This window comes from Thermobia domestica, chromosome 16 (genome assembly GCF_964235325.1).
Source record: "Thermobia domestica chromosome 16, izTheDome1.hap1.1, whole genome shotgun sequence".
NCBI lineage: Eukaryota > Metazoa > Arthropoda > Insecta > Zygentoma > Lepismatidae > Thermobia > Thermobia domestica.
The window spans coordinates 185,148,626-185,381,917 of record NC_137469.1 but is presented as its reverse complement, the minus strand read 5'-3'; the positions used below and the strand labels follow the sequence as shown (position 1 = coordinate 185,381,917).

At 36.3% G+C, this 233,292-nt stretch overlaps 2 protein-coding genes across 2 annotated transcripts; one reads left to right on the top strand and one right to left on the bottom strand.

Annotated features, from left to right (window-relative positions):
* Nucleotides 1–17,864: 17,864 nt before the first annotated feature.
* On the bottom strand, nt 17,865–121,048 carry E(Pc) (Enhancer of Polycomb). The gene is made up of 12 exons (XM_081743378.1): nt 120,661–121,048; nt 98,531–98,669; nt 95,920–96,020; nt 88,639–88,779; nt 85,968–86,224; nt 83,714–83,849; nt 80,944–81,213; nt 72,347–72,498; nt 69,181–69,312; nt 60,014–60,543; nt 36,631–36,859; nt 17,865–23,029 (listed from the first exon to the last, which is right to left on the bottom strand). The coding sequence occupies exons 1-12, from the start codon at nt 120,811–120,813 to the stop codon at nt 22,933–22,935; spliced, it is 2,337 nt and encodes a 778-aa protein (XP_081599504.1). The 5' UTR covers nt 120,814–121,048; the 3' UTR covers nt 17,865–22,932.
* A 108-nt stretch (nt 121,049–121,156) lies between these two features.
* On the top strand, nt 121,157–174,186 carry LOC145673558 (glyoxylate/hydroxypyruvate reductase A-like). Its single transcript, XM_081743379.1, has 6 exons — nt 121,157–121,412; nt 124,455–124,615; nt 154,620–154,842; nt 158,930–159,026; nt 161,733–162,003; nt 172,181–174,186. Exons 1-6 carry the CDS (start codon nt 121,307–121,309, stop codon nt 172,310–172,312), a joined length of 990 nt encoding a protein of 329 aa, XP_081599505.1. The 5' UTR covers nt 121,157–121,306; the 3' UTR covers nt 172,313–174,186.
* The last annotated feature ends 59,106 nt before the right edge of the window (nt 174,187–233,292 follow it).

Genomic DNA, 233,292 nt, shown 5'->3' with positions numbered 1-233,292 from the left:
TTTGTAGTATCAGCCTAGGCATCTACTCATACTTCGTAAGCCAACTCTATGGCCTATGAAACCCGGAGGTTCAATGCCGCGTTCACAAAAGCTCTCCATTGACTTCTATCCTTAGCCAACTGGATCCAGTTTCTACTTTGCATTCCTATTTTTGCGAGATCCATCTTAATATTGTTTTCCCATCTGCGCCTACGTCTTCCTAATGGTCGTTTTCTCATTGGACTTACCGCTAACACTTTGAAAGCGTTCATGCTTTCTTCCATCCTGGCTATATGTCCTGCCCACCTAAGCCTCCTAGACCTGATGATCCTAACAATGTTTGGTAAGCCGTATAATTTATGTAGTTCCTCGTTATGAAGTTTTCGCCATTCCCCATTCTTGTTTCTCTTGGATCCGAATATTCGTCTGAGGATTTTGTTCTCAAATACTTTCAGTCTATGTTCTTCCCTCAGAGTAAGCAACCATGTTTCGAAGCCATACAGAACAACAGGCATGATTATCATTTTATATATTTTAAGCTTCAAATTCCTCGACAGAATTCACGACGACAAGAGTTTTTGAACCGAATAGTAACACGAATTACCTGCTTTTAGTCGACATTTAATTTCTTCGTGAATATGATTTTCGTCTGTTAATATTGATCCTAAATTTTTGAAAGTATCCACTTTATCAAAAGTATTATTTAATATTTTAACGCATTCATAATTTGCCGTGCTACGATCACGACGCACTTCCATGTATTTAATTTTCTCTGCATTTACTTCTAAACCCACATCCCTGCAAGCGTTTAATAAGACCTCTGCATTTCTTTCTATTGTTCTCATATCATCCTCTTTTAAATTTACATAATCAGCGTGCGCATAACCTGGTGAACACCGTTTAACTCTAGGTCCTGGTTGTTATCTTTGATTTTCTTTATAGCGTATTCCAGGACAAAGTTGAATAATAATGGTGACAACACATCTCCTTGTTTCAGGCCATTCTCGACGTGAAAGCTCGTGGCCAAAAATTTTCCTACCCGGACTTTACTTCGGGATTCATTTAAAAATGCCTTAATTAATCTAATTAGCTTTTTCGGTATTACAAATTCTGTAGGAACGTTGTACAATATTTCTATCCTAACCGAGTCGTAAGCCTTTCTAAAATCAATAAATAATTGATGTACCGGGGTATTGTATTCCACTTCTTTTCGAGTATTTGCCGAATTGTAAATATTTGGTCGATAGTTGATAGATTTCGTCTAAATCCGCACTGATAATCTCCAATAATTTCATCTGCGTATGGGGTCAATCTTGCTAATAGAATATTTGAAAGGATTTTATGGGATGTTGACAGAAGAGAGATGCCTCGATAATTATTACAGTCAGTTTTGTCGCCTTTCTTGTGCATTGGAACAATGATTAATTCTTTCCACTCTTGTGGCAATTCTTCCTTGTAGATAAGGAGGATGAGTTTGTGTATCTTGTTCCACAATTTTTCACTTCAGCCCGTGTCTCTTTAATTTCTTTATAGCGATTTCTACTTCTATTCGGTTGGGTTCTGGAATATACGGTTCTGCGGTGTGTATCTCCCTTTCTCCACGCACATTAGTTTTTGGCTGCGTGTTAAGCAAATCGTCAAAGAAATCTTTACATCTATTTAAAATGCTATCTGCATCAGTGAGAACTGTTCCATCAGCTTTTTTTAATGTAAGCATGAGGTTGATAGCCTTTCTTAAATTCGTTGATCCCTTTACACATTCCAGAATGTTTTTAGTTTTACTATTATCTTCAAGTTCCTTAATTTTAGCTTTCAAAAAATCGCGTTTCTTTGTTCTTAAAAATTTTGGAAGTTTCCCGCCTGATGTCTATGAAATTTTGTGTGGTTATTTCATTCGGATTTTGTAGCAAACGTAATTTTGCCTGTTTTCTCTTCTCTGCTACTTCGAACCATGGTTTGTTCCTACGTATTTCCGCGTGTCCGAATTTTTCTTTTGAGAGGGGATGCTTCGTAAGCAAAGAAAAGAATTCTATTGCTGGAATATTTTTCTCCATAATCTTAAGGTTACATCTGTTAACTAAAGAGTATATGACATGCGTCAGATTTCTGTAACGATTCCTGTAATGTTAGTAAGATTATCATCATTTTGCTCAAATACGAGTATTGTTGCGTAATACATAATTGATATTCTTTCTTCATAGTTTTGGGGAAGTCATTACTTATAATATTATAAAACAATTTTAACATTGATCTTTGTGGATACCTAATTAGAAACATACCAATTATAAATATGCATGTATTCAGATTTCAGAATGTGTTCATGGCAATGATTTGTAATACTAATATGTACTACTACTTCATCAACATCGCCTAATATATAATATACTCTACAACAGGTTCACCTCAGAAATCAGATTCATCTACCGTAATATGAGTTTCATCACCCTTCTCTAGAATAAGCCTCAAATCTGCCCACCTCTCAATGTTGAAGACAACAAATGGCGTATTTAGGATTTTGTTTCGAGGGGCTATGTTCAACACAGGGAAGGAAATGGGCAATTGCCCATCTGAGTTTGAGAATTAAATATATTTTAATTTATGCATGAATTGAAGTTATAATGGCAAGAATTGTAGACCGATAAATCATATATGATATGATACAAAAATTTAGGAGTGAATCTACCCTTTATTCTATTCATACAAGAAAAAGGAAGCATCCTCTTGACCTTCCTAATTTCCCTGGCTAATTATTCCCTCGTTTTGATTTTCTTTAATTCAAACATTTTCTTCTTTTAAAAATAACTAAGCGATATAATTTTTCCTTTGTTATAACAAGTAAAGTGCTGTCATGTTGATATTCATGCAAGTTGGTGTGGAACACCAGTTTCGCTTATCAACTCTTCTTAGTTTTGGTGTTACTGATGACGGCCGACTTGAATCACAACTGACAACGGTCGATAAAGTATGATAAGCGAAATGAAAGAAAGTAACATCAAGGAAAAGAAACAGAAAAGTAGAAAGGACGAAAGAAAGAACGCAGAACGCAGTTCTTACATGGAATGAAATTTGACAAATACAGTATTATTTCTGAAAAAAGAGCATAAGAAAATGGAAAGTCAATGACATTCTTAGAAATGGTAAGAAGGATTATTGTTGTGCGTGAAATGCGAAAAACTAACAAATTTATTTCGGGGGGAGCTTGAGCCCAGCCCGATAGCCCCCTAAATACGCCACTGGAGACAATTCTGCTCCCCTGATCCTTCACCACAGCATTGCTTTTCAATTTCATATACAGTGGCGTATTTACGATTTTATTTCGGGAGGGGCTTTGCTAACTTTCGGGGGGACTTTGCCTGAAAATGTTAAAATTTTGTAAGATATTTCATATAGTTGACTGTAGTAAGTAAGATTTCGGGGGGGGGGGGCTTAAGCCCGGAAGCCCCCCCCTAAATACGCCACTGTATATATAATATGGGAATGGTGTTAACCGTCCCCCCAATGTTGAAGACAGATTTGCGCCGATGGTTGTGAGCCGAAAAGGAATCAGCGGATTACTTACAACCTACCGATACGACAATGCTGCCACCTAGTGAGAGTACACATTAAACACAACTCTCTCAACTATCAAACGTGCCGGTGTAACAGTGAATTTTTACCTCCGGGAATTATTTACCGCCTACAAATTCATAGTAATCTGAAATATTTGAACGGAAAATCAAAATAAATCAAAAGATACATCAACGAAACACTACGACGATGGGGGTAATATCATCCTAGGGAATTATTACCGCCCTACGAATTCTCAATCATATAACATTTTTGCTTTATTTTGGCCTGTAGAATAGTACTCTGTGTCTGTGGGCGCAATTTTTAGAACACCCGATATACAGGGTGGACAATTTATCTGGAACATCCGATAACTGAGAAATCAAAAGAGGGAGAAAAGCGAAACTTCGCACGGAGCAACTATATCTAAGGAGCGGGACATCGTTTTACGTATTAAACAACAATAATCAGTGAACAATGTTGCCATCCCAGTATAAAGTTATATTTTTCAAATCGCACTATGTCAGATTATTACATATATCAAATCAACATATTAAGCGAAAACTTAAAATACCACATTTATTATTCAGTGTTGCAAACTAAGGATATCACAAAATATCCAAAGTTTTGAAACCTCTATCACACATACAGAACAACAGAGATGGACAGGACAACGTACATTGAAAATACCTTAGCGTTGGATACTATGGCCGTGGTATGACTAGAGGCACGAGTTTTTCTCACTAAGAATTTGAAAATTTCGCGTTTCGTTTTTCAAATATCGCGTTTTATCGCATTTTCCAAATAAAGTTTCGCATTTTGTTGCTGCTGTGGAAAAGATATTCGCTGACATTTTAAAAGTTGTTCCCTTTATTTAGTGTTGTAAAAAACTTTTTTTTCTGTGAAGTTGTTTTCAAATAAAAAACGTTTTTTATGTATTTTTCCCCTGGCAACTATTATTTATTGATTTATGTTGAAGATTATTGAAATAATCAACAGAACTTGAGTCAAAGCTCTCGTAACTTACAAATCGTTTGTTACGAGCAAAATCGTGAGATTATCCCTTTCGAACCCAGGTCATTTTGGGCATTTTCCTACATTTTCAGTTAGTGACTTATTGCTCAAAAACCATTTACCCGATTGATATGGTTAATACCTGTTTTGTTTAGAAAAGAAATGTGGCTATTTTATGGTATGTTACATTGCAGTGTTCCCAACGGGTGGGAAATTACTGAGGGAAATGTAGGGGTGAAAATTTACAAAAAATTCTCTAACCGATTTTCAAGATGTTTTGTATCTAGCACCACTCTTGCCATATGGGTCCAAGTCACCTAAAAAAATTCCTTTGTATGTTGACAAGGTACAGTGAAAATCTGAAATCGCTGGCTTCCATTCAAACAGAGAAAGAAAGAATTCTCTTCACCATACACATGAAATTTTGACACTTTTTACGCCTCAGAAGCAAAAATTAACAGATATGCTGGGGCTACAGCTTCTCGAATTATCCTATTGAAACTTTTCATGGTGCGTTCTGTAGGCCAAAGAGAAGGCTTTCAGGTAGTAGTACATATGTTCCAATGTAGCGAGCAAGAGGCAAATAATAGAGTGGAAAGGGAAATTTGCCGATTTTTTTTACCCAAAATTGGGAATTGTTTTGGCTGGAAACACTGCCATCACACAGACGCAAACTATCTTAAAGTAACCTTGGTATCCTAAGAATATATCCTACAAGTATCATGGTGACATCTAACAAAGTAAGAATGAAATTTAAAAAAAATCTCATTCTACCTCAGAAAGTCTCAATTTTCTTACCATTTACAGAACATGGTTTATTATAAACCTCAAGTGTACTTCCCCTAATTATTCTACTGAAACTTCTTATGGTGTGCTGTGTAGGCTAAGGACGAGGCTTTCAGACACTGGTACGTTTGTTCGAATGTAGCCAGCAAGAGGAAAATAATAGAGACAAAAAGGGAATTTTTTCAAAATTTCCCCCTAAAATCGGAAATTAAAATTTTCTGTAGCTGGCAACAGTGCTAGCAGACACACACACAAACTATCTTAAATTAAGCTTTGGTATCTCTCTAATGCATCATACAAGTATCGTGACGATATCTAATAAAGTAAGCATGTCATTAAAAAATATCTCATTCTACCTTAAAAAAAATCAATTATATTTCCACTTAGAGAACAAAGTCTACTGTGAACCTCAACTGTACTTCCCCTAATTATCCTATTAAAACTTTCTATAGTGCGTTGTGAAGGACAAAGACGAGACTTTCAACTAATGGTACGTTTGTTCCGATGTAGCCAACAAGAGGGAAAACAGGTAATTTTCCCAAAATTTCCCCCTAAAACCTGGAATTAAAATTTTCTGTAGCTCACAACACTGCTACCAGACAGATGAAAACTATCTTACACCACTAATATATCGTACAAGTATCATGGCGATATTTAAGGAACAAAATTTCTAATTACCAAAAATATATTTCGGTAAAGAGAAAAGTAGGGAAAAATCAAGGGTTACAACCTAACTCCGATTTTTTCGTGCGCCCCCTAATTGCCGCACTGTAACGATATGTAGCCGCGTTTGTTCAGTAAGGACAAATTTTGGCTGGCGTAAGTTGACTTGCACTCAGACGTATAGGTACGGATTTATAAATAAAATTTTCGATTTTTTGCCCAAATTTAAAGAAATTTTAATTTTCGTAGTTGGAAACACTGCGCGCAGGCTCGTCCAATTTATGTCAACAATTAGGTGTTCATCCGACGTATCAGTGATGCCAATTGAAGGGAAATTTCCCTTGGCGCAGGGAAATTTTGAGTGAATTTTGGAGAAAAGGGAAATTGCTTCTAATCTCTCAATATTACAGGGAAATTTGAACCTCTCTTCAGTCATTTATAGATTGAATGTATTTACGTATCTGATTAATTCATTAAAATTCAACATCCTATTTGTTCCAAACATAATCCGTTGCACATATTTCACATAAATTCTCACAAGTTATCTTGCTTTGCATTCGTTAATATTTATCAACATTACACATCGATTAACATATTCAATTAAATTTGAAACATTACAACAACGCTTATTTAAAATCTTTTATCAAAATTAATCTTCCCATTGTTGAATTCAATGCAATGCAATAAGATGAAATATTTCTCAATTAAATTAGGGTCTATCATTCCAACTATTATAACAGTTTTGTTTAGATTCGTGTTCGGGACGTGTTGTGTTGGTGCGTTTGCAGTTTAGTCCGTAGCTCTGGTTTACGTTTCTTGCAACTGTTAAAACAGGTCGGTAGCCAGCCCAAAAATGTAGGGGGACCGGCTGAAGTTAGGAGGCCCGATCCAACCATATTATAGTTTATCACCATATTATAGTTCATTTGCAAGCCAACCGTGAACATTTTAGAGAGGCCGGCAAAAATTTAGGGGGGCGGTCCCCTAGAACCCCCTTGGATATGGGGCTGTGCTAAAACGATCTGAAGTGTTATATCACCAGCATACATTACTGTTAATAGGGCGTTTACACTTAGTCGATTTGCGTTCGATTCAGTTGAATTGACGTCACTTTCAACTTAATCGACCGTGTAAACGGGACTTCAACTTAATCGCTTGTTGATCGAAGGCGACTAATCGACTGGCAACTGAATTAAAAGACGTTCTATTTTCTGTGGCTGAAATAATTGAAGACATCCATCAATCTCATTCGGCCTAGTTGCTTCGATTTATTGGCAAATGCAGCGAGCCGATTTAGTCGTGCGACTAAATCGACTAAGTGTAAACGCCCCATAAGTGGTTACAGAATGGAAGACGGCAGTCGTTCGCGTGAATCTGCAGGAACTCCAGTGAAAAAACGGGCAAAAAGAAATTAACTCTCCGCGGAGGAGCAACTTCTTCGTAAGCAGTTTTAAAAAATTTAGACCTGAATGGATGCAAGACCCGCAATTTCAAAATTGGCTGCAGCCAGTGAGGGATTGTGATCTGAAGTGCCGGTGTGTTGCTTGCAATGTTGTGCTAAATTGTGGGAAAAGTGATCTTGGAAAACATTCTCGGGGTCAAAAACATGCATCTAATATGAAAAGTTGCGCTCCGTGCAATCGTTGAAAGATTTTGTGCGAACATTAAAGCCAAACGATACATCTGAAGCCGTGAAAGGTGCGTTAATTAAAATTGCAACATTCTTCGCTGAGCACAACGTTGCCTTCCAGGTGGTTGACCATCTTGTACCACTTCTGAAGGATGTGTTTCATGACTTCGGAATTGCGAAAAACATTAAACTAAGAAGGTCAAAATGTACTGCGATAGTAAAAAATGTGTTGGCCCGGGCCGAAACAGAACGGATTGTTGAAAACTTAAAGCAAGTCCCCTTTTCTATTCTCGTGGATGAAAGCACTGATATTTCGTGCCAAAAAACGTTGTGTGTTATGGCCCAATACGTTTCACCACTTAATGGTCGGGTCCAAACCCAGTTACTGGAGTTAGTGAAGTTGGACGTTAAATATTGTTCAGCAAATGCCATTTATTCCGCTTTCTGTGAATGTTTGCGGGAGAGATATCCCACTAAAGAACATTATCGGCTTGGCGTGCGATGGTGCAAACGTGATGGTGGGTACGAACAATTCGTTTACCTCATTGTGAAATAATGGCTGCCCGAAGTTAATAATGATGAAGTGCATTTGTCACTTTGCTGCGCTAGTCGCTAGCAGGGCATGCGAAAAATTACCGTGACCTCCGGAGGAATTGCTTCGCGATATCTCTACATATATATCAGGAAGTTCGAAGCGATGCGCAGAGTTGGCCGAGTTTCAGGAGAACATGAATGTTAAGATAAAAAGTATTTTGAAAGTGTCCGGAACCAGGTGGTTATCCCTTCATCAGTGCGTTGTAACGCTACTGGAAAATTGGTCAGTGCTTCAAAATTACTTCCAACTAGCTGTATTCGAGGACAAACTAAAGAGTTCCGAATTTATTTTAAATGAACTGAACAATTTTTATACGAAAGCATACTTCTTTTTTCCAAAATATGCTCTAAATTTTTTCAACTCCTTTAATTCACTTTTTCAATCCTGGAAGGTTTTGATTCCATTTCTTGCAGAAAACTCAAGGAAATTATTTCGAACACTAGACCAAAATTTTTTGCAAGCTGAATTAGTACACCAATATAACATAAATGTTTCAAACCCAAGAAATCTTCTGCCGTTAGGTGAAGTATTTCTTGGGCAAGAATGCGAAGATTTTTTGCTTGAATTACCTGAAGAAGGTGTGAAAGCTATTAGGCTTCGTTGTCTTGATTTATATATTGAGGCTGCAACAGAGATACAAGCACGGCTTCCGCTTGACTCGCCACTGTTTAATGAAATGGAATTTTTGAGCGCGGATGTAGCTCTCGATTAAAAAAAAAAAAAATAGATATCGGGCATCTTCGAAGCCATTTTTCTGAATATCTTGATGGCAATGCAGAATGGAGGCGTCTTTGGCATGAATTAAACGATGAAGAAAAGAGGAAAGATAGGAAAAACCAACAGACGAAATGTGGTTTCATGTTTCCCAAATCAAAAATTTTGAAGGCAATCTACAATTTGCAAACCTCTTTCAAAGTTACAGCATGATGTTTTTCCATAGAAGGATGATGTTTTTCCCAACCAGAAAATTGATTGCGAAGAGGATTAATCGATGTAAGAGAAGAAAATCTGCGTGTCGTGAATGTAGATATGTATATATGGGCGAATACTGGGTCATTAGTGTATGTGTGTTTGTGTAAGTTTACAAAGTTTTGGTGACTGTGCGCACAGAATTATAAATTCTTAAGAATTCCGCATCTCTAAACTTTGATTTAGTTTGTATTGTGCTTACGAACATTCCTCGTGTACAGCCACAGACAGCAGCAGCTCGAGTTTTCTTTGTAACTGTTCGTATTCGTTTCAGTAAATATGGGAGTGCTGTTCTTAAGTAAGTACATACCAAATATAAGCTTAATATTTTCTTTGTACCTTAGGTTACATTAATATTAAAATCTATCATGATATCTAGGATAAAAATTAAATTTACATAATATTTATTTTATATTCTTTATGATTTATTTAGGTTGTCCGTCCTGACCGAGGTATTTATAGGGTTTTTCCTCAGTCACACCAGGCAAATGCAGAGATTGCACCTTTAACATAGGTCCTGACCTATACCTTTCCATATCCTTTCCCCTCCTCTATCGCGTCGCCTTAGATACCTAAACAACAAATCAAGTTCAAATTCTCCGTAAGCTCAAAGAAAGGCTGTCAGGTATCTGCTTGTATGTGGTTATAAGATTGGGGTGAGGGGGTGGAAGAGAAAACCATTAAAAATACGTTTACTAAATATAGTACTTGAACGGTTTGGATGAAGGGAGATTTTGCCCGGAAAAGGGAAGTTCTGAAAGTTGTGAAGGGAAAAGGGCTCTGAAGGAATTGGCATCATTGCGACGTATCTACCTGACAAGTCTTAAGGAGGTCTCTCTACAACGAATGAAGCTACAAGAGGAAACTAATAAAGAAAATTCGAAAACTCTCGAATTTCTGACTCGGGTGAAACTTGAGAAGGAAATTCGACATACAGAAGAAAAAGAAACTAATATGATAAACTATGGTCCAACCATATTTGGCAATATATATATATATATATATATATATATATATATATATATATATATATATATATATATATATATATATCCCGATATCTTAATTAGTGTCCACACAGGAGCGGACACCCGTATGTGCCAAGGAAAATTTTCTCTCCTTTTTACATCTTAGTTCCAATACTGTTGCTGAGAAATGCAGGTGTTTCAAAATGAATATTGGGGTTTTAAGTCTTTGTAGTACTTATTACATTTTACGTACAATTATAAACAATACATCAAGTAAAAGAACACATCAAACAGTCTTTGCTACAAGTGTTCGATGTGAGCTTCATTCGTCACACGGCACACATCGAGTCGATAGGTGAGAAAGGCTCAAACTTTCCGCTATATGGCACAAAACATTCAATTCACACAAACGGTTGCACTCTAACTACAAATTCAGTCTTTGCAAAATTAAAACACAAAAACTTTTCTGCTCTCTAGTCTCCATCTTTGCTACTTGCTCTTTCTAACCACAGACAGAGGAAACAATGCATGTGCATGTGTGGATACAAAACTGTTTGAGTTGATTTTTCATTTGATAATATGTATAATTGTAAGTTAATTGTAATAGATACTACAAAATTTCAAAACCCTAATATTCATTTTGAAACATCCTGCATTACTTCAAATTGTGTCATCCTATATTCATGTTTTGTATGTACATATCATCAGGGCCGACCCTAGGCAATTTGTCGCCCCGTGCAATGACGTAATTTGCCTCCTCCCTCTTTCTCCAGAAATAATAAATCTTAAAAAGTCACGATTTTAAGTATGCTACTTCAGCATGAACAACGAAGGGGAGGGAAACTGCACTCACACTCAGAAAGGCTTAAATACTTACTACAAATATCATACAATATCGTTGTCTGTTTTCTTCAAATCTATTATGTTAGTGAAAGATAAAGGAAACACACCTGAAGAGTAAAGATGTAATCCTTTTTTATAGAATTCAATATCGAGCTTCAATCTCAATATATCAGTTTGCAATTCTGGCGCAACTAGCTCTTTTATCTTTATTTCTTAATTTTTCCTTCTACATCTTTTATTTTATTTTATTTTTTTAAAAAAAGTTGTTTCCACCTTCAATGATAACGATCTTATTTGTGACAAAGACAATAGTAGCTTTCATGTCAGAACTCTGATAACTAAATGGAACAGGTGTTCGAAAATTGAGTTCTTGTATTTGACAACAGTAGATCAGCTTAGTAAATTTAACTACCATGATCATGAAGTCTTGTTTCCAACAACAAAATATTTATTTTAAAATACTTATGACAGATATTTCCGCCCCATGCAAATGCACATGTTGCATATATGGTAGAGCCGCCAATGCATATCATATATATCTAGTCGACAAATTATTTATATGATATTCAGAAAAATATTAGTAGGCAAATCAGTATTAGTTTGACAAGTTATTTGCATTTTATACTGTTCGTGACATTATTTTCGTACTTATTAAAGGCCTGCTTTCGCGAAAAAACAAAATTTCATTTCTACTTTTATTTCTTAGTTGATATTGATGAAAACTGCTGAAACCCGAATTGTTAATAGGTATGGTATTCATGTAAATTGTAAAATATTTGTAGCGTATAGCGTTTAATTTATGTTGCATTTTACGGTGATTACAACTACATAAAAATACTTCATATTTAAATAGACGTAAGATGCATTACAAATGACTATTTGAAAAAAACGAAATTTAGAAAAAAAAACTCGAGGCAATGTTTTTTTTTAAAAAGGTACATTTCTGAAAAAATACGAACGGTATTTTTTTCTATTTACAACACTACTTTTATTCATAGATCACTATAGCAATAGACGATTAATTACCTAAAAAAAAAAATACACTAATATTTCACTTGACATTGTAAATTTCACTTATAGAATATATATATATATATATATATATATATATATATATATATATATATATATATATATATATATATATATATATATATATATATATATATATATATATATATATATATATATTATATAGGGTGATTGAATAAGAACGTACCAGGCCTATATCGCAGCTAATACTGCACGTAGAACCTTCAAACAAAAAACTGCATTACCAAATCGTATGTGTAGAATGCAATAAAAATAGTAGCGAGGCCAGTGGCGTCTCGTGAATACCTCCAACTTCAAAATTTGAAATGGAAAATGGGTAACTGTTGGGATCGTTCGAAAGGATAACTGCATTTAGCCGCTAGAGGCGTTGTTGCAGACTTCTATCTGACTACCCGTAGCAGGCCTTTATCTAAGCTAATAATGCACATAGAGCCGTCAAACGAACAACTGAACTACCAAATCGTATGTGTGGACGTTAATAAAAATAGTAGCGACACCAGTGGCGTATCGTGAATATCTCCAACGGGGACAATTTCAAAATTTGGCATAGAAACAGGGGTTGGTTGTGCCTCCATTGAAACAAGAGCACAATGGGAGAAACGTCGAGAGGAAAGAAGTTGGCATATTTCTTCCTCTGTGGCAGCAACACGATCGCATTACGAAGTCAAAGTCAGATGATGCGAGGCTTTCTGCATGCGGTACCAAAGGGAAGAGTAAATACTGGTCTTAAACGAACGGGACGTACAATTGCATATACGCGGAATCACACCGTCTAAGTGGCGACAACAATGGCGTCAGCAAGAGACCACGACGGGGAGAGGGTACATACTGTAACAGTAAGCAGAGGTACATTTGCTGCTGTTGAATGGAGGTCTAAATAGGAAACCAATGACATACGCAATATTTGAAGAGAGTGGTTTCCGTATGGCTGCGACAGAAGCGCAGTGGATGGGGAAAACTATGATGAGGGGCAATGTACGATCCTATAACAAAACGGAAGAAGAAACTATTGGTTGCAACGAAGAAAGACGAACCGAATGTGTTGTTGCCAAAGCATGGGGACAGAAAGCTGAGGCGCTGCAATCAAGCCATTGGAAAAAAAAAATGAGTAAGGAGCTAAAGAATCAGCTTACCCTCTGCGGAGTGTAGTCGACGCCCCCTGGCTTTCACAAATGTTCAAAGTGATGTCTCCGAACAGCAATACAGCGATTTATTCGCTGTACGTAATTGTGAGCAACAGCTTCCAACTCGGCCACGTTGATGGACCGGAATGCGGTCTTGCATGTTGCCAATTGTAGTTGGTCGGTTGACAAACACAAGATCCTTAATTCGACCCCAGAAAAAATAGTTCATACAAGTAAGGTCGGGCGACCGCGGAGGAAACTGTGGATTAGAACCTCTTCCGATCAGCGTTGCGGAAATAGAACAATTAGCTCTTCCCTACACATGGCAGCATTATGGGCTAGAGAACCATCTAATTAAAACCACAACGTCTGACGTATATGGAGCAGCACGTTTTCCAATAGCGGCTGTAGATGGTGTCGCAAGAAATCACGAAACATTGCACCTGTTAAATGACCAGCAAAAACCATGGTCCAATGACCTGAGTCCCTACAATGCGCCATCGGTGTTGCCGATTGGCTTCTCTCATCCAGTGAGGGTTCTCCGCTGCCCAGTAATGTGCATTGTGGAGATTCACGTCGCCATCACTGCAGAATGTCGCTTCATCAATCCATAAAATGAAGTGAATGAAATTCGGATGTTCTCTCACGCGATTGACCACCCAGTTGTAGAACAGAAGCCATAAATTACAGTCCGCATCACTTAGTTGATGCAGAGAGAGGTGGTACGGGTGAAAATGTGATTTCCACAGAATACGCAGGACACTACCTTGACTGATACCACGATCTCGTGCGATCTCTCGCAAAGATACATTAGGATTTATTGCAATAGCGGCAAGTACATCAATGGCAACGTCTTTATGTTGTACGACTCTTCTCCGGACACCATAGCGTCCACGCATGTTGCCTGTCTGCCGCAATCGTGCTGCTAATATCCACAGCAGATTGTGGGAAATAGCTTGTCGCTGTGAATAGCGTTCAGCGTATAATCGAACTGCAGCCCTATAAATTTCTCGGCATTCCCCTAAGATCATGAACATTTGGAATGCCTCCAAATTCGTATACCGCATGAATGTTATTTACTACCGATACTTCCTACTACAATCACTCAAACATCAACGCAATCAAAGAGGTTTCATTGCCTGTGGAAGTTACGTATTCGTCCCGTCACGAGCTTGTAATGCACAGGGGTAGTGGAACTCAATGCACGACACCTTGTCCAGTACACGGACCACTTTAACTCACTGCAGAAGTTAATTACTCTCGGACTCTACACGCTTGTGTTACCTGTTTTGGCTACAGCATCGCTCCTTCTGCCCTTTGTCTCACATAGCAGCAATCGCCTGTTCGAGGCCGCATAGACTATGTCTTGAGCAAGGTCATGTACGTGTTGGCTACTGGATCTACACAATTACTGGCAACGATAAATGAGTGTGCTGATCGAAACAACGACAAACAAGCCCACAACACATGCTCCCGGATTTGGGAGATATTTCATATTGTACGTACGCACAGAAGATACATCGCGCGTCCACGTCATTGTGGGTCTGCGCTACCCTTGGCTTAAGCCCCGAGTTAATCCTGCAAAGGCGTCAACGGTTATTTGCCAGGGCATGGTTTGCACGTACCCTCCCTGCATTCGCCTGGTGTGACTGGAGACATCCTCGCACCATCTGACTTTCACCTAGTAATTTGACCGTGTTTCTGCCAAGGAAGAAATATGCCAACGTCTTTCCTCTCGACGTTTCTCCCAGTGTGCGCTTGTTTCAATGGAGGCACAACCAACCCCTGTTTTCATGTCAAATTTTGCAGATGACCCCTGTTGAAGATATTCACGATACGCTACTGGTGTCGCCACTATTTTTATTGCATTCTACACATACGATTTGGTAGTTCAATTGTTCGTTTGACGGCTCTATGTGCAGTATTAGTTGAAATAAAGGCCTGCTACGGGTAGTCAGATACAAGTCTGCAACAACGCCTCTAGCGGCTAAATGGGAAAGGATATGACAAAGTCTGTCCTCTAAACGTTGCATGACATTTAATGTCCTTTCGAACGATTCCAACAGTTGCACCACTTTCCATTTCAAATTTTGAAGTTGCCCCCCGTTGGGGGTATTCACGAGACGCCACTGGTCTCGCTATTTTTATTGCATTCTACACATACGATTTGGTAATGCAATTTTTTGTTTGAAGGCTCTACGTGCAGTATTAGCTGCGATATAGGCCTAGTACGTTCTTATTGTATCACCCTGTATATATATTAACGCAAACTGAAGGAAAATCAGTAACTAAACTTACTATAAGTAAGAAAGCTTTGCTCTCTTCTGAAAACACATTGGAACAAGTTATTTAAGCATTAAAAATAAGCATGTTACATGTTTCCACATTTTCCTCCTCCATTATTGTACGCTTGACACTTATCATCAGTCCATGCCATTGGCTAGCTAATTAAAACGACTCCTCCCCACCTAGCTGCGATGGTGAGAGCTAACGCGCAACATGTTCTCTATAGGTGTTCCCTCGTGGCTAAGCGATTAGCGTACACGCCTTTGGCGTGACATACCCGGGTTCGATTCCCAGTGGGAGTTCATGTGGTTCGGATTCCACGTTAATCAGTAAGTCTACGTCTCACATAGCCTCGCTGCTGAAAGAGACGCTTAAATAAAAATCAATCAATGAATGATCTCTATAGTTGTGTCCGAATCACCCAAAATGCACCGTTCATGCCCGTTCCATTACCGGGAAACTGGCGTTTAAATTAATGAAAACGTATTTTTAAAATTTCGCGTTATATCGCGTATTGTTGGAAACTTAGCGCAAAACGGCCAATTTCGCGTTTTATCGCGCAACGGAAACCAACAAAAGTACACACAGAATAAAACGTCAAGAAACTAAAAATTACTTAATTCTGAAGCATTTCGTTTTATCGCGCATTGCAAAAAACTCATGCCTCTAGGTATGACTTGTTTTGAAAGAATAGAAAAGCATGGGGAAACCTCATGTGAGGATGAAAGGCAATCAGATTTAAACCTAGAACCTCAAGATTACGAAGCAAGAAAGCTAATCATTAGCTAAGTGCGCTGTTCGAGAAATATTTCCATCTTTTAATTGAAGGGATAATTTCGATAAGGGCGTATCGACCTATTTCCGGTAAATTGAGATACATATATTTTCTGCAAGTTCGAGCATGTCCATGTGTGTCTAGGTTATGTTAAGGTAATATCTCTACTCCGTAGCGAACGCCTGTCTCCGAAAATAGTGTGTGAATACGTTGGTTAATTGGATAAGGGAGTTTGTTTTCTGCTCTCCTGAAAAATTGAAGAATTGCTAATTACTCCCTTATTCAAATTTACCCCCCAATTGTTCATAAGGAAATCTGGAATTTAATTTACCTTTATACGTGGGTCAATCAGAAAGTTAGTTGCACTCCTTCGTAAATATTTTCGGTCAAAGGCTATTTTGATGAAACTGTATGGCAACACTGCAGACATGTAGCTGTATGGTGTAATGTAGCGGCTTTCACGAGGCAAGTGGAAGTGTTCTGACAGTCAGTCGTAAACATGTCTCGACAGCTGCAAGAGCCTAGCTGCTGAAAGGAGCGTTAAAACTAAAACATCAACTCTACTCAACTCAAATTGAAAATGCATGCAGGGATTCGTTTTTTTGTGGGCGACAAGGTGTACCTGCACTGAAATCTATCAGCAGTTGCATGAAATGTACGGTGAAAATGCAATCCCCACGTCAAGCTATCGCGAAGTGATACAACATGTTTGAGAGCGGACGTACAGATATTGACGGCGTTTAGGTGGGATCACCCTCCTTATAGCTCAGACCTTTCACCGTGTGACTTCCATGTGTTTGGTCCCATGAAAGACGAACTTTCAAACTACGATACCAGTTGAGAACGAAGTGAAAGCTGCAGCCCAACAATAGTTATCGGGCATTGGACAGGATTTCTTTGCAGAAGGCATAGAAAAATTTGTGCAAATGCTTAAATAACGGAGGTAATAACGTTGAAAAGTAGATAGTGAATGGAACTTTAAGATATAAATAAAGTTATAGTAAAATTTCTGTTGTTTTATTTTCTCAAGCGGTGCAATTAACTTTTTGAGTGACCCTCGTATTTTGTACTTATAATTTAAGTAGTTTTACTTTAATTATTCAGTATATACACAAAATTTTGACCCACACTGAAAAAGCTATAAAGGGGGTTAGTAGAACAATTTTTAAATTGCATCCGTGGTCCACAACTATCAACTTATGTCACTATATGGTGTCCAAAATGTGACGTATTCTAAATCACAAAAACGACTGAATATATAAATATATATAAGGAGGGAGAGAGGGAGACGAAATGCATTATTTTCAGTGGTAAATATTGGGCGACAACATTCTTAACTAAAAATAAAATCTGACCAGGGGAAATATGAAGCCAATGCAAAAATAGTAACACAGGTTGGTCTGATTTTATTTTTATTATATGTGACGTATCCTCACAGCTAGACAGATGAAATTCTCTGAGGAAATCGCCAGAAGTGTTACGCTGAAATAAGGATACGAAAGGCGTTAATAAGGTCTTCACGAAAGAAATATTCTAACATACAAAATAGCATTTTCCTTTCTTTTAAAGGAAATTATAGTTTCTAATAAAGGAGGGTGGGATTCAAAGTTAAGAAAATTAAAACGACTGTAGGTTTCTTTGGCAATCCAAACAATGTTTGAAATTTATTCATTAATGCTCACTATAAGACTATGTACATTAATACAATGCCGAATTATGTCTTCCACGTAAAAAATGAATATTTTACATTGTCTTCTTTTACCCATTGTACAATATCACCTTTTTATTTTTATAACCTGTAAACACTACAGGCATTTGCTGCAGGAATTCGAACCCATGCACCACCAGCTACATCGAGGCACAATGGACTGGTTATGAAGTCCATAGCACAATTCACCTGCGCACGTGATCAGTAAACAGAACACCTGCGTAAGTTTCTATGCTAAGTACACAAGTCGAGTTAATTCTTGTGGTATTAATCTCAATAATTACATGTGTCAATTAAAATATATACTTTCCCGAAGCCAAAATTTTTCAAACAGATTCTGAAAACAAAACTTCGTTGCCAGCTATGCAGCTCATGGTGCACCATAAACTGGAGGGAAACAATTCTTCTCAACGAGAAAATTTCCATTAAAAAAAAAAAATCCACATGGCCGCAACATGAAAGGTGCAACCGATTACCCCTCGCGTTCCTTGTCTCCCAATTCTTAAGTTAATACTTAATATAAGCTTCACAGCACCAACTGTTCTGTGCAGGCCTCTCTAACCTCCCTCACCTTTGCATTCTTCTTTCATTCCGTTAGTGCAATGAGATTGAAAGCACCATGTGCGCAGAACACATTTCTTCTCACACGAACACACCTACTTGCATGCAAATATACGATCAACAACAACAAGACTTCGACACATCCCTGCATAGACCCAAATAATGTGGATTCATTTTTATTATTATTATTTCCCTATCAACACAGAGATTAATAACGAGTTTGAAAGACCAGATACTGAACATCTGCTACATCTGTGTCAGTCAAGTTGACTATGACAGCAATGAGAAACTGTATGAAACTCTGAAGATTGTCCAACTCAAATACTCTTGGAAATCTTTTCAACAACAAATTAGTAGTAATATGAAGTTAAAGGTTAGGAACATTTTCTTTTAAAAAAAGACCTATGAAAGCTTAATTTAACATGAGCCCAAGTAGTATCACAATAAATCTACATTTTCAGTTAATAATGAAAAACTGCTCGTCTGTAGTCCTTCCAGATTACCTTCATTTCCAAGCATTGTTTCCAAAATCAAAAACAGATATTAACTTATAATTTTACACAGTTACTCAACATCACATCACAAATACATATTACCGCACTGAGTAAACAAATATGAAATTGAATGTTGAGGGAAGACAGCAGAGACACAGCACAAAGAGTTCAATAGAGATGCTTCACCATATGAAACGTGTTGAGTCATACATTCTAGGTTGTATCCTTGAGTTATATACTAAAAAGACTTTTACTTAATAAAATATTTCTGCAACACAACAGGAAACAAATCCATTAAAATAATGAATGTGTAAAATAAGAGACAGGTAGAGAATAGTGGCTGAAAGATGCTCTTTGCAACTTCACCTGTAGAATGTTTTATTTTAAATAATTACATTTAATACGAGTGAATAAATATATGAAATTTATTTACAAGTGGAGCATAAAACAGCAAGATTTCGACAACAAAAAAGTTTTACCTACATCACAGATAAGTCGTAAATCATGCTCACATCCCAAAATACAGGTTTCCCTTTATATTTTATGAATTTGGAAAGAATGCATTTTAATATTTTTTTTAAAAGACTATCCCAATTACTTAGAAACAGATGTTGTCTTACTTCCCTACTTGAATATAACTAACTTTCTTTGTGGAATACGAACTACACTGCAGCTACATTCAGTATCAATATGATAATAAAGTAGTCCTTAATTTATCAAAATTAACTTAGCTTAATTAGTACACATAGTGTATATTAAAAATATCAACGAATACAGCTACTACGCCTATCTAAAGTTACCATTATAAACATCAAGTTAGGTGTCACATTCCGTTCTACTTTTTACGACTGGAGTCCCAAAATAAGTTTCTCTCTTGTTTTCCCTAGTAATGTGGGAAACAAGACCGAGGTTGCAAGCGCAACACACCCACACACAAATAGGTATCGTTTGCGTCGCAGCACCTGTGTAAAGCAGAGACGAGTCTCTCAGTCTGCACCTGGTAGCTATGGAAAGAAGACGCCTTTTGACATCGTGGTCAAAGAAGGAAGTGCGAGTGATTGTCCGCCATGAATAGGCACGTGGCATATCGGAAGCAGAAATGCATAACCGCCTCGTGGAAGTCTATCGGCCTGATGTGATGTCGAAACATGGTATGGAGATGGTGTCGCCAATTCAATGAGAGGCATATTGTAACTAGGGTGGGAGCGCCTTAACCATCCCGCCATACAATCCTGATGTCGCACCCACTGGCTTTTCAGAAGACTCTCGGCGGCAGGCGCTTTGGAAGCAATGCTAAAGTCACAGAAGCTGTTCGACACTTCTTCCGTATGCAGAGCCCTGAATTTTCCTTAGAAAGGTTTTTGAAGGTTATAGACCGGTATGACAAATATCTCAACGTACATGGTACTTATGTGTAAAAATAAAGTACGTCTGATCTTGAATGTCACATGCTACTTTTGGTCTTGCATCCCCACCACTGTCCGCAATCGCCTGGGGAAACTTATTTTCGGACTCCCCCTTGTATCTTTTAAAAATATTTTTAAGATTAAAAAAAAACAAAAAGACAAATTCTTATCTGCACCGTCTCAACATCTCACTTACTTAACATTAGAAGAGTAGCTAATAACACGGAAACATTACATATTACATAGAAAATACATTCAAGAGAAATAAGAAAGTAACTGTGTGTGTGTTAAGGCGAGTGGGCAGAAAAAAATCTTTTGAAATTACAAGAGACTTGTACGAAGAATGAGTGACTTCGAACTTTATGGCACCTTGTCAATAATAAAGATATTGCAGTTATTTTCCGCCATGCAATAAACACAGGAGGTATTTTGACATGAATAATTATACATTTACGTTCTTATTTTATGCACAATATATTAGACCTTTAACACTTAAGCACACGCACTAGCGAGGATTCCCCGCACTTGAAGGAAAAAGTGATTGCTTTACAATGGCTTTATGGCCGTACCTGAAGCGTCTTGTATCTTCCTAATTTGTTTCCTTCTGCGTGTAAATGGCATGCTCAGTCTTCTGTGAACTTTCGTTGTGGAAAGACAAAGTTTTGCGGGGAAAAGTTTTCACCGAGTGTGCAAGCGTTTCTATATTATGATGATCATAGTATGAAGAAGAGCAGAGACGGGTTTTATAACTGCTTAATTCAATAAGAGAAAATGAAGTTGAAGGTGAACCAACCAACCATAGTTTCCTGTGTCAGATCGTGAAGGTGATGTGGATGCACCTGCAAATATATTAGTTTTCCAAATGTCTTTAGATTGAAATGTTTCGTGTTTTTATTTAGTATAATCTACTTTTGCATACGTAATTTCAAGTAAGAATAAAGACAGCTTTTAGAAAACAGTATTAGAGGTTCCCCGCAATAAATTTCTAAATTGGGGGCAATTCCCGTCAACAGGTGTGCTTACATTTCAAAAATTTTAGCTTTTTCTTTTTTGCAATTTCAACATATTTGCAAAAGATTCTTTTGGTGCTTGCACAAAAAAAATTACGAAACTTTGTTGGTGTTGTTAAAAAACAGAGACATAGGTTATACTGTAGTAAAAATTTCTAAATAAAATACCTTTGAAGTAGAACTCTCTGGGAACTTATTTTCACAGTGAGGAGGGAATCCCCGTGTGGTTAAAAAAAAAAAAAAGTGCTTGAGTGTTAAATCAAGTTTAAACGTTAGGGGAGAAAACAATAAAGTTTAATCCAAGCAGCTACCAGTCATTATGTTTTATAAAAATCTAATGTAATGAAGACTAATGAATATATATATGTTAAGTAATGAATCATCACGCAGTGACAAATACCAGCTCACCATTATTTTATTTTTCGTTTATTGAAATGTTTGTTTTTTGCAACTGGCTTTCCCTGAACTTTTCTAATTATGATCCCTTTTAGCGTGCATTTGCACGACAAAATATGCGGTTAGCAAGGAGCAATGTACAAATAATTCATTTTTACTGGTATAAAAATCACGATGCTATCTGAAGTCAATGATTTGACAAGAAATTTGTAAAAAAAGCATTTTGTTTGTGTATATCAATAAATAATAAACCACTGCAATATAAATTATTACAATATTATAAAATGAAAAATAATGAATTTGCGCTATTTATAGCTCCTTAGCATTCTGAGTCCGTTACATTACATTTATTTCATATACAGTCTGAAGGAAAACGTAAGGTACAACATTTATGAAACAGTTGATCTAAAAATAATCACTTATCTGTTTTAGCTTAATATTAAATAAATATATAAGAATGAGTTATGTTCTGCAACCAAGTGCTTTTCTAACACTTTTTACCTTCATTACTGTACACTTTTAAACATTTTATTTGAACAAAATTCTCGCGTCATTTATTTTTTAAAAAAAGTGTACTCTTACAAAATTGAAATTATTTTTTAAAAAAGGGCCATACGAGAGCTGATTTGTTCTATGCATTACAAAACTTTCTTCAGAGTTTCTACAGTTCCTAGCAGCACATCCCAGAGAGAATCTAGTATTAAATCCCAACTATTCTGATTCCAATGTTGTAAACAGCTTCTGTATTCTTATACTTTGGTGACCCTACACTCTTATCAATTAGAGCTAATTCATTTGGACCACAGAACAATACGAATGGCATGGTTGGTGCAGTTGGTGCTTTTTTATATATATATATATATCGAAATCTTCCTCCAGTTGAGCTGGAAGGTGCTTGTGGTTGAAGAGGCACTGCACTAGCTAAAGGCTGTGATCCAGAATGAAATTGATGGCATGGCAACAGCATCTGACAGCACCTGCAGTTAGATGGAAAACTGGCCAGAGTGGAATCTTGCAAGGCCTCACCAGGACCTTGGAGCAGCATCAAAACAGGTGGCATGCAACCAACCAAGCCACAATGACACATACACAGATTGTTTCCTTATGGCTGGAATCCCATCCACCATCAGGTTACCTCCATTGGTAGTGCATTTTTTCGTACTAGTTTGTCCACACAGACTTGGTTGCTAGCTTTGTCCCTCTCACTATCACCACTTTCCTCACTGCAACACAAAAATCATAGAGGTTAGAGTTTTCTATGGATTCATATGAATTAATTATCTACGATTCACTGACTGATCGGAGGATAATGGCAACCAAATAACCAAAATAACATAAATTATTCACCATGGATTTATTAAGATTTTCAAAAATGGAAGAAGGCAACTGCAGTAAATAAATTCAGATTTTATAACAAGTCCAGTGTCTACATTTCTTACAGAAACACAACAAATATTTCATTTAAAAAATAAAATAATTAATAATTACGATTTTTTTTTGATATGCTAATCCATATTGTAAAGATTCCCACCTTTCAATGTAAGAACATGTTATTCATATAACACGTGCTGTTGATTGTAAGCATCAGTACAGTAGACGATACACACAAAACCAGGAAGACACGAAGCCAGCACGACGGGAACCGAGGAGGAATGGGCCACCAAGAAATGGCCTATACAAATGGACCGGAAGAGGACAGAAGCATCAATTAACCACTGATCACCCTGGATGAAGGAGTTCTATACTGCCTAAATCCCTGGAGGCTGCCATGAGCGAAGGACGTTACCAGAAGAACCATATCCTGAAGTCACTGCAAGACGCCCTGGAGACTGCTATGAGCTAAAGGGGTTCCCGTATAAACTCTTTCCTTCCTTCACCTCACTTGTTACAAGGAATGGGCCACCCAGAAATGGCCTATAAAAATGGACCGGAAGAGGACAGAAGCATCAATTGACCACTGATCGCCCTGGATGAAGGAGTACTATCCTACCTAAATCCCTGGAGGCTGCCATGAGCGAAGGACGTTACCAAAAGAACCATATCCTGAAGTCACTGCAAGACGCCCTGGAGACTGCTATGAGCTAAAGGGGTTCCCGTATAAACTCTTTCCTTCCTTCACCTCACTTGTTACAAGGAATGGGCCACCCAGAAATGGCCTATAAAAATGGACTCGAAGAGGACAGAAGCATCAGTTGACCACTGATCGCCCTGGATGAAGGAGTTCTATACTGCCTAAATCCCTGGAGGCTGCCATGAGCGAAGGAGGTTACCAAAAGAACCATATTCTGAAGTTGTTGCAAGATGCCCTGGAGGCTGCTATGAGTAAAGGGTACCCGCATAAAACCTTTCCTTCCTTCCCCTCACTTGTTATAAGGAATGAGCCAACCAGAAATGGCCTATAAAAATGGACCCGAAGAGGACAGAAGCATCAGTTGACCACTGATCGCCCTGGATGAAGGAGTACTATCCTGCCTAAATCCCTGGAGGCTGCCATGAGCGAAGGAGGTTACCAGAAGAACCATATCCTGAAGTCACTGCAAGACGCCCTGGAGACTGCTATGAGCTAAAGGGGTTCCCGTATAAACTCTTTCCTTCCTTCACCTCACTTGTTACAAGGAATGGGCCACCCAGAAATGGCCTATAAAAATGGACTCGAAGAGGACAGAAGCATCAGTTGACCACTGATCGCCCTGGATGAAGGAGTACTATCCTGCCTAAATCCCTGGAGGCTGCCATGAGCGAAGGAGGTTACCAGAAGAACCATATCCTGAAGTCACTGCAAGACGCCCTGGAGACTGCTATGAGCTAAAGGGGTTCCCGTATAAACTCTTTCCTTCCTTCACCTCACTTGTTACAAGGAATGAGCCAACCAGAAATGGCCTATAAAAATGGACCCGAAGAGGACAGAAGCATCAGTTGACCACTGATCGCCCTGGATGAAGGAGTACTATACTGCCTAAATCCCTGGAGGCTGCCATGAGCGAAGGAGATTACCGAAAGAACCATATCCTGAAGTCGTTGCAAGATGCCCTGGAGGCTGCTATGAGCTAAAGGGTACCCGCATAAAACCTTTCCTTCCTTCCCCTCACTTGTTATAAGGAATGGGCCAACCAGAAATGGCCTATAAAAATGGACTCAAAGACGACAGAAGCATCAGTTGACCACTGATCGCCCTGGATGAAGGAGTACTATACTGCCTAAATCCCTGGAGGCTGCCATGAGCGAAGGAGGTTACCAAAAGAACCATATCCTGAAGTCACTGCAAGACGCCTTGAAGCTGCTATGAGCTAAAGGGTACCCGCATAAAACCTTTCCTTCCTTCACCTCACTTGTTATAAGGAATGGGCCAACCAGAAATGGCCTATAAAAATGGACTCAAAGACGACAGAAGCATCAGTTGACCACTGATCGCCCTGGATGAAGGAGTACTATACTGCCTAAATCCCTGGAGGCTGCCATGAGCGAAGGACGTTACCAAAAGAACCATATCCTGAAGTCGTTGCAAGATGCCCTGGAGGCTGCTATGAGCTAAAGGGTACCCGTATAAAACCTTTCCTTCCTTCACCTCACTTGTTATAAGGAATGGGCCAACCAGAAATGGCCTATAAAAATGGACTCAAAGACGACAGAAGCATCAGCTGACCACTGATCGCCCTGGATGAAGGAGTACTATACTACCTAAATCCCTGGAGGCTGCCATGAGCGAAGGACGTTACCAAAAGAACCATATCCTGAAGTCGTTGCAAGATGCCCTGGAGGCTGCTATGAGCTAAAGGGTACCCGTATAAAACCTTTCCTTCCTTCACCTCACTTGTTATAAGGAATGGGCCACCCAGAAATAGCCTGTAAAAATGGACCCGAAGAGGACAGAAGCATCAGTTGACCACTGGTCGCCCTGGATGAAGGAGTTCTATACTGCCTAAATCCCTGGAGGCTGCCATGAGCGAAGGACGTTACCAAAAGAACCATATCCTGAAGTCGTTGCAAGATGCCCTGGAGGCTGCTATGAGCTAAAGGGTACCCGTATAAAACCTTTCCTTCCTTCACCTCACTTGTTATAAGGAATGGGCCAACCAGAAATGGCCTATAAAAATGGACTCAAAGACGACAGAAGCATCAGCTGACCACTGATCGCCCTGGATGAAGGAGTACTATACTACCTAAATCCCTGGAGGCTGCCATGAGCGAAGGACGTTACCAAAAGAACCATATCCTGAAGTCGTTGCAAGATGCCCTGGAGGCTGCTATGAGCTAAAGGGTACCCGTATAAAACCTTTCCTTCCTTCACCTCACTTGTTATAAGGAATGGGCCACCCAGAAATAGCCTGTAAAAATGGACCCGAAGAGGACAGAAGCATCAGTTGACCACTGGTCGCCCTGGATGAAGGAGTTCTATACTGCCTAAATCCCTGGAGGCTGCCATGAGCGAAGGAGGTTACCAAAAGAACCATATCCTGAAGTCACTGCAAGACGCCTTGAAGCTGCTATGAGCTAAAGGGTACCCGCATAAAACCTTTCCTTCCTTCACCTCACTTGTTATAAGGAATGGGCCAACCAGAAATGGCCTATAAAAATGGACTCAAAGACGACAGAAGCATCAGTTGACCACTGATCGCCCTGGATGAAGGAGTACTATACTGCCTAAATCCCTGGAGGCTGCCATGAGCGAAGGACGTTACCAAAAGAACCATATCCTGAAGTCGTTGCAAGATGCCCTGGAGGCTGCTATGAGCTAAAGGGTACCCGTATAAAACCTTTCCTTCCTTCACCTCACTTGTTATAAGGAATGGGCCAACCAGAAATGGCCTATAAAAATGGACTCAAAGACGACAGAAGCATCAGCTGACCACTGATCGCCCTGGATGAAGGAGTACTATACTACCTAAATCCCTGGAGGCTGCCATGAGCGAAGGACGTTACCAAAAGAACCATATCCTGAAGTCGTTGCAAGATGCCCTGGAGGCTGCTATGAGCTAAAGGGTACCCGTATAAAACCTTTCCTTCCTTCACCTCACTTGTTATAAGGAATGGGCCACCCAGAAATAGCCTGTAAAAATGGACCCGAAGAGGACAGAAGCATCAGTTGACCACTGGTCGCCCTGGATGAAGGAGTTCTATACTGCCTAAATCCCTGGAGGCTGCCATGAGCGAAGGAGGTTACCAAAAGAACCATATCCTGAAGTCGTTGCAAGATGCCCTGGAGGATGCTGTGAGCTAAAGGGTACCTATATAAAACCTTTCCTTCCTTCACCTCACTTGTTATAAGGATTGTGCCAACCTTAAATGGCCTATAAAAATGGACCGGAAGAGGACAGAAGCATCAGTTGACCACTGATCGCCCTGGATGAAGGAGTTCTATACTGCCTAAATCCCTGGAGGCTGCCATGAGCGAAGGACGTTACCAGAAGAACCATATCCTGAAGTCACTGCAAGACGCCCTGGAGACTGCTATGAGCTAAAGGGGTTCCCGTATAAACTCTTTCCTTCCTTCACCTCACTTGTTACAAGGAATGGGCCACCCAGAAATGGCCTATAAAAATGGACCGGAAGAGGACAGAAGCATCAATTGACCACTGATCGCCCTGGATGAAGGAGTTCTATACTGCCTAAATCCCTGGAGGCTGCCATGAGCGAAGGACGTTACCAGAAGAACCATATCCTGAAGTCACTGCAAGACGCCCTGGAGACTGCTATGAGCTAAAGGGTACCCGATGGTAATTGCCAATCTCAGTCGTACAACGAACAGTTTAACACAACTGTACTGCATTTTACACTTGACAATCTAAACGAACAAAGACTACTGTTACTACCTTACTAAGATCCTATTCTATATTATTTTACCTTTGTGGTAGTCACCCCAAAGAGATCTTCCCAACAGGATTCCACGTACCTAGCGCGTAAGAACAGTACCATCCATATTAGGCGTCTTGCTTGATCCGTATTATGCTCATAAATTAGCAACATTTGATGACATTCATCGAGTGTATTTCAGTAACATTTGATAATATTCATCGAGTGTATTTCAGTAACATTTGATTACATTAATCTAGTGTATTTCGGTAACATTTGATGACATTCATCGAGTGTATTTCAGTAACATTTGATGACATTCATCGAGTGTATTTCGGTAACATTTGATGACATTCATCGAGTGTATTTCAGTAACATTTGATTACATTAATCTAGTGTATTTCGGTAACATTTGATGACATTCATCGAGTGTATTTCAGTAACATTTGATGACATTCATCCGAGTGTATTTCGGTAATATTTGATGACATTCATCGAGTATATTTCAATAACATTTGATGACATTCATAGAGTGTATTTCAGTAACATTTGATAATATTCATCGAGTGTAAGTCTACGAATCACGAAATTTCCGATTTTATAAACCTGAGTGTAGTTGCACTGGAGATAAAATTGAAATATTTTTACCAATAATGGATATTCCGTGTTCGTATTTGTACTGTAATTTTATCATACGAGATACGCATTATATTACGGCCTAATACTGCTAAACTTCAATAATATTTTTAATATTCAATCCAATCGTGCCTTGAGTGTTTATTGTTGCAATATATGAAACTAATTAAATAAATCATATGATAATTATCCGAATAACCGAAGGAACTTATTAGACTATAGATCCCTCGTATCTAATTTGATTGCATTTTTCCCCCATCTTAAGCAATTACTGAGAAACACTAATTTATTTAACTGAATTTCATACAAATTACATCTGGCTGCTAACAACAAATAAATTAATTTTCAACTTTGTTTGAGTAAGGGTAATCTATATTACAAAATTGAAAGTGACTGTTTGTGACTCTTAATCTCTCGAACCACCCGACCGATCTCGATCAAATTTTCAACATAAATAAAGTTGTCTGGGATTTTTTTTTTTTTTAAAATCATTTCACTTTGACGATGCAAGTTAGAGGAGAGGACAGGGGAGATGTATAAAAATGATTGAAAACGGCCGATATTAGTGTCGAATCTATAGTTTTCGGGATCGCTGAGAACAGTGACATATTCAATGTTTAAATCCAAATTCATCCCCGCAACTTGGAGGAAGGGGAGGAGGATATATTCCGTCTATATAAAAATCATAGAAAATGACTGATATTAGTGCCGAATCCGTAGTTTTCGGTGTCGTCGTGATAAATAGTGACATTTCCGATACCGTTTAAATCCAAATTTAGCCACGCAACTTTTGGGGAGGGGGAAGAAATATAAAAATGATCGAAAGTGACCGATATCACAGCGCGCTTTAGTAATAGTGAAAAGTGACTGATTAACAGAACATATTACTATTTTTTTTTCTTAATTTAACCCAGCGAAGCGGGTAACTGATATTGGTATCAAATATTTTCAGTTGTCATGTCATTCTATTCATGAAGATCACTTGAAACTAGGCACATCTCTGATATTACGGACATGTGAGAGCTAACTGTTAAGCAACATAGAGAAAATAACTACTTCCTCAAAAACAGCTTCAGATAAAACATAAGTTTATTTATTTATTTATTTATTTTATTTTATTTTTATTTATTTATTTATTTTTTTTTTTTTGCAACAGCACCATAAAAAATCAGAATTCGAAAGCAGTACATATAAAGAGGTTGGTTTGTAAAAACCCTTATATATTAGGTGAGTGAGTAACTTCGTACTTTGAAAAAAAGAAAAATTAACTTAAAAATTTAGCCTGCATTAAATCGACGAAGTTTCTGACAATAAATTTCAATAATGACAAATACATTCACGGAAGCAATTCGTAGTGTTTGACTGCACGTTTTGGATCCACAACAAGAACAATTTTTACGCGGGGTTTTGTTTGCTTAGCATGGCTTAACTTCTTTATTCTTTCTAGACATTGACATAAATACTTTCTCGTCACCACCTAAGTGCATGGGAAACACGACTCAACTCCCGGTGGGAGCTCCCACTTAAGCCGTAGATCCGCTGTGGTTTCAGCAGGACGGAGACATGTCATTTCATGTAACGGTGACTTACAAAATCAGCTGACATTAGTGTGTGTGATTCCTTCCTGTGGGGCATGCTAAAGAAAGGTGTTACTGAAACACAAGATTGAAACGAAATCATTGCCATTTCCCTGGACATGCTACACAGAGCATTCCTGGGTTTCCCATAACAGGCTATTATCCGATGTCATCTTTAAGAAGTAAAGAGACAGTTTGTGACATTTTGTAACAATTATCACAAATATAATTGGCATACTGTACTCTTGAACTTTCGTCAACTGATGTTTTTCCTGTGTTTATTCATGCAAATTATGTTACTTCAAAATTTCCCGTTTTTCTGCGCCGGAATAATAATAATAATAATAATAATAATATCACGATTTCAGATTTATGATCCATTCCTGTATGACTTTCTGGTGGTTTTGGGCATGTCCTTTTTCTACAGTAGAACTACATTCAACAGCTATTAAAGATTTTAATCTAGTGTTCAGTGTGGACGAGTTTGTTCACAATTTGCAGTTTCTGGTTGCAAGTCGGCTAATTTAATATATATCGCAAAGCTGCGAATTTCTTCGAAACCACTGATTTCCGACCCCTATTTATAGGGACAAATTTATTCCAAACTAATTGTAGAATAATCCCTTTCAAGAAATAAATCGAATTACCAGTCACTCTGACATTATATATATATATATATATATATATATATATACCTAGTTATATCATAAATATTGTCACAAAGTTTGGAGTGGCGCTCTAGGCATCCGGAGTGGCAAAGAGCTGCCATCTGTGTATAAAGCGGAAGATGCATGTAGTGTGTGTTTGACTGTTCATGACATACGTTGATATTGTACTGAGTTCTGATGGAGTGGGGCGATTACGAAAATCGTGTAGCAGTAATTGCACTACACAGTAGGTGAGTCGGGAAGACAGCAGGTGAGATTTTCAACCTCCTGAAACCCCCACAAATCAGCAAGAGATTCGTGTATCGCGCCATACAGCGATACAGTGAAACTGGAACGGCAGCTGACCGCGCAAGGATTGGCAGACTACGAGCGGTACGAACCCCGCAGGTCCAGAAAGCAGTCGCAGCAAGAATCCGAAGAAATCCTGTTCGAACACTAAGTGTGATGAATGCTGAGATGAACATCAGCAGAAATTCCATGTCTCGTGTACTCAGGAGTGACCTACATCTACGGGCGTGTAAGAGGCGGACTGGTCACTTTCTGACCCAAACATTAATGTCGGAGAGGGTCCTTAAATCAAAGAGACTGTTGCGGCGTTACGCCAACAATTTGCACAGAAAGATTCTGTTCACTGACGAAAAGGTGTTCACAATCGAGCAGGCCTACAACGCCCAAAATGACAGTGTGTATGCCACGTTATCTACTGCAGCTGCTGAGGCAGCTCCAAGGGTTCAGAAGGCACATCATCCTGCCTCAGTGATGGTTTGGTGGGGAGTGAGCTACTCAGGCACAACCCAGCTGCATTTTTGCGAACAAGGTGTTAAAACATCTGCCAAGGTGTAGCAGGACACATTGCTAACACCTATAGTGAAATCACTGTCTGCTACCGTGTTCCCTGAAGAAAGGTGGACCTTCCAGCAGGATTCCGATCCAGGCCACAAAGCAAAAACAACCCACAACTGGCTGGCATGGAACGCTCCCGAATTCGTTTCTACCGCTGATTGGCCCTCTAGCAGCCCGAACCTTAACCCGTTGGACTACAAAGTTTGGCAGTTCTTCAGGCAAAGGTATGCCATAAACGGCGTCCATCTGTCGACAGTCTAAAACAATCCTTGACCCGAGCAGTGAGCAATTTTCCCATCGACGTGGTGTATGATGCCATTGACCAGTGGCCGGACAGACTTTGTGCCTGCATCAAGGCCAAGGGGAAACATTCTGAAAAATGATTCGTGTGTCAGGTGTATAACATATCAATGTAAAAGATGACCAAAATAAATCGCCTTAGTGTTAATACTCTGTGTTATTTACATTCAAACTTGTGACAGTATTTATGGTATAACTAGATATTTATATATATATATATATATATATATATATATATATATATATATATATATATATATATATATATATATATATATATATAATTTCAAAATGATTGTCGAGATTTCGTCATTACTACATTGGATATGGGTGATTGATTGATATAGTTAACGGAAAGTCATGTAAGTGTTTTGTTCTTTGTTTCAATACTCGTTTCCAGATTCTGTCGCTACGCATCAATTTTGCGGAGAGAGAGGTAGTAGCTGAAAATGGCTAAATCTACCCTCTGGTCTGCTGAAACACTACAAATTCAAGTTGTTCTTGCTTTTCTAGTCTTAAATCATTTGAAATTTGAATCGGTGAGGGGAAGAAGGAGAACACTACATAAAACCTTACTTTTGGGAAACGAAAAACAAAGCCGCTTATAGGAAATATCATTGCTCATACAACAATATTTGTATGAGATATTTGCAGCATATGTTAAGACCTTTCACTTCCAAAATACCAACAACTTAATGAAACTAGATATTTAGTTATACACAAGTTAATACTTTGGAACCTGCTTTATTTTTGGAATATTCTATTTTTTCCACTCACCGATATAATATTTACTTTGTAAAAATATTAAGGTTTTGTTAAGAGGTCCAGTGGCAACATAGGAAAATCCACGAAGAAAGACGAATCAACAGAGTACTGCAGTCTTTCCTATAAATTGAAGACTTCGGGGCAAAAACCCGTCAAGTCCAAAAAGTGAAAGTGTAAAGAAGATAGCACAAGGGTTTCTCGTCATTTGATTTTCTTCATTCTTGGCACATATATACTAGACTGAAAATAAATCCAAACTTTGTTTTCTTTCTTTCGGTAAATGGGTTAAAAGGGGAAAAGGGCCCCTTTTCAAAAAAAAAACAGCCCCCTTTATTAAAAGGGCCACATTAAAGGAACGAAACTGCCGATGCAAAGATGACTTCAAAGTAGGAAATACGAGTTTTGTCTTTTCTACGAGGAAAGAGTTGCAGGGTACAAAGGCCCTCTTCAAAATGACAAATTTGCCGAGATTAATGCAGGCGTCCACAAAGTGTGACTCCGGATCTCATTATGTTTGTGGGCACACGTTTTGAAATTATATTTTGGTCCCAGGGTCCCCTACAGGGTCGCAGACGGAGTCCAACACAAAATTTGCAAACGACAAGGGTGGTTGAGTAGCATATCGAATGAAAACTCTTGTTAAACAGAAGATGGATTAAGTCTCGGCTCCTAATTGCTCCTATTTTGCTATTCCTAATTCCTCGGCTCTATACGACAGCCCTGTGCAAAATGGCGGCAGGTCAAAATGGAAACACAATCTGCATTGATAATTCTATGGCCACTTTTATAAATATAAAACGGTGAGACACATGTGAAAACACGCATTTCATCATTTTAAAAATACCCAATGTATTAAGGAAAAAAATAAGTCCTGGGGTTTCAGACGAGTCCTACTTATAATTTTCAAATAGCAATAGGTGTCAAACTACGTATCGTCTGAGAGTTATTATAAAGTGAAAGAAGCTGGAGGAAGTCTCGACTGTCTACTCCCGTGCAAATGTAAAAACAAACTTGATCGAAAAGTCTATGGCCACTCCTACAGATCTGAAACGTTGATACAGATGTCAAAACAGGAAAGCAAGTGTTCCATTATTTCAAAAGTAGGGTAAGGTAGGGAAGACCTAAAACTATTTAACATCTGTTGTGTGTGTGTAGAGAGATGGATTATGGATTATTAGATAAGGGAGGATGAACGCCTCCTTTGAATGAAAAAGTTTCCCTAAATTAATAATAATGTTGTATCTATTAAAGAGAAGGCAGAAGAGTACATAAAATATTCGCAAAACATAAACATGTCAAAAGTATGCAACTGATGTCTACGGAGAATTATATTAAGGTAGCGTAAACCTTCCAGCAGCTGAATAAAATAGACGCCATGTTTAATAAAGCTCGGCGCTAGAGAAACAATAACGTGCCTAAGTACAGGTGACCGGAAATAGGGAAAAACGGAGATTTGGTGTTTCTGCGGGAAAACATCAGGCGTTTTGTATTATGTGGGGACGAATCGATATTGAACGCAGTAAAATTAAATAGCTCGATGAATAAATAAACCGGTGTTATTCAAAACGTGAAATCTGAGAGGAGACAGGACATACAAACAACCTCTCAAGGAAATACAAATGTGCATGGATACCAACGTGACTGCAGGGTGGATTCATTTAAATTACTTGATTTTTTTAAATAAAAATCACTGATTTAAATCAAATTCCGAAATGAATTAATTAAAGTGAAAATAAGTAAAACCCCGTTTCTGTTCTGTTATTTCGATTATTGAAGATAATAAATGATAATACAATGAGACTCAAATGTATGTACAGTACAATATGAAAAGGAGTATTATGTAGAGGCTGATTAGGAAAAATCCCGTTTTGAACGAGTAACGGAGGAATCCTGCTTTCTTGTCTTCGTATTCTGCTTTCTTCTATTCGTAACATAGGGTTTTTAAATCGTTAACTATTCCAACGGGGAAATTAACATTTCAGACGAAGATTTTATAAGTTTAGGCGAAATTTATGTATTTCGTGCCGCAAGCTAGTTCCTTTTTTTTTTTTTTTTTTTTTTAATATGCCCCTGCCAAATATCAGTAACTTTTGGAAAAAAGTGTCATGTTGATAAACGCTGCTGTACTTTTTCCTTAATGCATAAAAAACATTGTTTGGGATTGAATTAGGTTAACAATTGAAGATTAACTCAAAATTCAACCCCAATATTTTCGCTTAAATGGCATAACTAACATTTAATACTAATTCCTAATGTTTTTCTTCAGCTCGTGACTTTTATTATTCGAGGAAAAAGATTTGATTTAAATACAAAAATGATTCTTTTCCATCCTGCGTGACTGTGACACAACTGTATGTTGATTACAGAGACCTTTGGTGTAGGCATGATCTTTCCTGCTAATACTGTTATGCCCACAAAACAGGTGTGAATTTAGGGGACTGGATTCCAAATGGGGAATGTTTCTATCACTAATACCATCACGTTATTCTCCCACCAAACTATATTTTGGAATGTTTGGAAGAGAAACAACTTTAAAGAGCATGACATATTAAAAATAATACAAAATTTACCATTTTCCTTTTGCTTGTTTATTCGTAAATGAAAGGAGATAATGAAATGCAACTTACCACAATCTTAGATAATGTTATGCTACAACAGAAAATATGAACCTGAAAAATTTTCAGTGTTGCCAAAATAACAATTCTCCCAAAATCAAAGTTAAGGCAGCGACTACAGAAACAAACTCAACTGCATTTGATTACGTATCTTATGTTGTTTTGGAATCCTGTGAACTACTTTTTAAATAATATTTAATTTTGATAACTGTACGTTAAAACTATTTTGTTTATTACAAACTAAATACAACTATTATTTCAAAAGTAGTTTACAGGATTCCAAAACAACATCATACCTAATCAAATGCAGTTGAGTTTGTTCCTCTAGTCGCAGCCTTAACTTAGGTTTTTGGGGAAATGTTACTTTGGCAACACTTGAAATTCTTCACGTTCATATTTTCTGTTGTAGAACAACATTATCTATGATTGTGTAAGTTGCATTTCATTATCTTCTTTCACTTATGAAAAACAAGCAAAAGAAAAATGGTATATATTATATTATTTTAGTATGTCAGGCACTTCAGATAGAGATTTTTACCTTCGAGCTGCTGGCTTGGTGTCTACTTTGATGGCTTCACTCATCGAACAATAGTTATTCGTCACGAGCTGAAATGGCGTTACCTACTTGACAGCTATAGTTTCGACGATTTGATATTTGCCTTGACCAATTCTTACACCACTGTGTTATGCTGCAGGACTTCAATCACACGCTACAACGGCTGCGACATTTGCATCGTTGTTTTACCATCCAATATGTGCAACAAATCAAGTGCATTTCAATTATTTGATAAGAAGACAAGGGAACTTTCTCTTAGTACGCCAAACACCTGCTCTGTTCACTATACTAGAACCTGTCTTATTTTAGGTGTGCCCTCGGAAAATATGCGTAACATACTTCGGCCCTACCCTCGCCGTCCCTCTGACGGATGAAACCCTTCCTTTGCTTCAGGGAAAGAAGTGAATGACCTCAGCTGTGTTGCCAATTTGTTATTCAATCTTTTGGTCTTGACGAGGGAAGATCATAGGCTACTCAGAATGGCTAACAAGACAGCACAGCGAAGTCCGTGAAATAATTCATTGTGGCAACACTTCCGCATCCAACAATTGAAAGATCTCAACAGCAGCAACTTGTGCCTTCTCTTTCGAGGAAGGTGCGAAAAAACACACATCGACAGCAGCGCCAGGACGAGCACACTTGAGACAGGCTCTAATTAAGCGTTAAATCTATGTTCGTTTAAAAAAAAAGTTTCGGATATGTTGATATTACGATACTAAAAACGAAAATTAAAAAAAAAATTAATAATAGTAACATTCCCTGATATACAGATAAATACAGGGTAGCCCAAAAGTAGGTATACAGTCCCTTAATGATCAACTCATTGCTTTTTATATAATTTGTTATTGCTATCCATCGGATAGACTTAGTTTGTTTATTATTTGTTCTTAATGTCTTTTTATTTTTATCTTAAGCTTGGAACAGCCGAAGCAAATAAACCTATAAGCTAGATTAATGCAGGGGTGTATACCTAGTTTTGGACCACCCTGTATACAGAAAAGTAAAATGGACCTTTTCGAAAAAGAAGTCGTCTTACATCTATTGAATAAGTAAATAAATAACCAAAATGCCTACCTTTTAATGGTTACTTCGGACTGCGATGATTTACTTAGCTTAGAGTTTTGTGTTGTTATAGTCTTTGATGTAAGCACATTTAGTGGCACTGAGAACACATCGGAGCCTGGTACTGCAGTAACCACCGTAAGCGTATTAGGGGACGGCTGAGACGAAGAAACGGAAGAACTGGAAGCGTTTACAAGAGATGAACACTTGATGGAACTACTTGTTCTGCTACATGTTGGATCTGCAAACAAGTACAAACACTTCAGTAACTGGTAACAAAATAATTAACATACATCTTACATGTAATCAAGTTAAACAAAAGTTGGTAACGTAGTTTGGTGAAAAACAAAGACAGTGTTAACATAAATTTATTCAACCACATGAGTTTCATTTTGCTCCATTCCTTATCATCATCGCAGCAGAAGTTGATATTTCTATCATCCCACAATTGGCATCTCCAGGCTCTCTCTAGGAATGAAGTTTACTCCTTTAAGGAAATTTGGAACTAGAATAGGGGATAATCTTAATATACAAGGTCCGTGAAAACAGTGGCTGATGCAGAAACCCGAAACAAGTTCAATTGACTACAATAGTATTTGTGAGAGATGTGCTCTCACGTTATCCGTTCGCCTTTTCGGTTGGCTAATTCCGAACGCTGGGTATCAGTTTATATATTATACTGTCCCATTTCGAAACAGTGTATGTCCGAATACACTGCAGGAATTTGTAGTACTGCCACTCCACTGGAGCCCTTTTATTTCAAGTGTGCCCTCGGAAAATATGTGAAAGACACTTCAGCCCCCTTTGCTTTGGGGAAATAAGTGAATGATCTCGGCTATGTTACCAATTTGTCATTCAGTCGTGTGGTCTTGGCGAGGGAAAATCTTAGGCTACTTAGAATGGCTAACAAAAAGTCCGTCAATCTGGCAACCCTGTCCACATTTAACTATTGAAGGATCTCGGCCAATGCAACTTGTCCCTTTTCTTTTAAGGGAGGTACGGTAAAACACACACAACAGCACCAGCAGTTGCACACTTGAAGTAGAAAGACTCTAACAATTCCATCAGATCATACGAATAATTTTCTTCGAATATCGACTGACTCTTTGCGCTGTTACAGCACTACCCCGAAACGCACATATATACTTACTTCTTGCTACTTGCTGACTGAAGCTAAAGGGTACATGTTCATAAGAAACGTGACTTGTGAAACCTCGTACCTCAATTTTCGTCCATTAATTGAATATTCCAATTTTCACGGAGATCTTTAGTAACAGGCTTTTCCTTGCGTCACAGGACCCTTTCCTTCACATTTTCAACTGTGGTTTTGAGCTTCCCCATAAAGCAAGTTCTACTCAAGGTACTCCGTAAACTTTATTTCAGTTTTCATTATTTGCTATGAACTGTCACTAATTTTAATAGACCACTCACTCACTACTGTGTGAAAATATTTGTTATTCCTATTAACGATCCTTTATGGAATTCTTCAACTTGTCTTTTATTTAATGCTACTACTTTTTTTCACTCCAGTTCACTTTTTGTAGCAGAAAAAAACACTACCTTCCACTAAGTATATATTATTGTGCATATACACAAATTGTGATGGGTGGACATTTAAACTACTAAGTAGTTATTTTTAACTTAAAAAAAAAAAAAAAAAAACGGAATTCGTGTTATTATTCAGTTCAAAATCTCTTGTTGTCGGGAATTCTGTCGAGGAATTTTAAGCTTAAAATATATAAAACGATAATCATACTTGTTGTTCTGTATGGTTTGGAAGCATGGTCGCTTGCTCTGAAGGAAGAACATAGACAAAGTATTTGGGAACAAGATTCTGAGACGAATATTAGCACACAACAGGAACAGGAATGGGAAATGGCGGGAATTTTATTACAAGGAGGTGCATAATTTATACGGTTTACCAAACACTGTTAGGGCCATCAAGTCTAGGAGGCTCAGGTGGGCAGGTCATGTAGCCAGGATGGAAGAAAGTAGGAACGCTTTGAAAGTCTTAACTTGAAAACATCGGTAAACGATCATTAGGAAGACCTAGGCGCAGATGGGAAAATAATATTAAGATGGATCTCGCAGAAATAGGAAGACAAAGTAGAAACTGTATCCACTTAGCTAAAGATAGAAGTCAGTGGAGAGTTTTTGTGAACGCGGCATTGAAACTCCGGCTTCCGTAAACCATAGAGTGAGTTAGTAGTTATTTTTATGACTTGCAAATTAGATATCGTTATATCTTCTTTTCGAATTAAAGATTCTTCTATTTTTCTTTTGTTTCAGATATTAAGCAAATGACAATTCAACACCGAGTGAAAGCAAAATGGTAAAATCCAACTTTTTACAAGTGTTGGAAATAATTTTCCGAAGTTTTTGATCTGATCCTATGCTGGTTCTTAAATTGACGGTAATTCTTAACAGGAAAAACTTAGGAAAAGAACTTCTGTAAACTAAATAAACAAATAAATGACTTATTTATTAGTTTACCTTTACATTCATTTTTCGAATAGTTTTTCATTAGAAGTGAAGAACTTAGATTTAGGTAACCTGGATCACAGATGGGATAATATAATTCACAATACAAAAAGAACACATTAAAGTTCTTTTTCTATAGTTCTCCCCGTTACGGACCCAACATAGAACTTTAAATAAAAGCTTTTAGAACATTATTCGAAACAAGATCTAGCCACATTGCCTTCATTTCGTGTTGAACTGTTACTTGTTTAACGTTGGAAAATAATATCTGAAAAATGAACGTTCACCTTGAAGATGGTGATTTAACATCTAATCTATAGGTCACAAAAACAATTATTTAGCAGTTTAAGTGTTAACCCATTTCAAGTTCTATATATTCACAATAATATCTGCTTAATGGAATGTAGTATTTTTAACAGTAAGAAAACGTGAATTAGAATCAAAGACAACTTCATTAGTAGTACCAAATGAAGAACAATTCACGAAATTCCACAAAGAACCGTTAAATAATCGTTAATAGGAATAACAAGTATTTTCACACAATAGTGAATGGTCTGCTAATATTACTCTAATATTACTGACAGGTAATAGGGGATAATTAAAGTGCAATAAAGCTAACGGAATATATTTCCACAAATTGTATTTTGGACGAAAGCACGAAACCTCATTTGAAAATATGAAAGAAAAGGTCCGGTGACGCAGCAAAACAGTTGCGGAAGACCTCCGAAAAAAAATGAAATATTCAATTAATGGATGAAAATTAAGCTACAACTTAGGTTACATTTCTATCTGGTTATTTGTTCAGTTTTTTTTTTAAGTATCCAATAAAAATACGACTTAACGATCATTTCAGTTTTAACAATTCACTTGAACCTGCAAAAATATTTATACAATCCCAAGCGAACGACGCACTACACTGTAACCTTTTAGGCTGCAATTCATATTCCATGCCTCCGCTGCACGTGCAAGGAGTTCAAGTCAAAACAACAACTACTATCTACCGCTATGAACTATTGTTACGACCCCAATAATACTAAATAGTTAAAAAAATGAAACATTACATATGGTATTACTAATAACTTACATTGTTACTTTGACCTATCTAGTAACAGAAGGAAGAGCATTTTCAAAACAAGCAAATAAATAACAATAAAAGGTTTCGTAGTTTAGTGTGAATTTATGCAGCCCAAGAATAAAAATAAAATTTAGCAATAACCTAGAGAAGATAAATATCAAAACATTTAAAAAAAAATATTTTTTTTATTACACAGTGTACACATGCTTTCGCCAGATCATTAGAACATCAACAATGGTTTGCTAGTTCCATCCTGTAAATACATATATATGTAAAACAAAAGTGAGATCAACTTAGCTGCTCTTATTAGGGAGAGAGGACAGGATTCTGGTGTCTAAGGTTTAGTCCTTGCTAGTTAATGTCGAAATTAATTACATGAACTAGGATTCTTTATATTTAATTTTTATAGATGTTTTTATGTACTAACTCTGTTCAGATAATTCATGGGTTTAATCCTTTGAGGACCACGCCCTTGCCACATTTATCAGCGACAATCTTCAATGGAACGATGTAATAGAATGTTGATGAAAGTTACATTACAACACCAATCTACGCACACGAGAATTGATTCATGTTTGAATTTCCTTGCCTTCTGCTAGTTTAGGTGAGAGTTAGTTGCATTTCTATACAGAAGGTGGCATCATCATTCACTGCTGCAACGTGGTTTCATCATGTAATCAGTGAGACGAAAAGTTAATGATGACGACATCCACAGGGAAATGAGGGAACAACCCTTGTGAAATTGTGATCAATCCGAGGATCTAATGTCGGTGTTCAAAGTAATGCACATTTTAATAGAAAATCGAGATATACAAGAGAGGCTTAGTTTCGAACAGCTCCACATTTCTTTTACTGCACGGCGCTGTTATCAGAGTGCTCAGGACGTCTATGCCACATGAGCGGCCAAGTGGTATTCGTTTCCTATCTTATAAGGAACATAGAGCCACAGATATCCACAGGAAAATGGGGAACAAGTATTTGGTAGTGCTATGTATGCAGTGGTGGTGCAGTTTGTAAATGGACGAACAAATATGCAGGACAATGAGCGATGGGCTGACCTCGTTCCTCTCTGACACCGAACATTACGGGCGTTGACGAAACGGTGAAAGTAGATCGACGTGTTCATCTGAGAACATTGCCATGAAACTTGACATTTTGTATGGTAGTGTTATGTCTTGTCTATGATTCGTTGGGATACCACAATGTGTTACGTCGGTTGGTTCCTAAGCTTCTTAAACATGTTAACAAGGACAAGTGAATGCCCATGTCACTAAACCATTGGCAGTGTTACATCAAGTAGGGCGACGGTTTCCTGAACCTCATTATCACTGGTCACGAAAGGTGGATACTGCATTACACTCCCACTCAAAGCAACTGAGCATAGTATGGAAGCATGTAAAAAATTCCGTGATGTTCAATAGTGTTTTAGAACAGTCGGGGACCACTGCTACTGGATTTCCTGCGAAGAGGTGAAACCATCAACGCAGAACGCTTCTCTCGCACATTCCCTCATCTGCGAGCAGCTATTAAGAAAAAATGTCTGGATATTAGGGATGTTGACGATGTGGTTTTCCTCCACGGCAATGCAAAACAGCACATGGTGTATATAACAATCGTCAAACTTCACTCATGGAAGTGGGAGATTTTGGTAAGTACACCTTACAATCCAGACCTTGCCCTCAATAATTAGCATCTTTTTGGTCCACTGACGAAGTTCCTGGTAGGACACAGGTTGATGAACAATATCGAATTGCAGAACGTTGTTCGTCGTTGGTTCCGTGATCAGCCGCCCGCGTTCCACGCAGCAGTCATCAAGGAATGCCTCAACAGATGTGGTGATTATGTGGAAAAATAGACAAAGGTGTGCAGAATATTGTGTGTTTTCGTTTATAGTTTGTAGTCTGGCAATAAATCAGAAGGTGCAAAGGGTTTTCGGTTTTCTCTCTTTCACACTCACACACAATATATATACACTTATTTTTTATTGATTTCTGCGAACTATTTGAGGTAATGTATTTGATAAATATCAATACATGACTAAGGAGTTTTTAATTTAAATTCATAATAACTGAAACATCCCCTGAAGTTCATGGTGAACATACTTGATGTAAAATATAGTGAAACTGGTTCAATATTGGTCACCGCTGACTAAACTCTGGCAATATTGCTGAAAGTAAAACAATAATAAAAACCAAATAAATAATAAAAAAAGATCATGGTAGATATTTGCAAGGCGTAGTTAACAGCAATGTTACATCACATGGTGAGGAAGTTACCGGAACGGTCAAAATAACGAGACAGATGTAAGTGTTACAGGGTGGCCACTCATTTGGAATTTCAAAATTCCCTGACTTTTCCATAAATTTTCCCGGTTTTCCAGAAAATTTCTAGAGAGATCTAAAATTGGTATATATAGGAACCTTGGGCAACTCAGGGACACGAACCCCTAAATTCCAGTAAAATTATTGCTTTTAATTATTCTTTTGTGATTCCAGGCCCCCGGGCATTTGTCCCCTATTCCCCCTCCCCTGTCGCTGGCCCTGCAAACCCGTAAACCATTATTAAACACAAATCATGTGAGTTATACGGCAAAGAAGTCCATGTGTTAAGAAAAAGAATTACTCGAAAACATGGTATTTTGATCCAGGCCCATAGCTAGGAAATGACCAATGGAGGTGGAGCCCGCACCCTGCGACAATCCTCAACTCCCTTGACTGAAATTTTCATTTCTTTTTTAAACAAATATATGTTTAAAAAATAAGTAGTCAATAATTCTTAAATTTATTTTCTTGGAGAAACACCATTACAGAATTTACATAAAATCGGTTTAAAATTGCAAAATTCAAATCAAGAAACTGTTCTACTCATTATCTACTTATTATTCGTTAATTTGCAATCAAATATTTCTCCGGATTTAACAACAAATATACAATACCTTCACCAGGTGTGCTTATTAGCAACCTCTGTCATATTGCAGTACAAGGTTATGCTATCGTTCTTTGACGTCACAAATGAATGGAGAGGACAATTATGGAGCTACCTGTATTAAGAAGTAGCGGACTTCGGTCTAGAAAGCCGGCATTAACAACTTTAGGTAGGCCCGGGTCCCAAAGGTTTTGTCGTGCCAGCAGTGGCGTGCGGTGGTTATGCAACCGGGGAACAGGTCGACATAGATGGGAAATATTGTGTAACAAAACAACGGAACTGAAGTAAATGAGCACTATTAAAATGTGCTTTTAAGAAATCAGAAAAATTTGTTTGAAGCTGATTTTTTTTTAAAGAACAATAGTACATGCAGTAGCGGAATCGGGTGTAAAAACTAGGGGAGGGGAATGCCATTACTTCAAATTGGTGGTCAAAAGGTCAAATATCTGTAAAAAAGCATGGCCAATTAATCGTGTGGCGCAAAAAGTACTGCCGACACTGAGTACAAATGCATGTGGAATCCACACAGTTTTTGATTCCACATAGAAATACACGCATTAACCAAAATTCCACACATTTTGTGGAATTCGACACACATTCGGAACTCTTCCGGCAGACATACTCAACTATCGTTCAGCCTTTATATTAATCACGTGACCACCAAAACGGGATGCAGGGGCGCAGCCCCGAGCGAATTCTGGAAATCAAGCAACCATCGAACTAAACAAGTGTGTTAATTACAAAATGGTCCCGATTTCGCTCCAGCTCAATTCATGGGCAGCACTAAATGACAAAAGAATATGAAGAAAGTATGCGCAGCCCAAACCAGCAGAGCTAGATAAACGAAACCTGGAAGGAAGGAGAAATCTGGGGGGCGAAGCCCCCAGCGACCAAAGCTATTTTGTATATAAATAAACCGGCTAAATGGCTAGGAATACAGCAGAACGTAAATTTTCTCCCGAGTAAAAATTCCATGTTTTTCATCAAAATTCCCTGACTTTTCCAGAATTAAAAAATTCCCTGACTTTTCCCGGTTTTCCAGGTTTTCCAGGTGAGTGGTCACCCTGTGTTAAGAAAGAAGGGGAAAAAATGCACTTATGATACTTGGAGATAAAGAAAAATTGGTCTTGAAACTAGCAATAACGTTTCAAATACTAAACTGCAAAGGTGACATTTCGAAGTTACACGTGGTTCATCTGAGGTATAAAATGGAAAGAAAGAAAGAAACGAGTACAGCGAGAATAAATGTTCGTTAGTGCCAGAATAGGTGATTTTAAAATAAACAGTTTCACAGTGATCTCGTTAGAAAAAAATTATGTTATACCGAGGTGGCCAAGCTAATCAGCTTCAATGTTACTTGGTTATACATTAAAAAATCTCGAAGCTTTTGATAGACAGGGTTCCCACTTCTTGGTGAGCACAAATTCCGTAACTTGTCCAGGTCACGGTTTAAAAATTTCCAGGTCTATATATAATGTAAAAAAACTATATTTCCTTATAGTTCATCATCATCTACTATGCATGTACACTCATGTCCAAAATTATTGTCGCATGTCTATAAATGTGTTGTAGGAATATAATTTGATAACGAATTCGCCCGGTATTTCTTACAATGTTAGTATATCTCTAATCGGCAAAGACATGTATGTGGCAAACTTCATGTCAAAAGAGCAATAAATAAGAACAATAAACCGAAAATAAAAACTTTCTTGTCCATTTAGCAACATTTTGTTTTACTCATTCTAATTTTCGTATTTATAATTCTTTTGCTATGAAATTTACCACAAATATACATTTCCCGATTATACACATATTACCAGTATTAAAAGTACCCTGCAAAATCATTATCAAATTATGTTCTTATAAGAAGACAGTTATAGATATGCGACAATCATTTTGGACATGAGAGTACATGTACGAAGGTTGTACTAAAAGTAAGGTTCCCATACTTTTCACCAATAGAAAACATTGTTTATTGTTATTAATTTATACATCGTTCGAAAGCTTACACTGTTGTCTATTTTTCAACATAGTCTCCATTTTTTCAGGTCGCTCAGAGTTCGCTTGGCAGCCGTCAGAGATGGAAGTGTTGATCGCCGCTCCCGCCAAGTGCGAGGTTCGAGCAGTAATCCGGTTTCTCCACGCAAGGAAGTTACCGCCCGTGGAGATTCATCGGCAACTGACTGAGGTTGATGGTGATGGGTGCATGTCCGTGCAACACGTCCGCAAATGGTGCAGGGTTTTTGCTGAGGGTCGCACCGAAGTTCATGATGATGAACAAAGTGGAAGACCGCCAGTGTCGGATGCGATTGTCCAGAAGATCAACAGTGAGCTGCTCAAAGATCGGAGGGTCACTGCCCGTGAACTTGTCCTTCCCTCTTCCCCAAGCTAAAGGAACACTTAGGTGGCAAACGCTTCAAGAGCGACGATGAAGTCCGAGCAGAGGTCACACGCTTCCTCAATAGATTGGCGAGAGACTTCTTCGACTTAGGAATACAAAAGCTGGAGCACCGTCTTCAAAAGTGTGTTGAAAAAAATGGAGACTATGTTGAAAGATAGACAACAGTGTTCAGCTTTCGAACAATGTATAAATTAATAACAATAAACAATGTTTTCTATTGGTAAAAAATATGGGAACCTTACTTTTGGTACAACCCTCGTATATAGTACATGTGGGTAGAGAATCTAATATGCCCTACTAAATAGCCAGTTAAGCCAAGAAGAGAAATCGGCTCTAAGTATATATATAAATCCGTACTTAAAATTCCATGATTTTTCATCTTTTCATAAAATTTCCTGACTTATCACGGGTAAGCTTAGTATCATGACTTTCCCAGGTTTTCCAGGTCGGTGGAAACATTGAATCATAAAAAGAATGCACGAACTAGAATTTAGGAACACTTCATGGATGTAGAACGAACCTCCGACCAGGTTCTTTTCAGAAATTGAAGATAATATTTATTATTAAGGTTGGTGTAAAGGGACAAGTTTTGCCGATAGATGTCACTACAGTCTTCGTACCTCTCTCATGTATTTTTTACCTTTCACAAAAACTCACGATTTTTCTTATAAATTTCAAGCTAGAAACTTCAAAATTTTAGAGAAGGAACGTCATAACATATCGAAGGCAAGAATCCGTGCCGATTTTTTATTTAGAATTTTCTTCATTGTTGAAATGGATATCCAAACGTTTAACAATATAACTGGTTCAATAATGAAGAAAATTCTAAATAAAAAATCGGCACGGATTGTTGCCTTCGAGAAGTTATGAAGTTCCTTCTCTAAAAATTTCGGGTCTCTAGGTTGAAATCTGTAAGAAAAATCGTGATTTTTCGTAAAAGGTAAAATATACATGAGAAAGATATGAAGACTGTAGTGACATCTATCGGCAAAACTTGTCCCTTTAAACCACCCTTAAGGGGACAGACTACTAAATATTTTTCAAAAGCTAACTTTTTTTTTTTTTTGCCAATTTTTCGTAAGTGAAGAGAGATAATGAAATGTAACTTAAGTCATTAATAGATAATGTTATTCTACACCCGAAAATACGAATCGGAAGAATTTTCAGCGTTGCCATCCATAAAAAATACAGTGTGACCAGAATTTGAATTACCCAAAAATCTCGGTTAAGGCAGCGACTAGAAAAATGAACTCAATGACAATTGATGACTTATCATGTTGTCTGTGTTCCTTGTTAACTACTTTTTAAATAATGTTTGTATAAAATAAATAATTTTTAATAAACAGTAGAATTAAAATATAAACTCTGTTAAGAACTTTCTCAAGTTTCCTCTGTTGCAGTTGGCAACTGGAATGGATACGAGATTTTAAATGCAAGACAGTGATAGTGAGATTTTTTTTTAAAAAAAAAAAAAAAGTTGCGAAAATGATTACGTTACTCTGTAATATTTTCCTTCCTTAAAAGCAAAAAGTCAGCGGGCTTCGACATGGCAAAAGTGACATCTCCTGTGACCATTCATTAGCACGGTTGTTGGAATTCTCCCGAGCTTTAAAAAAACCCTATTTTTTGGGACATAAATGTAACCTTAACGTGATTATGATTACTTTCCTCAGTCGCGTTTCTCAGTACACCCATTAGTTTCATAACTGGCTTAAAATATGTATTTATCAAGATAAGATGTCCTGAACAGAACTCCACTAAAAGAAAATATCTCGGTCAAATTCGCTTTAACTTCGAACAAAAACCAATGCAACCTCATTCCCTTCATTTGTGCAGTACATACATGCATATTAGTAGAAACAGATAATACTCGTAAAATGCCTTTTTCCACGTTCAAGTTAATTGAAAATCGAAAACGCTTCACTTGTAAAAAGAAAATTACTAAAAGATCTCTCTCTATTTTCTCAACAGTACATTTAGATAATTACACGTACGAAAACGTAAATTAGTCATATTAACAAGGAGATCGGGAAACTTTCGAGTTATTCCTAACTGTTATCTGGTCGAGTCTATGACGTATCGTACGATTTTTATACGTTACAAACATCCTTTAATCATAAAATCTATTGTAACAAAATAAATTGGCAACTCAAAATGAGATTTAAAAAAAAAAAATCCAACATTTCAGTTCTTTCAAAAAAGCAAACTTTTTATTTCTCTTTTACAAATTTTCTATCATTTTCTTGTAAAATTTTCTATCACTACTGTACATATTAGCTATGGTTAGCACAAATCACTGCTACAATAATGAATTTATTTGCAATGTTGTTTCTTAGTTCATTACAATTTCCTATTATACAATACTAGCATCGATTACCCGCTTTGATGGTTTAAACTATAAATGTTAAATGTACAATTCTTTATCTCATGTGTTTGGTACTTTTGAAATATAATGTTTTTCTTTTTAGTGGCATGAATTTAAACTAGGGATAGCCAGAACCAGTTTTCGGCTCTGAATGGATCCGGTTCCGGAACCTATTTTTCGGATCCAGATTTGGAACCGGTTCCCAAGATCCGGTTCTGGAGCAGGTTTTTCGGATCCAGGTCTGAAACCGGTTTCTAAGATCCGGTTTTGGAACCGGGTTTTCGGATCCAATTCTGGAACCGGTTCTAGAACTTTGTGGCCATCCCTACTCTATACCCGAGGTGCTGGCAGGCTGTGAACAGTGTGCTAGATGAAAAGGTGGAAGTGACAGGCAGGCGCCCAGGCGGCAGCCGCTTGTCTCATTTGCCTAAACAAACTAGGTAACTGGCAAAATCATTGACTAAACAGGCAAACTGGCGAACTCATTTCGCTCAACTGGCTAAACACAAACTGGTGGACCATTTTTTTTTCTGGGGGCACAAGCAGCTCTGGGCGGGGAGGGCACAAGCGCGTGGTCCCCTTTGCAGTGTTTTGAAGGTGAACTTCGTGCCTCCTTTACGAGTCTTACGGATCCAGGTATGGAACCGGTTCCTAAGATCCGGTTCTAGAATTGGGATTTCGGATCCAGATTTGCAACCTGTTCTTAAGTTCCGGTTCTGGAACCGGGGTTTCAGATCCAGGTCTGAAACCGGTTTCTAAGATCCGGTTCTGGAACCGGGGTTTCAGATCCAGGTCTGAAACCGGTTTCTAAGATCCGGTTCTGGAACCGGGTTTTCGGGTCCAAGTCTGGAAGCGGTTCTGAAAACCGGATCTCCAAGAACCGGAACCGAAACTTGGTGGCCATCCCTAATTTAAACGGCATCGGAAATATCACTGTTCATCTCAGCGACCCCGAAACCTATAGATTTGATTGTAATATCGGTCATTTTCGATCATTTTAATGTATCTCCCCCTCCCTGAAGTTGCGTGGCTGAATTTAGGCCTAAACGGCATTGTCACTGTTCATCTCAGTAACCCCGAAAACTACTCACTCTACACTAATATCTACCATTTTTATATATCTCCCTCCACCCCTAAGTTGCACCGTCGAAGTGAAATGATAAAAACCATCCCAGGTCCGAACCTATCTATATTGAAAATTTGATCGAGATCGGTTGGGTGGTTCAACAGTTATTAAGTCACAGATTGTTATTATTGTTGTTGTTGTTGTTGAGTTTCACGTCCTGTTCAGCAGCGAGGCTATATGAGACGTGGACCTACTGATTAACGTGGAATCCGAACCACATGATAAGTCATAAATATAATCACTTTTAAATTTATAATACAGATTAGCATCTTCGTTGTTTTACTATGCTTTCATAAGGCAATCGTAACTCACTCGTGGTTACAGGGTTAGCGTAAGTACTTTCGATGACGGAGACCTGAGTTCGATTCCTGTTGGGAGGTCATGTGGATTGGAATCCATATCTCATATACTCCCGGTGTTCAACGGGACACTGAACTTCAAATCAACAAAATCAGAGTTGGCAACAACCAACTTTTGTTTTTTTTTAAAAAAAAAACTTTTTTGTTTAAACTTTTTTTTTAATAATTTGCTCTATGTATTTATATCACATATGGACAAAAATAAGTTTCGTTCGCCTTAGTTATTATGCATGCAACAACGGGGTTATGCTGGAAGAAATCACACAAGCTTAAAGCGGAATCCAAACCGATTCTCAGCTTACATTCGAGAGAAGCTGTCCTCCATTTGAACTCGACACCGGAACTAACTGGTCACAAGTACGATGAGTCTGCCAACACACTGACGAAGCACTCCTGATAAAAATACGTTGTACTGATCTTTACATACTTGTAATATAATCGTCAAGAATCATGAAAAGAAACAAACAGTTGCACAAATGAAACCATTATATATAAATTGGGAAACTCCTGCCTTAACCATTGGGAAAATTCCGTTAATGCTTAGTATGTAAAATTTTAAGGTCAACGTATTATAATCAGTACGTTAAAACTGAGTTATTAAATTACAAATTTAGTATGTATATATCACTCAATAAAATTAAAACTGAAAGTCCAATCCAAGCTAATGTTGGAAGCTAGGTAGGCAGTGGACAAATTTTGCCAATTTCTATAAATATATTTAAGCAACCTTGGCTTCTTTATAAAACAACAGGCATTCAGGCAGGCAGAAAAAACAATTTGGTTTCGTTTCGTATGTTTAGGCTTAACATCCTTATGTAATACTGAGGTTATCAAGGAGACTCGCTTAAAGTAACATCCGAACCGCTACTTGGTTTACACTTGAAAGAAGAATTGAAGTTCGACCGAGAATTGAACTCGAGACGCCTTGGTTAAAAGGTGAAAAGGAGATAAAACTAATGCAGATGGTTTGATGTGTGGAAATCTCACCATGAAGTTCACACGATTTAGTTATAAAAACGACCAGCTGGTTTAAACCAAGATTTAAACCAGCTAACCCTGAACAAAACACAAGGAAATTGCTTCCATGACCCACCGGCTGGTATGCTATCAAACCACCGTGCTTATTCTTGAATGAGATTGAGATTTTGCTTCAGACAGTTGGTTTGTGCAATTTAGACGAAGTAAATGCTCATTTTGTGTAATTCATACTGGAAATTAATGCACATTTATAAACGATACTAAATAAAATTACATAATTGTATTCGTGTTGTTATCCAGTGCTAAGTATGTTCATAGGCACTGATTGTGGTATAATGCAAAGAAAGGAACACTAGTTACTTTTACAGCAGGATAGATTGATTTAAATCAGTCTGATTTAAATCGAGATTTAAATCACTTGATTTTTAAAAATAAAAATCGTTCATTTAAATCAAATTCCGAAATAAATTAATTTAAAGTGAAAATAAGTAAAATCCAGCCTCTGTTGTGTTATTTCAATTATGGAAGATAATCATAATACAATAAGATGCAAATGTTTGTACAGCACAGTATGAAAACGAGTGTTTCATGCAGAGGATGATTAGGGAAAATTCCGTTTGAACGGGTAACGTTGGAATTCTGCATTCTTATCTTCGTAACATACGGTTTTTAAATCGTTAACTATTCCAACGAGAATCACCATGGACATTTAAGACGAAAATTCTTTTGTGTGCGCGTCTGTTTGTTTGTTCCCAGATAATAGGGGCGTATTTATGAAGGGGTCCGATTCCCTCTCCGAAACTTAATTTTAGATTTTATAACTTTAGGCGAAATTTGCTTATTTTATATGTATTTCATGCCACAAGCTAGTTCCATTTTTATTATTATTATTATTATTATTATTATTATTACTACTATTTTTAAGGTATGCCCCTGTCAAATATGAGTAACTTTTGAAAAAAAAGTATCATGTTGATAAACGTCGCCGTACTTTTTCCTTAGTGCTTAAAGAAACATTGTTTGGGATTAGAGATGCCAAATAGCCGGTTTTTTTCCATAAAAAGCCGGATTTTTAGAGAAGAAACGGAAATTTTGGCTTTTTTCTACAAGATTTCATGACCTAAACTTTTTGCTTGGCTTTTTTGCTTTAAACTGATAAAGCACACTTTGTTTCCCTTCTCTACAACAAAAAACTCATTTAAATAGTGGCTGATGCAGATAATAATATGATACCTCGAAAATAAACCATGAATTTCAAAAAGACTTTTTAAAATTCTTAACATATTTACATTATGAATTCCAAAGGATTAAGTAATATATGTAATAATATTTTAACCTCTTATATACAATAAGTACTTATAAAAATTATACACAAATAACTAGCAAAATTGTATGTAGTATTTTTACTTCAAAATATCACACACCCTCTTTTTGAAGCAAAATACAGAAAAACATAAGAGAAATCTGCATATTAAGAGCTTCATTTCGGGTGGTTCTGTATATTCTTGAAATTTTTCAGTTAAGTTTTAACTTTCATATACATTGTATGAATATTTCGAACAAATTTTTCACTGATTGATCACATACGTAATAATCTGTTACCATCTATCAGGTGCCTCGGATCTGCAAAATCGGTAAAGCTCCAAATTCTGTAATGCACTGACTGTTCCTTAAGCTTGTTCAGAATCGGGAAAGTATCGAAATTTCTGTTCATGGATCATATACGTAATAGACAGTTCATCTGAGCGTATGGTTTCCTAGGCTGTAGAATATATAACCACCATCACGGTTTACCCAGTCCTGAGGTTTCTGAATTTTTAACAAGAAAATTCAAAATATCGTTACTTAAAAAAAAAAAAAAAAAAAAAAAAAATATGGAATACATATGGAAAAAGAAAAGAAGAATCAATCACTGTTCCAATTCACAAGAAAGACGACAAAATTGATTGTAATAATTATCGAGGCATTTCTCTTAACATTCTATTAATAAGATTGACCCCATACACAGATGAAATTATTGGAGATTATCAGTTTGGATTTAGTCGAAATCGACCAGAAATTTACAATTCGACAAATAATACTCGAAAAGAAATGGGAATATATTACCCAGTATATCAACTGTTTACTGATTTTAGAAAGGCTTACAACTCGGTTAGAAGGGAAACATTGTACAACATTCTTACAGAATTTGGAATACCGAAAAAGCTAGATTTATTAAGTGTTTAAATGAATCCCAGAGTAAAGTCCGAGTAGAAAAATGCGAATTTCCACGTCGAGATTGGCCTGAAACAAGGATATGAGTTATCGCCGTTATTATTCAGTTTAGTTCCGGAGTACGCTATAAGAAAAATCAAACATAGGAACCAGGGCCTCGAGTTGAATGGTATTCACCAGGTTATGGTGTATGCTGATGATATAAATCTGATAGGAGAACAATCGAAAGAAATGCAGAGGCCTTATTAAACGCTTGCAGGGACATGAGTAAATGCAGAGAAATCTAAATACAAGGAAGTTTACAAGGATCGTAATACGGCAAATTATGAATGCGTTAAAATATCAATTAACACTTTCAACACAATAGATACTTTCAAATATCTTGGATCAGTATCTTGGAAAGTATCTTGATACTTTCAAATATCAAATCAAAATCATACACACAAAGAAATTAAATGTCGACTGAAATTAGAATATTCTTGTTATCATTCAGTTCAAAGTATTTTGTCGTCGCGAATTTTGTCAAGGAATTTAAAGCTTAAAATATATAAAATGATAATCATGGCTGTTACGCTTTATGGTTGTGAAACATGGTCGCTTACGCTGAGGGAAGAACGCAGACTGAAATTATTTCAGAATAAAATTCTGAGACGAATATTTGGACCCAAGAGGAATGGGGAATGGCGGAAACTTCATAAGGAGGAATTACATAATTTATACGGTTTACCAAACATCGTTAGAGTCATAAAGTCTAGGAAGCTCAGGTGGGCAGGTCATGTAGCCAGAATGGAAGAAAGTAGGAACGCTTTCAAAGTTTTAGCTGGAAATCCAATTGGGAAAACCTAGGCCTAGATGGGAGGACAATATTAAGATGGATCTAGCAGAAATAGGAATACAGAGTAGAAACTGGATCAATGGAGAGCTTCTGTGGCCACAGAGAAAGAGAGAATACATTTAAGTTAAGCACAACTGCACAGCAAACATGAGTGAGAGATTAGCTTTCGCGATTCTATCGTGAAGTCCGGGATTCAACCCTGCATTCGACCATTTTGACAAAAGTTTTTCTTAATTCCATCTGTGGATGTAGAGATAGTGCGTGTACTGAGAGTCCTGGCCGACTTCCTTCCTAATCATTTTTATATCTTTTTTATTGCTAATTACCAGTAGTGATGAATTTGCGAAGAGGGTTAGGGTGGGGATGTCTTTCGGATTGAAGCCTTTACCCCGAAATTACGGAATTTCTAAAACAAACTAAATATTTGTTTTGTCTTTATTCATAGACCTCAAGCTATCCTCAAATAAAAAATTAGGAATTTTTAGAAAAACTAAGCATTAATAAGAAAGCCCCTACCAAAATACTTTTCTAAATCCGCCACTGATTATCTGTATAAAATGATCTTCAAGGTTGTATCTGGAAGATTATAGCTGAATATACAAACGGAACGAAATATTTGTTATGCCTGTACTCATGAACTTAAGCTCCTCTTAAATAAAAGTTAGGAATTTTTAGAAAAAAAAAACAAACATTATTCAGAAAAACCGCTCCCAAATATTTTTCCAAATCCGATACTGATTATTTCTATCAAATGGTATTCAAGGTTGTGTCAGGAAGATTATTTTTAAATCATTGCACAGCTACAGTATAGCGGAAATGTGGAAGTACGCTCTGGCAGATATAATGAAAAACGTACGCTCTGATGGATATATTGAAAAACGTAAGTTTAATTATGTGCTAGAAGCTAGAGTACTAAGCTCTAAGAAGTGAAACACGGATGACTGAAAAGAAATGATCTAGAGAAGGAAAAAATGTTGATAATTCAGAAGTTAAAATAAAGTTAAATAGCTTCTAAAATTGCCCTCAAATACTACGTACATTATGTTTACTTTAATTCATAAACCATGTGCTCCATCCATCATGATGGTGAATTCCAGAGCGAAATATGGCATTTAGGTCATGAAATCTTATTTAACTTTAGAGTATACTATAAGGAAGCTATTTAAACAGAAAAATCATGAAAATGAAAAAAGCCAAAATTTCCAAAATTTTAGTCCCCCCCCCCCAAAAAAAAGACTGCTTTTTATGTGCAAAAAGCCATCGATTCAAAAAAGCCGCTTTTTTGCATCTCTATATACCTTTCGAGTTCTCGTCTGGAGACACAAATTGCACTATATAGCAACGTCGCAAATAATGAACCATAGATTAAATATACCAATGTATCAAATAGTTATATCGATTCTTTCCAGATGGCTAATTGATTCACACTAGCATCACTTATTAGTGTAGCAATCGATTCAACTGCTTGTTATGGCTCCAAGTTAATCTGCAACGTTGCCACATTATGAAATTTTGATTCCCCATAGCAGCTAAAGGAAGCCCCAGAGGACAAACCATCATAGAACATTTTCGCTTTATTTTGGCTTGTAGAATAGTGCTCTGTTATCCGTGGGCGCAATTTTTAGAACAGCCAATATATATACACAAATATATATAACAAAATATATATATAATTTGTTAAATGCTTCATCAGACATTGAGAGGAAGAAAAATTAAAAGGGCAAAAAGTAGCCATAAAGTGTCCAAGTGTGAATGTTATTGTGCGATAGTGTTACCAGGTTGAAAGAAGATAAAGTTTACTGGACAAAGGCACTAAAAACTACTAGGATGTGTTGATCAGCAAGACTATTGGAGAGAACCTTCACGTGCACGCTCTTCCATTATAATTCATACACAAAGACTTCCTATAAATTACTTGCTCTATCACCGAACCTCACCCATTTGACGCAATTCTTGCCTGTAAGATGTATACCAAATGTCCCTTACTCATGACCTTAGCATTCTTGAAAAATTGGTAAACACAAATCTGAACCATAAAATTCCAATATGTAATTCCTCATCCAACTAGTTCGGTTTGTCCTAATAACCATTACCTTCAAGTGAAGGGAAGTTACACGATTCCTCACACGTCAATTTATTGTTGAGGCGCCTGGAACAACAAATACTCCGCTGATTACCTACGGCCAATTAGCATTGAAACGTTTATTACATATGTTAAATCGAGGAAATAATATATCACACCAATTTCTCTATAAGAGCAAAATCACTACACAAGTGCTCAGTGAAATCGACCTGGTCAATTCTTCTCGAACCAAGAGTTACCTTCCTAGAACGATGGACTTGAGAATTGTCGTCTCGACACGACTGTAAGCGTATTAACAGTACAAAATCTTCGCTTTAAGACCCGACCCTCACATCACATTTTCTCTATCTAATACAAATAATTCAGTCGCAGAAATATTAATTACCTTACCTAACCCGACATAACTCCCAATCCATCCCAAAATCGTATGCCGAAGATTCCCTATTTTCATAGCCTCATGATCTAAACTGGCCCCTTAAAATATTCTGTTTTTCGACCCACGAAATGACACAAATCTTGATGCAAAATTGTCCTACATTTGATCAGTTTGAATTGATTCTGGTAATTGTGGCTTTGCCTACTTTACTTACATCGTTAAATGCACTCAATGTCTTATGTTGGCGAAACTCCAACTCCACTTTCGATTCACATCAACATACTCCGATACTCGTGAGGCGCCCAAATTTCCCAGCCACACATCACTCTACAATGCATTCTGCCACGTTCTCAGCGTAAGCATTCTCAAAACCCTTCCACCAGACTCCTTCATCTCCATTAGAAGAACATGGAAAGATCCTGCCGTACCATCCTATTTGAGAACCACTCCACTTGTCTTAATCGTGTCTAATACCTACTTTACTTAAACTATGGTGTACTCTTTTAGTGTTACGTTTTCAATGGATGCAGCTAACTATATATCATGAAATGTTACCTTATACAGGGTGATTCTTTTAAAAGTCATGGATTTGATTTACGTCCAGAATTTTCAACTGAAGTCCGATTTTCATGTGGTTTGTAGCAACTTATCAAAGAAGGATGGAAAATTTATGGGACTATGTTTACTCGTTCAAATTCATCCCGGGCAATATCGGCCACGCCTCAAGAAATACAACAAATATTCGCCAGTGTACCTTACAATTGGAATGATGTTTTGGATTTTTGAAGTGGAATTGCAGAATAAAAATTAGGTGTTAGTGAGAATATAAATTAAGTGTTACTGTAACACCCATAAATTAAATGTTGAATAGCTATAACCAGTTTTTCGCGACAAACGACGGAGAGATTTCTTGTGTAACCTAAGGAGTCGATAACTGATATCTTCCACAACAACCACCTGTCGGAACCGATGCTTTCCTGCCTCACTCAGAAGCGAACCTGTTTCTTCCAATTTATTCATTAACGATAATATTCTGTTCCTGTTTGGGGCAAAATGTAAGGCAAATTTGTCTCTAAATGCACTTTGCATAGGAACAACATATTCCACTCTCTAAAAACTTTTAACGATGAACACACGTTGCTCCAAAGAGTACACAATACTCACTGTATCTTGATCACAATCACACAATAGCACGCAACTGTACAGCACAACAATTCCCAATACAACGGCCCGATTTCCTGTTTCTTCTTGACCTTGGAAGGAAGAAAACTCAAACCAGCGCACCTCATTCCATTTGTAAGATACACTGGCAAATATTTGCTGTTTTTCTTGAGGCATGGTCGATATTACCCGGGATGAATTTGAACCCGTGAACATAGTGTCATAAATCTCTCTGACCATTTGCCATAAACCGCATGAAAATTGGACTTCAGTTAGAAATACAAGGTCCACATGAAATCCATGAGTTTTAACAAAATCACCCTGTATATTTTAGTTCCTGTTCTATATTTCTTGGATTATTCTCGAATTATTCATATAGTAATTCATATTAACTTGAAATAAATGACCTAACTTCTGACAGTATCCGCAGTTAAGCTACAGAAAATATTCGAGTAGGACAACAATTGTCTATCATTTTGAACTTTTGTGGAGTCATCTATAAGTTCCATTACGAAGAGGTCTGAGATATGAGACAAAATTGATGCACTTTTTTCACAGACGTTATTAAATGTGTAGAAGAGCTGATATTTGCAGTCCACTGAAAACGTAATATATAGTGGAAGGAGTTATTTAAACAGAACAATGCCTTGGAATATCATGTAAAGTACCGGTACAAGTGTTGAGAATGCACTGGTCATCTAGTTCAAATACATTAAGAAGGATCGTCGAAAGAAACTAAGGACAACTGCTAATCATGTGCATGGGAACGTCTTCCTCACTAGCAGTGACAGTTCAGCGACGTGCCAATCGTATTTTCGATAGTGAATGTAGAAAGAATGCTGTGATACGTCGAGATACTCCACCAGACATAAATCAAGACGATAATTATTCGCTAAACTTTTTAAACAGGTAAAAGAAACTGGCAATGTGACGTCGTACTGATCAGTTAACCATGCAACCTAAACCATCATCAGTTCCACCCGGTATCGTGTGCCACTCTACCAACGGCTAAATGGAAACGATTATCATATTCATCAACGATTTTGTGAATTGGCATTACGCCAAAATTCACTTGATTTGTGTTGCAGCTTGTTTCCTGATAAACGGACATTTATCATTCATGGAACAGGGAACTTCCGATGCATGCATTATTGGTCTTTGACCACCTCCATTGGTTGCGTCAAGAGGAAGTCTGTCCGTGGAGTTTGAATGTGTGCTGTGGAACACTAGACCAAAGTATCATAAGACTATTTTTCACTGATTCCCGAAAGTATATCGATTTACTAAGGCAGATCCTTCCGTAGATCACGGACACATTCTACTAGAGACCACAAGGAACATGTGGTTCCAGCATGACTGCTGCGCAGCCCATAGTGCACGATACATCACGCTCTACCTCAACAAAATGTTCCATCATTGTTGGACTGGTCTGACAACTACCCACTTCGTTTCTCCGACATTACCCTTTTAAATTACTTTCTCTTCTGTGGGAATGGTAAAGGACACACGAAGTAATGCTGACGATATGAAATATATTACTGTAGCCTGTTCTACTATTTTGACCGAAATCTACAACAAGTACAGCAATCTGAATTGTCGTGGAGCAGCTAATGAACATACTTCTGAACGTAACTTGTGAATGTGAATGTCGTGTGGGAAACATTAGAACATGGTTTGGCATATGATACTTGTCTCGTACTGTTGAATAGGTATTAACATTAGACCTTGGTTTCTCTTGATGTATTTGGACTAGACACGTGGAAATACCTCGAGAGAAAAACCTCGGACATTCTTACTAATTGTACCTTCCTTTATGTGACACTCCAAAGCACTGATCCATGTTAAAGAAATACTTTTTTTTTTTTTTTAAATGATTTACAAATATCAGCCCTTTTATATGTTTGACACATGTAAAAACAGAGCGTCGATTGTATTTTCAATGTCCTTGAACTTAAAAAAAAAAAACATTAAACAAAGCAACGTTTATTTTAAAATAATAACTGTGTGAAAGTTTCGCAAACTAACTGAACATATTGACTTCATGAGACATTGTCAAATGTGTCTGATGAAGTCAATATGTTCAGTTAGTTGACGAAACTGTCAGTTATTATTTTAAAAATAAACGTTGCTTTTTTTTTTCTAGTTCAAGTTTTTTGAGACAGTAAAGCTAATATGAATTGACTCCGATGCTCATAACGAGAATTGGCTAACTTTAATTTCCGATTTTTTCGCGTACAAGTTTTAGGTAAATCATCCTGTACACTCATGCCCAAAATTATTGTCGCATGTCTATAAATATGTTGTTCTAGGAATGTAATTTGATAATGAATTCGCCCGGTATTTCTTACAATGTTAGTGTGTGTATAATCGGGAAAGACGATGTATGTGGCAAATTTCATGTCAAAAGAGCAGTAAATAAGAACAATAAAACTTTCTTGTCCATTTAGCAACATTTTGTTTTACTCACTCTAATTTTCGTATTTATAATTCTTTTCCTATAAAATTAACCAGAAATATACATTTCCCGATTATGCACATAATATCAGTATTAAAAGTACCCTGCAAAACCATTATCAAATTATATTCTTACAAGAAGACAGTTATAGATATGCGACAATCATTTTGGACATGAGTGTACATGCACGATGTGTACATATGTGCACTTTTGTAACCGAAAGCAGCAAACACACTGTTGAAAACCTTATTACGCATGGCGTACTCATATACTTGTTTTTCAATAATATTTTCATTAGATTATAATCCACTAACGTAAATTATCTTTATTACGTGTTACCTGTTCATTTACCTTCCTTACTCCTATGTTGATCCAGGGAAAAGCTAAATCCATGGTTTTTATATTTTTTTAAGAAACAAATTGGTAAAAGTGGTTACTGTTCTCTCTCTAAATTTTGATTTCCAGTATTACATAAAATCTTCCACTACTAAAAAATATAAATAAAACAGGCATTTACTTTTGCCTGTTTATAACAATCGTGGAGGAAAAACAAATACTTACTCTCTGAAATTGGTCCATTAGTAAGCTGTACACCACCACTGAATTCACTAACACCACTACAACTCACAACACTGCTGCTAGTTGCCGGCGTCGATACACAGTTAGAACTGTTACTACCACCTGAACAATTATTAGTTAACGATGGACTAGGAAAAGATGAAAGAATACCCGAAAATGGAGTTGTACTGAATACTGCAGAGACTGCAAACTGTGTACTTGAAGCATCAAGTGTATTAAACCGAGAACTAGGTTGTGTAATGAAGGAGGAATGTTCAACTAAATTAGACTCTGATGGCCAAAGATTCGAGTCCTGCTCGTCACTATGTAATCGTCTCTGCAACGCCACAGAGTCTTCTTGTGGAGTCTGAAAATCTTCTAAATTAAATTCCATGGGAACAGAAACAACACCTGAATCACTATCGTCTTCAACACCTATACTAATACTAGATGGTATTTCATACACATCTTCACTATACACGTCCACTTCTTCCACTTCTCTCACTGGTGGTGTCTTTGGCCTGAAATGGATCCTGGAAACAAAACAGTACAAATTAGTAACTGAAATAATTGAAAATAAAATAATTAGTGACTTTCAAATTGTAAAAAGAAAGAAAGAAAAAAAACCGGATTGTAGCTGTATTATTAAAAATAATTAACATAATGCATATTGTTTCTGCAAGAATAAACTACCATACCTCCACTACCTAGCACCGTGAACTGGACTCACTCGGTCCCGCCATTCGCAAGATACGCGACAAAGAGTGAACATGTGTGTCAATGCGCTGGCGGAAAAAGACGAGCGTAAAAGTAGAACAAAGGATAACATCAAGTTTCTCGTGAAACTTCGAAAATCTGCTACTAAAAACATTAAAAATGTTCAAGGAAGTTTATGGTAAAGCCTGTATGTCAAACACACAAGTGTTTCAATAGCACAAAAAGTTTTTGGAAAGTAGTGAGTGTGTGATGATGATGAATGAACAAAACCGTCCTCGTTCTTCTGCAACTGAAAAAAATATCGAAAATGTTCGTCGTGTTGTGAGAAATTACCGCAGATTGAGTGTTAGAGCAACTTCTGAGGCTGTGAACTTGGACAGAGTGTCAGACGCATTTTAACGGAAGAATTGTAAATGCGAAAAATTTGTGCAAAGATGACTCCTAAATCAGGACAATGCATCCGCTTACAAGGCCCTATCCGTGCAGCAATTTTTGGTTCGAAAAACACTGCAGTGTTAGAACACCCGCCGTGCTCGCCAGATTTGGCACCTTTTGATTTTTTTTTCTCTCCCGAAAATCAAAACTGAACTGAAAATTTTTTACCTCAGTTAATGAGGTTAGAAAGAAAGAAAGAAAGAAAGAAAGAAAGAAAAAAAAAACGGAAAACGTACTAAAGACTCTTACAGAACATGACTTCCGGGGATATTACATACAATGGCAGAAGCTAATGAAGAAGTGTGTTGAAGCAGAAAGGGACTACTTTGAAGATGACACCACCAACAGGAACCAATAATGTAAGAACTCTGAGTTATTACTTCATGCCTTTTTATTTTTATTTATTTCATTTATTTTTTTAACTTCGTATATTACAACCGTAACGATATAACTGTGGCTGTAATTGCTAAGACTTAATAAACTGATTACGATATAACTGTGGCTGTAATTGCTAAGATTTAATAAACTGATTACAAACATCGTTGCACTAGGATATATTTATAAAAGTTTTATACAGAATATAAAACACTCACCTACTCTTCACCTGACTTAAAAAAAAGAAAAAAAAAAACTACTTCTTAAACTCCATTTCTCAACTCGGAAAAATGTATCAGATTATTATGATCGCGTAACACATTCCACTTTAACAAATTCTGCTGTGCAACAAATTAATATATATTGCTCCAACCCAAACATACGCTGAATATAAAATCATTTCACTGTAGCGTTCAGAAAAAATGTCAGTTCCACTTCAATTTTTCACGTTCCCCGTAATTACACTTTGGAAAAAAAAATTCATTTAAGTCGGCACCTGAAGCTTCCACTATCTATTCGCAACGAAAACTGAAATCGTTCTGTTGGAGTGAAGATATAAGATGACTGAGGTATTAACTGTGCAGGTCCAAAGAAAGCACTCGGACCAGCACGGAGAACCCTCGAACCAGGACTGAAAACTTGGCACGACCTCAGCAAAAATAAAATAGACACGAGATTTGGAATACGGAACATACGAAGTCTTTATAGGGCAGGCGCGTTAAAAATCTGTAAAAAGTGAGTTAGAGAAATATAAGATGGATCTACTAGGAGTTCAGGAGGTTAGATGGGAAGGAAGGAAATAAAAATCAACTAGGGTTTTTCGTTCACAAACGAATAACATCAGCAATTAAACATGTTAAATTTATTAATGGCAGACTTTATTTCATTGCTCTTAAGTGTCGGTCGTGAGATATTATTGTTCAAAAGGCACATCCTTCAAAACAAGATAAGGATGACGACATAAAAGACAATTTTTACGAAGAAGTGGAGCGGATATTTGATCGACTCCTACCATACTATATGAAAATTCTATTAGGGGATTTCAATGCGAAGGTAGGACGAAAGAATATTTTCAAACTTATTGTAGGGAAAGAAAATCTGCACAAGGAAAGTAATGACAACGGTGTCAGACTCGTCAACTTTGCAGCATCCGAAAATCTTATCGTGAAGAGTACAAAATTCCCACATCCGACGTTCATAAATACACTTGGACCTCACCAGACGAAAAAACACATAATCAAATTGATCACGTTTTAGTAGACAGAAGAAGACAAGATTTATGTTAGGTCGTTTAAAGGGGCTGACTGTGACACTGATCACTACCTAGTAGCAGTGATAATAAGACAAGAGATTGTCATTAAATAAAGAAAATATTCAACATCTGAAAACGGATGTTTAACGTAAAGAAATTAGAGGAGAGCCAGGCGAAAGGGAAACATCAGATTGAAGGTTTGACCAGAAACGAACTAAACCAGCAGGGAAGAGAAAACACGTAAAACTGCGTTGGCTACAAAATCCGAATGATAAAACTACACAAAATTTCGCAGACATCAAGCGGGAAACTTCCAAAAGTTTTACAATAAAGGAAATCAATTTTCTGAAAGCTAAAATTAAGGAACTTGAAGATAATAGTAAAAACAAAACATTCGGGACATGTATAAGAGGAATTTCAGGAAGGCTATCAATCTCGCTCTTATATATTATAGAAAGCCGATGGAACAATTCTCACCGATGCAGATAGTATTTTGAACAGATGGAAGATATCTTTAAGATTTGCTTAGCACGCAGCCAAAAACTAATATTCGTGGAGAAAGGAAAATGCACACAGCAGAATTGTACATTTCAGAGCACAGCCGAACAGAAATAGAAACTGTTATAAAGAAATTAAAGAAACAAATCGTCGGTGTAGACGAAATTCCGACTGAGCTGTCTAGAAGAAAAAATTGTGGAACAAGATACACAAACTGATTCTCCTTATCTGAAACAAGAATGAATTGCCAAAAGAATGGAAAGAATCAATCATTGTTCCATTTCACAAGAAAGGCGACAAAACTGATTGTAATAATTATCGAGGCACCTCTCTTCTGCCAACGTCGTATAGAATTCTCTCAAACATTCTGTTGACGAGAGTAACTCCAAACGTAGATGAAATTATTAGAGATTATCAGTGCGGATTTAGGCGAAATCAATCAACTATCGACCAGATATCTACCACTCGACAAATACTCGAAAAGAAATTGGAATACAACATTCCGACAGATCAATTATTTATTGATTTTAGAAAGATCTACGACTCGATTAGGAGAGAAATGTTGTACAATTTTCTTACAGAATTTGAAATACCGAAAAAGCTGGTTACATTAATCAAGGTATGTTTAAATGAATTCCAAAGTAAAGTCCGAATAGGAAAAACGTAGTCCACGAGCTTTCATATCGAGAATGACCTGAAACAAGGAGATGCGTTGTCGCTATCATTATTAAACTTTGTTCTCGAATACGGTGTAAAGAAAATCAAAGATAGCAAACAGGCCTACCAGCTGAATAGTATCATCACGTTGTGGTGTATGCTGAAATAGCTAGGATCAACATTAACAGTCCAAAATTATGTCTACGAAGAAATTAAATGTCTATTGAAAGTAGGGAATTCATGCTGTTATTCAGTTTAAAATCTTTTGTCTTTGCGAATTCTGTCGATGAATTCGAAGCTTAAAATATATAAAACGGTAATTATGCCTGTTGTGTTGTATGGTTGCGACACATGTTCGCTTACTTTGACGAAGGAACCCAGACTGAAAGTATTTGAGAATAAAATCCTGAGGTGAATATTCGAACCCAAGAGGAATGGGAATGGCAGAAACTTCATAACAAAAAAACTGCATAATTTACACCGTTTGCCAAACATTGTTAGTGACATTAAGTCTAGAAGACTCATGTGGGCAGGCCATGTAGCCAGAATGAAAAAAAAGTAAGAACGCTTTCAAAATTTTAACTGGAAATCCATTGGGAAAACAATTACGAAGACCTAGGCGCAGATGCTAGGACAATATTAAGATGGATCTCGCAGAGACAGGAATACAAACTAGAAAATGGATGCAGTTGGCTGAGGACCGAAATCAATGGAGAGCTTTCAGGCTACAGAGTCAGTCCGAACAGCGAATTAGGACGTAACACGACGAAAAATAGCTCTTATGTGATTCCCTGATGTAATAAAAGTGTTAGTCTTGTACCAAGGTATGTGTATAAAACTTGCTTTGAAAAACAAAGAATAAAAAACTTTTAAAACTACACACTTTTTTTGTTTGTTTTCCTCCCCCTTCCCCTGAAATTCTTTGGGGCTAAAATGTGATTTACGTAAATGATTATTAAAATTTACAATAATTTTCTATTAACTAGTGGAGAAAGACTTCAAGATTTTATTTTATTCTATTCTAGTGGGTGTTAAAAGTTTGTTCCTTTATTGAATTTCATCGTGGAATACAAACAACCGTAATATGTTCATGCTAAACTCTGAATCAATCAATCAACTAAAAACGTCCAATGGTTATAAATCCCTTACGGCTAGAGCTAAAAGGATGAAAAAAAAAGTCAAATAGTACATCGGTAGGATGAAACAGTTGTGCAATGCTCTATGTACGTGAATGCCATTGACTCATCATCACTATTCAAAGAAGAGATGTCTCGCTAGCAAACTTTGTGGAATGGAATATCACCTTTACTGGAGAACTCTGTCACCACCACAAATTAAGGGGAAAACTTCTGAGCAACTCAGTTTGCCCGGTTCTTGGTGTTCATTGTATGGTAGTAAATCACATGCATCTGCCTGAAGTTGACTAACATCCAAACCTCATTGAACGCAATACGAGGTGTTTCAGCAATTATAGTGCCTGATATAGAAAACATCCGAAATAAATGAAATTGTGCATGCAGTATAAATGTCCTTTGAATGTTTAGAGACAATGTTTCAGACATGTCGTGTGTATAATGTTAATGTTCTGTTTTGTTTTTCAGGTCAAGGTGAGCGACAACTGAGAAAATGGACAAATCTGAACACAAAGAGCCGTCATTAAGTACCTTCAGAGGAAAGGATTAACCACTATGGAGATTCATGAAGACATGGTGAATGTATTAGTTGATGGCGCCCTTACATATCAAATCTAGAACAGGTCACGTGGCTTCTAGTGCGGCAGAAAGAGCTATGAACATGCATCAGGTGCACGACCGCCTGTAACAGCGTACACAACAAAAACGACTTCAGGTTATTAGCTTTTCACTCGTTTCAACAGACATAATTTTACACAAACAAGATGTCACCCCGATGGGTACCACGGATGTTAACCACTGATCAAAAGCGTGAACGAGTCCGTTGTTCAAGAGGCAAATCTGGCCTTGTTTAAGAAACACCTGGGTAATTTTCTTGCTTTACGATCCAGAGTCCAAGCAACATAATAAGCAATGGCGGCACCATGATTCTCCGGAAAAAAAGCAATTCAATTAGCTGGCAAAGCTTATGGCCACGATTTTTGAGGATAGTAAGGACGTACTATTCATTGATTATCTCCAGGATCAAAAGATAATTACAGGTGACTACTATTCACAATTGATTCGAAAAGTTAGGGAGGCAATCAAGGAAAAACGCAGAGGGATGCTACACAGGAAAGTGCTGCTGCTATAGAACAATGCTCCTGCTCACAGAAGTCACCTTACCACCGCCGCTATTGCTGATGCCGAGTTTGAAGTACTTGAGCATCCTCCCTACTCTCCAGATCTTGTCCCAAGTGACTTTTACTTGTTCCCCAAGCTTAAGCAGCACCTGCGAGGGACAAAGTTTGCCAACAATGAGCATATTATGCAGGCTGTCAAAGAATGGCTTCTATCACAGCCATAAAGTTTTTTTGAAACTGATATTCGTGTTCTAGAACACAAGTGAGAGAAGTGCATTATATTGAAGGAATACTATGTGAAAAAATGACAGATCTTCTGTGTCAGAGACAATAGTTGTTGAACACCGCTCGTATATTGCTATTTATCATTCGATAAAGACCACAAATACAGCATCTGCGTTCTCAAATGTATCGTCCGCTACGAAAGTGAAAACGACGTTAATGTCTCAGTTTCAGTTCTAAATCTTAGCTAATGACTCTGCACAATTGTCATTAAGTCTTCTCACACTTCTGCAATGTGTATGTGTGTGTGTGACTGTGTACGTACTTGGATGACCTACGCTATTCATTCGGACTTGGGCTGCCATTGTGGATTCTGCCTGCTTTAGTGATATATTTTTGTCGCGTCTATCAAGCTAGTTATACCCTTCTAGATAGAGTGATCTTCTCGAGAAACATCGTTTCTTGGTTGCACTAAAACTGCATCTTATGCCGGAAAGGGTTGTGACATACCCCACCCCCTAAACATAGGTAGAACGCCTAACTAGGTTTACTCTTTAATAGCTTTCACTCTATTGTACAGCCTAGTGTTTCTGTGTTGCACGCTACAATTACAGCGTCATCAAGGGTCGTTGCATAAACGTCGCACAACATGTATATTCATGAGAAAAATGTCGTTTTCCTTTTTCATTTGTAATGCATATGAAGTGCTAAATATTACTTATAATCTGAAATTAAAAATAAAAAAGGAACAGCTACGAACTGTGGAGTGATCAGTGTTATCAGAGCGTTATTTCAACAAACAACAATGCATCAAATGCTGATGTAATAGTGTTTATAATTTGTACGATTTTATAATTTAAGAAAAGCACTAACTATTGGACTAAGTGTTTTTTAAATGATGATTAACTGAAAATAGAGTGAGTTATTCTTAAATTGTAGTAGCGTAAATAATACATAGTTGAGGTATCAAAGTCCAATAAGTTATCTCCCTAGACAGGAAGGAAAGGACAGAGCATAATGAACACCAAGGCCACCGCTGCGCAATTTGAGGTCAGTCGGAGCAGCGCAGTAGCCGTGAGCAGAGCGCTTGTGTTACGCCGCGAACAATGGATTTGCAGAAGTTGGAACACCACTCGGTCATCAAGTTTCTCATTAGTCATCCTCCCTATAGTCCGGACATGGCTCCTAGTGATTATTTCCTCTTTCGAGACCTGAAGAGACACCTACGGGGACAACGAGGTCCAACAGGCTGTTTCCCAGTGGTCTGCAGGCCATGACAATAATATTTTTTCCCTGAGATTTCTTCGCTGCCCGTGGCGACGGTGCATAGACCTCCATTGGGACTGATGACCTGATGAGCCTATCTACATTCCATCCTCTATAGGTAGATAACTTATTGGACACTCCTCGTATATTGCGAATAAAGGTATTTTTTTAAGATACAATTTGAAATATTTGTAAGTCAATTTGCTAGGATATTTTCTAAATGTCGTTCCCACTTTTTCTAGTTTACCTAGAAGCGGTACTTTCTGAGCCACACGTAGCTACTACCTTTTTTCAAACTAACTTCAACCACGAAGTTCACAGTAACTTCTATAACTCCATGCTTACTTCTATCAACCCTTTTATAATGCTATGTTTATACGTTTCAGGGTTGGCAAAAACCATGGTTTTTATTGAAAAAAAAAAAAAAACGGTTTTCTTTGGTTTAAACCAGGTTCTATAGATTCATATCATATATGGACAGAAATAAGTTTGTATCGTCTTGATGTTATTATTCAACAACCGGGTTATGCTGGAAGGAGTCATAAGCTTAAAGCGGAATAAAAACTGATTCTCGAGTTACATCCGAGAGAAATTGTCCTCCACTTGAACTCGGAACCAGGACTAATTGGCCATAAATGCGATACGTCTGCCGACTCACTCACGAAGGAATCCTGATAAAAATACGTTGTACTGATCTTTAAATGCTTCTTAATATAGCTCTCAAGAGTCATTTCAGAAGGACAAAAAGATAAACAGTTGCACAAGTGAAACCATTATACAGAATTACATATGGACAATTTCAAAGTACTACGGAGTAGAGAAGAACTAATTTAGTTCAAGTTAGTTAACAATGACTTTTATTGGTCCAAATTAAAGAAATATGACGACTTAATTTGCATATCAGTAAGAAAAGTGAATAAAGATACGAATTATTTTTGCCTCAGACTCATTTATAAATAAATAGATACCAAAGATACGTCTCATTTCACTAAATACCTCTCGTGGGGTCTGTATGACCCCCCCCACACACACACACACAAAAGTACGGCATTTCGATGTATTTTATCAATAGTAAACATTGAAACGAAACAATATTTAGAATTTTTCTTTGATTGCAATTACATAACAATAATAACTGCAAAAAATAATAATAATAATAATAATAATAATAATAATAATAATAATAATAATAATAATAATAAACATTTATAAACTTATAAAAAAAAAAAGTTGCTTTTGTAGTATAATCTTTTTGAGTAATGAATGCGGAATTTAGGTCTGAATATGATACGAATAATATATGGGAGTGAAACGTGATAACCCACAAATGTGTGTTCATCAAGAATTTACAAACACTTACACTTTTACGAACATTTTTCGTTTTTTGGTTTAAACTTTTTTTTTTTTTTTTTACCAGCTGGTTTAAACCACCTTGGTTTAAACGAGCCAACCCTGATACGTTTATCACCAATTTCTGGATTTCCTAGTACTTACCACTCATTTCTGATTTCATTAACGAAATCGTCTGTTGAGGTATTACAACTATTTGGATCTGATTCTTGTATCGTGAAGTCTAACGACGACCAAAAATCATCCATCGATGTGAAGGCTCTATCTAATATAACCCTGCGGAAGAAACAAAAATGGATTAATCGAAGCCACTAATCAAGCTAAAATACATTTTTTTTTTTTTCAAATCACCGATGTACTAATATTAAATGAACGAATTCACACTATCAAAATAAAATCATTAACAAATATTTAAAGACATTTCCGTTTACGGTTTCTAGGTAGCTATGCCCCTAACAAGTTCGTTGAATCTTGATCCTTTGAAGATCGCTAATAAAACTTCAACTGACCAAAGCAGTATATATATATTTTAATAGTACATATATGTGTTAAGAGTTTCGGCTATGTAACATACCCTTCCTCAGACACATTATGAGAGAAATATCCAATTTTTGACAACTTAAATACAATCTGAATGTAAGACGCCAACTTTCTCTTTACAAAGCGCAAACTTTTACTTGGTTCTAAAAAGTAATTTTTTTAATTAGATGTCACTTTCTCTCCTTGTGCGTCTGTTTATAATCTTTTACACCTGTTATGAAACATTTTTGAACTAAACTCTTAATTCGGTGTTTGTCACCTACACTTTCTGTTCACTATTGTCTACCTGTTGTTCTTCATTGTACACATGTCAAATCCTTTTAATTCTTTCTTTCTATTTTGTCTATCATCTTTTCCCATAATTCATGTATTACAAGTTCATTAGACCAATTCATCAACTTCTCGTTCCCATATTTCTTAATTCACTGGGCTTTTTTCCACTTTCTTGTAACACTCCTTTTCTCACTTTCTAATCCATTTATTACTTCCCAATCTATCTAATGTCCCGTTTCTTTAATGTGTTTATATATTGCGTTGTTCTCTCTTTTTATTCTAGCATCATCCTTATGTTGTTTTATCCTTTGTTCTAATCTCTTTCCTGTTTTCCCTACGTACTTCATATCGCACTCTATAATTAACCTGGTACACTACTCTTTCCTCTTCTGATTTTATCTCCTTTTCCTTTCTCTCTCATAAGTATATTATCATCTTTCCTCCTTTCCTGTAAGTTTTAATCTCTTCCTTCCTCAACAGGTTTTTCAGGACCTCCGTTTTCTCGCCTAAACTTTCAATACCAAATCATTTTTTTTCCTTCTTTCTCTGCTTCTTCCTCTTTTTCTTTCTTTTAAATCTTCTCTTCTGTATCCGTTTCCCTCGCACAGTATTTCTATGTCTTCTTTCTTTCTTCGTTGCTATCTATAGTTGATCCTTTCTGGATTAGGGTGACTGTATGAGATACAAACAATGTTCGCACCCAAGTGTAATGCGACCGCTTGAATTTTACATTGACAGGCATTTTCAAGCATACATCTGCGTTTGTGTGTCGCAAATGAATTAAACTGGACAATGTTCTCTCTACTGATTACACGACCTCCTCAATCAGGGTTTTGGGAAGATAAAACGGTTTAAATTCTATTCACTAAAAATGATGGTCCCTGATTATTATAAGAGCTGAATTTGATTTTACTGAAGGGTGTCTAAAGGAAGACGTAATAAAGACATCACTGAGTCAAGGTCGGGGTTTATGACGTCATCATAACCACATCCGTTAACATGGTTTACAATGAAATTCTGATATTGTTTACCCTGAATTTTTATGTTCAAGTAAGCTCTTCCTCATCTGCAACACCGCGAATGCTTAGGTTTAGAAGAAAAAATAAAATTATAACCAGCCTCCACTATTTTCATAGACATTCAATGCTCCCTTTTTATTTAATTTATTTTTAATACAGGATAGTCTTACTGTAAATACTACGACACACTTTCCGTATGAAGAATACAATAAAACGGAGTAGTTATTAAACAATATACACTAACATCATATCTTGAGATTCTGAATACATTCAAACATAAACAAGTAAATATGTACAGGGTGTCTCAAAAGTCCCCTGACATAGGGTAACTCTTGCTATTATTAGAGTTACAACAAAATGTAAGGGGGAAAACAGTCTTCAAATATGAGATTTTCAATCTAAAGTGAAGAATTTTTTTTACAATCGGACGAGCAGTTTGGGCTGTACATCCTTTATGCGCCAAATGTTAAATAAAAGTGCAATGTTGCCATTTCTCGAGAGGTGGATACATTTTGTAAGAGTAGGGTGAATGGGAGCATGTTTGAAATTAGGGCTGGCTATCGACACGTTAGCGTAAAAGACAGTAACTCCATTCCCTTATGTTATGGGTCCAGGTCAATTGCAACGTTTCACTTTCATTTAACATTGGGGGCATAAGTGTGTACAGCCCAAACGGCTGGTCCGATTTTAAAAAATCCCTTCACTTTAGATTGAAAATCTCATATTAGGAGCCGGTTCCTCTTCTTACATTTTGCTGTAACTGATGACAGTTACTCTGCCAAGGGACTTTTGAAACACCCTGTATATACATTAATTTGCCGTATTTCTTTCAATATTATTATTTTCCTCTATAGAACTTTTATCATTTAATTTGTTGTTCTTTCAAACTTTTGAAGATAAAGCACCTTTTGCTGCTATTAACGCTTCTTTATTTCTAAAGACAGTTATTTTCGTTACGATCCTTTTATCTTTTTTTGGAATCTACATTGATTCTTTGAAGCGTTCTTCGTATATTTTCTAAGCAGATCGCTTGAGTAACACAAACTCTGAATACTCTTATGAAATATGATTGCATTTTTCCTGAAACTTCTCTGAAATAAAGCAATTTCCGTAACTTTCCCTAACTCACTTTAATTTCCTTGATTTTTGAGCCAGTATGGATCAACAAAAATCTAAGTTCTTTCTCCAACATTCTAGTTAAAAGTTTTCCTATCAGAATGGAAACCGTCATCTGGAACAATAGCTTGTACCTATGTCCAAAATTTTCCAGGAACAAAAAACTCCAAGCCCTTCCATGTCTAGAAATGACAATGATTTTAAATAATTATATGGTTATATACTACGAAACACATTTGGTTCCCACAACACTTGAGCTACTAGAAGTAAATACTTATTTATACATTCAAAAAGAAAAAAAAAATCAGCTATCTATAATGAAAAAAAATATTCATTGTTTAAATAAGTAAAGATGAACTTACCTTCCGCCTCTCCCAACCCTTCTTCTAGCAAACCCTACACACCTCGGTTGTGGCGTTGCCACAGAAGTAAGACAATACCTATACTTCTTATCAGCAAGACCACCTTCCTCTCTACTACACCAAGGCCAATTTCCTAATCCCCCAGAAAGAGGCTGAAAGAGAAGCACAAAGATTAAGGATTATGTTTTGTTTTGTCATTTGTAACAACTGTTGCAAATTTCAATCTTCCTAGGAACATATATGACTTTACGTATCTAGCAAAGTTATTCTAATTTTATTAGTACATTATTTTTTCAACGTAGAACTTCCAATTCATTTAATTATAGTGAAGCAGACTATAAAACGGGCTAATCCACTGCAAATTCGTTCAAATTATTTCGAAAATCACCCGTATATTACAATTCCACTACGTTCATATATTTAGCTTATTTTCGTATATAATCGAAACGAAGTTATACAGAGGCTGTTTCCAATCTATGGTGACGATTTCCAACTGCACTTACCTTAAGAGAAACCATGTCGCCACCATCGGAGTGCTCTATTTGGTGGCCCTGCATCTTGGCAATTGCCCCATAGCGAAGTTCCCACCGTAGGAGACTGACACGCAGTGTAGTCATGTGAAGCCGCAAACCACGCCACCTGGCAGGATTTCCATAGCTCTTCAACGGTACGCGGTCTCTTATGAGAAAAGGCTCGTTTCAGGAGGCCGAACGCGCAAAAGTCCACCAGTGACACATCAGAGGACTTCACTGGAATGTTTATGAATGGAATGGCACGAATTCCAGTTTCTGCTCCAATTGTTGGAGGAAAGGCGGGTTGAGCGATATGTGAATAACCGCCTTGTCTTCATGCACTCCACACACGATTCTTGTATCTCCCATAGAGATGGGATAATGTCACGGCGATAGACGGTTGTCAGGACGTTAGCTTGATAATATTCCGAATTCACCTTCGTATTTTTGGCTACACGATGTATAGTCAACTTGCCCTGGTATCAGTATCCAGCAATGATCAAGAAATCTGTGCCAAAACTTTCCTTGCATTCAGTGAACCATCTTTGAAAGTCCCTCGCACCTGTCGATCGATAAAAAATTGCACGTGGCTTGCGACAGTCATTCAGATAAACATACGCCTCGTCCAGTTTTACAACAAACTTCCACTTTTCACCGGCCAGGTACTGCTCATACAGCTTTCGAAAGTTGGTGCAACGTTCCTGATGTGTTTTGGCAATAGCTTATACACACGCCCCTTCCGTCGCTTTACCAACCTTAAATCGCGGTGAATGGTGATGTGCACAGTCTTCAGTGATGTCTGTAGCTGGTTTGCGATACTCCTCTGTGTGGGTGGATTCTCCCTGGTGACCAGAGCCCCGACTTCCTGAATTCTAGCTCGTATACGGCTAGTAGCAGGACGGGATTGGCGTGTTTCTGAACCACAGGAATTATCCTACGTCTCGCCTTATATGTCCCTTTCATTACCCGTGATATGCCATATTTAGACACAATGAATCCACGCTCCTTGCACAGTTTGATAATGTCACTATAATTGAAGTTCACGTTGAAAAGGGCAGTTATGTAGCCCTCCCAATAAGCAGTTATTACCGGTGGTATTTGTCCCGATATGCACTTACCACACCTGTCACGCACAATCAATGGTCCAAGGTGCCCACAAGACTGCAGCTTTCTTCTCTTCGCGCTTAAAACTGCTGCACAAGGTGTGTAATTTCGTCACTAAAGATCACAAACAACCTCTGTATATTTGAGTTATTTTTGTAACTATATGATCAAGAAATAAAGCTGTGAAGCATTTATAATGAAACTCAGAATTTTAAAGGAATATGTATCAAAATTATATGGCTATAGAGAACTTTTTAAAGTAGTGATCAAAGCTAATAACAACACTAAAATGAAGCAATCAATACCATTTACGTTGACGGGGATAGGACTTCAAAATGTTCAATTGCCAAAGAAAGCGGAAAGAACAACACAGAAGCTATTTCTACACCTACTCCTGATTTCATTGTCAGACTGAGGCCATACCGGATAGAACAGTGATTATCGCACCTCCACAAAACAGCTAAAGGATAAAACTAAACAGAGCAATCTATTAATTATTTAATAAAACAGTTCGGTATGAGAAATTTCTCTCATGTATTGCTAGTGGGAACATGCGGAATAAAAAAAAATTATATATGAACTTCGGATGCAGTAAAAATCAATAAAATAAAAACCTTCTTAAGTTCCGGTTCTTAATTTAATTTAGATTATTTTTAACTAGAAACTTTGAGGGCACGAAATGAAACAATTCTTCACAACTTCTACTAATAAGTTAACAGACACGCTTTGATTAGCATGGGACGAACTGGATCGTCGTATTTATGCCTACCGTTATATAAATTGTGCATATGTAAGATATTAAAAACAAAAAAAAGAAAATCCTATCTAGGTTGGCCCCATCAGTTCCATCAAAGGAGGCAAACATACAGAAAATAAGTTTATTTTGAAACAAACTATTATACATTGTATAAGTAGCTGTACTGTCGAACTAATTATTTACATATTTGCCTGTAGTTGATAGGCAATTTTTTGCAATGTAAAAACAATGCACATAATAAATATCTATCTTAATTCACCATTTATACACTAACAATAAAGTGAATTTTCTATTGTTTACGTCCCACGTTTTGCACCGAGGCTAAAAGAGACGGCGATAATAATGAATGAAACGGTGGAATGAGAAAAGTGGGAAGTAACGGAAGAACTACGAGAAAACCCACACACACGCTGTTTGTCCAAAACGAAGCCCATGTAGTGCGAGTTGGAATCGAACCAGGGACCCGGTGCATCAAAGGTTTTGAATTGATCATTCAAATATCTGGGTATCCACCACTATACATTATTAGTGAATTTAACTGCTTGTGCGGGGCCGCGGTCGCTCAGCGGTAGAGTGTCCTTCGTTCGATTCCAGCTCGCGCCAAGTGAGTTTTGTGGTGAACAAGCACTGTGTGAGTGCGTTTTCTCCGGGTTTTCCCGTTTCCTCCCACTTTATTCATTCCACCATTGGATTTATTTCTAATCATCACCGTCTCCTTTAGCCTAACCGGCATATCCCTGGGACGTAAAATTGAGAGATTTCATTTTCAACTGCATGTGCACCATGCTGTAGGGTTAATCCATGTGACCACTCAGCTTCAGATGCAATGAAGTCATTCGATATATGCTCTGCTACTAACTTTATTCTTCAGTAGCAGAAATCTCCACTAAATTAAGTGTCAGGTCGTTAGATGTCCCTACACTTTATGAGCCCTGTGGTGAATTTCGCAACAAAGTTGTTCAGTGTTTGATGCAACACTTTTCATACATGAGCAACATTTCCTTATGAATCCGCCAACAGGAAAGATACTACAGCCCGCTGCTCCTTTAACATACGATCTCCAAAGTCATTGACATTTTCACAGTGTCGTGCTATGCCCTGAATGTTTGGAGATGCTGCTTAAAAAACTATACAAAGTAAGATTCTCCCACCTGTTGAGAATTCTAAATGCTCCCTCCTATTTCTTGCTTCCCATAACAGTAGGTAACTTATTCAATGACTTTCTTTCCCAAGTTTTTCAATGAAATTATTTTCCAAGACACACAGAGTAATACTAACGCACGCTTCGGGGAAAATGCAAGCTTTACAAAAAATTGACGCTTAGCCCATTTGTGGTAATATTGTACACATGCTCTGTATTATGAATTGTATAATGGAAAGTCATATTATCACTATTAAGTATTCTGCCTTTTGGCAGATCTTCAGACTAATCAGTTTTTTCTTTCTTAATTTTCAGTTTGGGCCTGGAAATATTTCATACAGTTTCTCGATTTTCAGCTTCCTCTTTTAACTCCTAATATTTTCTTCCTCCTATTCCTCGCTTTCCTCCCATCTTTCCTTCTATGATGTATGAAGAATACAATTTCTTCGCAAAATGTGTCCAATCCACTTGGCCTTTCTACGAAGGATGCTGGCTAAAAGCATCCTTTTCTCTCCACAGTTCGAAGCTCTCTAAATATTTCTTCTCTAACTTGCGTAATGTCCAAGTCTCTGAACCACAAAGTCCAATGCTTCATTTATAGATCTTCACCAATTTCTTTCTTAGTCCAATGTTAAGGCTGCTAGTTAAGAGTGATCTTTTCTTGCTGGATGCTTCTTTGGCTGTGACTATTCTTGACATGATCTCTCTGGTGCAATACGCCTCTTTCGTCAAAATACTTCCCAGATATTTGAAATACTCTTTGTTCTACTCTGACCCGTAAGGGCGCATTTCCACGGGATATTCTCATGACTTTCGATTTTTCGATGTTTATTTCCATTCCATATAGTTTCCCAATGTCAACTATTTTGTCAATAATATATGCTGAAAAAGGATAGATGAGTTAGTATGATTTGTTGTTTTCGAAACATAATGAAGATGATATTCAAGTCTATTTGACCATCTTCGTATTACTGAGCTTGCAGATTTTATTAAGTCCACGCATTCGTATGGTCATTATACTTTAGAGAAAAGGAGTCATGAAATGGGAAAGAGAAGCAGAATATTTCAGAAAATTAATGTATATTGTATTAAACTAGATCGTAATTTAAGATTAAACATTGTGAAAGTTATCAATAGGTGTATGATCTATACCTATAACCGCGATATACATTTTATTACAAAGAGAGCAGTGTGAAGAATTCTTGTAGTGCTTAACTATAACAAGAACAGCAAGTTTTACAACAAAATGGAAGCGAGGTAAAATAGTGCACAAGTACTCAACTAAACGTACAGCAAGCGCAACAGCAAACAATAGTGCGCTGAGCCTGAAACAGTTCACTACGCACACTAAAAAATAGGCACATAATATGACAAGAGTAACTGGGCAAACAATAAACTACATAGACATCGAATCCCCACCAGACTAGTTCTCTTTAAAGCATACTCCCCCCTCAAACATCTAGCTATAGAAGGTAGACTAAACAGTATAATTAGTTCCCAATCTTAAATCACGCAACACAAAAGAACGTAGCTTACTTGAGACTCCTTATACAATGAAATTGTGCTGATTATTTTTGAGTCGATAATCTACTCGCAATTACTTGTACAATAAAATATTTTCTGATTATACAGTCCTTGTTAATACTACGTGAAGGTTTTCATGCTCGTGAACTCCAGTACGCACAAGTATGTTAACGTAAATTTCTTATTATTTATAGTTAAAAATAAATTACAAATATGTTGTCTTAAGCTGTTATAAAGTGGACACTTGATTCAGATAATTATACAGGGTATTTCAAAACAACAACTACAATGTTTGGGAGGTGATTGCTGAAGTTTTGGGGCTATTCGTTGGAGCTATTAACGTTTATTTTTTTCATGTTTTCGGCAGCCTATAACTCCAAAAGGAAGTATTTGTGCACCCAGGTTGGTCTATACTTTTTGTCTTATCTTTCTGCCAGGAATCACCTCCCAAACGTTGTGTTGTTCTTTTGAGACACCCTGTATATGTTGTATTAGTATTCCCTTTATGCAATATCACGTACATGTAAATATTATGCTACTTATAAACAAGAAATTTCCATACCGCTATAATCTTACTCAAAAAACACACACACACATATATATATATATATATATATATATATATATATATATATATATATATATATATATATATATATATACAGGGTGGGCCATTTTAATTAATCCACGGAAATATCTGAAAAATGATAAAACATAGAAGAAATGGTTGAAGTAAACGTCATATATTGCTAAGGGGGAAAACCATTTCCGCCAAAAGTACCCCTCCCCACCCCCCGGAAATGGGGGTTACGGGGGGTAACTTTGAAATGTCAAATGGGAACATGGGTCGAGTAATACCTCGTTCGAAAGGTCTTGGAAAACTAAGTAACGCTGTACCAAAATTTGTTTCATATGGAGCACCAGTTTCAAAATGGCCGCCGTGATATAGTTCGGAAACTCCAATAGCCGTAGTATGAAAACCATGGGAGGTAAATGAATGGAACAAAATTGAAATACGTAAATATCATAGGGCATATCGAATGGTGTGGTCCCTGTGATTCCAGTGGCCTCCCTGAAGGGGTCTTCGGGGCTAACTTCAAGATTTCCAATAGTGATATGAGTCGAGTGGTACCTCGTTCGATAAATCTTGCAAAATCAAACATCTTGTAGGAGAAAACGATTGAGGTGAAATGGAAGTGTTCTCAAAAGGCCGCCAAAACATAGTATCAGTGTCAGAGAAAAGGTTTAGTATCCGTAGTATGAAAGCGATTGGAGATAAATCAACAGAAGAAAAACTGGAGTAGGTAACTGACGTAAGGCACACCGAGAGGTGTTGTCGGGGTGACTCCACTGAAAGGTATCCGGGGCCAACTTGAAAATTTCAAATAGCAACTTGAAGCGAGTAACATCATGCTACATAGACAAATGAATATCAAACAGCTTCTGTAAGAATATTTTCGACATGAGACACCGTTTTCAAAATGATCGCCAAGACATGGTGAATGTGTCTAAGAAAACGTCTAGTGTCCATAGTATGAATACGGGTAGAGATAACTTAAAATAACGAAAATTAAATAGGAAAACCACGGAGGCGTTCCAAGGCTCGAGAATGATACAACAGAGATAAAAATGTTAGAGTAAAATTGCCATAATGTATAGAGAGATATCCAAGTCCTGCAAAATAATCTTTTCCTGTGCTCTGTATGAGTGGGGTGGAAAGTAACAGTGAAAGTTCAAATGAGAACGCTACTTTAATTCGCAAATTAAGGCTACCTTACAAATGGGTATGGTGTGGTTGAAACATTTGTTTGTAAGGATGACGCTGTAGTGACTATAAAAAGGTGAAATTTTATTTGAATGGTAACGCATATTTGTATGGCTAAGTATGATTTGATGCGAAAACAGAAGGAACGTTATACGAAAAAAGTTGTCGAATAATGCAGTTGCTAGAACTTACAAACGTGTGAATTTGCTAATCTCCGTCGCCACAGAAACTTTTATGCAATGCGTGCTGGTTATTCGGAAAGCATTTCGGGGATATACGTACACACTGTTTCGTCCCTCAAGCTCACAATATGACATGAGTGCTAATAGTTAATCAAAATGTAACTGTGGCCAAGGGCGCCCATGTTGTGGTTTCCAAGGGAGGCAAGAAAAAGAGACATTTCAAATATAGTTTCAAATTTTGCTGTAGCTATTCTAAAAATTCTATTGAGTTTTCGATATTCCGAAGTACAATTTCCTCTAGGGGGCGAGAGCCCCCCCTTGCCCCCCTTATGGCCACCCTTGACTGTGGCCATCCGCATTAACTGAGTGCACTAATTCTCTATCCCTGAAGTCTGCCTTCCAAACAGCATTGGGTAGGTCAAGCGTACGTCCGAACCGTTGTCCGGTCGGACATTGAAATTTTGAAGTTAGCTCACAAGATCCCTTCAGGGAAGCCGCTGGGATCGCAGGGGTCACATCATTCGATATGCCCTATGATATTTACGTATTTCAATTTTGTTCCATTCATTTACCTCCCATGGTTTTCATACTACGGCTACTGGAGTTTCCGAACTATATCATGGCGGCTATTTTGAAACTGGTGCTCCATATGAAACAAATTTTGGTACAGCGTTACTTAGTTTTCCAAGACCTTTCGAACGAGGTATTACTCGACCCATGTTCCCATTTGACATTTCAAAGTTACCCCCCGTAACCCCCCATTTCCGGGGGGTGGTGAGGAGTACTTTTGGCGGAAATGGTTTTCCCCCTTAGCAATATATGACGTTTACTTCAACCATTTCTTCTATGTTTTATCATTTTTCAGATATTTCCGTGGATTAATTAAAATGGCCCACCCTGTATATATATATATATTCAGCGTGTCTGCTATAATTCTAAAATGAAATTTCGTGACTTTTTCGTGATCTTTTCTTTACCAAACAATAAAATTTCACAACATTTTCAAGAGAAAATTTGGGTGCGAATTAGGCCTATTTTCACACATGCGATAGAACCGTGCTTTGCTTGCGATTTGGTAGAGTCTAAAGCTGAGCATACACATTTTTTATGGTGAATTTTGACGTTTTATAGGACAAAATTTTCCAGTCTATACTTATATTTGTACAGAAAAAAAGTTGTGACCCAAATGCTAAATTTCTTGACTTTCATAACCGTTTTCTGATTTCATGACTTTCGTAACCGATAGACACGCTGATATTTAAAATGTCTCATTTTACGTTTTTATGCAAACGCATTAATCAGTTTTTAAAGTATTAACATATGAATGATAATTTAAAAATTATACGTATACGGAACACATGAATAATATTCATACGAATGACTATAAGGCAGTGAAGAATATTCACACGAGAATATCAGAAACAACACTACAAGCGTAAACATACCTACTATTGGAAGACTAAAAAACTCAATAAATACATAAATAAAAGTACACATGAAAATTAAATAATAATAATAATAATAATAATAATAATAATAATAATAATAATAATAATAATAATAATATAATCATCATCTTTGGAATGAATAAAACCAGTGAATGAAAACTTACTGCATGATAATTGCAAAACTTTTTCCGCCGAAAGGTGAAAGGTCCTTCAGAATCAGCTTCCTCCTCATCGACGTCTGAAGGAGAGGCCCCTGAAAGCCCCTCATCTTCTGAACTAAGCGTATCTGTGTAGCCTCCTACACCTGTTCCCAAATCGCCAACCGATGACGAATAGGAAGGCATAGAAAGAGAAGTTCCTCGTTGAGAAACGCCTCCAACTTTGTGTTTTCTCTTCTTGTACTGTCGTTTCTCCTTTCTAGGCAATACTTCTTCCTACAACATAGCAGACAAAACAGACTTCAATTTACATACAATTTTAGTAACGGCAATTATAAAGAGGATCTCTATGACCTTAATGAATCAATACAATTATTTTTTCTTTCAAGTATTAAAATATCATCTTATTCTCTCATTATTATTATAAACAACCACGTTTCCAACTAGTGGATCCTGCATTGGTTCAAACTACGAAAATAGAAAATAATGTATTTTCGAGACTGAAGCCTTGTGTACTGAAGATCGGCAATCAACTGGAATGTGCAATTAACCTAGCAGAAGTACTTGGAAGAAACGACAATTGTGGAAACAATTTCTGGGTGATCGACGATTTCATAATTGAAGAATCTTGTAGTTGATTGCACTGTAATTGTTATTTATAGATGATACGCTCACATACTGTACCTAGGCACCTATATGATAATGGCTAAGCCAAGTCGAATTAACCATCAGATTAGCAACGGCGGGGGGGGGAGTACTTTGTGCCCACCACAATATTATATTGTAAATACTCTTCTAATCGTTTCTTTAAAATTGTAAGAAAATGTTTTATTGCTCAACATGTTTAGCTAAAGTGAATATCTTTCGGTGGTTCAAATTGAACGTTAGTGTGTCTATAAAATTTAAGTTGGTGCGCATAAAGTACATCCCTCCTCGTTGGTAGGAGGTGTGACTGACATTTAGTAGTCACTCCCAGATGGCAGTATAATAAGTAGCAGTATACCGCCTTTTCTGAATTTGGCGGTTAGTCTTATCCCGTGTACCGTTCATTTTAAGAGTTTCACGTTAGTGTGTCTCATTAATTTGCTATTTTAAGTGGGTAGGCACAAAGTAAGCCCCCTCCCGCTCGTACGAGATGTGGCTGAACTTAGAAGTGTCACTCCTAGATGACAGCATAATCAATTGCTGTTTGTCTTATTCTGTGTACTGCTCACTTCAGTCTGCAGATTTTTGTGAGTTTTTAATTTTTTTTTTTTCGATATGTTTAATTTTAACAGATAGGCACAAAATGCCCCTCCCCCGCTGGTAGTCCGCGTCACAAAAAATACCTAGGTAGTAGCAATAGGTAAGGGTTAAACAAACATTATGACTGGGATCAGTAGTGTAGAGTTAGTACACCTTATCACGATCGAGTCAGGTCGCTCTCTAAATGAAGAATCAAAGGAGGCGTATCTGTTGGTCTTTCTATCATATACATTGCATGGTTGTTTGGTGTCCATGCAGATCATAATTTACAATACATATATATGATTTCATTCACTTATCTAAAGTCTCATTAGTGAACAATAGATCCACAACACTCACAAGAATAAATGTTCGTTGTCAAAATTTAGAGTCAAATTCTTCAGCGATTTCGTAACAGATCAATTCAGTGAACATGTTGATGATGATAAGCATCACGCAATCGCCATGTACGAGGCACGTCCAGAAACTAAGTGAATTATATTTTCGTATGTTTCAAAAAAGTTTGTAGGTTTAAAACAAAACTTTCACATGGTTACGTCAGTACATACGTCAACTATTTTTCCACGTTGTTGCCGTCCCTCTCAATGCACTTAGTGAGACGAGGGACCAATTTTTTTATGCCTTGGTCAAAGAAGTCTGCCACCACCTCTTTTGCCCAATTCTTCACCTCCACCTTCACTTCCTTGTCTGCTGAAACCTCTTTTCCCACCCATATGCATCTTCAGGTAGGTAAACAGACGATAATCAAGGTACCAGGTCAGGGGTAGTCAAAATCGACAGTCTTCCACTCCTTTCCTCATCGTCCACATCACTACTACCGTTTTTAAATTCACGACATCATTTAAACACACTCGTACGATTCACAACTCATTCGCCATAAACTGATTTGATTTTGTTAAAAACTTCAGACGAATATTTTCTCTTGAAACGAGATAACGGATAACGCTGCGAATCTTATCGACATCTTTCACGGGAAGCGTTACTGTGGCCACAGTTTTGGTCGTACTGATGCGTGATTGGGCTCGCTGGAAAGGGTAGGAGCAAAACTACACGGCAGTGTGACCAATATAGCAATAACCAATTCTCTCTGCCTGCAAGGGCCTTAATACACTTATTTTGTGGACGTGCCTCTTACTTAAGTAAACCTCCTTTACTTCCTTCCCATTATGCTGCGTAAGGCGTACAGTAAATACGTTTCTATGACGTACAGTTTCTAGCATAACAAAGGTTCAGCTTCCTTCCCCCGGAATAACAGTATATGACTCAAACGATGCAAAGACACAACCTGTCATTCTGTCCTGTGACGATCCATTTTACCTGGAACATTATAGAATAAATTATTGGTTACGATGTATTTAACTTTCTCGAAAGTTCATTTTCACCTAACATGGATGGAGACGTGGTCATCTTACATCTTGTTAAAGTTCATGGTTGTAAAATTATGAAACTTCTTTCTTTTTAAAAGGGTAAAAAAGTAACTGTTTAATTTTTATACACTAAAATAATAACAATAATAATAAAATCGTACTACCTTGTTCGGAACTTTGTTTGCCCAATTCTGATTGACACCAAACTGATTACTAAATAATGGTGCAAAAGCTGGGCGAGTATTCTTCAACGCTGACACTTCCGCCAATAACTGTCCACTGAAATCACCCACCTGATATCTGTAAAACAAATACATACGTAATCAATAAATCACTACAACTATGTTTAGTCTGTCAATTTAAGAAAGAAGTAACTACTTTAAGTGACGTCTACATTGCTATGACATTCTTAATTTGATTTATCAGCAACTTTCCAGATACTGCTGGCAAGGCCATTCACATTAGTCATTAACAATCAACAACAAAGGAATAGGAGCTCCCTCTTGGATAAGCAGTTACTGTACGCGCCTTTGGCGTGGGAGACCCGATTCGATTCCCGGTGGGAGCTCAAGTGGTTCGGATTCTACGTTAATCAGTAGGTCCTGTCTCATATAGCCTCGCTGCTCATTTGACATTACACTCAAAATCAACTCAAAAAAGGGACAGAAGTCACGCAAGGCTTTCGCCAAGTGGAACTAAGAAGAAAAAAAAAGGGAAAAAAGCAAGCAAGCTTGTTAGAATGGCCCGTCATCGGATTCGGTGCAGAACCCTCTAAGAGAGAACGCAACACACTAATCTTCACACGCTGCGTAGTATAATGAAAATGTGAATACATCTAATGTGCCCACATCAAAAACGATGGAAAAGCAGATAGATCCCCGAGTATCTGGTCTAGTTTTCTTTTATCATAACTGAATGGGGAAGGCAAGACATTCGAAACAGGCGTCTGCTACGATGCTCCTACGTGTTGTGTACAAAATACAAGTTGTGACAGCAAAAGAGTAGCGTTCTGCTCCTTGTTCATTATTTTGTCAGTATGTAATGGACCTCAATACAGTACGCTTGCCGCTGTTCCTGATTATAACTACAATACTGCATTCGTAATCTGTTCTTGGGGTATGTTTAATGAGTCCGGCCTACCTTTCCGCCACATGAGGCCAGATACTCGGAGTCTACTGTATGTTTCTGCTAATTTGCACGACTCTTATGTTTAAAAGCAAACATACTACGTTAATTTCGAGTCACCTTGGCATATTTGCTTCACCTACTCAGACGTCACACACTGTGTAATTATATAACATACGTGAACTCATCAGATGGACAAATGAAATGAAATTTTTGAGTTTTACGTCCCACGGTTATGCCGGTTAGGCTAAAGAAGACAGTGATGATGAGTAATGAATGAAGAAAGTGGGAGGAAACGGAAGAACCCCGAGAAAACCCACGCACACGGTGTTTGTCCACCACAAAGTTCACTTGGCAGGAGCAGGGTTTGAACCCGTGACCCCATGCACCAGAGGTGAACGCTCTACCACTGATGTACAAATTAACTTCTTTAGACGCAAGGGTATGTATTTGAAAAAGTGAGAAGGAAACGTACGAACAGTGTACCCAAGCTAGACTCTGGCTCATGCCATATTACCACTCAAGTTGGCCATCGGAATCCTATATAACAAAGACAACCCTACCGACAGAGGGCAACATGAATGAGCTCTTTCGTTTTGTAGCAATTTTCGTGGAAATCTGGAGGTTATCAAATCTGTTTCTAAGTCATTCCATTCTTCTTGAAATCGTAACACAACATAAGTACTATAAATTTCATTGAAATTTTCTTCTTATTATTTCAATACCTTATACTCGTAGTAGTACGAGAGTCTGTAAGATGTGTATCAGTATTTTTCCAAGCTTTTAGTTCTTTACTATTATACGCTGCACTCGCAATTAGCAGACAATAGGTACAAGAAATAAGTAAAGCCATTTTATCAATTACAGTTTTACGTCCCACGGTATGCCTGTTAGGCTAAAGGAAACGGTGATGACGAGAAATGAAGGAAAGTGAGAGGAAAAGAGAGAAAACCCATGCACACAGTGTTTGTCCACCACAAAGTTCACTTGGCGCGAACTGGGATCGAACCAGGGACCCCATGCACAGAGGTAAACCCTCCACCACACTCCTCAACTACAGAAGAATACTGATCGTAGTTATGTAAGGGAGTAGTAGAAATTCATTTCCGAAATCATCATCAATAAATTCCTGCAATACCTGAATTCAGTAATAATAAAATGAACTACCTTAAAATAATTAAAGTAATTACAACTTGTGGCTTTACCACTATTTGTTACACTCCTTATATTATTTGTTACACTCCTTATATTGTAACATAATTTCTCATAGTGGCGTATAATGAGAAAGCTTACCTTTTTTCGAAAATTTCTATCGTGAGATGTAAATGTTCGCGTTTTGTTTTTTCTCTTCTTTTAACCATTTCAAGTAACGTAACTGCTCGACTGAGATCTCTCTTTAACTTGAGCATCTTTTCATACGAAGTTTCGTCGTTTTTCCTGTTCTTTCTGGTTTGCATCTTCTCAGTTCGCCTCCTGAACGCCAAGTAAGGGTTGTTTGCTGATACGCCAGATCGATTTTCAGTCTTTACTTGAGGAATTAGGGGATGTTGCTACAATACAAGAATCAGCCATATTTATCATGAGCAATAACAAGATGGTAAATTCGTTACTACGCTACGCAAATCAGTTAAGTTTTGTAGTCAACACTCCTCAAAGATTCATGTAGGTACCACACTTCTACAAAATAATGAAACAATCAAATAGTGATTGATCGTTCATGTTGTTCTTTTAAATATTTTCAAGTATGAGAATCTTCACTCACTGTTAGCAAGCGAATTCTTATAATAACTCTCCAGATTACAAAATTCAACTTTTAGATTTTTGGGTATCAAACTCACTACAAAACTTACTGTAACATTTTTTTAAGCTAACATCTTACGTGGCTTTCTACACCTTAAAAAAAGTCTTATCAATCAATTGAGTATACTTCAAGTCATAAAAACTTATAATGTCTTCCAGAGACTAAGCCCAAAAAGTTGAACGTATATCCTTACGTCCCTCGATCTGCTTACAAGAGAAATCTATTTTCCCTCTATTCTGTAACAGAGCAATGAGCGTATTGTCTAAAACAAAATATTCAGGTGGACGTAGAAAACATTCATAAAATATGACAAAGATAAAAGTAAAAACTGGCTATTACATGATACGAGATTAAAGCCTGTTGAAAGTGTATCAACGGAACAGTAACAGAAACAAACGACAAAAGCTGATAGTCATGCGGTTTTGCTTTAATGGATATATGGATCCGCATGCTAATATTTAACATGGGTTTAAATCCTGGCTAGGCAACCATTTCTAGAAAAAAAATCTGCATTTTACTCACAAAGAACCTTCATGTGTGAATGCAAGAAAGTCATAAATATATATCACAGCTACACATTATAGTACATTAGAACATATAAATATTAAACAAAATCACAACTCCTCCTTTTCTTGTCTCGGCGAGAGACTCTCATTCGATACCCGGTGGGAACTCATGTGGTTTGGATTCCACGTTAAGCCATATGTCCAGATCTTATATAACCTTGGTGTTGAAAGGGACGCTAAACTCCAATACAGCACAGTCTAATGTTTACTACTGAGCAGAAAGCAATATGGAAAGATGTTCACCATAGAAACTAATTCTTCAGTAATTCTTGCAAGCAGGGACGTCATTTTTGGAGGGCAGGCGGGCAATTTTCCACCTTTAACTGAGTTTAAAATGTACAATCAATCAATAGTATAATAATATATTAATGGAAACCATGAACATATGCATATCGGAGTCTTAACCCTCCTCTCAAGAAAACCTGAAATGACTACTGCGAACAAGGGGAATCACTGTCAAAAAATAAACAGTAGCTAAATTTTATAAATACTAACAAAAGTGTCCTTTCTGCGTTCTGGGACATATAATAAATATAAAACCGAAAATTGAATATTGTAGAAATTATCTTCTTCCTTTTCTCCTTCAAATATAGATTTTTTTTAAAATACCCCAATTACGTATTTTTAATGAATATATTGTGTATATTGTGTACCGTAGAGAACACTTCCAACTTAAGGAAAAATCTCGATATGGAGCACTTTCGGAATAAAGAAAGAGAAATTTCAATATTTTATAAATTTCTCCCTTTTCTTCCTCAGACAGGAGTTTCCGAAAAGTATTCCCTTACTTGTAATTAAGAGTTTATATACCAAATTCTGCATCTCCAACTTGAGCATGTTTAGATTGGTCATTTTCTGAATAAAGAAAGAGCCCCTTTCTTCCTTCTTCCCTAGAAATGATGTTTCAAAAACTTTGCAACACGTATTTCCTTGTTTTCAATGAAGTCTCTCGTTTCGGAGACGTGGAATGGCCTTAACGCTCCCCCGATTTATCACGATGTGATTACTTTTCCTTTCAACTATTTGAAGAATATAGTCTACTCCCACCGACGCCACATTATAAAGGAATCGCAGTTTTTATTATCATTATTATTATTATTATTTTAGGTCATTTACAACAATTCCTTACAAAATTCACTCCACTGATTCAGATAATTAAGGAGTCGTCGTTAGTCTGTCTAAGTTTTAAAGCGACCGGACGTTACTCATAAGATGCGTAGGAATTACGTGTAAGGCGGTTAGTTGGATGAGGACTACACTGAAAAGCTTATAGCACTCTGTGTATACAACGAACCGAAATAAGAGTACCTCACGAGCTCTCGTGTTAGAGATTTTAAACTTAAAATAATAAGTCCTTAAATAAATGGACGTGCCCAGTATTTCACAGAATTTCGGTTCTAAAAAGGTAGGAGAGAAGGGGAAATTTCTATAATATTTTCGTCAATAAATAAAAATGGTATTGAACAAGTATTAAACAGGTAAACTGCACTTTTTTTTAGACATAAAATATATTGAAACTGGCATTAAACTAAAATGTTACAATAGCTGTTTTGTAGCTCCTTCTTTGAAAATGAGAATACAATAGTATAAAACTTACCATTTTAAGTCGCTTATTTAACCAATAATCATACACTGCAATTATGAGATCATCGTCTTCTTTGAGAAGAGATTTTGCTTCCTGAAGAGTTACAACTTTCTGCCCACTGCCTTTTTCCAACCGATCCATCATTTCTTCGAACTGAAAGAAAAATATTTACATTTAATATATCGTGGTTAATTATTGCAATTTAATGAAATCGTAAAATATTATTATTATTATTATTATTATTATTATTATTATTATTATTATTATTATTATTATTATTATTATTATTATTATTGTGAGAGGCGTCATGGGACTTTTTTTCTCTCTCTCACGAACTCGAGACAACAGGAAACTCTAAGATACACAATTGAAAGTGTGTGATGTGTACTTCCAAATGTTGGTACCAGATTTACTACGTACGCAGAACAGTGGGTCTGAATAAGCACCGAAGTTCCGACACAAAGTGACACTGTACGGAACTGGAGGTAACGAATCGCCATCCAGTGTGTACGTCAAAATATCAGCTCTCCGCAGCAGAAATGCATGAGAATGCCACGCACAGCTACTGGAACCAGTAGGTGCTGTTGTCCTGCGCTATCTCGTAGTGTGAGGTTGGTAGATGTCTTCAAACAGGACAAAGTTGCATGCCATGAACTGCTTGCTGAAATCTCTGCAGACTGGTGTGACATGTCTCGTAGCGTTCTGTACCTCGGTTAATTAATGTGGCGCCCACTTTCCGCATGTGAAGGTCCTTCTTGATGACGCGGTGCATTGTTGACGCAGAAATTTCTCTTTACTAGGTTAATTCACCACTGTCCAGTGCCTGTCCTTTGCCCCAATTGAAGGCCTTCAACTACCTCGCCACAGTTCGACATAAGTAAGCACGGGCACCCACTGGATATTGGAGTACGTATGTTACTCCATTGCAGAACACTGTCACTCAATGACTTAACTTCGCGCGTGCTCACACCCATCACTCTGCACAAACTCTCAATTCTAGTGCCAACATTTGGAAATACATGCCACATACTTTCAAACACATAATAAAATAAATAAATAATTACAAGGATATGATTTATGACTCAGCCATCATATTATTTAGCTTTATTTGAAGCAATATGAGCACATTGGGTCATTCCATCTTAAAGTATCAAGGGGAGTTGCTTGACTATCATGTATCTTTTTGACATTTTCAACAAAGTTTACAATACTAATGACATACTGAGAAATAATGTAAGATTTTGCCTCATGTGCTGTCACCTTGTATTTAAGCTAACTCTTCTTTACTGACGAGTGTGAAAATAAGAGTTTGTAGTGATGTAGAAAACAGGCTGCTGTATAGTTACTACGGAAGATATAAAGTTGCGGTTTGTACTATCCTCAAGCAGAGATATTGATATTTCATAAAACATATTTAAAAGACAGAATAATGTTTTCGTTCAAGGGAATTTGAAGATCGCGAATGCAGACATCAAAGTACCAAGTGAATTTGTCAATTTCGAAAGCCTGTAATATCAAAGGACTTTGAAACCACATGATCGGGTTTTCTCTACTAGAACTACGGCTATAAAGGTTTTGAGAAATGGTAAAATATAACTGGAATTGGAAGTCCTTTACGCCCATTTTTGGCTCCGAAAAAAAAAATAAATAAATAAATAAAAATGCAAATTAAACATAACTTTCTTACAAGGCTGTCTAATTCTTTATTAGAAATGTTACAGTTTCGGAAGTATATCACTTCCTTCTTCAGACTACTATTCCAACTGAAATAGATAACGTAACATAATTTGTTATCTCTACCAATCTAACAAATTATGTTATGTTATCTATGATTTCATGTTATGTTATGTTATGTTATCTATTATCTCTACCAATCTAACAAATTATGTTATGTTATCTATGATTTCAGTTGGAATAGTAGTCTGAAGAAGGAAGTGATATACTTCCGAAACTGTAACATTTCTCGTTAATTTATAATAAAGAATTAGACAGCCTTGTAAGAAAGTTATGTTTAATTTGTGTATAAGATGGACACAAGGCCTTTTTATAAAAATAAAAATAAAAATGTTGAAAAATTTCAAATTTCAAGGCCAAAGTCCTCAAAAGAGGGAGCATGAAGGCATTTTGAATTTTGGCTTTAGATACTTCTACTAATTCTGAATAGAAATAGTGGAGTTGATCTTATGGTTTGCATTGATGAATGATGTACAGGTTCTCAAACCATTATACAGTATATATATATATATATATATACATATATCAACTGTGAAAAAAAATAAAATCACAATATGACCTCATGTCCATAACTTACATCATGAATACGTTTGTATGGGTACAAGCAATCGTCACGTATTTCTTTTCGATTGTAATGGATGTGAAAAATTACTATAAATACTGATTTGTATTATTGTTTCAGAGTTCCGAAAAGAAAGTGAAGTTCGATTTCCCTGACAAATTTTTGCTTTCCCTCACATTAATTCTTGAATATAAATGTGAAGATATGGGGTAAGTTTTATCATAGACTTTTTAACGGCCTCCTCCATCCCCATAGCAAACTAATACACTCCTTTAATCACAATTTATATTTATTACACAAAATTTAATAAATAAGTATACAGAAGGTCAATTGACCTAAGATAGCCAAAGTTTGTGCGCTCACCTGCTCACGACAATCTCTTCCTTTACCAACAGTTGTGCTCGATGTGGTGGCCACGAACCTGAACTATCGCCTACAACGCAATTTCCACTGAAGCAGTGCACATCGAAGGTGTGTGACGGGAATTGTTGATTACACCGCTTGACAAGCTTTCCCGAGTCCCGTTATGGTGATGGGACGCCTTCACGCGAGGCCTTGTTTCAGAAGGCCAAAGGCGCAGAAATCCATCGGCGACGTATCTGGTGACTTCACAGGTATGGACGAGAAGGGTATACACAGACACACCAGTCTCCGTGGCCATACGCCGATAATACGCGACATAACTGCAAGCAGTGTGATTGGATGCTATGTCCATGTGGATCCACACCTTCCGGTGTAACTGCCATACAACTGTGGGATGTGCGTTGTGTATAAGGGTTCCTGATGTTCGTTTGAAAGTAGGCTGCTTCACTTGGCCTTCGAATCCACATGATGCATTGGCAACTTCCCACGGGCGCAGAAACCTGCCACCACCATTAAAGCCTTTCGAAAACTTCTCGCGACATTCACGAACGAACTTGCCGCGGCCCTTTGCATCATGTGGTGAATAAAAAATACCTCCTGCGCTTATTGGTGTCATCAAGGTAGATCTAGGCTTCATCCAGAGTGACAATCCCCTGCCATTTGTCACCTGAGAGGTACTGTTCATACAATTTTCTTGCGTTCGTGAATCTCGCTTGAATGTGCCTTGGTGATAATTTATGCCCCATCGCCTTATGACGTTTTTTCAGTCCCAAATTGTCCTTGATGACACGACACACTGTACTCTGTGATATCCTGCATGAGATGGCAAGGTTGCTTTGAGTGGGTGGGTTCTCCTTTACAACTGATGCCCTGATGTTTCTCACAACGCGTGGTGTACTGGCTGACATGTACGTTTCCTTTTCATTCTCACGACTTGATTTTCATATTTAGGCCCGGTGCTTTTACAGCGCTGGTTTACCCTTGCAATTGTACGTCTGGTGATATTGTTGTCCCTTGTCACACATTTTCACAATCACTGACGCACCGAATTGTGCATCGGAAAGTCCCGTCTAGGCTAGAGACGACGACGATGAGAAATGAATGGAATGGTGGATGAAGAAACTGGGAGGAAACGGGAGAACCCCGAGAAAACCCACGTACACGGTGTTTGTCCACCACAAAGTTCACCTGGCGCGAGCTGGGATTGAACTAAGGATCCCATGCACCAAGGTGAACGCTCTACCACTGAGCCAGCGTGGCCCACTATCAGTCCTAATATTACCAATGTTAACCCTCACATTTACATTTTTTAAACATAATTTTGTTTTGCTTTCAGTTCTTGAATTTGTTCTACAAAAGCGTCTTGTTCTTGTTTGTAACATAATACCATTTGCTTTTTCTAAGCTTCCAATTTCTTAATTTCAGTACTTAGTTTTCTTTTCTCACCTCTGATTTTACTTTCTTCTGCACTTTTGAATTCATTTCTGTTTAAGGTATTCATCATAGCGTCTCAGAGCTGAACGAACTGGTAGAAGCATTCTTCGATCAACAGGAACAGTTTCTACACCTCTATAGTACATAACTGCATCATGCACCCGCCTCTGCGCTACTACAGAATTTTCGATTAGGTTCTCCACAATCCCGCCCTCCAGTGAGGCAATGCCGTAACATTTTCACAACATACCACAAATCAAATTCACTGTTTCTATTCCGAATTAGTAGGAATATCTACGCCCAAAGTTTAAAATTTCGTCCTGTTCCCACTTCTGAGAAGTTTGATTTTGAAATTTTTAATTTTTTTTCCTATTTTCGAAGCCAAATAGTCACATGAAGTACTTTCAACTCGAGGTGTATTTCACAATTTCTAAAAACCATTCTAGTCACAGTTCTAATACAGAAAATCCTATCCTGTGGTTTCAAGTATATTTGATTTTTAAGCTTTCGAAATTGGCAAAATTCAGTACTTCTGATGTATGCATTCGAGATTTTCAAAATCCTTATCAAAAAAGACTTTGCATTTATATATGATTTATGAAAGACTAATATCTCTAACGCAGTACAAACCGCAACTTCTACAGACCCGTTCAAACCTTTATTTTACGATAGCAGTGAAGAAAAAGCCGAGATGGTGGCAGATGAAGAAATCTGATATTTTTTGTTAGCGTGATAGTTTAGTAAAATATCCTTTGGTGGAAATATCACAACATCCCTGATGGTCGAGCAACCATTATACTTAATATGTGATGATTTCACATGGAATGTCCTTATTAGGAGTCTTTACTAGAAGAATTCTCGACGGTATGCAGGGTAGTCCAAAAGTAGGTATACATACCAGCATCGATCAAATGACATTTTAATTTATCAAGATAATGTATTTATTTGCTTCGGTCTGTTCCGAGCTTCAGGTGTAACTGAAAAGAAAGTAAGAACAAATAATGAAGAAACCAACTCAATACCTGTATGGATAAGAATAAATAAATGATATAAAATGCCATGAGCCGATCAGCACGGGACTGTATACCAACTTTTGGGCCACCCTGTATAAGGAGTCTTGATATTACAAAGCTTATTTCAAAATCTGAGACTCATTGCTACATTAGATATAATGTGAAACCATTTTAAGTTCATCGAAAGAAAATCGAACAAAAATTTGATAACAACCGTGATGACCGTCATCTTGAATCTACCGCCAACATGCTTAGCTGTTACTGGAAGCACAAAGTAACAATGTCAAATGACATAAACTAATCTCTAACCATTTTGGGGCCGCGGTGGCTCAGCGGTAGAACGTTCACCTCTGGTGCGTGGGATTTCTGGTTCGATTCCCACTAACGTTAAGTGAACTTTGTGTTGGACGAACACCGTGTGCGTGGGTTTTCTTCAGGATTCTCCAGCTTCCTCCCACTTTCTTCATTCCACAAATTCATTCGTTTCTCATCGTCAAAGTCTCCTTTAGCCTAGACGGCATAATCGTGGGACGAAAAAACCGAAAGATTTCATTTCATTTTCTTACCATTTTGGAAAACTTTCGTAGCTGAACGTCGGATACAGTGCGAGATACAAATTATTATTAGAAAAGGGCTTTATAGAGTATGTGTGGCAGCAAGGGAACTATATATAGGATCTTGCAATGGTTCTTTTAACAGAAAGGATGACTTGGCATATGTTAACTGAAGTATCATAAGTAGAGACCGGATGTTAGGCAAAATGCCTATTCTTTATTATTAAAGATATGATCAAAAATAACCTTTTAAAGTTTATATGGGGGTTTATACTTTCGATTTAAGCCAATTTTATTGTGCCTATTTTGCCTATATTGACCTTTAGTGCCTAATATTGCCTATTCTATGCATTTTCTTCAAAATAAGCCTTCATTGGGAAAATATATAATTTATATAACATAAATAATGCAGACATATTAAGTGTTTGTAAACACAAGCACGTGGTACGTTACGATATATATACATGGTGAACTTCAAAGATGTGCACATACTTCGGGAGGTGATTAGTAATATCAAAAGAAGACAAAATGTTTTCTTGTGTTTTGTCGAATTCCGTGTCTTGTACGACTGACAGAGTGCCAATTTGGTATTGAAAATTGAATCCTGACAATTGGAACGGAACCGAAAGATGTGCACATACTTTGAGAGGTGATTCGTGACATGAAAAGAAGACAAAAAGTCCTCTTGGATGTCACGAATCACCTCCCGAAGTATGTAAACACCTTTATGTCTCGTTCCAATTGTCAGGATTCGATTTTGGATTCCAAGTTGGCCCCCCTGTCACTCGTACACTACGCAGAATTCTACAACATGCGACAGGACTTTTTGTCTTCTTTTGATGTTCATGAATCAGCTCCCAAAGTATGTGCACATCTTTCAGGTTCACCCAGTAAGTATGAAATGCATAATAGCTTCGTTTTTATATATACAATAAAATAAGATATTAACAAACAAGTATGTTTCTATATTCCTTGAACATTATCTATGACTTGAATCTATTTTTTAATGGTATTGAGTATTTATCTTCATTATTTCGAGTTACATTTTAGTGCCTATTTTACTGCCTATTTTTTAAAATTTTTAGTGCCTATTTGCCTGCCTATTTTCCAGGTTTTTAGTGCCTAAACATCCGGTCTCTAATCATAAGTGACTTTTTTTTATCATAACGGATAAATCAAGATGACAGAATTCACGATGGGCTACAAGATGATTCTTCGCTTTTCGCTTCATTTCATAAAAATAGAACTTAGGCATTACCACATCTGCTTGAAATCTGATTCGATATCTTCCAACTTCTAAACGAAATGATACTGGGACAATGAAAAAGAAATCAGTTCTGATCTTGTTTATCTCACACGACTGCTGTAAAATGTCCATGAAATTCAAAATGCTAATATACATATTAATACGAAGGTCCTCTTACTACAGTATCTTATTGTATCACACTACCTTTCATTTCGTCGACAATTTTACAAACACATCATCTCTGAACATCTGCCTCATCTATGTACAGAATACCAACAATAGCAATAACCTTATTTCTTTCATTTCAACCTTTTCACAGATCAATAATAGTTTAACATGATCGTTGGTATTTCTATTACTGCTAAAATTAGAGAAACATCCGCATACCTTTAGAGGTGTTAGATCCATCTTCTTCGCCTGTGCGTGTACCCATTTCTCATCGTCTGAGTCCATATCGTAATCAGGGATGTCCTGTTCCATCGCGAATGCTAAATAAATAAATAAATAATGGTCAGCAAAGAAAATCGAAGTATTTATTACATGTATCTTCAGAGTTTTTAAAGGAAATGTGTTAAAGACATGGCTGTAAATGATCATTTAAGGTATGCTTATTGGAGAAAACAACCGCATTTTACATATTATTTAATTTAATACATTACAAAATACTAACGGTCTCTCAATATACTCCTTGGGATAATTTTATAGCTTTTGCAGCTCTCCTTTAGGTTCATAATACTTCCTGAAAGTCAGCACACACAATTCACAATCACAAATACTTACAGAATTCGGTGACCAAGTATTCCTAAGTCCCACGCATTTGACAGATACACAGGTATTAACTTTGTTCTGAAAGATATTACGAACTTAAATAACAAAATAAAATTCAGGGTTCCCACTCTTTTTCCAAAAAAAAAAGGAGGACAAATCACAAATTTTCCAGGACTTCAACATAGGAAGGTATAGCAAGACTACAACTGTACATTTAAAGTTCATAACAGTGAAATGGAAAGTACAGTAGCTTATGCAGTTAATATTAATGCAAAAGTACAGTATTAATACACAATTAAATACTCAAAGTGAAGCGTACCTTGGGTTGTGTGATTTTCTCTTCTATAGACATAATCTCTTTCTTCTTTAGCAAAGCTGCTCTATGGATAACATTTGACTTTATCAATAAAGCAAAGCAAGACTTTACTTGTCACAAACAGCATTCATATGAAATTTTACTGAAGAGTAAGTGCTGTTGCGGAAATAAACTGGTTATGGAGGATTGATACTGGTACAAAGCACAGTTTCTGGAGGATAGTGCTAGTGAAGACAGCATCCAAGAAGGGGTTGACAGACTAGTGGATAAAAGGAGAGAGAAGTTCTCCCAGCCAAACACCCACACAAGCAGTATCAAGACAAATTATTATTCAGCACAAAAACAGAAATAGCAAAAACAGCAATCAATTAAAATAATCTTTATAATTATGAAAAATCGGACATACAGTATTTCTGTAAATTTCACGGACAGAAATGCATTTTCTAGGACATTTCCAGGATGTATCCAGGACAAACTCAATTCAAGGACATTTCCAGGACGAGTGGGGACCCAGATACTTTTAATTTTTCTAAGACCAATTACGACAGTAAAAAGAAGGATGTTTACTCCGAACTAGTGAAATTTTCACAAATATAACTAAAGTGTAAAACTAACATTTCAGTTAGTTTCCTTTGAACCAATCAAAAAAGTGAAAAGGTAGATAGTTGTAATCAACTCTACACATTATTAAAAACAATTAGCTTCTGGCCTCGAAGGAGACCTCCCCCTTTAAAAATATATGAAATTTATAAATTTTAACTTTACATTATTTTGAAAGAAATATAATTGGGTAAATTATCTATATATATAGTTTTTGTGTTGTTATGGTAATGCGAACTTCCTATCTTTAATCGGCTATTCTATATCCATATAAACCAATGCGAAAATGTTAAAACAACCAGCCTAATCTTTTCACCTTCAACAACACATTTGCTATGTTGAGATCTTACTCTCGGGCATGCTTATATAAGTATTTTTACATATTTTGTGCGGGCGTTCTCTCTGAAGCAAGTTCTAGCCCATTCACCCAACACAGCTAGAGCCTTTCTATTTCAAGTGTGCCCTCGAACAATATGTGAAATATACTTCGGTCCTATCCCCGCCACCCTCTTCTGGAGGAAACCCTCCCTCCACTTAGGGAAAAAGAAGTGAATAACCTCGGCTGTGTTGCCAATTTGTCATTCAGTCGTTTGGTCTTGACGAGTGAAGATCGTAGACTACTTAGAATAGCTACCAAGACAGTGTGTAGCTAGGTCCGTGAAATAATTCTATGTGGCAACGCTTCCGTGTCCAACAATTGAAAAATCTTGCCAACAGCAACTTATTCCTCCTCTTTCGAGGGAAATACGGGAAAACGCACATCGACAGTAGCGCCAGTAGGGGTATACTTGAAACAGAAAAGCTCTACTAACCAGTTAAAACGAACATCAAAGCTTAAAGACATACACGAAATACTGGGAATCGAGTGACAATCAGCATTAGGGATATCATATATAGACGCACTGGAATAACGGTTCTCCTGAGATCAGCGAAGTCAAGCAGTGCCAGGTCTGGTCAGAGGAAAGATAGATACTCATCATACTCACCTGATTGTGTTCGCATTACGATGTCCACCGAGCGTAGTGAAGACAATTGGGAAGCTATTTGAAAGAAAAATAGCAAAGCCCAGCCCAGAAAGGCACCATTAACGATAAAGGGAGCTGTGCTGGGCACGCATGAGCGCCACAGGCCAGCTGGTAAGGGCTGTTGCGCCAGGGATTTAGTTAATTTTAATTATCATATACATAGAACAACTGAGTAAACGTCAGGAAGAAAACAAAACTTGTAAGCATGACAAAGATAACTAATTGATCCTTAGTATTTCAATAACAGGATGAAGTTGTACATTTCCGAAAATTATCGATCAATACTTACGTTGCATATATATCATCTGCCTAGGCATTTTGAAGTCAGGTGGGTAGAGTCGATCATACGCTTCAGTGTCTGCTAGTTCATAGACCTCGGGTGTTGGAATGATAAGACCAGTACATATAGCTCTTTGAAGGTGATGTTCCTGCAGGGAGGGGGAAAATGTAAATTTAGAAAAAAATAATAATAATAAGACACTTGTGTTATTTAAGAAGTGCAGTTACAAGCACAAGTGAGTGCTTACTAGTTTAATCTATATTTACTTCAAATACATACTTTACGAAAACTTAACAATTAATAGATTATAAAACATAAAAATATCCACAAAATGTACTCATTAAATAAGAGTTGTAGAAAATTAATGAAGCTATGTAACTAACCATTTAGCATAAGTATTAAAACATTTCGAAAGCCATCCTTTGTATTACCTACTAAGTGTCGTACATACTAGCAACAAATTCCAGAGCAAGATGAAAAATTACAATTTTATAGACGAAGTCACAAGTGTATTCCTTGACAATTTTCGTTACGCCTTTAACTAAAAAGCTTCAAGTACGGAGAGGAGGGGTAGGAGAAAATTACCTCTGGAATCATTGCTTAAAAGAGCTTTGATCATACAGCATTGCTTAAAAGAGCTTTGATCTTACAGCAAACCTTTCACAGGTAGAAAAAATATGTAACTTCTAATATGAAATACATTTATATTCAAAATAATATTTCATCGCTTACGTTATTTAGCATATCACAAATAATAGGATGACAAAATATATAAAACTTTCTGTGATGTCCAGCTCCCATAACAGGTGCAGAAATCTACAAATCTCAAAAATAAACATTTCAAACGACACATACTCCTTTCCTGGAGACACTTTATTTCTCAATTTTGTAAAAGTGAAAGCAGAAAGCTAAAGAGAGTGAGAAAATAACACTAAATATGATTTGCTGCACTACCCATTATGTACAGACTAGTTTCTTTTTGTGAAATATATACGGTAGACCATTTATTTTGAAACATGCTGTAACTTTTAAAAGGGCCAAAGCCTGAAATTCTGCATCATCCAAATACCAATTGGGAGAAAACTGTTGACGTACTCTGTCTCATCATCAGTGTTGCAAACTCAAAGTAATGTTTTCTCAAATGGAACTAGGTCAGGTTATTACAAATTTCAAATCTATATAGAAAAGAAATTAATCCTGCGTCTGCTGCTTTTGTATCCCTGTCAAAACTTCACACTTCTATATTTGGGCCTGCTCTAACACCAAATTTGAAAAACGTAACTGAGGCATTATGTAGATTTTAGTTCTGTAACAACGAAATACTCCAAGTGTTCAAGAAGCAATAAAATATTTACACTTAACAGTTCGAAGTACGCCTATTCATTTTAAACTTGCAAACTATGCTATGCGCCAGTCTTGGAAGTCTTACAGAAGGCTTTGTCCCTCCACCTGTTGACACTTATCAGAACAAACGATAAAAAGAGATCGATTGATTTAGTGTTCCATATTCTCCGTTAACTCTCAATTTAAATTAGTCATTTTCGGTTTCAACGTTTACCACCATAGAACAAAATCAGTAAGAGATGGTGAGTAATGGCTTTTTGAAATGGATTCAGCGTCCGAGGAACAGGTAATATCTTTATGATCTTGTTACTTTATTGCAACCAGTACTTATACAGGGTGTAACGAGAGGTAATGCAAATACTGCGGTAGCTGATTGTACGTGACTAGTACCGGTACATGAAAAAACAAAAACGTATGAACATATATCGCGAAACACCTATCTTCGAGTAAATTGGGAAAAACGAATAAGAACGAAAAACACCACGTACGTATTCAGCGATTTATTACTAGTAGTACCATTAATAAAAGAACATGTTTTGGCGAATTTCCAGTGGTATGTCCTCAAACGCAGGTAGTAGTGCCTCCAGAAACTGAAAGATAGTCTTTCTATTCAGGTTATTGTCTAGGACAATTGGGCCAATTAGTAAGTCATTCACCACGGCACATCACACATTAGCCGAGAATTTGTGTTGCAAATTTATGGAGATGGTTGCATGCGGATTGGCATCACACCAATAATATCAATTATGACTATCATTATGCCATCTCGCGTAAAAGTAGAACATGATGTACGGGATTAAGTGCTCATGTTGCATTACTCATGTACAAATGGCCAGACGTTTCTCTTCGTCACCACTATGAAGGTTTTGTTCACGCTGAAAATGGAAGCAAGTCTTCCACCGCTAATGTTCTTCACGGTTATATGAGACCCGACCTCGAGCCGACGTGTTATTGCGCTTGGTACCTATGGGGCTAATGGTTCTAGACAATAACCTGCGTGGACAGACTTTCCTCCAGTTTCTGGAGACATTATCCACCTGCGTTTGAGGATATACCATTGGTCATTCACCAAAACATGTACTTTCATTAATGGTAGTATTAGTAATAAATCGGTGAATGTGTGCGTGGTGTTTTCCGTTGTTACTACTTTTCCCCAATTTACTCGAAAACTAGGCGTTTCGTGATATATATTCATATGAACTTTTTTCATGTACTAGTCACATACAATTACTTACATTACCTCCCGTTACACCCTGTAGATGCACCTACTTCGAGTATCAAATTCACATAGTCTGAAGTCTTAGTTTCACACTGTGAAAAGATAAGCTACTTGTTTCAGTAGAATGTATTTTTGGCAAGATTTTAATGTTTAAGATAATTTTGACCTCTCACTAACTTGTTTCACGGTGTGTACTATAATTCTGTCTGTTCATCTGTGTACAAAATTTGGTTTAAATTATTACAATGATATTGTCTTTTCTCGACATGACTGTCACTGTATACGAGGCACATCTAGAAAGTAACTTTCCCAAAGGCCTTAAACACAATTAAATGGAAACATTTATTGTAGCAGATACAGGATGTGTTTAGCTACTTTTCAACACATTCACCACAGTAATTCAGACATTTGCCATATCGTGGGACCAACTTGTCTTTACATGTGTCATAAAAATCGGCTGCCTGAGATTGGAAGCACTGTTTGACAACCTCCTCCGTCTCTCCGTCATTCTGAAAATGCTGATGCTGACCTGACAGGAATCTCTCGAGGTGTAAGAACAGATGGTAATCGCTCAGAGCGAGATCCAGGCTATACGGTGGATGATTCCTACGGAGCGATTCTTGAACAGACGCTCTGTAACAATGGCGTGCAATAAGAAGCGGGTACTGACCGTTGATTTCCGTTATTGTAAAGCGACGATTCTGCATGATGCGTTCCCGAACAAGGCCCACAAAGTCGTCTGTAATGACGATTGGCCTTCCACTGCGCTCCTCATCATGCACATTTTGGTGCCCTGCTGCAAATTGTCTACACCAGCAACGCACCATTTGCTTGCTCATAACGTTAGGCTCATAGAACCTGGCACAGGTGACGATGGATTTCAATCGACGCTATGCTCTGTGCATTCAAAAACTTTATCACTGCTTACATTTCACACGCGGCAAGAGCTGAAATAAGTGGAAGTCTTTAACCACTGCCACGACACTTCTCAGGAACTAGGGAAGTTCTGCTGGCGCATGCGCCACGCTAGAACCTTACTCTCTCACGTGCACGCAGTCAAGTCGTGCAACATACGGTTTCCTGGGTATGGAACGCGTGGGAAAGTTACTTTCTCGATGCGCCTCGTAACTACAGGTATTAGTTGAGTGCAGAACAATGTTGCCAGAAGACGGTGATGTGTGACATTTAACAATAAAACACTATTTACATACATACAAAGTGAATAAAATATTTTGCTTTTGGTAAGTTTTTTATTTAGTTCTTGGTTATGCAGTTTCATCGGTGATTCAGATTTCCCTCGTCTGAATTAAGTTTAGAATTTCTTGTGCAAAAAATGAACGATTCAAAAAGCATTCCTTTTAATGTTGTTACAGCACGAGCGAAGTAGAATTCTATTGATATCGAGATGTTCCTTTTTGTCATTCCTATGTAGAACTCACTGCATGTACAATACGTTGCACGTAATGATAATTTCTCTCTATAATAATTTTTATATTCACTAGATTTTACCGAAAATTTAATTCCAAAAGAGTAACCAATTTTATATATATATATATATATATATATATATATATATATATATATATATATATATATATAACCTCTCGGGTGGTAATAACGAAATCCACTTTGATTATATTGATCGGGTTGACGTAATACTCCCAGTTAGGTCAAGTTCTCATATTTTTGAGCATGTTGTAATAAAATCCATTCTTCTTCCCTGGAGTATAGAATTTTTGAATGTGATTCTCAAGATCTTTTTCTTCTGTGGTGTACCTTAATTGGTCTTAATGAGATATGAATGTGCTGAGTCTTTATGGACAAACACTTCCGAGGCAATGTCTTTTCTGTATACAGACAAGCAGAACCTATTATTTTTGCGTTGCATGTGAATGTCTAGTAAATTTAGACCGCTGTTTCTTTCTTTTTCTGCAATAAATTTTGTTTTTATGAATGCTACTGAATTCAGAGACTGAATGCTGAATTAACCACAGCAGAAGGCCTTTATTATTTCAAAATGCTCGGTGTGTAGCTCCAGAAGTCTGACGAAATGAAATGAAATCTTTAAGTTTTACGTCCCATGGTTATGTCGGCTAGGCTAAAGGAGACGATGATGATGAGAAATGAATGAAAGGGAGGAATGAAAAAAGTGGGAGGAAACGGGACAACCCATGCACACGGTGTTTGTCCACCACAAAGCTCACTTGGCGCGAGCTGGGATCAAGTCCGATGATGTACTGAAACATCTCGTCCGACATCATTCCCTTGTGGGATGTTTTGGAGATTAAATGCAAGCCAAGTTGTACCTCTACTTTCAATACAATCTTTCTTATAGATATCACTCTTAAGAAATCCATGTGTATTTAACTGAAAATTGTGCAAGGCCTATCGACTGCTGGCTGACCTTTATCGCATCTGATCGATCAAAATGCTTTTTTTAAATTTTATTTATTTATTTATTTATTTATTTATTTTTTAATAATCTACTTTTGATAGCACTTGTGCTAACAATATAGTTTTTAAAGTTTGCAAAGGGAGATACAAAGGTTTCTAGTTTTATTTTTGTGACTGTAATTTTTGAATACTTCTCAGAATGAGAGTTTCGGTGACGAAATAAGTTTGTACCATATCACTGTTTCAATTAGAACACAAAAAAGTATTTAATTAACATATTCTAGAGAGGTTAACGTATTTAATTACTGAATAAAAGAAAACGGGTTACTTTATAGGTAGGCGAGAAGAAATCATACTTTGTGAGATCTACCCGAATAAGAGACAAAATCTTTCAAATAGAGCGTATCACTGTTCATTACACTGGAAGTACAATGGTCATACATAGTTTCTGGGAATATGATACAAAACTTCAGTTAACCTCATATTGTACAGCATAGACATAAATACTGTTTATACACCACTCAATAGTCTTTAAAAATTTGAGAAGGAAGCGAGTTTTACGCAATTACCAGTTTCATATACGTAAATTGATGACCGATTAATTGGAATTGAACGTTTCCAAGTTACAAGAAGCAATAATGTTGCTTCAAATGCGACCAAACCATGCGACCAGGCTATATAGCTTTATTGGGAATCAAACTCGAGATCACGGAAGCGGGAATGACACACATTAGCAACATGGCCACGAAGAGAAATTTCTATTTCAAGTATATTGACATGAATCAACTTCTAATTTAGATGGAAATATTTCTCTAAATAAAGTAACTTGGCCTTACAATATATTCAAAAAGGCTGTTCATTTATTTACTTTTCAAACAAAAAAGTCATTAGACCTACGTACCTTTGTATTTGGCTGTTTCGCGATAACTTTATAATTGGATCGCGAAATTTGGAATGCTTTCATCTAGGATCTCCGTACAGACCTACTCCTTGCAGTTGAAGTCGGTTAGAATTAGAAGGAAAAAAAAAAGGAATTTATCTGTTCTTTTTGCATATTTAATTATTATTTTGTGTGCGTTCCACGGTAAATTTCTTGCAAATTCTCTTATTTTTGTCAATCATATGTTTTAACTGAGACTCAAAAATCATTACTGCTTGGGTTGAAATCAGTCAGTGGCACGGTGTGAGTTCACCCTCATTTTAGAAATCGCGCTCAACAATTTTCTTTGAATACCTGATTTTCGTAAAATATCGAATGTCCCCTGTCTGAGGCTTCCTATAGGGATCTATTGCATGAATTAAAATTGTTACGGTGAGGAAGTGAATCCTCTCCAACTAGATATTCTGTACTCGTTTCCACTGTACAGTCAACAGCCGTGTATTTATCACAATAGATTGAAACATTGTTGTACGAAACGGGCAAAAGCTACTGGTTAGTTGCTTATTTCACAAGTGAGATGTTCCAGACTCAAATATCATTTTGCTTTGGGATTTCCTGAGTTCCATCAGGCGAATATTTGTATGGTACTTTGAAGTGTAGGTCTTGGATGTCCACTTTTTCCATTGTTATTGTTTCTGTTGAAAACTTCAGTGTAAATTGGCCTCGATCCTTGAATCTGGCAGTTGGTTAAATAACAATACTAGAATCAATTAACCCACTTCGCTGCGTTATTTTTTTTAATTAATATGTTCCGTTGATCAGTCACTTTTTACTATTACTAAAGCGCTCTCTGATATTGGTCACTTTCGATCAATTTTATATCCCCTCCCCATTCCTTCTCCTCCATGTTGCGTGGCCGAATTGAGATTTAAACGGCATTGGAAGTGTTACTGTTCATCTGAGCGACTCCGAAAACTACGGATTCGGCACTAATATCTGCGATTTTCAATTATTTATATCAGGGTTGGCTGGTTTAAACCAGCTGTTTTTTTTTAAAAAAAAAACTGGTTTAACCCCCCCCCCCCCAAAAAAAGAACAAAAGATGCTTTAAATCGTGTGAACTTCATAGTGACGTCTCCACATATCACGCCATCTGCTTTCCGTTTATCTACTTTTCACCTTTTAATCAAAGGGTCCCGTGTTCAATTCTCGATCGAACCACAACCATCTTTCACGTGTAAACCAAGTAGCGATTCGAGGTTTCCCTTTAAGCGAAAGTCTTCTCCGTGATAACCTTGGTATTTCATAAGGATGTTACGCCTAAACATACGAAACGAAACCAAATTATATATTTCTACTTGCCTGAATGCCTGTTGTTTTATAAAGAAGCCACGGTTGCTTAAATATATTGATAGGAATTGGTAAAATGTATGAACTGCCTACGTAGCTTCCAACACCAGCTTGGATTCGACTTTGTGTTAATTTTATTGAATGATTTCTATATATCAAATTTGTAGTTTAATACATCAGTTTTAGCGTAGTGATTATGATACGTTGACCTTAAAATTTTACATACAAATACATTTAAAGTAATAACAGGATTTTCCCAATGGCTAATGCGGGAGTTTCCCGATTTATATATAATTCTGTATAATGTTTTTACTTGTGCAGCTGTTTATCATTTTGTCCTTCTGAAATGACTCTTGACAAATTATATTAACAACTAGGCCTGTGTAAAGATCAGTACAACGTATTTTTATAAGGAGTCCTTCGTGAGTGAGTCGGCAATCAAATTTGTGAGTAATTAGTCCCGGTTTCGTGTCGAAATGAACAATTTCTCTTGGATGTAAGCCGAGAAGTGGTTTGGATTTTGCTTTAAGCTTATGTGACCCCTTCCATCCATAACCTTGTTGTTGCATAATAACACCAAGGCGAAACAAACTAACTTCTGCCCATATCTAATATAAATACATTGAGTAAATTATTTAAATCGAAAAAAAACTGGTTTTTTGGTTTTTTCAATAAAAACCATGGTTTTTGCCAACCCTGATATATATATATATATATATATATATATATATATATATATATATATATATATATATACCCCTCCCCATTGTTGCGGGGCACGTAATTGAAAGTATCACTATTCATCTCAACGACTCAGAAAACTATGGATTCAACACTGACATTGGTCATTTTCGATTATTTTCATATATATATATCTCCTCCCTCATCCTCCCCCAAGTTGTAGGTATGAATTTGGATGTAAACGGGATCGGAAGTGTCGCTGTTCAACTCAACGATTCCGAAAACTATGGATTCTACATTAATAATGATCATTTTCGATCATTTATATATATATATATATATATCTCCCCCCACCTCCAAGTTTCGGAGCTACATTTGGATTTAAATGGCATCGGAAGTGTCACTGTTCATCTCAGCAATCCCGAAAACCATGGATTCGGTACTAATATAGGTCATTTTCGCTCATCTTTAACTTGCACCTCAAAGTGAAATATACACAAGCACCCCAGGCCCGAACGTCATCTATGTTGAAAATTAGCTCGAGATCGGTCGGGTGGTTGAAGAATTATTAAGTCACAAATATACTCAACTTTCATTTATATAAATAGGAGAGAGAGAGAGATTGAGATATCAAAAGGCGAACAAACTTTGTGTTGGGAATCTCTCTTTCTACGTCGCTGTTGTCAAGACACCAGCATCCGGAAGGGAGCACCTTACTTCAGTAAACAAACACAGAGATGAAGTAAGGTTACGCGTCTAATGTCAGAAATTCGGTATACGCCCAGGAAACTAACTGGAGTATCCACGAGACAATGTATCCAACAAGTAGTATGAAAGTGCGCCATGCGGAAGAAGCATTCGAAGGTAAAAGGAAGAAGCTTCGAATGTGTGCTGCATCAAGGATGAAAATAACGAGTAAAGAGAGAAGGAAGCGGTGGGAGAAGTATTCCCAAAAACTTCTCAATGAAGAAAATGCGAGGAAAACTTGCGAAAATTTTCCATGAATCGGCGACTGCTTCGGCTCGTAACCACGGTATAGAGGTAAAAGTCATGAAAAAGATGAAAACAGGTAAAGCCCCATGATCAGGTAACATACCTATCGAAGCATGTAAAAGTTAAGGTAAAAGAAGAGTGCGAGAGGATGTTGTTTATAGGCAATGAAAAAGTTTGTTCCGAACACATACATGTATATAATTCAAGCTATGTATGATGGATGTATAGGAGTGAGGAGCGCGTGTAGAATAATATAAGAATTCAGTTAAAATGGGACTTCAGCACGGATATAGCTTTTTGCAGTTATGCTGGACGAGCTTACAAAAGACATCCAAGAGTTAGCACCTTGGGATGTGCTTTAAAGTAAGACCGAGCCAACAGTGGAAGAGAAATTAGATACCTGACAAATAATGAGATAGTACCAGTGCTGAGCCAGAGAGAAAAAAAAATCAATTAATTGAAAGTCATTTTTTTTTTATAAAAGTTTTCTTTTTAAAGAACTGGAAACTATTTCTTTTTCATTTCCAATTGCCAATTTGTTCTTTTTTTTTTTTTTTTAAATTGATTTCACGATTAAGGGAACTTTGTAACAAACGGTCATTGTACTATACGTCACGTACTCCACAGATACGCAAGAAGAATTCGGTAATTTCATGACCTGAATGACGATAGTGTTAAAAAATATACAAGTATATCTTCAATAACTTCATTTTTTAAGTGAAGCGTTCTGGATTTGTAATAACTGATACATGAAGAAAGACAACTTATTATATGTTTATACTAATACACGGTAACTCAAAACAATTTCCCACATTTGAAAGGTGAATAAAATAAAATAAAATAAAATAAAAAGTATTGCAGATACAACGTTGTTTATTAAAAAATATAAAATGGTATTAAAATAGTTTGTAATTCCTTTGTTCTGCTGTTACATTCTCCCTAGTGAACTTGTTGTTCAGAAGTTCTCGACCCAGTGCAACACAGTCTTCTGGTGAGGAACATTTTCACTACGTACGTGGAACAGCAAACTTGAAGCGAAAAGCTCTTTGCAATGTAATCACAGAAGTCCTCCTTTTGACAAATATTTCGACTGCGTACGCGTGATAAGCTCCTGGCCAAACTATAATGACAACAATAGCAGAAGAGATGTGCGGAATCTCTGACTCCCACTCATCTTGCCCCTCCACTGAAAGCGCTACACAACCGATCAAAAAAAGGGTGATTTTATTCGGTATTGTTTACAACAATTGTATTCCAATTGCTGTGTAACTTCAACAAACAACAGAACAGAAGAATTACAAACTGTTTGCAGTATCGTTTTATATTTTTGAATATACAACTGTTTATCTCGAATACTTTTCTGTTTAACCTTTAAAATGTGGAAAGTTTTATTGGGTCACCCTATACACACTACAAAAACAAAATGAATGCAGTCTCATTACTTTTTAATTCCAAACTAACTGAAATATCTGTTGTTTGCACGGGGAGCTTCCCCCTTAAGATCAACAGTAGGAGTGGAAAAGCAAGAAAAATTACCATATTGTAAAGACTTTATTTACAATGAGTTCATGCACATTAAAATATTTCTAGATACAATTTCAACCTAGCAATTTTTTATTTCTGATGCAATTAAATCAGACAATGAAGTAATCTCGTAATACATCGCTTGATAATTAGTGTAACCATTTCTTTTTAAATGATGAAGATTCCAATAAACATTTAGGCGTTATTGTCTACTTATTATTTATTTATGCGTATTACCAAGTACGTTTAGCTTTCTATGCGTATTAGCAAGTACGTTGTATTGAAAGTTAATCTGAGACAGGATTAGGAATTAGTTTTCTGGGCTTTCGGCATCTATTTTCAATACATACTTAATTCGCTATAATTCCAGGTGTCGAACTGCCTCAATATCATCACTTTTACGTAAATACTGAATGTTAAATTACTAAGAGTTACTACTAATAATTTCCATAGAACTTTCTTATTTTCATTACTCTAGGCGTATATGATTAAAATAAATGAAGTACTACAACGTAGACAACATTTTCTTCATTTGCTTTGATGAGGCCAGCAAGCCACTTGCTGTCAAATTATTAGCAGCAACTATTGGTATTTATCGAGTAAGCATCGAGAAACACAAAAGGAATACAAATATTCAAGCAGAACATTTAACCACATCATTATGATCAGTGGTGGTATTCTAATTTTTTAAAAATCAATAACACTTACACTACTTTTCCGTATCGTAATCTTCCAGGCACTTTTCATAGCGTGGTATAAGTTTATGTATTCCTGCGTCATAGAATGTTGCCGCCTGTTGTGTGCTGTCAACCATGTGGCAACATGTTCATTTAACTCTTCATCGTAGATGAAGCGCTTACTACCAAGGAAAGACTTCAGATGCAGAAAGAGATGAACGGGAGACGACCAAAAACGTCAAAGCCAAAGCTTTCAAGATGTTTGGTCACATTCGGTACAGTGTGGTCGGGCGTTGTCGTGAATGAAAACCACACCTTTGAAGAGCATTCCTCTGCGCTGGTTCTGTATTGCACGGAGCATTTTCTTAAGCTTCTCGCAATAAACATGTTTATTGATTGTTGTACCTAGTTGTAAAAATTCAGTAGTAAAATGCTTTCTCTGTCCCAAAACATTGTGCACATGACTTTTCGGGGTGTCAAGAATTGCTTTAACCTTTGTTGGGGACGAATTGTGCCTCCATGTCATGGATTGCAGTTTCGTTTCAGGGATGTCATAAGCAACCCAAGTTTCATCCCCCGTGATTATCTGCAATAAGAAGTTCTCGCTATAATCATGATAACGTGTCAGAAAATCAAGTGTGCTGTCCATCCGTTGTTTTTGTGTTCTTCAGTAAGAAGTTTAGGCATCCAACGCGCGCAGTTTAGAAAAACTCAGTTTTCAGTAACAATCTCGTAAAGTACTTCGTGAAATTTGTGGAAATTGAAGACTAAGAACATTAATCATAAACCTACGGTTGTTCTTATCAACAGTTCATCAAAAACCACAGATGGACAACATCGTTCTTCGTCATGCACTTGACCACACCCTTCCTTTAATTGTCGGATTCATCTTATCATTGAATAGCTCATTGCATTTTCTCCATAAACCTCGCAGATTTGTCGATGAATATCACTTAGTTTTACGGTCTTCCCATTCAGAAAACGAATCACAGACCTAATTTCACAAGCGGCGGAATTTTTTATCAACGCTGCCATTATAAACAATCACTGCGACCGACATGCAACACAGGGCGATCTCAAAATGGATTTATTTCGTTCTGCTTGGATCAGAGTAACTAGTGTGCACGTGAGCGGAACTGCGATCATAGCGCTGCCACGGAGAAAAATCGAAACTGAACTTATTTTACGAATTTCCTATCGTAAAATGTGTCTGGATGAAAACATACCAGTAAGAAATTTGAATAACTCCAGAACCAATAGTGACAGAAATATCCGGTATTGTGTTTCGGAAAGAAAAGAATTTTATGCCCAGCAGATAACTGAAGGCAACAAAATTTCACGCATGTGCATTACTCGTGAGGAAAATGGCGTCCTTTACTGTTCATCAGAAAGTGGGAGTGCTATTTTTGGTTCGCATAATTCAAATCCACTTTAACAGTACAGAGAAGATTTGGACAACAATACGCACAGGAACCACCAAACCATCACTGTATTGTTACATGACGCAGGCTGTGTACTGAGAAAGACAGGCAGTGGGTAGAAACCAATGAATGAAGATGGGGTTCCATTCAATGGCCCCCGAGATCGCCGGACTTGAACCCCTCAACTGTTTTATTTGGAGGCACGTGAAGACTTTCGTGCAATATATCCATCTCGATGATCTAAGACAAAGAGTTATCGATATTTGTTACACAACACCTGGAGGGAGGTTGAGTAGCCCCTTGAAGCTTGTCGAGCACACGTGGAGGTGTACTAAGATGGGTTAGTGGTGTGTGTGTGTGTGTGTGTGTGTGTGTGTGTGTGTGTGTGTATGTGTGTGTGTGTGTGTGTGTGTGTGTATGTGTGTGTGTGTGTGTGTGTGTGTGTGTGTGTGTGTGTGTGTGTGTGTGTGTGTGTGTGTGTGTGTGTGTGTGTGTGTGTGTGTGTGTGTGCTGGATATAAAATTATGTTGTTTCCCCTTTCCGAAAAACAAAATCGGATGATTCTATCACTATTGGTTCTCGAGTTATTTAAATTTTTGATATATTTTCATCCGCGCACACTGGAGAATACAGTTGTCTTCGAACTCTTTCTATCAAAACGAGTGTTAACCAAATCTAAATATATATCTGACGCAGAATAACGAAGTAAATAAGATATTATTATTAAATGCTGAACTCTGATTCAGTTTGGAAGATCCACAACAACTGAAGAAGCAGTTTCCGATCAAAAATAGCAGAGACGTTTTTCTCTCATGTACGATCTCAGAACCACTACGGCTCTGTTCCATTCCTCTGTAACCACAAAACAGCACAATGATCCAACGACCAATTCTTTCAACTGCTACAACCTATCTTGCACTGTGTTCTTTGAATGCAGCTTTATTCCAAACATCCGCAAGAAATTCTTGTTTGAAATAATTTCAAAGAACTCTATCGCAATTAATTCTTAAATAAATAAATAGTAAATACACAAAGCTCATACTGACTTAAACTGTTTAGGAGCACAATGGTAAAGTTACAAATATTTCTTCCATTTTTGTTGTTTCATTTTACCCCATGCACCACAAGTGAACGCTCTACCACTGAGCTACCACGGTCCCCTAAACTCAAATTGATTACATTCTAAGTCACCTGCAAAGTGGAGGAACTCTTGTGGCCGGAAATATAAAACCAGAGACCGCTCGGACCAAAGATAAGGCTCAATCACTGAGCCCCCCCCCCCCCCCCGGCCTAAAGAGAATCGTTACGATTATGCACTTCGCTATCCATCTTTTCTGATAAACAGAAAATCACAACAAATACATCACATTTCTTAAAAAAGCTATCTACTAACACAGGGGTGTGCAACTTGGAACAATGAGCGGGCCAATCACAGAGCACTAAATGGCGTCGCGGGCCTCACTGTAGGTATATAATTTTTACAATTGAATAGTATAGTATTAAAAGATGGAACATGTTCATCGTAATTTACATCACAATAACACAAAACAACTGTTATAGTGGTAACCAAAATACTGTATTCACTCACTCAAGAGGAGCAGAATAATGTATTTAGAACTGTGTCGGTACATCTAGCAATCCTTATACCGAGGGAAATTCCCTCCAAGTAGCTGCGCTTGCCAAGTGCTTGTCTTCAGGGCAGAGTTGGCTGGTTTAAACCAGCTGGTTTAGTTAGTCACAAAAAAAAAAAAAAAAAAAAAAAAGGTTTAAACAAAATAAAAAAATGTTCATAAAAGTGTAACTATTCGTAAAATCTTGATGAACACATATTTGTGGGTTATCACGTTTCACTCCCATATATTATTCGTACTATATTCAGACCTAAATTCCCATTCATTACTCACAGAGATTATATTACAAAAGCAACTTTTCTTTTTTATGAAACTTAATGGATGTTTCTTTTGTGATTTTTTTTATAGTTTATTATTATTGTTATGCAACCAAAGGAAAATTCTAAACATTGTTTCGTTTTAATAATGTTTACTATTCATTAAATACATCGAAATGCCGTACTTTTTTGGGGAGGGGGGTTATACAAATTCCACTGGAGGCAATTATTGAAATAACAAGAATCTTTGGTAACTATTTATGTATAAATGGGTCACAGCCAAAGTGGACTCAAATATTCGTATCTTTATTCACTTTTCTTACTAATATACAAAGTAAGTCGTTATATTTCTTTAACTTGGACTAATAAAAGTCGTAGTGAACTGACTTGGACTAAATTAGTTCTTCTGTACTCCGTACAGGGTTTGAAAAAACCCACCTGGGCCCATTATGGGTATTTTCGGGTTTAATTGTTTTTTTCGGGTTTAATCGGGTTTTTTCGAAATATTTCAATGTCTTTGGGGTAAAAGTGTTAAAATGTGATTTATATTTCAAGATTGTCATTGTCACAACTTGCAACAATTTTCTATTCAATACTGTTTTGAAAAAAAATGGCCGCCATTTTGAAATTTTACATTCAATCGCCGAGAAAATCTATACAGCAAATTTAGCATCCACCGTCAAAATTTCAACTTAAAAGACTGAAAATTGCTCTTCGTAGCGTGGATACTCACTGGTTTGAAAAAATGGCTGCCATTTTGATATTTTACGTTGGTATGCCGCCAAAATCTATTACAAGAAATTTACAGTTTCTCGTGCTTGTACTCTGAAAATTTAACTTAAAAGGCAGAAAGTTGTACCCTGTAGTGTGTGTGGTAGAGGCAGACAAACGAATTGAGTTGGTTTTGTGTTTAACGTCCCTTTCAGCAGCGAGGCTATATGAGACGGGACCTACTGATTAAGGTGGAATCCAAACCACATGAGCTCCCTCCGGGAAGCAAACCCGGGTCCCACGCCGAAGACGCGTACATTAACCGCATAGTCTGAAGGAGCTCGGCAGACAAACGAACAAATGTAGATCAAGTCATCCAGAAGCCTGACTGACATTCGCCAAATATGAATATGAATTTAAAACAAAGATACAATTCATGTTGTATGAAATAAATAAATGTTTTAAAATGTCTTATATGAAATTAACATCTTACAGCGTAAATAAACCTGCCATATTTCCCCCATGAGAATACGGGACACCTCAGATTCCCCTCCTCCCTCAATTTTCCAAAACAATGCAATGAACTGTAGTTTGGTTATGAACAAAAGTGTAATAGGCCGCGGTGGCTCAGTGCTGGAGCGTTCACCTCTAGTGCATGGGGTTCTTAGTTCGATCCCAGCTCGCGCCAAGTGAGCTTTGTGGTGGACAAACACCTTGTGCGTGGGTTTTCTCGGGATTCTCACGTTTCCTCCCACTTTCTTCATTCCGTCATTTCATTCATTTCTCATCATCACCGTCACCTTGAGCATAGCAGGCATAACAGTGAGACTAAAAGATTTCATTTTATTTATTTTTTTTTTTTTTTTCAAGAATATAATAGGCCAAAGTTCACTAAGCAGCAGCTGCTTTTCTCTGTTCGTACCCTGCAGTTAATTGTACAGACTGAAGACGCTTAAAAACTTAAGATGTGCTATAAAAATGCATTACAGGAAAACAGTATGCAAATTATTTAAATCAGTGGTACAATCTACCTTCAATATTCTTCGCGCGTTTAGCAATGTTTATTTACATGGCTGTATATGCCAAAATCACGTTCGTCAGTTTAATCTGATGAAAAGCTGATTTTTCTCCTTGTGTCGTGTGTAATTGTCAGGACCAGATTTACATTTTTCTAAGACCTGGACCAAAGCACAATTCTGTGCCCCTAGCCTCTGGAAAGGATTTTTGTTCCGGAGAGTATTCGAGTTTCCATCAAGTGCAATGGAAAAAGTAGCATTGCAAATTTCGCTCGCTATCAAGTCGAACAGGATGATGTAATAACTTCCTCGAAACTGTTGTATGGAACAACGTACTCTTCATTCACTAATTACAGGATTCCCAGCCAATGTCAGAATTTTTTGTTTCACTTTTCGAATAAGCTGATATTGATATCAGAAATGGAACGGAGTTAAAATACGGTACATTTCCCTGTCCCGACTAAATTTACGGGGACGCGGGACACGGGCCCAAAGCGGGACTATCCCGTTTTTTACGGGACGTATGGCAGGCTTAAGCGTATAATAAATAGTTTTATTGTTGAAGTATTCATTTCCGATCCTTCTGCGTTTAATTCGGGAATTTCCCGAGCACTTCTTTCACGGCGTGTACATAAAATCTTCCACTAGTACGGAAATTTGAACTCAACACTTGAAATAGTAAGCGTTACATAGTCGTCGGAACCCCGAGCATTAAGCTTCTTAAATTTGACAAAAATTTTTACGCTATTGCTGGTGTTGATTCTACAGAATGCTTATTTGAAAAGTAGCAACAAATGACTTAACTAAACTGTTATTGTTGGAAAACCAAATTTTAGTTGAAGACACTTCTGTTTTACATCAAAGGAAGAAATAATATCCTACTAATAGTTTCACTAATGTATTTACATATGCACTGTTAGTACTGGCACCTATGACCTTAAACCCGTCAAATGTATGAGTGATAATGTCCTTCGGTGTCGCCAAGTCGACGAGCACACTATTCACGGAAAATATTTTCTAAAGTACAAAATTGCTTATTTTACTTCAAATAGGCTATAAGCATAATCCATACATTAATTTGTTGTATAACTATCTCAAACTAAGGTAAGTTTTTTTTTTTTTAATTCATATAGTGCATTCAGAACTTTATAAAGGCCTTATGTTGAATGTTCTTGTATACCTTAACGTGAAAACCTCTAATTCGCCCAAGGAAAGTCTAAAATCTGATAAAAATCACTTACAATGTGATCACCTTAGTTGTACCAATAATATACTAACAAATAGGTAAAAAACCCACGAGGGTTTTAAAGTGAGTTTTTTCAGGTGGGTATAGCTTGTGCAATTGTTTATATCTTTTGTCCTTCTGTCCTAATGACTCTTGACGATTATATTAACAAATACGTAAAGATCAGTAAACGTATTTTTATCAGGAGTCCTTCGTGACTAAGTCGGCAGACGTATCGCATTTGTGGTCAATTAGTCCCGGTTTCGAATTCAAATGGAGGACAATTTCTCTTGGATGTAAGCCGAGAAGCGGTTTGGATTCCGCTTTAAGCTTATGTGATCCCTTCCAGCATAACCCGGTTTGTGCATACTAACACCAAGGCGAAACAAGCTTATTTCTATCCATATGTGATATAAATACATAGAGAAAATTATTTAAACCAAAAAACCTGGTTGCTTTTGCCAACCCTGCTTCAGGGCGTTACCACTGTGTGAACGATGGAAAATTTCCAGTTCAGTCTTAACAGGTTTTGTAAAAAAAAGAATAATAATAATAATAAATATTGTTTTCAATAATTGACCGGCGGGCCGGCTGTTGCACACGGCTGTGCTAACTGAATGTTATTAATTGAATTGGTAGTTTGTTTTTGCAGATGAAAGCAAGAAAAATAAGATTTACGGAAACAAATCTAGGGCCTACTCCCAAAGAGTAAGTTGGGAAAAGAAAAAAATGTGCCCGTTTGTCACTGTTGGGTCACCGAAGAACATAACCTAACCTAACCTATCCTACATTTTAGGGAACCTCTAACTTATTATTCTCCTCCCACTAACTTACTATGTGGCTCCCATCTACGGAACCTAAGCCGGTACTTGCTTTCAAGATATCTCATATAGCTACAGCAAAAATCTGAGAACCAACAATTACATAGTATAAAACTGGCCCATGTATTTCTGTTCTATAGAAAATCTTAACGTAAGTTAGTTTACTTAAACACAGTTTGAGGTGGGTTCTAGAATGCTGTCCTGCACATATAGGTAAGACTGGATTAGCAGCCAGATTGGTTCCTTGATCAAAGCTCAATACCCAATTCACACAGTAATGCCGAGCAAGCGACAACGAATGTACCCGGGGTAGGTTGACTACGTTCTTTATTATGATTCAACAGTGGCGAAGCGTAACCCACAAGTAGGGTAGGTCCGACAAACTAATAACACAAATAACATTTAATATATCATAAAATATTTAAAATTAGTCACAACCTTATTTCCCTTATTGAGTTAAACAAAAAACTACCAATCTATTTATTTTAAAGAACATTCAAAGAACAGTAGACGGAAAGTAGTTTATTATTATTATTCAACAAATATTTACATGAGGAAAACACGCAATATGTATTAATGGAATATTCCCATTTATATTTAATACAACTATTTTTTCATATTTTCTTCTGTCTGGGACTTGCAGGGAGGTGAGGGGATCAACTCAGTTGCTATTTTCATTTCCTGCTTATTTGAAAATGGACGGAGAAAAAAAAGGAAATACATTCTTACATTTAGCTGTCAAATTTCTTGGATAAGCGTTCGTTACTTGCACCTCTCACTTTGAAGTAAGTACAATAATGTATTTAATTAATGCATCACCTGATAATGATTGAACTAGAAATGTTCTCAGAAGGAACTTTATTTGAATCAACGCAAGATAATTTAATACTGTATTCTATGGAATGACATATTTAAGGGGGGTGGCTTCTGGACGTAAGCACTAGCCAAAATTTTATCGCAACTTTTCATGTTTTTATATATATATATATATATATATATATATATATATATATATATATATATATATATATATTATAGAATTTTCACATTTCCATGGGATAAAGTTAGCAAAGCACCGAAACAAAATCGTAAATACGCCACTGATTCTATGAAATGGAAAACTCAACTAAGATTACACACAAATATAATTATTTTATCCTGTACAGTAGCGTTTAGTATGTTAAATGTATCAAACATATTCTACAAGCTATTATGGATCAGGCCCCATGTAGGGAAAAAAAAACAGCTACTCTGAATAACTCCTAAGAGTATATATCTAAATTAAACAAGTTATTACTAATAGGAATACATAATTCTACACAAAAACTTCTAACTCTGTGTTAAGGAAATCATTTTATAACAGGGTTAGCTGTTTTTTTTCTAAAAAAAAAAAGTTTAAAAAAAAAAACGAAAAACGCTTGAAATTGTATGAACTTAATGGTAACGTTTCCACATATCAAACCATCTGCATTAGTTTTATGTCCCATGTTCAACTCTCGGTCGAACCACAACCCTGTTTTCAAGTGTAAACCAAGCAGCGATTCGGATGTGACTTCAAGCGAAATTCTTCTTTTTACCTCCATATTACATAAGGATGTTAAGCCTGAACACACGAAACGAAACCAAATTGTATGCCTGAATGTCGGTTGTTTTATAAAGCCAAGATTGCTTAAATATATTGATAGAAGTTGGCAAAATTTACCGACTGCCTATGTAGCTTCCAACATTAGCTTGAATTGGACTTCGTTTTAATTTAATTGAATGATATCTACATACTAAATTTTTAATTTAATACCTGTTTTAGCGTACTGATTATGATACAAATTTTACATGCCAAGCAATAACGGGAGTTTTTCGTTATTGCTTTACATTTAAAGTAATAACAGGATTTTTCTAATGGCTAAGGCAGGAGTTTCCCGATTTATATATAATTCTCTATAATGGTTTCAATTGTGCAACTGTTTGTCTTTTGTCCTTCTGAAATGACTCTTGACAATTATATCAAGTATGTAAAGATCAGTACAACGTATTTTTATCAGAAGTCTTTCGTGAGTGAGTCGGTAGACTCATCGCATTTGTCGCCAATTACTCCCGGTTTCGTGTCCAAATGGAGAAGAATTTCTCTTCGATGTAAGCTGAGAAGCGGTTTGAATTCCGCTTTAAGCTTATGTGACCCTTCCAGCATAACCCGGTTGTTGCATAGTAACACCAAGGCGAAACAAACTTTATTTCTGTTCATATGTAATATAAATACATACCGCAAATTATTTAAACCCAAAAAAAAAACTTTTTTTTTTGTTTATCAATAAAAACCATGTTTTTTGCCAACCCTGTTTTATAACATATTAGAATTGAAAGATCCCTTCAACGCTAAAACTAAACTCCCAGAGGATAGTCTTCACACCTTCCCAACAATGCGTGTAATCCCCAGCCCCTGAGCAGCATAGCCTGTAAACACGTCTAGGAAGCTGGTAAGGCTCAGACGAAAGGACTCCGAGTGTTTCCAACCTACTATTTTGTTACCGAAATATAGAAGTACTGACATTATAAGAAACCACAGATAAAGAAAAAAACGGTAGAAAACAGGGTAGGCCCGGCTTCAAAGCCTCATAGTACCCTTCGCCACTGCGACTGGGGATCGGGTTAGTGTTCCAGAACAGGGTTACATTTTGAAGCTACCATGAATTCTTTTATTAATTATTGATATTCTTTTACTTTTTGTTTCTCACTAGAAAAAATGTAGGAAGTGTAATGAGGAGTGTCTTGGCTCCAACTTAATATTGAAATATAGGTAACGTTCGGGAAGGTTCAAGAACACAGGACCCACACATAGGTTAGTAGCTAGGTTGATTCCTATCTGTACCGAAGTTTACCCTAGGTTATAGTTAAGGAGCCGTACTTCCCATTTAGGGAAGGACGAGAAACGCCATACTTTCAGGAATTATTCATTGACTATCTAGGATGTTAAAAAGTAGGTAATAGACTGAGTTCTTGCCCTTGTACTTAGGGTGTTTAGGTAGTGCAACAGTAAGATGTATCCTCGTGCACGGAAGATGAGAAGTAGCTGTTCTTACCTATTACCGTTTAATACTTAATTCAGATAGTATTGCCGAGCGAGCGTCAGCGAGTGAAGGCGGGCTAGAGCCCCACAGGGCACATTGTTCTCTGTTTGCCTAAGGTACAGGTAAGTTTGGAGTGGAACCAAATATCACTTATAGACCTATTTGCTGCAATTTGAAATGAACCAATGTAAAACGGGAACTCAGTGGTAAAAAACCACGTCTATTGGGGGGGGATACAAATAATCCTATCTTCCGCGGTCAAAATCAGCGTGACAGTTTTCTCTTCATTGTTATTCATTATTGCTGCTAATCATACCGTGAACTGTTACATGTATTTACAAACAACGCTTTTCTTTACATTCATTATATTCAGTTTCAAGATAAGGGAATAAACTAAAAACGAAATTAAATAACAACAGATATTCGACTTTATTTATTTATTCACTGTTACTTATTGTAAGGCTGTCTCAAGATCAATCAATAGGAATAATTTGTGGACTATTCCGATAGTATTTAATTTTCATATGTTGAAGTGCAACTAGTAAAACATTTTAAAATCAAACACGACAATTCGAGTGATCCAATTATCTGAGACACTTGGCACTGGACGTCATATGCAACTTGACATTCTACCCTTGCACTGAGACCATACTGTACAGGTGGCGCCGTCTCCTGTCAAACATTTCACTGCTACGTAAACCAATTGCTAGAAGTGAAAACACAGGCGCAAGGTGTGATGGGCATAAAATTAAGATCAGACGTATCCCTCCTAATTGTTTAAAATAATGTCAAGCTTTATCCTTTATACACATTAAAGCAATGCTTTTTCGAACTATAACTATTTACAGCATGCCGACATGTTTGAAAATCCGCCATTTCAATATGGCGGACCAATCACGTTCTAAAATAAAATTTCTTTGTGAAAATACTTACACTTTCTTCCTCTTTTTCCATACCAGTTGGCATTGGTGGTACTGCTCTATTAATTGCAGAATAGTCTGGTAGATCAGGGAGTTCCTCAGCTATGTATATTGGCATGGGCTTAGCGGCGTCCAGCGCCCTAGCCCTAAACGAGAGCTTGCTCATTTTTGTTGACAAACTACGAACACATTGGCCACGATGTGTAAGATGCTGGTATAGTTCCCTTGCAGGGTAGCGAAGGGTATATACCCTGCACCAAACAAACCTTTAGTTTTCTTATTTCGTTCCCATTATGAAGCTTCACTCACACTCTGTCACAATAATAAATATACTATATTCGAACATATCTCTGAAGCTCCTTTTCTTAAACGACATCATGGCGGATCCATACTATTCAATACCAAAATGCTTTGCGCGGAGATCGACGCATGTTCGTGGTGGTCTATGTACTTTGTGACATCTAGTAACTCAAAATACCAACTGGAGTTATTTTAATAGCATATATCGCTTCTATAAATATACAAATATGAAATTAGCAAGAAATATAATTGGAAATAATTTTGAGAAGCATTCTACTTAGTGTATCATATATGGTTATTTAAAAATTATTATTTTAATATTGTTAAAGTATATCATTTGACTTTCTATTGTGTGTACGATGGAGCAAACTTGCAGGACGGTAGCTGTGATGAGTGTAATCCCTAATTTAGCAAATAAATTGAGAAGTGTGTTGTCAGGAACAAATGTTGTGGATATTTTGTCAAGTAAGTTATGGTATTTATACTAGTAGTTCGTAGCATTCTATGTACGTCAATGCCTGTTATTGCTGCATCGGAAAGTTGCATAGGAAAATAAGTAAGAGACCTATCAGCTATTAATTGTTGATTAATCATTTATGTATATATTTTAAAGATCTGAGGTAACCATGTATATTAGATTTATGTTAGCTTGACATGAATAGAAGGTTCATTGTAAATCAACATTCACTGACACCAAAGAAAGAGTAGGAGAAAAGCAGTTGGAAGTAGTGAGTAGCCTTGGAATTAAGTGAGATACATTACCATAGGCTTGTGTATAGCCCGCTCCCCCCAGTTCTTTGTCCCCGGAACTGGAAGAGTCACTACTACTACTACTGCTGCTGCTACTACTACTACTACTATTGCTACTTACTACTACTACTACTACTACTACTACTTATACTAAAAGAGCTTCCTTACCGCAAGATTTACATCTTAAATCTTTATAACATGCGATTCCGATTCATTATGAACTAGTATGAATCGTTAGAATTACTATGATTCGTTAAAAATCACTGGAGGGAGCGGGCTATACTCAATCCATTACGATATATTATATTTTGAGTTTTCTCGCGGCAATTAATTGACATTCTTGCCTTTAGTGCATAATGTCGTTTGATGGGCAGTGCCAATGTATGTTAGGGACACGTTGAATAGGGGTCGATGACTTAGTACAGAAGGGGGATGTTAAAACGCCGAACATGAAACGAACATTACGGCAGTCAGTGTGTGATATTAAAATTTCGGTACAGGTCAGGTATAGGCACACCACAGTTGGCAAAATTTACGGATGAAATTCGGGAAGATTATAGAACACAGATCCCCTTATATAGGTTAGTAGCTAGGTTGGTTCCTTTCTCTACCAAAGCTTAATTCACATAGTGTTGCCCAGCGAGTGAAGGCGGGTTAGAGCCCCGCAGGGCACGTTGTTTTCGGTGATTATCACAGCTAAATAGGAAGGGGGACCTTGCTGTATTTTGTGTTTACAGGTGCGTATGAAAAAAAAAAACTATTAGATATTTTCTGACGGTGTAATAACCTATTTCTGTACAGTGTATAAAAGTTGTAGTTTACACTGCAAGCGTAGCATTACTAGCGTGACCGTTACAGGTACAATAGAAACTCATATCACTGCCAAAATCCACGTGCACTACCCTTGCTTATGCGCATAGCCAATATTGCTAACGCATTTGGCCCTTCGGACACCGCGAACACCAGCTTTGCTATGCTCTAAATCTGCTAACCACCATTCGTGCTTAGTAGTGGCCACCTAGCTCAAGTTGGTTTGAATTTTTTTGCACTGTAGTTCTGATGTATGGCTTGACACTATGTTTACACGCAAATGAGAAACAAATGTAATTTTTCAACAATTACCTCTGATGGCTACCGTGAACTTCATCAATGCTGTCGTGGATTGGCATATCGCCCAACGCAAATCTTTTGGAGAGCAACAAGAGGGAAATTATTGAGAGATTTGTAATTTTCCAACATTTATTTCGAGCGGTGTGCTTAATCTTGCCTTGCAGGAAATGGTGTTTTGGGCTATGTATGATTAACCATCCACAGGGCCCCCAGGTTTTCGTTAAGCGCCTGGGCTTGTCGAGGAAGGGATAATTGAAGTTTGGTTGTGCTATTTTCATGGAGAAATTGTCCTCCGGTGCAGTATCTCATAAGCATAACTTACTTCCTGAAAGTTGCCTGTGGCCACTACTTCGGTGGCTTAGTCGATAGAGCGTCAAACCATGGGTGCATGACTATGTTTTGTGGTAAATAAATATCAAGTGGATGGGTTTTCTCGGGTTTCTCTCATTTCCTCCTCCATTTTCATGCTTGCATTATTATATTGGTAACTACCAAGTATAGATGTGAAGCAACGAGCTTTCGTCTATCAGTAACCGAAAAGCGCCGTCACGAATTGTAGAGCTACGCATTTTCAATGATAGACTCCTTCACTCTTATAAACAATGTTCCTGAAGACTTCTTTTTTCGAGAAAAGACTGTTCTCTGCTTGCATTCTGGCATGGAAATTTAGTTTACTTTCGTGATATTATCATTGATGAAAAAGAAATCCAGAAACATACGGATTCCGAGGGGGGGGGAGTCCGGATCCTCAAGACCTAACCCGTGCCTATGTCCATGCGTTTTACTGCTAAATATTAAGCCGGCGATTGTGCTTCATTTTTGCTTGTTCTAGTTCGGCATTTTCTTTATTACCATAGAAATTGAACAATGCTTATACTCCTAGGCTGAACACAAAAAATGGCCGTGCGCCAAAATAAAAAGAAATAATAAATAGAAGTTATGTGAATGCAATGGATCGATTTGGTTTACATGACAAAAAAAAAAAAAAAAATTATACAGTCGTCAACAACAGACTTATTTGCGACAGCTTATTGTTGTATAGGGAGAGGGAAGTGCATAATGACAGCTCTCCAACTTCATTGTCCATTTTTTAAACATTTTTGTTGGTTTAACATCGTTGTTCAAGTTCCTACAGTAGCATCAAATGTGAAAAGATGTAACTGTGGCGATTTGTGGTGATTGCATTCATTATTACTGTACAATTAACAAGTCTTCCAAGGCCATGATCAGTTCTTTGAGGTTGTTTGATAATTCTTTATCAGAGATCCTGGACGTACCAGATGACATATCATTGCAACATTTGTCGGGGCGTCTTTTTAAATCTCCCCAAATCTTGCACATATAAGATCTCCAATGTTACCTCCTTCACAGAATATAGCTAAGCGAGTGACAGCGAGCAAAGGGAGTCAGAAGCCCCGCAGGACCCAATTTTTTTCTATCTTTATCCAATTTAGACAAAAACAGGTACTCTGTTGTGGAGCCGTGAAACGAGTTGGGGAACGTAATAAAATGCCGTCCTTTCATTAATTTAATGCTTTCTATTTGCTACATAAATCTTCATTTAAAGAAATTTGCATGAAAAATTTATCCTCCCTTACAAGAATGTGTATTTACTATCATTTACTACGCTATACTTTACTTTTGCAGGTAATGGTGATATAGACACACTGAAACTTAAAGAATCTGAAATAGTAGTAGGAGATTTCGATAAGCTGGTACCATTTATGTATAATCTCCCTAATACGAGGTGGATACAAGGAACATGGGCTGGTGTGGACAAATTTATAAAAAATTATGATCCTTCTAAAGTAAGTAGAAATGTGCCATACAGGTAAGACTGATACTACTCGAGGATTAAGTATGAAATTAATGACAAGATAAGTTAAACGGACGAATGTCATTTCCAAAGTTCTGCACACTGAAAGATACTATAGAAGTAAATGATTTCCTTGATAATTCCTCTAAAGGTATTGTACAATAGACCCTTACAGGCTTTCAATATAATCTCCATTCTTGCTTATGACAGCTTCCCAATGTTTTGGTAAATTCTGTATTCCAGATAGGGCACCTTCATTGCTAAACTGCGATCACTCAGGTCACCTCATTGGAAGCTTCGTCAATTGTATCGGAAATTTTTCGACGAAATGGTTCCTTCAATTTAGGAAACAAATTGATCGAATGGGCTCAAATCAGGACTATATGGTGGGTGGAGAAGTATTTCCCATCCATACTTGTCGAGTGTTTCCCTCACTTGTATGGCGGTATGCGGTTTTGCATTACCGTGTGAGGTGAGGACACGAAATGCAAGCATGTCACAGCATTTGAAAAAACCCAACTCACATGTTCGAGCATTCCATTCACGGAAAGTATTTTCTAAGGTATAGAATTGTATATTTTACTTCAAATAGGCTATAAGCAGAATCCATACATTAATTTACTCTATAATTATCTCAAGCAAAGGTAAGTTTTTATTCATTCAGAACTTTATAATGGTCTTATGTTGAGTATGTTGTATACCTTAACGTAAAAGCATTTAATTTTCCCAAGGGAAGCCCAAAATCTGAAAAAAAAAAAAAAAAAAAAAAAAATCACTTTCAATGTGATCGCCTTAATTGTACCAATAATACACTACAAAAAAGCTCAAAAGCCCAGGTGGGTGTTTTGGGATGGGTCCAACTCGAAAGAAAAAAAAATCAGATTTATTTCGAGCTGGGCCCACTTGGACAAACCCTGGCATCTTTGACGAATTTTCGGACGCAAAACATTTTCAGAAACAGCTTGTAGTATGCGTCTGTTACAAGACATCCCAGTGTCACACTATTTGTAGCTATCACTCGATTCATGTCATACGCGAAGATTATCATGAGTTTATCCTTTGATTGTTGGTGGCGGAATTTTTAAGGGCCTTGAGAGTCGGAACTTTTCTATTGTGACAACTGAGACTTCAATTCTGGTTCTAAATCTCGTATTCAGGTTTCATCAACTGCAACAGTCCTTCGTAGAAACTGATCTCATTCTGCTTGGTAACGTTGAAGCAATTCTTCTGCGATATGCTTTCCGCTCTTCACTCAGATCATGCAGAACCCATCTGGCAGAGATTTTTCTCATCTTTTAAGTTTTCAGTATGACCTGTGAACTGAAATGGTGTAGTCTGTTGCAGTTGATAGTCTTCCCTTCTTTGGTTGTCCGCAGTGCTTACACGGCCTTCACAGAAACGGGTTGGCCACCGTGCTACGATCTACTACACTATTTTCACAGACTTTTCGAAAAACATTTTAAATTTCACTTGGATTCTTTCCACGTAGAGTTTTGATTTTGATATAGAAATGCTGACCATTATGTGTAATCTGACCTGAGTCGGGTTCACCTTCCATTTTAATACTGAATTTCTCACAACACAGACACAACCGTCAAACCCAAACTCTGACTCACAACTGACATTACATTGATCACTCCACTCAAACGGTCGTGCATACGCTGTGTGCAAGACTTTTGAGATTACCTTCGTATTATTATTATTATTATTATTATTATTATTATTATTATTAGTGAAATTTACATCCTATGTGCAGAACACTATGATATTCTAAAGTTCTGTAAAGTAGGTTGCTTACGTAAAATGAAAATTGCATCTAGTTCAAGCGAAGAAGGGATATGACAACAATACTGGGTGAGTTTTAATAGAAAAGGATAAGTTTCAGGTGCATACATATTTTGGTAGAATGAATATAAAGTAACTCAATTTTTTGTTTGTTCTAGTGAATAGAAACTTCAGTTTGAATACGTAGTATAAAGCGTTTAGGCTGAGCTTTGTAAGATATTTCAGCACTATAATACTGTATAATTCCAGATGAACTTCCTATAAGCTCGTGCTAATAAGCTGTAAACATAGTTTAATTTCAGGAAAACTAATAACACCAAATTACCCTCATTCTCATCAAGAGCAGATAAATTTCATGTGAGGTGAGGTTTAATCAAAATGACATCTTTAGGTCGAAACGTACAGACATTTGTTCGCATCTATTTCAAATCCACATATGTGTATGTGGTCCCGCGTAGCGTTCTCGCTAACGCTCTCGCCTTCGGTGTGAGCTATCCCGGGTTCGGTTCCCAGTGGGAGCACTCGGTCGAAAAGTGTAAAATGCATTTTCAGGCCGGCCATTCTGAATGAGGTTTTCCAGGGTTCCAGTAGGGCTTGAGTTACTTTATATTCATTCTACCAAAATATGTATGCACCTGAAACTTATCCTTTTCTATTAAAACTCACCCAGTATTGTTGTCATATCCCTTCTTAGCTTGAACTAGATGCAATTTTCATTTTACGTAAGCAACCTACTTTACAGAACTTTAGAATATCATAGTGTTCTGCACATAGGATGTAAATGCAGACCAGGTTTCATACCAGGCAAATGCCGGGTGGCACCAAACTTGTAGGTCCCACGTCGTTTCCTTCCTTCCCTTTCATTGGATAGTGTGCTTGCCGAGGGACGTCATCCCTCATATACGTGAAGGGCTAACATGGCGATAGATGCCGAAAGCCCGAAAATCGAAATCATCCTCCACATATGTGTATTCCTTCAGGAATCACCACTGGCTCAATATCTGTACTATTATCAAAGGATGGGTGAAACTCATTATTCAAAGAAAGAGGACGTAGTAAACACAAAAATGCAAAGCAATATGGAAAAAGAGCTTGTTTTTGTATTTATGTGTATACAGGGTTCCTACTAGTAAGAGAAGTCATTGAAAACGCAGGGAAAATTGTGCATTTCATGAAAGCTCAGGGAAATTTTATAAAATATATATTTTGGCATTAATTGTACCCAATGATTACAGTATGGGACATGGCTCAAATTTTTTATGGGAGGTAAGTGAAGTGTACGTATGAACCATGGTTAACAAAAACCATGGTTTTTATTTAAAAAAACAAAAAAACTTTTTTTTTTGGTTTAAACCAGGTTTTTATGGTTTAAATAATTTGCTTTATATATTCATATCATATATGGACAGAAATAAGTTTGTTTCGCCTTGATGTTATTATGCAACAACCGGGTTATACTGGAAGGGGTCACATAAGCTTAGAGCGGAATAAAAGCCGCTTCTCGAGTTACATCCGAGAGAAATTGTCCTCCATTTGAACTCGGAACCAAGGCTAATTGGCCACAAATGCGATACGTCTGCCGACTGACTCATGAAGGAATCCTGATTTAAAAAAAAAAATACGTTGTACTGATCTTTACATGCTTCTTAATATACCTGTCAAGAGTCATTTCAGAAGGACAAAAAGATAAACAGTTGCACAAGTGAAACCATTACACAGAATTACATATGAACAATTTCAAAGTACTACGGAGTACAGAAGAACTAATTTAGTTCAAGTTAGTTAACAACCACTTTTATTGGTCCAGATTAAAGAAATACGCCGACTTAATCTGCATATCAATAAGAAAAGTGAATAAAGATACGAATTATTTGAGTCCACTTTGGCTCAGACTCATTTATACATAAATAGATACCAAAGATACTTATTTCACTAAATGCCTCTCGTGGGGTCTGTATGACCCCCCACCCACCCACACACACAAAGTACGGCATTTTCGATGTATTTTATCAATAGTAAACATTGAAACGCAACAATATTTAGAATTTTTCTTCGATTGCAATTACATAACAATAATAACAACTACAAAAAATCACAAAATAAACATTTATAAACTTATATATATATATAAAAAAAGTTGCTTTTGTAGCATAATCTTTTTGAGTAATGAGTGGGGAATTTAGGTCTGAATATAATACGAATAATATACGGGAGTGAAACGTGATAACCCACAAATGTGTGTTCATCAAGATTTTACAAACTCTTACACTTTTACGAACATTTTTTTGTTTTAAACCAGTTGGTTTCTTTGAAAAAACCAGCTGGTTTAAACCAGCCAACCCTGGTATGAACAATTGATTATTTGTCTCCATAGAGTAAATGTTCTCATATACAAATACCCATCGTTATTTATTCCTTATTTATATGTTAACGTCATCCGACACCTGTCATGAAAGTCAGGGAAATAGGTTTCTCCAGATCAGAAGGAACCCTGATATGTCACACCGAGATTGCGAAGAACCAGGTCTGCTATTAGCGTTCGCTCCAAACAATAAATGTGGCTTGATTCAGGTGCACTTCCTGAATGCGCAAACCATTGCCAGCCTGTAAATGGGTTTAAATAACTTACAGCGGAGGACAAAAAGAAATTACAGAAGTTAAAGCAATAGGTTTGTTTGCACAAAAACTTGGTGTCGGTCGATTTTTCTGTTTACACATTTCGAAGAGAGAATAATGTAATCCAAAAATAGGCTCAGTCTAGCATCACGTCTACGCTTAAGGATAATTCGTGATAGGATCGAAATATTGTGAGGTAGTCTTGGGTAGTCTTGGGGTAGTATAGAACCTGTTGGAAAAGTTGCGTATACGGCATTTCTCTTTTGGAATAGTTTGTATGGTAATAGTGGACTATTTATGGGTTGGTCACGTGATCGGGATAATGCGCAATTTCTCCCAATATGGCCGACCAGCCAAAGTGCAACGTTTGTGAAAAAAGCACATATCTCCTAAACTAATAATCCAATCTTCATGATTTAAAAACTAAATGATGCAGAAGGTAACAGACTATAATAAATTATCTAAAGTGTTTGATTAATCATTGAAATAAACACCTACAAAAATAATTGTATATTAAAATTTGCATTTTTTATGATGGGTATAACTCATATTTTTAAACATAACAAGTAAGCAACTGGAATGATCGAAAAACTTATTTTTTAACTTAAAGAGGTATTAAAATATCTTTCATTTGACACATAAATCATTAAGATCGGTTAAGAAACAAAGAAGATACAACGAATTAGTTGGGAGCATACATAGGATCTGTTGGAGAAAGTTGCGTATACGGCATTTCTCTTTTCGGATAATTTATGTGGTGTTGATGGACTAATTATGGGTTGGTCACGTGATCGAGATGGTATGTGTTCTCTTTTAGTTTTGTTTCAAATTTTAACCCTTTGCGGACAGTAGTATATATAGATTTTATTTAGAGTTACGTCACTTGCTTGCATATGTATTATTGAATTACAGTGAATTGGTTGCTTATAAAACCTTCTTTTGTTTTGTATCGTTTCTGATAATTTTTTGTACATCATTTGAAATGGAATGAACAATTGTAGTGCGATCTCATATCAAGAAGATATCGAAAACAGAAAACAATTCGAATCCAGTATGTATTTTGTGCAAGATCCAGACTCGAGGGAAAAAAGTTTATGGGACCGACAGTGGTAGAGAAAACATTTCATATTCTTCGCGCAAGCTCCAGGATGGCCTGTTAGATAAAGTGGAGTCCAGTTAAATTTACTATCACATTGACTGTTATAGACCCTACGTGTTAAAAGCGAACGAATAGGATATGTGGACATGTTTGTGTTGTTGGTGACAGTGGTAACTACAATAAAGATGAGTTTTGCGCAATCAGAAGAATACTTCCATAAGGGAACGTTGCGTTGTGTGTGATCAGATATCAGACAAAACTGACAAAAAATTGTACAGAATTTGTGAAAGAGACAGAGCTGCTCAATGTCTCGCAGCATCTCGATACGTTCAAGAAGATGTGTTCTCAAGGACAAGAACTTTAACAGACGAAGATAGTTTCTTTGCCAGTGATATCGTGTACCATCGCCAATGCATGAGCACGTATTTGTTACAATACACTAGGGATACCAACAACCAGGAAAAAGATGTGAGTCGTGTTGAGAGTTTAAGAAACTTCTTGAGACGATTTCGTTTCTCGCCAAAGGATATGAACTTTCTCAGCTGTGCTCCTTCATGAATGAAGAATGCAAATCTACCGATTATGTGACAAACAAGATGGTTAAAAAGCTATTGTTAAATAATTTTGGTGAAGAAATAATGTTTGTTTATCCTAAAGAAAAAAAATAAATCGCAGTTAGTTTACTCATCACAAGTACGTATTCCAGATGTTGTTGATAAAGTGAGGAATGTAGAAATTTCTTTACATAGTTTTACAGTAGGAAAGTTGAAAAGAGTGTTCAAAGATTATGATTTTCAACTTGAAAATTCCGACTAGCGACAGGGAAGGTAATTGGGAACTGCATGTGTCCGCTTTCCGCAGAGCGCTGCCATTATTTTTTTGCTTTGGAAAGATAAATTACATTAGGTGGGGAAGTACTCACTTTGAAGAGTGTCTTAAACTAGCTGAAGAGCATCAAATTTGTATGATGACTTTTTAGAAGGGCATTTCGTTGTGCAGCAAACTAAGACATTTCAGTAGTGTCGCTATGGATCAGGCATTAGAGCAGGTGTACAACAAGCCTGCAAAAGGCCCCAGTGGAATCATTTCAATAAACGGGAGAAAAGAATTTGTAGCGCTAAGAAATCTCGTTCAACATGAAAAGACTGCAATAAAACATCTTTTTCGTACTTTATGTCGGATGCAATTCTATGATGAATGCTTGACGCACCATGAGTTTTCAAAAACACAAACGCTCATCATGAATAACTAGTGACAAGACCTGTGAATTTCATCGCTGAAAGGGGCAACCCATTTGCCTTATCCAATGATGGAATTCAGAACATCACCACAGGTCGTCGTTTCACTGAAGAAGAAAATAAATTTAAGCTAGAATGTGTTGATATAGAAGACAAGCAATACCAGGAATTTAGGAAATATGTTTTTGTTGAGAAAACAAAGATACTGCTTTCAAACTTACACCGGATGAAGAACAATGTGTTTCATTCAGATCCAAAGAAGTCAGTTGATGTTCAGAAGGAACTATTGACGCCTTGCAGCTTGTAGATATAGCAGGTGAAAGAGGCTATTCAATCGATCGTCTGTTATGTTGGGAACTCACATCTAGATTTTTTTACTTCATGAGAAACGGATTCCTCCGTAAATCTCAAAAGTCAGAAATGGTTTGTGAGCTTGAGAAAGATTTACCTGATGGAACAGTACTGAAGCAACTTCCCGAGTCCACTCTTCCAACCGCCACCACGATTGACTTCATGCTTCATGTAGCAGCCGCCGGTGGAAAGTCATTGCAAACCTTTGGAGATCTAGTAAAGAGCGTGTTTCAAAGAATACTTCATTTATCAAAAGAATCTGTGAGGGTAGATATTGTTATGGATGTTTACTTGGAAGGAAGCATTAAGTCGTCAAAGAGAAAAAGAAGAATGGCTTTTGATCCTATTGAAATTACTATATCTAACATGGAAACACCTCTACCAAAGGACATGAATTCGTTTTGGGCGTCTACACACAAGTACAGTTTTCAACAGTTCTTTGCTCAATACATTATGGAACATGGTTCCCGGCACAATATTTCCATCTACATAGGCGGTCTTGGAATCAAGGAGGAAAAGAATGTACGCATTTCGAATGGCGAGTCTACTGAAATAGAGAATTTAACATAACATCTTGAAGAAGCAGATGAAAGACTTGTTTCACATGTGAATCACCCCATCAGGACATCAGAAATGACACGCGTTGTACTGGCTTCATCTGATGCTGATTCATTTGTATGTGCAACGTACTTTTTGCCTTGGAATTTAAAAAGAGAGAGCTTCTTGAAATGTGGGTTCTGTGTGGCGCAGGGTCAACAACCAGATATTTACCAGTACACACACTTGTTGACTACATTCCAGAACCTTCTATCAACATTTTGCCAGCTGTCCATGCGTTGACTGGATGCAATACCACAAGCAAATTTTCGACCAAACACGCTGCTGTTAAACGTGCGAAGGAGTTACCCCAAATTTTGGAACATTTTTGGAAGAATGAGTTAAACAATGTAATGGTTCAACAAGCTGAGTCATATCTTGCAAGTACCATAAAAACAAACTATACAACATTGGATGAACTCAGAGTTACGGAATATCACACAATGAAATGTATTGATTTCACAAAGCTCCCACCAACATCATCATCAACACACACATAAAAAGAGCGTATTTTTAAAGTCATCGTTGGTACAATATACTTCAGAATTACACACCACTTAATCCAGCGGACTATGGTTTGGTAGAAGAAGACGGTGACTGGTTACCATCTGTAGAAAGACTTCCACCAGATTTACCTGTACCGTGCAGATGCAAGAAATGTGCCAAAAGCACTGTCTGCAACTGTCGTTTAGCAATGATTTCGTGCTTGAAATTCTGTGAATGCGATTTAAATGGTTGTAATAATCCATACAACTAGCATGGAAGCTGTAGTACCAAATAACAAAGTTCATATAATAACATTGTATTGTGTCATTCTTTTGTAACATCCAAAATAATGTTTATTTTTTTGTTGTTTTTGTTGACTATGTTACTATGATATCATCATTTGTACTATGTACACTACTATTATTTCTGAGACTATAACAATTGTTACTACATACTTAATTAAAAAAGAAGTGTTGAGAGGAAAGATTGTCATTAAAAGCTTGAACTTATCAAAGAAAACTTATTAAAAGATTGAACTTATCAAATTCTTCTAACTCCTAAGATTGTAACTTTTAGTTTTAAATATTTACCAACATCTTGGAAAAATCTGTTCATATCAAAACTTTTGATCAAACTGGAAATAATCCCATGCAGCAGTAACGAGAATGGTGCTCTACAAGTGTGTATTCCAATATATGTAATGACGTCATCAACCCTTCCTCTGTGTGCTCAAAAACCTAAGGAGCCTATTTATTCTATAATACAAACGTGCACTATCCCGATCATGTGGTCAACCAATAATTAGTCCATCAACACTACGTAAATTATCCGAAAAGAAAAATGCCGTATACGCAACTTTCTCCAACAGATCCTATGTATACTCAAAACCAATTCGTTGTATCTTCTTTGTTTCTTAACCGATCTTAATGATTTATGTGTCAAATGAAAGATATTTTAATACCTCTTTAAGTTAAAAAATGTGTTTTTCGATCATTCCAGTTGCTTACTTGTTATGTTTAAAATTATGAGTTATACCCATCATAAAAAATGCAAATTTTAATATACAATTATTTTATAGGTGTTTATTTCAATGATTAGTCAAACACTTTAGATAATTTATTATAGTCTGTTACCTTCTGCATCATTTAGTTTTTAAATCATGAAGATTGGATTATTAGTTTAGGAGATATGTGCTTTTTTCACAAACGTTGCACTTTGGCTGGTCGGCCATATTGGGAGAAATTGCGCACTATCCCGATCACGTGACCAACCCATAAATAGTCCACTATTACCATACAAACTATTCCAAAAGAGAAGTGCCGTATACGCAACTTTTCCAACAGACATGGTCTGGCCCCAAGACTAAGGATATAGACTTAAACAGAAATGGAAATTAGGGCTACAAGGGAAGATTTTGAGATTTAAATAGCCCCGGTTATTTGTCAGATATCTATACCTTATTGGGTTTCACTGTAAAAGTGTAGCATGATTAGTAATTTTAAGAAATGTAAGGTTTTTATGGATGGTCCAGCTTCTTGTATATGTGAGGTGTTTGTAAGTTGTCAAAATTTTCCGTTAACAACATATTCAGACAGGTTGTGCGCTGTGTTCATTGGCAGAACGAAGTTTCGCTTTACATTATCATGTAATGCTCATCTTACTTCCGTTGATACGTGAATTTTAAATCGTACATTAAACTGTGTAATCCAAATTTAACATACGTAACGGAAAACTGCAAAAACTTTTGTTCTAAATGTTAGAAGTTACTGATATTTACATCCTTTCGGGAAGGTCATGTTCGTTTTGTGTAAAACTGCGTAACATTTTTAATAAAAGAACTGTTGTTTATATATGAAAGTAAGTAAGAAAAAAGTGCTAGCCGGAATCTATTTTTGGATTAAATTCTCTCTCTTCAAAACATATGAACAGAAAAAATCGGCAGCAAGTGCTCCACGGTGCTCTTCTATCCAGAAAAGCGTCGTGTGAAATTAAAAATCCTGGGCCAGACGTGGTGGGAAGACTAGATATTTGGCTTCCTAAATCGATTAACATAGGAGTATACAGCCTCTGTGCTCTAATATTTATACACGGGAGTTCTGATTCGTTAAATATAAGAACTTGTAACACTGTGTCCCTGCTAACTAATCCGCTTCTTCGTTTTAAAATACTTTGCAATTGCGAGCTATATGATGCAATCTTTGACAGCGTCAACGAACAATAGGAGATCGTGATAGTCTAGAGTTCCCTAAAGCGGGACTGGTCTCTCGAGTTTGTATCACCTACGTTACGCGCGTCATTATTACTACGTGAATTTTGAACATAAGTGTCTCCTTTATTTTTCCATGGTCTCTTCTTTTCCATGATAAGGATTAGGTTTCTGGGCTTTCGGCATCTAAGGCCATTTAGCCCATGACGCAGGGTTCCCACTCGTCCTGGAAATGTCCTTGAAAATGCATTTCTGTCCTTAAAATTTACTGAATGTCAGATTTTTTTACAATTATAATGAGTTTAATAGATTGGTATTTTTGGTGAATAATAATTTGTCATGGTACTCCATGTATGGGTGGTTTGGTAGGCTTTCTTTCTCTTAACAGGGTGTTTGGCTGGGACAACTTCTCTCTTCTCCTTTCATCCGCTAGTCTGTCAACCCATTCTTGGATGCTGTCTTCACTAGCACTATTCTCCAAAAAGTGTGTTGTGCTAGTATCAATCCTCGGTAGATTGATGTATGATAACATTTACCATAAAAGCCTTCAGTCAACAACACAACAGAAATGCTGCATCATGCCTTCAATGCAAGGCAGAGCTGGAGAAATAAGGACTGTTGAAAGAGAAAGTCCAGAGTAAAAGGGAAGAGAGAAGTGAAAATGTGCAGCAACTGCAGAGAAAGCAAAGAAACTTGATGGAAACAAGTGAAGCTTTGCAGACAAGCAAATCAGGTTGCACATGAAGCAGAACAGAAATCTTGCTTTACTTTATGGACAAAGTCAAATGCTATCTGTAGAGCAGCTTCGCTAAAGAAGAAAGAGATTATGTCTATAGATGAAGAAATCACCCAACTCCATACATAGTTAAAAAGATATAGTAATATAATTCCTTTTTTCCCCTAATTATATCTCACACTGTCACCCAATGAAGATACTATGTACGAAAAATAGATTTTTGTTGTTTGTAAGTTTGTTAGGTGCGCAATTAAAATGTCATGTAGAAAGAATGAAAATACATGTGCTGAATGGGTGAATCGGGTGGCTACAAGGAAAATTGGGGTATCACCAGAAACCAGAAGCAGTACATTACGCTCGGCTTTGTGTCTTTAATTTTTATTTGTATTAATATTCACTACACGAGCTACTGCACTTTTCATTTCACTATTGTGAGTTTTGAACCTACAGTTGCAATCCTGTTATACCTTCCTGTGTTGAAGTCCTAGAAAATTAGTGATTTGTCCTGGAATTTTTTTGGGAAAGAGAGTGGGGACCATGATGACTCATATCAGGGATGATGTCCCTCGCCGATGAAAGGAAGGAAGGAAGGTGGTGACCTGGTGTGAGTGAGGATATCCCAGGAAAAACCTCACTGAACATGGTTACATTTTTTTTGACCGATTGCTCCAGACTGGGAATCGAACCCGGGACCGCTCGCACCAAAGGCGAGAGCGTTAGCGACTACCGCACGCGGAGCCACTTTTGCATGGTAAGATGAATTAGCATTTTCTATATAGGCCGAGTTACCATGATTCGCAGTAGGAGAAGGCACATTCAAAGAAAGCTTGATTGCGGTTCGTTATTTGTGATTCTGATGTAGTCACGAGTATAAATATAGTATGGGCATATGGCATAAAAGCTACAGTGCATATAACACGAACCAATTTGTGTTGGTGTCCACTAAAAAGCATGAATGCTATCTAACCGAGTCAGGGCAGGAGTGCAGTAGGGGAGCTCGAGCGGAAGCGAGACGGGGCGTCCGTTGAAAGCAGGCGCGTCAGCGACGGAGGGTATACGCGTAAACGATGTCGTTTAGATTGGCCCACTATAAGTCACAGTACCGGCTCCGGAGCAGTCGATCGATTTGGGGATATACTAAATACCATCCGAAATATTTCGTAATTGTTGGTGGATTTGCTGCAAAGTATTGGAGTCATGGAGCTCACTTTTAACACGTACATGAGTATTTTTCAGAATATGCTCGGTTACACTAGACTGTGATGAAAGACATGTGTCAGCAGGTTCACTGTTTGAGCTAGAAGCGACTAAGAACGCTTGTGAAATTGACGAATTCCGTTTCATATATTTCTAAGTAGTTTGGCATTCTAGCAAAATTTTAGTTTTTTGTTATAAAGTCCGCTATTAAGCGTTGAACTGAATCATATGCTTTACAAATAAGCGCCCTAAAATATTCAGGTTGCTATCCATCTATAATTAATTGCGTTTGTTTCTTTGAGATGGCGTGAAGGTCCATCCTCAAAATGAGCTTCAGAATATACGTAATTTGAAGTACTTTGTTCTTACTTGCTCTAGTTTCCCTTTCCGTCTGATGAAGCATATTATTCTGACCAAAGGCTTCAATTAAATGAGTTTTGAATTGATCAGTTATCTACTAAAAGTTCTCAGTAGCTTCAGACTCTTGTAGACATCATCTTCGAATTTAGCATATTGGAATGTATTTTGACGAAAGAGATCAGATCGAGAATTGCCATTGCCAAAGACGAAAAGGCCACTCTTAACTAACAGCCTTAATATTGAAGTAAGGAAGAAATTGGTCAAGTGCTATATATAGAGTATTGGACTTTATGGTTGAGAGACTTGGACATTACCGAAGTTAGAGAAGAAATATTTAGAGAGCTTCTAAATGTGGTGTTGAAGGAAGATGAAAAAGATAAAGTGAACACAAAGAGTAACAAACAAAAACATAGGAGAGAAAAGGGTGCTTTTAGCCAGCATCCTTCGTAAAAATGCCAATTGCATTGCACACATTTTGCGAAGAAATTATCTTCTTCATACCGCCATAGAAGGAGAGATGGAAGGAAAGCGAGGAATAGGAGGAAGAAGAACACAACTGATCCATCATCTGAAAACTAAAAAAAGATATTGGAAACATGGAAGACATATTTCCAGGCCCAAAATTAAAATTAAGAAGAAAAAAGTATTTGCTAAAAGGCAGAATACGTAACAACAATTTAGCATAAATGGTTTGGGCGTAATTATTTTGTAAATAGAGATCAAAGAATCTTCTTCAGAGTTACTAGTATTGTGAGCAATGCCCAAACTATTCGATGTAAAAGAAACAGATATAAATGGTATTGATCTCGATAAATGGAAATTATTCTTAAGATTGGAGACATATTTGATAGTAAAAGGAGTGGCAACAGGTGACGAGCATGTTAAAGATTCAAAATACTGTATAGTAGAGATATCATTTAGGTCATCAAAAGTTTGGTATTCTTCTACCCACAATTGAAGCGTGCAGAAGATACTAATTAAATACTCTAATATGTATTGTATTACACATAAATTAAATACTACCATATAAAATAAAACCCACTGCTCGTGTCGCGTAGAAAGAAGAAATGAAAAGCAGGAGGGGGGATGATGAATTTAACTTCAAAAATGACAAAAAAAAATTGCAATGGCATGATACGTAGTATTGCAATAGCATATTTTTTTAAAAAAATAACGTGGTTCGAATTTCTTAAAAATAAAAAGTGATACAAAATTTCAAGTTCAATGCGTGAATAGGTAAAATCCTTCACAAGATGAAGGTCCACATCACCATTTAGCAGTAGTGAATTTAAGGGGAAATCCCTAAAAATATTGATATGGTGCTCAGGATTGCAAGAGCATTTAATCTGGGATCGAATTATTACTGCAACATTATAAAAAAAAAAGTTAAGGATGATAATAAGTGAGACATTAATTGATTAATGAAAAAGATTCAAGAGACGCAAGTAACGGAAAGGAAAGGATTCACTGTACCTCAGCCATGATGCAGTTACACAACCCTTAAGCTGGTAAGGTGTTAAACAAAACTCTGCAACAGTGCCTATAGCTTCACATGTTTCTGGTATCCAGTTGAAGTCCGGACATCTAGTCTCTCTCTCACGAGATCGTGAAAAAGCTAAGCTATGTTCTTCAGAATAATGAGGTTCCTTCAAAGTGTAACACCTGCCAAGCAAGTAGTATGGGGCTGTGGTTGGTCTTTGATAAACGGGCTTCCTCTAGAATTTACCTTGTGCTGCTTTCTTGACTCTCCAACTTGTATGTTTCTTACCTCAACATAATGTAAGAATTGAAAAACAGGAAGTGAAGATCGTTTCGAGGAAACAGACAGAAAATAGAAAAAGAAAGAATGAAAGAATGAAATTAGGCATCGGATTTTTATGCACTTAAAATTCATGATACATGCATACAACTATGCTGTTATACTACGGCCGCTGTATCTCTGGCTCTGACAACTATGCGAAAAAGAAAGCTAGGGTTGATACTACATTGACACACCCCCATAAGGACCAATGAGTGACCGAGTTGTCACCGCTCTGACATGGAAACAAGTCGTTGTTGCCGCTTCGTGTTCTCCCTTTTGTTTGTGCATAGTTGAGTGAAAAGTGCTTTGAGATTGTGTTTGGTTATTGCGACTTTGTGTATTTTCTTTTCTTTTTGTGTGTTTGGGTGTGTTGTTAAGAATATTGTAATTACGTAGTGACAATGGCTAGTTCTTCAGAACCGAAGGCAAAAAAATAGGAGTGTTTAAAGGACAAAGTCGAGAATTGATATACAGACTTCGTGAATATTTCGAGAAAGAGCGCGATAATGGTGGCCCTCTTCTCCCTGTGACGAGAGTGGGGAGTGGTGTTGCCAAAACCCACGACAAATTGGCAACATTGTTTTGTCCACGTGCAGAAGTGTCAGAGCCAGAGACATAGCGGCCATAGTATAAGTATGTTAAAATATGCACTAACAATACAATAAAATAGAACACTTTGAAACATGCAGCGAAGTTGTCACAGAAGTTTTGTAAGTGAAATATACAACATCGAAAGTGTACTGTACGTTTTAGGGATTTCACTTTGGAACTTATTTTTATGATATTTACAGTTTGTATACCCCAAATGTTTCAAACCATTGTGAGAGCACATTTTCAAGTTTTTCTTTGCAATCATAATTTAGAGTTCATTTACTCTGACGAGCTTAGTTTTCCACATGTTTCCACTATACAAAAATTAGTTTTCGTTTTTAAGAATTTATTCTTTCCCATAATTAGTCTTACAGTACATCACAAAATGCCTCTGCATTTTCACAGGTGTCAATTTGTGATGTTTTTAACCAGAAAATGGCCTGTCAGCATCAACAGATGTTACCAGATAACACTTCTAGAGAGGAGCGAGTTTAGTATCTATATTTTCTAGCAATTGGGATATAACCCTTGAAGGTATTTTTCCATGGCTTTATTGTTTTATAGTCAGAGCTTCTGGGAAGAACATTTATCTATTTTTTTCCCACAGAGTGCCCGAATTCACTAGGAACTGACTGGAGCTCGTGCTGAACTTTGTAAACTACAGCTAAACATCCACCGCGCCTCTTGTTTCTGAATAGATACCGACAAGATCTTAAAATGACTCTTATCTGATTTCTGTTAACGTCTTGATGTTTGAAAGCGCCGTTGCTCTACTGACCGGTTGCTAACAATGTTAGTCCTTCATAAAGTAGGCATTCCTCCATCCTCCCATCTAAAAAGTCATTCTGTTGCATAGACATTTAAATGCATTGGAAATATAATCTAAAATTAGATTTATTGCATGCTACAACTGTATCTGAAATAAAAAAACGTACAGAATATGCTAAATATGCTCTTGAGTATAAATATATGCCTTAACCTTTGAAATATGCATTTATATGTCGCAATCTTCAAATTCGAGTTGTATTGTATTAGAAATCTCTTCCAAGTTTAACACAGATGCATATAAGCAAACAAAATATGGGTTTGAATAAAAATCCTATGTCTAATAATAACTGAGCAGTTTGGGAAAGATGGAAAATAGAAAGTTTTGTACAAATACAGAATAATTATTCAATAAATGAAGATTGCGTATAGAGATAATCCAATATAGGTACATTGTCTCGTGACCGAATTCCATTACAATACAGGTTAGTACGTTGATTATAATGTAAAAGCGTAAGTAGTGTTTAATGCATTGGCGCAGTAAGCCAGAAACCAGGTTCGATTCTTGGTGCGTTTTTTTCACTCATTATATAGTATTAAATTCTCACTCATAGAGAATTTAGTGTTACAAAATTTATTTTTCCTCCATTATCACACATGACACATAGTTACAAGGCTCATAGCGAGTCACTTTTTTAACTAAAAGTTACTATTTTTCAAGTTGGTCCCTAAAAGTTACTTTTTTTAAAAAAATGTCACTAAAAGTTACTTTTTTGGGAGGTAAAGTAACTTCTTTCGTGTGATTTATGTTTTGCTTTCTAAAGCACATTGGATAGTTGGTGGATGTTTAATCTTTCAAGGTGGGGTTGAGAATCTTTCTGTGTCTGTTCTTTCTTCTATCCTAATAATAATAGTCTTTTAGTTTTCTCTCGTAATAGTTAACGCTACGCTCAACGTTGTGTGTGTGTGGTTTATCATGTTCGTCTTGTGTTATGCTTCTTGTATGTTCTTAAGAGTAGGTGATGAATTTGATTATTTCATGGCTTTGAGAACTCTCAATGCTAAGTTAAATATAATGTCTGGGATGAAGAAATTCAGAAATAGGCCAGAACTGGTTCCACTTACTCAGAAGCTTTTTACATCTGCTAAGTCTGCTTACCCTAACTACAAAGCATACTTAGAAAACCTAAGAAAGGAGGAAGCTCAAAAAGAAGTAGTAAAGAAAAAATAAAACAAGAAACGAAGAGAGAGGTGATGGAGAAATTGACAAAGTTAAAAAGGCGCATGATGAGACTTTTCAACTATTTACAGGAGACCAGACCACTATGAGCCCTGTAGTTACAATGTGTCGTATAGTGAGACCCAAATATTATTATTATACGGTGTATCCGTAAAGGTTTTTTTGTAACAAAGGAAATATCGAAGGCTAAACTAAAAATGTACAAAATAAAGAATATCTATGTTCAGTTGAAGAAAACTGATTTCTTACGGGTAAATTCCTGTGTATATGTACAGTATGCATTAACAATATTTTTTACAAACGCGGCCCCTACCAACACTGTTGTTGTAAAGTTACTGCAACAGATGTGTTTTAGGTTAATTATTGATAAGCAATGACAATTTGCACATAATTGATAACCTGAGTTTTTGTGCGAAAATTTGCGATAAAAAATTACCTACAGCTGGCAACCCTGGAATTCTCGTGGAAAGAGAAGGGCAAAGTCTCGAAGTGGCTTCCGTTCTTGTAAACTCAAATTTACACGCTTTAGCCTATTTCTTGGCAACTTTTTAAGTGTGTTCTGGTGATTCATTGAATTTATGTTCGTCTTCACTTCTTCGGGGGTTATTCTTGTACATCACATTTTTTAGGTAACCCCGCAAGAAAAAATCAGGCGATAATCAGTCCGGAGAACAAGAGGGCCTAAAATTTTTGGAGATGATGTGATCATCAAAAAATTCCTCTAAAATTTCTAATCTTTCGTTGGAAGTGTAATTTTTATGGCAAATGTTTGCATAAAAACTCAGGTTATCAATTATGTGAAAATTTCGATTGCTTATCATTAACGAACCTAAAACTCAGCTGTTGCAGTAATTTTACAACAGTTTTGGCAGAAGGCACGTTTCTGTCAAAAAAAAAAAAAAACTCTGTCGTGGCTAAAATTTCGACCAAACTTTTTGCGGTGTTTTTGCAAACACCCTGTACTCCACGACAAATTTCTCCCTTGTATAACCTATAAGAAATTGTGTAAATCAATTGTTATGTGAATATCGTCCAGATCTATTCCCAAACTTCTTCACTTACTAACCTAGAGGAACAACTTTATTTCTTAAAAACTCTTGTAAGCCGATAGGTATTCAGAGCTGTCTGTCGCATCTCCGCTCCAGACACCGTTCCCAATTCTAGCGGCCAACTACGAGACGATAAGATTATTTTTTTTCTCTCTCTTTTTCCCTTCTGAAACAACTTCTCTGCTTTCCGGTGAGTCATCAGTCTGATATTAATATTACCAACCTTCTTAGAATCTTAGCTCTGATATGACTCCATATTCTATATTTAGCGCTGACTTCATACTTTCGCAGCTGCTAGAATAACCTTTGAACCGAGCACTTGTACGAGGTTTGTTTCACCCCTTTTCTGGTATAATGTTGTGTAATTTTAACTGGTTTTAGTTGGAACCCATATCTGTATTTTTTTTTGTGAAGGTGTGTGCGTTTTGGAAACTCTATAAGTTATCAGAAATGTCGCGCGTCTATCATAAGTAGTATGAGATCACTTCTAGCCAACCAGAATTCACCAAGTGTTCCGAACCATTACATCATTTACATCCAACCAGATTCTAAAGAATTCTTTCTAAACGATTGCACAATCTGATGTAACATTGAGACACCCTAGCTTGACACATAAAACCTCGAGGATGAGCTCTCGAGTGGTCAATTACCACCAAACAGTCGAAGAGCACATAGTCCGTGCTTTCTCTTCCCCTCGTGGGGGGGGGACCGTCGTCCTCTGCACCCATTGCCGAGTGACGTTAAAATATCTTAGTGGTAATCCAGTATTTATCTAAATTAGTGCCGTATAGTGAAATTCGTTGTACAGTGGAACTATAACAAAGACTAAACAGTTCTGTGTCTAGTATCCGGCGTGATGACCGTTTCCACGCCAACCTTTTTGGAATTGATATTGTGTCTTGTGAGTAAGTACTGTTTCTTTACTAGCTCTCCCCGAGAGCCATCGTACCCTTACTCAATACTTGAATTCTTCTGTAGACTAAATTAATTACTTCGCCCTAATTTCGTGGAATTGTTTCTTGGACGCCACACCGATCTCTATATAAATCATGGATCTGTAGGAACCTAAGAATTAATCTTACTTAATGAACTTTAGTGTGATCCTTCTTAATGTTTGATACTATGGTCTGTAAGTAAACTGAACTCTCTGATAATAAATCTATCGCAACACACTAGAAGCTCTTTCTTATTATTCTTAATATAACAGACCAACAAACTCCCAACCTCTCTTAGCTACAGAGAGACGCTTCCGCTAAGAACACACACTGCGATTAAGTGGTAAGTCGCCTTATGGTGGATCGTCGTGAGAGTGAATCTACAAGTAGTTTCGATTATACTTCTGTCAGTTTCTGGGGACTCCTGTTCCCCCTTCAAGGGACTGCCATTGGGTCCGGTACGTCAAGTTCCCGTCCCGATTGAGACGACTGTTGCTGACCTCTTCGATGCATCCACGTACAGGTAAGAACTACCATCTTTTCAGCCAATCCGCTCGGGCTATCAACTTCCGCTCCTAGTTTGCCAACGTCAAGAGATTACTGTAGTGAGTGAGTTAATTATGTCATCTGTGACTAAGTTGTGTAATTTGATTTGCAGTAGTGTTGTGTGTCGCCAGTGCCTAGTGTAAGAGGGCTTTGGTAGGAAAGTGCCTCTTAGTGTAAATCATGTGTTCCTTATTCTTTTGTTCATCTCGACGAACATCTTCTTATCCTTGCGGCTTTTCAATATGTTAATTGTAATGTAGTAATTCATTTAACCAAGGGGAGTCGCTTCCTCAATCGGCTTAATATTTAGTATATAAATGAACCTTTTAAGCCCCAGTAAATTACTTAATTGAATTAAAACGATCATTGGTTCTAATCGTTTGGTCGTTCAACTAATCTACTTGCTGTAGCTGCCCATTTGCTTGAACCCTGTCATTACTAACGAGGCGCACTTTTACTTTCTTGATTAGTCCGCCCCTCGTGATGTCATCATTGATATCGGGATGTGTTTGACCCCCTTCTCTTTTGATGTACAAAAACCTGGAAGTGTTTCTAGTAGCCAATATTGTAACTCCATATTAATTATAGATATTATTGTGTATTTGATTAACTATTCATGTGTAAAAGGGGACATCACGGCGGACAGTTAAATACTAAGTATCCTTCTGTAGTATTGTAATCTAACCTCTGTCAGGTTAATAAATCATTGCGCCACTCGTAGATTGAACGACCCCTTTCTCTTGTTGAAGCCGTAGCCTCAGGCTTAATATCATAAATCACACCGCTCCCTGTTCAGACCACTGCTATTGGTGTGATTCAGAAAACTATTATTTATTAGTATTGATTGAGTTTATTACTTTGACACTGTCTCAAGAACCTCGTAATATTTTGTAATATTGAGGAAGCGACTGTTTGACGAGCTTTTGCCTTTTACGCAAGGATAGGTGTAACCTTAGCAAGATCAGATTGTTACTCGAAAAATCCTGAAAATCCTACCAGTCGACCACGAAGGTCTTATTTCCCCTGGGGACCGTTCGTGGCCGCGACATAAATGGTTTAGCAGCAGTGAGATTCGATTATTAGCTCGTCATCTCATAATGTGTTAATTGGTATTTTTTTTATATAATCCTATGTTGCTTTTGTAAATGACAAAGCAGGAGTTATTTATCTTATTACTTTCATTTGTGTTATGTAGTTTGCTTAGGATCACATCTATATTCTAAATGAGTTTCGTATAATTTAATGCTCAATTGTGTGAATTGAAATAACAGGTTTCCTATTAATTTGCTTGAAATTTAAATCTAAATGTAAACATTTTGTGTTGATGTGTTGCGTTGGGCAAATGCCCCCTTCTACCCTGAAAGTTTAGCTATCATTTTGCTTGTTCTAGAGAAGTCAATGAGGGAAGGAAAAAGAAACAGTCCATATATCAAAAGAATAGTTCGTTCCTTTTTCTTCAACACAGAGAGAAAACATCTGTTCTCTGTTAGTTTCCCCAGCTGGGCAAAACAAAAAAATATATATATATATATCTATATATTTTGTGAAAAGAAAAAGCGAGAAAAAGGAAATGTGTTGGTTAGCATTCCTCGGTTGTGTACTGCCTTAGTATTCAAAAAAAAAAAAACTGTAGGGAAAAATATCAACACAATACCTTGAGAAGGTTTAAGGCGCCAAATACGGAACAGATACTTTCTTCTTCACCTATCGAGATGAAAGCTATTCCGTTCTGTATTCAAAGCTTCTCAACGTATTCTGAGTTCGATTCTTGCAATGGATTTTCGCGAGGTTCATTTCAAGAATCACCAGTCGTAAGGCTGGTGTAGGAACTCCAAGTATTCAAATTCTGCTTGTGTAATTAATGAACAAGTCAGTCAAAACAAACATCATTGAAATTTTGAAAGTTATTTTGAAATTTTCATTCTGTGAGTCCTTATACTCACGCGTTGTTAGTTCTTTGATTGTGGATAAATTCTCGATCTTTCCCCGACTGTCTTCTCAGCGTTAGTGGTAAATTAAATATTATGTTAGGTGTTAAAGAGATTCCTTACACGAACTATACGAACTAAAGCCTTAATATGTTTCGTTTCTCAGTAAAAGTTCATAATGAGATTCATTATTGTGATTTTGAAGTTTTCAAATTATTTTAAATTTTCTTGGAGGCCAATTTAATTTTATTGTTTATGAATGGACGTGCTTTTTGTTAATTATGAGAGAATTAAGTATACCAAGATTGAAAGTTTAAAAGGGCAATAAATTCAGTCTAGTAATTTGTTTTAAGTAGAGACCATTCTTAATAAGTTGTTGTAATATTAATCCTAACTCGTTATTTTATTATTTTAAGTCGTGTTTGAATAAAGACAACACTAATGTGGGACACCCCTGAAGTATAGTACCCTGTATTCAAAAACCGCGAGATCCCTTGTATTTTGATTAAATGATAAGAGCGTAAAGTATTAGGATATGCGTTATTGCTTTTGAAGTCCCTGGCATCAAAGTTTTGTAATTTGAATAAAGCTCTTGTAAATTTTAATTGCCAGTGGAAGGCTGTTTTATTAAGGAAGAAATATGTGAACTTAATGTAGTAGAAAGATTAATCCTAATAATTCCGTTTGTGCTTAGCTATTGTTATTAATTAAGGAGACGTTTAAATAATTTATTAGTAGACATTATTAATCAATGAATCTTTTCTTATTCATTATGTTAGAAGTTGAATTATCTATAAATTTATCACTTTCCGGTCACGATAAATTCGACCGTAGTCATTGTGCTAATAATTTCATTTTTTTCAGGACGTAAAACCGTGCTCTAGTATTGTTATTAATTTTACCATTCCCTGTCGAGCGCTAATGCCTCGAGTTGTCTAATTATCTTGTAAATTTTAGCGAGCTATCTAATTTTGGAACGTGTCGTTGGGAGACACCCTGTCGGAAAATATTGAGACAGTGATCATACCTCTCCCTTGTTCCAGTAATAATTCATGGAGTATAGATTAGGTTAGAATGTGTCAATTCCCTTTCCTAAAAGGAGTACCAATTCCATCAAACGTGATAATTAACTATAATTATCAGCCCCAAAGCGTACATTGGTCGTTTCAGAGAATTGCCGCCTGTTTCTATCGCTTGTATTAGCTGAGAACCGCGCAATCTCTGATGATTATACTCCGTTGAATCGATCTTATTGTACCAATTCCATCAAACGTGATAATTAACTATAATTATCAGCCCCAAAGCGTAAATTGGTCGTTTCAGAAAATTGCCGCTTGTTTCTATCGCTTGTATTAGCTGAGAATCGCGCAATCTCTGATGTGGATCCTCTGTTATATCGACCTTATTGTATAATGGTGCGTCCGCGTAATTGTAAGGATGTTAAGCCGGATCTTTGAGAAGGCTTACCCCCTTAAAGGTACGGGACCCTCCTATTACATCCCAGGTCGACATGGATCCCCTAGGTCCCGAAGCTGTTTATTATCGTTCTGTTTACTAACGAACGACCAGAGAATGTTTGGTTCTTTCGGAAGGAAGCCCAGTGTTTCGTTCGAAAGACACCCTATGGTGTTAAAGTTTTAATTATGTGCTTTTCGAGATGGTAATGATATGTATGGAAGCTAATGTTGTATTTAAATGGTCATAAATGTTCTTGCTCGCGAGTGCCTAATCTAATCAAAGGTGCGTTTGTGTAAGACCTAATCCTTTTGAGCACTCTTGCTCCCTAATGAGTCCAAGCACGAGTCCTTAAGAAAACCTAAGGTTGTCCGAAGAGATAATTAAATTCGCTTGTTCAATGTATCAAGTATTGTTATGTTTTCTAGCTTCCGAGTAAATTAGTGATGTTATATTATCATGAGTAAAAGAAATGCTTTTGCAAGTCCAGGAATCGAGTTATTTCCTAGAGTAAGATCCTTATCGGGCCTAAATGTCAGATACAGTCGCCCTGTTTAGTAAATAAGTGCATTATTGATCATTTTGTAATTACATATAAACTCTTTCTTGTCTCCTATTTGAAATGATAAATCGTTCTTTTGTGCATCTAGATATCCCAAAAGGTCTCTAAAATGTAAATACGCGGTTAAATTCCTCAAAGTTAAAGTTATGAATAAATGCGAAGTAAATGTAAGTCCCAGGGTCATATGAGTTAATATTAGAAGATAGACTAAAAGTAATCCTTATTATACCTCTCTTGCCTCCTGCCGTCCGAGTGCCAACTTAATTTATATCTAAGAGTCGACATCATGTCTCCTGTAAGGAATTCTCGTTGAATTGTATTAATTGTTCTTAAATGTATTTACGTAATTATAGTCTATTCCCGTTCGATTGTATTTCTATAAGGTTGTGGCACATTCTATTTTTATCATTTGGATATATTGATTATTGTATTTACTAGGAATAGACATTTTAAGCTGTAATTCTAATAATATTCTAACGTGAATATACATTATAATAAATATGATAATGGTATTTGATATATTATGCGTTATAATGCATATGATAATTGTATTTTGATATCTATTATATGTTATAATTAATATGAATTTTTGGTGAATATCCAGGTTGACATTAAGATCTACCAATTGAATGATATCAATATTTTACTGTAAAAGGTAGTTGTTATCATAGTAAGGCAACAAGATAATTGCCTGAAGTTATATTTAAATTCATTGTTAACTTCTAAACGTCAGTACTTCAGTTATATGGGTTCCTTTGTTAATAAAATGACGTAAAAGCGAAGTACCTCTGTGCGAATAGTACAATTAAATATATGTTGACTTAAAATTCTATATTGTAACTCTACCTCTCTTATCGATTAACTATTTGTAGCAGTTCATTTTATAAATTGAGACGATTTATTTGATTAAGTTTGTTAAGCGTCTGTTCAACTGCGTGACAATAGTCACTAAACAATAATATTGAACCACGCGTTAATTGGCATATTGTTAAATGAAAATGTTGAAAGTTTAGACAATAATTGAACTTGTATATTGGTCGTTTGCGTCATATTGTAATTTAGGTAATTTTAGACGTAACTGTAAAATTGCCATCTAGTTTATGAACACCTTGTATTGAGTCGTGTTCCATATAAATGCTATTTAAAAAGGGTTCATTTTGAAACATTCATACGCTGTCCCGTACTGAATTCTAATTGTTTAAGGGATGAATATTATAAAGTGTTTAAAGAATATATATGTTCTAGTTTATCCCTTTCGCGCTAAAAGAAATCCGCCTTCATTTCATTCGAAAGCTTGCAGGAAAACATAGAAATTCTTCTTTTGGCCGTTCTCTGTTTAAAAGAAAAACCAGACCCTTACCAGACAGGGCTGTAATATAATTTCTTTTTTTTTATACCACCCTGACTTCAGCGTGGAGCGTAGTAGCAAAAAAAAAAAAAAAAAAGAGAAAACATCTGAGCGTCAATTCCCAACTACCCTCCGGTAGTGGATAACCTTCGACCTCAGGGAGTCCCAGTAACCCAATTTTGGTAAAGACTAGAAGAGCATAAAAACAAACTGGCTCCCTTTCTTATCGTATATTTAATGGTTTGTTTTGGCAATTTTAGAGCTTGTGATAATGTGTAAATTTTTCAATTAATGTATCCAAAAACAAAACGTAGAGCAAAGGAAAATTTACATATAATAATAATAAAAAAAAAAATGAATTAAATCCTTCATTAACTAATGTAGTTATCTTCTGTATACAGTAGTCTTGAGATTCTATGTAGTGATTATTATCTCTAGAAATTTTTATGTAATTGATTCTTGTACTTTTAATCATACAGAAGTCACTCAAATCTTTTGTGAAAATTTAGTAATTCTATATATACCTAGTGGAAATTCCGTTTAGGAAATGTGCAGTTCCTTGAATGTCCAGATAGGTTAAAAATACAACTATCGTGAATGATTGTAGAGTTAGTAAAAAAATATATACGTGTAAATATTTATTATCTATATATATTCCATATGTAGTTATAATTGAATTGTATAGCATAATCGCGTGTTCCTTGGGTTTAATATCTGATTATATTAATTTAGTATGGGTCATCCATTTTCTTTACATACATGTATATCATTTGTATATATAGGAACTCGTATCATAATAATAACTATAAAAACTGTGTAAAAAAAAAAAAAACTATTTTTACATGTGTACTGTACATAATTGAGGTCTTTTGTGTTATCCCTCGCTATAGTGTTTTAATAGGTATAATGTAGTTATATGAAATCATGTTGTATTGGCCTTGTTAATCTTTGTATATCTTTATAGACAAGGCTTAGTTTGTAAATATGTAGGAACAACTCGTACCAACTAGGGAATTCTTTGTATTATACGTATATAACCATTTGTAGAGCCATGTAGTAATTTCTCAAATTTGTGATTCCCTCATAATCGAGATTGTATATCTAAATAATTGTCGTAGATAGTGAGTGTATATAATAATAGTAACCGATATTAATCTTGTAAAATTGCTATATTAGTACTATATTATTGTAGTCAATTTTAATATATATATATAATTGTCAATTGAGGTATTTACTAATGATAAATTTTACTGTGTATGTGTTTTGTAATTGATGGGTCCAACTACACGCATATATCTATATACATATAGTTTAAATTTTTGTTGATATTGATAATATGTGTATCGTCAGTGTGATATTATGAGTTCACTCTGACCCTTTTACATCTTTTACTTAGTATAAATTTGTATATAGACTTTAGCTTAGATAAGTGTTTTAAAAGTTATTCATATCATCATATCTATCTATGTATTAGTTACGTAAGTGTTTTACTCGAAGTTGTAATCATGATCTTAATTTATGTAATTTTGTATTTAGCAGTGTTGCAAACCCCTTTCAACAATTTCTTACTATTTTTACATTACTGATTATTTCAAGGTAGTGTTGCCAACCCTGCAGATAGTTTAATAGTACTTACCAGTGTTTCCAACTCACTTAAAAAAAAATTTTTTTTTTCTTTCTTTTCCATTCCAATCCAAATATGACTCTGTAACGAAATTTTGTTAACTTCACTCTAACATTAAGTACAAAATTTCTTTCCCAAGGGGCGTCGAATGTCGTGGCTAAAATTTCGACCAAACTTTTTGCGGTGTTTTTGCAAACACCCTGTACTCCACGACAAATTTCTCCCTTGTATAACCTATAAGAAATTGTGTAAATCAATTGTTATGTGAATATCGTCCAGATCTATTCCCAAACTTCTTCACTTACTAACCTAGAGGAACAACTTTATTTCTTAAAAACTCTTGTAAGCCGATAGGTATTCAGAGCTGTCTGTCGCATCTCCGCTCCAGACACCGTTCCCAATTCTAGCGGCCAACTACGAGACGATAAGATTATTTTTTTTCTCTCTCTTTTTCCCTTCTGAAACAACTTCTCTGCTTTCCGGTGAGTCATCAGTCTGATATTAATATTACCAACCTTCTTAGAATCTTAGCTCTGATATGACTCCATATTCTATATTTAGCGCTGACTTCATACTTTCGCAGCTGCTAGAATAACCTTTGAACCGAGCACTTGTACGAGGTTTGTTTCACCCCTTTTCTGGTATAATGTTGTGTAATTTTAACTGGTTTTAGTTGGAACCCATATCTGTATTTTTTTTTGTGAAGGTGTGTGCGTTTTGGAAACTCTATAAGTTATCAGAAATGTCGCGCGTCTATCATAAGTAGTATGAGATCACTTCTAGCCAACCAGAATTCACCAAGTGTTCCGAACCATTACATCATTTACATCCAACCAGATTCTAAAGAATTCTTTCTAAACGATTGCACAATCTGATGTAACATTGAGACACCCTAGCTTGACACATAAAACCTCGAGGATGAGCTCTCGAGTGGTCAATTACCACCAAACAGTCGAAGAGCACATAGTCCGTGCTTTCTCTTCCCCTCGTGGGGGGGGGACCGTCGTCCTCTGCACCCATTGCCGAGTGACGTTAAAATATCTTAGTGGTAATCCAGTATTTATCTAAATTAGTGCCGTATAGTGAAATTCGTTGTACAGTGGAACTATAACAAAGACTAAACAGTTCTGTGTCTAGTATCCGGCGTGATGACCGTTTCCACGCCAACCTTTTTGGAATTGATATTGTGTCTTGTGAGTAAGTACTGTTTCTTTACTAGCTCTCCCCGAGAGCCATCGTACCCTTACTCAATACTTGAATTCTTCTGTAGACTAAATTAATTACTTCGCCCTAATTTCGTGGAATTGTTTCTTGGACGCCACACCGATCTCTATATAAATCATGGATCTGTAGGAACCTAAGAATTAATCTTACTTAATGAACTTTAGTGTGATCCTTCTTAATGTTTGATACTATGGTCTGTAAGTAAACTGAACTCTCTGATAATAAATCTATCGCAACACACTAGAAGCTCTTTCTTATTATTCTTAATATAACAGACCAACAAACTCCCAACCTCTCTTAGCTACAGAGAGACGCTTCCACTAAGAACACACACTGCGATTAAGTGGTAAGTCGCCTTATGGTGGATCGTCGTGAGAGTGAATCTACAAGTAGTTTCGATTATACTTCTGTCAGTTTCTGGGGACTCCTGTTCCCCCTTCAAGGGACTGCCATTGGGTCCGGTACGTCAAGTTCCCGTCCCGATTGAGACGACTGTTGCTGACCTCTTCGATGCATCCACGTACAGGTAAGAACTACCATCTTTTCAGCCAATCCGCTCGGGCTATCAACTTCCGCTCCTAGTTTGCCAACGTCAAGAGATTACTGTAGTGAGTGAGTTAATTATGTCATCTGTGACTAAGTTGTGTAATTTGATTTGCAGTAGTGTTGTGTGTCGCCAGTGCCTAGTGTAAGAGGGCTTTGGTAGGAAAGTGCCTCTTAGTGTAAATCATGTGTTCCTTATTCTTTTGTTCATCTCGACGAACATCTTCTTATCCTTGCGGCTTTTCAATATGTTAATTGTAATGTAGTAATTCATTTAACCAAGGGGAGTCGCTTCCTCAATCGGCTTAATATTTAGTATATAAATGAACCTTTTAAGCCCCAGTAAATTACTTAATTGAATTAAAACGATCATTGGTTCTAATCGTTTGGTCGTTCAACTAATCTACTTGCTGTAGCTGCCCATTTGCTTGAACCCTGTCATTACTAACGAGGCGCACTTTTACTTTCTTGATTAGTCCGCCCCTCGTGATGTCATCATTGATATCGGGATGTGTTTGACCCCCTTCTCTTTTGATGTACAAAAACCTGGAAGTGTTTCTAGTAGCCAATATTGTAACTCCATATTAATTATAGATATTATTGTGTATTTGATTAACTATTCATGTGTAAAAGGGGACATCACGGCGGACAGTTAAATACTAAGTATCCTTCTGTAGTATTGTAATCTAACCTCTGTCAGGTTAATAAATCATTGCGCCACTCGTAGATTGAACGACCCCTTTCTCTTGTTGAAGCCGTAGCCTCAGGCTTAATATCATAAATCACACCGCTCCCTGTTCAGACCACTGCTATTGGTGTGATTCAGAAAACTATTATTTATTAGTATTGATTGAGTTTATTACTTTGACACTGTCTCAAGAACCTCGTAATATTTTGTAATATTGAGGAAGCGACTGTTTGACGAGCTTTTGCCTTTTACGCAAGGATAGGTGTAACCTTAGCAAGATCAGATTGTTACTCGAAAAATCCTGAAAATCCTACCAGTCGACCACGAAGGTCTTATTTCCCCTGGGGACCGTTCGTGGCCGCGACAACTCCTATTTTACGGACTTGCATTAAATGGCCTTTTTACATGGCAACACTACTCAACTTTGGCACATTTTCGCACCTATGAATAAATGTTGATGCATACTATACATATACACAGGAATTCACCTGCAGGAAATCAATTTTCTGCAACTGAATATTGATTTTCTTAATTTACACTTACGGTAATTTTACATTTTTTATTTTACACTTACGGTAATTTCTTTCGTCGCTACACAAAAACGTTACAAATTCCAACATTGGTCACGGTCATGATCTCGAAAATATCTATATAGAACATGCTTCATATGTTTCAAGTCTCAGGTCGTTATCGTTCTTGGTCTTGTGAAACTTTGGGTTGCGCAACTTTACGGACTCCCTGTAGTTCTTGTGGACTGAAAAGTACTATAAACTGTAAGTGTTAACACGGTAATTCAATAAAGCGTAATAATGAATTACACCCTAACCCCAAGCTGTTATATACTTAAGTGTGTGGTGTAACCGATAGACAACAAGTTTCGCGATAGGAAGTTGAAAAGGCGATGCGAGGTTACTTCACTTTCATTTGAATAGTTAATGATCTGTGCGTGCTATTACCAATTATAATTAATATAATGTTTGTATTGATTGTAGACATTGTGTAATTTTTTCTTTCTTCTGTTTTCAGCCCAGATTGCCTTATGTGGTAACACGACTGACAGGATCATTTTTCGGAAATCAGATGGGAGAATTTGTTGTTGCTCATATTGTAAATCATGAAAGAAATTTCATAGGTGTGAATGAAAATCAAAAATCGTCAGTGTGGTCCAGAGATGGAAACATTATGCAATTCCGTTGTATATCAGATCTGACGATTGCAATTCTAGGACTTGGAACGATCGGAAAGAGAAGTAAGTTCTTCATGAAGAGTTGGCATGTGTTCACTTATCGAAATATGTTAGTCATTTATGTTTCGAAGTTGCCGCTAACTTAAGTAGTAACGTTTAAATAATAATAACAGGGATGCAAACTGGTCAACGAAGTCAGCATTTCAGGTTCCTTGGAAAGTTAATCGAAAAATAGCAGTTTAAATGTCTCACATGGCCTCAATCCAATGATAAAGCGTAATAATAACTAGGACCTGTTTAAGCGCTCGATAAGTTGTCGATTTACAACTATCTAACAGGACCACTTAAACAATACGATGGCCCAAGGGATTTACACCATAGACTGCATCCGTGAACATACAAGAAACGTTCAAGTTATAGCTTTAAAAAAAAAAAAAAAAAAAAAAAAAAAAAAAAAAGACAACATGCGAATCAGTTACTGTTCTTTTTCAAGGTACTCTTCATGTACACGCACACACTTGTCCCATAGGAGTGAGAGTGCCCGTATCCGTGCGGCATACAATTCTTTGGGACGATTTTTAACCATTTCAGCACACATTTTGCTTCGTTGTCGGTGTGAAATCTTTGGCCTCACTAGTGCTCCTTGATGGGACCGAAAGGCGACTGGTCGCGGCTATACTTGAGATGGTCTAGGATTTCCCAACGAAGTTTGGTGATAGCTTTGACCGTTGTCGTGGCCGTATGAGGACGCGCGTTGTCATGCAGGATGATGACGCCATCCGTCACCGTCGGTGGTCCTTTTCTTCTCAAAGCCTCTCTGACTTTGGTCCTCAGGAAATTGCTGTAGTATACTGCATTGATTGTAACCACACGTGCCAGAAAGTTAGTGCATATTTCCCCATTTTTGTTCCAAAATACCGTCAGCATCACTGTGCCAGCGGACTTGTGCCTTGAATGTTTTCGGCGGCGACGAGTTTGGATGCCTCCACTGCATGCTGGAGCGCTTTGACTCGAGTGTAATGATGCAACCAGCTCTCATCGCAGGTGATTATCTTTGCAAGGAAGCTCTCGCCTTCTCTCTGAAATAGCCGCAGATGCTGACGAGACTGCTTCTGGTCAAACGTTAGCGTTTTTAGGACCCATCTGGCTGTGATTTTCCGAAAGTGTAGGTGTTCGTGACTGAACGTTTCCACAATTCCCACGCTGATGTTTATTTTCGCACTCAAATCTCTCACATTGATGCGTCGATTACTCAGAATTAGGCTCGACGCAACGAATGTTAATTTCGTTGACTGCCCATTGTTGCATCTGGAGTGCTGGCCACGTTGAGAACAGATTCTTTCCTGCCTTAAATTTTGAACACTTCTTCGCCATATTGCGCACTTAATCTTGTGAAGATTTCAACAGGTTTCACACTTTCCTTCTGGAGGAACTTATGATGATGCACTGCTTCAGACTGCCAGGCTTGTTGGTATCATCTATAACCGCTCAGAGACTCTCCTCAACTGCCCATTATTGCAGAAAAGTGTCCCTAAAGTCAGGACTACCCTATCATACGATAGAACACGGACGCACAGCAACACCTGGAAAAAAGAAATTGCGGTTATAGATTGAACGTTCCTCGTATTATACAAATTGTCAGTGTAATTCTAATGGCAGTGGTTAAAAATAACATGTAATAGTAAAATTAAATAAATCACAGTTATGGGGCAGAGGTTAAGAACAACTTGTAATGATAAAATTTGGCACAAATGTGTTATGCTGTTAGTAACTGCAATTAATATATGACAAAATAGCGCGATAGTCGTAGCTACTTAGATTAATTTGACTTAGGTGCTTTTGCATCTACATGACAACTATTAACTTACGTTTCGTAATACTTGTCGTAATATATTTGGATTACTCTCCTATATATAGGGTGAACTTAAAAGGTGTGCGCAGACTACGAGATGTGATTCCTGACATCAAAAGAAGATAAAAAGTCCTCTTCCATATTGTCGAATTCAACGTCATGTAAGAGCGACAGAGGTGCCAACTTGAAATCGAAAATCGAATTCTAACAATTGAAACGGGACAGAAAGATATGCACGAACTGCGGCAAGTGATTCGTGACATGAAAAATAGTTAAATGTGGCTATGAACATAAGCAAAATGGTACATTAAGCAATTGCGCAGGCACAAATAGTTTGTGCTCATCTTTCTGTTTCATTTCAATTGTCAAGGTTCGATTGTCGACTCCAAGTTGGCACGCCTGTCAGTCGTACACGATCCAGAATTCGACAACATGCAAGAGAAATTTTTCTCTTCTATTTATAGGTCAATGAATACATATGAATATTACCTGTATGAGTATTTCTGAATAGTCACATGGCACTGTGAAATTGCACACACTAAACACGAAATGTACAAAGAAACAACACTAGAAAAATATTAAATGAAATACTGCTTTCTCTATCTTCCTCAATTCCTTCCTACTTCATCATGTCCAAGTCATCGCTACGTAGACAGTTTTGTTTCCATACATTAACTTAAAGTAGCAAAACGTGACCTATTAGAAATAGAGCACTATAACGTAACTTTCAATAAAACATACATGTATCTTATTCGCATTATATCAAAAGCTACATTATGCAATAGACATAATAATTATCTGAAGTGGTTAAAGATGGATTTCTTATCTCTCCAAGTGCTGTGTGTCAACGAGTAAGCAACTATTTTAGTATTAAGTTCGAGTGTTGGTGTTGTAGCCAATTTAGGTTTACCAAATAGACAACACAAAGACAATAACACAAAACTCTCTCTGCCCCACTCCTCCCACTTCTATAAACGTAGCAGAACATTTAAAGTGTGCCTTGAAGAAAGGAGGAGGAAAGCTGGAAGAAAATAGTGAAAATAGCTGAAGCTTACCTTTTCCTTGAAATTTTAACAGTATTTTCACACTTAACTATGTTCGATTTAAAAAAAAAAAAAAAGAAAAAGAAAAAAGAAACTTGTAAAGTGTCAATTAGAATTCTTGACTAGTGTTATTATTCAGTGGACATGTAATTCTCAGGTATTAATGCAAACACAAAATAGTTGTTTGTGCTTGAGAATTACTCTGTTTTAAATACCTGAAAGAATAGAAGCTCAGTGAGTTTAGTGGTAAAGTCATATCTAGTGTGAAAGGTCCTTGGTGGCACTAATATCGTTTCCATTGGTTTTGACTAATTTATTTCATTTTACTATCATGATTCACTTGCATTTATCACCATTTAACCTAAAGATCATTTTCGTAAGATTTATTTTCTTTATTTAAAAAAAAAAAAAATGTCGATACCAATTTCTTTTTATCGCATTCTTTGATTAGAGCCATGGTTGTTGTGTTTTTTAGTCTGAAAGATTTATTTATTTTTCCAAATGTAAGGCCATTTTTAATTATATACTTAATGACAAGGACAATCAGTGACCTGATTTCAGGTATTTTAATATTGCTGTTAGAAAGATTGAACAACAGAAATCGTATCGTTGACTACAGGCAACGCTTTAATTGTATTGCAGATAGACAGATCTTCAAACATCCGTCTCTGGTTTCAAATACTCTTCGTACTGTGTTACATCTTCTTTAGGCTTTAGAATGAAAGCAACTACATCCGTAACTGTCACTACTTATTCTCAGAATAGGGAATTGGGTAGAAAAAATTAGGGACACATTTCTTCAACTCTCGCTGTAGTTCATATTCACCACATCCCTCAATTCTTAACACACTACCATCATTATATATTTTGTTATATTTGTTGACGTTTCCAACAACAAGAAACACATTCTATTCCTTGTGCATTTTTAAAACCATCCTCCTATGACTATTATAATCCGGTTGAACGTGCAGGAGGTATCCAGTCAGATTTTATATGGATTTTGCCATTCTTAATCATTTGCGATACAAAGTTATGATGATGAATCTACGACTTAAGTGAATTCTCTTTATCTGATCCGATGGAGTTATCCAATTCCTGCATGCATTAGAAGATACATTTTCGACGTTCAGCATACAGTATCTCGCCATTCTGTTTTGATTATCGTGTTTAGGCTTCTGTCAACAAGTATCACTGCTTACTTACACATATACAACCTCGTGGGTAGTTTCTGTTTTAATGTATGTGTATTCTTCAGTTGCAGAATTATTGAAGTTTCTTGGTGCCAGAATATGGGGTGTTGGACGAACCAATCAAGAGAAAGTAAACTGGCCCTCTTGCGTAGATGAATACAGGTATGCTCAGGAATTTGTAATGAAACTACGTTAAAAGGGGTAACAGAAATTAAAACTCAAAAGGTATACCCTTAATCAGGGTTCACAGTGGCCTTGAAAGTCAAGGGAGGTCATGCAAATCCCGAAAGTCAGGGAAAACGGAATCAGATTTCACGAAAGTGTTCAGAGTGGTCCTATTACTCAAGCGATGTTAATGAGCATTACAGACCTCACGGAAGACATAAAGAATCAATGCAGACTCAAAGAGAAGGTGAAATGGTTGTTAAAACATAATTACCTTTAGAATGAACGAACATGTTTACCTAGACAAATTTCCAGTTATATTTTTAGTAAAAAAATCATCATAGCTTTTTTTTTTTTTTTTTTTTTTTTTCAATATAAAGATAATTCAGATGCACACTAAAGCAAGTGATTTCTCCTTGCTCATAATTAATGTAATTATAAAATGCGTTTCTGCTACATATATCTTTCTAGCAGTTAGAAAAAAAAAAAAAGGAAAAAGTTTCCCAGTGTACTGCTCACTTGACCTCTTTAATTCGCTCTAAGTGTTGATTTTTCTACACAAACTATTGCTGCCTTGTTTCGTTATCACTAATATAAGCGATGCTGCGATGTTCTTATCTCTGGTAGAAAGCCTTAACAGGTTGTGAGCTCCCTTAGGGGTATATGATACCGTACGCGTCTTTGGTGCGAGAGACGGTTCGATTCCCGGTGGGACCTCACGTGCTTCGAATTTCACGTTAAGTGTAGGTCTGCGCTCTATATAACCTCGCCGCCAAGAGAGACGCTAAGTCTAAACAACAACTAGTTATTAAGTTATCAGGCACTGGAGTATTTATGCGTTTATGACAATTTAGTGCGTGTCCAAACGGTTAGGAACAGTTCTCTGGTGTGTTCAGTAACTCATTTCAATATTATCACAAATTTTGTGAATAACACAGCTCATTGAGGTTGGCTACTGTATTCTATGTTATGGATGCTGTGGGGATCCTTGTGCACTTCTCATCATCAATACAGGTTCGGTCGGTCTTGAAACGGGAATTGTTACTCAAACCTTTTGTACGACTCATAAATTGTTCAGTTAGCACATGTTGCATCATCAACAATTTATCCGTATCATTTTTACCGAGCAGCGTGCAAAATTTGATGCACGCTTTTTCCTCTTTGCATATATCATTGTCTCGTAATCCAGAACATAATAAATGTAAAACTCAAAGATTTCATTTCATTTTTTTTTCAGAACATAATAAATGTCACCAAAACACGTGGAACACAATACAATAAAGCCTTGTAATGTAAACATTAATCCATCAAGCAACACTGCCTTTACACTGACCAACAGGAGATTTCGTTGGGACCTATAATTGCAAAATAAAATAGAGAACACTGTCCACAAAACACTGGGTACTACTTCTAAGCACGATTCATTGAATTCTACCAAGGCTGTTTTGTCTTGTTTTCATACCGGGTGCATTGATTTAAATCAGTTGATTTTTTTAAATAAAAATTTTTGATTTAAATCAAATTCCGAAATAAATTAATTTAAATTGAAAATAAGTAAAATCCCTTTTCTGTTCTGTTATTTCGGTTATGGAAGATAATAATCACAGTGCAATAAGACGCAAATGTATGTACAGCACAATATGAAAACAGTGTCCACCGTCGGCATTTAAGACGAAAATTCTTTTGTGTGCGCGTCTGTTTGTTCTTATATAATAGGGGCGTATTTAGAAGGGTCCGATCCCCTCTCTGAAACTTAAAAATTTTTCAGGTGTTATAACTTTAGGCGATTTTTTTTTTTATTTTACATGTGTTTCGTGCCGCAAGCTAGTTTTATTTAAAAAAAAAAAAATATGCCCCTGCCAAATATCAGTAACTTTCGTGGGAAAAAAATGTCATATTGGTAAACGTTGGTGTACTCTTTCGTTAATGCGTAAGAAACATTGAGATTGAAATAGGTTAACGATTGGAAATTAATTCAAAATTCAACTCCAATACTTTGGCTTAAATGTTATAATTAACATTTAATACTAATTACTAAATAATAATAATATTTTTCTTAAGTCCGCGACTTGTATTATATGAGGAGAAAGATTTAAATCAAAAGAGTCAACAAAAATTATTAAAAAAAAAAAATCCCACCCTGTAGGAAAGAGAGAGCTCTCACAAAGTTCTTCATTGCTTGGTTGTAGGTCGTTTCAAAATTAAAGAGTAAATGACCTATCTTAAAGTTGCACGATGATGAATGAGATAGAACAGACATTTTAAAATACTAATTTTCATTTCAAAATCGACTCATAGACTAGAATTCCTATGTACTTGTATTGTTAAATAGAAAGTAAAATAGTTCGAATTCGTCAAAGCCCAAACTAAACATTCTATATAGTCGAAAGCAAAAGTACTTTCCTTGAGCAACCGTTTTCAATTTTTTATTTTCTTCTTTTTTTCAATAACTTCGGAATACATAGATCAATTTAAATAACATTTTAGTAACGTATACAGAATTACATTCGTTTGTGTCAAGAAAATCTAGGAATGAGAAAAAACTTTTAAATTGTGCAATGAAAATGAAATCTTTTATTTTTACGTCACACGGTTAAAACTCAAAATATTTCATTTTCATTGCACAATTTAAAACTTTCTTCTCATTGCTAGAGTCACAAACTTGTGCTTCATTTTAAAACCTAAATGTTTCCTTATTTCCAGGACGATTGGAGGACTGACGGAAGTGCTGGAAAAATGTGATTATATTTGTAATGTTTTACCACAAACACCAGAAACAGTTGGATTATTAAATGACGGTATCTTGAAGCATTGTGTTCGTAGACCAGTGTTCATCAACATCGGTCGGGGATCGATTATCAGTGACACCGAACTTGTACGTGCCTTAAACGAAGGATGGTTATCAGCAGCTATTTTAGATGTTTTCAACGAGGAACCATTACCATCTAGCAGCCCATTGTGGAAAATGCCTCAGGTAATATTTAACTACTATTGTGCTTGAACAATAGAACAATTTTCTCTAGACATTATCTTTAAAAAATAATAAAATAAAATAAAATTATTGGAATAAGACCAACAGTGAAACTTGCTAGTTTTTAGAGCACCAAAAATACACACAACCAATCCAATCCGAACTCCCTCGTGGGACCACGGTGGCTCAATGATAGAGTGTCCACCTCTGGTGCATGGGGTTTTTTATTCGATCACAGCTCGCGCCAAGTGAGCTTTGTGTTGAACAAACACTGTGCGTGGGTTTTCTTGGTGTCCTGCCGTTTCCTCCAACTTTCTTCATTCCACCATTGCATTCATTTCTCATCATCACCGTATCCTTTAGCCTAGCCGACATATCCATGGAACGTAAAACTTAGATTTCATTTCATTTTCCGAACTTCCTCGTTGCTATATGGTTAGCGTACGTGCCTTTGGCACAGGAAGGTAGGATTCGATTCCCAGTGAGAATACATTTAGTTCTGATACCATATTAAATGTAGGTCCATGTCTCTCATAACTAGATGTTAATCTCCAAATCAGCCTAGCAACCAATACAATTTGTTTGCAGCTCCTTTAGTAAACACAAGAGTTTCATTGTTTGCGAGGGATAAGTGCCAAATTGCAGTACGTTCTGTCCTTCCAAAAACTGGCATCATGTTCGTGAATTTTTTCCGTTTCCTCCTACATTCTCATTCCATTAATTATTTCATAATAATCACTTTCATTTATCATCTCTCTCGTTTAGCTTTTTGGCGTAACCACAGGTCAGTAAATTGATTTTTTTTTTCAAAAGGTCAAATTGGAGAATTCACCGACACAGCGTGCTATGGCAAGTTAGGTTCATGTGTCCTAACAGCCATCCATTCAGAGAAAGTTATATCTCAGGCTAGCCCGTAAGGAGAATGTTCATGAGCTGAAACCCAGCCATATTGTGCAACAAAAAACTGTATCAAATCATATCCTTAATAAATTGCAGAGAGTTGTTCAGGGGACGTGACGGGAGATCGGTGGAAGTTTGTAATCACCGTAGACGAGACGTGGTTATATATATATCAGAGATTGTGGAAAGAGTCCACCAGCTATATACAGAAGGGTCGCAAAAACACATAGCAGTTTTGTTCGTCAGTTCTCGAAAGTTATGTTCTGGCTCTGTTTTGTTACAATAGCATGCGCGCCTTTGGCGCGGGAGACCCGGGTTCGATTCCCGGCGGGAGCTCATGTGGTTCGGATTCCACGTTAATCAGTAGGTCCACGTCTCATATAGTCTCGCTGCTGAACGGGACGTAAAACTCAAAAATCAATCAATCTGTTTTGTTACAAGGGAATATGAAAGCTACGTTACGTTCCCAGTAAAGTGAAAATCAACGCGGAGTATTGTTAGAATTCTTTGACAAATATTTACAACAAAATCAACAGCTATGTGGAATTGACACTAACACTGTGGAACTGCATCAGAACAAAGCGTCCACTCACTCAGCCAAATCATCGCTGGCATTCTACAAACGGATGGAGGCTAAGACCGGACTTCGTGTTATTTCCTGCATCGACATCTCAGTGAAGAGTCCTGATTCCAGCCGATAGTCACATAGAACTAGAGATGCAAGGGCTCGGGAAAAAAAACGGCTTTTTTGAAAAAAAAAAACTCGGTTTATTCTGCTTCGGTTTTTTGCTTGGGAAATTTTGGGCTTTTCTGAAAATTTTGCTTTAAACTGATAAAGCAGACTTTATTTCGCTTCTCTACAAGAAAAGAACTCATTTAAATAGTGGCTGATGCAGATAATAATATGATACCTCGAAAATAAACCATGAATTTCAAAAAGATTTTTTAAAATTTAACATATTTACATTATTAATTCCAAAGGATTAACCAATACATGTAATAATATTCTAACATCTTATATACAATAAGTACTTTAAAAAATGATACACAAATAACTAGCAAAATTGTATGTAATATTTTTACTTCAAAATATCACACACCCTCTTTTTGAAGCAAAATAAAGAAAAACATGAGAGAAATCTGCACATCAAGAGCTTCGTTTCGGGTGGTTCTGTACATTCTTGAAATTTTTCAGTTAAGTTTACACTTTCATATACATTGTATGAATATTTCGAACAAATTTTTCACCGATTGATCACATACGTAATAATCTGTTACCACTTATTAGGTACTTCGGATCTGCAAAATCGGTAAAGCTCCAAATTCTGTAATGCACTGACTGCTCTTTAAGCTTGTTCAGAATCGGGAAAGTATCGAATTTTCTGTTCATTGATCATATACGTAGTAGACGGTTCATCTGAGCGTATGGTTTCCTAGGCTGTAGAATATATAACCACCATCACGGTTTACCCAATGCTCAAGGTTTCTAAATTTTTAACAAGAAAATTCAACATATAGTTACGAAACTTTTTTTTTTTTTTTTTTTTTTTTTTACAAAAAAGAAAAACTATAGAATACATTTAAAAAGAGTGGAAAAATCAATCACTGTTCCAGTTCACAAGAAAGACGACAAAATTGATTATAATAATTATCGAGGCATTTCTCTTAACATTCTATTAATACGATTGACCCCATACGCAGATGAAATTATTGGAGATTATCAGTGTGAATTTAGTCGAAATCGACCAGATATCTACCATTCGACAAATACTCGAAAAGAAATGGGCATATATTACCCAGTACATCAACTGTTTATTGATTTTAGAAAGGCTTACAACTCGGTAAGGTGGAAAACATTGTACAGCATTCTTACAGAATTTGGAATACCGAAAAAGCTAGATTTATTAAGTGTTTAAATGAATCCCAGAGTAAAGTCCGAGTAGAAAAATGCGAGCTTCCACGTCAGAATGGCCTGAAACAAGGATATGCGTTATCGCCGTTATTATTCAGCTTTGTTCCGGAGCACGCTATAAGAAAAATCAAAGATAGGAACCAGGGCCTAGAGTTGAATGGTATTCACCAGGTTATGGTGTATGGTGATGATGTAAATCTGATAGAACGATCGAAAGAAATGCAGAGGCCTTATTAAACGCTTGCATGGACATGAGTAAATGCAGAAAAATCTAAATACAAGGAAGTTACGGCAAATTATGAATGCGTTAAAATGTCAATTAATACTTCCGACACAGTGGATACTTTCAAATATCTTTGATCAGTATTACCAGACCAAAATCATACCCACAAAGGAATTAAATGTCAACTAAAATCAGGAAATTCTTGTTATTATTCAGTTCAAAATATTTTGTCGTCGCGAATTCTGTCAAGGAATATAAAGCTTAAAATATATAAAATGATAATCATGCCTGTTATGCTTTACGTTTGTGAAACATGGTCGCTTGCGCTGAGGGAAGAACGCAGACTGAAATTATTTCAGAATAAAATTCTGAGACGAATATTTGGACCCAAGAGGAATGGGGAATGGCGGAAACTTCATAAGGAGGAATTACATAATTTATACGGTTTACCAAACATCGTTAGAGTCATAAAGTCTAGGAAGCTCAGGTGGTCAGGTCATGTAGCCAGAATGGAAGAAAGTAGGAACGCTTTCAAAGTTTTAGCTGGAAATCCAATTGGGAAAACCTAGGCCTAGATGGGAGGACAATATTAAGATGGATCTAGCAGAAATAGGAATACAGAGTAGAAACTGGATCAATGGAGAGCTTCTGTGGCCACAGAGAAAGAGAGAATACATTTAAGTTAAGCACAACTGCACAACAAACATGAGTGAGTGGTTATCTTTCGCGCTTCTATCGTGAAGTCCGGGATTCAACCCCGCATTCGACCATTTTGACAAAAGTTTTTCTTAATTCCATCTGTGAATGTAGAGAGAGTGCGTGTACTGTGAGTCCTGGCCGACTTCCTTTCTAATCATTTTTAAATCTTTTTTATTACTAATTACCAGCAGTGATGGATTTGCGAAGAAGGTTACGGTGGAGATATCTTTCGGATTGAAGCCTGTACGCGAAATTACGGAATTTCTAAAACAAACTAAATATTTGTTTTGCCTTTACTCATAGACTTCAAGCTGTCCTCAAATAAAAAATTAGGAATTTATAGAAAAAAATAAGCATTAATAAGAAACCCTCCCAAAATACTTTTCTAAATCCGCCACTGATTATCAGTATAAAATGGTTTCAAGGTTGTATCTGGAAGATTATAGTTGAATATACAAACGAAAAGAAATATTTGTTATGCCTGTACTCATAAACTTAAGCTCCTCTTAAATAAAAGCTAGAAATTTTTAGAAAAAACAAACATTATTCAGAAAAAACCCTCCCAAATATTTTTCTAAATCCGATACTGATTATTTCTATCAAACGGTATTCAAGGTTGTGTCCGGAAGATTATTATTAAATCATTGCACAGCTACAGTATAACGGAAATGTGGAAGTGCGCTCTGACAGATATATTGAAAAACGCATGCTGTGATGGATATATTGAAAAACATAAGTTTAATTATGTGCTAGAAGCTAGAGTACTGAGCTCTAAGAAGTGAAACACGGATGACTAAAAAGAAATGACCGAGAGAAGAAAAAAATGTCGATAATTCAGAAGTTAAAATCAAGTTAAATAGCTTCTAAAATTGCCCACGAATACTACGTACTTTATTTTTACTTTAATTCATAAACCATGTGCTTCATCTATCATGATGGTGAATTCCAGAGCGAAATATGACATTCAGGTCATGAAATCTTATTTAACTTTAGAGTATGCTATAAGAATGCTATTTAAACTGGAAAATCATGAAAATGAAAAAAAAAGCCAAAATTTCCAAAATTCTCGTTTTTTTTTTCTAAAAAAGCCGGCTTTTTATGTGCAAAAAACCATCGATTCAAAAAAGCCGGCTTTTTTGCATCTCTACATAGAACACATGGCTGCAGACTGTCATACGTGAGGGATCACGTAGTTGTCTATATGGAAGCCTTGTCAGCCTTTTCATTGATTGATTTGTTAGGTGTTGTAACTTTCATTGTAATCATTGACGTATATCGTCTTCGTTAAAGTGACACATAGGCTATCCATTGTAATCCCATTTTACAAAATATTCATATTGAAGAAATGCGGATACGGTAAGCTCCCTCGTACGTGTATAGTTAGTATACCTGTCTTTGGCACGAGAGATCTACACTCGATTGTCAGTGAGAGCTCGTATGATACGGGACCCACGTTAAGCTGCAGATCCACGTTTCTTATAGCCTCAGCGCTGAAAGGTGCGCTAAACTCTCATCCAACCAATCGGATACGCATAGATACAATAAAATATTTAGGTATTACTTTTGACACAGTTCTGACATGGGAACTATATTTCAATATACTTGTATATATAAAAATTGCCGTTCTAACTGATCAACCTCTAAGCCCTTCTTAATCTAGAAATTGGAAACTTGGACAGTACATATGATTCGTGACGTAAGTACTACTGAGGAATGATTTTTGGAAATTCGACATGGAAGGAGGTGGCTGATACGGTTTCAGTTGTAATATGATGCCCATATCTCGGAATCCCTTACGCTTAGAGACATTGAAAAGTTTAAAGAGAAATTTCGTACTTGGACTTTTCATTTAAAATAAATGCATCTTTCAGCGTTTTTTGGTGCATGATCTAGTAGAAAAAAAAAATTGGGGATTGCAATTATTATATTAAAATGTTCATATCTGGGAATGCCTACTAAAATAAAAATAAAAGAAAATAAATGCTGAAACACTGTTTCATTATTTTAATGAAAAGTCGAAACTTTTCACTAGTTGCATTTCCCTAAACCTAAGGCACTACAAGATATGAACTTTGTATTATTGAAAGTTCGGCTTGGAGGTGGGTAAAACGAATTATTATAAGATGTCCATATCTCGGAATCTTTAAGTGTAAAGACATAAAATTTGATACTTAAACTTTTCATTTAAAATATAGGCTAGCATAAATGAAACATTCGTTTTGAAAAGGCTATATTTTCAAAAGGATTATACGTACACACATGAAAGACATATGAAAAGAACATAAACTCACCAATTTTGTACTGTGTAGAGTTTGGCACCCCCTTATTGGCACATCCCAGTTCGTGACTACCTAAACGATGAACTTCCGCATCGTGCCCATTGGGCGTATTGGTGAGAATGACGTAGCTTTATTCCCCTGGCCTCCCAGGTCTCCTGATTTAACGCCCTGTAACTTCTTCCTGTGGGGTACTTTAAGGATCTTCTTTACGTACCCCCATTACCGCAATTCTTAAACGAGTTCAAAGAACGCATCAGTGCTGCAGTGCAGACAATTGACAGGACTATGCTACAAAATGTAGAGAATGAGCTCGAGTATCGTCTGGATGTGTGTCGTGTCACCAAAGGGACACATATTGAACATTTGTAGAGGGTGTATAAAATTGAAGAGCTTGTGATTCTTTTTACAGGCGTATATCTTTCATGTGTGTACGTGTAGTACTTTTTCAAAATATAGCCTTTTAAAAACGAAGGAATCATTTATGCTAGCCATGTAATCAAACACATGTTTCAGAGGTTTTTAATATTTGGTGTGGATAGGAAGAGAAGGGGTGGAGGATTCAATTAAATTTCCATATTTTGGACTTCCTTAGGTTTAGAGATATGAAATTTGGTATTTAAACTCTTCATTTAAAATAATTCACAGTTGAAGTACCGTCAATCCCTTCCGCCAGTAAAAGGAAGAAGAAAACTTTGTACCTTCAGATTTTAATAGAGAGATGGAATATATTTTTGAAATGCTTCTCGCTATCTATTTCCGTTTTTACATTTTAGCGATCAACGTTAAATATCACCTCCTTCAACAAACTGTATTCCTAACTTTCGACACAAAGTTGACAATCATCCATCAACTAGTTCTGGATTTTTTTTCCACCTGGATGGACAAAAGGGTAAATACATAAGAAGCTTTGGTAAACCAAACCCCTTAAAAGTTATTGTAATTAATTACAGTCTTTTTCTATTTCAAGTGTGCCCTCGGAAAATAAGTGAAACATACTTTGGCCCCACCCTCGTCGCCCTCTTACAGAGGAAACCCCCCTTTTGTTTTGGGGGGAAAAGGTGAATGACTTCGGCTATGTTTCCACCTAGAAGGACCCTCTTGCAAGGGAGATACGGGAAAAAAAACATCGACAGCAGGGACACACTTGAAATAGAAAGGTTCTAGCATTCGCGTTTTGGAATATAATTTTTCAGAATTTTTAAATATTGTTTTGTGTTGCCTAACAGTAATGTACTCAGCATGTTGCTGAAGTGTTTTTGTGTGTATTATAGATCAACACGGATGGGAACTTTTAGCCCGGGGCCGGCCCGGCCTGTTGATTTGTAATGTGATGTAATGTAAGGCCCGACCGAGTCCAAAATATGTTTTAGCCTTGAGGTCCGAAGTCCGAATTACAGAAACTTAATAATTAATGCAAAATTGTATTTTTATTTACAGTAATTAGAGGTTTAATTTTGCAGTTGTGCTTTAAAAGTTCTCCACAAAGAATGCTCAATTAAATATCGTTGTACCATATATTTACGAAGTTAGACTCGAAAAAGCCCGGGAAATATGGTTGTATAATTAAAAATTTACGGCCCGAACCTAGCCCGGTACCGAAGTGATATATGCTTTGTAGGCCCGAGCCCGTGCAGACCTCTAGTGTGTATGTAGGCGAGTTTATAGCACACACAGTAGATCGAAATGGAATTTCTTGAAGTTCATACAATTGATGAAGGCCATAATATTTGGTAGTGATTTTCTTTCTGATTTATGCAGGAAGATCACGTGATTTTCGTGCATCGTAAAATGATGTACTGCTGAAGGTAAATGTTTTGTTGCTATCTCCGTTGAACATACCAATTCTTTATGCGGCACAAGTTTAGGAGTTGACTCAGTGGATTGCACTTTTGGAAAGAGCAAAATTTCTAATTTTACTCGATTTTTGTCGAGTTATATTGCCGTGAATAGACAGAAGATTTGAAAATGAAGTAAAATTAGCAACATTTTATTATAATAAGTGTGAAATTTAAAAAGTTACTAATAGCTATTTCAGTTTGTGGCTGTGTCAGTGTCTAGACATGTAGGTGAGCGAGAAAATCCAGCGTGTGTTCACATTTCGCCATACATGACCAATAACTGATATTCTGATATTGGGAGCAATTTGATATTATAGCCCAGACAGGCATTTAGCAAATGTGACACAGGCTTCCTCCTCGAAAAGCTGCTTGCGGTGGTACACGTGTATTAGGATGAGTACTTTGTTTTTTAACCACCTTATATAAAATATTTGGGACGTTCTGTGGGCGCTATGTTGGAGCCATTATCACCTTATGTATCAAGTTTGGGTCAGAACTGTGAATTCCTGCTGGATGTTTTGAAATGCGTTTGCACACTGTATATAAGTAAAGTAAACATGAACAGTAAATTAGTTCGCAAATACAGTTCATATAAGCTTCAATTTATAATTTCAGAATTGTTTGTATTAAGTAACAAGTAAGGCAAGTTTGATTTTTCTTTATATAGTGCACATTCACTTCGATATTTTAGTTTTACATGTAGACTCGAGTTTATCCGATGCTGAAATTTCGTAGCAAAGTGCTGAGCAGAATTGATGCAAGGACATTCGACAGACAGGGTGTCTATCGGTCATGAAAGTCATGAAATCAGAAAAGGTCATGAAAGTAAAGAAAATGTCATGAAATTTAGCCTTTGGGTCACGATTTTTTTATCTATACAAATATAAGTATAGACTGGAAAAGTTTGTTCTATAAAATGTCAAAATTCACCACCAAAAATGTCTATGATCGGCTTTAGGTGCTACCAAATCGCACACGCTTCTATCGCATGTATGAAGATTCGGCCCAATTCGCCCCCAAATTTGCTCTTAAGAATGTATGAAATTTTTTGGTTTGGTAAAGAAAAGTCACAAAATTTCATTTTGGAATTTTAGTAGACACCCTGGGATAGCAACTATTGCATCATGTTCTGTATCAGTGAGTTGGCTGTTTCATGAAAAACTTTTTTTTTAGGGCGAGAGGGCTCAATGGTTGAACGCTTACCTCTGGTGCGAAAGATCCCTGGATCAACCTCTGGGCGTGAGCTTGTGGTGGACAACATCGTTTGTATGGGTTTTCTCGGGGTTGTTCCGTTTCTTCATACATTGTCAGTTCACGAACTGATTCATAATGCATAAAATGATCCGTCTCTTTAACCTAAAGGATAGAATTATGGGACGGAAAACTAGAAATTTCATTTCATTCCTTCATGGAGGGGCATTAAAAATATTCCGAAAAACACGAGTTAAAGTAAATATACGAGGGGAAGTCAAAAAGTAAAGGGATAAAAGTACCTTTATTCTAATAATAGAAAATGGAAGTATACATTATTTTTCTACATAATCTCCCTGCACTTCAACGCACTTTTCCCTAAGTTTCACAAGTTTTCGATTCCGTCAAAAAAAAAAAAAAAAAAGGTTTTCGGTTGCACTTGTAAACAATTTTGCACCGCATCAGTGACTTCTGCTGAGCACTTCCTTCAGTGGAATACGTTAAAGCATGACTGATATGTAAAGTGTTGGTGATTTCGTCCACTGTGATTCCTCTGTTTACCATGACCACACCTTCAACGGCTTTCAAATTGTCCTCATCGTTGACGTCGATGGCTTGCCCTATCTTTCCTCGTCACATAAAGAAGTTCTTCGCTGTTCGAAACGCTCTACCCATTCGTAGATCTTGGTTCGCGATAAACATCTGTCACCATACTGCGCTTGCATTCAATGAATTTCCTCCTTGGTGCAGATCGCCAATGGAGCTCCCATGTTTAACGTTCTGCTACACTCCAACAACTAACGCGGGAATAAGAATAACACGTTGCATAGAAGTGTTGGATACTAGCAGTGTTACCAAACTCTAGTGCGAGAAATTGCAAAAGTCCCTTTACTTTTTGACGTGTTTTAAATCCATACCCAAGGACTCGTTTCTCAAAACTCATATAAGTGTATCTTTCGTTCTTTACTGTCAGTTTTGTGCACCGGATTGGGAATACTGTGTACATATTATTCATACTTTTACTTGTTTGATACATACTTATTGAACCTTTCAATTCGATGACTAATTAATTAAAGGAAATGCTGTGTTGTGAGTTGGTGCTGTCTGACTAATAATGTAAAACTATCTTTTGTTTCAGGTAAAGATCTCCCCTCATGTGGCAGGAGTGTCAAGAGCTGTTGACATTGCAGAAGTATTCGTAGAAAATTATAAGAGATACATAGCCAATGAACCACTGCAACATGTATTAGATTTCGAAAGAGGTTATTAAAACATACATTTATTAGGATATCATTATTGTTGTTGAATGCGAAACTGTATAGCTAGAAAGGGGAAAATGTTCTCAGCATTTTAAAGAATTACTCAAATGGTATCATATATACGAGCTTGGTTTTGCTTCATTTAGGATTCGATTTCTGATGGAACTGTATTTCTGTCATGAAATAACAACTGATTTCTCGGTATCTAGCGGTTAACATGGGTATAATTCCTGTGCGCTAGGCTCTGGTTGAATCCTTGGTTTTCAGAGTTTCTTCAAGGTTGATATGATGACGTCGGAGACTTAGATCACATACTGGATAAGAATCAAGGCAATCCCACCGATTTTGTACTTCGTAGAAAATAACTCAGGGAAATTTCGGGACGAAACTGATGAGCGCATTTAATCTTTACGTCCATTTCTCATATAACTGTGAGCTTTCGTAGGACATAACGTTAAAGAGATCAAGTTCTTCGCGAAATTTAAATACATTGTTGCTTTCGAATATCCATGAAATGGATATTTTACAGAAACACGATTTTGCACAATAGATAAGATTTCCTTTTCTACTTGATAGATTGTTATCGAAAGCGCCCAACACTCTTGTCGTGGGAAGTTAAGGATGCCCATTGAACTCCTGATAAGTCTTTCGCCTTGTCTCTGAACTTAACAGATTTTCTCCAGTGTATTTGTATGGGAAGCCTATGTGAGATTCATTTTCCTAACTTAAAAATCTGAACTAGGCACGCCAATTCATCGTCTTTTCTACGAGTGTACAATAGACAGTGTAATTGCACTTTCGAGATCACTTTTGTAGGCATCCCATGGACAGGTAGGTATGTTTAACATCTTCAAAGTAGTGTAAAGAGCGCAATTACATCATCATAGGTATTCTGGCATTACTGGCAGGTCATTTGCTGGAACTGAGAAACTTCCATGCTTCACGGTCTTCCATTAACCTCTTCGTCTTCACGTACGATTTTTCTGTTTTGATATCGTCCATTAATTGTAGTCTCCTTCGCCCCTTCCTCTTTTTCCTGCAATCATACCCTCTAAAGCGTCCCTCATGATACAATTTCTTCTTAGCCGATGTCCCAATTAGTTTCTCTTCTTCTTCTTCTTCTTAATATCTAAAATTGTTCTTTTCTTTCCTACCATTTCTAACACTCTCTCATTCGTCTTCCGCTCGACTCAGCTAATTTTCTCCCTTCTACTCCACACCCACATTTCGAAAGCTTCCAGTCGTTTTTCATCATTTTTGTGTAATGTCCATGTTTCTGACCAATACAATACAATATTCCATACGAAGCATTTTATGAGTTTATTTTCTGATCTTTTTATTCAAGGTCCCACAAATAGTACATTCTTCCTCCGAAAGACTTTTTTCACCATTCCTATCCTTGCTTTTATTTCACGTTCACACTTCATATCATTACTAACAATACTATCCAGGTATCGAAAACTAGTCACCTGTTCTATTTTCTCCCCTCCTCTTTTATATTTGACACCGACCGCTCGTTCCATCACCGTGGCTGTTGATCTTTCTAACATTTATTTTCATCCCATATTCCTCACAGTCCTTCCTCAAGTTTTCTAACATCTTATTTATTTCCTCTTCAGATTCTGCTACAAGTGCCATATCATCTGCAAAGCGTATACACTTAATCAATCTACAAATGTACCCAATTCTGTTCACGGTTATCTTAACGTAAAAGGTTCCAGCTGGGAGGTAATTTTTCTCGTGTCCCATAGACGGATATGTTTAGAAATAGATGCATAGCATTCAGCGTTCTCAAATTACTATAAAAACTGGAATTTGAAATTTATTCATGCATTGGCTACCTTTTGGTAGTAGCTTGATCGTTAGTTTTTCATATTTTTGTGAGTGTAACAAAAGATAATACAAAAATGTATCTTGTGTCAGATATGCTCCAGTATGCAAAAAATACAGGCGTACTTTTAGCTTTTTCTTTTCTGGTGAACTCACAGTTCTTTACTGTGAGACCAGTACGAAATAGGGACTACTGTATTCGCACTTATTTTCTGGCAGGTAATTTTTGATTCCATGAGTTCACAGAAAAGACCATGTTAGGCTCTTGGGACAAATTCAAAAATAACTCCACATGTTTAAATTTCTCATGCCACTTGCTCAATAATTCGATCTGTTCGAGCGCTTACCACAAGTCATTATCGGTAAGTCGAAAACGATTTTTTTTTTTTTTTTTTTTTTTTTTTTTTTTTTTTTTTTTTTTTTTTTTTTTAAGCGTGATACACTCTTCTGGCAGCACTTATTAAAGTGAGCAAACTATGCTTTGTGCGTTGTGGCTCAATGTCTGTCATTTAAGCCTTGATCACTTAAAAGCAGTTACCTGAAAAGAATACCAAGTCAAGCTAACCATGTTGGGGATGTCATTTCTATACGTACGCCGAGGACTACTCAACTTTTACAGAACGTGTTCAGTGTGTTCTCCATTCCGATCGGGTATTCAGATCATTCTGAATTGCCAGTCACGCAGAATTTTGGACTAAGGATCGACTGTAATGTTGGAATATCCGTCCACAATTCGTTCCTTGAGCTGCTGAACATTCCTAATTTTCATAGCACACACAACAGACATCACATGGCCTCATAGGTAGTAGTCCAGTTTTTTCAGGTCAGGGGAATGATATGGCGATTCCACAGCACCTCGGCGACCGATGCACATATTAGGAAACTACTGATCGAGGTACTCATGGATGCGGATACCGTAATGAGGTGTGCACCATTATGCTGGAAAGAACTTAGGGAATGAATCGATCGCCAAAACGATCTCGTCGGTGAAGAATGGAACCATAACGCGAGTCCTCTACACACCATAGCACATCACCACCTTGCCGGGAACACCTGCAGATATATGAAACTGATGTGGATTACTATCCGACGAGTATCGCACGTTGTGTATGCTAACCTTGCCCGACATATAAAAGTTTGACTCATCAGTAAACAATACGTCAGATGCAGATGTGGAGTTTTGTTGTAGCAGCTCTGTGGCCCATTAAGCAAATTTGAGACAACGATCTGAATCATATTCTGTAAGGTGTTGGTTAAGTTGCAGCTTATAAGGGTCAGTTATTCACTGATAAAATGCGTATCACTGAGGTGGTAGTAACACTATTTTCACGAGCTACACTACGAGTGCTTCATTTGAAACTGAATGATGCTAACTGCCAGTTCTACCTCGTCCATTGCCATATGTGGTCTACCAGTCTTGGGTCGATCTGCCACAAACCCCATTTATTGGAATTTCTTCAGCACTTAAAACACAATACCATCATTATTGATGGAAGTCGTTTACGGATGAAGGCGGTTAAAATCGTCTGCAATCACCCTGGTGCAATCGTTCTCCAAAAAATAAACACGATCTGAATGCACTTAACATGAGTCAAGGCCACTTTCTGCTAGTAAGTAGCGTGCAACGATACAAGCAAAGAGACAGTCATAGTTTGATATAAGTTAGCACTAAAGCAAAATTAAGAATTCCATTCAACATCTACGGAAATTTGCTATTAAAATGACATAGCACATGCTATGGTTTTCATTTAAGACGACTTCTTGTTCACCTCAACCATCGGTTGATGGGCAACATGGAAATTTTAAAACTTTTTCTCTTTTGGGAGAGCTGTTTTATATTTTGATAAGGTCTCTTCTTTGTAACTGCATCTAGATATTCTATCCTTGGTTTTCCTCTTCCTAGTTTTCCTTCTGCCTTCTATCAGCATGGTGATCCAATTGGAGGGCCGAGTAAGATGGCCAAGCATGCTGCTGCTTCTTTTTCCTGTTATCTTCATGATTTGTCGTCCTTCATTAGCTTCCTTTAGTATGTCTTCGTTCCTTTCCTTTCCGTCCTTAATATGCGCAGCATTCTGCGCCAACACCATATTTTTAAATGTTTCCAGCTTGGGTATTTCAGCTCTTCTCACATGTCCACGTCTCTGATACGTAAAGCGCTAAGCTTCATACCAGGATCTTAGTAAATCGTTTTCCAACGTCCCATTTCTTGATGTTAGCAGTCCTCTTTTCCTATTGAATGCTTGTTTAGCCTGTGCTATTCTGGAACTTACGTCAATATAAAACAATTGCGTAACATTAAAGATGGCGGATTTCATTTCATCTATTCTCAAATATATTCTCCCATCCCTATTCCCCACCTACATAGTTATTTTGGTTATATTTTGTAGCGTTTACCACTTATTAGGTTGTTTCCACACTTTTGGACCACACTGTATATTCTAAAAGAAATTACATTAATGTATGTTGGTACTTGTTCTGTGTAAAATGAAAAGGAGCATCACTTAAAATCTTTGCTGTTTGATGCTTCACACTTGTTAGTAAACCTATGTTAGAATAAATTGAATTCGATACTGAGAGCTCATGTTTGTGAACTATTGAAATTCCATGAAGCTACTGTTAATCTAGTAGAGAGTAACTTGATAAAAACTTTACGAAGGACTGGTTTGTATAGAAAGTAAGTGAGTTGTAATTAAACAGCAATTATTTTATGGACATGTTCAATTGTTGTAGGAAATGTTCTCTAGTCTTGGCAGACAGTCTAGTCTCAGTTACTACGAATGCCAGAAACTATATATATATATATATATATATATATATATATAATATCATCTCAAATAATTATGTTCAAACAAGAATGTTTATATGTCATGTTTAAAGAAATGAAATATTCTCTATTTTTGTAGAAATACCTTTGTTACTACAATGTTAATAAAAACTTAAAATTTGAAACATTTACAGTATTTATTTAATATAAAAACCTAGCAGTAGTTTAGAAATCGAACATAAAATTATCTAATCCATTGAGAACTTTTAAATTTTCAGTAAGAAAAATTTACACTAAATTACCAATTAACATAAAGAAGTAGAGTGTTAGGTTGGTGCCAATAAAATGTTAACTTCAGGTGCTTTAATTCCAAAGACAGAAAGATAAAAGCCACAGTACCTGGTTAACCAAAACAGTCGTCGTCTGCAGCCACACAATTGTGTCATACATATCTCAGCCAACGACTGGTTTCCGTAGCAAAAATAAATGTGCGATATGAAGAAGTTACTTCCCCACCCAGTCATCAGGAAAGATCTTTCACTCTGTAACGTACTTAATACCCAAAAGGACTGGGCGACGAAGATGAAAACTTCCTCCATTTTATTAGATAATTTGGAAAAATGAAATCTTTGAGTTTTACGTCCCACTGTTATGCCGGCTAGGCTAAAGGAGACGGTGATGATGAGTAGTGAATGAAATGGTGAAGTGAAGAAAGTGAGAGGAAACGGGAGAACCCCGAGAAAACTCACGCACACGGTGTTTGTCCACCACAAAGTTCACTTGGCGGGGGCTGAGATCGAACCCGGGACCCCAAGCACCAGAGGTGAACGCTCTACCATTGAGCCACCGCGGCCCGCGAGATAATTTTGGATTGCGTAACAAAATGCAAAACATTTAAATTTGTATCGCACTCTCGGCAGCCAAGAAAAACATTATTTCATACAGTGAAATAGTAAACATTTTGTATGCATCAAAAACAAGTATGATAATGTAAAGCAATGTAAGGAAAAAGTAACAGGAATTATATTTTTTTAAAAGTTTTAACTTGAACATTCTACAGATTGTTTAAGCTGGTAGCTGTTTTCGAATGTATCCATGTATTTTCTTTTAATCCGTAATGAGTTGAAGAAATGTAATTGGAATTACGCACTACGCAGTAACGTAATTTTTTACGATAAAACAAAATAACCTATTTTACACAAAGTCCAATTTCTAATTGTACCCAGCTGCTATTCTTACCTAATTCGTTTTCCATATATTAAACCGAACACTATTTTATTACCCGTAACTTCAATGTAAAAGAAACAAGCATAGCGAAACAGATATATTTTTCTAGGCCAATACTATGAAGAAATAGGAGGGCAGAAAACAGTACTGCTAAAGTCTCGTATTTCAGATAGTAATCTAGTTTTTGAAAAGTAAGCTCGAGTCGATTGAGCCACTTTCTTTACTGATAGAATAAAGTGCGGAAGAGAATATGATCTCTGCCATTAGTTATACGGTCTGTTTCCAATAATTTGGTTTGTAGTCAGTAGTAGATTGTGTTCTTGAGAGCCAACAGACACCTAAAGGTAAACGTCGGGTTACCAAGGAGACTAATCACTTAGTTTTAACTGTGTGTAAGACTGAAAGAGAACCTGTGATAAAGGAAAGATAATGATAAAACTGTTTTCTGTTGCAAAAAGAGCCTCCTTCGGTAATAAATTATGATCATAAATGCAGTTTTTCTTTTGCATCGCACTTTCTAGGATTTTGTGTAGCAAACTGCGACGCGATACCACTTAAATAAAATACTGATATACATAATATAGGGTGTTCATTTATTATGTAGCCAAACTCCACTGGTGAAATCCTCACACCTAAACAATAAAAATAGTCCATATGAACATAAGGCGAAAAACACGTTTCAAAGTTACAAGATGCCGAAATCGAGAAAATTATAACTTTGAGGCTGCCTAGCTCGAAAAGTATGAGAGATATCAAAGGCGGTTAAAGAAATAGAGGAACTAGTACACTGTCTGTCGAAATAACCATGTTTCAGAGTTGGGGCGTATCGGCGCAACGGATTTTATAGGCAGAGCTGCGATATAGGTTTTGCTCTTCCACCTTGCCCTCTAAAACGTGCACCGGTACAACTCAATTCTGAAATGTTTAGGTAGAGACTGTACTAGTTCGTTTAATAATCCTTTATAATGCATTTGATATCTCTCAATAGTTTTCGAGCTAGGTAGCCTCAAAGTTAACAATTTCCTCGATTTCGGCATCTCGTAACTTCGAAGTAACGCTTTTTTCGCCTTATGTTCACATGGACTTGATTGTTGTTTAGGTGTGAGAATTTCACCAATGAAGATTGACTACATAATAAATGGACAACTTGTATGTATGTATACACACACACACATATATGTACAGTATATATATATATATATCAATATACCTAATTATATAAATTGTCCTAATAGTATAAATATATATAACAATTTCAATATGATTCTATCCTGACTACAAAGTATGGTCAAAAATCCTTTACCAACCGAGGACCATCTAATGTTTTCTGATTTGTATTCTATTACAAATAAAAAATCGAACACACTATTTTTTTATATTATTATTTTCGATAAGAAATGTAATGTTATTACATCTCCCAAGAAGTGACGTAGAGAAAGAGGTGGTAGTCGGAGAGGGAGGGAGACAGAATAATACGGTGAGGAAAGGTTTCATGTGGTAATTCGAAGAGCCTGCACCGTGCTTTGAGCGACTGTGGATATGAATTGTCATGCAACATGACATAATGCTAGTTGACCATTGATGGATGCTTGTGGACAAGTTTCGACTGCATTTCATAAAGTTCAAGATCATAATAACGATCTACAGTGGTGGTTCCACATCGCCTGAGAGCAGTGAAATACGCAGAATTTGGTCAAGGCGAGGTTTCATTTCATTTTAAGACAAGCATGAGTTTCATTATATATATATATATATATATAATAAGACAATGGTATGTCACATTTTCGAGTAAACTTGAAATGCAATGTAAGACTAATGTCACATAATCAAATAAGCTTCCTCTGCCATCTACAGGTACATCTCCGAAATTAAAACTGTCTGCACTTTTCTGTGGTCTTAATTCCAATCCATTCCATCTTAATAACTCAATTTTATTGGAAGCGATGCTTATTATTATCTTTTCCAGAACCGCTCATATATAGTAAATTGGTTACTTTTTCATAACTTTTCTTGTTTATATTTAGAGGGATGTCGTGGGCTTCCTTTGCAGGGACATCAAAACATAACCTACTCAAGAAATCAAATGAATATCCTTAAGAAGTTTAAAATAAGTATGGTGACGTGATGAAGACAGTAATTTTGGGGTTAACAATCAAATTAATTCAACATTGACGTTTCGAGAACTGACCACATTGTTTTAATCTTCAAGGTAGAATATGAAAGAGCCTAACACAAGCATTCCTTATAGAAATGCCGAGAAAGGAAGCCCATGACGTCACTTCTCGAAACGTTGGCAACGTTGAATTTGCTGGTGGTTAGTCCGAGAACTACTGTAATCATCCTTACGAAGTATTGGTATTTTGTTCTAGGATTAGGTGTTTCCAGCAGTCATCAGCAAGATCGTACAAAATAATGAGTTTTGGATTCATTGAAAACAGCAATTACCTAAGCTCTTGTAATATTAGTATTAATTTTACATTGTTAAACAAAATCTTTGTTTATTCGTTTATTAATCTCGCGTTTTTTTTTTTTCTCACTATCGATATGTCAAATCTTACAAACAAGACGGGAAAGAATAGCATTCGCTACAAATGTGAATTATATTGTTTAGGTCTGTTGTATAACAGTTACGTCTTCTGATCTTTACGTATCAATTTATAAGAAACTGTTGTAGCTTTCTATTACATAATGCTTACCAACATATTTCTCTCAGTGACAATTTTTCGTGAACAGCGAGAATTTTGGATCTAAAACAACAGATAGTTCGTCTTCATGTTCACAGTTGTATCTCTTCCAGAGTATATAAAGTAAGGAATTCAGTCAACCGGTCTGTGATAGTATCTTTACCAGTTGCTAGTAGATAAACACCTCTGCCTTCAGAAAATAAATAGCAGAGTCCACTACGCTAACTCTAAATTCAACCTTCTCTTACCCAAGTCATTCTCTCGACAGCTGCTTTACGCTTACTCGAAATTCCGCTGGGAAGTTATCATTCCAGAGGACTTCGTATCGATCCAAATTCATCAGCATCGGAGGACGAACCATTACAAGGCTCAGAAGAAAGGGATTAACATCTATGAGCATAGGAAAGTGAGGGAATATGTTCATTGCATACATACAATGCACAATCTCAATGTCCATTAAAAATCTGTTATAAATCAATCAACTGTCAAATGTTTCATTTTCCCAGAAGTTACCAATACTCGTTTGGTAAAGAAGTGTGTGTGTGTGTGTCACTGATTAATATTTAAATTCTACCTCTGTCCCTATAACATTGCTATTTAAGCATGTCACTATGATGGAGAAAGCTTGTTTGATTAGGTTAGTTGGATCTCAGATCATTGTTTTAAGTCCGGATTTGTCATTTTAACAGTGTGCAAATCTGATCCCCAAATAATAATTAAGAACATAAGTAAGATCTAGGGTCGTTGGTTCGATATAAATACGTAAATGGTGTTATATTTAGAAAATGGTGATTTATATTATAAGGTAAGTCATTTAGAGACTATAGTGCATAACAGGTTATGGATGAGTTAGGAAATGCTTTAGATAATACGTATATTGCAGTGAATAACTCCTCCGAATAAGGAAATAAAAAAGTGTACTGCTAAATTTCTGATAAAAGAATTATGTTTAGAGCAATGGAAGCTACGAGAATTTATTTAAATCAAGGTCAGCACCGTCAGCAACAATGACTGTCCAGTCAGAGTTATGTAAAATACCATGTTTTGATATAAAGTCAGGCAATGATATAGTGATATCTTTTCAAGAATTTGATGATGCGCGGAATATTAACGAATACAATAAGGACAAAAAGAAATTGTAGACAATGGATAATTTTTTCCAAAAACAAAAATTTGGACACTTTATACGTTGATCTAGAAAACGAAGTAATTGAGTTTAGGAACACGAATTTTAATTTAGACAAAGAAAAGAAAAAAGAACTCGCGACAGATTGCAAGAAGGTGAACCTATCAATTTTATTTATGACATTAGCACTGATAAATTTTATTCACAGATTAAAGGAAAATAGGTTCAATAGCTTCAAGTTCGTTACCTTATTTCTTAGACAAAGTAGGAACTGAAAGTAGAAAGGAATAAATATAAAACCAGGAGAAGATAGAAATGAGATAACGTTAAACAGAAATTAAATTCAATTTCAGTTCAAGATTTGATAAGAAGAGACCTATAACAGTAGGAAATTAATCTGACTGGTTTTGAAGATGAGAAAATAGTAATTTTGGGAGAAAATAAAAAGACAAGTAGTAAACGTAAGGAATCGGGAGAAGAGGTGGAAAAGAATTTAAAGTAGAACCGTCTAGCACACAAAAAGCGAAAATAGAAAACAACTAGAAGAAATAGAAAGTGCCAATGGTAGTTCAAGAACAAGCAATAGAAAAGATACTAAAAGAAAATTCATGGCAGAATAATAATCGTGGAAGAAGCACAAAAAAATATAGAGGTCAATATAAGCAGTAACAAGAATTTTAGGAAAAAAATGGATCAAAAGATTGCGATCCTGGCCAATGATTAGTTTTTGGATCAGGGACCACAACATTTTTGAATGGCCCCTAAATCGAGTTTTCGTATTTTGTACGGAACAAGCACATTGTACTGAATTAAGTGATAGTTTCGGTTTGGCTATATTATATGTAGTTCTCCAAATAGAAGTCCTACAAGAAAATTATTGATTGAAATTTATTAGATCTTTTGATCGAATAATTCGAATAATGGTCAGAATGCTAATACAGGAGAAATTTTCAACAGAATGAAAAAAAAATCTCAAATAGTCAAGATCGAGGACGAAGTCATGGACGATATAGATAACAATAAGGGTATTAACAGCAATATTCGCAATGTCAGACATGCTATCCGCAATAGCAGTCACGATGTAGTGACCTCAATCACAATACAGTACGAATTGTACCATACAATCAGGACTATTTAGTGTGTCACCATAGAAATTGACAGCAATATATAAACAAGAATTAAGGAAATTAAAAATAACTCGATATGTAAATAAGATACCGTGCAGAAAATGTTCGTAGTTTTAGGGTTATTGAAGATCTCCTGTATGATCTGCTACTAGGCATCCCCTCCAGCTGGATGAAATGCAATTAGATTATACTGCAATCTTGATAAACCGCTAAGGAAACTCTTAAAAGAGTACAAACAATCCACTCCCAGTGTCCGAAAAAATGAATAACTTGATATCGTGTTTAGTATCTAAATTTGTATTAAGTGCAACAGCGTATATTCCTCCTAGAAATAGGACAATGTGCCATTGAAATTAATTAATTCACGAACAGATAATGAGTATTTATTATACCCTAATAAAGCTTTACAGGAAAAAGTAAACCAATTAATACCTCGAGCACTGCAATCGAAAAATCAGAATCCTTTGGAAATTGTAAATTCATTACAAAACAGATTGGTATTGACTGCAAATACACAAATAGGGTGTGTAGAGAATAACATATCTACGAGAAAGGAAGTCAAGATAGTGAAATATTAGAAGCTGGACAAGAATTAGGAGCTAGTCTTGCCAGGCCCAGCCGACTGACTGAAAAATCTTTTTTTTTTTTTTTTTAAGCTTTTTGTGTGTGTATTATTGGTACAGTCCTGATCATAGAAACCTAGACGAACTAAGTCCAAAAGATGAACCTAGATCCTTACTAGTTCCCTTTATATGTGACTTATTTTCCATGGATTCTGTCACAGACAGGGTTAGAAATTGACGATTACTAAACGCATAATGATGTTTCCTGTATGCGTAGATCAAAAATATTACCATACAGGAAAATACGGTAAAGTCGCAAATTTAATACATGATTTATATTTTTAATCTAGAATTATTTAAAAATACCGACATAGAAGTAGAGGTAACATCGTAACTACAAATAGACTACAGTGATTAACCATTTGTTTCTTGTTTCACTGTCAATTAGGGTTTACCGAAAGCATGATCTTGCCCAGTTAGCTTCATTGAAGTCAAACTAAGGAGCAACTTATTAAAAAAAAATCTATCGCAATCAGCAGGATAAAAGCAAGAATATTTGAAAAGATTCTGCTCTTACCTGGTAACATGTGAATCATCCTATCCATGGAAGTAAGCAGGAATTTATTTCGAGGAGATCAAAAACTCAGGGAGGATCAAATTCAATATGAGGACAAATTGTATTAAACTTTTTAAATTCGCTCTTACAAGTAAGCAAACTTTACAGGAAAGTCGGGATTTCAGGGTGGTTAGACTCGAGGACCTACCTCCTGCGTACGTCCCTGGCGAGATACTTTTTATCTTTTTAACCAGAACCTCCGCGGGACCCTCAGCATTATTTCTTTTAAGGCAGCATATATCCCATAGGACCTACATGTCTACTACTGTTGCTACTTTCGTAAGAGACCGTCAATCGATCTTGATGAGTTTGAGTTTTTACCAATGAAATAAACCGATGAGACCCGGAGAAAAGGTTTTCTGAAAACGGTGGAGTAAATACTTTTTGTAATTTCGCTTTTATTTGCGGCCCATAGAGAAAGTTTAATTTAAGTTCCATGGGATTTACATGGCACATAATTGTTTCAAAAATATTCTTATATTGCAATTACTAATGCAATACATTCTGCCGTATTAATTTTGTGTTGTTAATAATTTCCAACTGTGTGCTCACAGGTCATCGGAACATTTTAACATTCTTCTATGAATTCTTAAACATTGTTCTTCTCTTATAAAGTAAATATATACATTGTCTGCAGTATCTGAATAGTTTGATATAAGCATGGATTTACATATATAGGGGGGGCCAAAAGTAGGTATATACCCCTACAGTGATCAAGTATAACATTCTAGCTTATAGGTTTATTTGATTAGGCTGTTCCGAGCTGGATATAAGTAAAAACACATTAAGAACAAATAATAAAGAAACTAAGTCTACCTGATGGATAACAAATAAGAAATGATATAAAAAGCATTGAATTGATCAGTAAGGGACTGGATACCTACTTTTGGGCCACAAAGTAAATAAAGAGAAACCGAATCCGATTTTGATGAGCTGCTCGCTTTAGTCACCGTATATCTTCTTGAATTATCAACAGAACGATATTCACAGAAAAAATAGTCCAGTGCCGAAGTGTGTGTAAATGAAAGAAGTGGTAATAAGTAGGTCAAAGGTTTCAATCCACTCGAACAACTATAATTGTTTTCAGGACTGAAATTATAAAATAAGAAAGAAACATACTCATGGTTGGTTCTAAAGATTCAAACAGGTCAGAAAAGAAATCATTTCATAATGATATAATTTACACAAAAACACATGGTTTCATACCAAAAGAATCGTTCACCTAAGAAAATAGTCTTTCTAGGTTTAAATGTTGAGACAATCAAGACTATACAACGTATGAAAGGTAGTCAATTTTGTTGCTAACAAACAAAAAACGTGTTAAATCACAGTGTTTCCACAACTATGGAAATAAGATTTTTTTAAAGTGGTTTTACAGTCTTTAATCTTCACAATTCTGTATTATCACAATGAAGTTACTTTTGTTTTAACATCTTTTTGGTTTAAAAATGTATTATGAAAGTTATGAGTGGGAACTATATTTAAATAAAATCATGTTGTTCTCGAAACATAATAGAAAAAAATAAACTTTTAAACGAATGAAATTTATTTATTTAATTTATTTATTTTGCGTTCAGGAGACCACAGTATTGTACATTTGTACATACGGCATAGAACATGTCAAATCCTATTATTGTCTATATAATAAAGTACTACTATAGTTTCTTATACATCACATTAGTCTTACAACATGATACCGGAACATATTTATACATAGAAATACCACACCTTATCTATTCATCTACCTGGCTTTATTCATTGTGCTAGAATCTGTAGGTTTTTTTAACATTATGTTATCTTCATTTAGTATTTGGTAAACATATATTGAAGATATTTGATTATAATAATATATAAATAAGTATGACTACTCATGTAATAATAAAATAAGTGCCTTCGAATTGATTCATACAAGTTTTTAGCTGGATCATGTTCATAAAATTCCGTGACAGTATAAAAGCAGTGTTCTTGTAGGTACTTTGTTAGTCTTTGTTTAAAAAGGTGATCAGATTTTGAGTTTCTTATGTTGATGGATAAGTTGTTATAAATTTGTATTCCTGTATATTTTGGACCTTTTTGGTATAGTGCTGTATTGTAGTTCAACGTTTGAAATTATTAAATACAAATACTATTGTTTTGAATTTTGTCTTATACACGAAGGGATCCATAATACGTCTAAATATCATGTAGAAGGCTCACTCGTTCTCGGAATATAATCGTGACACGTCAGTAATAAAATCTCAGTCACTACTACAGTCCTACTTAAAACTGTAGGTCTACATGTCATATGGCCTCGGTACTGAAAAGGTATACCAAATTTTAACCACCCAAACAAAGTATCACAGTCGAATACATACATTGAGTCTCAACAGTAGACAGCTCATTATTTTAAACTATCCCTGGAAAGTTTCATGTAAGTAAACTGTTAAACCTCGCCTCAATAATGAGAGGTATTATGTTCTTCCCAGGCCAGTCATTCTAATTTCTATTTTTATCATCTTCTGCCTCCGTTTCACATACCTATAATATTTAGCGCTTGACCTTATTTCGAAATATGGTTTTAATTTTACGTTCATAAAACTTGTAATATTTATACGTGAATAATAATAATAAAGCAACACGGAAACTGTTTCAATATATTGATCGATTTGTTCGGAGTTTAACTCCCCCTTCCAGTGCAGATAGGACCTACTAAGAAAAAAAAAACAATCAATAATATATAACCGATAAATAACAATTATGATTTCGCGAAATAGTTTAACATAATAACTGTAAATATCTGCTTTGTAGTTTCTTGAATATATGATACGATGACAATCAAATAAATGCTTTTAACCAAATCTTTGAGGCATTCGGTTCCAATCATTTCCAAGTTCGATAGCCCTGCTTTCTGCCCTGAGGGAAAACTACTAGCAGATGATCCACCATGAAAAACCTAGTTGGTAAGAAAAGAATCTCTTTGCAAAGTATATTATTCAGACACCTATAAATCATGAAAAATTGTTGTCAAACTATTCACGAGCAATTCACTACTCTGGTTGAATACGCTAATATAAGTGTAACTAAAGCTGGTGAACAACTTAATGTTCCCAGTGCTAGGGCATACACTTGGTGAAGGACGTTTAGAGAAACAGGCAATACGCTCAAAAAGGCGGCATCGCCCTCAAAGGGTCTCAACCCAGGATCAAGATCAGTTCTTGATAGTCAGCCCAGGCACGTAGCCAGGATTTTTCAATAGGGGGTTCCGTGACGAAATAATGTGTATATCACACTAGGGGCTCGATCATTCTAAACTATTTTACTGGCAACATATATTCGTTCGTTTAGCCAGGATTTCGTAATGGTGGGGGAGGGGGGGCGTGACATGAAATACTGTGGTTACACACCAGAGGATCGATCAATCTAAACTATTTTACTGGCAACGCACCCATATTGGTTGTTTAGGACAATAAAATGAGGATATGTTAGTAAGTATTTTAATCAGAAAAACTGTGATGAAATCTTGAGTAAAAGAATATAAAAAGTATTGAAAAAGATATAGTTTTCCGAGGTTATTCGAACTCGGTTCTACTTGTCTTCTTTTTCTTATCTTCGTTTAATGCTGTCAAGGATAGCAACGAGATCTCTTTCAGGAGTGAAAGAATGCTATAAAATGGATTAGTGTTGCCACGAAATTCAAAATGAGTCATATTATTGGTGATTCTGGGCATTTCTTAAGTTCTATCTGAGAGTCTATCTTATTGAACCGGTTTATCGATCGTCATTTGTAGTCCATAGGATTAACATGGAAATAAATGGAATTCGGAATGTTTCGTTACGCTTGATGTACCTTTATATTTTTGACGCTGATTCATCTTTTTCTCGTATCTTTTATTTCATCTTTCCATACTATTTTCATTTCTGGACCCGAAGGGGGGGGGGGGTCCGGACCTCTCAGACCCACCCCTTGGCTACGTGCCTGGTCAGCCGTCAAAACCCTTTCATGACTTCCCGACAGTAAGTATTGCCATCTCGTTTTCCTATTTCCTTTCGTACTGCTCGACGACGATTCAAAATGGTAGTCTTCAGGCGTATCGAGCTGTGCATAAGGAATAGTTGATAGACATCCACAAAGTCACCGACCAGCATTTGCTACGGCAAATATTAATCGTAATTCGGATAGAGTAATGTTTTTACCAGTAGCGTAGATAGAATTTTTTTAGGAGGGCCAATGAACGGCCCATATATATATTAACAACTTACTCGCATCGTGCCTTCAATTCGGGGATGTTTTTGCTTTGTGATGCGAGAAAGTCGCTTCTACTCATTATCTGAAATGAATAGGTTTTGATTCGAATTCTTATATTAGTTTACGAGAGGGTGATTGAATAACTGACACTCCAATACATTAGATGAATTCGTGTATTCAAATTAGTCAAGAACGTGTAATGTGTAACGTGTAAGGAATGAATATGACGTAACACTCTCAGATCACAGTATTCAAAATTTCTGAGTATTTAGCCATAGGCAACAATATAGCTGAGGAACACATACCTGTAGCTGACAATGAGCTGGTCCACCTTCTGGAATCGAAACTGAAATGTCCAATGAATAGTTTACAGCTGGTGTTCGTGGAACTTAAAAATAACCATTGGAATGTCTCTCGAGTATGTAGAGTGCTCGGCTCGTTCACGGCTTGCCGACTACAATCCAACTACTTGAAACGGTCTCCGACTTCTAATTTCAACTTCTGAACTCCGACTTGTGATCCCCATTCAACAAAGACTTTTTTTTTTATCATGGTGCTCCAGACGATGGAATTTGTCATCTCATGTCTGGATCGACGTCAGTTACCTCAGCTATTGGAAAACTCTCATTTCCCCATTGTCATACCATGACTGAAATTCTCAGACAATTATTTCTGCAAATCTGCCTATTGTGTCATGTCCTAAATTGTGTCTTTTGTTGACAAGCTGATTTTACAAAATATATTTCTTAATTTTAAGCTTAATTGATCTTTTTCTCAATTCTCTATTTACAACATATTGCAGACTTGTGTCTGGACGCTGTTACAGCAAAACAATAACAAATCCATGTGCAATAGTTTACCACATGTTACTGTTTACATTTTTCCTTATTCTCTTTCAAATCCAAAACTTGATTCTATTTTAATACAATTTTAAGCCAAAATATAATTAAATAATTGATAATAATTTTCTACTCTTCTAGTGTGTCCACAAAATATATATATATATATATGTGTGTGGGGGGGGGGGTGTTCAAGGTGAATGTTTTCATCTTTGTTATTCACAATTTTACTCTTTTACAGTGAAAATGTAGGAGTGTACTACCTCAAACAACTAGGATTAATTAATACAATTGATTTCTAACATAAGTAAGTAGTTATTTAATCACGGCATTTAAAATATGTATGGCTGGTTGATTTAAGTGGAAGCAGAGAAATACACTTTTACAGGCAAAGAAAATAACTTATAGGTTCATGCTGCTACTTTTGTAGGCAGCAGCAAACTTATCAACAACTTCTTTAAGATTAACGATTTAGCAGTTTTCTACCCAATATGAAGTAATCCTAAGTTTTTCAACCTATCATCAGTCATCGAATTGCGAATATGACTTTAATCTTTTCAAACATGAGAGTGGCCTTTTCCATGTAGCACCAGAAACTGATATAGTCACAGAGATGATATCTAGCTTCTAGGTTTCAAGGAATGCGTTATTGTAGACGCAAAGATCAACGATATTCATCAAGGAATCAACTTTGGTTTTCTCTCGTCTTTATACGACTTAATTTGTTTGGGAGGATTTTGAGTTCACATTTGAATATTTCCAAATCACTTCCATAATGCTGGACCATAGCCTCGAAATGTTATAATTTAAAAAGTTTTCACTTTTTGGATGTAGAGTGGTAATTGGTCTAATGATTTTGCTAAATGATCCAAAGATTTTTCTATCTCAGTGATTGCCTAATCAATAGTAGGCAGAAAAATATCTCTTAGCATATTATCTTTAGAAAATTCGTTTTCTGCCTCCAATGAAGGAAGAGATTAATCCAAAATGAATTTGTGATATTTCGATGGGGAATATCTAATTCGTTTCCACGAGGAACCCCTATAGTTTATCTGTTTCTGGTTCTGTAATTTCAAGACCATTTTCTTTCCATATCTCCAAGCATTCTTGATAGATTTGTTCGAATGTTGTTCGCTGAGAGTCATATTCTCCAGACCTCATCTTCGACAGCATTTAAACTAGTGAATCTACAAGAATCAAACCTTCCGACATGTCTGCATCTACTTAAGATAATGCGAAGCTCAGAGTTATAGCATGGCAGCAGTCATCTCAAATTTTACCTGCCCGAAAACATTCCCTCTCTTACAGATCACACCAATTTGCCGGATGAAATGATGGAAGTAAGTTAAATAAATATCACAAGTTCTAGATGTAGTTTAATACCGTATAATAATATAAATGGTTGTTTGGTAGATGAACTGTAATAATAATAATAATAATAATAATAATAATAATAATAATAATAATAATAATAATAATAATAATAATAATAATAATAATAATAAAGTAAAATGTTATGGACAAGGGCAAATATTCTTAAGAGACAAACGTCGCACAGAAACAGTAACTGAACTCTAACAGGACACTGATTTGCCGTCCCAGCCCACTTTAAATTTTAAGCCTTGCTCTTGAAACTTAAGTTCCACTTTAAAATAAACTGCCGATAATTATCATGTATTCTTAATATTTCAGAAAAATGTCCCGATTTCATGCTCTAAAAATGTGGTTGCCTAATCAGTGACGAAACTAGACATTTGGTGCCCAGGGTAAATTTTGCGATTAGCAACCCCTTCATCTACATCTACACCAATAAACACACTGGCTCCGGGGGTAACTAACTGCCCCGGTTGCTGCCTCTTGTTTTGATCTGGCTGTAGTTCAATTATTTTTGGTTACTTTTACATTTGAGCTCTAAAACTGAGTAATGAATTTGTCTTTACTTCATTAAAATGATGAAGTGAACACTCTTTGAAGCAAAAAGAGGAAATGTGTTTTTCTTTCCCTCAACATCAAACAGTATTAGACATTTCAATCGGGATTCCTTGCAGTAAAAAAAAAAAAAAAAAAGTATACTTAGCCTTTTTCTTCCTTTCGTTTGTCTATATATATATAATTTGACGTGAATTCAATTACACAAACCGAATGGCCAAAGCTCAGCAGTAAAACATGAGCTTAAGATTCGGAAGATGGTGTGATCGATCCCTCGTGGGTAAATATTTCGAGATTCTACCTCGGTGTCACTAGAGAAATTTTTATGGTCCTATTGACTCATTTCTATCCTCTGAGCCTCGGATGTTTCAAAGCCTTAAAATAAATTCAAATGTAGTTGAAATAACTTAAAGCTAATATTCCGTAGTCAATGCTAAATTATTATTGTCAGTTTTGAGATTAAATTTGAAGGAGAGGCATTAATTAATATATCCTGTTGAAAAATTCATATCACTACTGATTTACTATTCTGCATAATATTCCTACAATGTAATTTTTTCAGAAATGCCTAATGTTTAATTTTCTCAGAAATGCATAATTTGACGAAGAACAAATATAAATCTGTGATAAAAATGAGTATTGAGTGACTAAACTTACTGAATGGAATATATGTGGACCAGTCCCACAAACTCCTGATATATCAATGATTAGTAAACACCAGATAACGGGATAATACAACCTAGTCACGGGAGTAGGCCTAACTACCACTTTTACACAAAATAGCATTACTGTCGCGACCAAGTTGTGTCATCTAGGTATCTTACCTGATGGTTAGTAATCAGGAGATTGTAGCACTGGCTCTGGGATAAACTTCCGAATTTCTCTAGTAGTAGTAGTTTTAGGGTTAAGCTACAGTTAAAATCGCTTAAAAGAAAATACTTCTGAACGATATATAGAGAGTTTATAAAGAATCGCTGATTTTTGTTAGCCTCATTTCCCCAGGCTTTAGTTAGTAGTATAAGTCTACCAAGCGTTGATTCCGTTTTCTTTGGAGATCGCTAGTATCGCTTGTTATCATCGCAGGAGGTTTCTACAGAGTTGCCAACGGCCAAGAGCGTTAGGCACGTACTAGAGACAAGACCAGAAGGTAGTCGAGAAGTAGAACCAGTATCAATAGCAAATAGTAGGTGTTGGTAGTATTCAGTATTTTAATTTTCTCGAACGATTGGGACACAAACAACAGAGAGAATGACAGAAATAATAAAAACTTCTGCTCTCTTTTTTTACTGTACATTAAATAAGACGCTCGATATTATTTGATAATAATAATGGTAATATCAAATAATTTAATGTATGCTATGCATTTGTTCTATGTCGCCATAATCAATGGAAATTACCAAGTCTTAGTGTACCAAGACTTCTTTCATCCAATACGAGTATAACGTTTTACTACATTGCATGCTATTTGTAATTAAGCATCTCTTATTTTAGTATAACTTTCAACATCGAAGCGAATGAGAATGCCGAATGATTTTATTTTTTCCCGTTCTTCGTCAAAAACAAAGAGGACAACCAGATAAGGGACAGAGGTTAAAAGGAACGTTCAGATGGCGAGGTCTACGCATGCATCTTACTGATTTCGATGAATTAGATCTTGCTGTACTACAAACAAAAGCGAGCCTGGAGCTTTTTACTCAGAACGTAGACTATTGCAACATACGGTATCCTGCACTTGGTAACTGTTGCCGAGAGATGTTTCGGTAGTAGTTTCGCTAGTGGCCACTATCAACCCACTGTTTGTCGACCTATAGCAGTATCATTCTGCGGGGGGCACTAGGGGGCACGAATTTGAGTAAGGAGACATGGCCCCCAGGCCCTCCCTTGGCTCCACCACTGGCTTTTACAGACAAGAAGATATTTCCGTCATCGAATGAGATCAAAGACTCTTTTATGGACCTGTAGGGCAACTATATGATCAGTAGTACATGCTTCTCCACATCGAGTGGGGCATGTCAATGTTCACTCCTGGGGATGGTTATGTAAGGATGCACCGCATAGATGGTCAATTGAATTGCCAGAAGTATCTGGATATTTTGCAATATGGATTGCTCCCAGTTGAAAGAAATGCATTTCAAGACGGCATTGTAAAAGTTCAACAAGATCGTAGCTCAGTTCACGATTACTATTTAGTTCAACCCTGCTTTCAACAGAAACCCATTGTTGAATTAGTCGACTGGGTTCCTAGAGCATCTGACCTGAATCAGATGGAAAATCTATAGGCAGCAGTACGAGAACACTACAAGACAATTGACCTGATTCATCAAGGAGAGCTGACGATTTATGGGAGCTAGTTCTTGATGCGAAGGAAGAAGTTGTAAGGCACATCAATATGTCGCCAGCTTAGTTAACTCTTTACGAAGGAGAGTAAGAGCCGTCATAAAAACTAATGGGGACTTACACAAGATATTAATCTTGAATTATTTTCTAGTCAAATCTAAAAAGCTCTTTTCAGAGCTGCCTAATTACATCCACTTTTCCTCTAACTTCAATTGAGACTTGTGACTTCACACGTACTTCTGAATAATATTATATTTATTTACCGACATATGTCAACTGTTTCTCGTGGATAAGTTGTTAACACTCTTGCTTTCAAAACTGTAGATCTAGGTTCGATTCTTCGCGGGAAAGGTTTCTTTTTGTTTGTGTGTCTTCAACAACGGGCAATATTCATTTATTTGTATTTCGGAATGTGAAATATTTGCAGGACATACCAACAAATAAGAAAAATCAGCCACCTGTCAATGTTCCCATTAGAAACAGGGCCTAAAATTGAGTGGAGTACTCCACACTTTGTGGAACTGTAGGAAAGGAGTGTGGAACTATAATTCTTAAAGTGTGGAGTGGTATTAATGTGAGTACCTAACTTTTCTCGGATTATGCATTTAAACGTGTTTAGTGTGTCAAACTAAGTCTTACTGATTCAATACATTCATTATGCAATGGGTTACTCAATTCCATATAACTGCCAGTATATGACATTAAGCCAGAGTTAATACGTATAGGTGTCACCTGGATGGCAAGGAAAACCATTGTCAATTTTGAGGTGAAGGGACTTTTTAACTATATTGAGTTTTCAAACGTTTTCGGTTGCATTCATATAGTTTTAAAATATGCAACTAACTGCACGTTTATCTGTTGTTTCAATAGGACATTACACTTTTCCGATATAATGAAACGTGTTGTTTTGTAGATAAAAGTTACACGATCCTTTGAATCCGTTATAGAAATATGTACTACCAGAGATAGCATACATCAATAACCGCCAGAAATTTAGCCGAAGCACCGTAGACTCTCAACAACCAATCATAACCCAGGAAATATTATCCGTTTGTAAGTTTCATGCGGAAGAAAATCTCGTTAGCCGGCCCGGGTTAATTCTTTTGTCTATAGATCAGTGTTCGCTGTTTGGTGACGATGCACTGTTGTCTTTGGTAAAGTAATTTCATCACTTCAGAAACAATAACGAAAATGGAACAGAGAAAGAAAATAAAGAAACAAAAGGTAAGCCAATGTTCCTTTAGTTCGTCTTTACACCTGCAGACACGACACCTGACACATGGTTCTCATCTAGTTGATTTACCGGTACTTTGAGCCTACAAGCAGCATAGAATATTCAATTTTCCATGTTGCTGGGCGTTGGACATTAGGTCTACTTATTTTTATATGGAACATTGGAATTCAAAGCCTCAGTAAAATTATACAGGGATCCTTCCAGGAATTTCTTAGTGTGGGCACCCCTACTGACTAAATATTACCCGGTTTTGAGAAATCGCGCTCACAGCCAGCAGTATGAACAGGTACAGTAGGCAGTAGTCTATAACGCAGTAAATTTGAGCCAAGTTGGGCATGTTGGGGAAAAGAGTACATGGTCTTGTCAGTGGAGAAGTACTTCACCAAGAGTGTTATTCTTTTCACGTATTAACGCAGCAATTTTAAGTGCGGGTAAGGTTCGGGACGGAATTTTAGTGTGGGGCGATGTCCCGGCGGTTTTAAGTGCGGAAAACGACGCCCCACGTGGAGGGATCCCTGAAAATAGATACGCCTCAAGATCAATAGATACGCCTGAAAATAGATCAAGAAATGCCACTTACTGTGTTTTTTATAGGCTGAAAACAACATATGTCAATGTGAGTGCAGAACACACAATAAGTGCAAAATTACTAAAATCTATATGATAACAGTTAAAAATCTGAATTTTTGACTGCATAACATACAATCGCAAACAGTATAATACCTGTGAAATCTGAAAACCCATTCCTAAGTCGTCAATATTTTTAATTTCCATGGTACTTAAGGTTCCTGTGAACTCCCCCATGTCCGAGCACTTCGCCTTTTCGCCACCAGATGCTCACTTTTTCATTTAGCAATCACTGCTGGCACCTCTACTGGAAAGAACTGAAAGACCGTACCGCTCAGTTTGAATGTGTCCAGGATATCCACACTTGAAGTGGGCGGGGAAAGGAATCCAACAGTTTTTTTTTCGTGCACCTGCAGTCAGTCAGAGTCTATTAATACAAGCCCTGTTGTTCAGCCGCAGGGCAAAACCTCAACCATTGATGAGTAACATAAATCTTTTCTTTTTGCAGGTAGGAATAGAGTTTTTGTACGAAAAACGGGAATTGGGTTGCAGAGAACGTCATTCGCATCGCGTTGAAAATTATCTTTCGTCCGTTTATCACATGAAACTCTTTTTATTATTATTACCAGAATATGAGATAAAAAAACCTAAATGGTTCTTTGTATACAGAAAACAAACAAACAATACTAATATTTTCTTACATATCAGTATTATATGATTTTTTTTTCTGAAGTGTATGATGCATGAAAAATGGACAAAATGAATTTTGACTTTTCTATTTGTCCCTATCCTTCTGAGTAGAGAGAATGATGTGGCACAACTATAGGGCCTGCAGGGCCCGCAACATTGAGAGGCCCAGAACAGAAAGAGGCCCATTTCAGTTTCGAAGTTAAACTTTACTGAGAATGTAAGGTAAAATAATAACACCTATATATATATATATATATATATATATATATATATATATATATATATATATATATATATATATATATATATATATATATATATATAGTGTTGTAAATAGAAAAAAAACGGTTCGTATTTTTTCAGAAATTTACGTTTTTTTAGAAAAAAACATTGCCTCTCGTTTTTTTCTAAATTTCGTTTTTTTTTTTCAAATAGTCATTTCTAATGCATCTTACGTCAATTTAAGTATGAAATATTTTTATGTAGGTGTTATTACCGTAAAATGCAACATAAATTATACGCTAGATACTGATACGCTACAAATATTTTACAATTTACATGAATACCATACCTATTAACAATTCGGGTTTCAGCAGTTTTCATCACTATCAACTAAGAAATAAAAGTAGAAATAAAATTTTGTTTTTTCGTGAAAGCGTGCCTTTAATAAGTACAAAAATAATGTCACGAACAGTATCCGATAACTTGTCTAAAGGTAAAAACTAATACTAATTTGCCTAATAGTATTTTTCTAAAAGTCATATATAAATAATTTGTCGACTAGATATATATGATATGCAGAGCCGGCTCTACCATATATGCAACACGTGCATTTGCGTGGAGCGGCAAGCTTGGATGGTCCGGCAAAATCTGTCATAAGTATATTGTAATATCCTATGTGATGTGGTAAACAAGCAATTCCACGCATCAATGTTTACAAACACCTCCACATGGTTCGGCAAGAGGATCTCCCACCAGAGGGGCATATAATCACATGCGGACGACGGCTTCTGGCCCCTCCCATGGAGCAGAAGACGACATCGGAGCAGCAGCGCCACCGCCACCCAAAGGACTCTATAAATCGGATGGATGAAGGCAACTCGATACCAGTTTTTTGGAGACCCTCCTTTAGTCTGCTACGGGACTCTTGGAATAACCTAACTCCAGGCCTCTAGTCTGCTATGGGACTACGCCTATCCCATCTCCTGGCTTAGCCTGCTACTGGGCTCTGTCTGGGAATCCTAACCTCAGCCGCTTAGCCTGCTACGGGGCTCTGTTGGCCACTTAACCCGCCTCTGCTTGCTACGGAGCATTGGTTCCTTAATTCCACTCCTCTTAGCCTGCTACGGGGAGATCCTATCTGCGACCTTACGGTCAAATACCACCTATAACTCACCTTGATTCTAGAGAGATCAATTTGTATAGTATTTTGTGAAAATACTTTCATAGAGGAAACTTTTTATAATAAAAACTGGTAGTGGGAGTCGATTCCGGACGCTCTTTTTATTAACTGCTCTACCCAAAGGTCCTATATGAGACAAAGTTTTACAATATTATTTAAATGAAATATTTCTTGTTGGAAACAGACTTCATGAGGATGGTAGTTACATTTACTAAGCTGACCTTCTATTTGAATACTACATTCATAAATTATGTTTAGGTTGCATTAGCTTACGGCCACATGGACAATGCTAAAGCAAATGGTCGAATAAATCCGAGCACAAATTGCTTGATTGTTGTCAAATGCAAGAATTCAATTCTCGAATAGTAGTGAATATCTGTTCCATTTAGTAAGTTATCACAGTTTTGATATGAAACTTAGTCTTGTTTTTGTCAGAAACATGTTCCTTATCATTGAAGATAGAAACAAGTTTTTTTTTTTTAAATGTTAGAAGATATTGAAGAAAAATCAAGAAATAAAGATAAAAGAGCTAGTTGCAATGGAATTGCAAACTGATACATTGAGATTGAAGCTCGATAGTGAATTCTATAGAAAGGATTACCATTTTTCCTCTGCAGGTGTGTTTGCTTTATCTTTCACTAACATAATAGATTAATATTTAAAGAAAAACAAACAGACACAACGGGATTGCATTTTTAGTAAATATTTAAGCCTTTCTGAGTGCGACTGTACTTACCCTCACCTTTGTTGTTCATGCTGGAGTAGCATACTTAAAATCATGACTTTTAAGATTTGTTCATTCTGGAAAAAGGGGGAGGCGGCAAATTATTCCATTGCACGAGGCGACAAATTGACTAGGACCGGCCCTGATGATATGTATATAAAAGACATGAATATAGGATGACTCTATTTGAAGTAATGCAGGGTGTTTCAAAATTAATATTAGGGTTTTGAAACTTTGTAGTATCTATTACAATTAACTTATAATTATAAATATTATATCAAATGAAAGAGCAACTCAAACAGTTTTGTACTCACGCATGTACATGCATTGTTTCTTCTGTCTGCCGTTAGAAAGAGCAAGTAGCAAAGATGAAGACTAGAGAGCAGAAAGCTTTTTGTGTTTTAATAAAGACTGAATCTGTACAGTGCAACCGTCTGTGTGAAGAATATTAAGGAGAAGCTATAACAAGATGGATTGGCTTGAAATTTTAAATCAACCCTCGTATTTCCCCAGCGTCTATTCTTAGAAATATAACGCAATCAGCTAACAGTTGGAGGAGAACAATGCTTAAGAATGTGCCTCACTTCTCCAGACAGTCTTGCTTCCTCCCGTCAGCCCATATTTGGAAGGAAAATTTAGCTACTCTCGAGAAAAACACCCACGCACAAGCCTTCATAACGATGACAGACTTTTACGTGATAATATGAAAACTATCAATAATCGCCAGTCCCACAACTTATTGGAACAATCAGTGTTTTTAAGGTGATTCCTATTAACTTATGAACCATTTATTATATGTTATCAGCAATATTATGAAGTAAAAACTTAATGTTTTTTACGAACTATATTTTAGTTTAGTCAGTGTATTCTTGCGCTGTTAACTGGCAACTATGCGACGCATAATGAGAAGCGTGTGTGTGCCACTAGACGTCATACGAATTGAATGTACTAAGTTTTTGTCTTCAGGAAGACAGTGAAGTCTGAATAATGAAAACCACATAATCATACAACTATAATTTACAAGCCGTAATGTCAAGCTAGTGCAACATACCAAATTTACACTTTCAAATATTAATCTGCATCAAAAAACATTGGAACAGTGCTACTTGTGTAAATGAGGTTTCAATAGCAAGAAGGAACATGAGTTAATAAGAATTGTTCTTACGCACTTACCTCGCCAATACAGTGATTTTGCAGAAGAATCCTGTTGTATGTCAAGGAATGGAACATTCAACTCACCGATATCCAGTAATGGAAGTCAACGAGTTAATAGGGTATTAGTGAATTTTATTTCGTATATTCGCCGTAATCGTCGTGCGCGTTTACAGATCGTTCCGTAATCATGCATTAGGGCCATCATTTTTCGTTTAAGTGAAATCTTGTGTTTGTGTTCTCATATATTTGTAAATGTTTTATATTCATTGAACTAAAAGTTAAATATAAGTGTTTCGTAAATATCTCTTTTCTTCAATATGCAGTGAAAATAATAGTTAATAGTTTCAAAGTGTGTGATCCATATTGTCTCTTATAACAAAATACTTTGGATAGATTAATAATTACCTGTACCTTGGGCAGAAAGTGCTAATACATGTGCACTATACTTAATAGAATGTTAATTTGATAATAACAAAAGAAGAATGTTTTTGAGATATGTAAATGATTATTATGGGATAGTTGTTACTATGTAAAAATATATTATTATGGATACCTAGTCAGCAAGTTTGTGTGCTTGACAGTTTGAAGGAAAATATATTATAAAATATATCAGCTAATAAATCATTTTAACAACGTACATCGACGTTATCATTTTAACAGAAAAGGTGAGAATAATGCTATATAATTATTAAAGATAATTTTTACATGTAAATTAATACTACCACTCAATATTTGTATATCTTACTTAGACGGACCAGGTTGACGACTACCCTTGGTGAGTCGTTATAAAAATTTTGGTTTACCTCACCCGGGAATTTTCATAAATTCTATACCCCGAAGTAAAGTAAGGGTGAATTTACTTTTACAATTAATTTATTGAATACAAATTTGACCATATTGAGAAGTGGTAGAATAATCATAAGGAAAATGGACACTGAAATAATGGAGAATGAATCCACTAATAGTGACAACGGTGAACCTAGTGTAACATCAAGAATGACATCGGAAGACCGAATCTTGCTAGTTTTACAGCAGCAATTGAGTCAGATGTCTACCGAATTAAAGCAGACGATGAAGCATAACTCTGAAGAATTAAGTAGACGAATAGAACAGAAGTCTGCTGAATCTAACAAGCAATACGAAGAATTAAGTAGACGAATAGAACAGAAGTCTGCTGAATCTAACAAGCAATACGAAGAATTAAGTAGACGAATAGAAGTCTGCTGAATCTAATAAGCAATACGAAGAATTAAAGCAGACGTTAGAACAGAAGATGGAACAGAAGTCGGATGAAACAAAACAATTAATTATTCAGATGATGAGCGATATTACCTCGCAATTCGAGGAAAAGTTAAAAGGGATATCGGAGGAATGTCAAGGTAATCACAACCATCTGAGCCAAGGAATCAGTGATATAAAAAGGGATTTAGAAGTAACCGAATCTTCTGTTCAACAACAAAAAATCCAGGTCATCAATAATGCTAACAACATACGAGCAAATACGCAATCGATAGCTACGTTACAGGAAGAAATTAGAATGCTACAGGTTAAGGACAACACATACCATAATAACATGTGTAGTGATCGCTTGGAGTTTCCCCACTCGCCAGAGATGAACTCGCCTTCGCCGGTGTCTGATGATGATATTATATTGGAAGAAATACAAAGAGTACAGATGGGCGAAACATAGATGGTGTAACGACACATCATGTTATGGATAAGAACTATCACACAATAAGTACACGGAATGATAAAAGGAAGGTAAAATTAAGTGTTAAGATGAGTGGAATTCGAGCTATGAGCAAATTCAGTGGTAAGTGTAACGAGAATGCTACTTCTTTCTTAGAGAAATTTCAGGACGAATGCAATATTATGTGTATAGATAGATCACAATATATGAAATTAATTCCTCATGTATTACTCCCACCTTGTTCATTATGGTTTAAAGCTGTACGTGATCACATCAATACATATGATGAATTCAAAGCGGCACTAATCGCAAATTATGAAAATGACTTTTTGCTTGCGAATAGAGATGCCACCATTAGAAATCAACACTTCAATCCTCGAGTGCATAAATCTATTGTAGAATTTGTTGTAAATACATACAACGAATTAAAGGTCGTTAATCCATTGCAATCGGAATCGAGAATAATCGCATCGATTCGAAATTTGCTTCCATTTAAATTGCAACAGATCTTATTTTCCACACAGTGTATGAGTTTCAACCATTTGTTAATGCTTGTCCAATGCTATGAAACGCAATACTATGCCATGAATCAACAAGCAGGAATGGGTAAAAATAGGAATAATTCAGATCATTTGGTGCCTGTTCGGAATTTAAATATCCGAAGTGTGAATAATACGGAACATAACCTAAGCCGAGTACGCTCTAGCAATCAAAATGAGCAAAATAGACAAAGTTATGTAGGGAATCCGCCTAACTCAATTAATCGTAGTAATCCATATGTTAGACCCTATAATCAAAACAGGTTTAACAGTAGACGAAATGTATGGCGAAATTCTAGGAATTCAGCGAACTACGTGGATAGACGTAATGGAAGGACAAGAGATGGCACTTCGCATCCGGATCCAGGTATCACAGTAATTCCTGTACCGAATAATAATACGGGACATAATAATGATTGTGCAGTACAATGTACTTTATTAAATTCATATGCAAGTACGAACGTAACCTGATTACCGTTAATGAAATTAGGTTAAACATATATCAGTTATAGACTCTTGTGAACTTTTATTTTCAATCTTATGAGTTAATGTTGATAATGAAAACGACTCTTATGAATACTTGTGCTTAGATATAGTTTTAGATAGACTGGAAAGTTAATTTTCCAATGATTTTAATTCTCTCTTGTTAATGTAAAGAATTATAATTCGATTCATAAATGATTAAAAGCGAAGGTTATTTATATTAGATTGATTTTGTGTTGAAAATTTAACTGTCAAAGATTATGTTAAGAAGAAGATCTATTCTATAAAATTAATTATTCGACGACTGTTTTTATGAGCTATCCTATATATTATCCAAACAAGATTCTTCTTTATTATGACCTCTTAGTATCACGATGTATACATTAGAATGCAACATCTAACTTATTTGTTATTTAATGCGCCCTGAAAGATTAAACATTTATTTATAACTTCACTATTTTAATAATAATCAAAACTATTAATCATAGTAATTTGTGTTTCACCCTCGTTAATTATATTAATAGGCGACGATGTTTTTGATAATAATAATATAATGAATAATTAAAAGATAAGTATTATTGAAGTGTACGATTTGTTATAAATATATCTATATATATATGAAATGTAATAAAGATATATACGAGGTGTGATCAAAATATGAAGAACACATATAAAGTAAGAGCACTATTGTAAACGGACCAGAGGTTCTTGAAGATAAAAGCCAAGCTCACTCATGACTTTTATATTCAGTCCAATTGTCGGGCGACATTTTATATAACAAAATACTTTGGATAGATTAATAATTACCTGTACCTTGGGCAGAAAGTGCTAATACATGTGCACTATACTTAATAGAATGTTAATTTGATAATAACAAAAGAAGAATGTTTTTGAGATATGTAAATGATTATTATGGGATAGTTGTTACTATGTAAAAATATATTATTATGGATACCTAGTCAGCAAGTTTGTGTGCTTGACAGTTTGAAGGAAAATATATTATAAAATATATCAGCTAATAAATCATTTTAACAACGTTCATCGACGTTATCATTTTAACAGAAAAGGTGAGAATAATGCTATATAATTATTAAAGATAATTTTTACATGCAAATTAATACTACCACTCAATATTTGTATATCTTACTTAGACGGACCAGGTTGACGATTACCCTTGGTGAGTCGTTATACTCTTTCTCAGCAAATGGAGAATATTACCATCTAATAGTGCATATGGTTTAGAGTATAATTGAACAGGTAAGGTACTTCTAAGCAGTGGAGGTCAAATATTACTTTCGTCTCCCACTACTCGTCTGGTGTTAATCACGCATGGCTGTCCTACCTTGCACTCTTTTACAGGTATTGACCAGTGTATATTGGAGCTGACGCAACAGCGATGGTGGGTATACGGCTTATGCCTCTGATATGTATAACGCCCGAATCTTAGGACCGTGGAGGAGTGAAGATATTTGTTTGTTGCCGGTTTCTTACTTCAATTTAGAAATTTGTGCATTTGAATGATGTTGTAAAGGAGATTTTTGGGAGATCCAAGGTTCGAATCCCAATATTATTATTAGTTGGTCTTCTTGAACTGGAACAAACGAGTATCGAATCCCATTCCCCTTATATCCGGCTTTCCCTCACAGGGACCAATAATGAACGAACCCGGCACCCTTATAAATGCCTTGCCCAAACAGAGACATATGGTCTTAGAACCCAGAATTTCATATCTGGCTTTCCCTCACAGGGACCAATAATGAACGAACCCGGCACCCTTAAAATGCCTTGCCCAAACAGAGACATACGGTCTTCGAACCCGGCACCTTTATATCTGACGCACCGAACAAAGACTGATGTTTTAGTGGGAAAAAAGCAAATTTTTGAACTCCACTGTTTCGTATTCAATGCCAGTGTAATAATTTGCATGTTGTATTTTCAAGCATAATATTTTACAATGTCAACGTTTAGTGAAATGGAAACACTGCTCGAAGCGGTGAAAAAATTGTCCGCAGATTTGGCTGCAGTTAACCAAATACTAAAATCAAATCATAATGAGTTGACCAAACAATTTGAAAATTTAAAAATACAACTGGTTGAATTACACGAAAAGGTTGAAAATAATTTTCAGGAGCTGTTAAATCAGCCAAACATTGCTGCAGAAAAGCAGGTAGGTCTTAGTTTATGCATACAAGAATGCGAAACAACTACTGAAAAGGCAAAGTGTGAATCTAGCAATTAATGTTCTGCGAAAGAAACATTTCTTCCCATTCTTTTATATGTAGTGTTACATTTTTATATTTTTGTGTTCGTTTTAGAATATATAATTCATAAATCCACGTACAAAATGCTAGCGCTGAATTTAATCAATGTAAGAGCACAGATAGAGTTAGAGTACGCTAACGCAATAAATGAATATAAATATAGTACTGTTCCATTTTGCTTAGAAGAGTTTCAAAATGTTTTAGGTCTTGATGTAGAAACTCATAGTTTCAATAGAGTAGCGAAACTTGCAATTTGTGAATCTGTATTTAATTTTAATTGTGAGTATAGGAGAAACATCCATAAAGAAATTGATCTCCGTGTACGTGGTATTAGGAAATCACTTCAGTACGAAAAATTGAAAGAGAAGTATGCTCGCGGCAAGTATATAGATTTTAATTATGTAGCTAGAAAGTTGAAACTTCAATGTGATGACGTTAATGTCAAGAATAAAGTTATTGAAATAATAGTTCAACGGCTACAGAAAAAGTATTCTAATGATGTTAGTCCTTTTAGTGATCATGATAGTACGTCCAACGAAAAGGAGAAAGAATTATTTTCAAGTAATGTTGAAAGTCCTCCTCAAAATGCTCTTGGTGGTATCAAATCTATCCTCAAAAAACGTAGCAAGGATGTCAATGTACATAGTATGTCAGGTAACGTAGGTCAAACCGAAAAGGAAAATAAAATTCCAAAAAAGGTTAAATTTGCAGATGAAATAAATGTGGACCCGTTAGCACATGTTCGTCATAGTTGTACTTCCGAGGGTAGAGGTAGAAATTGTAAAAGGAAATTGGAAAATGTTGCCGATGACACTGATCCTTATCCAAATCCTGTTAAAAAAGGTAGGTTATCTGAAGTCGAAGAGTCGCATTTTGTCCAAATTAATGAAAGTGAAAATGTTATGTGGAATGAATTGTTTCAGTTGTTGGATAATAATACTGTACAATTACAAAGCATTACAACCAAGCTGGAAAGTATTTCTATTCTACAGAGTAATGATGTCTTTATTCAGGGAAATGAAGTAAGTAATGAAAATGTCAGTGTAAATGTAAACACCGTGCAGGTTGACTTCATGGAGGCTACCTCCAATAGTAGTATGAGTGTGGTTAACGTAACCACCACTAGGGAAATAAAAAGTGATACTGTTGTAGTATTTTTAGACGAGATTAAAGTCTGCACTTGTCCCTTATGTGAAAGGAAGTGGGTGGATCAGCTGTTTCCCCCGTCCGGCTCAATGCTACTTGTTCATAGAAGATGTTTGTCTATAAGTCCTGTAATTTTTGTGGTGTATACACGGCATGTTACAAATCATCCCAAAGTAAGATTCATTAGGCAACCAATTCAGATTGGTGAGTTGCGTTATTTTTCCAGTGGTAATATATCTTTAGTGTTGCTAAAAGGTACAGTATGTACACTTGTAATTGTATGTTTTAGTAAAAATGAAACCATTCCACGTTCGACTGGCATACATCGTGCAACTAGTAAATCTATGAAATTTAGATTCAGAAAAGGTAAGGAAAAGTGTATTGAACTAAGTCAGAACGTTCAGATTGACTATCCACCAACCAACACTTTGTACTCAACTCGAAATGTTACTAAGAAATTTAGAAACAGAAATTTTTGCTTGGAAAGCAAAAAAGCTAAGCAACGGTTTTTCCACCGTGCGAAAATGAAAAATAACCTAAAAACTTGCAAAGATGTGCGTAAAGTAAGTAAGGTATTACGCCTACGTAGAAAGTAAATTTTTTGCTGCCAATATTTGTAATGACACTCAATGCATAAATGTTACGAGTGTTCAACCCAATTACAAGGTATCAACTGATTCTCATGTTAAGGTAGTACAAAAATCTAGTGCTTACAAAATATTGCGTTTTTGCACTGACAAACTTCAACGGATGCCGACTATGGAAGTTAAACTCAAAATTCGTGAATGCATGAGAATTTTAATTTACGATGTTGTACTAAATCCAATACGAAAAGGAATTGGGTAAACGACATTAACACATAGCCGGATTGCCCATTTTCCATATTGTTGACCTTGCAATGAAAAATGAATATATATCCATTGCCAAAGTTCTTTTATACAAAATTTTCAGGTGTTAGTAATTATTTTTCATGCTATAAATATTTTTCAACCCTGTTAGTATTTCAGAAAATTTCGAATATTAATTTTTTCGCTTCATATATTGTTGCACCTAATAAGATCCTGAAAATGTCGGATGAGAGATACAAAAAAAATCTTGATATTTTAAATACGTATTACGAAATTACTTGTAATAGCATATTTTTTCGTTAATGCATTCACAACGAAATTTAATTTTTCGAATTTTGGAAAATATAGTATTTCTTTTCGAAGTGCAAGAGTGAATTTGCGCAGTGAAAATTTTCAAATATAGTGAAAGGAAATAAAATTTAAAATGTGAAGATGTGGAAAATTTATATAGAATATTGCATCACAGCGTTGCAATTTTACAAAATTAAAAATGTTTTGAATCACAAATTTAATATTTTGGTGAGAAACCATTCGGTAATAAACCTGAATAAGCACATTTTAACTTAATGAATTAAAGATTTCAATTCCTAAATAACAACCATGCATAAATTAATAGTAACGTTTACTTACAATGTGTTATGTTAAGTTAATTTGTTTCAACCAATCAGTATGTCTCTGGGATTGGTAATCAGCTGAGGATACTTGAAGTTTGATATGGTAAGTTATGGTAGTTGCCTGTACCCACCTTCATGGCGCGTTGTTTAGTTGAAAAGAATATGCAATGAGACATCTTACTATAAATGAGTATCAAGTAAGTTTTGTACATGCTGATTGTTAGCAACTATGGTTGCATTCACTTTGTATTAATCTTTTCGTTGAATACGAAAACAATTCAAGTCTTAACTTGAAGATATGGAAGCAAAGGTCCCTCCAATATTATGGGTTATTCATATTATGTAATGCCCGGAGTAGGCAATTTTCTTATTAGTCCCCTCTATATTATTTTTAAATTTTAACCAAATATTCTATTTTTTCACTTTGCTTCGGGGATGGAAACATATTAATTAATAATTGGGGTAGGGTCTTGCAAATTTGATGCAGGCAGTATATCTTTATATACTTTGAGCGTGACGAGCTCACATATGCCTAGTCTTTCATTTCAAATAAATGAAGCATTTTTCGTGTTATATTTACACATGTGTCTTTTAATATGTAATCTTAATAAAATATAAATCAATTGTGTGCACTTTATCATACGTTTTAGTTATGTTGAATTATTTCGAATATTTTTGATAAATGTCCTGTGTTAACATGTCAATGAAAGTACATTTTGAATTTTATAAATAATGTTGACGTTTTTATTGTAATAAATTTTCTACATATATAGTAGAAGTGAATAATTTATTTTCATGAAAAATAAAATCTTGATAAGTTGAATTACTTGATGATATATGTTACTTTTGAGTGATATTGTGTGTCTTATTTTAGAATTAAGAAGTATTGTTACAAAATATCAAATCAATTTTACTATTTTAAATTTATTGGTATACATTTAGTTTGTATTGTGTATTTTTAAATATGGCATTGAATACGATACCTTACCAAACTTAACACGTTATTAAATATAAAACTTTATTGAATATTGTATTGTATTGAATATATTGATATGTTTGTATAACTTGGTTTGAATTTTGGAAAACATTACGAAGTATAATGCTGAATAATATTTTGAATTACAAATAACTATTGATTTATATTCAAACATTGAAACTATAGTTGTGTTTACATTTCAAGGAATAATTGAAATAAATGGAAAATATAAACAAATAATAAAAATGAAAGGACTCAAAAGACATTTACGAAATGGCCCTCGCGTTATCGTAAATGGCCCTCGCGATCGTTATTCTTCGAAATTCGCGATCATGTGCGTCCGAGTGAAGCTACAAACTGTTATTCTTCAGTGTGAACGAACTTAAAATGACATTAACCCTCTAGGGACTAATGGAGTGTTGTGATTGCAGTTGTGTTGCAATGTGATTACGAAGACTTGAATTCCAGGGTTCTTGCCCACTTCGGTGATATATTCAGTGAACATTCCGTTCGGCGCCATCTATAACAAGATGGATTGGCTTGAAATTTTAAATCAACCCTCGTATTTCCCCAGCGTCTATTCTTAGAAATATAACGCAATCAGCTAACAGTTGGAGGAGAACAATGCTTAAGAATGTGCCTCACTTCTCCAGACAGTCTTGCTTCCTCCCGTCAGCCCATATTTGGAAGGAAAATTTAGCTACTCTCGAGAAAAACACCCACGCACAAGCCTTCATAACGATGACAGACTTTTACGTGATAATATGAAAACTATCAATAATCGCCAGTCCCACAACTTATTGGAACAATCAGTGTTTTTAAGGTGATTCCTATTAACTTATGAACCATTTATTATATGTTATCAGCAATATTATGAAGTAAAAACTTAATGTTTTTTACGAACTATATTTTAGTTTAGTCAGTGTATTCTTGCGCTGTTAACTGGCAACTATGCGACGCATAATGAGAAGCGTGTGTGTGCCACTAGACGTCATACGAATTGAATGTACTAAGTTTTTGTCTTCAGGAAGACAGTGAAGTCTGAATAATGAAAACCACATAATCATACAACTATAATTTACAAGCCGTAATGTCAAGCTAGTGCAACATACCAAATTTACACTTTCAAATATTAATCTGCATCAAAAAACATTGGAACAGTGCTATTTGTGTAAATGAGGTTTCAATAGCAAGAAGGAACATGAGTTAATAAGAATTGTTCTTACGCACTTACCTCGCCAATACAGTGATTTTGCAGAAGAATCCTGTTGTATGTCAAGGAATGGAACATTCAACTCACCGATATCCAGTAATGGAAGTCAACGAGTTAATAGGGTATTAGTGAATTTTATTTCGTATATTCGCCGTAATCGTCGTGCGCGTTTACAGATCGTTCCGTAATCATGCATTAGGGCCATCATTTTTCGTTTAAGTGAAATCTTGTGTTTGTGTTCTCATATATTTGTAAATGTTTTATATTCATTGAACTAAAAGTTAAATATAAGTGTTTCGTAAATATCTCTTTTTTTCAATATGCAGTGAAAATAATAGTTTCAAAGTGTGTGATCCATATTGTCTCTTTCTCAGCAAATGGAGAATATTACCATCTAATAGTGCATATGGTTTAGAGTATAATTGAACAGGTAAGGTACTTCTAAGCAGTGGAGGTCAAATATTACTTTCGTCTCCCACTACTCGTCTGGTGTTAATCACGCATGGCTGTCCTACCTTGCACTCTTTTACAGGTATTGACCAGTGTATATTGGAGCTGACGCAACAGCGATGGTGGGTATACGGCTTATGCCTCTGATATGTATAACGCCCGAATCTTAGGACCGTGGAGGAGTGAAGATATTTGTTTGTTGCCGGTTTCTTACTTCAATTTAGAAATTTGTGCATTTGAATGATGTTGTAAAGGAGATTTTTGGGAGATCCAAGGTTCGAATTCCAATATTATTATTAGTTGGTCTTCTTGAACTGGAACAAACGAGTATCGAATCCCATTCCCCTTATATCCGGCTTTCCCTCACAGGGACCAATAATGAACGAACCCGGCACCCTTATAAATGCCTTGCCCAAACAGAGACATATGGTCTTAGAACCCAGAATTTCATATCTGGCTTTCCCTCACAGGGACCAATAATGAACGAACCCGGCACCCTTATAAAGCTTGCAACTACGTCTTTATCGTTTGCAGTTGATACAGGTCTAAAGCCTATAGATTACGGTTTACGTGCTAATTTCGCAAGTGAAATATTTCTGCATAACAATGAAGATTTTCTGGATCATGTCGTCTTCAGTGATAAATCGACCTTTCACCTAAGAGCTAATGTGAACACTCATAATGTTTGCATCTGGCCGTCAGCAAATCCTCAGGAGATGGTACAGTTGAAACGAGACTCCCCTAAATTGAATGTGTTTTGTGCCATATGGCAGAAAGTTTATGGGCCTTTCTCGCCTATCGACTAGATATGTGCCGTGTGACGAATAAATCTCACATTGAACACTTGAAGCAAAGACTGATTGAGGTTTTTTTTATTTGATGCATTGCTTATAATTGTACATAAAATGTAATAAGTACTACGAAGACTTAAAGCCCCATAATTTATTTTGAAACACCCTGCATTTCTCACCAACAGTGTTGGAACTAAGATGTAAAAAGGAAAGAAAATTTTCCTTAGTTATTGTTTACAACGTTATTATTATTAGTCGAGACTATAACTACAACAACAACATGAGTTAGTAGTCAAAAAAAATGTAATCAAATGTATACTCGGTGGCCCAGGTGGCCAAAGTGTGTCACTTGTTTAATCCGCTCCTGTGTGGACACTAATTAAGATATCGGGATATTATTCTTGCAAAATATGGCTGGACTATAGTTTTTCATATTAATTTATTTTTCTTCTGGTGTCGAATTTCCTTCTCAAATTTCATCCCAGTCAAAAATTCGAGAATTTTCTAATTTCGTTTTTCCCTGTAGCTTCCTTAGTTGTAGAAAGACATCCTTAAGACTTGCCAGGGAGATACCTCGGATGGATACCTAACTGTTGATATCAATTGGACGGGCCTGCGCGCAGTGTTGCCGATTAGGGAAATTAAAATTCTCCCATATTTGGGCAAAAAATTAGAATTTTTTTTATAAATCCGTACCTATATGCCCGATTGAAAGTCAACTTTCGCCAATCGAACATTTGTTCTTACTTAACAAACCCAAGTACAGATCGTTACAATGAGGTAATTAGGGGGCGCACGTAAAATTCGTATTTAGGTTCTAACCCTTGATTTTTCTAGTTTTTGCCTACTTTTCTGTTTACCGTAATATATTTTTGGTAATTAGAAACTTTAATCCTCAAATATCGCCATCATACTTGTAAGATATATTATTGGTGTACCAATGTTTAATTTAAGATAATTTGCGTTTGTCTGGCAGCAGTGTTGCCAACTACAGAAAATTTTAATTCCAGATTTTAGGGGGAAATTTTGGAAAAATTATATGTTTTGTCTCTATTATTTACCTCTTGTTGGTTATATCGGAACAAACATACCAGTATCTGGAAGTCTCGTCTTTGCTCTACACAACGCACTATAGAAAGTTTCAATAGGATAATTATGGGAAGTACAGTTGAGGTTTACAGTAGACCTTGTTCTCTAATTGGAAAGATAACTGTGATTTTTTTTAAAGGTAGAATGAGATATTTTTTATTGACATGCTTATTTTATTAGATATCATCACAATACTTGTTGGATATATTAAAGGGATACCAAAGCTTATTTTAAGATAGTTTGTGTGTGTTTGATGGTAGTGTTGCCAGCTACAGAAAATTTTAATTCCAGATTTTAGGGGCAAATTTTGGAAAAAATTCCCTTTTTTATTTCTATTATTTTCTTCTTGTTGGCTACATTCGAACAAACGTACCAGTGTATAACAGCATCATCTTTAGCCTACACAGCGCACCACAAAAAGTTTCACTAGAATAATTAGGGGAAGTACAGTTGAGGTTTATAATAAACCATTTTCTGGAAATGGTAAGAAAATGGTGAATTTGTGAGGTAGAATGAGATTTTTTAAAATGTCGTGCTTACTTTGTTATATATCGCCATGATACTTGTAGGATACATTCTTGGAGTACTACGGTTTATTTTTAGATAGTTTTCGTCTGTCTGATGGCAGCGTTTCCAGCCAAAACAATTAATTCTCACTATTAGGTGAAAAATTCGGAAAAAATCCCTTTTCCCCTCTATTATTACCCTCTTACTGGCTGCATTGAAACAAACGTATCACTACCTGAAAGCTTCCTCTTTGCCCTACAGAACGTATCATAAAAAGTTTCAATAGGATAATTAGAGAAGCTGTAGCCTCGGCATATTTGATTTTTGCTTCTGAGGCGTAAAAAGTGTCAAAACTTAACGTGTATGACAGAATTTTTTTCCCTCTTTGAATGGGAGCCAGCGACTTCAGGATTTCACTGTACCTTGTCAACACACCAAAGATTTGTTTAGTTGACTTGAACCCATATAGCAGCAGTGGTGCTAGATACAAAAGATTTTGAAATTCGGTTAGGGAATTTTTTGTAAATTTTCACCCCTACATTTCCCTCAATAATTTCCCACCCGTTGGCAACAATGCAATGCAACTTACACCAAAAAATAGCCACATCCATTTTCTAAAAAACAAGGCCTTAACCATATCAATCTAATGAATAGTTTTGGAGCAATAAGTCACTAACTGAAAATGTAGGAAAACGCCAAAAATGACCTGGGGCCGAAAGGAATAATCGCACAATTTTGCTCGTATAGGTACAAAGAAACAAATGATTTGTAAGTTACGAGGGCTTCGACTCAAGTTCTGTTGATTATTTCAATAATCTGCAACAGAAATCAATAAATAATAGTTGCCAGAAAAAAACAGACTTTTGAAAAAAAAACATGAAAAAGAACGATGTTTTTTATTGAAAAAAAACTTCACAGAAAAAAACTGTTTTTTTACAACACTATATATATATATATATATAATCCTGGCGCAACAATCCCTTGTGTTCTGAGCCTGCAGCGGGCTTATGTTAGTAGTAAGCACAACCACACCCAACGTCGCCGGCTGTCTAGATTGAAGTCCGCTATCGTTTAGTTTCCCAACTTTTCTCTCGATATTTGGTCAACACAGAAATGTTTGAGTGCTACTTCGGGAATTAATCCCTGGACGATGCACACCGTATCACTTTCGCTAATCATTTGGTAAAATTCAGGTTAGGGTGGTACTGAATTAATTTTGGAATATGCCATTTCTCATAAGGTAAAGTTCAAAAATATTGTGACATAATTAAAAAGCTCATTATCAACCACGTATTCTTGCCTCTAATATCTCTAAAAGTTTTTGAGATATGTGTCAAAAATGGTTGAAACACTTGAAGTTAGTTTAGTAACTTGAAGAAGATAGTGGCCTTATACATACATAATTGCTCCAATTTTTATTTTTATTCTTCTTTCTCGTAAAGAAATACAAAATCATAATTTCAACCATTTTGGTACATTTTTCACAATTTGAAGGGCAAACAGCCGGTTTCTTTCCTTACGTTTTGAACTTGGGATTTATATTCTCCTTGTCACTTATCGTGAAAGTCATATAATAACATGGGTCCCAAAGCTAGAATATCTTATGCGACAGAGGTAATGACAATTTTTGTCATTTCATCTCTCAAGATCTGTTAAATTTGACATTTATTGAATGATATCGGTTTTATAACACGAATAAATTTTTCGCAATAAGGTGGTATAGTGGTCGTAAGAAATGACAAAAGCTACCACTGACCTTTATAGTTTAACTCATGTTTTTTCGATCATGATATTCCCCTTAAATTTTGTAAAGGACAGTATCATTTTAATTATCTTAACCGAATTTCCTAAAGCATCTCATTCGTACGCTCAAAGAAATATTTCTATTTTTTATGTATAAGAATTCAGGGGATGCAAATTTATTCAAAATTCCTTTACAATTAAAGCCGCCTAAACAGATATTCCTTCGAGATTTCTGTATTTTGAAAACAATTCACGATTTCAGTTCTTTGTATTTACTTGTTTCCATGTTTTTTATATCAATGCTGTATGATCAGTTCCCAGAATTATTTTAGTTCCCCGGTAAATCCATTTATAACAAGCTCCAAATACTGCTACAATTTTAATGTGGTTTCAGGAGAATCTGCATATCTTATCCTTTTGTTACTCTCTATATATTCATCTACTAGGTAAACAAACATCAGTGAAAGAAAGAGGCTGAGAGCTAACATGTGCTCCGTGGGGAACGTTGTCATACCTTGCACTGATATATCTAGAGAGTCTAGTGTTGCCACGAGAGGAAACGAGACAAGACCAGACTTCTGGCTGTGTCGTCTCGTCTAGAAAAGATGTGCCCATCTCGTCTCGTAAAGAGCTGTTAAACCAAGTGGTTAAAATTATAACTTTTAACCAAGTTTGCTTAACAGAGCACAACACACAACACGATTGCAATCTTCCAGCAACGACTGCTTAGTTTCGACTGAACCCGTAATTACTTCGATAGGAACATTTGACAATACCGTCAGTACAGACGAAAGGCAAGATTTCCCCATTTATTCTGATATCCTTTTTTCAGAACCCCTGGCGCCACTTCAACAAATAAGGTGGCCTATGTAACTTTCCCATTTAAAAAATGGTTTATCTTCGAATAACATCATAAAAGGATAAAAAAGATAAATTTTATTGTCAAATCAGAATCTTTTGAAAACTCAGTATCGAGAAAGGCTGACACGTTTCTGTCTTGGTTCGGAACGAGAAAGACCATGAAACAATAGTTAGTTACTGATAAAATTGCCACTTCTACGCGTACTTGTACTTCTATTAAAGGATTTTTATACGTAGATATCTCCACCAGCTCCCAGAATAAAATCTTCTGAAACACTGATCTCAATGAACGCTTTACATTGTATTTGAATCTGGAGCACTATCACAAAATAATTAGACTTGAATCGATTGAAAAATGGAAGTGAAAGCTGTTTGTAAGAATCATTTTTAAAAAGTGCTTTATTTATTCCCTGTTCTTTGTAGGATTTGAAACATTGAATCATTTGGATCATTTGAAACAATAAAAGATGGTATACATTTCGAAGGCAAATAATTTATTCCGAGTTAATAAATTTTTAAGCAAATTCAGAAACTCTGTTTGTATTTTTTGAGTCACGAGACGAGACGTTTCGAATTGTATCGTGTATCGCTTCAGAGTCCTGTCTCGTCTCGTTGCAACACTGAGAGTCTTACGCATTCTCTTTCCAAGAAAATGAGCTAGAAACTTGAAAAGCACATTCAGTCAATTGTTATCACAGAATATACTATGGGCATAGCCACTGATGTGTAGAAGGTGACACAGGCGGAATTTGTTTTTGGCGAGTTGGAGCCGTGGGGCTCTATTATTTGGATTGGAAACATTGGTTCAAAAATATTTTACATTTAGCATACATACATATACACATATCATACGTACACACACACACACACACACACACACACACACATGTACATGTGTGTTACATATACTTTAATTAATGTGTGGACCTAAGGACAAGGTCCGGTTCGCCCACCCAAAAACCGCCTCTGGGAGGTGGATTGAAAGCGCACCCCTGAAACATAGAATTATGCTAATCGTAATCTTCTGAGATAGACTACCCCCCGAGGAATAAGTAAATAAATAAATAAATAAATAAAAATAGTTTCTTAATGTTTATCTTCCGTATACGAGTAATTGAAAAATTTTAGTGTCTCAACAATGAGAGCCGTATACAGGTGATCTTGCGTTCCTGGAGGAACTTCCCTAGTAGCGGACAAAATTTCACACTATAAACTCTTTCGGCTCTCTCCCCCACGGTAGTTTTTTTTTTATCTATTATCTACTCCCTTGGAGTAGCTGTTGATCTGTATTTTCGCGGGCTTGCAACCGTCAGAATGAATATCTTGGCTGCCTTCCCAGCTGCCATTCAGCATGCAATAGATACATGCAATAACAATCAAATCCCACACAAACTACTCTACCCATCAAATATTTTAACATGGAAAGTTCTTTTAAGCAACGTATTTCGTTTGTTTAAAATGGAATAGACCTAAATACAACTTTTTTAAAAATGTTCTTCTGAAGATTCGATAGCGAGACCGCTCACATCAAAAAATGAAAGAATTAGTGCTCTGACAATCTGGTAGAAATACAACATGCCATATATACATTACTGTGATTACAGTGCTATTTATTCAATGATTATTTTGCTTAGAGTTTTCTTATTCTCCAGGGTACTCTTCAAGGGTATATAATTACTCTTCACTTATGTCGCAAAAAAATATTCAGCTTGCAAATTTATTTCGAGAACTTCTCATTCCCTAATACATATTTATTCTCTCAATTTGTACGTACAACCGACAAACTTACACAGAATCTCAACAGAGTTCAAATGTGAGGTGTCTGCTGTGAAACACAGGTCAGTTATATGGGAGGGGCTTTTAGAGTGCAGTTCTAGGAACACTGTGGGCTTTTAGAGTGTAATTCTAGGAACGGTGTAGGGGGCCATCCCGCTCCACCTGAGACAAAAAAAAAAGAAAGAAAGAAAGAAAATAAATCTGGCGGCACAAAACTAATTCACACTGGTTACAAAGCAGGCACAACAAAGTTCTGAATGAATTTTTTTTTTTTTTTTTTTTGCACTATTTCATTTTCCGAACAATAACGTTTACCGATGACTTGTTAGCCCCTCCACCACAGCCACCATGAAAACAAATTCAATCGGAATTTGGCCAGCTCGTTTGATCACGAATAATTATCCTTTGATCCCAACGCATAATGACGTATTACACACAATTTGGCTAGGGCTTGTTAGCCCTTGATAATCGACATGTACCATTCCATAGACATTTCAATCGTAAATACGTAAGCGAAGATTCGTTAGTTTCTGGTAGAACGTATGACAGATAAAGTTGATTGTTTATTTAACAATGGTGGCCTCTAACAATGAAACTAACAACAACAACTGAAATCGACAAGTATCATTTCATAGATATCTCAGTGGTAATCCGATGGGTGTGCCAAGTTTGGTCAGTTTCTGGTACAAAATATAGCAAAGTTGATTCTTTGTTTAACGATGGTGGCCTTCAACAATGAAACTAACAACAATATGTGGAATCAACACTACTATTTCCTATAAATTTTAATCTTAAATGAGTGTGCAAAGTTTGGTTAGTTTGTGGTAGAAAGTATGTAAGATAAAGTTCATTGTTTATTTAACAAAGAAGAAACCCAATGATTTCTTATTTAACAATGGTGATCTTCAACAATGAAACAAAAACAATATGTGAAACCGACACATACCATTCCATAGATATTTCAATCTTAAATGGGTATGCAAAGTTTGGCCAGTTTCTGGTAAAAAGTATGGTTATAAAGATGATTGTTTATGTAATAATAGTTTCCTCTAACAAGAAAACTAACAATATGTGAAATCGACACGTACCATTCCATAGACATCTTAATCGTAAATGAGTGTGCCAAGTTTGGTTAGTTTCTGGTAGAAAGTATGGCAGGTAAAGTTGTTTGTTTATTTAACAATTTAGAAATCCATCGATTGTGTATTTAACAATGGTAGTCTTCAGCAACGAAACTAACAACAATACATGAAATCGACACGTAGCATTCCCTAGATATTTAAAACTTAAATTTGTGTGCAAAATTTGGTCAGTTTCTGGTAGAACGTATGGCAGACAAAGTTGATTGTTTATTTAACAATGGTAGCCTATAACAATGAAACTAACAACAATATGTGAAATCGGCAGATACCATTCCCTAGATATCTCAGTTGTAATCCGATGGGTGTGCCAAGTTTGGTCAGTTGGTGGTAGAAAGTGTGGCAGATAAAGTTGATTGTATATTTAACGATGGTGGCCTTCAACAATGAAACTAACAACAATATGTTGAATCCACACCTACCATTCCCTAGATATCTCAATCTTAAATGGGTGTGCAAAGTTTCTTCACTTTCTGGTAGAAAGTACGGCAGATAAAGTTGATTGTTTACTTAACAACGGTGGCCTCTATCAAAGAAACTAACAATAATATGTGAAATTGGCACGAACCATTCCATTGATATCTCAATCGTAAATGAGTGTGCCAAGTTTGGTTAGTTTGTGGTAGAAAATATGGCAGATAAAGTTGACTGTATATTTAATAATGTAGAAATCCAACCATTGTTTATTTAACAATGGTGGCCTTCAATAATGAAACTAACAACAATATGTGAAATCGACACAGCATTTCCTAGATATTTTAACTTTAAATGGGTGTGCAAAGTTTGGTCAGTTTGTGGTAGAACGTATGGCCGTTAAAGTTGATTGTTTATTTAACAATGGTGGCCTCTAACAATGAAACTATCAACAATAAGTGAAATCGACCCATATCATTACATAGATATCTTAATCTGAAATGAGTCTGCAAATTTTGGTTCAGTTGTTGTAGAAAGTGTGGCAGAAAAACTTGATTGTTTCTTTAACAATGGTGGCCTTCAACAATGAAACTAACAGCAATATGTGAAATCGACACATATCATTCCCTAGATATTTCAATCTTAAATGGGTGTGCAAAGTTTGGTCAGTTTCTGTTAGAAAGTGTGGCACAGAAAGTTGATTTTTATTTAACAATGGTGGCCTCTAACAAGGAAACTAACAAAAATAAGTGAAATCGACACGTACCGTTCCATAGATATCTCAATCGTAAATGAGTGCGCCAAATTTGATTAGTTTGTGGTAGAAAGAGTGTAAGATAAAGTTGATTGTTTATTTAACAATTTAGAAATCCAACGATTGTTTATTTAACAATGGTGGCCTTCAATAATGAAAGAACAACAATATGTGAAATCGACACATACCATTCCATAGATATCTCAATCGTTCATGAGTGTGCAAAGTTTGCTTAGTTTGTGGTAGAAAGTATGGCAGATAAAGTTAATCGTTTATTTAGCAATGGAGAAATCCAACGAATGTTTATTTAACAATGGTGATCTTCAACAATGAAACTAACAACAATATGAGAAAACGACACATATCTTTCCCTAGATATTTTAGTCTTAAATGTGTGTGCAAGGTTTGGCCAATTTCTGGTAGGAAGTATGGCAGATAAAGTTGATTGTTCATTTAACAATGGCGGCCTCTAACAATGAAAGTAACAACAATAGGTGAAATCGACACGTACCGTTCCATTGATATCTCAATCGTAAATGAGTGTGCCAAGCTTGGTTAGTTTGTGATATAAAGTATAGCAGATAAAGTTGATTGTTTATTTAACAATGGAGAAATCCAACGATTGATTATTTAACAATGGAGAAATCCAACGATTGATTATTTAACAATGATGGCCTCGAACAATGAAACTAACAACAATATGTGAAATCGACTGGTACCATTCAGTAGATATCTCTGTACTAATCCGATGGGTGTGCCAAGTTTGGTCAGTTTGTGGTAGAAAGTATGGCAGATAAAGTTGATTGTTTATTTAACAATGGTGGCCTCTAACAACGAAACTAACAACACTCTGTGGAATCCACACATACCATTCCCTAGATATTTCAATCTTAAATGGGTGTGCAAAGTTTCTTCGCGTTCTGGTAGAAAGTACGGCAGATAAAGTTGATTGTTTACTTAACAATGATGGCCTCTAACAATGAAACTAATAACAATATGTGAAATCGACACGTACCATTCCCTAGATTTTGTAACGTCCATTAAACAGATTATATCCGTTTTTGCTTAATTTTTGAATTGTTTATTTTATTTTTGATTGTTTTAATTTTATTAGTTGTATATGTTAACATTGATGACGGTGGCGCCATTTATCGTTTTAGACACAAACTGTTTGGACGTTATGAATAACCTTTAAGTCATAAAGTTAAGCATTTGAACTGGGAACAGTCTCCACAGGGTTTTGGCCTGACTGGTTTAGTACATGAGTTTTGTCTTTAGAAAAATATAATTAGTAATAATTTGTTTGAAATACCAGTCAGCTGTTACTAATTGCCTTTGAAAATTGCCATACCATTTTCGTTATGCATTTTCGCGTTGTCACGGTGATGCTGAGAATTTGAAGGTACTATCACAAAAGGTTATTATACTGGTAGAAGGGGGAGTGGAAACCAAAGATGGCTAAGTGATTAATATAATTTATAGATAAATAATGAAAGCTGCTAAATCCGATAGTGATGGTGGGACCAGTTGTTAAATTCATGTTCAGATTCGACACTGACGAATTTGTACGGCAGTCGAGAGTACGCCTAGCACTGATATACAACAATTCAACCTTAACTAGACCGCCATATCAGTCTCAATTTAAAATTATTAGTTATCTTAGTTCAGAATAAAGATGCGAAGATTATTCATTTTGCTATATGTGAAGAAGAATATAAAGGTTCATAATAGCAGTCATTCCAGATCCAAAACTCCTCTGTAAATAAATCCTTTAAATTCTGTTTATTTCATTGAGTTCGTCCCAAAAATAAGAGCGATAATTTTGCGACCTTAATATTCGATAAAGCTGGGACTACATGCACTTTAAGCAGACGAAAATAACTTTTTATGTAACATATTAACATAAAGTAACTGCTAACAGATAATTTGCAATCGTGAGTATATTGTCTGTCTGTGTGTGTGGGGGGGGTAGGGACTGTGATTTTGGTGATGATCCGAGACTTCTGGTTACGATTATTTTCTTGTTGCTGCAAGAAAACAGATAAGCAGAATAAAACTTACTTTCAGAGATACATAACAAATGAAGTTTGCTATTAGTTCTCATTGTTAGAATTAAGTAAAATTAAATATGTAATTAATTTTTTATTTAATTTTAACAATATCAGCCTATATAGTAAAATTGATGTGGTATACATGGATGAAGATAGATTTTATTTTGTACCCCTGTTTCCTTGGAAAAAAATACGTAACTTTGGCAAGAGCCTCGTAACATCACAAAAATATGTTCTTCAGTAAATAATTCATGATTGCATATAATCTGTTAGCACTGACAGAAAAACGCTTATTTTCTTAAAATTGAATGTAAACTCAGTTTCTTCGCTAGCCCGAGCATTATTGAGTATTTATGTCGCAAAATTGCGGCTCTATAATTTTCAGCACGACTTTACGCAGTGCAAATCGGGATTAGTAATTTAGGGTACATTTCTCTTTCTAATGTAGGATACTGGTACTCAAAGGAGTTTTCTGTTCTGGCTCACAAAAGATGACAGACCCAAAGAAGAAAACAGAAGCGCCTCTGTTTCAAATGCCGTTGATGATGTTTCAACTGAACCTGAAGGCACTGAACCAGTTCTACCAGCTACTGTTTCTAACCTTACGTTGTAGATGATGAAAGAGTGAAAAATGACGGCTCTGCTGCTGCAGCAGCAATCTTTCCATCAGTGCATAGTTCCTGGCTACCAAACTCAAAAACATAAAGTGAAAGTACCAGAATGTTTACAGAAATTCGGCGAAGGAAGAAAGCAAATTAGGTGTACAGTCTGTATGGAGCATTTGCATAGTGTCAAGCACTTTAGAACTAGCAAACATATACCACCTATTTGTACAGAAATTGAAGCAGAATGAAGACAGGCAATCATCGACAATCATATGTCGTCTCAGCATCACGAAGAAGCTCTTAAGGTTAAAACATTTTCATCGATGACATTTGAAGAGAAATGTAAAGAATCCCAACTACTAAAGAAGTTTTCAGCTCAAAATGTAGAAAAAGCGAAGAAGATTGGTGGATACATGAACACAGTGTTTAATGACGCTAAACGTGGAACATTAAGTGCATGGTCATGGCCTTCCAGACAGATGGCTTTTCTGAAAGGTCAGATGCACGCAGATTCATGTAGCAGTGATGTTAATATAGAACACACAGTGTTTGAACAAAAGTCCTCAGACTTCTTGTATCTCATTCCAGCATCTCACGCCGAACTGTTAAATTCGGCTTTCTATTACTCTTCAGGGCAGCGAACGAAAGGTTTAACGATGATAGCTTCAGAAAATAACTTAGAAGTTTTGCACTACGCAGAATATTTTGACGTCATGTGGACAGAATTTTCATTCAGTATGCTCACTACTCTCCTAAAAAAAAAAAAAATGGTATCCAAGCTACCTTTACTTGCAAACGGAAAGCCATGGATGTAATGAAGCCAATGGTCATGTGCGTAAATGGATAGAAGTAGATCGCCTTCATCTTCTGTGTCTTGTGACGCTCTTTATGTTTTCAAGAACTGCCAGCAGAAGTTTGAGAGTGATGAAATGTTTCTTTTGGACATAATAGCAAATAAAAATAGAACTGTAGCACAATTGAAGAGTATGAAAGAGAAACCTCTGTTAGACGGGTGGGAAGAAACGTTTTTAAACGAACGTGTGCAAGAGAAGTCAACGGAGAAATACAGTACTCATTACATGGTATTCAACTTCATCGTAACACATGTCGCAATAAATCCCATAACAAATATGTCAGTGAGAAAAGAGATTTTACTGTAGTACGCTACGAAGTCCTGGATTCATAATTAACTTTATTTGTCAGCGTTTGCTGTATGAAGACAGTATTGTTGCTTTGGAGCCTTTGCGTGTTTTGCAAGAGGATGTAACTGATGATGCCCTAAGAGAATGCCACAGTTATTTGTCCTGATACAAATCTTTTGCAGTTCGCAATGCAATATAGAAAGGCATCACCATGCAGTATGTTGAAAGGTCTGGATGCTTAAAGCCTTTTCATGAAAATCTGTGGAAATCAGTCATTTCATGCTCTGTCAACAAGTCTAGCCCGAGTTGTTGCTTCGAAACCATCTTCTTCCGATGTTGAAAGACAAAAGTGACTACAACATATTGAACACAGATAACAGACTCTCTTTGGCTCCCACTACTGTGAAAAATTACATTCACGTTAATATAAATATGGGTCCGTTGGAAGATTTTAGCCCAACCCCTGCTGTTATGAAATGGCTGCCCAGAAAGGAAAGGCGTCTTGAAGTTAGTAGGAAGTCAAAGGAATAGCCCTGGTAAAATGGTGTATTTGCCTCGGCAGAAAACAGACTGAGACAGCGTGATGATCACGGAAAAATGACAGTGAAATTCTTATGTAAGAAAAAGTTACCTTTTTCTTCCAGTGTGACTATTTTTCTTACCGGTTTGTTTCCTGTATTTTATGGTTTAATACAATACAATTAAATATGTATCCTAATGTGCCTTTAATTTTGTTTGCTTTGGATGCCAAAATTTTCCTACATAATAATAATAATAATAATAATTTTTTGGTCACAGGTAAACATGATGTACTGGACAGAACACTGATTATATGTCAAAACAAATGCTGACTGAACTAGTTTTTCTATACTATATAAAATTTTTACCAGTGTGGAGCTGTGATTTCCTTGAATTTTAGGCCCTGATTAGAAATGCCACTAACATTCATAACAGCCAAGAAAAAAGCAATCTGGTGAACTATACAAAATATAAAGGATGTACAAGGAAAGTAGAGTAAGCAAAATAATTAAAACAATAAACATAAAATAGCGCGAAAATTTACTTATCTATCACAAGAACAAAAGAAGCTATAAATACGTTTCTCTCAGTGCCACATTGTTAGTCACCTGAAAGAATGTTTTGTCAAATACTATTTTCTTAATGCAACCAAAACATTTTAACACATGTTTACGACGTTGTGTATAAAGATATTTCAAATCCCTTCATTCTATAACCACATAACCTTCACTATCAAAGATTTTGTATCGAATACAAGTATGGACTTCCAAATACATAGAGCATTTAATTGACAAGCAAATGCTTGTACACTTGTAAGAAAATTAGAACGCATATCATGGATATGCAACATAGTAATTGAGGGCACATAAACTGCCTTTAAGCAATTACAACTCTCGGTGTTTATTATATATATACTGTTATAGAGAGAGTAATACATATAGACTAGCTAAAATGCCTGTTCATCATAGGAAGAAACAGGTTTACAGAATATACATATTTGACCCCTTTTCTTTCCGAAGGCAGCTTACTTGAATAGGAGGTGAAATTATAATTAAATTACCAGCTCATACAAAGCGCTAACTATGTTGTAAACTTCATTTTAAACAGTCCAATGTTTCACCGTAATATTGAGACAGACAAAGTTGATATTTTTACATATTGAGAAATATGTTGTATAAATTGCTCTGTCTTCCGTTTTTTCTCAGAAGAGTAAGTTTCGCAAACGCTAGGCATATTCACTTACGTTCCATAAGGAGCTCATATACCAAGTTTCAACAGACTCATGAAGAACTCTACTTTTAGTATAAATATAGAATCCTCCTCTTCCCTTAATGAAAGTGACATGATAAAAATCCTGCTCGAGCCAAGTGCTGTGTTCAGAGACATTTCAAACGATTAGCATTTTTCCACAAGGTGACAAACAGCATCAATTTCATTTGCATAGCTAGATGATAATCAACTAATATTCCTGTATTTCGCTGGATGGGAGTCATTGTATAGGGAAAAAATGGCCACTACATGATCAATAATAATATAGTAAAATTTGGAGTAACCAGAGGCTACCCAATAAAAATGTTCTGAGAGGCAATCAAAATGTTCCACTCTATTAACTCCCTGGCATTATGAAATGAAATGTAATTGTAATTTTCAATAAAGTGGAAATGAAATGTAAAAATATGATATTGAAATAAGATATAAAAACATATATTAATGAATTGTAATTTTTAATATATGAAGGCAATTCTAAAGGTAAGGTGACCATGAATATGATACGTAAATTACATAATGATCCAGAATGATCCATTCACCAAACGTACGACGCGAACGATGATCGTGTGACTTCAATTCCTGTTCCAGTTAAATCTTTACGCAAAATTTTCCATAAAGTGACTGGACACAAGTTTAATTGTTGAGCACGACGACGAATTGACACATTTGGATTATCATCAACACTATGCTGCAGAGCATCAATCGCTTGTTGTTTCCGCACTGTACGATGCCTTACACATGCGTATTATCGTTTGGAGTAAGCTTACTGTGAAAACGACCCATAGTTTCTCGAATTAATTGCTCTGATGGACGATTATGAGCACCGCAAAATACACATAATGTCCGATGAGTTTGTCGAAATGAACCATGGTTTTCAAAATAAATTTGCACAATTAGAAAAACGTTGGAGAATTGTAATATCAGGTGTCACAGAAAACAGTGTTGCCAGTTTAAAGTTTTCCGCTTCTAAAAAAACACCCTTTATAAACTATGCGCTGTTATTGAAATGCTATACTGAACTGTAAAAATTGTTCAATTTTTGTACGCGTATACTGCAACGACTTTTGATTATTTCTTTTACATGTATATATGTGCACAACAGAATTGTGCACAAAACATGTGAAAAATGTGCACGACTTGAATTTTAGGAAGTTTTTGCACATTTGTCACACATTTTGTACACACTTCGCACTCCTTCTCTTGCATACAAATAGACTATACATGTAAAAGAAGTGATCAAAAATCGTTGCAGTTTACGCGTACAAAACGTATGGGTTTTTTTACAGTGTGTATTACACTATTTATAGTTGTAGTAATGTAAACATGTTTCTTGACAAATAAAAGATATTTGGAAAGTAAAAAAATATTTATAATAACCATAATTTTAATTATTGATTTATAAGAATAATCATATCCTGTGAAATAGTTTAAAATAATTTTTACATCGAAGTTTTGACGTTTTGCTCATTAAAATCTATTTATTCCAGATGAAAGCGTATGTCATAGAAAATCACTATATCATTGTCACGATAACCAATCAACACATTACATCTACTTCACTTACATCAATATACATTTCTTTTTTACATTTTGCAGTATTTGCAGTTAGGAAGTTTAATTTATGAACTTTTTACACGGTATATAGAACTGCATTCGTCACTGTAAATCAAACATTGCAAGATTAGTTTCCACTATTTTAAGTAGAGACCGGATGTTAGGCAAAATGCCTATTCTTTAATATTAAAGATATGATGAAAAATAACGTTTTAAAGTTTATATGGGGGTTTATAGTTTCGATTTAAGCCAATTTTATTTTGCCTATTTTGCCTATTTCGACCTTTACTGCCTAAATAATTGCTTTAGTGCCTAATATTTCCTATTCTATGCATTTTCTTCAAAATAAGCCTTCATGGGAAAATATATAATTTACGTAACATAATATACACATATTTACTTATATTATGTGTTTGTAAACACAAGCTCGTGGTACATTACAATATATATATATACAGGATGAACTTCAAAGATGTTCACATACTTCGGGAGGTGATCCGTGACATAAAAAGAAGATAAAAGTCCTCTTGAATTTCACGAATCATCATCTGAAGTATGTGTGCACCTTTATGTCCCGTTCCAATTGTCAGGATTCGATTTCGATTCCAATTTGGCAACCCTGTCACTCGAACACGACGCAGAATTCGACAAGATGCAACAGCACTTTTTGTCTTCTTTTCATGTCACGAATCACCTCCCGAAGTATGTGCACATCTTTCAGATTCACCCAGTATGTGCAATGCATAACATACCTAGTTTTTGTATATACAGTAAAAGAAGATATTATTTAACAAAGAAGTATGTTTCTATATTCTTTGAACATTATCTATGACCTGAACCTATTTTTTAATGGTATTGAGTATTTATCTTTATTATTTCGAGTTACATTTTAGTGCCTATTTTACTGCCTATTTTTAAATTTTAAGTGCTTATTTGCCTGTCTATTATCCAGGTTTCTAGTGCCTAAACATCCGGTCTCTAATTTTAAGACATTATGGGCCCTAGTAACACACGATTTTGAGCATGAACCATTATCAATATATTCAACACGTGTTCGTGTTGCACACTCAATAAATGTACACTGCAAAACCTGTTATAATGGTTCATAGATCACCATACTTCAAAATTAGTAGAGACTCGAATGTTTTGTGCAGAAGACGGCCACGTTTATCGCGGAATATGTCATCTGCAACACTGAAAGCTCGTTCCACTGCAACACTAGGAGGTATTGGAGTGTTATACTCTGTAAACATTTTTCTCCAGTTTTGGAATGGTTTTGCGAGAATCAACTATTCTGTGAGGTTAACAATTTGGAGCCAAGTTAGTAACATTTCTCAGTTCTGGTTCTTGGAAGTCAAATATACTATCTTTGTTGCAATCCTGGAAGAAGCAGCTCGGTTTCTGTCTGTAGACCTCTATGAACGTTCTATCTGAACTTCCTCCATCAGAGTAGATCTTGCTTTTGCTTCTTTTTGAGGGTCCATGATTCATGAATACTGGAACTTAGAACGCAGACATGCAGCCAACATGAGATCTCTCCTCCAACATTCTGAATTCAATCTCTTATCGATTCCATCAATTAATTATTCCGCTAGCGGTGTACAATACTCCATTCTTTCTTCTTGAGAAGTCTCCTTCGCAGGCAGAACAATGTGAAAAGCAATAAACCAATATACGCATTATGTTCCTTTGAATGACATCAAGAGCCTGAGTAAGAGGGTCCATGATACTCCAGTACTCAACAATAAACTTTATGTCCTGTTCTTTAAATCTTGAGAGATCTAAGCGAACGCAAATGACATTCATCGCTTAGACCTTTTCAAGAAGAAGACTCTTTAGGCACAGGAACGAGTTGTAGAAGGAATTTTAACGAGTTGCATCCGGATTCTGTAAATACTTTAACACATTACCATGAATAACGTCGGAATTAATTAAGCTACTGTATTGCTTATTACACAAAGCGTAACAGCAGCTGAGTGCAGATCCACTTTGTAAATTATGATTACGATCACTTTCAGCGTTTTCAACATCATTCGTTGAGTACGATTGTAGCACATTCTCGTCACAGAATACCGCAGTGTTGTTAAACTAATTGCCTTTTAATAATCTTGATGTAATTAGATGGTTGAGAAAGGCATGTACCGTTAATCGCCAGACAGTTAGGATGATTGGAGTGATTCCTGGAAGGTTGAATGACATTGCTGTGTGGTTATTGACCTCTTATTGTTCTTGTGGTCCTAGGACCATGGTCCCTAACTTTAGAAGCGTGTCCCTTCTTTTAGAAGCCTCCTATGGATATGGATCATGGTCCACAATCTCCCAGAAGCCTCCTAATCCGTCCAGGGAGCTCCTATGAGCCCTGAAACATGGCCCCTGTCCTTTAGAAGCCTCCTATGGCCATGAAACATGGCACCTGGCCCCAGAAGCTTTTTTATTTTTCTCGTATGCATAGCATACTCCTTGTAAAATATGGCCCCCGCATTTCCCAAAGGCACCCAGAAGCGTTTCCCTATTTTCCCTGTAGCCCTGTAAAGAATGGTCCCTATAGAAGAAATTTTATTTCATTTCTATTTTTATTCTTTCGTAATAAATTACTCAAATAGAACAGCTATGCTGTGATCATATTAAAATTCCTTTGAAAACTCCTTGTTAAATTTGTCATCATATTAAAATTCCTTTAAAAACTCGTTGTTAATTATTTATTCTCTCCTAATTTATGCGATGAACACTTAAAGTGTGAACATATTAGAAAATATAATTAATCTCGAACCCAGGTTATATATTGGATCATTTTAAGGGATTGCCTCCATAGGACACTTTGTTAATTATTCATTTTTTCGTAATAATTTATTTTCTCGTAATTTGCTCGCTGAACAATCTGTGATTGTGATCATGTTTAAAAAATCGGGAGGGAATAAACTTTATTCATGCAGACATGTGAGTTCTCCGTCAGAAAGACGTCGCGAACTTTGTGAGGTGGGAAAATATTTTATTTGTTCACCTCTTATGGAAACTCTGTATGCTAGTATATAGAGAGCACGGTCTTCGTACGTCTTTTTCTCTTGAGCTCAAAAGACTAACTGAGCTTTTCGAACCCTGATAGGCGGAAGTGAAAGTAGGTGATGTAGGGTGATGACCTTACTGGTACGTGTTGAAACATGAGACATTGCCGAAGGGCAATAGTAAAAAGACAGGCGATGCGGTGTGTGTACATGACAACGCCGACGCGGAATAGAAAAGATTAACGCCACGAAGGCTAAACATGACAGAATGCCAAAAAGGAATAGAAGTTTGGCGTCGCGAGAGTTGAACACGTGAATACCTTGTGAGTGTGAAAATATTTTAATTATAGGTCATAGGGGAAATTATATATAGACACGTCATGCAATTCTTTGAGAAAAAGGAACCTCGCGATGTTAATACTGAAATATCATCATCTATATCATCATTATTTGAATATCATATTTTTACATTTCATTTCCACTTTATTGAAAATTACAATTACATTTCATTTCATAATACCAGGGAGTTAATCGAGTGGAACATTTTGCTTGCCTCTCAGAAAAGAAATATACGAATCATCGTCAGATGAAGAATTTGATATTGATGCAATAGAATCACCAGTGATAACAGTTTCAGAAACCCCACCAGCATCTTCACCTGTATTATCAAGACCAACGAGATTTAGGGAAAAATGAAATCTTTGAGTTTTACGTCCCACGGATATGCGGGTTAGGCTAAATGAGACGGAGATGATGGGTAATGAATGAAACGGTGGAATGAAAGAAGTGAGAGGAAACGGGAGAACCCCGAGAAAACCCACGCGCACGGTGTTTGTCCACCACAAAGTTCACTTGGCGGGGGCTGGGATCGAACCCGGGACCCCAAGCACCAGAGATGAACGCTTACCACTGAGCCACCGAGGCCCCACGAGATTTTGAAGTTTAGACTGTTGTGGTACTAGTCAAAAAGTGAACTGTGAATGTATAAAGAACGCTATTGAAAAATGAGATTTCAACGATACATTAATATGCGATAGTTCTAGAGAAGGATCTTATCATGATTATGCTCATAATTGTATACCCTCAAATCATTGGAAACCCGTGCCTGGTGTATTGTAGCAAGCCTAAGTGTTGAAGATGTGTTTTACCTGTGTGCAAACCCACATATTATTGGAATATTAACAACAGAAAAATTTTATGAAACATATGTGGAATTATTAAATGATATAGACTATCAATCGGAATTACTGGATGTTTTAATAAGAAAAGACAGACGGAAATCCGACATTCCGGATTGAAAAAATGTACCCGAATAGTGCTAGTGTTTGATGCGTGTTATGTACTGCTGAAAATATTAATGTGAATTTTGTATTAAAAATTATAAAAGTATACTTATGTAATAATAATCCCGTTGAATGCGTGGAATGCAAAATTAAATATTCTTCATGATTGTATTTATCTTCATAATACTGGAATATTTCAAAGAAGTACTTATCTCTTGATAAAACCTTTAATGAACTCTTTGAAGTGTTTGAACAACATACTGAAATCTCATTTATATGCTTTATGCGTAAAACTTGTGTTCTTTTAAAAATACAGAATTTGTTGAACAAATTATACTATTTTCATTTAGCGAAAAATGTTTTGTTCAACCGCATGCGATGATACACTAAATTTCCATTGCTTGATAAAATCACCGATAGAACAGTTTATTATCTTTAGGTTGCCAAAAACAAATTGATTGGTTAACATTAAATTTACATTGTTTGAAGTGGGATAGCAAAACTGGATATACTGTATCATTCATACGGAACATGTATATCAATTATGTGTAAAGAATTCAATCTTTTATTGTAGAGCCTTTGAGAAATCTCTTTGAATTAAGAGAATATTTTTCATTAGATAATGTCATTGATTTAGAAAACAATTGTCCTTCATTAAATGGATTATGTGGAAACACATTTAATGAGTATTGTTCTTTTCACACAAATATTGCAAAGAAATCAAGATGTGCATATCGTAATGCACAACAGTTAAATTATTGTGGTAAATGTGAAAGCTCATCAGCATTAACTAATGCATTATCAAGGCCGTAATTGTTTTCTTAGGAATTGTAAATAAAATGCAGGAATGTAATTTTAAAAAATATTGAAATAAAAAATTATGTAAATAATAAGAAATTAAAATGTAAATAAGTAATAAAAATAAAAAATGTTTTCTTTTAGAAAATTTGTCTATATGTTTATAAACTATATCATCATTCTTTTTCAATTTTTTCTTGTTAAACATTATAAAATATTTTTGAAATGAATGAGTACCAATAATATGATGCAAAATGAATAAAACAAAATATCCACAGAACACAGAACCATCGAGCTGATATGCTTGATTATTTATAAAATGTATTTTAGTATTTTTTGATAAAAAGTTTTTTATTTCCCTAGGTATATCCATAGTAAGACCATCAAAGTAATATCCATGCTTTTCATCGATATACACTGCAACGCGATGTGATCCACTTGAATCAGATTTACCGAGATTAATCACAAGTGCAGCAGGTGGTTCTACTGTTACAGGAAGTCTGTCAAATGGGTAAATCCCAGTAACACTTGCATCATTTACTTTAGCAGCTTGTAACACTTTTAACAGCTCGTCACTATACATGATGAAGATTATATTTAATCGTACTAGGTATGTAATTATCAGTTATTCACATGTAAAACTGTCAAAGTTTCACATATTCACTATACACTAAAATCCTACATTGTCCGAAGCGATGTTTCTTATGCGTACACTAGTGAACATGAAAACTTAATGAAGTATACTTTGGACAATATTTCTCCTAAATTTGTAACATTTCTTTGAAGAAATTCTTGAAGAAAACACTTTCTAGTTATTCCGTAATAGGATGGAGAGTTTTGCACTTTTGTTGGAAATTCGAAGTGCGGAAAAGGTGCCATTAGAGGCACCGACCTTACTGATTTTTTTTTATTTGGACATCCCCTTACCCTGCTCCAACGGAGTTAAAGATTTGTTTGGTTAGGCAACACGCACAACAGCAATTACAAAAAGGCTATTTGTGGTCGTTTTTAGAGTTACCCGATGGCTATAATACAATTATTTTATTAAAAGAAAATTGTAGCAATGACAGTAAAGAATTTCAAAATGTTTATGAGTCAAAGTAAAGCAATATTAGCTCAGTTGTTGGAATTAATGTACAGGGTTGGTTAGTAATGCCTGGATTTGGGCCCAAGTTTTTTAGATTTGGGCCTGGAAATTTTCCTTTCACTATTCTAGATCTTTAGCTTCCTCTTTTAACTCCCAATATTTTCTCCTATCTTTCAAATCATCGATCACCTGTGTTCTTCCTATTCCTCACTTCCCTTCCAAGCTTTTTCTATTCTTCGCAAGATGTGTCCAATCCAATTGGCCTTTCTATGAGGGATGGTGGCTAGAAGTGTCCTTTTCTTTCCTATTTGTTTTAAAACATCTTCGGTTGTTGCTTTCTCCATTTTAAATTTTATACTAAACATCTGATCGCGTTCATTAAGTAAACGATTTACAAAACAAGTTTTACCAATCGTTCAAGGACCAGGAATTAAAATAGTGGAGGATGTTGAAACTTTAACATCTTACACTCAAATGAATATATACAATAGAGCATTTGCTTTATATATACACTCACTGGGATATAGGAATATTAAAGCTTGAAACAACTAGTCTTAGCATTGAGTTTCCATAGGAAATTTTAATATTTTCATAATCTACGATTTTTCTGAGTTTTCACACAAAACGAAATAATTGATATAATCACACTCATAAAGTGTACTTATGAGCTTCTGTAGGAAGGAAACCAATAAGACGATGAAAATAAATTAGGAATAAATTAAGAATAAATAAGAAATAAATTAAGAAAAATTTGGAATAAATTTTAGGATGTTCAGAGCACAGCTGTTCCAGAGACTTTCTATGGGAGGCGATCCGTGAAACAAGAGAAATTCATAAATCACATTCACTCGTTCGTAGGCCCATAACCGTGAGATATACTTGCCCGTTTTCCTATATGTTCATCGTTAGTCACGTCATGTTCGTCAATACGTGTACGTTTTTGTTGACCTCTCGGTGTCATTTTGTCTCTACAGATAAAGATGCGAAAAACCGGTCTACGCATGATACTATTTGGATTTAGTTATTATGGAGTCTAATTCTCCAGATACTAATTTATAGAAACTGAAAGCTAATTTTCTCAGAGGTCCTATTTAGTGTTATCCCCCTAATTTTGAAAATATCTCTTAAACATTTATTAGCCTCATACCGAAATTTATAGCACCTAAACCGATAAAGGTTGTAAACTCCCAACCTTCTGGTATTTCATCTGTTTATCGCCCAAATAGTTTCCTAGTTATAACAAAAGCTCCTTATCTTTTTTCTGTAGGTACTGACGCTGTCAGTGTCATAGTAGATTGCTCTATCTGGTCCTGAGGTGGTCAGTAGTTCGTACACCTTAAGTCTAGCC

What these genes read in the sequence shown, in the direction of transcription:
- LOC145673558 (XM_081743379.1), top strand. Translation starts at nt 121,307, where the DNA reads ATGGAGCAAACTTGCAGGACGGTAGCTGTGATGAGTGTAATCCCTAAT. An exon ending in AAAATTATGATCCTTCTAAA is followed by an intron (nt 124,616 to 154,619) that starts GTAAGTAGAAAT and finishes TTCTGTTTTCAG; the next exon opens with CCCAGATTGCCTTATGTGGT. An exon ending in TGGAACGATCGGAAAGAGAA is followed by an intron (nt 154,843 to 158,929) that starts GTAAGTTCTTCA and finishes TGTATTCTTCAG; the next exon opens with TTGCAGAATTATTGAAGTTT.